This window comes from Aythya ferina (assembly GCF_964211825.1).
Source record: "Aythya ferina genome assembly, chromosome: 2".
NCBI lineage: Eukaryota > Metazoa > Chordata > Aves > Anseriformes > Anatidae > Aythya > Aythya ferina.
The window spans coordinates 124,879,956-125,104,104 of record NC_140297.1 but is presented as its reverse complement, the minus strand read 5'-3'; the positions used below and the strand labels follow the sequence as shown (position 1 = coordinate 125,104,104).

Genomic DNA, 224,149 nt, shown 5'->3' with positions numbered 1-224,149 from the left:
AATGAAATCTTTCCTAGTGGAGTGTCTCTGTATGAATGTCAGCTCAACATCTCATGCTTGAGACCCTCTGAAATAAGAAAGGAATCTTTCCCGCATAAGGAAATCAGGATCTGTCTTTTTTGCATTTAGTATTTTGTGTATTGATACCATTTATATTTTGTCACCTTTTAGTAAATGTGAATCAAATAAATTTAACTCTTGTGTTCATTCTTCCCCTAAGTAACAAAACATTTATCGTCCTTAGAAAAGAAGCAGGTTTCCAAAACTAAGGTAGCAAATGGGAGGTCTTATAACTCCAAGGAACTGTCTGCTTCTGCTAAAGCTAGCAAGTGATTTAGCACCAGTGTCAGAAAATACAAAACAATGAGTAAAGATCTGATGTGTAACTGTCATTATTACTCTGTTACTGAAATAAATTAGTATTAAGAGCATATGATACTTCTATTTTTAGCTGTCATCATCTGTGATATTCAGGTCAAGCAAGACAGAAATTTAAAAGTTGCTTCTTGTTAAGACAATTCCCAAAGACGAGTGCTAGTACCTGCGGTGAATGTGTTTGAAATGACAGCTGCTGGATCACTGCCCCAGTGCGCGGCATCAGAAAGTCACCTCCTGGCCTCGAGGGCGTGATGCTGTCTGAGGAAGCCTTTCCACCTTTACACTTACATCTCTCTCTGCCTTGCAGATACCCATTTAAAAACATTTAATGGATTTTCGGTATTTCTCAGTGTGGGTTTTGCTCTGTACATTGTCTAAAGTGTGACTTAATTTTCATAGGTTCTGAGTATTTTTGGCTTTCACTTTAAGATTTTTGTTCATTACAGATTACATACAATATGTGTAAGTCCCAAATGAGCTATTCCCTGTACAGCACAGACTGTGGGGTTTCACACAGATTCCCTCAGCCCAGCAGCTCCTGTCTGGCTAAAGCAAATCCCTTTGAAAGCTGCCCACCGGTGAAATCGCAAAATGGGTCTCAGTCTCTTTGGATCTAATCTCCCTCTCGCTCTGTCTATTCTGTAATAGTTGGCCACATCCCAGCTGCTTACATGTGTGCTTATTCCCATTCTTAGGCTTGCCCTAAACCCCTGCATTTTAAGCCTGCAATTCCCCACGAGTGCAATCAGTCACGCTGTCATTAGGCGCATAAATATTCACGCTTCTCCAGCCCCAGCAAGGCCAGCCCTTACCCTGCTTGCTGCCCACACCGCTCTCCCTCCTCACAGCGAGCGCTCCTCACCTGGCTGCTAGTGAAGAGACAAGTTCGAGCCAGGTTTCCCCTGGTTCTCATCTCATTTCTTGGAGTGAGAAGGGCTGGGCTGGTGGAGAGCCCCTCAAACTGGCCGTCTCTCTCGTGAGCTGCAGTGGAATAGCTTTGAAGTAATTCCTCAAAGACGTGTGGCTATGAAATGGAATTATGGTAACATCTCAGTTTTTCTGTCTTAAAAAAAAAAAAAAAAAAAGTATATTATGCTCTAACATGTATGTATACACACACACAAGAATGGAGCCATTCCAATACACATTTTATATAAATTTTAAGATTATTACTGAGGGAAAGGGATGCCTGCTTGTTGGGGGGAGCTGGGAGAATGGCACGTTGAACTCGCATAAGCTTACATTTTGCAGCGTGCCTCTGAATTATGGGGGCATTTTCTAAAAAGTATTGAATTTTACATATTTCTGTTCATGACTGTGAATAGAAAAATGTAGAGGGAGGACAATTGTAGAGGGGTATAAGAGAGAGCACATTTCAGATGTTTTGGTTGTTTTCGGATTGTTCATGAAAATGTTCGCACAAAAAAAAAATGCCATTTAAAAATGGAATTTTGATCAAGTCGGCGTTTTTGGAGGTTAAACTATGTTGGTTTGTGAATTTAAAGGAGAGATGAAATTGAAAATTTTTGTCCTATCTTGTTGGTTTTAAAATCTGTCGACATACAGGAGAGGCACGGATGGGTGTTTGTATTCCAGTATCAAGAAGCCACCTTCGTTAGTAATTTAGAAAATACAGTAAGAGGTACTTTGCTACACTGTAGTAGGACACAGCTGATAGCACTGCAGAGTCCTGCAGTCAGTAGTACTGATGGTCAGGCTTCGCCTTGTCAGCAGCCAAAGGTACTTTTTAAATCCTTATCCCAGAAATGGGAAGGGGTGACGAACAAATTGGAGAGAAAGACCAGGCGCGCTCACACCAAAGTGCAGGTGTAACACCAGCAAGTGATTTATGTGAAGGGAGCAAAGTGTACCTGGACAAACAAGGCACTGCCTGCGTTTTGTACCTAAATCACAGGTGAAATACAGCTCTTTTGCGAGCCTCAGAAGTAAAATACAGCGCAGAGCCTCGCTTCTCTGCCAGAGAAGAAGCAACAGCTGCAGCAGGGCTGGAAAACTCAGAGTGGGTTGAGGCAAAGCAAAAAATAAATAAATAAATAAAATAAAATAAAAAAAAAAATAAAACCGAAGCTGTGTGCCCACAGCCCTCAGGACTCCACCTTGGGCCCGGGCGTGAGGCGAGGCCGCCCCGGCCCCGGGCTGCCCGTGAGGGGCGAGCCCCGCCCGGCGAGGGGCGGGCGCTGCCCGGGGCCCGGTGGAGCTCTTGGGGAGGGGGGGGGAGGTACTGAGGTGCCTTAAAAGCCAAACCTCCTCTCACAAAATCCGAAAGGGAGCGAGGTGGGGAGTTGTGGCTGCCCGGAGGGTTTTTTTTTTTTGTTTTTTTTTTTTGCCTCAGTTGTCAGCCGCGGAGCCTGGCCCCGCAAGGTTTCTCCTGAGGAGGAGCGCGGGTCCCGCGCCGTGGGGCACAAGCACGGTGCTCCCGGCCCCTCGGGTGTTGCTGCAGCTGCCTGAGGGGCACCCCCCTGCCCACGGCTGAGTTTTGGCTTCTTTCTCCTCAGGCCCGGGGCTCCATCCCGTGTAGATGTGAAGCTGCTGCCAGGAAAGCTCCAGCTTCAGAGGGACGCATGAGGAGATGCGGTTTTTAGGTACATGCTTTTCTATGTTCTGCCTGTCGTGTGCATTATAGCTCTAAATTTGGTTATATACCAACATGGTGAAACCAAAATTGCATGCCAGCCTGCCTTAAGTCTGCATTTCGGTACTGCTATCCCAGTGTGTCGGTGTCATTGTGCAACTCGGACTTTTCCAGCATTAGGGGAAACTTCTTTGCCACTAAAATGTGCTCAGAACCAAGTGTGACTGCGAGGGAAAATACCAAGAAATAATATGTTATCACCTTCTTTTAATTTTAAATTAAAGGAACTAGACAATTTGAGGACAGCTTTTTTTGCCCTCGTTCAAGACAAGCTCATGTAGACTTACATGAGTTTTATTTTATACAGGTAAAAATTACCGCAATCTTTGAGTTCCTTGTCTTGTTTGAAATGGTTTGCAAAGTCTGATTTCTGTAAATTTAGATCTTCAGACATTCATGTGTATCGATTTTATTTATTTCTTTTTAAATGACATTTCTTTGGCTGCCTTAATAACTTATAACTTGTTCTTGTGCTTGCTGTCTACGCAGGACACCACAGGAACAGCAGCTCTCCGACACGGGGAAGCCAGGAGCTGCCTGAGGGCTTCGGAAGGTTTGCTTGAGTAAGAACGACTGCCTCAGGTATTGCTGTAGCTCCGGAGAGCTGCACTTCGGGGAGGAATGATGGACTGTGTATTACGGGGGAACTGAATGAACTCCGTAAGGGACTTGAGTTTTATTACAGGTAGAGCTGGCAGTGTTTTCTGGAAGTTGGGGAAGACTTTCCGGCAGGTATTTCAAGCTTTGCTCAAAGGTTTCCTGCCATTGTTTTAAAGGGATTCTTTTGCCCCCCAATGGCCAAAATACAGTTTGCAAGACTTTAGGGTTGACAAGTGCAGGAAATCTTGTGTAATGTTAGGTGTGCAAGGACAGGTGAAAGCTGTTCATGATCCTTTAGACTCATGGACCAAATTTCATCCCTCTAAAACACAGTTGCTGTGTTCTGTGGCTCAATTTTCATTTGTGTCAGCAAATAACATTTTTCTTTCTGCAGTTAATGGAGCCCCAATCACCTGTTAGACCATCGACAGAAAATATACAGTCTCACACTGCAAATTATACAAGTCATATGAAAAACAAAACCACAGCCTAATTTTACTTGGTTGTAAATGGGAACCACTGTGGCAGCACTGTTTTTTTTCCTCAGAAAAGCCGTGTGATTGGTGAAACATGAGTGACTGACAGAAAGCAGTTGGTGTAACTACTTAGGCTTTTTTAAGGGCTTATGTTAAGGGTTATGGGCTTATGTTTAAGGGTTTGAGTCTGCTTCTGTGCCTGTGCGTGGCATCAAATGGACTGCTTTATGAACAGTGAGCCAAAAAGCCATCCATACACCTGTCCATAGGCACCCTCAGTCCTCCTAGAGCTGGCAGCACTCAGGTTTCTGATGATTGTTATTTCTGGAAGGCATTCACTTCAGCAAGGTGAGGTCGACCTAATGCCACTCCGTGCTTTTTCTCCTCTGGGAAGGGAGAGAGCTGTGTTTAGCTAATTATTTTGTCGTGCATAGTCAGAACCTGTCCAGAGTGCTGAGGGGAGCCCACAGCCCGCAGCGTGCTGTCTTTACAGACACTCTTGTCACTTACAGGATCCTCCCGCCGGGGAAGCCGCCCATGGACTGTAGGCACCTAGCGGAGAGCAGCAAGGAGACCTCCAGCCCCAGCTCGGAGCCCGAGGCCCTGCCACCCTCAGCGGGGCAGCGAGCCGGGGCAGCCCCGGGGCGACCCGCAGCTGCCAACGCGGCACGGGAGCGCAGCCGGGTGCAGACCCTGCGCCAGGCCTTCCTGGAGCTGCAGAAGACGCTGCCCTCCGTGCCGCCCGACACCAAGCTCTCCAAGCTGGACGTGCTCCTCCTGGCCACCACCTACATCGCCCACCTGACGCGCAGCCTGCAGGATGAGGAGGAGGCACCGGGAGAGGGCCTGGGCGCCCTGCGGGGGGACGGGTACCTCCACCCGGTCAAGGTAGGATGGCTGAGGGGCAGCAGTCCCTCAGTGGGGAGGTTAGTCGGTGTTAAAATATTGAGGTGAAGGTAAAGATTTCAGGCTGCTTTACTGTGTCCGTGTGGAGGCCTGGGAGACCGTCACCAAACCCATTGGGAACCACTGTAGGACCACCGAGGTGGTGAGATGTTCCCCAGCCATGGCCTGTGCTGTGTCTCCTGCCGAGGCAGCCAAGATACAAAATGTGACATTAATTACTGGCCGTGAATTAATTCCTTCTCTGAAGGTGGTTTTCTGAGGCATTTACTTCATGTAGCATGTGCTGATATTTCCCTTGCCCCTATAATAAAAAAAAAAAAAAAAAAAAGTGCTGGAGATGCAGAGAGGACACGAAAGGGGATCTGCTCTTAAAGAGTACGTGGGGATGGAAACTGTTTCCAAACGCATTACGCAGTGACCAATGCGACTCTGAAATACCGTGAGGTGTTTTCTTTGGCTCCGATCTCAGGGAGTGAGTTAGAGCACTGCTGGTCTTTTTTTAAGAGGCTAATGAATTCAGAATGATTTAATTAAGATTAATTTGTGAAGTAATTTCTAATTCCTATAAAGTGACTAATTCAGAGAGAGCTCCTTGTTCGCAGTGTTGGTCACCATAAGAAGCGTGACGTGAATGTAGGCTTCCTAGGCAATTCAGTGATTAGTAGACTCATTAGGGAGGCAAAACCTTTACATAAATCAGAAGACAGCAATAATTTAAGAAAAAAATAAACATTGTGATGCATTTGAAAATAAGTTCTTACTAGCTTTAGTTAGTTCTCTTGGCCAGGGTAAGGGGACACAGGTCTCTCACGGCACTTTTCAACAGCAGCCGAGTACTGCTGACACAAAAAATAGTTATTAAAGCAGTTAAATTACCCAGCTGCACATTTCCCAGGCTACTGGAATACAGCAACAGTCAGTTCATTTAGCAATTACTTCTTATAATCCTATTTATGTGTCATTTACCTGTAGTTAGTTCTGCTAAAGATCCCGTCAGTCTGATCTAACTGTATAAAATTCTGGGGAGTAAATTAATCTTTAGTTGGAGCTGGAATGAAGGTGTCACAGGTAAATCACAGTACGTGCCTAAAAAAAATCAAAGTGCAGGATATGAGAGTGCCAGTGCAGGAAAGGAGTGTGACCACAGTTGTATATCCAGCAGAGTAAATAGAAATAATGTGTTAACTAAAATATCCACGTACACTGAACAAGAAACATGGTTATTGACTTTAAGCCAGGTAACATCTCAGATGCAGTATTAGTGATGAACGCATAACACAAAGCTTGAACTAAAAATACCAAATGGGATCTTAGGGTTTTTAAAATGTGAGAATGTTCTGCTTTGTGTCTTTACATAGAAGGCTTGATATCTAACTGCAGCACTGATGATTTGACATGTTCCTCTTTGTTACTTAGGAAATGTGTCAGCCATTTATGAAAAGTGGTTTTTGTTTTGTTTTACTTTGGTTTGTTTTTTAAAAAAAGGAAGACCAGGCTGGCTGTTTCAGGTATTTTCGCATCAAATGTGTGTGACCTGTTACCTCTTCAAACATCCAGCTCTAATAGTCAACGCAGCGTTGACTGAGCTCTTCCCTTCCAGCAGAAGGGCACAGAGCTGAAGTAACGTCGACTGCACGGTGATTTCCAGGGCTGCTGAGAAGTGTGAGCTGCAAGAATAGAACTTGTGCATTTTGTGCAGGCAGGCTGGCATGAGCCAGTGTATGCACACAAGGGCTGCAAGCAGTGCAAACACTGGGCCTCCCCAGGAGCGTCTGTGCCACTACCAATGGGAGTGCTTTGGTTTGTGTCAGTAGTAGAGCAGATACCATCCAAATTTTGGTGCAACGACTCACCAGGTTGACTTACAACTGTTTGGTGATTCATGAGGGTTTGAGGAACTGTACCTCAGTGTTTACTCCCAGCGAGAATACCAATGCTGCAATTGCATTGCTTAGGTCCTAGTGAGATTTTCCAGTAAGTGGCAAGACAGAACCTGTTTGGAAATAGCAACAGTTTTCTGTTTTCTTATATCGTGATTCCATCAAGATTTAAAGCTTTGGTTGTGTTGCTCAGAATTGCATTGAGACCACAAGGTGTTTGAGCACTGTGTTTGTCTCTTGTCTTGCAGAAATGGCCAATGCGTTCCAGGTTGTACATTGGAGCTACAGGACAATTTTTGAATCATTCAGTACAAGGAGAAAGTGGAAGCCAAGGAGAAACATCGACAAATTCACAAAACTAATCTCATTTTGAAGTAAAAAAAAAAAAAAAAAAAAAAGTTATTTATTACACCATATATATATATTTAAGTTAAAAAATCACATCTACAGCATATAATTCCTGAAGTACTGTTTGTGAATCAGAAGGACTTGATTCTTAATTGTAGTTAATAGGTCAGTGACTCAATGTGGCTTATTGTTGGTTTCTGTCATAGAGGATATTGATGGTATCTGAACTGGGGGAACAGGAGAAGGCAGTAGCTGGCAGCACCAAAATACAACAGAGGAAGAGAGACAGTAGTGATAACAACAGGTATTGTCATCTAGTCCAGTAGAGGAAGTTAACAGGTAAACTACAGAAAAAGGGGGGAGAAGGGGAAACGTGATGTTGGCTAAGTATAGTGCAATACTAGGTTGGAAAAGAAAAGGGCCAACAAATCTAGAAATTGCAGTGAAAATAACTGTGTGCACTTTCTTCACTGCAGGAAGGCAGTGGCCAAAATGCGAGACAGCAGTCAGGACAGGGCTTCGTTGCTGAGATAGTCATAAGTGTATGTAGTTGCAGTTTGAAAATGTAGGTGCATGTTCACTTTAAGTGAAAATGTGAAGAAAAATATTTACACACATACAGCAAACACAGGGTGCTCTGCAGATTAAATGTAGTTAAATAAATCAAGTACTGCTTGTATCGATGCATATATTTGTGTTGTGTGTGGCAGGGTTTAAAATATAATTTAAGTGTTACTCCAGTATTGTTACTTTTGTGTTCAAGACATCAAGGTTCATTTATGTTGTCTTTTTGGGGGTTCATGCATTGAAGGAAATGATGTGTAAGAGTTGGCTTGTTCATGTCAGATTTTTCACTTAAATGTGTCCTATATTTAGGCAGGAAGAATTGAAATGAAATGCACCAATAATGTCTAATGTATATGTTCTGTAAAACACTGTACTTTTTATATAGTTTATTGTTAACATAAATATTAAATATTATTCACTGGATATTATATATGTATTGAGTTACAAAGTGTGTATGACTTCAGTTTGTCATTGTATAAAGCAGTTTCTAATAATAACATTCTGCATTTATAGTAACTTTTCTGAAGATCTCTTTGTGGTGTTAAAGTACAATTGAGAGAACAGGAAAACAAAATAGTGGCAAGATGACCATTTTGAAAAAAAAAAGATTGTGTTAATTTCATTGTTGGTTGAAACTTGTGATACCTTTCAGAAAGGCAGAGCATGTCATTGGGAGTTAAATCCCAGAAAATGGGGTGTCCTTTGGAAGAGTGTGTATTGGCATTGGGAGAGCCATTAGAAGTAGGTGGATGAAGTGTCTGAGGTAAAGTATGAGGGAAAGTGTGGTAAAGTATGGTAAAAGCTGGAGATTTGGTCCACAGTGTGACATTGTGAGGTTTTCAGAAGAGTATTATTGTGCAATATGAAAAATATGGTAAGTATTGGTAAAATTGATACATTTAAGTGTATATATATTTAGGTATATTGGGCATATATTTGTTATTTAGAACTGTAAGTGGTTTATTAAAAGATGAGAGTTGTGAGGAGCATTCAAGAAGATGAGCTAGTGTTTACTGATTTAAAAAAAAAAAAAAAAAAAAAAGGCCAGATTTGTAGAGATGAGTATGTAGTTGTAAGGATGAATGTTACTTTTCAAATAACAGTAATTAAGGCAAGGCAACTTTCCGTCTTTTCCTGTGGTGAAACACAACCGCCTGCCCTTTGCCACCGCCATCCCGCCTCAGGTGCGCGCCTCTCCCCTCAGGGGGCCGCCTCTCGCCTCCCGCCCCCACTGCGCAGCCGGGCTCTGCGCATGCGCGGCCCCGCCAAAACCGCCGGGGGCGGCCGCCATTTTGTGCCTTGCTGAGGCGGTGCCGTGCGGGACGCGGCGGTGGGTGCGGGGGGTCCGGGGCGGCTGAGGGCGGCTCCCCGGGGCTGCTTCAGCCGGGAGAGGGCTGCGGGGGCTGCTCGGGGCCATGTGGCGGCGAGCAGCGAGGGGTTGGTCCCCGTGGCGGCGGCGGAGCCCGGCCGTGTGTGAGGCGCGGTCGCGGTCTCGCTGCTGCCGCGGTGCCGGCCCTGGGGGCTCTCTGAGGGGTGGGGGCGGCCCCGGACTCGTTGCGGTGACGGGCACGGCTTAACGGCGGGGTGGCTGCGCTGTGAAAGCTACGAGCTGTCCCTCGGAAGGTGAGCGAGTGTCGTGCTGTGAAGATAAATGACTCTTTTTCTCTCCAGGGAATTCGGCTGGTGTTGTGTGGTGACCCTGACCCTGCCCTGTTTGGGCTTTAGGCACAGATCCCAAATGGGCTGACAGAGCTGGGATAGTCCCAGGACTCCGGCATAAATGCTGACCTTGAGTTCAGCCTGTAGGAAAACCGACAGTGCCAGTAAGCTCCCCAGAGCACGCAAACGACGTAGGGTTAAAGGCTGTACCTGGTGGGGTGCTGCTCTCCCCAGTGATGGCTGCTCATTATGAGCAGCTTAATCCCATGGTCACTCTTCAGTCTGGAACTTTTTAGGTAATTTTTAGGTAAAATGCCATCTGTTCAAGCTTTATCTCAGCCGATGCTGTCTGCTTTTCTTCCCAGGTAATGATAAAGCCAACAGTGCTTTCATTAGGTCAGCAGATAGATTGGTATTTTTTGACTGGCTTACTTTCCCTGGGGAAATGCTGATACCTTCTGCTAGTGGCTCAGAGCGGAGTTCTCATAAACAAAACATCTTTGGTTCATTTGTTTCTTTTCCTTGTTTTAGACAGCAAAAGAATTTCGGAGATGAGTTGGTTTCTGGCTCTGGGAATCTTCAGCCCGGACTGTGCTGTGCTGCTATCATGCAAGCAGGAGGATGTCACGTGAATTCTGGAGCTACAGAGGTGAGCGTTTCTTACTGAACTTAACGTTGAGGAAAGCCTCCAAAGCTGTCTCTTAAACCTTAGGTCTAGATTTCTGAAGCTGTTTTATGGCTTTTAAATCTCCTTGCAGGTGGAACAAGGAGAAATATGAGCATTTGCATGTAGGTTTAAGTCTTAAACTGTCCTAGATTGTATTCCGCAGTTTGCACAGACTAATTGCTGAGTGTTTGAACTGCTGACTGGCTCTGCTGTTCTCAACTTGTGGTATTGTCACAAGTCTCCTAATTTTTGGTTAAAATGTCAAATGTTATATGTCTCTACTAGCAAGCTGCTGCGATGGCTGTTACATTGTGGGCCTAGGAGTCTAAATATAAGCTTTATTTTCTTAGCCATCTTGCCTGAAGTAGTAGTTTTTTGTTGTACTGAACTTTTTTTGCTTATATAATGATTCCATTTGTATATTATGCAGCTGAATTCTGCCTTTGTACAAACTATGTGATCTCTGGTGCATGGACCAGTAGGCTTCTATTTCTCCTTTGAATGCTATCGGCAAGAGTACTGGAAGGTGAGGTTTTTAAACACTCTGAAGTGAACTCAAAATGTTGTTTTTTGTTCTTGGAACACAAACCGTGTGACAATAGAGAACTTTTTGAGGGCTTTTATTTGAAGTCTGAATTCTAAAAGATGTTACAGTCATAGAAGATCTAATGCTTGCTCCTGAGAACAATGAATTGCAATCCCTGAATCCTAAGGGAATCAGGAAATGCTTTAGATTCTCTGATGCCACTATTTTAGCTAGAGAGAAATGCAACTTCTGCTTTGAAGAACGAACAGATGTTATCTGAAAGCGAGCAGCTAAAGTAAAGAAGAGTGTGCTTGATTCACCCTCCCTGCTGGCGCTTAGCCACAGCAGTCTGGTGGAACACATGCCCAAGGGAAAGGGAACCACAGTAGTGGGTTTGGATGTATCAGCAGGGACCTGCATTTCTTGTGCCCAGAGAGTTTTTCTTTTGGCTCTGCCAAATTGATTCTGGTGCTAAATGGTTGAAAACGTGCTTCCCCTTTCATTTCCAGAAGCACGTCTGTTGAGACAGGCTTAACAAATCCCCTTGTGCTTGGTACCTGGAGTCTTAGCACAGGCAGGAAGCTGTTTGCTGGCACAGTGATGATAATTCTTTGCCGTTTACCCAACTGATTTTTTTGATGAGTAACATTGTATCTGATGTGCCAGCTCATTAGTATTTCTTCGTATCATGTTCCAATTTGACTTGCTCCCTGTGTTTCTGATTTTACTTCGTCTTTTAAAGGTGCCATCAGATGGCCTCCGGTGTCCTCAAGCTGTGTGTGTGCATACAGCCAGCAGCAGACTCTGCCGACTCCCAGAAACTCCCAGAAGAGTGGCTGCTGAAGAAGGTGAGCTGCTTTCCAGCTGTGGTGGCACAGCACTCAGGCTCCAGGAAGCTGTACTGCGAGCTGGGGAAGATGGGTTACGGGGTGCTGCTGTGTGGAGCTGTGCTGGCCTATGTCAGCCGAAGTTGTGCCCTGTTAGCCAGGGATACTTCTGTTCTCAACTGGTGGCACTGTTATAAGTCATAAAGTTTTTGCTAAAAACATCACAGGAGAAGCTGGGGAGAGGCAAGGATAAAAAATCATGCTCTTCTTGGAAACAAACAAACAAATGTCTAAGGATATACATTCCTTAGTATGGTTTGTCAGAAATAATTTATAAAGGAATTCTATTTAAGTCTATTATGGAAGTAATTTTACTGGCATAATGATGAAATAATGATTTGCCGTTTACCCATCTGACTGGTTACTGATGTGTATCTTTGAATCTGAAATGCCAGTAAAAGTTAGTAATTTTGTATAAAGTTGATAAAGGTTATAGAAAATTGACTAAATTTGGAATGCTTTTTTTTTTTTTTTTTCCAGATTGAAAACAGTCTGAAGTGTGGATTGCTAATGCACTTGGAAATGCCTTTGAGGCCCTTCTTGCTTCTCAGAAATGCTGCTTGATTCAAAGACTGAGTTCAGTGAAAATGTGAATAACACCTGAATGGAGTTCAGGTGAGAGCATGACTCTAGGAGGAGAGGTATCCCTGCAGCTGCTCTTACAACTCAGCATGGACAGTGAAGTGCACTCAGAATGATAAATTTGTATAAATCAAGTGTTAAAAGATGGAGGAGAACTTGTGTGTTACCTTGTCTAAACAAGTGTTTATAATGTTAACAGGGGCAGCTGTTCTGCTCATCTACAGTGTAGTGTTTGCGTAAATAAAATCCTGAATTTATGTTTCCAGTGGCTGTAGTTCCTTGCTAAGGCCATGTGAGCCGTAGCAGCATGATCCTGCTGGGTGACCTCCTGAGCAGAAGGCGCACCAGCCTTCGGTATCTGCCCGGCTTGCCCAGAGTTGAACTGAACACTGCTGCTGCAGTTTTTTAATGTGGACCTCAGCTTTAAAACTTTCTCAGTGCTATGCCTACTGCTACATCTTTAGTAGGAAAACACAGTGAAGGAAAGTCCATAGCTGGAGGAGCATTTATCTACCACACCACCTTTTACACTTGTTTTTTCACTGAGGTAGTTAGACTTAAAGCCCATTGAGCTGCCAACCTACTGGGTGTGCTATTTTTTTGCTTTCCTGGGGGGTTCTTCTATCCCTTCCAGTCTTTCTCTAAGGTTACGTAGTGCAAATATTTCTTTTTTTTCCAGATTGCAGGAGCATACCAACGTTGTATTCTAATGCTGTTGCTATAATGTAAAAGCAAGACATAAACCATCAAGTAGTATGGTGACTTTTTAATACATTTAAAAATTTATAGTACATGAATAATAATTTAAGAAAGTTGTCTTACACTAGAAAAGTGGTTGTAATGTTTTTAAACTACTATTTTAAAATGCATGTGAAAAGAAGCAATAAGAAAAACTACAGACGTTTCACATTGTTGAAATTAAGTGCCAGATTCTCTACTCCTATTTTAATTGTTAGTCATCTTAAAAAACCTGTTCATGTAAGTGACAGAAGTAGCAGAAGCTGAGAACAGCCACCTCTGCCTTTCAGCAACAGTCAGAAAACTTGCAGTAAGTCCTGTCAGCTATGCTTTAATCCTTAGCAAAATAGCACTGACCTACCCTGTGAAGGTATTAAGAAGATAGGTGTGTATTTCTCCTTAACTGCAGTCCCGGAAGGGTGAAGTAGGAGCTTGGGGCTTTACTTCACTCCTCATTAGTGTTAACATGAATTCCTGGGCCATACGCACTGATAAACTTGAGCAGGTGATGGTGGCACTTCTGGAGGTAAATATCTCTCTGGTGCAGGGAGTTTTCGTTACTGAGGTCAAAGGGAAATAGAGCATTTGGTTCTATGCATAATGCAGACTTACCTAAGCAAAGAAGAAATCAGTAAGTACAGTAAAGACTTGATCAAACTTCTGCCAGTGGTGTTAAGGAGAGGAAGAGGAAGGAGGAAGCTGTAACCTAGATTCCTTCATAATACAGTCTTGTAAGTTAGCATTTTTGTGATACACCATCATTCTTTTCTCACTGCCAAGTTCATGCATGAACAAACGTGACTGATAAACGAAGAGAATACTTTCTCTCTCCCCAAGGAGAGTGAACTCTAGCTACAGTTTACCCTGGCTGAATTACGCAGTTGCAGATGAGCAGTGTCTAATGCGCGCTCATAAAGGATAGAGCCTTTGTGCTGTCCTGAGGCCTAATGGCATGCAGCACAGAGACCCTCCAGGCATGTCAACTGGAGGACTTTTTCCTGATCTCAGTTCTCAGCAGTGGAAATTCTGGGCTTTCACTTAAAAAGAACTACCTTTATTGCTGCAATCAACTGAGAAATGCTTTTTCAAACTGACAAAATACGAAAGCGATATACCCAAGACTAAAGACTCATTTACCGTGCTTTAGGGTAAGAGATGATTCAAGCAGCAAGATGGCAATCAACGCATCTTCCTCAAGTACTTTCTTTCTTAAACTTAGCTTGGTATGAGCCTTAGAGAGGGATATCCTAAGAGATGAATATAAGCATGTTAGAAATATTATAAAATAGTGCAGAAACGAATGCATTATATGCTGCCCAATTTCAAATGCTTCTGTGAATCACAAACTACGTTTACAGCATCTTTGCATTTCTTCACTTGCACAAGAGAAAGCTGTGATAATTTAAGTCCCATTCTTGTTTGTCTAGACAGCTTTAATAATTCTTGAATCACTTTTAATGTCTAAGTTTTTTCAAAATCAACACTATAAATGGTATTAACAAATGTTAAGTAAGATTCTTTACACTTGAACATTTCGAAATTTAAGTTTCTTGTTTAGATTTTTTTACTTCCGAGCTGGTTAGCACAATTCCCAAATGAAACTTAGATGTGTTTCTTGTTCCGTGAGGAGTAGGACATACAGAATTTTTAGTGCAGATGCTGTTAAGTTTGATCCGTGCATAGAATCTCTTCTCACTCTGCGACTTGCAAGATAGTAGCCCTGAATGAGGTTTTCTGCTTCTGAGCTCATTTCAACATGGAGATTCTTAGCAAACAAAATAAACTAGAGAGAGTGTACAGACATTAAGTAACTGGAAAATAAGAATTTACCTTTTAACATACCACTGACATAGTAATATAGTTTAGGCAGCATACTTCACCAGTAATTTTGCTAAAGATGCCTGTCACCATTCAGCTAAACATAAGGATGGGTTTCAGATCGTAATCTGATACCTGTTAATCACACTAGAGATACTGACAGTTTATTTAGAGTGAAATATCATACAACTGACTGCAAACTATTCTTGTCAAAAGGAGGTATTATAGATCTGATCTCATACAGGTGTTAACCTAGTGTGTTTTTCAGAAACTAAGTTGAATAATTTATTATACTGACCCTTTTAAAGAACTTTTTAAAGAACTGAAGCTAAATTTACCAATGATCCTAATGCTGCTAGAGGGAATATGGTGTGGAGGGAAGGGGTAGGAGGTGAGCGTTGACAGGTTTAAAAATAAGCAGAGTATCAGGACAGAACCTTGTGATTCCAGAAACAGTACGGTATCCCCAAGCATAATGAATTTATGAATTATTAGATATTTGTTACCTCTTCATAGTCCTGCGTTCTGAACTGCTGTGAGACTCTGTACAGGGTGGCTTCAGGATTAATGGCTTTTGTGAGGACGTGATGCACAAGAGGAAAAGACAGTCGACATGAAGGAAATTCATCGTATATCAAAAGCCCAAAACCATCCAGAAGATTAGGTGGAAGCAAGCTCAAGTCCTGAAGAGAAAGAAAATTTATTTTGGGCTGCTGACTAGGAGAAACCTGGCAGTTTTTTCAATCTGTAATGTCCGATATCTGTATGCTGGGTGTTGTAAGATTAGCTAGTGAATTATCTGCAAAAGATGCAGTATAGATTTCAATAGTAGCTGTCAAAAGCTATTCTGAATAAAAGACAAGGCTACTTTTGGGAAAACTAGCTCATTTTAGAAGATACTTGATACTTGACAGTCACTTAAGTTGTAGCTTTTTGAGAAATACTAATAAATTTGATTTTTGTTACTTCTCAAGTTGAACTCAGTATAAACACAGATGACTGCCATGGTTCAGTTACTGCTGTAACAGGATGTATGTTTTACCATCTGCCCGATCAGAAAGCCGTCCTCCGGTGTATGTTTCTTTGAGGAAGAATCCACATCTACGTAAGACCAAAAATTGGTCTGAACTGGAATAGTAACTTGTTGGTCAGCCTCTTCTCCATACTTCTTCCCGGGAATGAACAGTGTTGTTGTCCTGCTCTCTAGAACTAGGATAGGACAAAATACGTCAGGTAACTACTCTAGTTTAACTATAAATTGTAGTTTCAAACACAGCAGCTGAAAACAGTCAAGATTTTTATATTTCACCAATTCTCATTATTGAGTTTTGGCATTTCCACACCACCAGTTTTGAGGATGGTGTATTTGTTGTTGCCTTTTGTTGCCCTTGTTTCTTCTAGACTTAAAGAGCTACTTTTCCCAGCATTTGAGGGCCATAAACTGAGGAACAAACCTAGCCCTGATTTTATGTGTTTGTTTCATTCTGTCCCCTCATTGGTTAATAGATGTGAAATAATTACCAGATTGTAGAAGTTCCAGTTTATCCTTTTTGTAGGTACTTAAGTCTCCTATGTAACAGATACCCCCCTTAGCGAGCAGAACGCTGCCAGCTTGAATACTGGCACTGCCGGTTCCGTGTTTATCTTTGGATACAGAAGGAAAGATGTCACTAGAGGATGGGTGTCGTATGCCACGGGGCAGAAGACATATGCTGTAATTCAGAAGCCTAGGGGATGAAATAGTCATAAATTGTTAAATTATTGTTCAGTTTTTAAAAACTTAAACAACTTAATACTGTTCTTAATACTTTGTAACAGTATTTATATATAGGAAGATCTACTTTAAAAGGATATATAAAATAAATAAAGCCACTAGCAAAACTAAATGTTTAAAGTACATTTAAACACAAAGGTAGAAGTCCAAGCTTTCTGCAACAGCTGCAAAAAGGTCTGTGTTTCTTACACATTTAACATATGAGGCTTGTGATAGAAGTACTTCCTAGGAAGCCACGGTCTTCTAATTCAACCCATATTAACTCCTATTCCTGTTCTGGAGGGAAGTAGAGGATTAGCGGTTCTCCTGGCCATCTGGGAAAAATGAATGGGCTGGTAACTTGCAAGCTCTGCTTGCCAGGGTTGTGTCCCAAGTTCTTTTTGAGAAAGGAATGTGTAGGATTTCTTTTTCAACCCCTACACTATATTCCTTGGCACGCAAAGGTTGCAAACTGTCTGGTTCCACAATCAAAGGTTCCTAATGATTTTAAGATGATTAAGCATGACATCTTCTCCTATTGATAAATGGGATAAAATTATTAATTAAAATAGTAAGTAGGAGTAAATAGACTATTATATAAATATGTAGGAAATTTCTGTTTTGACAGGCTAATTATAATAGAATAAGTGCATATACAAACAGTACAAATGACAAAGTACCAAGATTTACAGCAGACAACCATTTAAATATTAGACAGGTTTTGATTCTTAAAACCTGATTTCCTATGATTTCTCTATAAAAGCTTACTCCCAAACCTTCTGGGGAAAAAAATCTTGCTGCCTGTTTTTTTTTTTGTTTGTTTGTTTGTTTTTTTTGTTATTTTTTATTTTTTTAATTCAAACTAATCTGTACAGTTAACTTTTGAAATGGTAAACTTCAGAAAACATCATTTTTCCAAAACAAAAAGCCCTAATACATTTGTTGAAGAACTCTCAGATTCAAATAAAATCCACGTCACTTTCAAAGAGCTTTTCCACGAGTAAAAACAAAGCCCTGTTTTGGGTTGGAGAAGAACATCAGACATGCACACAAGTAAGTCAGAAGCTGAGCATGTAGAGTGGAGATGCTGTATTCAACTTGTGTTTGTGGTTCACAGCTCTGTGAAGGGGTGAACACACGAATGTATACATACAGAGCAATAGTTTGTTCAAGGCAACAACAGCTGGATTTATGAGCAGTGTATCATGATGTACCTGATTTTTGATACTTTATCAGAATAGTTCTTAGGAAAAAAGAGCAATAAAAATTTAAGTATCTGTTGTGATTTAATCCCAGCAAGCAGCTAAGGACCACACATCCATCTGCCTGCTCCTGTGCCTAACGCTCCCCAGCTGGATGGGGGGAAGAGAATCAAAAGGGCAAGGCAGTTGGAAGGATGTTTAGATGAAAAGACAGATGTTTAGAAAGGAAGGGAAAGAAGAAGAAAAAGAAAGGGATAGGGAAAAGGAGAAAAGGAATGGAGAAAAAGAAAACAACCAAAAGGGGGTGGTGGTGGTGGAGTGATGCTAAATGCAACTGCTCGCCACCAGCTGACCAACGCCCAGCCACATGGTGTGGGACATCCCTTTGGTCACTGGGCCGGGTGTCCTGGCTGTGCCCCTCCCAGCCCCTGCTGCTCCCCCAGCCTCCTCGCTTGCAGGGCAGCAGGAGAAGCTGGAGAGTCTGAGTTGGTGTAAGCACTGCCCTGCAACAGCTAAAACATCAGTGAGTTATCACCGCTGTTTTCATCCTAAATCCAGAACATGGCACCGTGAAGAAAAGTAACGCTATCCCAAGCAAACCAGGACAATAACTGATTTACTCATTGCTTACTAGCAGAAAGTGCTGATAGCTGGAAAGCTGGTGATGAAAAGGCTCAAAGTGACACAGGATTTGAAAAGTAGAGACCTTTGCTTTTATCATCACCAGTTTCTGTGGCAACCTTCAGTTTTGATTTTAGAAGAATGTTTAGTTTGACCTCTGCTAAACCGTGCTAGTCTTAAAAGCTTACTGAGGCAATTAAAAGCGTTAAAGTTTTTTTTTTAATTAGTGAAGTTCTGCTCTGGATTTATCACTTGAAATAGAGAAGTCTCATGGTTATTTTTATCGTCATAGCCCTGTATATTTTAAACATAATCTTTGCTTTTCATGTAAGACCAATCCTATTATCTTTAAAAATACTTTTTAATTTATGTAAGAAATGAGGAATCTCCTTACCTATCAATCACTAAGGTGTCGCTTGTCACAACCAACAGATCCAGGTAATCAGCACTCTCCTTTTCACACGTCTGTACTAGACTCAGCAATACTGCGAGTTTCAGAGTGTTGTAGGTGCCTGGTGGAACAACTTGCGAAGCAAAGATATTGGCCAGCATGGCTGTAAACCTCCAGCATGAATTTGAAGTCAGTGAGAGCAGATACTTAAAATTTTCACCAATAAAAGAAGGACCTAATTGAAACAAAGGAGAGATTAGCAAACACTTCATAGAGCTGTGCAGATATAATAGAACATGACACCATTCCAATCCTCGTACAGAAGCTTACAAAGAACTAAGATCTTTATACATTAAGCACAAATTCAGAATGTAAAGAGTTGATAGGATTAATTTTCCTGCTGTAAAGGTAGCAGACAATCTACTAAAACCAATGGAATAAGCATGCAGTAACAAAATAAAGTATCGGGTCCATTTCCTAAACGATTTCCAGTAGGGGGCGATGGAAAAGAGCAGTTGAACTGCAGTAAATAATTCTGTCATTTCCCCATGCATGGAAAGAGAAAGGGGCAGAAGATCTCAGCTGACTGAGAAAATTTAAGACTGTAAGAGGAAGGTCCCACAATGGTTTTGTAATCAGGACCCTTAGGCAATAGAGAACTGTACCAGTTCTCAGGGTTTTGTTCTAAAATGTTTTTCAACTTTTATAGTCCATTTTTAATGGGACTTTCTTACCGTTTGGTTTACAGAGCTGTACGCTACTGACTTCTATACATGCTGTAGCTTGTGGGCCATTCTGTACGCAGGTTGGAATGCCTATAATCTTGTAGCAGTTTCCTATTGTCATTCGATTGGCCAGTTCATCTGGAAATCAAAAATAAAATATGGGGAACCTGAAGATGTTTTAGGAAAAAAAAATATATATATTAAAGACATAGAAAGCTTTTATTCACATTGCGACCGGTTTCATTTTTATCACTTAATTGCAGAAAACAGTTGGATTCCAGGTTTACCATAATGGACTAGGAGCAAATGAAGCACGCAATTCTAATTAATTAGTGCAAAAGGTAACGAAGGCAGGCTGGGTGAGGAAAAGTAGATTCCTGATGAAGAAAATGGATGATTTATTCATTTCTGCGTTGAAAGGAAAATGGACAGTTGTTTGAAAGTATATATTCCTATTCTCAAACTTGTGATGACCCCATTATCAGTTACTGTCCTATAACATGACATAAAAAACAAAAGCACACACAAAAAAAGAGATCCATAGGATACAGTTTTCAAAAAGACGCACAGCCATAGCTTTGAGAACCATTGTACTTTTGTGTATTTTTTTTTTCAAAAGTCACATTTATTTTTGGAAGTGAGAGTTATGCCCAACCAAACACGAATCTCAGTCTGTGAGATCCCGTCTAACCTCACCGATGACTGAAATCTGTGGAATTTTAATGCATGTGTAGATCAGTTTCCCACCTATAGATTGTTTCATAAAAATAAATAAATAGTTGCAGTTTGAAGTGCATCTTATGGTCTCGGAGCTACTGTGAGTTTTCAAGGAATGGTTCTATAGACTTCGGATATCGTATCGAGTATAATGGTGGCTTTTTAGTTTAAAGAACATTAATGGAAGCGTGACAGTTGGGTGTGATATTAGTTGGCTAGTCACATCAGAAATCATTTAATGTTTGCAGTGGAAGGCAGTGGTAGTAGAGGCCAAAAGTCCTGACAGAATCCGGAAAACAGCTACTTTGAGGAAGGATGTTAAAAACACATGAAATTAGTGCAAAACAGTATGACCAAAGGAAGTAGAAAGGAGGAAAAAACAAGCTTCAGATAGAACATGATACCAGCCTGGGGACTGTAATTAAATGCAGTTATAAAAGTGAACACAACGGTTTTGCTACATGTATTTCTTAATCATCTGTGCATGTTTAGTCACCTGGCTCCCCCCTCCCTCCCTGTTTATTAGAGAAAGAACCTCAATGTGAATTATCACAATTTCCACCATTTTATCCACAGAAATGGATCCGTAAGAAAAATGTGAATAATTACCACATTCAGTTCTAAAACATTTTTGTCAAATCTCAAAATTAAAATTCACTTACCTCTCAAGAAAACTGTGAAAGCCTGAATCCTAAAATGTGATTTATTGTTGGAATATCCTTTTAAAGCATTAAGAACTTTTGCATCAATCATTTCAACTATTTGTTTATCTTTCAAAACAAAGGCAAGGAAGAGGTTAGTTCTCTTTAAAACAGTACCAAGCTTTTTTTATTCTTAGATGACTAGCAGATGACTAGCTTTTTTTCCCCCCTTAGCCATTTTGTTTACTTACTGTGTAACAGCAGCAGGGAAATAATAGATCTAAAAATAAAACCACATATTTCCTACCACCAAGTACTCTAAACTTCATATCTTCTTGCAGGGGTGAAGAACATAAACCGCACACAAAATCATTCCTCACTGTGGCAGATTCTGTAGCTCCAGGCAGATGCACTCTTATGTACCTAAACCCTGAAACATTTACCAAATGTTATAAGGCGGATATGGCTTTCATTTTAAATTTCACATCAAGTATAGAAATAGTTAAAATACTGGAGAATGAAATTCCAAATTTACAAGCATCCTGTGTTTCTTCAGGTAAGCATAACTTCATACACTACACTTCAACTAAAATGATCTGTATCACTTACTGTAGGTTGACCACGAGATGGCAGGATTTCCTATTGCATGTTCCTAACTAAAACGGCTTGGCCTGACTTTTCAGGCAGCAGGGAGTGACTGACTGCTTCTGCATCGTGTGGAAATGACATTGGATACGTATATCCCTCACTACAAGTACGTGCCCTCATAAAGACATCATTATGATTTATTCTACAGTCTCCCAGCTTTGAGATTTAGCTTCTATTTTATAATTTTATGGTCTCTGTTACAGGAAGAAGCAAACAGCACAGCCCTGAAAGTACTTAAGACCTAATCCTGCAAAGATGTATCAGTAATATTAGATAAAGTAGTTCCACAGAAATCAGCTTTCATTAAAGAAAATCTGCTAGAAGCTTCTGCCAGTCACTTAAGCATGCTGTTACATAGTCTTTTCATATAAATAAATAAATAAATAAAAACACACACAGAAGGAATACAGAAGAGAGAGCTTCATAAAAAAAAAAAAAAAAAAAAAAAAAGTATTCTGGTACAGACTTTTTTTCTTTCAGGGAATTCATTGAGTTATACTGGAAATGTACCTTTTCTCATATAAACTATCTCCAGGATCAGAAAATGGCTTATTGGCATAGCTGTACTCACAAAACATTTAATAATGCTGAGCAGCCGCTGGCAAAGTCCATTGCTGCTGTCAATTAATAAAAATCATGCTGTGCTCATTACAAAAAGTCTACATCATAAGACTGCATAGGAAAATGACTCTCGTGCTGTATTTTTAATCCGATAAACTATATAAATTATTAAAAAGCTTTTGAAATAGTATCGATTTCAATTTTTTTTACTACCTTCAGAGAACGGACAGGTTTCCTCAGTACAAAGAAATCTTGCTCCTTGTGTATATTTTGTTACAATTCCCATTGCAATGACTATTCCTTCAGACATATAAAATCTATGAGATGTGTAGTTAAATGGAAATGCAGAGAGACTGAGAACATAACTTGGTAAAGGCGGTAAATGTGTTGGCTTCAGCAGTATACTAATCTAACAAGAGACAAAATTGCATTAATACTATAATTTTAATTTCAACCTGCTGTTTATAAACACCACTTACATGAACAAATGCATCATATATAAATAGCTACTAGAAAAAAAAAATCAGTATTTTTTAAATACTTCACTACACTTAAAAGATTTCAGATCTAACTGGGGGAAAATAACGCAGACTCACCTGGGCCTCTGTCTGCAAGTGTTCAATTAATGATAATGTCTTAATAGCTACAAAACATACCTGTAATTCAAAAATACCTTCATCTTAGAAAGGAAAATCTAGTTAAAATATAAAGAGATGTATTTTTTGTCATCTCTGACCACAAATATACACTTACTGACTGAAAAATCTCTGCAGCTTTTATGGGATTATGAAGAGTGTAGTTTCCAAGAGTTGCATCCAATTCAGCAATATCAGAAGGATTTATTGAAATAACAAAACGATAAACAGCATAACTTTGTTTTGAGTCTGCAAGAGCAAAAAGCATCTTAAAAACAATAGGTTTATTTAACAATAAATATCAATGCTAACAGATTATCTACTGAGTGAGCAATACCATTATATTTTTTGCAATCGTGCACAAATTTCTGAAGGCCACCACTTCTGTCAAGGTAAATAAGGACAATTTCCTTCATTTTCTGTATTTCTTCCTCCATCTTCCAAAAAGATCTTTGTACTTTTAATCAAAGTGTGAGAATAAGCTGTAAAGAAATTAGGTCAGAATTTGCCATGCTGAAATAATAATAAAGATATATGTTAACAAAGCCATACAAAATAGTATTTTTTTCAATGTTATTCTTTAATATTTTAATACTACCATTAAATGGGAAGCTCTTTCCAATGGCTGAAGCATATTACACCCACAAAGTCAATTTTTACAGAATGCTTTAGTATTTTTCTTCTCTTATTAATGAATTACTTCACTGTCTGACCCGTAACCCATCAAATTAAAGGCTGCATTTAGCCCTGCCTATGTAATTTATAGGCATAATCATCCTAGCAAAAGTAAGACTTAAACAACTGCTTTATCTGAGAAAGCTTTCTGTTATAGTTGTTGGAAGTATGAAACCAGTCAACATTTTTTCTTAAATCAGACTTCCTTAGTCTGCTGTCACCTCCTGTAGCATTCATTTAAGGCACAGATCTTGCACACACTTGTGTTCGTCAGTGTACACAGATCAGTTCTTATTCCGATGGAAAAAAAACTCCAGGACTAGAGTTTTGGTCTGGAAGGTGACCATGACCAGTGTTGTTCTCATTGTGCATTACTCCCATATCTGCATTTTTAAGAGTAAAAATCTCACCACATGAAGCACTTCACTTACAAATTTACTGTAGAAGGAGAACTAAGGCCAAAATGTGGTATTCTATCACATCTATTTTACTGCCTTACAGATTTTCTTTTAAAAAGCGTCATCTGTCTTCTCTGTAAATGGAGAATGTGAAACCACACTTAAAACTTCAAAAATAGATTTAACTACTTGGCACAGGACAAAAACACGGAATCTACAGGCTGAAGAGAAAGCAAAGCTCTTTGTTTATGAATGATAACCTGCAGGAAGCCACAGAACTGGGTGTTGGTGTACAGACAGCTCAGTATTTGTCAGTGAAATAACTGGGTACCTGTGGTGCACCCTTATGGTTGTTGTGTAAAACTTCTCTGAGAAACGCACTTTGTGGGCTGGCTAGATGGATTGTAGTGGCCTGAGGTACCAAATTTTAAGCACAAATTGAAGAATAATTTATATTAGGCATTCTTTTTCAGTTTCTTTGGGATTACTCCCACACAATTGCTGCTCCATACCTCAAAATCTCCCACACGAATGGTCTCAAACCTAACAACCCCAAACCACCTCATGACAATTCCTTGCCTCCCTCCCTCCCCCGGGAGGAGCGAGGGGCTGAGGGGAGCCCGGCGGCATGAGGGGGCCGCCTGCGCCCCCCGCCCGCCTCAGCCCGGCAGCCGTTGGCGCTGGGCGGGAAACGCCGAGCTGAGCCCCCTCAGGGCGGCCGCGGCTCTGGCAGGCACCACGCACCGACCCTACAGTAAATAAATAGTAAAGCCCGGGATGGTTTTAAAAACAAACAATCATTAATAAACACTGCAGAGTCTACTGCGTTTAGCGTAAGCAAACTTACCTCTCCAGACTGCACCACAAAATTCTGTGTCTTATTTCAGTTAATGTTTTTACAACCACCGTGCACCACCACTGCTCCTGCCTCCCTTTATCAACTGGTTGCCACCTGAGGAAGTGAATGGCACAGGTCATGCCTCGGTAGGCTCCCTGCAGCTCTCCTATCCAGATTTTACTATCATTTCAGATTTCATAGAATCATTAAGGTTGGAAGAGACCTTCGAGATCATCTGGTGCAACCACCCCCCTACTACCAATATATTACAAAATCATGTCCCTAAGCACCACATCTAACCTTGCCTTTTCAACTCAGCCTTCTGTGAAGGGGCTACCCCACCTTAAATCCAGTCATCTCTGAAAAGCATTACCATGACATGCAGCGAGGTACAGAACAAGACCTATGGAAGTAGCGCGAGGGTTTATTGCTTGGTGTTGCACACTGTTGGTTACTCTACCTGTGTGAGTTCTGATCTAACAGGGGCATTTCACAATATGAAATACAGCAGAAGGCACAAAATGAACCAAAGTATTTGAAGTGATATGGTGACACGTTCACACTTAGCCAAAAAGGCAGAGCTTGCCGAAAGAAAAAAAAAAAAAAAAAAAAAAAAAAAAAAAAGACTAATAAGCAACAAATTAAGCAAGAAATAACTACCATTGTCATCTTAAAAAAGGGGGGAACAATACATTTTACAAGAAAGGCAAAACAAAGAAGCTCCACATCTTTTCACCCAGGCAGGTGACTAGCTATAGGCATCGTGGAAATAGAGGACAAGTGAAGGGGTGCAGCATGCACCATACTGAAGTAATCTCCTTCCTTATCATCTCTCTACAGTACTGTACTTCCTTGCTGTGAGAGGAGAAAAAAAAAAAAAAAGTTGCAGTACATTTCCCTGCGGTAAGCAGAAGGCAGTTCCAGCAGCTTGCAGAATCATTTCAGGGGTATGAAGAGTAAAAGCTTAGTATAGCTTAGTATGAGAATGGGTATTTCCTTTCTTCAAATCAATTTCTCCTTTCTACTCCATTAGAAAGGCCTACTGGAGAGAAAAAAAAAAAAAAAAAAAAAAAAAAAAGGCTCGCTGCCAAACAATTACAACTGCAAGAACATGATTCATTTAGTTACTGCTATCCTGAACAGCTGCATAGATTATTTCCAAACTTCTCAAAACTTTACAGTGGCACTATGGGAAATGAGCACTGCTCCACTCCCACAAATGATAGTCCCCCTTCCTTCCTTCCCTTCCAATGTTAATTCGTTCATATTTTACCCAGAGGCTTCTTCCCACACCTCACACACCAACTATTCAGCATTACTCAAGCATTATGCAAGAGAAGTGGAATAAGCAAAGAATCCTGTTTTAGCTTCCACTTTTTTTTGCTGTTGATAACATTAAATTCAGAAGAATTATGATTTGACAGACGATTGTTCGTGATACTCTCAATTTTTAACTGATCTTGATGCAATACAAGTAGTACTTCTCTTAGCTAGTTCTTCCTTCGTCAGAAAGGAAACCATTTAAATACTGAAATTTATCTAACACTTAACTCTGGCTGCTCCTCTGTGTCTTACCAGACTTCTCTCAAACCACGGCATTTAACTGAATGCATTTATGAACAAAAAACCACAGAGCGTTTTTTAAAGTAACAGACAAAAATAAGTTGTTATTTACAGGTAATATATAATACTACCATAATAGGCTTTTACACGCTGTAACTGCGGTCAATTTTTGCATTGTTAAAAGTTTTCCTTAAACAGAAGTTGATCAGAACGATCAGTTTGTCCATACACGTGTATGTTATGAGAAATACAATAGCTTTTCACATTCTAAAAATTACCGACGTAATTTACATTACTTCTTCCAAATACCAAGTGAAGATTTAAAAATGGTGCAAAATGGGAGACAGAAGGACAAGTAGCTATGCATGTTTAAGTACAATCGATTTGGAACATAATTAGTGTTTCAAGCTATATACCAGTGAGAAAAATGCTTAAATATTTGGCATGATCCCCTCACCACCCATCCCTGGAAGGTTAAAGCAAGATAGCCTTTCAAAGTAGCGGTGATTATTGCTAATTATATCTTTGGAAAAGCAGAGTTTTTAACAAAAAATATTTTTAATGCAGTTGAAATCCAGACATTTATCTCAGGGAGGAAAAAAGGTAGAACACGTGATCAGTAATGTTATCAATTCAATACAGTTAATTTGTTCTATCCTTGCTTTGAGTAATCCCCCATGCCTCAGATAATCCAGTTGAGTGAATTAGGTACTCCAGCAAATGCAAAAACGACAATCCAGTTTTACATGCCCAGCTCTTCATTCTACAGAAATCCTCGAAGCATCTCAGTGTTAACTTAAATTAAACCTTCATTTAAGTGCTGACAGGTTAAGTTAACAAATTTCAAACTGATAAAACAGGGAAAACATTCACCTTTTTTAAACCAGGATATACAAAAGACGATTTGCATAGTTACAATTCAAGCACAAAGTCACTGTAAATAGGTACAAAGGCATTTATAAATTTACTAAATTTGCTGCTTTTTGTGCCAGCCTAATCTTAGATACATATGAATGTAAACCTGAAGGGACTGAGGAGAACAGTCAGTGTTTTTGCTTAAAAAAATACGTAAATGTAGAGAACATTATTTAAAGTTTTTAAAAATATTTTCTGCAGCAGGAATAAACAGTTCAGACCCCAAAGAAAGCCATCCAAAATGCCCAAATTCCTCCTATACAGCAGAGAAAGTTTGTTCATAGGTTTTAAACCTACATACAAAACGAGGCACAGGTTACACTATTTTGGAATGTGTTCATAACTCTAACATTTCAGTTCATCCCAAGACTTCCAAAACACTGTTGGCTTCTAACTTCCTAGGAAAACATATCTTCAGAAGGTGGTGCATAAGAAAATCCAACAAACGCATCATCTGCCTCTAGGACACTGGCATTAACAATGTTGTAATCAGAAGAAATGCAAACTGAGTACGGGACCATTTCTTCCGTAAACACGGCATCAAAATTCCCAATATCGTCTGGGCCAACCTAGAAAACAGGAAGATCAATCAGTTGTCACATTAATACTGTGTTTTTAAAAGCTATGCATCTCCTGTAGATTTCAAATTTAACTCCTGAGACCATCTACTCTGCGTAATTCCTTCCTATGTAAACACAGAAAGCTTAAAGCAGCACAATACAGCATCCCTGACAGTTATTAAAAGCTTGCTTGTTTCTTTTAGGCTGCTGGCATTCAGGCCAGAAGTGATACACATTTATGATGTGATAAACCTGAGAAATACTAAGGAATACCTCTTAAGTGACTGTTAGGGAGCTGCAAAAACTTAAAAAATAATATTTTAAAGGCAGAATTTTGGCAGCTATGAACTGAAACAGCACCTACCACATTAGGATTAAACGGCGGCGGAATCTTCTTCTGAAGAAGGTCAGTCCAGCTGAGAGATTCAAAGAATGGGTGCTTTTGAATTTCAAGCTGCAGTAGGGAACAGAGATAACAGGCGTTTCAGAAATCCAACCTGTGCATTGTAGTAAATACTACTTCAGATTGCATGCACAAACAAAACCTAAGGAAGTCAACTCCTTCATTCGGTTTATTTTGCAATTAAAGCTGTAGTTAGCAAAAAGAGCAATTCAAATTTGTTAGCCTGCCTCTAAGAACTGGTTTCTGCATTTAAGCCTTAAAATCAACCACCTTAAAAACAAACCACAGAGCAGGAATGTTTCCTGTTACTATTTCTGTTCCTCCTTGCAAGATGTTAGTTTTTATAAAGATCACTGTCTGAGAAGCAGCAGCTTAACCAACTCTCCAATATGCTTAGTAGTTATGAAGCAGTAAACAGCTGTGCTAAACACTACCACCCTTTCATCATATTGCCACCACGAAAAAGTACTGTCATGACCCAAATGCTCTATTACAAGGCCAACACATGACCGAACATTAAATGAACACAACTGGTGTCTCAAAAGAAGAAATAAAAAGGAGAAGAGAGAGAGAGAGAGATTCGTAACAGAGCATTTTCTGCTCTGCCACTGTTAAACCTGTGTGGTGCACACAAATTTGTTCATGCCCCTTTAAATGCAGAAGGGCTTGATAAATTAGGACATTACATACAAAGTCTTCCCTTGCTCCGAGTCTGCTTTGCCGATCTTTCTCCAAAAGTTCTTCCAGAATAGACCAGGCTGTGAGACTGATTCCTGGACGCAGAACCAGGGGCTTATGAAGAATGTTCTCATACATCTCAGCAACATCACGGCAGTAAAAAGGAGGCTAGAAAACAAGTGTTAGATACGATTTCGAAGCCACATTCAGCATTTTGTTTTATGTGTATGCATCAATAAACACTGCTATAAGAAATAGGAACTGGAAGCAGTGAAGGAAGAAATCCACCTCTTCTTACTAGCTTTATTTTTTTTTTAATTAAAAAATTATTTTAATTTAGTTTTTTTAAAGCTAGCTTTTTACTAGCTAGCTTTATTTCAATCATCCCCAGTGCCAAGTCTCCACACTTGACAACTTCCCCCTGCCACCTCCTCTTTTCATAACATGTCCTCACCCTCACAAGTAGCTACAGATGCCCTCCAGATTCAAAGCTCCCACTGAGCCTGCCTGAAAAAAACAAGTGGAAAACCAGATCTGTTTCCCTACTTAAGGTCCAGATGCAGATAACTCTAAAGAAACCTAACAGAACACATCGCTATTAGAGTGATCACATATGTCTAGAAGCACAGTAAGATTTTTTCTTTTAATATTGCATTAAACAGCAAAAGAGCTAGAAGAACTCCTGGAAGACCTAAGTTAAAATACATATTTTAATTTATTGGGTATTATCACTATCGATACAGTTTACTCTGACGTTCCCTCAGTCATGGCTACCTGTCTTCAGAACTGATGTCTAGGACTTCACTGGAAAGCAAAAGTTTAAACACCCAGAGGCAATGCAAAATCCAAAAGAGAAAAACAGATGCGACGTTAAGGCAAACTGTTCATCCACTGAAGTGGAGTACTTCAACACTCTGCAAATGGCAGCATCTTTGACACTCTGGTGTACTTCAGGTGAGATACAAAGGGAGAAAAAGGGAAGCAATCCCTGCCCCACACGCATTAAGTACGTACCAGCCCGTACAGCATTTCATAAAGAACTGCACCGAGGCACCACCAGTCTACCGTGTTGTCATAGGGCTGCTTTTTAATAACTTCTGGTGCAAGATACTAAAATTAAAAGGAAAAATAGAGCATTAGGATGGCAATAAAAAAAAAAACTAAGTTTGAGGCACGTAACAATAAACATCTTCAGGAAAAGTTGCTCACAGCAATTTTAAGACTGACATTTATCTTATCCTTCAAGGCAAATACTTCATCACCGTCTGCTCATTTAGCAAGTAGGACAGCTGTTTTCCCAACTGGAACAATGCTTTCCAAACACTATTGTTTTGCCAAATTACGTTCCCACCTCCATTACGAAACTCGTTAAACATTTCAAGTAGGCTGCCGTGATGTACGAGAGGCGACGTCCTCCCAGCGTACCTCTCTGTCAGCAGGCTGGCCACCAGCCAAGCCTGTGCTGCCATTCCAAGCCTGAGTGCTCCCCATCCAGGACGTAAGCACGAAAGGTGAAGTTCATTCTGCTTCAAGCTGATCACTGAGAAACAGTATGCCTTACTCTAAGTTTCACCATAAACTTTAGTGAGAGCATAAGTTGTGATTTGTTAAATTATCTAAATTGGAAGTTCCTGTAAAACAGCTGACATTTGATTTATTGCAAACATCTGGTATCAAACAATGACAATGCTAACTGGTTTCCATCTGCCTTGCAAGAAATCTGCTCAGCATCTCAGAACTCACTAACGCTACAGTACAAGCACAGCACTTCACAGTACAAGACCATTTCTTGGTGGATATGTAATATAAAATCAGTACAGCTGGATCATCATCAGCTCAGTTTTCAACATATCACACACGTAGTTTCTAATCCTTTCCCTCAAGGCAAGAGGTTGCTCACTTCTATCATTCCAGTATCCAAATTCTGAAAGTTAATGTATGAAATGTATGGTAGCCTCTCTTTGTAAATCGACAAGGCACAGATACCACTGCAATGACATGAGCTGAAAGTAATAGTTTGTTTTTATATGTATTTCTCAAACCTTTTGTATGCATGAGTGCCCTGTACCTCATTCGTCTACAGATGGCCCTGCAAAAGCAGGGAAAGCAGTTGAGTATTTTGAACTCAACTACTTGTTTTAACCTTTCAGACTCATTTGAACTTTATAGGTGCTGGAAGTCAAACAACTCAGTGTGTAGAAACAGAGAATATCGTTACCCTTTTAGCAGGATTATGAAATATTTGAATCTGTATCTTGGATTAGAAAGAGTAATACACAACGGTTACATTTAGTCTTTACATTTTTAAGAACAGATATTAAGCAACTGCATTAGCATCCTCTTATGCTGCAACTCTTGCAAGTCCAAGGTAAGCATGAAAACTAGGTTTCTGAACACTAGACAAAAGTCCCACAGATTTTCCTCAAACAAATTTAACGTCAGTGTTCTGTATATTGTACACTCCTCACCCATCCTTCTCTGCCAAAGGCCTTTTCCATAATTTAAATTATGTTCCAAGTAAAAAAAAAAAAAGCCACTACTCTTGGCATCTCAGTCAATCCCTAGTACATGTTTAACACTTCCAGATTTCTGTTTTCCAGTCTGTCTCTTTTTACTAAGAAAAATAAAGTTAAATAAGCTGTCATCAAGTTCAAAGTTGCAGTCGCATACAAAAGTTGCTCAAGTCTCACAAGATACTCAGTGCCTCTAACCCTACTAAAAATGAGTGGCAGGATATGGTAAATAAATTCATACTGGCAAATCTGTCGCAGCTGTTACAAAAACCAACTGTCCTGTGTCTAGCCAGTGGTTAGGAGACATAGGAAGAAACAGAGTATGTGAAAAGGGTTGGGAAGAGGGAGGACAGAAGAGATGATTTATGAGGATGTGGGCAGTAAGTAGGAGATACTGTATATTAGCAAACAGGACAAAGAACAGATCTGCAGTAAAGTCTCCTTTGGTCTGGTTGCATGGAAGAGCTTGTAAACAGAATGCAAGTCTCCAGCAATACAAAACTGAGTATCTGATCTTCTGTTTACACAAATAATTGTCAACAAACATTAGTTATTGGTCAAAAGACACGGAAGTCATCAACATACTTCTGGTGTCCCACAGAAAGTTGCAGTAGTTTCAGAACTCGCAATCCCTTCTTTACAAAGTCCAAAGTCTGTCAACACAACGTGACCCTGTTTAAGAAAAGAGTAATATTTTTAAAAAAATAGAACATGCTCGACATGCATATGCATAAAATGTCCATTTTCTGAGAAGGATAGAAAATCAAAAATCCTGTTGCATACTTACTAGTGAATCTAGGAGAATGTTTTCTGGCTTTAAATCCCTATTAAAAAAAAAAATCCTTGTATTAATTCAAAGCAGAAGTCACTAACACAAAAGCTTCAAAGGCATGGGCTTTTATTCTTCAGTTGAAAGAAGCTTTAAGTTTTTTGAAAACATTATGTTCAAATTTCTCCCAAGATGACTTCATACAGCACTTTTTATTACTCAGTAATTTGTCCCACTTGAACTTCTGCAGTACAAGAATACAGCTCAGAAACTTACCTGTACACTATATTTATGGAGTGTAAGTAGCCCAGTGCACTGGCGATTTCAGCAGCATAAAATCTGGCTCTGTGCTCAGGAAAGGAACGTTCTCTTTGTAAGTGAAAGAACAGCTGTAAATTCGCAAAACAGCAAATAAGAACAAAACACACAAAATCGGGTTAGTAAGGTGCGATTTTAACAGTGGAGAGTCATTTTACTTATCTGTCTACACTTTTAAGAATGGAAAATGAAATAAAATTGGCTTTGCTGCATTACAACGTTCCTTTACCCACTTTTTTTTCTGGTCTTTTACACTTCTGAAACACACAGGTAACTCAGCTACAAGGATATCCCCTTAAAACCAAGAATAGTCAAAAAAAATGGGAAAAAACACTAAGCTGTGAACAGAGGCTGGCAAGATTCAACCATGCAAGACAAACCTCCTAACAGGATATAGCCAGGTGTCAATCAAGTCATCTTCCATTTCCGAGTATCCTTGTATTCGAAGTTTTATACAAAGCGTTTATTTAATTGTATTCTGAGAACGCTTGGGGAGATGTATATTCCAGGCTGATTCTCTGATGTTCTCAACTACAGAACTTTGGCTGTAAATAGTTTGAGCAGATGCAGAAGTCCAGCCAAAGATTAAATCATATACATATGAAATTGTGCTACAGTCAACTTTTATTTTATTTTATTATTTTTTAAGAGAACAGAATTTTTCTGTTTTCTACCTGCAAAAAGCCACCAAAAAACTTCCAAGTGCTTCATTGAACTTTGAAGGCTGTTTTTAAATTGTACTTCAGTTTGCCTGGAAGAATGCCAAGCTAAGCTGTGGCCAAAAATTCAGAGTAGAGCAAACCAGGAGTTTGTTAACGCTGTCTGAATTAGATGACAGTACATTAGGCTAGAGGAAGGTTCATCAAAGTCCAGACTCTGACACTCAAAGGGGTTTGGAGCCCAGGTCTGGGGGCACCATGAATACTGGCAGTGGGCCTTATGAGTATCTACTAAACCTATACCACAATTTGTACTTCATAATGATTTATTCTACATACTTTACTCTTTTCTACGTATAGACAGCTGCATGGACATAACAGGTAGCCCCGAGCTATCCTGAATTAAACTACTTAAACTCTACCTTCTTCTCATGTTCTCTGTCAGCTACCAGAGTTTATCTTCTACAACAGCATCCTGTCTCCTCCTCCTTTATTCTGCTTTAAGGCTCTGTAAGGCCTTTTGAAAAGGTGTGTATTTTACAGCAATAAGTTACCAAATGGAAAACACAGCAGGACAGCTCCCCTTTACAGCATACATGTTGGATAACTACTTTCACACGATCACTTTTCACTACACTTGGTGATCTTCAGTCGCAACTCCGTCTGCAATACCCCGATTTTCCATAAAAATTTTCCTCAGGAAGAAACAGAAGTGACATTTCATACCCTGCTCAAGTTTATTAGCTATTCAACCAGTAGTTTCTTGAGCACTCCTACAAATTCTTTGTCTTTAGCCAGAGACATGTTGCTTTTCAAACTGGTCCAGAACATCTTAATTAAATATTTACAGCCTTCTTCCATTTCTTTCACACGTTTCCCTCCAAGTTACTTGATGAGTCCTCATACTCAATAGCATCACTTCAGGGAAAACAATCCTGAGAATAAGGCTATTTGGCAATAAATAATTAGCCAATGCAAAGCCACAGAATAATCCCAAGATTCCTATAAACATAGCAGCAAACTCAATTGCCTGTTTCTTTCCTTCCACTTTTGAAGTGCCAGCATCTCAGCTAATTCAGATGAAAGAGAAAAAGACAGTTTTACATGCTGAAAAGTGTCAACATATGATTAATTCATAACAGAGATAAATTTAGGTAACTGTAAAAGAGACAGTATTTTTATCTGACAACCATGAATTAATTCTGGATTGAAGCTGTTGATAAGAACAGGGTCTGTATAGCCACAGAAGTCTGCGGGAACAGCATTGCTTTAGATAAAGAACCAAGATGTTCAAAACTTGGGATAATACCTATCACAGCCCACTGTAGAGGATCATTTCATTGTGCTAATTCTAGGTGAGAGGAATGAAGAGGCTCAAATCCAAGTAGAATCACCACATACCTCTCCTCCATTAATGAAATCCAGAACAAAGTAAAGCTTTTCCGTAGTTTGGAATGAGTAATGTAATCCCACTAGAAATGGATGTTTCACATTTTTCAGAAGCACGTTACGTTCAGCCATAATATGTTTTTGCTGTAGAGAGGTAAAGGATCAGTAAGTAAACAGGAACAATTTTGTAATTAAGGGGAAGAGAAAGGGGTGAGGGAGAGAGCATATTTTCTTCACCTCTTTCCTGTTAAGAACAATTTTTTTCTGCAGCACTTTGACAGCGTAATATTTCCCATCCAGTTTTCTTTTGGCAAGAAGAACCTGTGAAGTTCAAAACAAACGAAGAAACGCGGTTGCTGTATTTCACATCCGATTAATATTTTCTTAATTTCAGCATAACTGGAAAGCATTAAAGCTATGTGTTCTCAATAGCATCTCTGCTTTTCATGTAGTCAGTCACCAACAGAGTGAACGGAGTTTAGAGTAGATAGCACCAGAACAGTGATACAGTTTAGCATAATCTGTCTATATAGCGGTATCATGAAAGACTGAATTACAGCATTTATTTTCCAGGAGCCGCTGTCTCTCTAGAGACGAATTTCAGCTGGTTTTGTACGTTTTAAAGTTAATTCTGTGGAAAAACAACACTTTGAAAAATAACTTGTTCAAGATTTCAAGAGAGTTTCTCTGTTGCACCTCTTTGGAGAATACTAATATTAAAGTCACTTCTCAAAGTGCTGCTCCATAGCACTAGGTGCTTGACATAGCAGCCCACACCAACAAAGGCAAGCACAGGATTTGTACTCCAGCTGCTGCACGAGCACAGGGGTACCTCCCTTCCCCCCTGGGGAAAAGAGAGGATCCCAACTGCTCTTAACAAGAGAGGAAAACACTAATTTGTTACTCCCAACAAGTGACCAAGGCAGACAACTACCACCACACCAGTAATAAATAGCAGCACTACTATGAAGTGGCAGCAACAGGAATCCAATACAAGGATTTATATACCATCCTAGGATGATACAGCTTCCAAAGCCTCCGGCAAAGTCTCCAGCCAGCAGTCACTATGCAAGACACCAGCTGGAACCCCTGCACCAGGTAAGACACAGGAATTAGAAAACTCACCTTGCCAAAGCTTCCTTTCCCAATGACTTTCAGGAAATCAAAGTCTGTTGGTTTAGCGCTGAAAGATATTTAGAAAGGACAGAGGTCATTGGCCATAGCCTCTAGTTTATTTTTTAAAATAAATAAATAATTAAATCTTCATTTCCCCATGACTTTTCCTGGAGCTCGCCTCCTATTTCTCAACAGCCAACTGGACTCTAGAGCTTACATGAGGGAAGGAATGACCACGTTTGTCATCTATTCTCTTTCTTCAGCCCATCCTTACCTCCATGCATTGCTCCCCCCATTTTAAATTAAAGCGAGAGGAGGGAAGCTGTTACACCTTCCTCTTCTGAGCATGTATTTGTATAAATTCCGTCTGTTTTTCCACTTCCCACATCACCACTCCTTTCAGTTATTTCCAATAATTCCCTCATTTTTTCCTAAGTACAATTCAGAAGTATTTTTGTCAGCAAAATAATTATCCATCTCTTCAGCTACTGAAACAACAGTAATGTCCCAATACAGCTCTTCATTTACTGTCCCTCAAGGGAAGTAATCTTAAAATTTCATTTCTTGCTGCAGTCTACTAAGCATTTTCCCTGTTAGCCCAGGACAAATCTGAGGAGAAAAAAACAACAACAACAAAAAAAAGACAAAAAGCTCTGTGCTTTGATGACAAAAGCACAAATTTGTAGGTATCTGAGAACAGAAACTCTGCAGAAGACACCAGAGAAGCAATTTGTGACTGCAGTCTGTATTATCAACAAGGTAAGTTACTCCTTTGTCATGTACTAGAAGGAACTTGTTTTCAGAAACTGGTCACATTCTTAACAGTTTTGGGACCACTCCCAAAGGAAGAGAGGGGTTTTTTTGGCTATATCATCCTTAAGTAAAAGGACAGCAGTGTAGTCCCACTGGGCACGAACCTACAGATAACAGCAGACTAACAAAACCTGAAGGTGAAAAGGAAAAAAAAATTAAAGGGTTTATTTAGCACAGGATTAAATGTCTTGCTTCCTTCCAAGCACTGAAAATAAAAAATAAAGCCATACGTCCAAAGAACTCTTCATACTATTAACAATTATGTTCAGTCTAATTTTTCAGTTTTTAGTTAATTGAAACCTACTGAGGATTTCCAGATGGTCCCAAGTTGATATTCGGTGAGGTAGAATTTAACTGTTGAGACAAAAAAAGAGGTTTATTTTATTTTTCACTTTACTTATACTTCAACCAGTAGTAATTACAAAATACTTCACTGATTTGCTCCACCTATACCCCTACACTTGTTAGAATAGCTTTTCACAGATATCTAACATCTAAACTGGGAGCACTGTAAGTTGCAATATCTGGCCGTCACCACATTGTCACAAAAAATATTTCCACACACATCATATTGCAGGATAAAGATAATACAGTAGTCATGTGCAGATAGAAAGAACAAGATTAAGAATGAAAATTTAAGACTGTCTCAACAAATGATGTGTTCCTCATGGAGAATTTGGCTCCCTCCCTATTCACTCTAGGAATACACTTTCTACCTTTTGTCCTAAATTCTCCAAGACCTTACCAATAAAATTATTTTTAATCCCCACTGCTTATGCAAGAGTCTAATTAAAGATGTAGTGCTTTAAAAAAAGTGAACATTCCCCCCACCAAGAAAAAACATTACCAACCTTTCCCACCCTGACATTAAAGGTTAACTAACTAATTCCAGGAACGGTATGAGTCTTACCAGCACACACCCAGCTGGAATTTGGAAATTACACAGACAAGAGGAAGCCACCTTCGTTTAAGTAACTTTCTCCATTTTGTTTTTAAATAAAGAAGCAGCAGCAGTACCAGCACTGTTATTTTGGACTTTATCAGAGGAAGGCAAATTCTAAAGACAAGTTATCTGGAGATAGGCAGACAGGTATCACAAAATCAGCACTCCCTGAGCAGCAACACGAGATGTGACTACTGCACTAGTAAGAACCAACTGCACCATGGCACTAAACTGTTTTTAAAGACCACTATGTACATTTTAAGACTGGGGGGGGGTTGTTATTGTTCCTGGTTGTACAGCTACATCACTTACAGTAACTATGAGAGTGTTAATTTCTATCAAAGAGTACGGCCCAGGCCACTACACATTAGCTCTCCTCCTATTTTGGAATTTGTTGTGGTATAATACATTATGTATTTTCTACAGAAGCTTTCCACATTACTTACAGTATCTTTCAAAAGGGAACAAAACTTGTCTTTTAAATTATAATATTCTGCAGTATTCTGCTGTATGCTCACTGTGCTGTCAAGTACTTCAGAAGGAAAAAAAAAAAAAAAAAAAAAAAAGCAAAGACCGGCATCTTTGGAAGTGAGACTTTCAGAAAACACACTGCACTGTGTGTGATCCACAGCAGATTCAAAAAGGCAATTCTTACATTCTTTAAGAGGGACTGAATAAAAAGAGAAGTACTAAGGTCACATCTATATGCCAAGATGTAAACCAGAGAAAACAAGGTCAATGACGGCACTTCTGCCTTCCTAGAAAGACTTTTTGCAACCAGCGCTGTTTCTGTAGATTGTAAATCAACTTTCAGAGAATCCATCTAAATTGTACTTCTGTAGTGGCTCTTCTGACAAAAGAGGCTTGAGACCTCACAGTGTTCAATATGAACTGAAATTAAATCCATCTTTGCTCCTGAGTGACTTCTAGAAAAGCTGAAATTTCTTTTTCCTCCACGAGAATTGCATTTCTCCCTCTCCTTAAAAACCAAAACAAACAAAACCCCACACAATTAAACATTCAGTCTCCGCTGCTCCTTGCCAGATGCCCTTAGCAAGAATCTTTGAAGAGACTGAAAAGAACTGTGACAACTAAACTGTGACTAAATCTGAGTCTTTCACCCGCAGCAAATGGGGAAGAAGCAAGACAAAGCTAGCAATCATTCTAAATCTTCTCCGCTATTCCTATCTGACAGGAAAATATCCTACAGCCCACAGCAGAACAGTTTTGTTTAAAAGAGTAGAGAGGAGATTTACTGCAAAACCGATTGGTAATTTTCAGTAAGCAATATACTTAAGATTGCTGTTGAGTAGCTGAAGTTTAGAAGACTGCTCTGTGTCTGTTTTATTACCTTCTGATTACTCCTTTCATCTTCATCTTCAGATGGATCCGACTGGTGTTTGGGGTTATCCATCTGAAGAAACGCTCTGACGTCTGGGCTAGAAGCACAATGAGATGCATTAGGACACCAATAACCTGCACCATTTCAGCCCGAATCGTAGAAAAATAGTAATGGCTTCAACGGCAGTCAACCGAGAAGCTACTCATCACAAAGTTTTACACTCCTGGTAATTACAGACTGTATACCACAGATTGTTTTATAGCAACATAATTCAACTGCTGAGCATGTTACATAAGTAAGCTTTTCCACTTGCAAGAATTTGACATGTGAAAGTACACGTATGTGAAGGCTTCATGAGACAAAGTTCTGTAGAAGTACATTAAAAATATTAGAAGAAAAAGTAGTATGCAAAGTGTAAGTGCTAACTAGCCAGCAACCACAAGAAAACCCATTTTCTTCCAAAAAAATGAACAGTTATAAGACTGATTTTAGTTTTCTAAAAGTAATGAAGTAACACAGCGCTGTACAGAATGAAATATCTAGTCTGTATGCCAAAGGGAGATGCATGTCCCAAGAGGTACGCGATAATAGTAATGTTCCTGTCCCCAAATGCTTCTAAGTGGAAGATGGTGGTTTTGTAGTCCCGATGTAAGCTAGCTGGGCACAAACAACAGTGCAATAAATCTTTCAATTTAATTGCAGGACCAAAATGCTATCTTTCAGAAACTGGCAAGAGAGACTGAAAGCTTCCCATAGTTCGTAACAAGATGCAAAAGTGGGGCAAAATTAATTCCTAATTGGGTGTCACTTCCAGCTCGCGTACCACTTGAAGAGATGCCTTGAATCTTTCAGGTTCCTGCAGTTCACTATCATGCACTCCAATTCCAAAATCACAAACAAATCATCCGAGCAGCCAGGGATCAGGTTAGGAAAACTAAAGCTCTGTTAGCATTAAATTTGGCCAGGGACATCAAAGGCAACAGGAAAGTCTTCCATAGGTGTGTCATTGATAGAAGGAAGACCAGGGAAATCGTGGGCCCTTTCTGGGATATGGAGGAGGCTGAGGTACTCAGTGGCTTTTCTGCCTCAGTCTTCACCAGCAATAGCTCCAGTCACACAGTCCAAGTCCCAGAGGGACTGTGAGAATGAAGAACCAGCCACAGTAGGAGAAGATCAGGTTTAAGACCATCTAAGGAACCTGTAGGTGCACAGGTCCATGGGACCTGATGAGAGGCATCCATGGGTCCTGATGGAACTAGTAGATGTAGTCAGTAAGCCACTGTCTGTCATATTTGAGAAGTCGTGGCAGTCCAATGAAGTTCTCACCGACCAGAAGAGGGGAAGCATAACCCCCATGTTTAAAAGGGGAAAAAAGGAAAACCCAGGGGACTACAGGCCAGTCAGTCTCACCGCTGTGCCCAGCAAGACCAAGGAGTAGATCCTCCTGGATAATATGCTAAGGCACCTGGAAAATAAGGAAGCGATTTGTGACATCCAACATGGCTTTACTAAGGGCAGATCATGCCTGACTAATTGGGTGGCCTTCCACAACAGGGTTACAGCACTGGTTGATAGGGGAAGAGCACATGACACCATCTCCAAGAAGCACTGACCAGCAGGGTGAGGGAGGTGATTGTCCCCCTCTGCTCTGCTCCTGTGACCCCACCGCATCCAGCTCTGGGGCACAAGGAGGACATGGACCTACAGGAGTGAGTTCAGAGGAGGGCCAACAGGATGACCAGAGGGCTGGAGCACCTCTCCCATAAGGACAGAGTTCCTACAGCAACCTTCCAGTACCTGAAGGGGTCCTACAAGCAAGCAGGAGAGGGACACTTCATTAGGGAGCGTAGTGATAGAACAAGGAGTAGCGTTTTTAAACTAAAAGAGGGAAGCTAAAACAGGTTGCCCAGAGAAGTTATGGATGCCCCATCTCTGGAAGCGTTCAAGGCCAGGCTGGATGGGGCTTTGGGCAACCTGGTGAAGTGGAACATGTCCCTGCCCTTGGCAGGGGGGCTGGAATTAGATGATCTTTAAAGTACCTTCTAACCCACACCATCCTGTGATTCACTACAAGGCAGCTAGCTTATTCAGGGAGAAGCATCACCCAAATTTCAGAGAAAGTTTTCTGAGAAGCTCCCAGGAGAGCCTCAGATAGGAAACTGCATGACTCACTCAGTACGAAAAACAACAACAAAAATGGAGCTGCCCTTTCATCACCAGCATATACAAAATAGGGTAGCTTTTCTATCAGCAGGAGATACACTTCGCTATTTTCCATCATTTCACCCTTCACACTTTTGTAAAGCATGGATCAGAAGCGAGGACCGAGCTGTTTTTGACATTTCTCCAGCTGCTGTATTTCACATTAGCATTACTGAACCTAAATCATGCCATAAATTACTCGAGGCTCACAGTCTCCATCGCTTACATTCTGTACTCCTAAACCCTGTATGAAATCTATTTCAGTTGCCATTAGCCTTTCAGGTTAAAGTACAGCGACGAGATCGTTCATGCAATTTCACACCATCAGTTCAGCTTAGTTTTTCCCATCTTACATGAACTCCACGTGCTGATCTATTTCAGGGTATGTTTTGTATCCTCACTCCCCAGAAGAGAAAACTCACTGTTTGAAAATTGGAGTAATATTGACTCATCACACAACAACTTAAGTCTCGAACCTCTGTCTATTGTAAAATGAAGAATAAAACGTTAACGTTTTTCACTAGACACACAGTAACAAACCTGACCTTAATTATCTTTCCGCATTAATTATATTGGACAACTGGCTGATTAAGTAGAGCATGTTGCAATACATCTCAAATAGTTACTATAGTAACTTTGTCCACGAGTGAATTCAGAGCAGGAAAAAATAGTTCAGTGAAGGACTGCTGTACAGCCTCAGAGTATTTAACAGTTCTGCAGGATGTAGCAGCCAGAGGCATAACTATCAGTGTTACACCATATCCTCACTGATTTTAGCAGTTGTGGAAGCATTGCAAAGAAGTAATGAATAAAATAAAGATTAACGAACCAATTCCTTAGCCAAGACTGCAGCAGCATCATTAGCTCATGTTGTGTTAATTCAAAGAATCTTAAAATACATTAAAACTGTTCCTAAAATAACCTCACATGTCAAATTAAAAGAAGTAAGAAAATAGTTTAGAAAGGTATGTTCAATATGCATAGTACATTTACTACCAGAAAGTTGGTTTTGCCTGGACTTATACGATGGACTGGGTAAATTTTGCTTATGGATCATCTCTGAAAAATCCATGAAGGGGTCCCCAGCTCTGCCCAAATATGGTTCCTTCTAGTTCTGCAAACACATGAACCCCCACAAAAATTGCAGATACACAATTCTGTACGCAGACAGAAACATGAACAAGCTCAAAAAGTTAAAATCTTTGGAACAAAATGGTAAAATTAATAAACATTAAGATCCTGTCAAAAGCAAGGACATACTTTTATATAAATAATGGTGCCCAGCTACTCCCCCTTCTCTGCACACCTTTTTTAAAAATGTAAAACACTGCTTTCTTTCTTATGCAAAAAAAGATAGTCAAAAAGACAAAGAACAAGAAGATTTTAAAAGAACCAGACTACTCTAACGCAAGATTTAATTTTTCCCAACACGTATTGCAATCCCTTGAAATCCAGAAATTCTGTATTCATTTTTATATCCATCAGATTTGGACACCAGAAAATCTCGTCACACTAATTCCCTTCTAGGGAACTGATACAGATACCAGCTTCTCACTTAAAGAGCTGGTAACTCATTTCCCCACGGAGGTTGCAGGGTATTGTTATCCTCAAGTTCTTCAAGTGTTATGCAAATGTACTCATTTTCATTAAGGAGCTACTTTGGTCTATTTAAAAATAGCTATGGCACATCTTTAATGCGCTCACTTTTATACCCTGGGATTCAAACATTTTCTTTGGACATCTTTTCAGTGAAGACCTACGTTTGAGGGGGAAAGCAGCTCAGTGATTGAGGTGATTCACAGCGTTCACAAGGAACAAATTAGCAGATCCTATCATTCATCTAGGAGGATGCATTACCACATCTCTATCCCTTATGACTTTTTTTTTTTGGTGTGTGCATGCTGTATCTGCATTCTACCCATGAAAGCAAGTTCTCCTACAAATACAGTTAACTGAGTAAACACAGCTTGAAGTTGGTCCACCTAATTCCAAATTCACTTTAAGACAACAGTTCACCCAACCTGGTATTCCACCTGACAGGGACCGCAGGAAAATCACCCACCAGCCCTTACAGAGCCTCTCTGATGACTCTAATTCAACTTCAGATTTTTGTTGGGTTGATTATTGAGCAGAAATATTTGGGTTGGATATGATATTCAAAAACATAACTAATCCAATAACGAAATTCACTGAAGGATAAAAAAACAAAAACATAAAGCTACGTATCAGAAAATCATGTAAACATTTCTATCTTGGACATGCTGAGCCTGATTTGTGCTTTTCAATCCAGATGTTCAGGTGCCTTCCCTTCCAGAAAGGAGAAGGCATCACAAGCAAACCTTAATCTTTAGAGAAAGTTTGCCCAAGCAAGACGTGAAAGTATGAACTCCCAATACTGGTTTTAATGCTCGAAGATTTAGCGGAAGGTGAGCTTTCTTAAACTTCTCTGAAAATGCAAACACCCCCAAGTCTTCCTTGTACATTACTAACTTCCTACAAATTATTTTACTTAATACCAAATTTACTGGCATACTAAAGCAAAACAGTTTAAGAAAGCATGTATATGGGCTTACAGTAAAGACTCAATCACTACGTATTCCTTGAGTAGTTTCTAGCAGGCTGTACCAAAAAAAACAAAGCTGTCATATTTTGGTATTTCTTTACTGCTCATATTGATTGGCATATAGGAAAAGACAACAGATTATGTAGATTATGTAGCTATTAATGTGATTTGCTACAATATGTGATGCACATAAAAGGATGGATTTCCATTTAGAGAACAAATCTAAAATGTTTTGAGTCAAAATACTTTTATTTGGTATTTGGAGAAACTGAAGACCAAATGAGAGGGGGTTTGTACTAAATTAAAAAAAAAAAAAGTATCCTTTCCTAATTGAACAAAACAGATTAGCTTTCAACACATTATTTTAAAGTGCCTTCTGTTCTTTCCCAGAGAAGAACAATGCTATGACCACAAAATTCACAGCGTTTCCTTTAGTGGAAAACTATTTCACCATAAAGACTGTGTTTCAAAGTTTTTTCCACTCGTCACAAGGAATACGTATACAAAAAGACTTTTTTTTCCCCCTTCTTTTTCAAAAAGGAAAGGAAGTACATACGTCAACTTAATAGACATTAAATAGTTGGAAAATAATATCTGACTGCATATTTCAAATACCTGACTGCATATTTCAAACTGCAGCGATATTCTCAGGTATTTTTTTTCCTGTGGGAAAGGGACAGTTTCACAGGTTATACTGATAGGCTAATTAAACAAAACCTATGCAATAAGGAAACTCAGCATTAATGCCAGACAGAGCTTTGCTGTTTAACTAGATCGAGCAATGCAGAAAGCTGCACGGCTTTAGTTTAAATTTATTACTTTTAGATTTATATTGAAAGAAATGTGATTTACCCCCAAGATCAGTTTGCAAACACTCCTCCAGATTTAACTGGAGCTGTTTGTGGTGTGTGACCATCTCATCAGTGTCCCACTGAGCAAGGTCAGCCCACCCGCAGTTCTTCTGCAAGAAGAGTCTACACAGAACCATGGTTGTGTGCTCTCAGCTGGTCAGTTTGGTTATCCCAAGTCAAGCTGATAAAGCTACTTGATTAACGTGGTTAAAAACAAGTTCTGGCGAATTGCTCTAACAAAAGGATTCAGTCACTCCTAGAAGAGCAACACAGCAGCAAGCGGTTGAGTTCTCAAATAGTAAAAATAAGCATCCACCCTAGAGTGAGAGAGTTTACACTGGAACCTGCACCCCTTAAACTAAAATCAGTTCATTGCAATACTTTATTTTTAGATTGGCTTTGAGAAAACAAAAACATTTTCTATTATTCTTGAGCCTCTAGATTTTTCTTGAGGAAGAGAGACACCACTTTAAAGATTATCTATTATACTTAAAAGCACTGAACAGGTAACAAATGTTCTAGTAAGAAGTACTTAATTTGCAATTTTGTATTTGACATCTCATGTCCTTTAAATAGTCCTTATAAAACAGAAAGGAAACTACTTACTGGTTGCATAGCTCTGGCTGTCTAACTAAGTTTTGAATGAATTCATTCAGTCCTGCTCTTCTCTGTTTAATAAAATCTGAAAAAAAGATTTATTAGGAATGATCAGTGAGATCATGAAAAAGACTTGTTTTCCAGTTTAATTTTTTTTTCTTTTAAGGACTTAAATGGATAGCAGTTAAAAAGAACAAATGAAAATCACAAGCTTAAAAATGTTCAGGTGAGGTAAGAGAACAAATTTCAGTTTATCTGTAACACTACCTTAAAATGTAGTAAGGCAGGTAGATTAAACATGAACTCAAGTGCTCCAAGAGCAACGTGCAACCACAGTGGGCCAACCTGTGCAGCCTCCATTGCATGGATGAGCCCTTCAGGTCCTAATTTCGCTCAGAAAAAAAAAGCCAGTGGCAAAACTTGACCTCAGTTGCACAAGTTTTTACGCAAACAGTCCCACCAAGCAGCATATTTCCAGAATAAAGGTATGGCAGTGGAAAAGTTGCACAATCATCCAGCCAGCAGGCACTCGGATGTTACCATGATAGATATTTAACTAAAATACATCTCTTTCCATATTGCACATCACCTCTAACTTTAAAATAAACAAAAAAATACATAAATGATCAGAATCTTCAACCTCATACAAAGCTTAAAACATGCAACTCTTTAAGCAATACGGAAAGATACAAGAAGGACATGAAATACAAAAATAATGAGAAAGTGTCGAACAGAAAAATCTCATCTTTCACTGCTTGTATCAATCACAAATACTTATTCCACAAAAATTAGTTTGTGTACTAAGATTTAAGGTATTCCAGTGACTGCCATAAGCAGGTTACTGATAACTTAAATGTTTCAAGTCGTCCCCCTCCCCAGTATTAGGAAAAATGTTCATGTTTTTTCATGAATATAATCCCTAAATCCTTGCTAGGTTATTTAACAATCCCCAGAATAGGAGGTAAATTCGTATAAGGATTTTACATAAGTCACCAACATCTACACCAGCTATTGCAGCATGGTAGATGCAGGATGTCATCTATCGCTCTAAGCCTACAAACCTATCCCTGTTGTTGAAGAAAAAACATCCGCACCACATCAGCTGAAACGCCTGCTGTAATTTTCTAGTTCTGTATTTTGACTGGATCCTATCATTTCCTTCTGTCCTGTTTTTGAAGTTAAAATGGAATTAATTTTGAAATAACCCAAGTGACAATAAAGACAGTGTTTAAATGATAACGTACATTATAACGGTATTTTAAGTAGATTTGGGGAAAGGGCTATTTCAGTTTCACTCTGCTATGCTTACGACTACAATACTGCATACCCAAGTTGCAGATTAAAGAATGGACTGACAAAATAAAGATACTTTTCCAAAATCTGTAAAATGTGACTTATTTCAGAAGCCATCAGAAATCTTACATCAAAGCTTTAGTAAATCAGTTTTAAGATAAATAATTCTTTAAGTGAGTATCACCCTGCCCTGCAGCAAGAAAAGTCTTAAGAACTACTTATTTTCTCATGCTTCAAGAATTTCAGGGTAGCTCTCAGGAACTTAAAACAAGTCTGAGAACTATATTTTACAAACACAGTTTTATTAAAAAGTTTTACTCCCTCCATTCCCATTTAAAGTCTCATTTTCTAAATGTCAGTCCAAGAAATCTCACTGTATCTGGCTGTACAACATTAATAGGTGTTCAGCCAGTTCTGAAAGTCCCAAGTTTGGATAAAAAAATAAACAAAATAAAGCAAGAAGTCCCTGTAGACACAATACATGTAGAACTTTCGGACATCCTTTACATTTTTATCAGAAGCAGCCATCAGAGGAAGGCAACACGAAAAGGAAGCTTCATGTCAGGGTGCAGATAATGAACTGTAAAAATTAAGATGTTTGAAAGAACTCTTAAAGAAATCCAAACACATGCCAAGAAGGTCAACACTTTTAAATCTACTTGTACTTGAAGCACATCCCAAGAATGTCAACAACTTTGAATCCACTCGTACTTCAGCAAAGAAGAATAGGAAACCTTTACACAGGTGCATGAGGAGGTGAAACTACCGACTCAGACTGATCACATCAACAAGCCAAGGGAGGGAGGGAAGTTCCCAATGACCCTCAGCAAAATCCTTAAATAAAAAGGGTCTGAATGATGAGTATAAACACTCAGACCAAAGACATGCACTGCTCATTAGCCTTTGTATTTATTCATCCACTGTGTCACTTACGTTGATTAGATGCACTTTTAAGAATGATTTTCCATTAACATTTTGATGCAGGCAGCTTTAATTTTGATGCAGCTTAATTTTGTCCTATCACTCCTAACTGGATCACACCATCATCTCATCAGACAGGCTTCCAGAAGTGCAGCAACAACAGGAGAACGTTTATTCTCATCTGAACTGTCCAAGGAAGCGCATTTAGATACAAAGCTCTAAAGCCTTCAAGGACAAATCCCTCAGTTATTTTTTTAGGGGAAAAAGAGTCACAGAAAGTAGATTAAAAATTAATAGGCATATGTTTAGAAGAGTCTCTGATTTGGCTTTTGCTTTTACGTAAGAGAGATTACAAGTGACAGCTCAGAATCTCTCACAATCCAGAACATGGGACAGTTTGGAAGAGCTGGAGCACTCAGTACAAGAGGTATTGGGCCACCAAGCAATAGTTTGCTCAAGATCAGAAGGCAGAGCACCTACCTACGCTAGTTCCTGTTCTTCACTGAAGTATGACTAACCTTAGGGTTAGTCACTGGTTTGAGGATTGCTGTAAGACTCATCTAAGATAGCTTCTTGTAGGCTGCAACAAATCAAGTCTAAAATAAAGGCACTGACAAAACAAGCAAGAAGGTAATAACTTACCGGGATCAAAGTTATCTCCGAATATTCTTTTAGCTGGAATCTTCAGGTTCATAGTTGGAAATTGCTTCTTTAGCTGAAAATAAAGATGTACAATTGAACTGTGCTTAGACATCAAGTATCTAGAAATAATTGCATTTTATTTGATTTCTGAGGACTGGTTTGAACTTCTTATTATTAGTAATTCTGCTCCTCTTTTCTGTCTTCTTTACCCAGATGCTTGGGAAAAGAACTTGCACTCAGCTTGTTTATGCCAGTCATACCCTTTTAAATCCACAGGGCAGCTCACTTTATAAAGCTATGGACTATCTTCTTGCAGGGTTATCAAAATGGCTTTCCACTTGTCATAGATTCAAAACAGTAGGCTAGAATTTCCATGTTGGTTTTATTCTTCTCGTTTCTTCCTCCATCTTTCTCTCTTGGGTGTTCCCTCTCCCTCCTTTCTTTTTCCTTTTTTTTTTTTTTTTATTTTCTTGTTTCTATATGATATCTGTATGATACGTATGTATGCATGCATACTTTTTTTTATGTATAAAATCCACAGGTGGTCTACCCCAACTCAAAACTGCAAACAGATGAACAACCTATGCTTGATACTGCATTTGATAAGTGAATTACATTCTGTACTGATAAACTGATCAGATCATACACAGCATCACTGAATTTCAACAAAAAAAAATATCTGATGTGAGCTGAGCCAAGCCAAGCCTCACTTTATCTTTAGGTACTCCAAGGAAGAGAAAATCTTTTTTTCCTCATTCTCCATCCTCTTTTAAGAAAGTATTTTTCTGATACAGTACTTGGTAGTTCTTTCTTTAAGACCATCTGCATCTCTTCCAGTTCGCAATACAAGTTATTTTTGATGTTTTATGCTGTATGAATTACACTGAATAGAAACTAGATGCTTCCCCATGACCTCCACTTCTACGTGCATTAGAAAGACCAGCACTGAACAAACTTCAGCAGAGCAATGACAATCTGAAGAGAGGAGAAGGGAGTGTGGAAACAGGAACGGGATCACTGAAATGTCTTACCAAAGGGAATGGGATCACCAAAACGCACTCCGGAAGTACTGAAAAGGGGATGCTTTGCTTTCACATCACTTTGAAGCCTACCCCAAGATGCAGGCAAAGCATGGCATGACTTCAGCTCAGACCTTAAGAAAGCACCAAGCTCATTTACCTGCGTTTGTATACCACTGTCAGATGTAAATCCATGTGCACTAAGGGAGTGCTTCTGACAGGGACAACCGACGGGAAACTGAGGCACAGTTAAGCATCTGATGTCATCTTTACTTACAGGGATCACAGAGAATTATTTCTTCCTTTATTAAAGCAAAAATTGCAGGCCCCAAACACAAAGAACTAGAAATCAGTACTGACACAGTACTGGATCAGTACTGACACAGTACAGGACAGGGAAACAGACTGCACAGCTGAGCCGCACCTACCTGCTACATAAATGAGGCAAAATTGTCTCCTAGCAATGAGTCAAAGAAACCCTCATTCAGTTGGCGAAGAGGCTTATTTTGTTTGGAACACCACCACTGAATTTGGCTATGAAAATACAGGTGGCGATTGCTATGACTGACTTCACAGATAGTTTGTATTAAGACAAAAGGATTACTTCATTACTTCAAAATAAGACACCTATTTAAAGAGAAATTAATTTAGCTAGATGGTTCAAGTTTTGCTGTGAATTTTACCATCACAAACACATACATTATGTTTTGACAACCAGTAAATTGGAACTACTACACAACGATCCCAAGCAACAACAAAAAGCAGTGACCAAAGAGCCAATTTTCAGTTTAAAATTCAAACATACTGAAGTTTTTTTTTTAAACACCTTGTAATTTTCTTAAAACAGGCCCCTATGGTTATTGAATGTTGACTTGAACTCCTCAATGAGGGAATTAACTCCAGCCCTACCACTGCAAACAAGTGTTACCCTGTGCTGTCCTGGCACAGGGCCATGTGCCTGCTTTTTGCTTACCGTATTGTAGAGCTTATCGAACTCCGCATACCGTCTGAGGACGAACCACTCATTTCTGCCAACCGACACCAACACTTTGTAAACCTGCAGTGACACAAAGATAAAGTTAACGCCAGTAGCAAAGTTTAAAGAAAATCCCAAGTTTAATCCTTAGGTGAAAATCAGGCCAGCTTGTTAAGTTTATAGTGTATACATAGGTGAACAAGTATGTTTTTTCTGACAACAAAGGTATAAACAGCAATGTAAAGGATTAAAAGAACAATCAAAAGCATCTTGCCTTTTACAGAGGTAGTTTTTGTTTACCTGGTTCTTGAATAAATTAAAGAAAAAGCAAAGCTGATCTCATGGAGTTTCATAACTTAGTTCATATCCACCAGGATTTGCTAGGGAATGTGTTAACGCCTTGATAATTCACAGTGAATACTAATACTAAGAAAGGAAAACATTTAAAAGTTGCAGATTGCCTTCACCAAAACCCAGGGAACAAGCACATATGGAAGACAGGTATACGGGGAGCAACTCCTCGCAACATCTTGAATGTATATTATAGTCAGGCTGGGAACTTAGAATGATTTGGGCTGGATTTAGAGTTGTCTATGATGCTATAAATTGTTCAGGGGGGAAAATGTGCTGTGGCTGACACACAGTGCAGGCTACATAAAACTGTTTTAGGATCAAGGGAGGAGTAGCTGGAACCTGCTGCACAGTTGTGGACATTCAAACCTGTGGTAGGAAAGGACTCCAGTAACTAGGCAGACCGTGGGTCCCAGGCTTTGTAAACCTGGTTGTTGGATGAGTGTCCAAGCTGACTTCTCCTACCTCTCATCATGACCTTTCCCCTTATGCAACTTGCTGAACTCCCTTCCCTATCTCCTTGTGCTTCCAGAAAGGGTCTGGCTATTTCTTCAGGGGAGAAAATGGAGATGGCAAGGAAACAAGTACAGAAGGCTGCTAATTGCTGTTCTAGAAAGCTGGGAATGCCCCAGCAACAGCAGCTCACCCCTCTCCTTTCAGCTCCCTCAGTGGAAGTGACAGGCACCACCAGCAGTTCCTTAGCCTGAGATCTGTATTCATGCAGGTTAGCTTCTCAAGCTGCCTTCAGTCTTCCCTGGGGAACACAGGAAGCTGGATGGAAGCATCCACTTGGATGCTGATGAGACTCTGCTTAGGAAATTAGCTCTCTCTTATACTGCTAAACATAAAACCTAGCTGTGCTCCTTTCTAGAGCCTCCCTAGGCTGTAAACAGTGAAAGTTTCAGCACAAGTTTCAGCTGGAAACCAAGACTGAGATACTGTGCTTATTGCTTATCCAGCAATCAAGTCCCACAAATAACGCTCAAACAAAATCACCACTCCCCAGGACTGCACGGCAGATCAACGCAAACCAACTCGAGCAGCAAGCCATGGACATAATTTTAAATTAGCAGGGCAAAACACACAGATGAGCATAACTTGAGATGCAAGATGATATTCCCCCAGCCAGCAACCTCAAAGTGAAAGCTGTTTTGTTCTTGCAGCAGCTAGCTGTAAGAACAGTGACCCAGTATGGGAGAGCAAAAAGGCAGAAGAACCATAAGAACCATAAGAGGGGAGCCCAGCTCACACCATCACCTAAGCTCCCACGTGCCCAGCAAAAGGAAAAACCCCAAGTTCAACAGATATAGAAGCACTGAATACCATGAACACACGTGGCATCAGACATACTGAGATTTCTTTGTATGTGATAGCAGGAGACAAGAGGACAGGTCCGAAGAAAAGGTTAAGCCTCAGACATTAAACAGCACAGGGATGAAAGCAAGAAATCCAAAACACAGCTGTTTGGTCAACACAGGCAAAAGAAAGCAGGCCGCTATAAGGCAAGGACAGAACAGCAATTAATATAGCCAAGTGCAGTCCAAAACAAGCAAGTATTTTTGTTCCCCCCCATTTTTTTAAATGTAAAAAAAAAAAAAGGCATTGAATGTTGAATCCTTAGAAAAAGGCAGGGCAGTGAACTGAATTGCATATACAAAGAAGCTGGCTACCAGGAATTAAGTGGAAGCAAAAAAACTTCCTGGACAGAACACCCGAAAAAATTCACCCATGAAATTATTATTAGTCAATGTATCTATATACAGATAATAAATGTATTACATGCAGGTAGTATTTAACAAAAAAATAATCAAATGCTCAATAAAAGGTTATGGAGATGCTCAGGAGGAACTAAGAGCTCAATTCTAAAAAGCAAAACTGAAAAGCTTGACTTACTTATCAGAGTCACAAGCACACAGACACGTGGTGTTTTTAAAAACGCTTCAGCATGGCAAGTGTGAGAAAAAAAGACGAGCTAGTAGACACTGAGTTGCATATACTCATCTTGTTTCTGTGCCAACATCAAGTGAACCACAGTAAGGTTTGAGCTAGAATTTGTCATTTCTATTGAAACCAGTGAGATTCCAGAACAGTTCCATGAAAGACACATCAGTGATATGGTTCTGTAAGTGATATTAAGGTAAAGCTTATACAAAGCGGTCAACTGAAGTCTTCATTTTAACGTTTTCTTTTGCCTCAGGCTATTATTGCTGTTTAAAGAGCTTAAACTAACACTGCCATCAGAAAGAGACAGCTATGACCTACCACAAATTTGTTAAGAACAAAGTGTTCACCCCGCCCTTCTCTCTCACTGCTGTCCAAAAGCAGTACTGACAGGCTCCAGTCATTACAGCGCAGCTACAAAAGAGGAGACACAGCAAAAGCACTCAGAGACCTTTTGGAAGCTCCTAGCGCAGAGCTCAGCGCGACCCTCGCTGCTCTCATCAAATCCTAAAATACACGTGATAATAGTCAAAAGCTTGGTTGTGAGAAGTGGCTCTTGTCATGCTGCTTGATGCAGGAAGCAGAAAACGCCAAGAGGAGGCATACCTCCACGCTGCACAAGCCAGGGTGGATTCCTCTTTAACCCCCCACCCCCTCTCTGCACCCGATTTTTGAAGTTTCCTACCGCTGCTGGTAGAGCTTTCTGCAGGGCATGCCCAGAGAAATTGCCTTTATGTAGCTTAAGGTTGTCACACCCCTTAAAATGACCTGGAGATCTAAGTACCAGTAATGTGCCACAAATGTACCACACTGACACATTTTAACAGCAGGACTGCCAGCACTGCGGCAATAAAACAAGCCTGTTTTGCTGAAGCTTTGACTTTTACCAAGTTTTTCTTGCTCATTTGAGTTTCCCACACACGCAGCAAACTTCTCTTTTGCTTGTTCCTTTTACTAGCACACCCCTGCCTCCAATTACATCTCGATAAACGTGAAGAATCAAATATCCCTCTTCTCTGAAAGGAGGGGAAGAGGATAGACACGGATAAATAACTAAGTAGATCTTTGTTTTGTTGTATTCTTCAGGCAGCAATTCAGTCTAAGTGTGTTTACATTCCACTTCTGAAGAGTGACTAATTCAGAGACAGACAGAGAGAGAGAGCAGGCTTAGAGGAAGTTTCACAAGACCAATGAAGCAGTCAGAGCTTTTTAAAGGAAGCACTATTGAGCTGTCTTTATACACTAACATAATTACAAAACAAAAATCCACCCTGCACTCCTTTATTTTTCAGTCCGCAGAGTTTCCCCACCGAATGGGGTGACCACTTCCAGAAAGAAAGTCAAACTGGGAGACCAAAAAAGGAAGAAAGGGAGGGGAATGACAGGGGTGGAAATGGGAACAGGATAGGAAAAAAACTCACAGGCATTAGGATCGGGAAAACAGGAAGGAAGACTGAAAGGTCTTTCAGAAATGTGATGCTTTATGTCTTTTTTTTTTTCTTTTACAAAAAAAAAGCATAATAGGATACCTATATGGGGGAAAAAAGGCTGTTTCGAAAAACATTTTATTCCTTTAGAAAAGTGTTTTTCTTAAAAATAATCATGTAGGATGCCAAATCTTAATTTGATTTGGTACCAAAACATTAAACCCACATTTGAACACTTCTGTATTTTCTATTGAAAACGCTGCTATTTGGGAGTGGGAAGTGGAGTATCAGAAATGTGCGAAGCCAAATTCTTTTTGCAGAAAGCAGAGTTAAACACTGTAAAACATTCACAACCTCTCAGACTGGACTATGGCCAGCGCTCACAAGAGCAAGTGAACGGATTTCTGTAAGCCTGTTGAAAATAACAACACACTCACTGCCAAACCCCAAAAAGGAGCACATCTAAGTGTTAATAACCTGGGCATTTCCCTACAGTGCTGACACTCATCTATACTTACAGTAAATCTTTTCTTCTTCTCTCTGTGTTCATCGGAGCTGGGAATGCTAACACTTGGGCAGCTTTCTTTGTGATCCATTGCACGTGTCCTCGTGACCAGCTTGTTACAGGACCGTGCTCCAGGTGCTGCACTCAGAAGTAAACTTCAGCGGTGCTGGTCCAAGACACGCCGCTCTACTTGAGAAAATTTCAATTCCATTGTGTAATCCTGGGGGGAACAGAAAAGGAAAACTGAGGGCAGGAACGCCTGATTGTGCTAAAACCTGTGTGACACGAACTTTTCCTTGCAGGAAATACACTTTACTATGTGTATGTACAGATATAAAGGTTACAACTTCGTAAACTTTCCTGCCTGTGGTCCTTGGCAGTTCACCGAAATCACTCACGTTCTCTGAGGACACCCCAAAAGCACCGTGCTGGAAATAGACTGAGTCCACTACTTCAAAAGAATAAAGATAGACCATGGGTAAATACTTAAAATTAAAAAAAAAACAATCAGGTATCAGCTGAGAAAAGCCAGTAATGAGCACGTTTGGAAGGGTTCACTTCAAAACAAATATTTCCAACTGCACAAGTCTGAACCAGAGGGCACTTCAGATTTGCCAGAACATGCCGAGTGTGTTTAATTATCACATCAGAGATCAAAGACGACAGAAGAAATTCTTCTTTCATGGGAATTTCAGAGAGGGACACAGGCACCTTGTGTCTGCATGTCCAATCCCTACGTGGCACGCTTTGTGTTTAGCACCAGAGGAAGGTTGTCCACTCCTGTCGCAAGTGCTGCAAGTAACAGGAACTTCACTACCAGGCACTCATGTTAAATGCCTTCAGCCCCCTGTTCAGGCCTGCACAGCCAGCTGAAGAGTTTTAGTGAATGCAGCTCAGCTTGTACATCGTGAGTCTGACCGAGCTACAAACATGAGAAATTCGCTTGTTGGTGTTTTGGTTTTGTAGAAAGAGGAGACCGCTGTTCTCTCCAAAACACCCAGAGGAAAAAGGAGGGCCCCGTTCAGCATTTAACTCCCTGTTTTCTTAAATCAGGGAAGTATTAAACCGGACCGCATATTTCATATCATGGATTTCCAAAAAGCACAAGCTAATCTGATGTAATTCTGCCGTTAGAGAGACACCCATATTTACGTTGGCAAGCAGGCAAAAGCCCCTGGAATCCAGGGAAAAGATGTTCCTGATACCCAGCTAATCTCAGCCAGTCGCCTATTTCTCTTGTTCCCAACAGCCAGATCATCTCCCCGATGCAAACTTCCACGTTATTATTATTCCTCCTGCGGTCATTAAAAAAATACTTAACTTTTAAAAAGCTACGTGGTGACTTTAAACAAGGAGGAGTGTTTGAGGCTACTGTAATCACGGCTGAGTGACAGAGCAGGCAGACTGCACCAGATCCAGGGGATGGCTCTGCTCCATCTGCACCGCTCTGAATTTGGTGGTTCCCGACTTCGCTGGTTAGGCAATCACAGGGGTGAGCATCTTTTTCCTTCCCCTTTTAGTGTGACTACCTCACACTTAATCCAAGCCAGTTACACAGACCTAGAGTTTCGAATCGGTTCCTCTATTCCCTTGGCAAGCCACCATTTAAAAAAAAAAAAAAAAAAAAAAAAAAAAAGCCTTATTACAACGAGGCCCTTTTTACACTGGCATTTCCTTAAGGCTGTTCTTCACCCGTTCCCACACACTAAAATTAAGATCTAAAAGGCTCGCTGTGCCCTTCTCCACCTTAAGAGGCCCATGAAAATAGCCAGCGTGTGCTGCTTTCAGTGTTTCACTCAGCTTCCACTTTGCTGGAGGGTTAGGTCATCCTTCAGCCCCTTCAGATCCAGTGTCAGGAACTGAAAACAAGCCCCATCTTCCTGCTCATCACATAAAAAACCAAAACAATCAGTAAAGCTTTACCAAGAATGGGATGTTTCCTGACTAACATCACTCATTATCCTTCTCCTCTTGTAAATTGCCATTCATTACCGAGGTTGCTGCCACGCTTGCAGCCGTTCTCACACTTCTCTCCTCCCTTTCACTTTTGATCCTGGGTGCTGTAGCCTTAAACACCATTAGAGCAGTACAGATTAACAGCTGTGGTGCAAAATGTATCAGTTACAGAACGAGTTTTATTCCAGATCTGAAGCTGAAAGTTCTGGGGAAAACAAAAGGAGGAAGTGTCACCCAGATTAATTCAGGCAAAGTTTGTTCATCTTACTGGAGGGGAAAATAAAAGGAATCAATCATCCGAAACGCTGAAACTGCGACGCTCGTGTTTCTTTCCTCGAGCCACCTGGAAGCTCGCTGGCTCGATTATTTTCCTTCCCTGAGGCCTCTCCTCTGAGCTGTGCCCGGGTCACCAACACGCCGCCGACCTGGGAAGAAATGCAGCACCAGCACCAGCAGCTTGGCCACTGCGCTCCCGAGGCTCACAGCTGTCTTACAATTTGTTTGCCACGAGCATACTGGCTCTCAAGGGCTTGTACCTGCACACCTAGGGATGGATTTGCCTCGATCTTTGCCACAGGGCAGTTTAGGAACACAGCTGTGGTGTCGGCAGCAGGTAAGGCCACCGCTGCTGCGGTAACTACACCGAGTAGTGATGAGAAGCAAAAGGATGAGATATTTTCGTATGCAGCTTCAAAAGCGTAAACTGTGGTGTCTGTGGTGTCTTAAACTCACTCAGATATGAGTGAATTTTTCAGACGCTGTCAGTTGTGAAGTCTCTGCCTCTGGTTACGGCTTCTCTTGTAACTAAGAGCAAGCAAACCCTGGCCCCTGCTTGGTAACAAGCAGAAAGGAAGAGAAGCTTTTGAAGAACAGATTGTAAAATAAATAACCCTTAAATCTACTTGGGTACTAGTGAAAGAGCACGTAGATAACTCAAGACATTAACACTGAGACCAGTGGTGCTAGAAACAGCTGTGACCAGCTAAAGCCTTCAAGCCACTGCAGTGTGAGGTCTGGGACAGGGGAAGGCACAGAGAAATATATTTGGGAAGAAGAGGAGTCAGACACGCATCCTCCTGGCAAAGTTAAGCCTGTAAAACAGCTCCGCTGTCCAGTCCCTCCCCTGCGGCTGTCAAAAAGCAGGCAGCATTTTCCCTGTTTCCTGCAGGAAGCCACAACGCCGAATCTCGGGCTGAGCCCTGCCTCTGGTGAAGTGGGAGCAGAGCAGGAACAGAGCTGGTGCCACGAGAACACACACAGACCTCCTGTGCTCACGGACGAGCTGAATGCCTCGCCATCGAGTATTTCGTGCAGTCTCCTCATAGGTACAGGCAACAGGCAAACACTGCCTGGGGTATCTGGCAACCTCCTTCCTACAGACGCTTAGAAAAATTAGAAAACATCTCTGAAGTATAATCAGATTCTTTGTTCTGTGTTAGCCCCTTTTATTATTATTTTTTAAACAGTAACAGCCTGAAGATGCTACCACTGTATAAGCACAGCCCCCTGTTCTGTGTGAGTCAGTCTCTGCCCAGACCAGGTTTGGAAGCTCCGTACCCACCTGCTGCCTTCACAGCAGCAGCCAAATTGCCCTAAATGCCTCTGACTAAGGCCAGAGCAAATCAGCTGCCACACTCACCTCTTTGAGTAACACAAGGGAAGCGGAGAGAACAGCCCAAAAGCCAGTCACCCAGCAGGCATATCTGAAGACTCACTGGGATCCATCCTCGCTTCCCAGAGCAGAGCAGGCATTTCCCCTACGTACTCCTAACCCACCTGGAAAAGCTTCCTCTGGGACTGAGTCACAAGTAAAGACAGCTGCTGGAAATCCCACCTGAACACAATTCCAGCCACAGAAGGCACTTACGGATACAGAAGCCAGAGCAAGAAATGGGAGGCAGGCCTGTGATTTGCTATAAACATCACTTTACTCCCTCTTATTTTAGAGAGGTACCGGCTTTGGGACACTTTTCAACGCTTTCCTCAGCCTTCTCCACAAATACCCTGACGATGACTCAACATATCACTGGGCATGACATTTTTGGGGAAAGCCTACGAGGTCAACTTGTTCCCCACTGCTGTGTGCCAGAAGGGAGCGTTGCTCTCGCTGGTTACCAGACCAGCAGCTGCCACGCAGCAAGCAGGAGGCGAGCTAGCCAGAGCCCAATGCAGAAGTAGCAGGCAGGGCTGCAGAAGTCACACAGGCTTCAGCAAGAAGAGTCAAAAGCGAAGCGCAGATCACTGATCTGGAGAGAGGTGGGTGGCCAGAAGCTGTCGAGTAACTAGGCTCTGAAAAAAAACAGGCTTTTCATACACCACATAGATACCATTTTAATGTGGGAACACTTAGACACCAGCGCAGCCCTCTAGAAATAGAGCTGGAGAAAAAGGAGAACAAAAACCAAAACACTCCGGCCAGTCCCTGTCACAACATCTCCCAACATCCTCTTAAATATAATCTGAGAAGAATTCAGCCATTGATATCAAGGACGGGAAGGCTGCTCCCTGTTCACACACCCACACGCTACCTCGCTTTTTTGGAAATCTTTAGTGGCACCGCTACGGAAAGCAAACCACCACTCCGCAGCAACATGGGCAAAGTCCAATTCAACTGCTGCTTTCTACGTGTAGAAAAAAAACAAACAAAAACAACAGGTAAAGTGAAAGCTGAACCCAGGGAAAGAAAGAAGTAACTTTTTTTTTGGTCTCTCTTACTTCCCACGATCCTACTGCACAACAAACACCCCTTCTCCCTGCCCCACCTCCCAAATAAGCCGCGGTAAATTCCTGTAACTGGCATGTAACGAGGTTCAGGGCTCGGGCTGGAACCATTTGCATTGCTGTTTATTATTATTACATGACAGAATACAGGCTGTTTGCTGTGGTAAGCAATCCCCGAGTCATAAAACGGTTCTTGAGAACAACTACTGCCAATAAAAGATGTCTGTCTTTTAATCCTGAGCACAGGTTGTCTAATAACTCCATTTTTAGCCTTGGTCTAATGTATCTGGAAAGGTCGCTGTGCCTCTGGTGGCATGGCTTACTTAAACAGCAGATCAAGTAAAAATCAAGTTTGCCTTACACATGCTACCTGTGCATCCCTGGCATGCTTCTGCCTTCCTACACACCGGGTCCAGCTGAAGGTAAATGCCCAGGGACAGCACAGAGCAGGAGCTGCAGCGCCAGCACGAGCTCCGTCCCAGAGGTCACGCACAGACCAGATGCCAGCCGCTTGCAGCATATTCACTTCTACATCAGAGGGCAGTCAGGCTTCAGTAAACACAATGCAAATAATCCCAGCCTCGTTCTGCCCCTCTCGCAGAAGATTAAGATAGAGAAACCCAAATTTCAATTCCAGATGTACTGCCTGGTTATTTATTTATTTTTTTTTTTTTTTACATGACCTTGAACAAAAGTCACCAACTGTTCTCCCCGTCTCGCTACACAAATAGATCCGGATTCTCCTTTAAGATCAATGTTGTTGTTAGTGCATCGAGCACGGGGAAAGTTCCTGGATTTTCTGTCCTGTCATTGGCAAAGGCTCTGCAGAGCAGAATACATCAGGATTTAAAAATGATGAAGTACATCAACCCAAGCTACAGTTCACAGCCCAGAAAACACGCTTTTGAGGTCTGCGCTCTGCAGAACTGACGGCTGCCTAGAACCACAGAGCTCCTGGACAGTGAGAAGGCAATGATGCAAACATCAGAACAATAAAAGGCAAGTAAGAGAAAGAGCTTTTAGCAATATCCAAATTACACACCCAGCTCACCACCGCTGGACTCCTCATGTTACACCAGGGCAACTACTTCTAGTATTTTACACCCCTTTTGCAAGGACAGTTCACTTTTTCCTACAGGTAGGCATACACATGGACCTGTCACATCTCGGAGCTGCACGGGGAGTAAGAAAGCCTTTAATTCAATAAATGCAGGGATTCAGAGAGCATGTGCTTATTGCACCAAGCTGTTACACATGCTTAACGTCAGATGTGGTGAGGCTGTAATTTACAATCAAAGAGGGAAATTAAGGCTGGAAAACAGTTTTCACACAATTCATCATCATCATGCTATAACCACAGGTGATACTTGAACTTCAAATTGCCACGGTAGTAAAACAAGTAGCAGTTCTCACTGGCCCATACAAGTTAAAAGTGATGCATTTCTGACCAAAAACAGCACCTCAAAATATCTTCCACGCAATAAAGAGGACAGTTTTCTAGCTGTAAGTTATTAGAAATGCCATGCACGGAGACAACCCTGACAACGCTCACAGGGAACTTTCCAAAAGGCTTTCCAAAAGTTTGGAACATTTTTTCCTGAAATCTAAAGTATCTTCAGGAAAATACTCCTCCACACACACACCTTCCTTTTTTTTTTTTTTTTATTTTTAAATATATAATTAGCTCGAATTGCTGTCATTATAGACACTGATGTGGAGGTGAATGCTTAAAAAGAAATTTTAATCAGAGCTATATTTAGATACTTAGGCTGAAAAAAAAAAGAAAAAGCAGTGGAGTGGTTATGAGGAAGCCTATTTAATATGAGAAGAACCAAAAATGGAACAACAGCAGCCTTTAGAAACCCAGATTTAGTTCTGTATGTGTCTGTAAATATAATAAATATATGTTTGAAGGGAGTTTTATAATAAAACCAACAACAAACTTAGCTACAGAAGGACAGCAGCGAGTCATACTGAGGGATTTCTCCCGTGCCAGCTGAAGAGCCGTAATGGGATTGAGGCGACACCACGGTGCTGGAACTAAACCAGCACCAAGAGACATGTATACAAATACAAAGTGGGCTAAAAAATAACCACACCACTCTGCAAAATCACCTCACAGCTAGAAGCGGCACGGCTGCGTCTTTAGGAGCTGCTAGAGGAGGAAAACCACATAAAGGTTCACAACTGAAGGAGAAGCAGGCAGGCTGTCAGAGCGGCTTCAGTCTCAGAAACCAGCAGCGAGCCGCCGAGTGACCTGCAGACGATCACACCTGAGTCCTATAGGACCTTTGTGGAGCTCGCTGCCCGCCCCAAATCCCCCCCCCAGCACCCCAAAAGCCTCCCCCAGCCTCTCACCTCCGCCGGGTCGCAGCAGCTTCGCCTCCTGCCCGCCTCCACCCCACGCCCGCCTCAGGAATGCCGCGGGCGAACGCGAGCCCGTCCTTCCCCCTCCAAAAAATAAATAAACGGGGAAAAAGAAAAAAGAAAAAAAAAAAAAAAAAAAGGAAAAACAAGAAGGGCTCCCCCTGGGGCCGCGGGGTGCCCCCGCCTCGCCGGGCGAGCAGCAGCCGCCAAATGGCCGCGGGAGAGGAGCGGAGCGGCACCGGCCCGGCCCCCCCCGCCCACGCAGCCCCACACGGGCAGGGAAGGGGAGGGAAGGGAAGGGAAGGGAAAAGGAGAGGAGAGGAAGGGCCCCCAAGGCTCAGCCCACCCCCAGGTGGGGAGGTGGGGGCCGGGCCCGCTGCAGGCCGAGGGAGGAGGTCCCGGGATCTTTAGGGAGCTGCCTCTGCGCCCCAAGTCATTTTTTGGGAGGGTTGGGGTGGCCCCGGCTGGGCTCCGCCTAGCAGCGGGTAACCGCTAAGCTGTACCTGATGCACGCCAGCACTAAGGAAGTCGGTAAAAATAGGGAATCCGTGGAAAAAAAGCACACCCTCTTTCAACAGCAGTATCGTTTCTACTTTATTTTGATAACCAGCCCTAAATGCACAGGAGTTAGAGGGGCACCTGTGCCCGCTGAGGTACATACACACAGGCTCTAAGCGATTGTCACTGAGGCAAGGCTGAGGAGGCAAATACCTAATGCCTAGTGATAACACCAAGTTTGATGTAAAAGCTTATGGTGTTTTCACCCCCTCCCAGAAGAAATTCTTTGGATTTCAAAGCGATTCTTCGCTTTGCAACTGAGCCAAAAATGCCACACAGCACCCGGGTGCCCCCAGACCCCAGCAGCTCCCACCAGCAAGCTGCTGGGGAGCGGCGACGGAAGAGCCTCACGTTCCCCAAGCACGTCCTCATCCTCACAGGGCTCGCCCGTGGGCCTGACGGGGCACGATGATGCTCGCGTATGCAGTCACAGGTATTGGCACGTACACCTAGCGAAGAGCAAGTGAGGAGAGCCGGTTTCCGAGGAGCCCCGCTGTGATCGCTCATACCCAGCCCTGTGCTCGTGCGTCAGGCACTGACAGTCATCCAAGCGCGCTCCCAAAACCACCCGGCATTGCTTGAAATACGTCAGTGTGTGGATGAGCGTGTCGCAACCCCGTACGCACACACGCTGCAAGTCAACTGGATGCCTGTCTGCCATGTTAGCGCAGCCCTCCCAGGAGGGAATGAGGAGTTCTCCCATCCCAGCCTGCCCTTTGCCAATTTGGGAGTTTCGTGTTTTGGGGCAGGCACTGCTAGATCCAGAGACGGCACAGCAGCAAGTCTTCCTTCTGCCTGTTCAGATTGGGCCTTACATTCACAGAGGGTTTTTAAAGAAAATGTGCTAGCACTTCTTGTTCTGATCCCAGCACAGAAGGCTCTGAACTTCAGTCAGTTGAAGTAACTCGCTGGCAAATAATTCAATCAGGTAATCTGTATTCAAGAGTTATTTTCAAGTCGTTTAGCAGTGTTCATCTCCTACCCAGTTGATAGTTTTCAGTTAATCATTCACTTGTCAGCAGATCCACTGAATGGAGTCACTCGACTGATTTACAGTAGAGGGGCCTCAGTGTGGGAGAGCAGGGAGAGCCCTGGCCAAGAGATAATTTACCTCTGTCTACCTGGCCGCACAGTTTAAGCCCTAAAGCTTTGAATAAAGAGATAAATTTGTCCTCCCTCGCAGCTGAAAACTCTCTGAAGACCAGGCTGTCAAGCGTTTAATCTTACGTAGTTCCTCTCACTACTCCAGAGCTGTGCTCAGCCTAAGTAATTACAGAGCAGCCGTGTGGTGCGTATCCCTAAACTGTAATTTGCCAGAATGAATTCCACAGCAAGTTTATCTATATATTGCATCACACCATACGAACCCCTGTTAAGCTCCTAAACTTTAAAGAAACCCTAGTTTACAGGTTTCTTTAAGTTTCCCTGGCAAGTAATATACACAATGAATCTCGCTTCCACCAACTGCTTCGCAGTACTTGGCTTCTAAGGAATGTTACAAATCCGTGAACTGTGCTGTCTTCCCAACTATTTCAAGTCTTTGTTGAAGAATGCCAGTAAGTGGGTGACAGGGCAGGAAGGGGAGAGAAAAAAAAAAAAAAAAAAAAAAAGGATAAAGGAAGGAACCATCTCATCCCATTTCAACTGGATTTCTCCAAGCCCAGTATGAGCAGGTAGCAGTATTCTGAACTATTAAGTGTAAAGTAAAAACTGTTTTCATTGAAAACGTGCTTAAATTAGTACGAAAAACCCCGTCACTGACCAAAGATCAGAAGTATAATCTTAACAGAGGCCTAAACAGACAAAATACAATATAAATAAAAAGCATTGTCATAAGACAAAGACAAGCAGGGATGCAAAAGACTTGCTTAAACATAGCCACGAGCTTTGTTAGAGAGCACTGTTCCCTATGTACATTCTGCAGTACTTAAATATATGTTCAAATATTTACACAACAAGCACAACCCCACTCATTTGGTAAGTACAGTCCAATATTTTTAATTACTGTTAAAACACTGTGGGTCAATTGAGTAAGACCTTGAAATAATCATCTCACTGCCAGCTTCAAACACTGACGTGAGAGCTTTCTGTTTCACTTACTGTATCTTGAAAATACGTAGCCTGTCACATTTAACAAAGCTTGCTGTCCCACTCCTTCTGCTCAGGGATAACACAACCTTCTTGTCCCAGAAAGGACAATTAATAGAGTCATCAGTTTTGGACACTACGCTGAGATGATGTTTGGAATCAGACACTCCTCCGTGATGGTATCTCGCATACCAGCAGCTCCAGTTAAACCAAATCCATGTCTACACAAAGCTCTACAAAATGCATGAACGTGACAGTGCCTGATGAAGTGATCTTTTAAGTAATTACTGCTAGCCTTTAGCCTATAAAGCCCTAAACTTGGACTTCCCTCAGGAAACAACTGAGGGCCATTGTACTTAACTTTGCATTTGCCAAACGATTTTTATCCAGGAACCCAGCTCCAGCTACCTCCAGCTACACAGCACATTTCCAGAGGACATAACCCTTTGGAAAGCCTCTAGCTGTAACAGATGGGCCTCATGATGACACAGGCATAGCAGCTCGAGGCAAATATTGCCTAAAACCCAAGATTCTCACTGCCACAAAGACCCCATAAAATGTATGAAGACGCATATATACTTGCCCTTTTCTGTAATTTTATGCTTGGTATTTACTTATACTCACACCTTCCATTTGGATTCACCTGACTAATCCATATCCATACCCACCACCTGCTTAGGAACTGGACTTTTACGAGGCTTGGAAATGGGCCAGCTGGGATCAGGCACTCAGCACTGCAAAACACAACAGCAGCGATGTATCTACTGGAGAAAAACGTCTTCTGAGGGACTCCCTGTGTACATGAGATTACCAGAAAACATGGGCTATCAAGAATAAAATCAAGAAGTGACACTCAGTGGGAAAGTGCTTTAGCTGAAAGTCTTAAGAGTTAAAACTATAGGAAAAAAAAAAGACGGACGAGACTTAAACTCCACAGTGCACATGCAAGCAACAGTGTCACCAGGTAACTGTTCTTCACCAAAGCTGGTTTTGTAACACTTAATGCATGTATGCATATTAATGGCTTTCATTTAACTCATTTTCATAGTTGCGTGCCTGTGCTTATTAGAGGAGTCTGAATAATGGTTCAGTTTTACATGAGCTCTGTAGGAGAAATGTTGTTTTTTTTCCCCTACTTTCTTTTTCATGCTCTAGATCAACCACAAAATGTCTTCAGAATACAGAGAGAGTCTTTAAGTTTGGAGGGACTGAATAAATACTTAAGAGACTGATTTGTGGTGAACACGTACTTCAGCCCCTACTCCCAAACCAACCAACCAACCACCCAAGACTACCACATGCCACCTCAACAAGCACTGCAGATAGATTCAGTATTATTTCAACAAAGCATAAGGTCTTGGATGTAAAGGAGGCTTCCCGATCCTGACTGACATTCACAGCCAGCTGACAGTTTTCCAGAGCTCCAGTCACAAAGATGATCCATGCATTTCAAGGGTGTCCTGGAGCACAAAGGCTGGTGGAGGTCCAAACCAGAATCTACAACACTACATGGCCCACGCTTAGCGTAACACACACCACAAACCAGGGCAATGAAGGGATAGCTACGGAAAAACTGCTAAACTGCATCATTTCACAAACATCACGGAGCATGCATAACATGGACCAAAAGAATGACAGCAGCACCAGATCAAAGAAATTCTTCGGAGAAAAGAAAAACAGATTAAATCAAGTGAAGCATACACTGGAGATGAATGCTGGTACACAAGCAGGCATTGTGCCGAAACCAGCAGTGTCACATGGAATTAAAGAAAAACAGGTAAGACTGAATGATTAAAAAGGCGAGCTTATCCCAACCTAGGGGAACATGTATGCCAAGTATGCTGTTGCATACCCTGGAAATGCAGATTGCCTACCAATGCTCTTCAGAGTAATTACGTTTTTTGCTTAGAATATGTTAAGCTCTCAGTCTCTCCGACAGTGCCTTTACACCCCAGGAAGATGAAGCCAACATACAGCACGTACATAGCTCACCCTAGAAGCAACAGCCTTGCTCTGGATGCTCACTGGACCTACGTGGGACTTCTCAACATCCACAGTCTGGGCTGAATGGCCATTCTTACTTGTCTGCTGGGTATCCAGAGCTCCAAAATCAATGCAAACAGTTCACGTGCTGTCCCAGTACCGCCTCCAGCAAGAAGAAAGGAGGCATCTCTGGAGAAAGTTGGATGCATGGCACTTTTTACAGGTCCCATCTCAGTCCAGGGACTGCCCTCATTCCTCACACAGTAAAAGAGACTTGGCCTAGGAATGCTTCCTCTTCCCCTCCCAAAGGCCACTTTCATACCCTGGATCTTACTGAGCTTCAGGGAGCTTTTATTCCCTGAAAGGCCGAGATCACCATGCTCTGAGCTGCTTTCTTAAGCCAGGGCATGCGGCTTTTCTTCATATACTTCATATTTGGTTATGTTGCATATGGTCTTTCATGAGAAAGAATCTGTTTCCAACAACAACTATGAGCAAACGCCCAGTAGAGAAGGGAGTTTATGGACTCAGCAGCTACCAGCACACTGTGGGGAAGTATGCATGAAGATCTGGAGACAGCAAATGCAATGTGATGAGCTGAGTGGTGGGAGAGGAAACCTGAACCATTCATTCAACTGGGAAAGTTATGTACCTCGAACACAGCAGAGACATCCCTCAAGAGCAAGGTACCAACCTGTAATCCACACCATACCATCATCAGCCTCACATTTTATCCGAAGAAATATTGGAGAACACACAAACATGCAAATCAAGTTAATGTCACAAGCATTAGACAGGATTTTAAGTGATGGAAAATAAAATGAAAATATGAGGACAAATAAGGCTGTAACTTATCCTTTTTATCCTTTATTACAAGAGTTATAGTTTTTTACACTCTCAGCATATTTTTGTAATATACTCAGTATAATTTTTATCAATGTTATTTAGGAAAATTCATTCCTTCTGTACAACACTACATTGTAACTAACAAAACTCTGGGTAATTTGATATAGGCAAGCAGTTTTTGGCAGAAATTGCATAAATGCATGATGGGATTTCAAGATAAAAAAGCAGTATCAGGCAATGAAATACCGTATCTGCACTTAAAATACACGTATCCCGATTTTCCTCGCTTAATCCTCCTCATTTCCCTCATACATAAACCAGAACGTAATATTAATATTAATACTGCAGCATCAGTCATTTTTCAGCTAAGGCAAGCTGAACAATGCATTCTGTCACAAAGCAAACAACTCTGAGGATCAGTTTCTAAAAATTCCTTGCAACGCGAGGCATTTCAAGTGCCGTAAGCTGCCTGACAAGGCTCGCTTCAGATCCGAAGCCCCCTGCTTGCAACCTGCTCACTTTCCCTGCTCGCTGTCCACCAGGAGATGCCATCCAGCTACAGCCACCTCTTCACTAGGAGCATCGCTAGCTGCAGGTGCATGGATGTACGCCAGTATATAAATACACCCACCCGCACAGACAGCCCTCTGGGCCCTGATCTCTTTTCCCTTACACTTACCATTGCTCACTGAGGTGTGCAGTGCAGAGCAAGCACCCAGCCAAAATCTCTACAAACTTTTTCAGCTGCCAGCAGGAGGATCACGGTGTGAATACTGAGCTCAAGACAGAACCATAGAACCACTTAGGTTGGAAAAGACCCGTAAGATCATCGTGTCCAACCACAGATAGCCCAGTTTACCTTAGCTTTCCATTATTGTAGAGATGCATGTTGTAGGTTCTGCTTTGAGCCACCTCTACTTGCTTACATAGAAGTTTTATATGGATTTTACATAGGTACCAGGTACGTGAGGAAAAGAACCACAGAACTGTAGGGGTTGGAAGCGACCTCAAGAGATCATCGGGTCCAACCTCCCTGCCAAAGCACACTAGACTTGATTTACTAATTTATAAACTGTATAAAGTCCTAAAAAAAATAAAATAAAAAAAAAACACACATATAACAAAAGGTCGAAAAGCCCCAACAACTCCCACCTCACAGCATGGTAAGACCTGCCCTTCATTCTCAACACAGACCCTTTGGTACTCAGCTTATAGACGCAGCCCCATAAAACAGGTCAGCTCTCTGAGTCTGCCCAAGATCCCAGCAGTATGTGCAGGAAGGTATGCTAGAGCTAAGCTAAGGATAATAAAAAAAGCTCTCAAAGTAGTAATTCTGTATGGATGTTTCTTAATTCAGCCTCCCGAATCCCGGCTACAGCACGTTCTGCTAGAATTGCAAATACGGGCTCGGGGGAACAAACACGCTCTGGTAAACAAATGCCTTGGCACACAGCGGTATGTAGGTGGGGTCTACCCAGAATGTCAAGAATTCGTTCCTAAATCAGAGAGATGAGCGAGAACACAACCGCTGCATTTCCCTTTCCAGGCTACTTACTGGTTGTTCATCTCTACGGGTATCCTATTCCAATGAAACTTAACAAGGGTGGTGTAGGGGGGCTGCTCCTCGTTTCCTCCCCGCCCCAGTCAATACCTCCACTGGTGGGCATAAGAACAAGAAAGCTCACTTCTTACCGAGATTTTCCACCCTCAAGCTCCTCTCGCAGCTCCTGGTGTGCCCAGCCTTGGGAACCAAGCACCGGCACCGCAGGGAGCTGAAGCCCTACTCTGACAGAAGGAAGGACGCATCACGGCTCTTCTTGTTTGGCAGTTGTTTTCCTATTTTCGTTTGCTCACAACCTCGTCCCAAAATAGCAGCACTTTAAAGGCAGCCTAAGATTTACCAAATAGGCCAGATTTGGATTTACTCTTCTATTAATACCTCTAACAAATTGTTTACGTCAGAAGACGCGTGTGTTCTGCTGCAGCATGGGTACACGTCAACCCCAGAGCACAAAATGGGAAACAACAACTTAAAAATCTCGTAAGCCAAAAAGGACAGAGACTGAGGCAAAATGTACTAGTTTATTATTTTCTGTCCTCACGCTGTTTACTTGTTTATCTAGCCATTTCCTCGGGTCTGTCACGTGCCCAGCCCGTTCCCAATCCACAGAGAATAAGTATTTCCACCTACTAACCACAGGCTGGTTTTTGTTTGTTCTCCAAGCATGAACACTCTCTTGTTCAGTCCTGGGATTCGTGAGTCAAGGTTTTAAGTGTTTACATGAACTATTAAGTAAGCTCCAGTAACAGATTTCTATAAAGATACATACATCCTGTCCTCTTACATCAGGTAAAACCAACACAATACAGGAGGACGTCCAAGAACAAGCTGGGGCAGAGGACAGAGGCTCAACATTTGGACTCTATAAAACATCTTTCTTTTTATGAGAAATAACATGGCAACCGAGCAGAAGCCAATTAACAGCATATTGTTCATCCTGAGAAAACATCGATCTGAGTGTGAAACATAAGCAAAAGCTAAGTACATCCCTCTAATCTCAATATTAACTCAATACCACTGTTTCATTATGCCATTTTAAACAGGGAAATGTCAATATTTAATCTTCCAGGTCAGTGTTTTTTTTATTGTAGTTGTTAGCTATTTATGGCGTTGGGTGGTAAAGAAAACAGAACAGGGAAAGATATTGTAGGTTACTGCACGGAATACCAATACTAAGTAGGAGAAGTTGTCACAAAATTGTACCCACAGACATCCTGCTTCAAGGTACATACAGCCATTTTAAAGGGACAATAAGAATCCAATAATTTCAAATACATTGTATTTTCTTCATCATTCAAAGCAGGCAAATGTTTTATAGGAAGATGTTCCTGCACCCCGATCTAAACTACCCTGTTTTCCTTCTGCAAGACATGGGAACACATCTCACTCCAACTTCTGCCTTCTCTAACAGCGCTGCACAAATTAAAGTAATTTTTGTAGATGACAGAGCAATTTTAAGCTTGCGTAAGAACACAAAAGAACAAAATGCCAAAGTTTTGTAATTACATGGCAATCTTACTTCACGTCAACTTGATTCATTAAATGTTTTATAAATCTTCCAATTAAGCGAAGGAACGTTTTTGTTCTAGGAGCGAGATAAAGAAGTTTGTAAAGCCATGAGAACTGAGCATGTTGTACATCTTGTGAACTGAAGCACTCAGTAAATATACTGCTACTGCACTGATAGTGAAATATGGGAGCTGCTCATCATCTGCACAGTGTTCAAGCAACTACCACAAATCTCTGTTCAGATGCAGGGGCAGTGTTGGTGAGGATCCCTAAACTTGAATACGCACCACGCTAAGCAGAGCCAACAGGAGGGTGCTGGAGGAAGGTGCTGATATCTTTCACTCCTGAATAACCAGTGAAAATTTAACTTCAGTCTGAAGGAGATACCGTGTCAGTGCTCCAGTATCTATCTGTGTCACAGTAGCTCCGCTTCCCCTCAGGTTTGGGATGAGTCACTAGCAGATTTCTACAAATTGCAGCGCTTTATACAAATGAAAGGTACATTTGAATCGGAAGCCCTTCAAAATACCCACTTCAGAAATACTGTTTCATCGTTTACCTCTATATAAATAAGGTTCTTCCAGCCCTACACTAATCATTTTTTTCTTTGCCACCGATTCATGCCTACCCGCAGACAGTCGAGAACACACACGCAAGATCTGGGAGGTTGGTACCTCTGGTAGGAAATGGCAGTGGTGGGCAGATGCCAAGCCCAGCGGTCCTCACCCACCCCTGTGAAACCACAGCTGGTTCCTATGACAAAATTAACCCATAAAACCATGACAATTTCTCTCCTCGAGCTTCCCTGTGCTTGCAGTCTGCCTGTCTTGGACCCCTTACCATGCCTTTCCCTAAACACATGCCCCTTGGGAAGAAACACAGATCTCCATTAAAATAAAGTTGGGGTATTGGTGGATATTTCCATTTCTTCACCCATTTGTCTCTACTATCAATTTGAACTTACTTTCAAAATCAGAAAACACAGCACTGTTAATTTCTCCCTCTTACAAGAGTAAGGGCTAATTTTGAAAAGAGAAATGCTTACATACTAAGGGGAAAAATAGTTAATTCTTTAAACATCAGAGCAAGCAAGATGGCTGTTGATACTGCAGATGCCTGGCTCCAGTGTTCTTACATGCATAATTGCTCAGTAAAGCTTTTCATATACATTTTATTGCGTTCATTGTGAACTTGCATAGTTAAACGAGTACCAGATTTTACAATCTTGTTTATGGGAAGGATGCCTCAAGTCACATTAGCCAGAACAACTTAACACTTTTATTGGATCACGGAGTGACAGCAGAGTTTCTATCAACTAACAAAAGGACCAGAAGCTGAGGGAGACAAAAAGAGAGCACAAAAAACATTAAGCTAACACCAAAGAGAAATAAATTTTGGACATTTCAAAAAAACGCAATCTTGAAAGCATTAATGCACCTACCATGGTGGTACAGAGACAAACTATACCTACTGGATGCTGGAATTGTTGGCGTAACAAAACATGAAGATATGAGGATTAGTTACTGAATTTATATAGGACTATATTTTTGTTTTATTGTGTGTCCAGGAAAGCTGAGAGCACAACCCATGGCTTCCTGTAGTGTCAGGGGGGAGCAGACAGGAAAATGTGCAGAACTCCCACTCCTCTACTATATAATGAAGTGAAAAACACACAGAGATTTTCTTTTGTGAGGGAAAAAAAAAAAAAAGGTGTATATATGTATATGTGCATGCATATATAGGGGTGGTTCCAGACTTACACAGAGGGAAAATACACCAGAGTAACAAAAAGTCATTTCAGAAAATACTCGTCACCATCTTCTGAACACATAAACTATGGGATTTGTATTTTACACTATAGAATAAAATTGTCAAATACTGCTACATAATCTGCCCAGACCTGAAAAGTTAAGCAGTCAATTTACTGAAGAGCCTTAAACAGAGAATAGACCTGACACTGGTCTGCGGTTACTTCTGTAGAACACTGGCACAGAATATATCCCAAACTTGGAAGAAGTCAGACTAAAGAAACAAACCAAATCCCAGATATTGGCTAAGGAGAATAAAGTAACAAACCAAAGTCTGAATCCCAATAAATTGACTAAGTAGCATTTTCTTTGCTTGTAGTAGTGTGTTCTTGGCTGAGCTTGCTCAGATTCCAATGAACAATAAAATTAAGACCCACTACACTGTAAATCATGGAAACAGCAATAAAAAAGTACCTGCAACACACACTAAAAGATTCAACCAATGCACACGGAAAGGTTTTGCAGTAGAATGAGGAAAAGACCTTGAGTCTTCAAAATTTCCATCAGGTCTTAGTCATTGTCCCACAGTGGAGTAAGAGTGCTTGCAAAGGACAGCCTTTTCATCTAGCTAGGAAAAAAAAATCCCAATTGGTCCACTTCAAAAAAAGACTTGTTACTTTCTTCTGAAAGCACCCCAGTTCTTACATTAATAGCTCATTTGTGTTAACAGATGAGCAACAGCAGAAACACCAGTTTACATAAAAATTTTTGGTAGACAACTCGACAACCCCAGTGAGATTGGAGCTCCCTATGAGCATCTGGGTGCACGCATCAGTATGTTCAGGGAATTAGTTTGTTAAAACTATTTTGATCTCTACTTAGGTACGTGATATGAAGGGTTGTAAAAAGTAAACATCAAAGTCACAGTCAGTCGTACTTAGCTGTAGACATTAGTACATGTGGATCCTTCTCACACTGCAGCTGCAACTTGTCTCATCTCATCTGTGAGGAATAAAAGCCAGAGCACGGTTCTTTGGGAAAGAAGTTATTTTTAGCAATTTTGTGCAACCTATCTAGCATAATGTGGACTTGATGCATCTTTCAGTGCCTAGTGCTTGCCCATGACAAAGACAACCATGTAATGGATGCAGCATCCCAGCTTTGTGTGGTGATCCACACCCACCACAGACGGGTGCAGGTTACTAACCAGAGCTGGGAACATGCCGTAATGGCACATCTGAAAGTGTGCCTGCTCTTTATTTCACTTTCAAACCTGTGGTAGATCTGCTGGCAGTGGGGACAGTGAGGGACCACGTGGGGCGGCGGCCTGCAGGGTCTGAAGCGCTGCAGGAGCCAGCCACTTGTGCCAGCAGGGCTGGTCTGTTTGAAGAGGCCTGTAGCCACTTTAAAGTACCTAGCAGCACCAGAGTTATCTGTTTGGTACCTCAGATTGAGTTATCACACGGGTAACAAGCTGGACACAGAACTAAAAAGCCTGGAGTGAGACTAACAAGGCATGATACCTTGGTATCTGCACAGCATCAGGAACAAAGGCCTGTGAATTGATGGGAAGCTTTGTCATCCTTTAGACCCACACTCCTTTTAATGCAAAATTAATTTTTTTAATTAAAAATGGAGAAAATATAGAATGCAGCAGATCATTTAGATTTGTTTCTAGGCAAATGGAGAGCAACCAGTTCAGACAGCAAGCTGACTAAGCTTATGAAATGGGAGGGGAGGGAGGGAACTCATAAATGTAAGGAAGGCAAAGGCACCACACTCAGGTTGGGAACATCTACCTCACAAGAGAAACTACTAAAAGAGAGACGTGAAAGCAGCAGTTTCCTTCCAGGAACAATAAAAGAGAATAACCTGTCCTTGTGCCCTCTAAAAATAAACTACAGAAGTTGCAGAAGGAGATTTTTTTGTATAGTCTTGTGTTTTGGGATTGGAGAGGAGCTCAGGACAAAATGTGAAAACATGGTCACATTGCTAGTGGTAAGTGTAAGATCTCCATGAGTACACAGGCAAAGGAATCAGCATTGTTAAGATAGAATTATAATACAAGTAAAAAAAATGGATAGCAACAAAAAATCCATATATTTGTGTCTTAAGAGCAAGGAAAACCTTGCTGCCTCACCTCCAGGAGAGAGTGCATGCAGGTGCCTACAATGGAGAAAACAAACAAGCAAACACAACAAAAACCAGGTAAGAATAATAGGCAAAATAGAGATTTACAAATTGGCTGGCCTGATGAATTTCCTTCTAGGATGTAGCTCAGGGTTTCAAGAGTTACAGGTCACTCATCAAGGATAAGCAATGTAATACAGCTGAAAACTGGAAACGAGCAAACATAGCACCCACCTTAGTTAAAATGAAATTACAGACCCAATGAGTCAATTTAACTTCAAATCCCTGGGGAAAAAAAATAATAATTCAGAACAAACGAATTAGCAGCACCTTAAGCTTAACCTGTAGCCAAACGAGATTTGCTAAATCACATTGCTAACCTCCTTTGACAGGCCTTCCAGATAGGTAGAAGAGAAAGTACAGATGTCACATCTTTCCTTTAGTAAGGCTTTGAAATTGCCTCAAGGCATTGTAACAATTAAACTACAGATGCAGAAAGAATAAATAGTTTAGTGTGTGAGAAACAAAGGTTAAATATACAATTGTCAGGATAGAGTACTAATCTCAGAAGACAGAGTGAAATGTTATATACAAGATAGTGCCCACAGGCAGGAAACATCAAATACAGGATGAGGAACAACACGACAGCAGGCTACAGTAGGTCACAAGAGGCAAGTACCAAGCTGTTCTAAGAAAGGCAAGCGTTGTTATGAGATATCAAAAGAAGTGTTGGAGTGCAATGCCTGCGCATCATCTGCTGAACTCAAAAAATCTTCTACTTCACTCTGCTTGTAGCTGAATCCCTAGGAGACACATGGGCCCACCAGAAAGCACCTCGGGAACAGCAGTGAGAATGCAAAGTAGTCCTGAAATTATGATCTAGGGGTAGGGTGAACAAGGTAGTTCTTAGTAGAGGGGGAAAAAGATGTAAGGGGTGGATGTTATTTTACAAGACTTCTACAACAAGAAGGGAATTGTCTCTTTTTCAGAGAACTACGGATGGGATAAGTCCTAATGAGCTTATAATGGGCTTATAATGAGGACCTGGGGGTGGCGGCTAGCAGCATGCTAGCAGCACCACAGGAGAACATCCTTCAGTCTGGCTTCATCTGAAAGGACTCCAAGAAGTTCACGTTCACCCAGCAAACCAAACCAAAATGTGGTAAGTGGAAAGGATCAGATGGCGTACTTGACCACTGCATATTGACCATTCCCACTGACATCTGATGTGACATACGGGTGTCTCTGGTAGCTCTGTAAACAATCTCTGGCAAACAATCCCAAAGCACTTATTCCTTAGCTACATCTGCTTTAAAATACCATTGGTAATAATCTGTGCCCCCTCCAATGAAGAATGTCTGGGGGCTTTCTGACTCTTACAAAAACAGCAGAAGCAAACCAGAAGGCCAAGCAGCCAAGCCATCAATCGCTCCCAGCTCCTGAGTCATAAAGCAGTCATCAAGACAAAGAATGCTCCAGCTTCCCATCGCCAGTTCCTCATTTCTTGTCAACTTATTTTTAATTCTCGATGCAACTTTTTTTTTTTTCTCTAAGAAGGGTGAAATTGTGCACATGTCCATGTGTGTGTGTAACTGTCTTTGAAAGACACCTCTTCATGTTCTCAGACACATGGCCAGCCTCTTTTCCTTACGAGGTCCTTGCTCTGCAGCAAAGGAGCTGCCAGTGCACCTTCAAAAATACTCAGCACCTACACGTTCCTTATCAAGGACTGTTTGGTTTCCTAACCTCACGCATCCAGCATGATTCCCTGCATAATTATTTGTGCTTTGGCTGGGTGATTGGTGATAGAATTTCTTGCAGGTCACTTCAAGTGATGCCCCTACACAAAATATTAAAATAATTTTTGCACATGTCGACAAGTTTGCAACTTCATTTCTGAGTAAAACCCTGCAAGTGTTATGCCATTCCTTATTTCACCTCTATTTTAATTCTTTATAAACTAATTCATACAAAATATGGAAAAAAAGAAACAACCTCATGTACTATCAACAAATACAATTAAAATATTTACACACAAATTCTGGATACCTTTTAATACACGAGAAAAGCTACAGGATTCTGTTTTTATTCCCAGATAATTAAACACCAGAGAGAAGGTCTGAGGGCATCAGACATAAGGAGTATCTTAACCGAGGATCCTAGCCAGCTCGTGTTGCAGAGCTATGCCTGCAAGACAGGCCTTATTTACACATTCAGGGGAAGTACTCCACAAGTTTAACATTTTAAGGCTGTTCATGAATTTCTAACAGCCTCTGTCAGTTCACATAAAATGTGCTTAACTACCCAGATGCTGTAACCCAAACCAAGCGGATCATAAATCTGACGGCATTCTGAACTGGCGTAGGTTAAGGCAGGCTTCTAGTTCATATTTACACTGCCTTGGATGTGTAAATTAAAATCCAAGCAGAAAAAAAATATTTTTAATTGGCGTGGATGGTAGGTGAACTCTTTTGTTTTCAGTCTGCCTTCTGATTTTTAATTGGGTAGAAAGCTACTGTAAATATTTTCCTCTTTCTCACCACTTCTTCCCAAGCATTTCTATAAACAAGCGAGGTATTGTTTTGCTGCTATACACTACATCCCACACACCCCAAACCAAAACAGAGAAAACGTACACATTCAAACTGCTACAGGGCACTCGGCTTGCTATAGATTTTTTGACCGCACTTCACAGCAACTTGCACACCTCCACATAAATCAATCGGTGCAAGTTATAGCATATTTTTACCTTTGTTTTTCATTATAGGCTGAAGGAGGGAAAAGTAGACTTGGAAACCTCAGCAAGCGAACCTAGAAAGATTTGCTCAGCGGCCTCTGAATCGCTGGTCAACAGCTCTGTGCTGCTCAAAGCACAAGCACAAGTGCATCACTGTTCTCTCATTTAAATGTAGAATAATTCTAGGATTCATGGCAATGCCAGCTTAAACTTAGCTCTAAAGAAACCCTTTGTTTTCAAATAAACCAGTGCCCGGTTTTAGATAATTCTATAAAGAATCCCATTCATCCACCGCATAACATATTAGTTAACATGAAAAGAGCACCAAGAAGGCAGCCAGCCTCCAAAAATTTCTGAAGTCCGCCCCATCTATTTAGTATATGCCTTTAGAGTTATATATAATGTGTGTGTACGCATACGCAAGATGTAAAACATCACTGGGAACAGCTCCGTTTGTTCTCGACACAAACACTTCACACTGAGACGTTTGAAAATTTGCGAGCACGTCGGCCACCCTCTCCTGACAGAGCCACGCAATTACTCATTTTTTCTGTCACGCGTCCAAGCCCCACGTGATTTTTTCAAGGCACGCTACCGAGGGCCAGTTCTGCGGTCTCCTTCCAGAGGAGCCCCACATGTTTTCAATAAGGGCTCTGAACACGGAGGGATGGCAGAGAAGACTTGTTAGACGCAGCGAGTCCAAAGAAAACAGAAAACATTTTAAATATAATCAAGATGCACCACTCCTGCTCTGCAGCAAGGAAGCAGAAGTCCCCCGGTCCTTTGATGTACTTGTCTCCAGGCACTTGACAGCCCGGGTGCTTCTGCCAGGTAGCTTTTATTTCTGAGCTGTTCTAAAACGTCTCCATTTAGTAGGTTCTGGTAGCACTCCAAACTTCTGGGCTTAATGCATCTTCCTTTTGCAAGGTATGATTAAATCCCATCTAAAAGTGATTTTTTTTTCTTTAATTACCTCTTATCGCAATTCCATGCTCCTTCCAACATTAAAGAAAAACATATAACATAAGCTGGAAATTCCAGAGCATTTAAGTATTCATTTTCTGAATGCTCAATCCTTTCTTATTTACTAATCTTAGTAAGAAACATATTTAAGGGCTTGATAGCAATCCTTGTTCATAAATCGCAGAGCAGGAGACGGGGCCTCCTGGTAGGTAACACTAAGTTGAGGCTGAGACTTTTTTTTGGTGGCATCTCCCATGGCCCAAATAAACAGTTGTCACAGTAATGCTGTGCGATAGGCAACATCACGGACCAACAAAGCTCACACGTCCCCCAAACACAGCTTCTCCTTCAAATAATACTTTCAGCAAAGATTAATGGTGCAAAGCTGTGAGATAGCCATCAAGGTAGTTTCTGAAAAACACGAACTGTTTCCACCTGGTGCCATGTTTTAACAGCAAACAGGAAAGTTGTAAGACCTAAAAAAAAACCTGGCACACACTCTGTGTATATTTAGATAACAGATTTTGCATCCTGTATTGTTTAGAGAAATATAAATATTTGGGAATAACTTCAATTCTACAGTAGTTCAATAAATACTCAAATATGAGGTATAACCACATAGACCATTATTATGGTCTGTATGTATATCTGCAATATACCATATTGCAGAGGTATAACCACATGGGAACATTTTGGCAGGCCCTGTGCCACCTTGTTTCTCAGCTGAGACCCACCTGCACTTGAGCAGCACACCACAGACAGCGCCGGGTGCTGGTACTCCTTTGATTTGTTTTACTCTGAGAGAAATGTAACGGTGTGTGAAGTTACACCACTCCTACGGTGGCAGTGTTTTGCAATAGTATTTGGCAAGGCAGTTCGTACTAGCAGGTTGCCGGTCACCCTCACAATTTCAAACACGGCTGCCAAAAATAAGATGTGTTATCTCTTTGAATAAAGGAGCTTTGAAATGAACGTAGACACCAGTGTTTCTTATCCACACTTCCCCCAAAAAAGCAGGTGCTTTCCTGCCCTAAGACAAAGAAACACTGTCCTAGCAAAACAAAGCACTGCAAGTATCACAGAATGAGGAATTTCCCTCTCATCCTCAGATGATCTGTGCCTTAAAGACCCAAGGGAAAAGGCCACTCGAAGATATAACCTTATTTTTTCTTCCTCCCTTAACTAGCCAAGCGTCACTCCTCTCTTCAAACACGGAGGATGTGGAAATTCCCACCTCTGATAACAGTCTTATCACCAGCAACCAAGCCCTGCGAGATGTGGCTCCTAGGAAGCACAGGGAGCGCTGCAGCAGCCAGGTTCCTGCTGCTGCTCCTCAGTTCGGCCTCTGGCAACTTGCAGCCTCTTCCACCAGACGGCCCAGGTTAAACACAGGGGCAGAAGCACGCCTCCCACTCGCTTACCTCAGCCTCAGGTGGGGGAAGACGTGGGTTTGATCCCCCCTGGGCACAAGGAGCAGGAGGCCAGGTTTTGATTACAGCCTACCCTTCAGGAGTCCCACCGCCGCCTGCTTGTTATGGCAGGGTGCAGGCTGGTTCCTCTTCTGGTGATGTTTTAAGGAGAAAGCCTGCACGACCGATCCTATCAGCGCGTGTGTGTGTGTTTACAGCATGCTTGCCAGGTGCCCCAGTTTTGTGATCTCCTAAGAGCTTTGATGCTCGACTCCAGCAGCTCTAGATAAGGCGCTTACAAACTTTCTGCTTCAACAGGGAGACACGCCACGTTCAGGACGGTTTTGGAGTCAGGCAGAAACCGTGTAAGGTGGTTTGGAAGACGTGGGTACATGAGGTCTGTCTGCTTGGGGATTAGGGATGCAAAGAAGAACCCGATTAACACGTTTTTAAGTGTTCTCACACTATTCTCCAGCCCTTCAGTTCTGCTTTGGAAAGCGAACGTGTTTGCTTTGCGGGTTATTTTAGCATATGGATGCTACTCAAACTAGAACAAAATGAATCCTTCAATGCAAACACTCCAAGTGCTAACTTCAGACAAAAACAACATATTGCTTTACTACAGCTCAGTCTATATAAATACATAGATTACTTATGCCAGCTTCTAGCTTCCTTGATCCACAGAAAAAAAAAAATCATAGCAGATTAAGTCTTCAATGGCTTATGAGCATCCAAAAATTTAGTCAAAAGACCAACCAACAGTGGCTTTGCTTTTGGGAAGCTCCCACTCCCTAAAAGCAACATTTTTCTAAAGGCCAAATTAGACAGCCAAAAATAAATATTAATTCACAACTACAAAAATGTATAATCTGATCTCGATTTATATGCAGAAATGCTGGGCATTTCTGTACAAAACGCCTTGTCTCCGTGGGACAAAAATGCCCCACTGCTTTGAATGCAAATTATAAAACCGAAACCATCTGGAAAATGATCTGGGATATAGGCAGGATAACCCAGGAAAGTGCTGCTGTGTGGATGCGGCTGAGGGATCAGAGCTTATTAGAAGCTTATCCCATGTGGATGAGATGGAAAATAAGATCTGACATACTCCCTTACACAGCGATGATTAACCTCAACTTGCAATTAGCATGCGTGGCATTAGGAAATGACGGATGATTTCCATCATAAATCCTAGATCCCAGGGGAGACAAGAGTTCCTACGCGTCTATTTTTATTTGCTAAGACCTGTGACATTTTATTTCATACACTTGATTTGGGGAATTCAGCATATTCTGTTGAAACGTCTTGTTGCTGGGTCAAGTCAGCTTCGGAGGCTGGCAGCCAATCCAGCTACCTAGGCTGAAACAATCCTGCATGCTAAAAACCAGCAATCACTATTTTAAACACACGCCGTTACAGTCAAATTATCCACCTACTTGTGGATTGACTTCAAACAAGTCAAAAAACGAGCAGACTAGTAATTTTAAAGTGCCCGCATCTTAAGGCTTGAACTACTAGCTCCCTGCGCTGCATTATTTCATAAGCAGATGACAGCAGAATGGGCTAGAAAACACCCAGATAATATCTTTCATGGGTCCTCTGCAGACCTCTGCTCAGTGAGACGTGAACATCCAGCCTCTTAGAAAGCCACCCATCCTTAGAGAATGAAAATGCAGCCAGCAATCACGAAAAGCAACAACTCCTATCAGCTGCTGATTGCCAAAGCCAAGATCCCCTCCGAGCAAATCCCATGTGTTACAAGTCTGGATGTCGCCCGTGTACATACCACTCCTGACAGCTCTCATTCTCCTGAAGAAACACTTAATCCTCTTTTAAGATAACAATAGACACTGATTATAACAGAGTAATATGGAAGAAAATTAAACAGAAGGGTTGTCGGTGTCTATTTTGAGTACAAGATGCATTTCCATGCTGCTTCAGTGCTCAGAGCACGTAATGAAGAGGCTGTAGCACTGACGAGAGAGGAATACAAAGGCTGCTGACTGCTTCTGGCTGCCAACAAGTGCATATTCATGCTCTTCATACGCTCCTAAAACTTCAGGGAAAGCCAAGCTGCGGAGCTGAGGCACAAACAAGCCCCGCGGGAGCACGCAGACCTCTGCGAGGGGAAGCCAGCGAGAGGGGTCTCGCTGCTCCCCGGGGGGCTGCAGCAGGGCTCCCAGGAGCCCTAATGGACGAGCCCAGCCTTACCTCCTGGCCGCCCGCTTCCAGCCCAGAGTCGCGGGCTCCTCCTCGCCGCGGCCCCGGGGCTCCCGGGCGGGGCCGGGGCCGGGACCGAGGCCGGGGCTGGAGCCGGGGCTGGGGCCAGCGGCCGAGCCGCCCGCACCGCCCCCGCAGCCTCGGGGTCAGGCCGGGACTCGCGGCCCCCTGGCGGCCGGGGAGGGCTCCGGGGGCCCGGGAGGGGAGAGCCGGGAGCTGAGGGCGGGGAGGCGCTGCCACAGGCTGCCCGGGGAGGCTGCGGGTGCCCCATCCCTGCAGGGGCTCAGGGCCAGGCTGGATGGGGCCCTGGGCAGCCTGGTGTGGTGGGTGCCGTCCCTGCCCATGGCGGGTGATGATCTTCGAGGCCCCTTCCAGCCCGAGCCCTTGGGGGATTCTCCGATACAACACACCCGTCTGAAGGGCCCGGCCTGCCAGCCTCAATGGGAAGTGTTTAAAAGCATCTCCTCTACCCCCCCTTCTGCCTTCTTGGCATTATTTCGCTTCTTTTTGAGCGCGGTTGCTCTCTGTGTTCATTTCTCGCAGCAGGATGTGGTAAAATTAGGGCTACCCGTTTGTCTCCAGCAGCATTCGCTGTTTCTCTTTTGGCTGCTGTTTCTGTGCTTCCTGCCACACTTTCCCCTCCACGTATTTCCACAGGATGCAGCCCCCCGCCACAAAAAGTCCCACCCTTCGTTTTAGCGACCCTGCCTCGGAAAACCGTGCTCCACGCTGGTCGTTCTCAGTACGCCCGTCTGAGATTCCCTCGTGGCACACCTGTGAGGGTGGTAACAGCTTGGAGGCTTCACACAAAAAGCAGAATTTCAGGAGGACCTTGGAGAGGGGCCATGAGACCAGGGAGCTGCTCCGAGCACAGAAGTGGCACAGATGCGGTTCCTGAGTGGCAGCAAGAAGAAGGCAGAGACTGCTGAGAGAGGCAGCAGCTCCTGACATGCAAGGAAGGCAGAGACTGTAGGATGGGTAAAAGTGAATCCTAGGCAAAGAACTTAGTCCAATGTCCCACTGCAGTTAATCTATGTCCTACTGTATCTTAACATAACAATCACCACCCTACAGGCTCCCTTCAGCACATTTTGCATGGCTCTTTCCTTTCCCTCTTGCAGAGAAGCAAAGGAGTGAGGTGAAATGTTATAGCTAAAAGCCACATGTGTTTGATGAAATATCAGAACAAGTAGTTCTTGTCAACATGTCATGATTTCATACAAGTGTCCTTGTTGCTCTTTTAATTTACAGATTTTGCTAACATGTTTTTAGTAGGAATGCTACTTTAGCCGATCATTATGCCCAGTCATTTGACTGCACCTGTAACTCACCTCTGATCTTTGCCTTTTCTTTCGTTTACCACCACTGTCTGGAATTGTGCACTTGAGCTGATTCAATAATTGCTGTTGGGTTGAACATTTCTCTTTCTGGCTGACAGCTTCTTTAAAACTGTGCTGACGGTCCAAAATATCACAAACACAAAAAATTGCTAGATTATTTAGATCCTTTATCCTAGAAAGCTGAAGTACATTTAATCTTTGTTGTAACCTTCACCTTCTGGAAAGTCTTGCATCCATTTAACAGTAAATTTTGCATACATTTAACAGTACCTCCAGGTAGGTGTTGATCTACCAGACAGCCTGGGAAAAAGTTTCCAGTGTAGACCACAACCTGCAGATGTGGCCTCATCCACTTCATGATGTTGCTGTGGTGATGGAGCCCCAGACAAGTGTAAGTTCATTCTCATTTCCAAGTTGCAGCTCTCTGCACCAGAGACTCAGCTTATTGTGCTCCTGTACAGCCACAGCACAAGACCTAACTGTCAATGAGAACCATTACCAGTTCCCTTCACTATAAGCAAATTTCACCTAAGGTGAAAGCCTCTTAAAAAAAATAAAAGAACAAAGACAAAAATTACTTGCCACTATAGTCAGTGTTTTCTTTTCTTCCATCTTAATTGCAGCATAAGAACAGCATGTCTTCTTTCTGTTCTGGTGTTCCTCTGTGAGGACATAAGTACACACTCAAGGTTCCTAATGCCACATCATCTATAGTAGGAAGCACTGAAACCAGAAGATCTTTAAAAGGTGAGTCTCAGTCCTAGCTGCTGAGCAAACAAAGCTAATAATGTGCCTCAGTTGTTCTGTCATCTGTTTGCTCTGTCGTTTGTTTTCTTACACATATCCTTGCAGACAGGTTGATTTGTTTAACTACACACGGGTCAATGTCTGCATAGCTCAACTAGAAGCACCAGCAACACCGAAAGAGAAAATGGGGAAAAAAGCAGGTGATGATGACACCCTGCTTTTAAAGCACAGCAACATCAGCAGTCTGGTACATGGATTAAGGACAGAGTAAGCCCTTTGTGCAGTAATTGGGTATTTGTACAGATGTACTCCCCACCTTATTGTGAGATACCAAACCACCAAAATGGGGAAGAATATCTCTGGCGAGGTCACCGTTACTTCTGTCAGGTTGCTGTTCCTTCTTTCCATTCTCTGTTGCCTGACCTATTTGCATATATCCACCTTTCTTCCCTTTGCACTTCTTTCCCCATAGCAACTCGGCCTCCATACATCCTACTTTGCCTCCTCCCACACCAAGAAGCAGTGCAGCAGTGCAGGCTGAAGGAAAAATTGCAAAGACAAAGGGTTTGTTAGCTAGTGTAGGCTCGTCGTGAGCTTTCTAGCCAAAGCATGGAGAAAAGAAATAGAGACTAAGGACGATCGGAATAAAAGACGAAAGTTTTAAAATAGGGAGCAGAAAGCAAGGTACAGGAGGTGAACTTCCACCAAGGATTTTCAGTTCAGCAGACCTGACTGTACACACTCAGGCTAGTTAGATCCCCCTCAACCACACGAGCAAGATTTTTACAACTACATCAAGGAAATAAAGTACATTAAGGTTATAAATCAACAATTACATGTCATAAGGCTCACTGTGGCATAGTAGTCATCTGCCACTAAATCCATGTTCATGAAGAGGTTCCTATCTTTAGGCACACAAATTCATATTTTTTTCAGAGCTTAGCTTCTGAAGGAATGATAAAATTTGTCTTCAGGGAGCTTGTTAACTATTAATATTTCTAATAAGCTTAGCATTTACGAGGTGTAGGTACTGAATTTTCTTTCCCACAGTAAGGTAATACAACACTTATATGTTTTATTGAATATTTCAAACATGGATTACAGCAATTAAGATGAAAGTTTAACACAAATGTTACATAAAAAGAAACATTTAAGACCTTTAATGAGCTCCTGGAACTTGGTTGCCAGATCACATCTGGGAATCCTTGTCTAACTCCCTTTGTGTCTCCAAGGAAAACTTTTCTCCAAAGCATTGCCATCAGACTTTCATATTTGCACCAAAAGCAGAACAGGTGGATAAGAGCAGAGGTCACCCTTCTCATAGTCACTGTTTTAAGCTGGTTTCACTTTCTACCCTGTTGGGTGCTTCGATTTTTGAACTTAAGTTTGTACTTGTTGGTTTCATAAGCAAATCTAGATCAGATTTTGCAGAATTCGAGTCTACCACAGAGGTGGAGCTTCCCAGCCAGGTGTAATCAGAGGCATATTTCCAAGTCTTGGTTGTTATTAAATAATGGTCATTAGCAGCCTAATCCTGAGACAAGGTGAATCACCAGTGGATTGAGTAGGAAGAAGATACTGCCAAGCTTGAGGGTGATGTTTCTGGACATGTAAGCACCTTGCTTAGCGCCTAGCTAGGAGCAGCTTTTAGTTCAGTAAGTACAGTTCTTTACCCCAAATGGTGAGAGGTAAGCAATTAAGCATGGGATCTGCAGTCTAGGTAGCTAGCAAGCACGTTTCATTTTCTCTCCCTCCTTCCAAAAAGGTGGAAGTAATTTTTTTATACTTTTATCATATCCTCTCATGCAACTACTGTGGCGTAGTGTGCTGCTGTTGAACATTTAAGTATGTTCTCCGTTAAGCTCAAGGTTAATTAGACCAGGAGGTTCACTGCTCTCTTCAGTTTTAGGGATTTTTTTGAACACTCAAAGGAACAGCAAGCTGACACAAGTAACGGTGACCTTGCCAGAGATATTTTTCCATTCAACACAAGCCTGTTTAATTTTTATACACAAAGTAGAACCCATTGTTTGCATTCAGGATTCCCACTGCTGTGAACTATTTGTCATATGAAACGCATTGACTACAGCATGTAACATTCAACCTCTGCAATCAGAAATAACTAAAATAATGGAAGACAGTATATTCTTTAAATCTGGAGTAAAAATATTTTAAAATAATAAAACTATTCATCTTTAATATATTAAATAGCAGCTCTTAGGCATCCAGGCAAGAATAAAATGCTATTTCTCAAAAAAAAAAAAAAAAAAAAAAAAAAAAAAAAGGCAATATGGCATGTATTACAGGGCAGTATGTAAATATTATATCTAGATATCTTCAAATAGAAAACCAGCGTGTACAGCAAAGAAAACATGAGAGGATGTAGAGTCATTTTAATCACTACAACATGCAATAATTAAGTTAGAGGCCCTAAGTAAAACCTTAAGTCTACTTTTCTTCTTAAGATACTTTTATAGAAGTGAATAAGGTTTAAATCCTAATTCTCTAGGGAAAAAAATAAAAAATGTGATATACCAATGAAAATCTCCAAGAAGTTAAAATTTAATTACTTTACCTAAGTTTCAGCTTACGAAACCATCTCGCTTAGAAATACAGACTTATTTGATGAAGTGTTTTTTTGTTGATTTTTTTTTTTCTTTTCCCTTTTTATTCAAGCTGTGGTTGTCATTTTGGGGAACAAGAAAGTCCCTGTGTCAGATGTTTCGCATGAGTTATCAGGAAGTACAAAGGATGAGGCAATAGCCTTCCCAGAAATAAAATCTCAAAACCTGTCACAAATAGAGGTGGTGTTATTTCTCTTAATACAGAAGTTAGGGTGTAAAGCCCATAAAAGAAGACAAGAATAAGCCTTTTGAGTGGGCAAGAGTAGAAGACCATAAGGAAACCAAGTTACCATTTTTAAGTAAAGTGGAGAGGTTAATAAAGTTAATATAAAGTCTTTTCTTATTTGCAGAAATCAGAAGTGTTGCTTAATGCTCACTCTTCATTAACACAGACACTGTTTTTCAGCCCTGCTGATAGACAGAGTATAACATAAAGTTCAAATACAACTTTTGCTTCCCTTCAGTTTTGTTCTAGTTTTGTTTTGTTCATCTTTGCTGTTCCCTGTTCAGTGAACTTTTCTGCACTGTAGTGCAACAGAGATGAACTGTAAGGACACATGTAAAGTCTCTTTTTTAGGGTCTATTTTAGGGTGAACTGGAAGAGATATGAAGTTGCTCATCTTTTTTTTTTTTTTTTTTTTTTTTTTTTTTTTTTTTTTGATAAACTTGCGCACAGAGATAAGCACAGTGAAACACAATGGGTATGCAATGAAATGATGACTGAACTGAGCAAGCAAAGGAGAGCTATTCACATCACTAAAACACTGAAACGTACTGCCTGGGGGTCTGTAATGTGCTATAACTCCCTTATAAAAACCTCTGTTTTGTAGACAACTTCTGCAGAGCTCCAGCAGGAAGAATGGAGTGGGTATTTCAGATGTGCTGACCACCATGTGTATGGATCTGCTCTGGGCACAGCACGTTTCAAACAGCGTTAGCTGCCTGAATCCAAGGTAGTGTCTTTGCTGGTGCTGGTAGTTTAAGAAAAATCCCTTTGCACACATGAAAGGAGACAGTTGCTCACAGAAGGTCCATTTTGGAAGTATCTCTGAATGGTTGAGGCTGGAAGGGACCTCTGGAGATCACCCAGTCCCTCTGGAGATCACCCAGTCCAACCCCCCTGCCAAGCAGGGTCACCCAGAGCACATTGCACAGGATGGCATCCAGGTGGGTTTTGAATATCTCCAGAGAAGGAGACTCCACAGCCTCTCTGGGCAACCTGTTCAGTGCTCTGTCAGCCTCACAGCAAAGAAGTGCCCCCTCATATTCATCCGGAATCTCCTGTACTTCAGTTTGTGCACGTTGCCTCTTGTCTTGTCACTGGGCACCACTGAAAAGAGACCGGCTCCATCCTCTTAAAGCCCTCCCCTCAGATATTTATACGCATTAATAAGATCCCCTCTCAGCCTTCTCTTCCCCAGGCTAAACAGGCCCAGCTCTCTCAGCCTGTCCTTGTTTGACACATGCTCCAGGCCCCGTATCATCTTAGTAGCCCTCTGCTGGACTCTCTCCAGTAGCTCTATGTCCCTCTTGTACTGGGGAGCCCAGAATTGGACACGGTGCTCCAGGAGTGGCCTCACCAGGGCTGAGCAGAGGGGGAGGATTACCTCCCCTGACTTGCTGAGGTGCTCTGTTCCCCCAGGTCACTGATGAATAAGTCAAACAAGACTGGATGCAGTGCCCTGGCAGACAGCACTAGCTACAGGCCTCTAACCAGTCTGTGCCACTGATCACAGCCCTCTGAGCTCTGCCATCCAGCCAATTCTCAGTCCATCCCACTGTCCACTCATCCAACCCACACTTCCTGAGCTTGCCTATGAGGGTGTTATGGGAGACAGTGCTGAAAGCCATGATGAAATCAAGGTAGACGACATCCAGTTTTTCTCCTCATCTACCCAGTCAGTCATCCATCACAGAAGGCTAAGCATGATTTCCCCTTGGTGAACCCATGCTGACTATCCCTGATCACCTTCTTGTCCTCCACGTGTTTGGAGATGATCTCCAGGAGGAGTGATTCCACCACCTGTTCAGGGATGGAGGTGAGGCTGACTGAAGTCCTCCTGAGTGAAGGACTGAGCAGTATCTGAAGGACCTACAAGTGTCTGAAGTCCTACAAAGTGACTGAGACACGCCATTCAGGGGCTTAGACAATTAGACTTAAAGCAATGTTGAACCAGTGGTAAAAATACCATGTTTCTAATTTGGAATATTTTCAAGGAGTATCTATTTCTAAAGGGTTATTTAGGGAAATTGTCCCTGGTCTCTTTCCTACACCCAGACAAGAAAGGCAAAGTTTTGGGCACTGTTACATATCCTCTATTTTCTTTTCCACCTTAGGGAGCTGTAGTTAAAATGCCTGCCTGAATCCCATTGCACACCAAGGAGGAGGGGCAGCTGGGGCGCACTTTCTGCAGAGCTGGGGTCCCCCATTTCTCACCCTGCCAGGGGCTGCCTTGGCTGTGTCCCCGTGCCAGAGTTCCCACATGATCTTCTCCCCCACCACTGCCCCACTGGTCCTCTGAGTCTCTGCAGTGCCCGGTCTGATGCTTCCCATCACATTTTTACTTCAAGGAAGTAAATGCATCAGGGAGCTGGGGAAGAGCTTTGGAAGAGCTTAACTGGGAAAAAAAGCTCTTGGGAGGGGCAACACCCTTCAGTGAAAATATTCTTTGATCTGCAGATTATTATAAAATTAGCTGCAACTCTCAGCTCTGCTGACCCACATACAAGAAGATGAGCTCTCAGTCTCTTTTTCTGAAATTCTCATTTTGCCTTTTTGTTTTGTTTTGTTTTCATGCCTTTCAATACAGCCAGCATGTTTTTGTTTTCTTCCCCAGAATTTGAGAGTTCACCCTTAGCGCTGGGCTGGCTGCTCATGGTGTGAACAAGGAGGTGGACAAAGCTCTTAGCCACCAGAGGGATGGACCTTGCAATCAGAGGTGCACAGATGCAAGATAGGAGGGGAGGTTGAATAGACCAGTCAGTTTATCATGAAGCAGTATAACCTCAGACATATTATTTCTCGTATCATCTCATTTTGTACCATATTTCTTTATTTACTGAGATCTTGACTGTGTTTGATACCAGCCACAGTTACCCAGCTCTTGCATGCTTACATGAGATCACCTATTATTTCTCACACATTTATTTATTTATTTATTTATTCCTAGACTAATGATTATTTTTGTTCATCTGCCTTGGACTTTGCCCTGTTGGTTCACATATTCCTTGAAATGAGGTACCCACACATGCCGTGCCTGCAGGTGCCCCTGTGTTGATCGTATTATCTTACCTGTGACACTTTTGTACTAAAGCCTTTAGCAGGCTTTGCATTTTCATAACAATATGACACGACTGACTCACGATCAGCGCGTGATTCACTGTATACCCTGATCATCTCTGAAGAATGGTTCCAATGAATTTATTCCCTTATCTTGTGATTATAAGTGGGACTAACATATTGTAGCTGCTGATTTCTAAACTGATTTATTTCATTGGCTTGTCAAGATCATTATGAACTATAAATGTATTCCTCACAGGGCTCCCAACTCTTTCCAGCTTTGTGTTTCCCCCAGGTTTCATAAGTATAATCTTGCATGTAATTAATGAACAGATTGAGGACAGATGCCTGCATACTCTTGTTTCGATATGCTTTTGCGGTTTGGTGGTGACCAGCTGCTCTACTGGTTACATAAGTGTGCTATAATCGTGGCTTTTCGAGCCAGGGCAGCACTATCTGATCTGTGCTATGCAGTGTCATATGAGAGGATACCAAAACTCATGAATGTCCAGATAAAGCAGCTATCACTTCTTCTCCTGTACATGGCCTGCTACCATTTCACCGAGAGAAAGTAGGTTACCATTTTGGACTGGCATTGTCAATCACCCTCATACTGATAATGTTCCTGCAAAATGTCCTCCTTATATCTTTATATCTGTGTAATAGTGCATTGCTTTCTACTTTGTCTTCCTTGGATTTATTTTTTAATTTTTTGTATTTTTATTTGTGTGTGTGTGTGTGTGATTGTATTGGCTTCTACTTGGTAATTTGACGTAGGTTGTTTTTTGTTGTTGTTGTTTGTTTGTTTTCAGTTGTACAACTTGCTTGCTATTGTTTTCACTCAGATAGATTTGCTCAGAGCCAGATCTAGAAAACCTTCCCTGTAGGATATCTTATTTATCTTCTGTACCAACAAAATCTCTCTCAAATTTTCTACCTTTTAGCCAACTTTGTCCTACTGTATTATGATGGGATGTATTTCCTAGTATGTAGCTGTTAATTTAAGTAGTGAACTTGTTGGTAATGAAGGACCTTAGTATGATTTTATTTGAAATCCTCCCCTTAAAACTACAACCACTGAATCTTCCTGATGCAGTCATATCATAGTGAGATCTTCTCTTTGCTGTCTCTTCACCCCTGTTTTGTTGTTATTTGAGCAGATCTCCTGCTATGTTCTGGACCCCAGAGCAGGTACGCATGTTTTAATGCACGGTGTTCTTCACCAAGCAATGTTCTGCTACATCAATGTGCATCTTGTGAATGACCCCACCACATTTGCTACGTGAATGAACCTCAGTGTGCAGGCAAAGCTTGACTTGCAGTTTGTCCTGCTCAGTTGTATACAGTCATCTAGGACGTTCAGCACTTGGCCCCTCTGTTTTTCTGTATTGGATTACTCAGGTAAAAGGCTAAAAAGGGTGACAGTGCAGTTGTACCTTTCAGCCCTAATGCATCATCCGTGCAGCGTGGCAGGTCTGGGGATGGATGGGACGGTTCCCTCGGTGAGCTTCTGCTGACACCTACTGCCAGAACTGAATCCAGCAAAACAACACAGGAGAGAGTTACAGCATTGTCCCCCACATGATTAATGGTACGTGGTTCTGGATTCAGGCTATCTGCATTGTACTTAAAGAAATTAATACCATCCATAATGTTATGGATATAATAATACAGATCAGAAACTGCAAAGTCTCCAGGAGCAATTTGTTATTTCATTGCTCTTTTTCTAGTAAAATTACTGAAGGACAAGAGTTAATTGAAAATCACCCTATGCGTTTTTCTTCCATGATACAAACAAATGATTTTATGGCATGAAGTAAATAAATGCAAAAAAGATGTAAGTTTTTTTAATAGATTATATGTCTTCATTGTTACCAAGCATGGCTTGACGTCAGATTTAAGCAAAGTTTTCCTCAAAGCAATTTCTACTCAGCAGTAGGGTCATATTTCTTTATTATTATTATCATTATCATTATCAGATTTATTTATTTATTTATTTATTTATTTTTAGTCCCTGTTTTTAGAACTTTAGATAAGTAAAATGGACTAAGAATCCCTTGAGATACCTATCTAAATGTTTGTATAGTATATCAAATTATTATAACACCTTGCTGCTGATGGTAAGGGCATTAATGCATATTAGTTGCTAGAGTGTAATAAATCAGTCTGAAGGGTACCTCTAGTTTATATTTGAACTGCAACAATATCTAGGTTAAAATCCTCAGGAGAAAATTTGAGGATAGATTTTGGTTTTGGTTTCCAACCATCTGCTCCACTCCCACCATTTCATACTTCATAGGTTCTCTCTTATGTCTTCAAATCTGAGAAATACAGGCTCTCAACATGTCAATTACTTCCAAATTTGAGCACAATCACAAGCCAGGTATCATTCTCTATGAGAAGCACTCATTGTCTGTATCACTCCTTTACACCCTTCACTTGGAAATTCTTCTACACTGGACGTGGTTGCTCATTCGTCTCTTCTAAATTGGGCATTTGCAGAGAATTTCACTAAGGACCAGACAATAAATGGGGACACATAAATACGTGTGAATGTCATACAGATTTAAGGAAACCTTTAACAGCTGCTGAGATCAGTGACTGTGCATTCTCTGTGAGCACACAAATCAATACGGCAGTGGGTGTGTTAGTTGCCCAACCTATTTTATTTTGAGGCATTAATCTTTTAGTATAATGGGATCGTACCATTTCTTCAATTTGCATTTGACAGAGCACTATGGAAAGCAGATAAATATTCACAGTAATTGCCATTGAGATTTCCATGTAATCAAGTTACACATCTAAGCTAATAACACTTACATTCTCCTCTTTTCTAATGGTTGAGTGCCCTAAAGATGGATTTTCTATTGATGGTTGCTGGACACTGCCCGTTCTGATGAATCAATTTCATTAATTGTCTCCTTTAATGTTAGCAATGAGTCTCAAAGAGATGTTTCAGGGTAAAAAATGTGGAGCCTTAATTTTGCAAAGGAGTTTGTGTGTGAAATCCATCAAATTGCTTTGCAAAATGAGGCCTGCAAGCCAGATTTTAATCCGAGAAACAGAAAAACCTAGGTTAAAAGAAAAAAAAAAAAAAAAAAAAGCAAGCAAGCAAAACAGTGCAGCCATTGAGCAGCTCGTCTTGCATGCAGAGGTTGTCCCTGCTCTGAACAGGAAGGCAAAAAGGGAGGCAGAGCTGTGTGGTTGCTGTTACTGGGCCAGTTTGTACCTGAACAAACACTGGGAACTTGACTTTGCAGCAGCAAAGCCTTTGAACAGGTAATTTGGATAGCTGCAATTAGCATTAGAATTAGAATGCTTGTGCCTTCCTCCCCTTTGGCATGTTGTTTTCCTAGCGCGCTCGTGTTTGGCTAACACACCTACCACATTTTGAGTGGCCCAAATTCGGCCTTGTTTGCAGGAATGCCCTCAGTGTTCACAAGGTGCATCTACCAGAGGCACGAAGCGCAGAACCTGTTGCAGGGGCAGCAGTTCAAGCTGTGGCTCTGGGAAAGCACTGAAGAAAAGAGCATTTTTCAATTTGGAAATGATCGGGAGACTGTAGAAGAGGGATACGGAGGTTATTCTGATGGATGAATCCAGGTCAGGAGTTGCCAGCCCAGCTCCTCACGAAAAGCCAGATGCTGTTTTCTAACCACCAGCTTACCAGTAATTAGCCCAAACCTTTATGAACGCTGAACTGAAGCTGCTCACTGGGGATTCCTGTCCTTCCGGAGTGCTGTGCTCGGCTGCACCTTGCCCCTGAGGACGAGGAAGTGCAGAAGGGCTGTGAGCAACACCTTTGGCACACTGCAGTAAATGCAGTCGATAGCGCTCAGGTTGTTAGGAACGCCTATGACAGTCAGCGTTGACAAAGTAAAGGTAGTCCAGGTCAGGAGAGCAGAACTGGCTTACCAAGAGCAGTAAATACAAGAGTCTGCACTGCATGGGACTGGGCTGCTCCGTGTGCTGAGGCACCCAAGGCTGCCTCTTTGCAAATAGTTAGTACTAAGAGTACTTATGACACCGAGAGTACTAGACATACTTTTTAGACACCAGGGTGTATCCAAAATGTTGTATCAAAATATAAGAGTTGCACTCATTCTGGGATGTGATGCATATTACCGTGTTCCATCCAGCTCATATGTGCCTTTTCTTTCCTCTTTCTCAAATGTAAAGCTGAAATGTGCAGTGCTTTCAGGGCCAGTTCAGGCAAACCTGCTGGGCCTGCAGGCTAAGTAGCATTAGCTCTATCAGGGTTTGGGTGAAGGTGACACCAGCCTGTTAGCTGGTGTAGCACAGGCTATTGAGAGCACACCGTAGTGTGTACACAGTTGTATCAGAAGGCTGATAATGATTTTAACTTCCTGGCAAAACAGAGCATCTTCTAGTTCATCATCATCTGGTCCTTGGCACACTGCGCTAATCTTTTATTTCTGTTGAGATGGAAACTCCTTCACAGGACACTTCTGCCACTGCTCTTCCAAAAGCTTCCAAAGAAACAACTCCCCCTGAGAAGTAATTGCTTCCACCTGGGAATGACCCATTCCCTGAGGGTGAAGAACAAGGAACGGCTCTGTGTGAAGATCAAACTCAACATTTTAGATCTCGCATCCTTGGCCAGGAATGAATGCCTGGATATTGTTCCTGGCAGTGCTCAGTCCTCATCTGCAAACTAGCACGGGTTCAGTTATATCCCACTGCTGGTAATTTATCACTCTTCTGAGTCATCGTAAGTAAATTTAACCTTGTAATAATTGTGATCTTCAAGTACATGGTAGATTTGAAAGTAACCTTGCTTTTCCTGACTGTGATGTCACTGTTCACATTGCCTGTGACAAAGCTGTGGTTATTGCCCTGATCTCTGATATGACTTGGTGCTGCACTTCTGCAGGTTATCTACGAACAAGACAGATACTGTATTTCTTGAATTTTCCTCTAAGGCTGTTCAAAGGTTTAGTTACTTGCATGACCTGTGTTCGGTCATATAACACATAACTGCATTATCCTGTTTGCCAGATACAGTGTATACAGCTTGTAAAAAAATATGTATTTAACTTGCATAAACCATTACCTTGCCAGAGAACTGTGATTTTTACCAAAGATTCTGTGATGAAAGTTTTTAGCTGCAGAAATCAGCTGGGCAATGGATCATGATGGTAAGTCTGCATATAGCCAGAATAATTAGGGTCAAGTCACCATAACAGCTACATACCTTTATTGAATACTATTTGTCAGAGAAATTAATGCAGGGAATAAGAAGGAGAAACATTTTTGACTTTGCAGTCGTAATTTAACAAGTGCTTTCATAAAAACAACTGGTTAGAGAAGTAAATAAAATATTAAAAAACAAAACAAAACAAAACAAACTGTCAGTTTTGATAGTAAAAGGTAATTATTTCACCAGAGTGCTACCTTTTATTTAATACAAACTACTATTAAGCAATGACAAACGTGTTTATTTGCCATTTGCGAAGAAGTGGATTGCTCCAGAGACTGATGATGGCACAGAAAAGCTCTCAGACATTCCTTCAAAATGCAGGCTGGGTCACAACAGGATTGTCACCATCTGATGCCCTCTGAATGGTCTTCATTCTCCTTGGCTCCCATACAGCCTCACAGTGGACAGAAGCTTCCCTATTTGCATTTTTACTGCATTCCTTTTTCTTATGTAGGGAAGGCCAAGGAGTTGAATGGGCACAGATTGTTGATTTATCCTCAGGCAAAGCGCACGTTGGCAGGATTATGTACCTTGTGATGCTGCTACCCTACTGCCGTGCACATAAATAAGAATTAGTAGCAGGCAAGAATGAAAATCTGTCTCACAATTTTCACCTTCTCCTCTTCAAACCTGTCCCAGATTTTGAAAGATCAGATAACAGATTACACTGAGGAATATATATATTTACACCTGCATATACATTTTCTGTGCTTGACAAATTATTGTACCTAAGAGGTAATGAACATGCTCAGCTCCGCTGACTTGGCTAGAAGGTGGAAATGCTCAGTCTGCCATGGGACCAGGCCTGGAGACATTTTTTATCTTAGAGACTGCGATAAAGCATACAAACACTGTATTTTCTGTATGTATTAATCATCTTAATCTTTATAATTTAAATGCCAGTAATAAACTACTTTTCACAGATTAATGAAAGTGAAACCCACTGTTTGCATTGGAAAGTGCAAGCAAAACACATTTTCTATTATTTCTACTCTGTCTAATTTTAAATCATTTGGGTGAGTACAGAATAAACAAGTCCCCGGGATGTTAACATCAGGTGTTTGCTTTACAGCACTGGGATGACAGAGGAGGGAGGCAGCTCTCATTTTTGTCCTTCTATTTGTAGGGCTGGGTGGGGTGGCTCTGGTACTTGGCAATGCTATCAAGGGTAGCCACCTCAGTGAGGTGCTATCTTGTCTTCCACAAGTTCAGCTCTTGTTTTCCTTCATTAAAGGATAAATCACTGTCAGGAATGAGTTTCAAGAGAATTTAAATTATGTGAGCCAAACGTAACCCCTCTTTAGATCTCTGCATGAATGTGCTGCCAGCCACAGTAATCAGGCTGGAAGATGTGAATATTTTTCCCTATCATTTTTGTTGGAAACTTTAAATAAAAAAGATTAGTTCAGTTGGAAGGGACCTACAAAGACTATCGAGTCCAACTGCCTGAACATTCAGCGCTAGCTAAATTTAAAGCATATTATTAAGGGCATTGTCCAAACGCCTCTTGGATGCTGACAGGCCTGGGGCATCAACCACCTCTCTAGGAAGCCTGTTCTGGTGTCTAACCACCCTCACAGTTAAGAAATTGTCCCTAATGTCTGCCCTTGCACACCTTTGTGCTGTTCCCATGTGTCCTGTCGCTGCCTGTCAGGGAGCAGAGGCTGGCACCTCCCTGCCCACCTCCCCTCCTCAGGAAGGAGCAGGGAGCAGTGAGGTTGCCTCTTCCTCGTTTTCTCCAGCACATAATACTCAGTGAGGCTGCACCAATGCTAAATTTAGTGGGAGATTCACCTTTTCTGAGCAGCTGGCTGTGCTGTGTTTAATGCATACCCCCAAATGCAGTTTGACCTCTTGGCTACCAGAGCACACTGCTGACTCGTGTTGAGCCTGCTGTTGACCAGCAGCCCCAGATCCCTTTCTGCCGAGCTGCTCTCCAGGCACTCATCTCCCAGCCTGTGAAGTACCATTTCAGATGGCTTCTGGAGATAAGGCCCCCACGGGCTCCGCTCCCTCATTATCTGTGTGTGTGACGCCAGCAGGCGGGATCACTGGCGCTAACACCTCACCCTGAGGCCTCCTGTGTCTCCTATCTGCAGCTGGCAGCTGGGGCACACCTCCATGGCCACCACTCACCCCTGGGGCAGGGCCTGGTGTAGCTGCCCAGGGTTGGCCAGGGAGGACAGGCAGGTTCAGAGATGCTTGTTGAAAAACTCCATGGCTGGGAAGACCTCAGGGCTCTCCCCTGTATTGGGTTTACTGGCAAGGTTTTGGTAGCAGGAGGGCTGCAGGGGTGGCCTCTGTGAGCAGAGCCCAGCAGCTGCCCTGTGTCAGATCAGAGACACCTCCAGCCAGCTCCAAAAGGGACCCACTGCTGGCCAGAGCCGAGCCAGGGAGTGAGGCTGGTTGGGCCTCTGGGAGAGCAGATTGAAGGAAGGGGAAACTGCTGTGCAACAGCAGCTGGGAGAGAGGAGTGAGAAAATGTGAGAGAAGCAGTCCTGCAGCCCCCAAGCTCAGTGCAGCAGGAGGGCAGGAGGTGCTCCAGGCAGGCAGCATCAGTTCCCCTGCGGCCTGTGGAGAGGCCCCTGGTGGAGCAGGCTGTCCCCCTGCAGCCCATGGGTCCCACATGGAGCAGATCTCCACGCTGCAGCCTGTGGAGGAGCCCCTGGTGGAGCAGGGGGATGTGGTGGGAGCTGCTGCTCTTGAGGGACATGTTGAGTCCGCTTCTGAAGGATGGACCCCATGGTATGGACCCAGATTTGGAGCAGTGCTTGAGGAGCTGCTGCCTGTGGGCAGCCCCCGCAGGCTCAGCTGGGGAAGGACGGCATCCTGTGGGAGGGACCCCACGGGGAGCAGGGGCAGAGAGGGACTGTGAGGGAGTGGTGGGGACGAAGTGTCAGGGACTGACTGCAGCCCCCATTCCCTGTTCACCTGCACTGCTCAGGGGGAGGATGCAGAAGGAGGTGGACGAAGGGAAGGTGTATTTAGTATGCTTTGAGTTTCTCACTGCTCCAGTCTGTTATTAGTAGGCAATAAATTATATCAATCTCCCTGTGCTCAGTCTGCTTTGCCTGTGAGCGATCTCCCTGCCCTTATCTCAACCCCGGAGCCCTTTTCAATTGTATTTCCTCCTCCTGTGTCTGCGAGGAGGTGCAGCGAGGCAGCAGCGCGAGCTGCCCAGGGCTGTGAAGCCTCCGCGCTGAGCTGAGGCTGTGCCCTCCATCCCACCCAGCCCCACGGGGAGGAGGGGAAGGGGGGGCGGACTACAACTCCCACAACCCCACGGGGCAGCGCGGCCGGCCTTCCCCTCCCCACCCTCCCCCTCCCCGCGCCGCGCTGCACCACGGCCCTTGTAGTCCGGGCGCGCCGCCCTCCCGTTTCCCCTCGGCGGCGCCGGGACTCCCTTTCCCGACGGCCCCGTGCTGCGCGGCGCCTGCGCGGCCGGCGTGGAAGGGGCCGAGCGGCCGTTGCGTTGCGGCCAAACGGGCGGCGGGGCCGGCGGCTTCCGCGGCGGATGGGGGCCGGCGGGCGGCGGCGGCGGCGGCTGGCGGAGGAGGAGGAGGAGGAGGAGGAGGCGGCGGGGAGCCCGTGAGGAGCAGCCGGGGGTCCCGCAGGCGATGTCCCAGCCGCAGCAGCAGCCGCCGCCGCCGTCCCCTCAGCAGCAGGCGCAGCAGCAGCAGGCGGCGGGCGGCGGCAAGAAGCGGGAGCGGCGCATCTTCTCGGGCACCTGCCCCGAGCCCAAATGCCAGGCGCGGCTGTTCTTCCCGGCCGCCGGGCCGCAGGGCGGCGGCAGCATCGAGTGCACCGAGTGCGGGCGGCGCCACGAGCAGCGGCAGCTGCTGGCGGTGGAGGAGGTGCCGGACCCCGACGTGGTGCTGCACAACCTGCTGCGCAGCGCCCTGCTGGGAGCCGGCCCGGCCCGGCGCAGCGCCGAGCTGGTGAAGGTGATGGGGCTGTCCAACTACCACTGCAAGCTGCTGGCCCCCATCCTGGCCCGCTACGGCATGGACAAGCAGACGGGCAAGGCCAAGCTGCTGAGGGAGATGAACCAAGGGGAGGTGTTTGACTGCTCCCTGCTGGGCGACCGCGCCTTCCTCATCGAGCCCGAGCACGTGGAGACGGTGGGCTATGGCAAGGACCGCTCGGGCAGCCTGGTGTACCTGCACGACACCCTGGAGGACATCAAGAAGGCCAACAACAGCCAGGAGTGCCTCATCCCCGTCCATGTGGACGGCGACGGCCACTGCCTGGTCCACGCGGTGTCGCGGGCGCTGGTGGGGCGGGAGCTGTTCTGGCACGCGCTGCGGGAGAACCTGAAGAAGCACTTTGAGGAGAACCTGAGCCACTACAAGGCGCTCTTCCACGACTTCATCGACGCGGCCGAGTGGGAGGACATCATCAACGAGTGCGACCCCTTGTTTGTGCCGCCGGAAGGCGTGCCGATGGGCCTGAGGAACATCCACATCTTCGGGCTGGCCAACGTGCTTCACCGGCCCATCATCCTCTTAGACTCCCTGAGCGGGATGCGCAGCTCCGGGGATTACTCGGCGACCTTCCTCCCCGGCCTGGTGCCCCTGGAGAAGTGCATGGGGAAGGACGGCATGCTGAACAAGCCCATCTGCATCGCCTGGAGTAGTTCGGGGCGGAACCATTACATCCCTCTGGTTGGAATAAAAGGTGCTGCTTTGCCGAAACTGCCGAGGAAGCTCCTTCCCAAAGCCTGGGGAGTTCCTCAAGACCTCATCAAAAAGTACATCAAGTTGGAGGAGGACGGCGGTTGCGTTATCGGCGGAGACAGAAGCCTGCAAGATAAGTACTTGATGAGGCTGGTGGCTGCCATGGAGGAGGTTTTCATGAGCAAACACGGTATTCATCCCAGTCTCGTCGCCGACGTGCATCAGTATTTCTACAGGAGGACTGGCGTCATCGGAGTCCAGCCCGAAGAAGTCACCGCAGCCGCCAAAAAAGCGGTGACGGACAACCGCCTCCACAGGTGCCTCATCTGCGGGGCCCTGTCGGAGCACCACGTGCCTCCGGAGTGGCTGGCGCCGGGCGGGAAGTTGTACAACCTGGCGAAAAGCACCCACGGGCAGCTCCGGCCTGACAAAAACTACAGCTTTCCCCTCAACAGCTTGGTGTGCTCTTACAACCCAGCGAAGGACGTGCTGGTGCCCGACTACAGCCTGAGCAGCCTGACGGCGTGCAACTGGTGCCACGGCAACTTGGTGCGCCGTGTCAGGGAAGACGGCTCCGTCTCCTACCTGGACGGGGACAGAACGAACACCAGGTCCACGGGCGGCAAGTGCGGCTGTGGGTTCAAGCACTACTGGGAAGGCAAAGAATACGACAACCTGCCCGAAGCCTTCCCGATCACTCTGGAGTGGGGTGGAAGAGTGGTGAGGGAGACGGTCTATTGGTTCCAGTACGAAAGCGACGCCTCTCTGAACAGCAACGTGTACGATGTGGCCATGAAGCTCGTTACCAAGCACTTCCCTGGGGAGTTTGGTAGCGAGATTCTTGTTCAGAAAGTGGTCAACACGATACTGCATCAAACTGCCAAGAAGAACCCCGACGACTATACCCCTGTAAATATCGATGGTGCCCACGCCCAAAGAGCTGACGAGGTGCAGCAAGGACAAGAGGCAGAGGCACAGCTTCCCACCAAAATCATTCTGACCGGACAGAAGACAAAAACTTTGCACAAGGAGGAGTTAAACATGAGCAAAACCGAAAGAACTATTCAGCAGAACATTGCAGACCAGGCTTCCGTGATGCAGAAACGGAAAAGCGAAAAATTGAAACAAGAGCATAAAGGGCAACCCAGGACTGCTTCCCCGGGGGCTGGTCGTGAGGGGCCGTCCTCCGCGCCTGCTACGCCAACGAAAGCCCCGTACTCACCCACGTCAACAAAGGAGAAGAAAATCCGAATAACGACCAACGATGGCAGGCAGTCGATGCTGACCCTGAAGTGCACCACCACCTTCCTGGAGCTGCAGGAGAGCATAGCTAGAGAATTCAATATTCCTCCCTACTTGCAGTGCATTCGCTACGGCTTTCCTCCTAAAGAGCTGCTGCCTCCCAAAGAAGGCATGGAGAACGAGCCCGTGCCGCTGCAGCACGGTGACAGAATTGCCATAGAGATCCTGAAAGGCAAGGAGGAGAGCAGCCAGCCCGCTGCAGCGCACTCGGCCCATGCCGTGAAGCATGAAGACGTCGCTGTGACTAGTAAAATCTCTTCGAAGGAGCTGCAAGAGCAGGTCGACAAGGAGATGTACTCGCTGTGTCTTCTAGCAACGCTAATGGGTAAGGCCGGCTTCAGGTTGTATTTTAAAAATTGTGGCTTTTAAGTAGGAGATAAAATTCTACAAAACACAATTACATAAATCTTTTTTTTTTTTTTTTTTTTTTTTTTTTTTTTTTTCTGTAACCATGGAGTACAGGTTAGTGTCATTATTCCTCTGTTAGAGGAACAGTCAGCGTGCTGTCAGGGGTTTTCAGTGCTGTGAATTTTAAAACGTGTGTGTGAGGTGCTTGTTCTTTCTGCGCTATGAAATCCTCTCTTAAAAACTGTCGTTTAGGAGTCGATGTCTTTGCCTCTCTGTCTCTCTCCCTGCGTTCTCTGTTTGTTTTTCCAGCACCTCATTAAGCAGACATTTGATGGGCGTGCTGTGCGAGCTGCACACTCTCGCTTCCTACACCTCCCCCGGGTCACAGGAAATGAATTCAGAGTAGCCGTGAGAAGGGGATGTTGGCCGCTCCTCGGAAGTTTGAGGACTAAATCCTCACCCCTGTATTAAGACAAAGTCCTGGCATTTCTCCCCACGGAGAGCTGTGTTGGTGTAAGCAGATCAGCACAGCATCGTCTCCTTGGCTCATCTGCTTGTTTCATGTGAAGGTCTGGGTGGTTTTCTGTTTTATTTTCAAACAGGAACCACGAAAAGCATCATTTCAGAATGCAGGCAGAGGAGAAGCTGGAAGAACTGAATGTGTATTTGAAGCCCGGCTGTAGCATAGGGTAGCAAAGCTGTGCTTATAAATCATCACTCGTGTAAATGCCTGGTAATAATTCAAAACTAATGAACTTTTCTCAGTTGCCTGTGGCTTTCATTTTCATATGTGGGCTCAGGAGATTTGGGCCTTGATTTGCGTGCCAGTCTCTTCACATAATTACATTTATGAATCTGCTGACTGACAAAAGGCAGATCTTTTTGTCTGTTTTTTCCCTTTTTTTTTCATTTTCTTCCCAACGTGTGTGTCTGCCCTACATTGAAGGGACTTCTCTTCATTAGGTTTCACCATTCCTGCTGTGCCTGACGGGAAGCAGACCAGCAATTACCCTTTAGCTGTACGAACAGGTCGAATAGTCATGTTTGCAGGTTTTTTTTTTGTTTTTGTGGGAGTCTCCTCTTCTGCTGGAGGGATTTGGTGTGGCCGAGGCATGTGATGTTGCAGGAACAAACCCATTGCATAAGCCCGGGGCGACGTGTCAGAGGTTCACGGTGCAGAACTTTGATTTTCCCCGAGCCCGGCTGTTTACTCCGCTGTCTCTGGCCCGGCCGCCTGCCACCTCGCCGCCCTGGCGTTCAGGTTGCGGTTCCAAAGTGCAGGGGAAGAAAGGCTGGGGCAGAAAGCTTGCCTAACTCCAGGGTGAAACTAAGAGAGCGTTGAAAAAACAGGCTCGAAAATGTGGTCGTGGGCTTACAGAAACCTCGGAGGTGCTGTCAAAGGATCCGAGTGACTTCAGCACTAAGGTGCCTCCTTTTCTGCATCCACTCTTGTATAAACTGTGAGCCTTGTGCTCAGGGATCAATTTTTTCCTTTGCCTCTCCCCGCTGTGAGATTCCTCCCATGAGGCACAGGTCGGAATAGCCTTTACCTCACTCTTTCCCCTGTATCCATTTTGTGTTACTAATGGGACTAAAAGCGGCAGCAAATGATAAACCACCCAGCTATAGCAACTTGGGCAGCGACTGAATAAGATGCTATTTTTGTGTAGTCACTTTTTGCATCAGGGCTTCATTTTCCTTCCACAATACTCCTGAAAAAAATCTAGGCGGCTGGCTACTTCCAATTGTTATTTTTCAGTGGGAAAACAAACCCGAATACATTTCCGAAGCCTTTCTTAATAGGGTGCAGGTGCCAGCTCCTCGGGCTGGTATGTTCAGCCTTCCTGGGAAGGGAAACCTCAGTGTTTCTTAGCTGTGCTTCTCTATTATTAGGGTGCTGCAAAATTTTGACAGTCAGCTCGGCCTTCATGCTCTTGTTGTAACTTATTTTTCTTAAAAATACTCATCCAACATGGTCAGATCAGGACACAAAGAGGAGAGGTGCGACTGAAGTAGGTTCTCTGGACCAAACTTTTTTTCTTTCCCCCATGCCTGTAGTTGAAGTTTGTCTTCACTGATCTAGAGCTATTAATTCTGGATGCTTAGAAGAGTTTTATGACAGGGTCTCCTCTTGGGTGGATTGATGCTTCTTTCCCATTTTAGTTACTTAGATTTTTCGTTTCTGGGCTTGGCTAGTTAACTCATTAAAATTTTAGACCGTGTTATTTAATTTTTACATGTATAATTTAAAAATAACCCTTGGGTAATTAGATACTGTGATTTTATTTTCTGAACTACTTTACAAAAAGCATGCCTAAGATGTGCAGCTTTTCCCCCTATTTTTATTTAGCTCCAACTATACGATCCTATAAGGAAGTGACTAAAGGGATTTTAATTTCACATCAGCATAGTTAACGTGTTATGTTTTTAAACTGCTTTAATTACACCCAGGCAAAACCACTCCGGATACGTGCAAGCCGAGTATGAGTCTGTTTTGGCTGATCTGTTTTGCATCGATCAACTTGCCAGCTCACGTGAAATCCGAATGGCCAGGTTTCAATTAAACCTATTAATCGACACCAGGATTTGCTGGGATTTAACCAGCATTTTAAAGCCAGCCGCAGCTCCCCGTAGCCCGTGTTTATCAGCAGAGCTTTTGGCTTGTTTCGCAGTGCTGCACGCCTCCTCTGCTGCACGCAGGGACCGTCTCGGGCTGCCACTGGCACAGGTTGGTCTGCACCAGCTCTTCCCAGGCGTGCTCGTGGGCAGGGTACGCGGCGTTTGCTGCCCTGCCTTCCTGCTGCGGGGCTGCAGCCTGCTCTGGGGGAGCTGTGTGGTGGAAATAGTGGGGAGAACAGCAGCCCTGCGGTGAGTACAGCAGCCGGAGGGAGCTTTTAATCCAGCTAGATGATTGCCCAGATCAGCTCGTGACCTGTAACATCTTACTGCTGCTGTAGGCAGAACCAGAACGAGCAGACCCAACTGGGAACACAAACCTGCAGAGCTCAAAGGTAGTTTAGCTGAATTATGCATGGTGGTTACTCCAGCCTGGGGAGCTCCAGACAATTGGTTTGGGTCTTTTTGCTGTTCCAGTTTGAGACCTCTTTCTCAAAACAGCGTAAGGGTTTATTTTGGTTTCTTTCTTTCAGTGACTTTCAATGTTTTTGTTTGGTGAGCCCTGCCCACCACACTTTTCTGTGTGTAGTCCTTGCTCCTGTCGCACAAAAAGCTGCCTGAACAGAGATGCTTCGCTGGTGCAAGGCTTGACAAAGCGTGCCTGAGGCTGTAAAACTGGACTTTCACCAAAAACCTGGTGGTAACCTTGTGGGAGGGATGGGAACCCTTCAAATAATGCTAAATGCAGCACCATGGGGGTCCGTAAATAGAGTCGGCCACTGTGTGGCTGCTGACCGTGGCTTCCCCACGCTTCAGCAGACTGAAGGCTGTTTTGTTACCAGTGTAGAGGATATTTTGATTCCTGCAGGTGGTATTTAAACCAGGGGGGAGAGCTGGGGTTGCTGCTGCTTGGGGGAAACGAGGAGCATTGCCCAGAGATGTACGCTGCAAAATGTAAATGGGAACAGGGACACGGGGGGGCAGCAAGCCCCTTTTGGTGAAATCAGCAGGGTAAAGCCAGAAGGCGAGACATCCTTCTGTGGTGGATCGTGGAAAATGAGAACGAGCAGCAGGTGCCTTGTCTGCTGGATTTCCTTGCTGGGAGTGGATGCCTGTTGACCAGCCCCGTCTGTGCTCGGTCAAAGCCCTGAGCTTGATGTGCAAATGAACGGAACGAAGCAGCATGCCTGTGGCTTCAGGAGCGCATTTACCAGGAACCAGGTTACGTGGGGCTCCTTTCTTTAGGTGTCTGCAGAGAGGACACGAAGATGTGCTGCTCCTTGTGACAGAGAACGGGGACTCAAGGAACACTTGGAGCGGGGAGGTGGCCGACAGCATCCTTCTGGGGGGGAAGTTGCTAAAAATGACTCAATGCTTATATTTTGCTCCTAAGGGCGAGCCAAGAAATACTGGTGGGCAGTACTTTGCCTCCTCACACTTCCCAGCTCTCTCTGTCCCAAGCAGTTGTGCATCCAGTTAACTTGAGCTGATGATTCACGGCCTCCAGTTTTAACAGAACAGTGGGAGAAACGGCTGTCGAGGCTGTGATGATTAAAGAAGGCTGCAATTTCTATCTCAGTCCTTTCCCTGAAGGTTTGATGTGACGTGGGGGGAAAACATTCATTTTTTTTAGGAAAATGTCAATGCCCAGTAATTGTTCCTGCATTGTTAGCAGTTCCTGTTTGCAGGCTCTGTCGGCTGCACCACGTACCACTGCTAGGGAGCAGGTGAGTGGTTAGCAGGATGAGGAGCAGCACACCTGAGGGTTTAGCAGGTGCTCTGTTGCTGATACTGTCGCTGTAACTCCTTTTCTCTGTTCTTTACCTTCCTTAACGTAGTCCTGGGGTGGTGCTGCTGCTGTTTTTGTTTTGTCTGTTGACCCCTCAGCAGCATTTGAGGTTGTCACATTTCAATGTCCTTTCTGGCATCGTTGAAAAATGCCAGTTCCAGGGGCCTGCTGGGCCCTGGCATTGGCATTTCACTGCTGAGCCTCAAGAAGAGGAAGGAGGAAGAAGGTAGGGGATTGACTTCTGCCCAACTGCCTGTGTGGGGGCTCGTGCTGCAGCGTGAAGCCGCTGTGACACTGAGACCCCATCCAGGGAAAGGTGTAGAGATACAGAATTGAGGCTTTGACGCACAAGGATACGTGCCTGAATTTTGGAAGAGCATCAGTCATCTCCTTGTGTAAGTGTGCGATGGGAGGGGAGATTTGGGTGTATGGCCTGGCAAAGAACCGGGAGCTGCAGCTTGGATCACATCAAATTTGGGAACCTTTGTACTGGAGCACGTAGGATATTTAATGCAGACTGTGGGATGCTTTCCTGGAAGTTGCCCAGTATCCACAGTTCCTGTTCTACAAATAAGCAATCAGAATTCAAATTCTTAATTGCATTCTCACATTAAAAGTGAGGATTTATTCCAAGGAGTCTTTCAGCTGTTGTCTGTGATGTTAAAACAGGAGTGCTTAATTCTCACGATTGTGTTTGATTTTTATAGGAGAAGATGTTTGGTCTTATGCAAAGGGGCTTCCTCAGTTGTTTCAGCAGGGTGGAGTGTTCTACAGCATAATGAAGAAAACCACAGGTATCTTTTGGTTTTGTTGTTCTTTCTTCCTCTGTTTTCAAACCTTTAAAAGTGTAAATTGGTCTTGAGTCACTTGTAAGCATAAACAGACTTTATTTTATTAGCATGGTACACCTTTAATTTTCATAACATTGTAGAGCTCCTCATACTCCCTCAGAGCCTCTTATAACACTGGGGAATCAGATTAAGACTAGTTCATTCAGCTTAAATATTCTCTTCCAAGATATTCTCTGTAGCCATACATCTCCATATAAACTTCCTGACTAGAACAAACAACTTCAATAAGCCAGCTGTGGTTTGGTTTTGGTTTGTTTTTTCCTACTGGAAGGATCAAACGAGGAGAAAATTATAGGACCTATTTCCATTATACTTTGAAACACTCGCTGAACAAGGAGTTCATCTTTGCACTTTGTCTTAGTAGGTGTTTTATACAGGATTATTGCTTGTGTTAAATTTAAATGGTTGGTTAAATTTGTTTTTGATATTCCTATGATTGTTGTTCAAAAGCAAAGTTACGCATCCCCTTTTTATGTTGATAAATATCTCATCTTGGACTATGTGTGGAATAAGCAAGCAATTCAAGTATATTTCGTTTTTAGATGGCTTTTAAAATACTGCCTACAAAGAATAATGTCTGATTCTTCATAAAACATGCTATTGAGTTATTTTCTCTCACTTGGAGTCTATTTTCTTGTTGAAGTCTTTGTATTCACAGCTTAGCTCCTGTGGTTTCATCTATAATAATACTTCCTCTGCCACTTTCTTGCTTTCTGATTTCTGAAGCAGTTTTATCAACCTTTTTTTTTTTTTTTTTTTTTTTTTTTTTAAATTTTATTATCAACTGTTTTAGTACATCCTTTCTTTTATGTTTGCAATAGCTAAAATGTGTGGCATCCTTAGTGCGTGCTACCTCTCACTCAATTATTAGCCTGGGGAATAGATTAGGCATGCAAGTGTCTTACAGGAGATCTGCTTCATTTTCGTTGTTGTCCTTTTACTGTGCTTGTACAGTGAAGACTGGTGTGTTGTTTGTGGCAAGTGAATTAGCTTAAACGATGCCCAATAGAGAGGATGTTCTGGGCTGATAAATGACTAGCTGGAGCTGAGAGCCTAAAATGGATGTAAGAGATTTTAACCCAGCTGGTTTTAGCTCAGAGAATGCCTGGTTTAAAGTATTTTGCCAACTGACAGTGTAAGAGCTAAGGCTGGGGGAGATGCCATTCTGATTTGACTCTGATTGCACTTCTGTATGTGTAGGTATTTTACCTCCTAGCTTGGTAGGTGGAATTACAGTTTTCACCATTAGCATACTTGTATGATGTTAGCGTTTTATGAACTACTAAACTTCCACATCAGTTATCGTGCAAGTGTTTTTTCTTCACGTGAAGAAGCTCCTTACATATTTGTAATATTTTAATTAATGCAGCTATTATACTGAACACTTGAAACAAAGCTTTCCATCAACTGTAGTCACTGTTAATCAATTTAAATTTGATTTAGCAGATTGTCTGAGATCTCATTTGGATTTCAAGATCACATTTTCAAAGGCAGGTTTGGTCTATGATAAAAACTCTTGCACGACTCTTCTGCAAGCAAAGGTTGAGTTGGCGGATTATGTAGTTAAATTTTGTTCTTCAGGCTAAGTTAGGTGCTTGAGGTTAAATTTTGTTCTGTAGTGTGTTTTGGCTGGTTGGTTATCAGTTCCCATGGACATGTAAAGAAAGAAGCTGTGTGTCTGAAGTTGTTGAAATGAAGAATATCTCATCTGTAGATTCCCTGCAGCTGTAGGAGAGTGAATCGGAAGCCTTGGAGGCTGAATGAGTTTGGTCACTTGATTCATCAGTGTAAAAACTGTTTAGTAACATCTCAAATAATTTGATTTGTCCTTTTTGTTGATGCCTAGCATACTTGTTTTGACTGCATTGTATTTGATAACATAGAAGAAGGATTTAGGTGTCACCTTGCTTCCCTTCTCTATAATTTTCGGTATCATTCTTGAGGAATTGTAAGAGAATATGAGGAAAATCCCATAAATTTACCCATTCGCTGCACTTTTTTTTTTTTTTTTTTTTAAGTGTCTCATGTCTGCTTTTTTGTTGTTGTTGTAGCTCTCATTTCATAGCTGATAGAACTGAACTGAAGAGAGCTGTGGCAGCCAAGTTTTCTTCTGCAGACAGCTTTTAACTCGTAGAAAACCCTTGTCGCTAAAATGATGCCTTACTGCTTGTACCACAGTCCGTATGGGACAGAGATAAAAGTTACTTTGTAATTTATGACCGAAAAAATAGAAAGCTGATTGTTTCATTAATCTACCTGTGATTGGACAGATCTGCTGTCAGAGTTCACCAGGCAAATTTAAGTTCTGAAGCAACTCTGTGTCAAAAAAGGAAACAAACAGCTAATGAAAAATATTATGTCTCATGTTAAGTTTGTAAAGGTTAATACTTATGATGCCTAGGGCTACTGAACATAGTAACCTTGAAACATTTTTATCTGCTTTCTCTCTGAGAAGACAAGAAACAGGAAATATGAACATCCTCAGGTTTAAGTGCAGTTGTGCATGCTGAAACCCTGCTATTTTAATCAGTACAAAAGAGGTCTTTACCTTCTCCAGATGCACAGTGATTTGAAATGTGTTGTCTACTCTTTAAATGTTTTCTCTCTGTTTTTTTGGCTGAGGGGAAGGTTAGGGTGGTGGTGGGGTTTGGCTTTCTTTGTGTTACTGCACGCATGTGCTGCTGCTTCAACTTCTGTTGTGTTAGAACTGCTAGCCCTACCAACAGGGTTGTTTTATCTAGTGGTGCTGCAGTCCTGGCAGTTCAATAAAATCACCATAGAAGGCAGCAATGTCTTAGGGGTATACTGTGGATATACGAGCCTGAATCGTTTTTCTCCCATAGTAAAAAGTTTAAATGTGTTTGTTTTTACATTTTTGCTGCAATAATTTTAAATCTGCTTGCATTTCGAATAACTTTTTGTTTCCTGTCTTTATAGGTTTGGCTGATGGCAAGCACTGTACTTTTCCGCATCTGCCTGGTAAAAACTTTGTGTACAATGCAGCAGAAGATCGATTAGAGCTCTGTGTGGATGCTGCTGGGCACTTCCCCATCGGTCCTGATGTTGAAGACTTAGTGAAAGAGGCCTTAAGTCAAGTGCGCGCCGAAGCTACTTCGAGGAGCAGGGAGGCAAGCCCTTCGCATGGAATGCTGAAGCTGGGTAGTGGTGGAGTAGTGAAAAAGAAATCTGAACAACTGCATAACATAACTGCATTTCAAGGCAAGGGCCATTCCCTAGGAACTGCATCCAGTAGTCAACAACACGATCAAAGAGCCAGGGAAACACCACTCTTAAGAAAGCCTAGCACAGAAACGGACTTCAGTCCTGCTAAAATTGAGCCTTCCGCATTCACAGCTGCTTCTGGTAACAGTGAGCTTATCCGAATAGCTCCTGGGGTGGTGACGATGAGAGACAGCAGGCAGCTTGACCCCACTTTGATTGAGGCACAGAGAAAAAAGTTGCAGGAGATGGTCTCTTCCATTCAGGCTTCAATGGATAGACACTTGCGGGATCAGAATACAGAGCAGTCAGCATCAGTTGATGTCTCTCAAAGAAAAGTAGAGGCAGTGAGTTCAACTGCTAAAACTGGGAGCTTTCAGGCTGGCTTACCCGAGTCGTTTCCTGCACCAGGTGGTACCGAACGCTTGAATGCTGAATCAACTGATGGTAACATGGTGAATTCTGTGGGAGCAACTTTCCCTGCGAGGTCTAAAGCACAAAAGGGAAGTTCTGTTGAGGAGCTTGAGGAGATGGATAGCCAAGATGCAGGAATTACTAATGTTACTGAGCCAATGGATCACTCTTGATAGGTTAAAATCTAATAAGGGTAGAAGAAATTACTGTTCAAATGTAATGTTTATTGGCTGGGCCACACAAAGTGATTAGTTATTAAATCTTGTATGTATGTCAAAGATTATATCATCTTATTCAGTGCATGATAAGCAAGTGTGTGATTGGCAATAGCTTTTAATATTACCATACTGCTACCCAGGCTGGCTCTGTTACCTGTAAATTAGTTATTAGGAAATGCACTGAGATGAATATCTGCTGTAATGTGGGTTACTGAAAGTTCTTTGTAATTTTTAATTCTGTCTAAGTCTTAAAATTTAAGCCCATGCAAGGTTCTTACCACGCTAGTTTAAGGTTACTGGAAAGGCTAAACCAGGCAAAACTAGAAACTTGACAAGGTTAATCCTGTCCCAGGTACTTAGTTCCACTCAAAAATGCACCGTAAACACGAGCTACACATAAACTTTAAAAAAAAAAAAACAAAACACAACAACTGAAACTAAACTTGTGCTAAATTTTACAACATGGCATCCACAGTACTTTAATTACACTGGCACTTCCTCAGATTTAAATTTGTTTCATTCATACAGCCGTATACGCTTGTCAGAAATCTTGAAATAAGTGACTGTAGTAAACTCTCTAATTTCTGCGTATTGTCAGTTTGAGCAAGTTAGAAAAAAGTGTACGATGAAGATAAAGTGAATGTGGTGTGGTTACGTGTGGCTGTCTGAGCCAACACAACCATTTTGGTGCTCTGTTAGTAAGTGATAGCGTGTTTGTATTTCCTCCCAAATACTGAGCTGGTTCAGATGTTGTGCAACTTTAAATACAACTACAGGAGAGAAGAAGTTGGCAGTTGTAAGGAATAGCAAATGTTTATTAGCAAATCCATTTCTCTTAAAAAGCTTTGATTACTAGTATTGGTCAGTAATGGAAAAAAAAAAAAAAGGCTGTCCTCAGAGCAAATTAGCATTTTATTGGAAGGAAACAACTCTCTAACCTAAATTCCCCTCAAATATTCAGTAATAATTGAGCTCTTGGAAGCTGCCTGTTTCCTGCGTGCTGTTTCATTGTCTGCAAAGTCTGCAAAGACTGCCCACCTCTCTGAGCTTCACTTCAGTTCGCGATGCAGGGAGACCTGCAGCAGTGCTAATGCAGCTGGTATCCACTTACGTAGCGTGTTCATCAGAGCTGCAGTGCTGGTTTTTAAGAAGGAGCCGTTGTGCTTGCTCCCCAAGGACGGAATGTTTGTCTGATCTTGCACTTTGCTTCCTATCTTCGTAGTCAGAGTTAAGTGCACTGTTGTTGCTTCCTCTCATGGCAAAATAACACTGAGTGGATGAAAGATGTTAATACAGCTTCAAAGGAATTAAGAGCATTTAAATGTTGAAGTCAGTGTGTGTGCACACGTGGGTTTTTACCAGTTCACAGATGTTGTTTGTATTGTATATGTTTGTATTCAGGAAAGTCTCCACTTTTTACATTTCTAATCACTTAAACAGTTCTAAGCGTTAGTACGAGAAAATGTCCCATGGGGGAGGATTTATTTTTGTATGTAAAAACTACCTGAAGCAAATCACTTAAAGAATAAGCCCTCACTTTGTCAAAGTTGATTTAAACTCCTCTGCTGGTTAACTTCTTATGCAGAGGGAATAAACCTTTAACCATTTAGTCCACTACTTATAGGTAAAATATAAGAATCACCTTTTCACAAATAAAAATGTTAAGATCTCCTATTGCAAACCTGTGAGTTAGGACTTGGCAGCTTGGAGCGCATGAAGTAATTTGGCACACCAGGACTGACCTTGCTGATGCATTGATTAACTGGCAGGGCTTATTCAGTGAGAAACAGGATGCACATGCAGCAGCTGGAAGCCTGCCCCGACTTCTGAAAACATTCAGTCTCCCATGAATCAGTCTGGCTGTCTGAAGGCCGCTTCTATATATAAAATGTTGAGGGTTGTGCTTTGTCACAGTGTGAGGTTTAGGGACGTAGAGCAGGGGCGTGTTCCTGGGAAGGAGGAGCTCAGGTGGGGAGAGGCTCAGGGGGAGGCATCACCCGGATCTCTTGCATTCTAGATGAGATAGCTACCACCTAGACGTTTTTAACATTTCCTTTAGAAAAGTCTTCTTTGGCTGGAAAAAAAAAAGTGTATATGAGAGAATTTTAATTTTGAAATAAATTGAAGTATTTATTGCGCATCATCCTTACTCCAAGGAAAGACGCTTGCTTTGATGCCTTTGTGGTGAGAGTGCGGAAGTTTGTGTGCCTTTGACTGTGTAAAGAGGAAGGCTTGGTTTGATTTTGACACACTTCCTATTTCAGCAGCAATTTGACATTTTCCTCTCTTAACTAAATAGAAGTAGGCACGGATGATAGCTCGCTTTCACTCACCCTTAGTGTCTTCTCTGGGATCCACTCATGCCATGCAGATCAGAACTCTCCAGTTCCCAAAACCAAATGGTCTCAAACAGGGTCAAAATCACAAGATGTGACGTGAGCTCTGGTCTGACGCAGGATGGTGCGTAGTTCTGGTGCAGTGTTCTTCTTTCACGGGGCTTTCTCACGTATTTAAATACCAGCGTTTCTGAGAAAGATGGCTTTTGGTACCCTCAAGGAAGGCTAAGCTGCGCCTACCTGCTGGCACGGCGTGTAACTGTGCAGGAGAAGTGAAATAAAGAACACCGACGTGGAAGCTTGAGCAGATGTTTCGTTTGATTGCTACCAGGGCCTGCAGTTGTGAGCTGAGGTCAGTCAGCGTGCCTGGCATGAGCCCCCGGCTGCCTGTCAGGTCGCCCCCTCAGGCAGGAAGGTGGCCGTGGGGTGCAAGGGCAGGGAAGGCTCGTTGTGGGTGTAAACCCCGTGAACAGGACATCTCAGATGGTGCAGAAAGTGCTCCTTTGTTACAAACAAGGGAAAACAACCAGCCTGACTTCTTGCCACTGAATTGCCTCTGCAGTTAGGCCGGGCTGCTGAGTTGCTTTCTTGTCTAGGGGCCAGCCACCTTTTAACACAGTGTCTCATGACAAAGATGACTCAAATTACTTGAAAATCATACACTTGACTATGGCTTTGGAGGTGTAACCTAAGGGAGAGGTGACTACTGAAGAACACAGGCCCGGTACAAAAAGAAAAAAAGAGCTAGACTCTCAACGAGCATATGGGAAGCCTCGGGAGCACAGATCCATTTTGCAGGCAAATGCAAAGTTTTTACTACAAAGATGTTTGGCTGGTTAGTAAGGTTGACTTCTCGATACTGCTGTTGGTCTGGGAATTGGCTGAATTTCAGTGAGGGGAAAAGACATTTTTCAAATGAAGTAATATAAATGCATTTGGGGCGTGTTCACTGTTACAGACACAAGATAGCAATGTGTGTTGTTGGCTTTCTGAATCCCGTGTAGTTTGCTGGTCTGCTCGGTACAAAACAAGAACAAGGTGTCGTCTGTGACACAGGACTAGCAGCTTCACGGGGGCACGGTGCTGTGAGGCTGTGTGCTAACAACCCTGCACCCCAGGCGCACTTCCCCAACCAGAACGCTCGACTGAAAATCTTTGGAGGAGTGGGATCTGTTGTTGCTCTGACCAGGTTAGCAGGGTTGCTTGCTGCTTTCTCAGTTTCTCGTGAAAACGTCAGGTAATAACATTCCTAGTGTGCTTACTGCCAGGAGAGCTACGTTCGAGCTGAGATGCAATGAGTGAGAAGTGAATGATTTAAGAAGCCACTGTTACCTCTACGTTTGTTTGGCTCCCATTTTTCAAATAGCAGCATTTACACGCTTTTGTAAAATAATAACATGAAGCTGATCCTTCTGTTTTAAAAAAACCAAGAAGACAGTAAGTGGTTTCTTTGTTTTGCTTGTGAATATCAGTTTAGCTGCTTAAAGTTGCTTAAGATCTTTCGAATGCGGGATTCCCTCTGAGCCCTTACGCCTGCGGTTGAGCAATAAAAGGTTGAGCTGAGTGGTATGTCCAGGATTATTTTACGTTTAATGAGGATTATTGCCAAGAAATGAAAGAGTGCACTTTTAGGAGGGAATGCTATTTAAAAAAAAATGTATAAATAAGAATTAATAGTGTATATATTTAGCAAACAAATCTTTTTAAACAGTAAGTGCTTTACATGTTGACTTAAAAAGAAACTAGCATAGAAATTATACCATCTTCGCAGCACTGGCTGTTATCCAGCACACTTTGGTTTGTTTTATTTGTGATTGCTGTACTAATTATATTTGATTTTTTTATCTGTAATGTAACAATAGTGTATTATAACAGTATATAGTGTACTATACTACACTTCACTGTACAGTATTTGAAATTTTCTTTGATTGCTATATTAAAACTATAAGTTAAAACATTTGCTTTGGCTTTATAAGATGCAACTTTTATCTAGCCTTTCACACGTGAGCCTATTTAATTAACACTGATTTGGTTACAGCAGGAGTGAGTTGTAATTACTTTTGCATTCTTCATATAAATTACATTCTAGTTGCATACGTGAATACTCGTACAGAAGGTGAAAAAGTGGTATAAACATGAGGAAGGCTAGCTGATGTCATCCATCTCGCTTTAGATATGTTGGTTTAAGATAGACTTTTTGAAAGAAAAACTATGGAAAAGCTTTTTCATTCTCATACCTATTCTGAATATTTCATTAACCCATAGGACCTTTGAATTTGAGGGACTTTTAAAAGCAGGTTTTTATGTATTTGAGAGCAAAATCTGAGATCCGAGTCTTTTTTTTTTTTTTTTGCAAAGTTGTCACCAAGAAAATGATGTGAGAAAATGCTGACCAAGTCATATGTGGTACTTACCTTGTATTCTGTGGTTTGAAACATTGGTCAAAAGGTATTTCAAACCCAAATTTTAAGGCATGCATGTAATATACAAATGTGAATAGTACAATTTGGAAGAATGAGACTTCTCAAAATTTGGCAGTACTTAAACCTGAACATATTGACAACTACTTAAATTATCTCTGTGCTTATTCCACTGACTACATGTGGTATTTTGTTTCAAAAAAATGGCTGTAATCATAACTTCTGAGCTTGCAAAGATGTCATAAAATCCATTTGTGAAGCTCATGCTTCTTCTTCCTATATTTATTGAAAGGCTTTGATTCAAAATGAGACAGCATTAAAACATTATTTTAAATGATGGATTTGAATGTACTGAGGTAATTCTGATTGCATGTCACATCACAAAAAATTGATAATTATCCTCTAAAAGATTTGTATTTCAGTGGCTTAAACGCTTAGTGCTAAACTAGACATTTATTCATCTTGTTTAATGCACTCTCCGTAAGCTGAGCCAAAACCCATACTGTATGTATGAAGCAACCAAGTTAAGAATGTTTTCATTTTTCTTGTTATTAATTACACAGCCTTACTGTTTAAGTTCTTAAATTTAGATTGGAGTTGTTGCATTTGTTTTCATTTTCCCTTTACTATGTACCTAGCAGACCTGTTCTAAAATGGCTGTCAAGCCGCATCTTCCTGCCAGAACAAGACCCCTCACAAAAACAATTCCTCCATACGATCAGGATGAGAATGAATCTTGGATGTCCGTCAGCGTGTGTAGTGAGTCATGGAAGGTGCTCGGGGTATAAGGAAGAGTCGATTCAAACACACTTTGAGTGCAAAAGTTAATAAAAACAGTGCTGCTTTGTTTGATACCGAGTTTATTTTATTGAGGCTGGAGTATATCTTGGCCTCTACTCATTTGTGGTCTTTCGAATGCTTACTTTTTAATCCTAGATGAAGAAAAGTAGTAATGCTTGGGTCCATAGTAGACTCGATGGCAAAGCTGATGTTACAGAAACCATTTTGTCACAGCTGTTTTGAAGTAGGTTATTCTGATCTGGATTACTTAACTTTCAGAATCACCTAGCATCGTGATTTTTACTAGAGTCTAATGCCTTTGATAATTCCTGTGTGAGCATTACCTCTTTTGCAGTACCTTGCAGAGGCTTCAGAGAAGACTCATTCTCTGCTCTGTTAATTACAGGCATTGATTTGATGATTATGGCATAGCACAAAATTGTCTTTGGACTTTATCCACCTCTGTTTTTTTTAAATGGCTACCTAATTTTGTTTTCTGCTGGAAATATTTCTAGCGGCTTGCCTTGCTGGTAGCTAATCTAATTTCACTTCTAAAGCCATCCTGTAGATCTGTACTGGCTGGAAACTTGCATTCAATAAATAAAAAAACTTAAAAGAAAGATGGCAGGTACAAGGAAACAGCCAGAAATTAGATGAAGGTTTAGTAGGTACTTTTTTTTTTTTTTTTTTTTTTTTTTTAAAAACCCAGTTGTGAAAGGCATGAAGTCGTTTCTAAACCTTTGGCCCATGGTTTCAAGCACCTTCTTTCAGAATAAGAAAATTTGATTTTATATGTGATTTTGTCAACTCAGTATACAAGAATTTATTTAAAATGAAGCTTCCTCTGGATTGTCGAATTCTTACATAAAATGTAGAGAGAGCCTTTACCCTTTTACCAGTCGTTACCTCTCTCTCTCCTTTCCCATGTTTGTGCAGTCTCTGCGAATCCTAACGAGTTCTGATCTTGTGCTAGCTTTTTGTTTGTTTTTCATCTGCCATTTGATACTGAATCATTTTTATAACAGAGATTTCTGTATGCTTATTGTCCTCTGTTTATACTGCTGCTTTCAGAGGGACGGTGAGAGGCAGTAGAGAAATGATGCAATTTCACACCAATTAGACCGATAGGAATTAAAACCTTGTTGGACTTCCTCCAAGATCTGTATGTATGGCATAGAAAGGAGTGAAAGGAGATTCCTGGAAGAGCAGAGGACTTGGGGGTGGATTTCTGTGGAGGGAAGAATCTACACAGGGATCTCTCCGTGGTTATAAAATCACCTCATGGTCCTGTAAGGTGGCAGTTTTCAGTGGCATTCCACCTCCAGGGTGATCAGCTTTTGAAGCTGCAGTGGCTGAATCCAAGTCTGGGGATTTCTTGGGGTCCACCTCTGTTCTCCGAGGAGCTGAAGCTGCCGAAGAAACCCTTTACCCCATGGGAGAGAAGGGCTGAGGCCCAGCCCGTTGTTGCCACACAATGGTATAGGATTTGTGGCAGCAAGAAGACAGCCAAAAGACACAGAAAAGGCAAGAGCCTAACTTAAAATTATGGTGTATGAAATAACTCCTTATCCTAACTATTTGCATGCTCAAATCTGCTGAAATAGTGCTCGGTACATGCCCGAGTCCTGTGTCTGAGCGCGGTGCTTACAGCAATACTACTCCCCCGTCCTCCCCCGTGTCTTTCTTAAAATAAGACTTCCCAAGAGGGATGCTGGAAATCACAATTATTGTTGCAGACAGCAGGAGGGATAAGGGAAATTATAGTCAAAAGTACCTTCCTTTTGCTTTCAAAATAAGAAAATTCAAGGCATGGTACACCAGAGGATGCTAAATACCAGTTTGTATTTCTTTGCTCCCTCCATTTCTTCTAACCTTAACCTCTTCTTTACCCTGCCATATTCACAAATGTGTTGTTTTGTTGTTGTTGTGTGCTTCGCTGTATTTGAAGTCAGTCAAGCTAGCTTGTTCCCTTCTTCATTCCATTTCCAAATTTTCCAAACAATCACAGGTCTCTAATAAGCCAGCAGCTTGAAAACAAAACAAAAACAAAGAAACAAAAAACCACCCAAGCCACCAACCAACCAAAAAACAAACAAACAAACCCACGCTATTAACTATTGTCTATTCTGAAGGCCATCTTTTTCTTTGTGTTTTAACAATTTGGATCTTTCCAACCCTAAACCTGAGGTACTGTATTTGAAACTGTCATACACTCACATCTTTGCACAAACTTATTAGAAGGAAAAAAAAAAAAGATTAATTTAGCATACCTGAGGCCATTTCCTGGACAGTCAGTACGTGCTGCAGAAGTGGAGCTAGCGTGGAAGTGCACAGTCTTTTGCAGCTGCAGTCACTTGCTATGTTCTCTCCTCTCCTGCTGCTGGAGCTGTACGGGACGTGGGAACACCATTGTGTTGGAAAAAAGGCAGGCTGCGGTTGTGCAAGCAGCAGAGGCCGGCATCTCTGGCATTGCCAGTTGTGATAACAGATTTGTCTCTGTGACTCCGGTTATTATCTTGCGATCAGTGTTAGGAGCAAAAAGGAGTCTTGTACTTAGCTGAGAAGAGAAGGGACCAGAGCAATGTTCTGTGAGGGGGGTGGAGTAGCAAGTCAAGCCAGTGCTTTCCATTCATCACCGGGATACCACCAGATTTAGGCTGTGTGCATGTATCTAGCTCAGGCCGCTACTGAAACACTGTTATCACTGCTGCCTGGCTGCTGTTCACATTTGGTTGGCTCAGTTTAGCTCCGGCTCCTTTACAAAGCTGTTGTGTTAGCACCAATTGTTTGCTTGTAGTGTTGGCAAACCATCGTCTTGGTCAAAGGATTAAACTGACTCCTCTGGCATTCATAGTGGTGTCTTCTAAAACAGCATGGGAAAATGTGTGCTGCTAATACCTGATTAATCGGTGACTTCCAAGGGAATCTCTTCAATCTCCAAAGTTGCTTGCATGTTTGTGAAAGTATTAAATCTATTTATCTATCTCTATATATTTTTGACTGGCTCGGCTTAATTAGTAAAATTATTCACAGAATCACAGAATGGCTGAGGTCAGAAGGGACCTGTGGAGATCACCCAGTCCAACCCCCTTTCCAAGCAGGATCACCCAGAGCACGCTGCACAGGATGGCATCCAGGTGGGTTCTGAATGTCTCCAGAGAAGGAGACTCCACAGCCTCTCTGGGCAACCTGTTCAGTGCTCTGTCATCCTCACAGCAAAGAAGTGACCCCTCAAATTCAGCCGGAACTTCCCGTGCTTCAGTTTCTGCTCGTTGCCTATCATCCTGTTGCTGGGTCCCTGATTTCCAAAATAAACAAGTGACGTTTGAGAAATTAGTGATGTTTGATAATCAAGATTGATGTAATCTAATTTTGCAGCTGTATCATTATTTATTTGGAAGGTTGGATGACAAAATCCAGGTAATGTCTGAGTATAAAATTAGGAATGTTTTCACCATTTGACTGATTCAAGGTTGTTCTACCTTTAACCCTTAAAAAGTAACATTTACCTACGTAGTGCCTCATAAATTATTATCTGTAGCAATGAAACCATTGGTAAAATGGTTGACAACCAGAAATTTGTCTCTTCAAAGGAGTACTATCAGAGTAGCTGCCGCTGTGCTTGCATAAGCAGATGACTTGAGGCTTGGGACTTGGTTTCCAAATGACAGCATCCATCAGAGCAGTGCATATGCAATTTCCTCATGCTCTGTGCAAGAGGCAAGTGCGAGCTCAGCACGACCTCTCAGTTTCTTCTCAAGCCAGTGACAGCTGAGGTTTGCCAGAAGCAAGGATACAGAGCAGCTTATGAGATCTGAAATGTAATGTCATCTCTGAGAGCGACAATTATTCTGTGGTAGGGCAGTATTGCTGGAGCTGCTTTATTGATCTTCTGTACTTGGAAACTGGTGGGGTTTGTTTGTTTTGTGTGTGTTATTTCTTTTTATTTATTTATTTATTATTTATTTATTTTTAATTTCAAGGCTTGATCCAAAGACCACTTGAGAATTGTTAGAGCAACCATACAGCCTCCCTGAGAAGCTGACAGAATTTCCCTTGGGCATCTGCAAGAGGGTATTTTCTGTGCTCTGGAACGATCCATAACTGTCACGGAGGTTAACGCGCTAGTGCAAATTCTAAGCACATCCAGATACACTTTTTTTTTTTAATACATATTTTTGTGATATAGTAGATATTTAATTCTTATATTTCCACCCTCCCTCCGTTAGCAAAAATAAAGTGAACCTGCCAATATGCTAAAGTGATAAAGTACCAGTGTGATTCAGGGTTTCACAAGGTACGTGCAATTCTTTTTTTCTGTGTCATGATCAACAGAACACAGGCAAATTGGCAGGCAGAGGCATTAGCACTTTTTCTCCTCTCTGAAAGACAGTATAAATAGATTGAGTCAAAAGTACTCAACGCTTGCTCACTCTTGTGAGTAAAGCGTTTTGTTCCTGTAAGACTTGTCATTTCAGGAGAGCGTTGTAAGGAACATTCAGAGAAATTTCAGCAAAAGCAGATCATTTTCAGCAGCCATGCAGAGAACATTGCCCTTCAGAAACTTTGATACTGAGAAGCGTAAAAAAAGAAAAAAAGACTGTGTGTGACTGGAGGCACACAGCAAGTTGAAACTGATCTGAAGTGCAGCCTCACTGAGCTGATGGTGAGGTGACTCAAATGCCAGTGACAAACTGGGATCTTCGGTACCGAGACACAGAGCGGATGCAGGTAGTACAGGGTTGTCCATATGGAGAAATATTTCAATTTAAAAGAGTACCTGGTAAGTATCTGCCTCCTCTTCATCTAAAATTTCTCCAAAGGTGTGGAGAAAAATACTCAGCCCCTACAGGGCTGGTGCAACCACAAAGAACGCCTTTGGCACTGAGTGAGTAGCACTTCGAGACCTAGTCTAGTAGCTGGGCTGAAGTCCTGATGGATGCCTGGGGTTTTGATTTGGTGTTTTTGCCAGTGTTGAGCTTTGGAGATTATAGATACTCAAGGTGATGAGGCACTGAAAGCTACTAAAAATAATCTGCTAAAGAGCTGTAAGCTCATTTATGCTGCTCTTTGTCTTGATGTTAGTAATTGTCATGCTAACTTTAATGACCTTAGTTCTATGAGGCTGGCAGTGATTGTTTTTCAGCTGGGAAGCTTTACTGAGGAAATAAACTACTTCATTTTCACAATCCACAAAACTATTTCCTGGGTTTACCTTGTAGGAATTTTGCTAGATTCAAAGATTGAAGCACTCATAGCAGGAAGTCAGCTGCGTGCCTTGCTGGTTGTCTGTGCAGAGGACGATCTTGACAAAGACTCTAGGTTCTTCCATTGCAAGGTTTCCAAACAACCTACAGGCAAATCATGCAGGATAGACTGATTATTCTTAACTTCCCGACAGTAATATTAAGCCCTGTGCCCTCTGGGGAATAGGCTCCTTGTATTGCTTAGCTGTCCAGATAAATGTTTAACTGCCTGCCTGAATTTACAGTAAGATTTCTAGGAGGGTAGCAGCAAATAATTGCACTTATTCACATTACTTCAGAGTCCTTCCATCATTTCAGCTCTGTGAACATTTGCAATGGATTCATGACTGGGATTTTTTTATTCATTAAAGGCTTTTGGAGGGAATAGATGAAACTGTCACAGAATGGGAGCAGTAACAAATGAGCCCAGTAAAACACATACAGACTTAACGTGGCCTAATCATGTGGTACCTTTTTACTACTGCAGATGGGTATAATTTTTCTGAAGCATCAGCATTGCACAGAAAGGGACCTGTTTCCCAGCAGGAGCAGTCACTGATCTGCTGCTGATCAGATGCATAATGAATGCTTAATACATATATGTGTGTGTGTATGTGTATATATTTATATATATATATATATTTTTTTTTTCTGCAGTTCAGTAGAAAGCTCAGCAAGAGGGAATGAATAACAGGGCAAATTACACGATCACCGTTCAGTCTTTGAGTACTTCACCTTAGCAAATCATCTGGATCAGAGTAGGTGCAGGTGTCCTTTCTTACTGTCATTTTAGTATCAGAAGACAAGACTTCCTTTTAATTGCAAATCCAAATACCAATTGGTTTCAGTTTGTCAGGAGACCCCACTAACTAAGGCAGTGGGGGAGTGGCAAGGTGGCACTTGAAGTGCCATCAGCTTGGAGTGATGGTGATAATTTGCCTCATACTGCAAACCTGAACCTGCAGCAGCGTTTTTGGATCTGGGTGCTGTGTTCTTCAGGTCTAGGCTGGAATGGAGCTCTCCTTTGTGACAAGAGGGGAGTCTTTGGAAGCACAAATGAAGGTATAAAGCAGTTCTTGTAGAATGGGACTCAGATATAGCAGGCTGGTGAGTGTTCTGCAAGGAGTCTGTTGAGGCTGTTCCTGATGGCTTGTGGGCAGTGATAGCCTGGACAGTGCATTAAAAGGGCGGCATGTAGGGAATATGCTCTGTATCCTACCACAGAGACAGACTACCAGTCTATATCTCCTTTCTTAGGGATTTTCCTAAATAAGCAGTTGGTAAAACAAAAAAAAAATGCTCTAGAAGATGTTCCATAATATTAAACCTTGTCACACAAGCCAGTAATACATACAAGATTAAAAATATGTATTATGTGAGGTATGTGATCTGATGTATTCCAAGGCAAGTGTTTACTGGATGTCATAACACGTGGTTTTTTTTTTTTTTTATATATATATATATATAAACACGTCTTTTTTTTTTTTTTTTTTAATATATATATATGTATATATATTCTACAGCAGGACTGTCAGTACTTACTAATTTAGTAGTTTGACTCAGCTGATGCCTTCGTTAGGATCCATTTCCTACAAATTAAGAACATATGTATTACTTTGGGAATATAGAAAAAGGTACTTATTTACCAGCCTGCAGTATTTTTAATTCAGGTTCCTTTGACTCTGAATTAAATATAAATGAATGCTAAATGATGATATTTCATAATATATGAGGCTGGTGACACAAATCCTGTCTCAGGGTGTTTTGTTGTCTTTTTTTTTTTTTTTTTTTTTCTTATTATTACGGCTTTTGTAGTTCAAAGACTCTTGTCACAGCTTTGATGTGGGTAAACCTGCTGTGTTGTCATCTCTGGATACTAAAAGCAAATCACAATGAATGCAGGCTGGTGCTGAACACTTGTATGGTATGCAGCAGGCAAAGACTGCTTGTAAATTAAAATATATATATATAATATATATATATATATATTTTTTTTTCTGTGAAAGATGCAATGGTACAAGTTTACACGTGTGATTAGTAGATTTGTAGGGTATGTAAATTTTTTGGTTGGCTGTTTTTTACTATTCCTGCTGTGGTCTGTTACGGGAGGTACCAAGGTCTGAGGTTCTTATGTGCATGTGCAGAGGGCGCTGCAAGCCAAGGTTTCTCGCTAACCCTGCTTCAGAGCCACGTCCCCACTGGGTGGAGAGACGCTGTACATAACCTGTACGTATATAAACATATATATGTGTGTGTGTATAAGCTCCGTACATCTAAGGCTTCATTTATACGAATAACCTGCAGCTTAAGACTTTTGTGTAGGGGAATATCTAGAAAATACACAGATTGTGCCGGAATGTAGCTTGGATTTCTGGGCTGTTACAGCTTCAAGAAGGTTTTTCCTCTATTCAGGGGTTTAACAGTTTTCCATAAGTGAACCAGCTTTTGAAGTTAGACAAAGAATGTGTTTGAAATATGAAGCCACATACTGTTTTGATGATTTATTTTGACCATTAAAGTAAAAAGCACATTAATAAAGGAATAAATGAAGAATACTGATGTTTGGGCCCTACGATAAATAGCCATAAGGTGAGCAAACGCAGTGGACAAGTACCTCTAAAAGCTGATTCCAGGAGTGTCTTTCACAGAGTTGCACGAAGATGCTCCCATGGTTTTTTTGGCTCAGGAACTCCTAACCCATGCCTTTAAGGCAGGTGCTCACACCCTTTTTTCCTAAGAGCTGCACAGAGTTTATGTTTTTGTAAATGCACCCGCAGGAGGATGTGGTGAGATGGTTGGGGTGCTTCCTTTTTTTCCCTTTTTTAATGTATAAGCAGGTAGTGGTTAGAGCAGCCACCCAGTAAGTGGGATGGCTGGGCATGATTTAAACCCACATTTCTCGTTTCTCGCTTCTCAAGCGCACGTGTAACCACAGGGCACCAGTGCTTAGGAGGTGGTGAAAATGGAAGAAGGTTGACTTTGTGGTGTGGAGACCGTGCTCCTGCATGGCAGTGCATTACAGGGCTGCCTATGGGGCTGCTCCTGCATCCCCACCTTGGTCAATCGCTCAGCACCAGAGGGGAGCACCCTAAAACCCATACTGGCCTCCTTCTTTTTTGCTTGCGCTTGGGAATACATGTTTTTAATCTGATTTGTCCCACATGCAACTTTAGGAATAGATGTTTCTGACAGGGCTTGACACGCGGGATTTTATAGGTATTAAGGACCCCAACCTGCAAGGCTGTGAGACACAGCACCCCCAGGGTCTACCAGCCCTCTGTGTATTTTAAACCTTGCAGTTTGGGGTCCAGGTATTTGTCCTCTCAGTAATTGCATTTTTGTAAGTGGGATGTGTGTGTTGTGTGTGTCTTTTCGTGTGACTGCACCCTTCGCACCATGAATTAGTATTTACAGAGTTGCTTTTGGATTCTCATTGCCTTTTGGCTTAGGATGTGTGTGCCTTGAGCTCAGCACTGAGATCCCACAACAAGCTGGGCATGGCAGCATGGTGCGTGTGGTAAACGTGCAACACCCCGAAAGCCTGATTTTAATTTGTGTGGCAGCTTTTTGTCGGGACGTGAGCGAAGGACACTATTTGGTGGGGAGGACCCGCAGTAGGTGAGGGCGTTGTGAGGTGGGAGGGCTGTGAGGCGCGGAATGGCGGCCACATGCAGCTCCCTTCGATAGCTCAGCTGGTAGAGCGGAGGACTGTAGAGGCGCCGCCCGCGGGAATCCTTAGGTCGCTGGTTCGATTCCGGCTCGAAGGAGGCTCGGTTTTGCGCCGCGGGGCCGCCTCCTTTTTTTTTTTTTTTTTTTTATTTCACTTTACGTTATTTTATTAATTTCGACGCCAATTTCGGTACCGAAGGAGTGATAAAAGACACGGGGGGGGGGTGAGCACCCCCCACAGCCCCTCCTCCCGCTGCCCGCCCGCGGCTGCCGCGCGGCCCCTCCCCGTTCCCCCCCCCCCCCCGCTCCCTCCCCTCCCTCCCTTCCCGGGCGTCCCGTGCCGCGTGCGGCGGCGGCAGCCAATGGGCGCGCAGTCCGCCTGCGCAGATTCAAACGGCGGCCCGGGAGGGAGCCTGGGCGCGAGATTCGGCGGCAGCCGCCCAGCCCCAGCCCCAGCCCCAGCCCGCCGCGAGCGCGGGGCCGCGGCCGGCGCGGCGCTGACAGGAGCGGGAGGAGGGGCCGCGGGCGGACGGGGCCCCGCGCGCTCCGTGCGGGCAGGGCCATGGCCGGGGCTGAGGCAGCCGGGCCGGGCCGGGGCTGAGGGCGGCCGGCAGCTCGCCGCGGATGCCGCGGGGCTCGGCGGGGAGGAGGGGGCCGCCGCCGGAGCCCTGCCCGCCCTCCTCCTCCTCCTCCTCTTCCTCCTCGTCTTCCTCCGCCGGCCGCCGCTGCCCGTCTCCGTCGTCCGGGAGGGCGAGCCCCAGCCCGGGCCCCTGCGGGGGCCGGGGGACGCCGCGCCGCGCCCCGCCGCCGTGGCGGCCCCCCCTATGGTGCGCGCCGAGGATGGCCAAGCGGCCGCGCAGGTGAGCGAGCTCCGAGCCCCTGACCCTGCCTCTCCTCCTCCTCCTCCTCCTCCTCCTCCTCCTCCTCCTCCTCCTCGCGGTGAGGCCGAAGGACCGCCTCGGTTCGGACCTTCACCTCGGGGGCGCCGGCCCCGGGTGGTCCCGCTGCGGGTTTCCTCCTGCCCGTCCCCAAAACGGGTGTCCCTGCCTTCGGGGGGGGGGTCCCGGGGAGCTGCTCGTTGTGCCTGACCTAAATGGCACGGGGGAGGGACGAGGAGGGAGAAAGATGCGCTGTGCCCACTGCCAGCCCCTGAGCTGCCTCCGGCACCTGGGCTTTGCCGTGCCCTCACCGTGCCTTCACGCTCCCCGTTTGCCTGGGGGCGCTCCCAAAGTTACAGCCGCCTTCCCCGATGCGAGATCAGCCTCGAAACTAACCCCCATTTTCGGAAAAAACTGCCAGGGAGGGCTTTGGGGCGCTGCTGGCGTGAGGGACAAAGATGCGGCGGGAGGCGTTGCTTGCGGGAGCCAGCTCGCGGTGTGTTTGGTGCTCTGTCACCAGAGCTTTCCACCCGTGCTGCTGCTGCTGCAGGCGACGGTTTCGTCCCCAGCGAGCTCGAGCTCGCCTTATCTGTCAGAACGGAAAATAAAAGCGGCTGCGGATCGCGGGGGAGCCTTGGGGTAGAGCTGGGCAGCCCCAGAGGGATGCTGCGGCGGGTGGCGAGCCCCCAGACTAAATCATCCCAGCTGCCAGTTGGTGCCTTCAAGGTCATGGGCTGAAGCAGGGAGTTAAAAGAAACAAGTTTGGTTCAGCCCCAGATGGAGTTAAGTTTAATTTTGTTCACCTGTGCTTGTTTTTTTTTTTGCGTTTGGAAGTTGTTTTTTTTTTTTTTTTTTTTTTGAGGAAACTTTGTGCCTGTGTTCCCCTCACGTGGTGTCTTAGTCCAGCTCCGTAACTGCAAGCGAAAGGTCAAACGAGCAACCCAACACCCCTGAAAGCCTCTTCATAAATCGAAATCCTAAGCAGACGGCCCCAAATATTCCCGTAGGGGTGATTTATACGCCCGCTGTGCCCAGCCCCGCACCGGGACAGCCCCGGTGCCCGCGGAAGGTGCCGGTAACGGAACCGCAGCACCGACCCCAACGGCCACCGGCCCGTCCTACCGGCACCCTCGGCATCGCTGCCTTTTGTCTTCTGCTTTTCCTCTTTCACCTTTTTTTTTAAAAAAAAAAAAAATTCCCTTTTTAAAATCCCCCATCCCTTTTCACGCAACCCAGGATTGGGTTCTTGAATTAGGTGGTTGTGCAGTGGCTGGCTGAGCGGGGAGGGCACGTTGACAAAGGGCTTAACCGCCAGGCCAGACTTTTAGGTAGAAGTGGCTTGTGCGGTTTCCTTGGTATAAAATAGGATTATGATACCAAGATAGGCTCCTGAAGTTTGTTGAGAGCCTGTGAGAAAGAGACAAAAAAGAAAAAAGGGGGAGGAGGGAGAACTCTTAGTTACCTGCGAGCTTAAATCCTATTTTCTTAAGTCCTAAGCCGGTTAAGGCAAAACTCTTACAATCATTGTAATAAAATAGATTTGCAGCTCTTTTTTTTTTTTTTTTTTTTTGAGAAAAGGGAACAACAGTATTGACCTGTAGACAAACTTACTGCCTTGCATCTTGCTGGCTCCACAGAGTTTCAACGTGTGTGTGTGTTGATGACTATTTCTGCCGCATCATGACATTAAGCAGGGACGATCCTCATGAAAGATACGGTGTAGGATGTAGAAGCAGCATGAGATACGCTGGTTTTGTAAGAATTTGGCATGTCCTGCCTTGTAGTAAAGCTTTCAAGTAAGTAGTGCTCTCCTGAAGTGACCGTGCACTCATGTTAGCTGCGGAGCAGATACATCTTGTGAAATAACTCATACACGAGCGGCTGCTCGGCATGCTGCGGGGGTGAGGTGCACGTCGTGGGAAGTAATTCAGAGCTCTGACACCTAATCAGTTCTCGGGAGACCAGCACAGGTTCATTTCATTACCGGGAAGGGATTTATTTACCTTTGGCTGAAAAAAGAAAGTCATTTTCGAGACTGAGAAGAATTAATAAACGCAGTTTTGAGCATGAACTCGTGAATTTCGGCTGTCTGTCGCGAAGCACTGACTTACACGTTTAAGAGATGTTTCCGTGAAGCGTTTCACCGTGCTTATTTGAAAGGCTTTGTTTGCCAAGGCTGTGAAGGAGGTGTTTCTCCGGTAGGTGGAGCGTGATCTACACGGAGCCACAAGGGCTACCTGGCTTCCTGCCCCTCTGACTCTTACCTTAGAGGGGCAGCCCTGATAGCACACTTACTTCTTGCTGCGGTATCCCTGTCTTCGAAGCTGGGAGTTGTCTCTAGTTCCTGTAACACCGAGGCAATGCTTTTATTCAAGGCAGGAGACCATTTAAAATCTCAAGCTGACGCTGAATTGCTTGGCAACCTTGTTGTGTTTGTTGTATGAGTTAGGGAGACAGAATACAATTGTATCTTTTCAGGCTAGCAAACCCATTCATTTTATATGCTTGCTTATTTAAAGGTTCATAAATATGTTACGGAAAGATGATTTTAATATCTTTTGCTTCAGATTTAAGTCTTGACTTGGAATGAGTTATCAGTCTGTATCCCAGTATATGGCCTAGAAACTGAAGTTCATTCTGTTCCTTTGACATAGTGAATATGTTATGTTCAAGCAAATTCCGTGTGTTATAACAGTATATACTGATTGGGGGAAGAAAGCTTGGAAAGAAAGTTTGGAAAAAAAATAAGTTATTCAGAGTTATTTTAAACTCAACTTCTAACATCTTCATTCTTCTGTTGTACTCTGCAGTGAAGAAGAAAATGACCGTCAATACGCAGATCATGACTATGAAGTCCCACAGCAAAAAGGTTTGAAGAAAATATGCAGCAGGGTGAAATGGACCCGGGATGAGGTAATGCTTTATTTTGCTTTAATTTCATTCCTATTCAATATTGCTTGCATGCTGAAATGTGTTATTCTTTAGTATTACATCGAGATAGCACATAGTATTTATTGGCTGAGCTTATGTCTTAACAGGATGAAAGGCTAAAGAAGCTGGTGGAACAAAATGGTACAGATGATTGGGCTTTCATTGCTAGTCATCTACAAGTAAGTTCAATCTTTGCTTCAGTTAAGTTCCTCTGTAATATTTGTTTGTTTCAGTCATATGTCTAGTTTGGAATTGAGGTGAAACAAACCAGAAACACTTAGTACTTAAAAATATGTCTATATTTTAAAGGATGCTTGTAATTTGGACTTGAAATCTAGTTCAGACGTCAGAAAACCTTATTAGCTCAGACTAGGACTTGAATGATGATTTGAAATGACTTTTTTTTTTTTTTTTTTTTTTTTTTTAATAAATCCTATGTCCACACTTGCTGTTTGTTTTTATTGTGGAATATATTCTGGCTTTCCAGCAGTTAGGAGAGTGGATTGCACCTGAAAGATTGCTTCAAAGGAGCAGGATCAATTTCGTGATCACCTTAGAAAAAGGTGTTAGTATGTTTCTGTTCTGTGTTGCTGTTGTTACAGCAACGTCAGCTTCCCTAACAAATACAAATCTTTCCACCTAATGATATCTTCAGTTGCTATGAAGGAGGTTGGCAGGAGTGGCACTGTGTTGTTACTGATGCTCTTCTGCTAGGAAGACCAACTGGATCTTCAGTTAACAGCAATTAAAGGCATTCAGAAGCTGCTGTGGTTTTACTACTATTTGACAAATAAACCCCTCTATTCTGTACAAAAAAGTGAAGATTGCTGGAAGGTGATTCAAGGGAGGAGATGCAGCCTGTGTTCTTCAATTTGTTGCTGCTAAAGCAGAACTGAAATGACTTTATTGCTTTATCCCATCATACATCTTTGCTTCTCAAAATATGCTGTAATTTCAGAAATGGAAGGTAAAAACACTACAAGGCTACAACTTCCAAATTTTTTTTTTTTTTTTTGCACTGAAAATAGAAACAGGTAGCGTCTACTGAAAGTCTTTCACAGCTTGTCTTCTCCAGGAAGTGATTTTTTTTTTTTTTTTTTTAATAAACTCTAGTGTGGTTTTAAACATAGTGTCTAGTTGGGATTAACTTGAAGGTACTGTGCTCAACCTAATTTTAGATGTACCAGTGTTCTGGATATTTTTTGAGGTTTTGTAGACTGCTTCTAGTTTAACTTTGTCTTAGCATGGTAGACAAGCCCAGCGAAATGTTGAAGTCAGTACTTGTTATCCAGCAGCTTGCACTGAAGACAGCAAATCAGTGTATCCCAGTGTCATAAGAGGTTTGCTAGTACGCTGAGTTGGGACAGGCTCTTATCTGTATTTTTAGGGATCTGACCAACTACCCTTGTAGCCCCAAACTTTCTTACAGATGCTTTTTAGGGGGTGAAGTGAAAGCTTCTCTTTCATAACTGGGAACAATATTTCAAAAGATCCTTAGTGAAGCTACAGAAAAGCACCATCTGTCCTTAGCAGAAAAAGCAGTGTTGTTTAATTAGTGTGTGTTAGCTAAACTTGATATAAATCTCTTTTCCTTAACGCTGTAGTAAAGAACTGAAAACACTTGCATTCGAGATATAAAGAACTGATACCTAGAAAAAAGGTCTGAATAAGTCTTTTAATTTGAAATAATATATTAATTTTGGCTAACTAATATTTTAGTCTTATGTATTTAAAAGTTTAACCAGCTACACTGGTCTTCTGTTTCAGAATCGTTCAGATTTTCAGTGCCAGCATCGATGGCAGAAGGTACTAAACCCAGAATTGATTAAAGGTCCCTGGACTAAAGAAGAAGATCAGAGGGTAATGAGAACTAATTTATATTGTGCTCTTTTACTGTAATAAAATTGACATATGGCTACTAAGAGTGTCTACCTTTTTCTTAGGTTTCATCCCCACATGATGTCTGGTGCATCTTGTGACACAGTGAATTACATTATATTATATTTTGCTGTATGTGAAGAAAAAAATGCAGCTGCTTTTAAGCAGATGGAGTGTCTGGTCTGCTCAAGTGTTTCATTTCCCTTTGCTCAGCTTGCTAGCTGAACTCTAGTGCACTAAGTAGAGGAGTTCTCCTCATGACACCAAAGATCAAAGGTCTTATTTACATCCTTTGTTTCTTGAACCCATCAGACTTACAGGGGTTTGGACTGAGGGAAATTACTTCATGTTCTACTCTTAAAGAAGCTAATAATGGTGGTTCTGATTCCTTCTTCCCACCTCTGTTGATCTGCCCTGCAAATTTCTGCCTCATAAACCTGCAACGTACCTCAGGGAGGTGTACGTTGAGCTTTTGCATACAATATTTCAAATCCACTGCATTAAACCTGTAAGCTGTTTAAAACCAGTATTTGTCAAATTCTGATTATGATCTGCCTAATATATCATTTGACAGTTCTTGTCAGCCTTTTTAAGGAAAGGCTTCTATTGTGTTTAAAAGAGAAAACAAACAGAAACACAAAAACCCCAACCTTGTAGAGACTGCATGGAGGTTGGAATATAGGTTCTTGTTTCGTGTTGATGCTTTTGAAAGAAGTCAAACCAAGCATCTTCACCAGCTGCTTCTTCCAACTTTCTCATGTCACTTTGTGGAGTGGATGACCGGAGTCCTGAAACATCCAAATATCTGTTGTCATCGGTATATACTTATATTCTAAACCCAGTGAAATTGGGTTTAACAAACTTTTTTATTTTTTTTGAAAAATAATTTTTAAAAAGCCAAATCACAGTATACCTCTGTAGGCCTACTGTCTTATTAAATTGACTATTATGATCCTTTTCTAACATGGGAATTCATGTGTTCTCAGGTTTTTTTAATTAGGAAAAATTAGGAATTGCATTTATAACATGCTTTTATTTGTGTTCCAGGTTATTGAATTAGTTCAGAAGTATGGTCCAAAGCGCTGGTCTCTAATTGCAAAACACCTGAAAGGAAGAATAGGCAAGCAATGCAGAGAGAGATGGCATAACCATCTCAACCCTGAGGTAAAAAAGTCTTCATGGACAGAGGAAGAAGACAGAATAATCTACGAAGCTCACAAGCGTTTGGGAAACCGATGGGCTGAAATAGCAAAACTTCTTCCTGGAAGGTGCTTTTCAACTCTATTTGTGTTAAATATTGGAATATGGAAAGCAGTTGTTACAAAATTCTTTCCAATGTGATTTGCTAGTCAGAGATCACCTATTGAAACTTGTAACAAGTTGTCTATCTTGATAAATAATGAAACCCTTATCTTTTTAAGATTTTTGCATTTGGTTATGTACTCCTAAAAAGATAGAAAACCAGAGAAGGTTCTCTAGCATCCTGCAGGTTCCTTCAAAATCCTCCTGTTCACTTATAATACACCTAATTTAAAAGAGATGAAAAAGTTCTTGCAGAGCTGAAGAAAGTTCCTGCAAGTAATAGGGGAAGAATGCCTTAACATCCTATGACTTGATATCAAAGTGCATTCATTAACACACATTTTGGGGTGACTTCCTTTTTTTTCTAATTTTTGTGCAACGCTTCTTTTTAAACTGGGCACTCAAAAGGAGACTCTAAGTAACCTTCAAAACTCCAGGCTTAGGAATTGTGTATTGCAAATCTTGTTGATTACCATGTAGACTCTAAATTAAGAATGAATTGTATGCGCTGTTCTCCTTATCTTTGTTTTAAGTATGATTGCCAACTTACGTGCTTGTAGAAAACTATTTCAGTGTATAAAAAGTTCAATGAAATAAAATTTTAGCCTTGTACTGTTAATAATTCAATGTTAAGCTGACCCTCTGAATTCAGTGTATATATTCAGGAGGTGACTGTCTAGCATGTTCACAAGGGACTAGCTACTGCTAGTAGTAATATTGCTAGTATTTTTGGTTGTAGTGAATTCATCCTCTACTCTTGCCTAGTATTAAAAGTGATTTCATCGTGCTCGTCAAACTGCAGGCCTTTTGTTTCCAGGGGAGTGGCAATAGCTACTGGTCTCTTGCCATGCCTGCTTTCCCCAGACAAAGTCAGGGCACCAAGATAGTGGGATGTTCTTCCACAAAGCTCACATGCACCTTTAGAGCTAACGCATACTGTCATTTTAGAAAAGATGATTTCAGATGGTAAACCCTGCCCGTTGTGCTCTTATCACACTGCAGGACAGTAGGCTGAGTGCTTTAGCTTGATGTTCTGCAAATTTGTAGTACAGGGTAAGTGATCTAGTGATACTGAACACATTGATGTTCTAAGTATCTGAGGAAAAAAAGTTCCTACCCATGATCATAGCCAAAACCAAGGCTTTCTCTTTTCTGCTCCTATCTTCAAATTCAATAGAAGGAAGTTTTGAAAAGAGCAGTTTTCCAGTAATTCTGTCAAAAAACAACAACAACAAAAAAAACATTGATAGAACTTTCAAAGCTACTGGAGCTTTCTGCATTTGTGGCTTCAGATTAACCCACTTGTAACAAACCCTGTGAACTATGCCATATGTTAAACTTTCTGAGATACGGAAACCAGTTATTGTTGTGCACTTTCATTTTAGGACTGATAATTCAATTAAAAATCACTGGAACTCAACAATGCGAAGAAAGGTGGAACAGGAAGGATATTTACAAGATGGTATAAAGTCCGAAAGAGCTAGTTCATCCAAACTTCAGCACAAACCTTGTGTGGCTATGGAACACTTGCACACTCAGAATCAATTTTACATACCTGTTCAGACACATGTAAGTTCTAAATTCAGAATAATTAGTGTTTCCCAGTTTCAAATCATGTGTTGGGTTTGGAACTAGAAACAAATCTGTAAGAACAAAGATCTGTTAAATATTTTTGTGATGATATGGTAAGTTATGGTTTCTAAACTATAATAAATATTATATGTACAATAAACTAGAGCTACTTTTATAGCCTCTTTTTTAAGGGTATGTAAAATGATTTGTGTCTTTTAGATTCCAGCATACCAGTATGCCTCACCAGAAGGCAGCTGTATAGAACATGCTTCTGCTTCTGCCAACTTAGTTCAGGTAAATTGTTGTGTGTTGGAAATGAAGAGACTGTACCATGCATTATGCTGTAAAATGAAGAGTAAACACATAACTTCAAAATGTCTCTAAGTCTTTATCACTCATCTAAATTTCTGTATGTTCCTCTGTAAGAAGATTTTCTGACTTGGTTGATAGATAGTTCTAGATAGGAAAAAAGGAGCTGTCCTCATAGATCCCAGTGCTGCAAGTGGTTTTGTTTGTTGTACTCTTTTTTTCCTCCTTAGGATAGCTTTATTAGATGATAATGAAGGGCACAATACGTTATTTCTTTATGTAGTGTGTGGGCACAAGAGTTGTGCTTATTTCTGATAGAAGTATGGCTTAAAACATGGTTATTAGTGAAATATTTAGATAAAAATTACAACCTGTTTGTATCACTTAACTCCTGTGAGATTTAAAGATGGGATTTTACTACTTTATGTATGTATTAAATACAGTATCTGAAAAGATTCCGTTCAAATAACTAAAAGTTATGGCTGTACTTTTTTTGTTCTCAGTATGCTTTATCTTTTGTGACTGATGAACACTTGTCAATCAGCTGAAAACGCTGTTTTGCAGCATTCTATATACTAAAGCATTGAGAAACTGTAGAGAGAAAAAGCAAACATCAAAAACATATTGGTTCCCTTTTGCTTCTTGTTGACTAAGTAATGGATTTGAAATTCCTTGTGTGGTACAGACTAAATGTATATCTTGGCTGGCAATATGACTTCCTAGAAGAATTTTTGTGAGTTTGAAATCAATAAAACAATTTGACATAGGGAAACATAGATGTTTTGTTTGCACTAGGTGTGTTATATTCATTCTGCAGAACTCTGTACCTAACTTTAAGTTTCCCTGTGCAGTTCATCTGCTTCGTAGTGAATTTTCTTCCCTAATCTCAGTATATGAATACAAATCCTAGCAAAGCCTCATGACACAAAACTTTTGACGCTCTGGATTGTACTATAATAAAGAAATGTTTAAGATACTTGCTGCTCCTTGAAATCCTCCCTAAACCAGGGAGTATAACTAGTTTTGAAGCTCCCGGTATATATTTTCACTTGCCTGTATTTATAGCAGTATTAGAAAGTTTTAGGGAGGTTTAAAAAAAAAACAAAATAAAACCAGAACATGATTAACTTGTTTTCATTTCTGATAGTAGTGGTAGAATGGTTTGTCTGGACATTCGGACAAGAAACATTTTATTACTTCCTTACATGCTTAGTTGAGGGAAGAACAAATCATTCAAAATTGTAGGAAACGCACGAGAACACAACACACGCACATCTATCGAGTTGCCAGTACTGTTGCTTCTATGAAAGGTGGAACTGAGTAACTTTTATAGTTAAAAAGTGCTATAGTATACTTAGCGTTTATAGACCACATTAGAAACCATATTAGCTTGTTTACTACTTTAACACCAGATTCATCTCCTGTTAATTGCTGGAGTTGATTTACTTGCAAGTGACTACTGTGTTACAAAATATGATGCAGCTGGAATGGCTCTGTTCCAGCTACGTGCAGATGGCTGGTAAAAATGTAGCTGAAGTATGATGTAGATCCTTGCTGTGAAGGGGTGGCAGGAATGCAAAATAGTAATGGCTTCTTTCTTCAATTTTTCAGCAGTCATTTATTGATGATGATCCCGATAAAGAAAAGAAAATAAAGGAACTTGAATTGCTGCTTATGTCAGCAGAGAATGAAATCAGAAGAAAACGAATATCATCTGTAAGAACTGTAAATTTCTGTAAATATTTTAATATACTTTACTGAGATTAATCTTTGGTCAGGCATGTTTGGATTTGTATGGTATTTTTTCATCTGACCTCCTAAAATCAAAGCTATTGTTCAGCTATAAAACAAACTCTATATGTTAAATAGAAGCAAAATATTTTCAGTGTCATTTTCTAAACTGAAAACAACAGAAATGTGACCTGCAATTTGACACTTACTCCTAACTTTAGGCCTGCAATTTAAATTCTTTCCAAAGGGCAGCAAATGCTTGTTGATACCACTGCAATTCAGTTTTATAGATCAGCAACGTCAGTTAACTGTACATCAGAGAAAAGTGAAAGATGTATTGGATTTGTCCTATTTGATTTCAAAAGTTTTTCTCTGGTCCTGTGTACTATTTTTTGTCAAACTTTGGTGTGTGCTTGCAGTACATATTATCCACATTTGGACATATCAAATACTATATAAATTTGCACTGTACATAATTTTCATGTGCTTGAGGAGAATGGGAGAAGCTTGCAGATGACAGATGTTTCCTCAGAAACAGAGGGCTGTGAGCAACGTCAAATATTTAACCCAACGTTACTGATTGGTATTTTAGATTACAGGTCAACCTCCAGTTTTATGTGATGGAGCTTTCTCTTGAAACTGCGATGTTCTCCTTATACAGTAGAATCCACATTGTTTCTAGATTTTCAGTGCAAACCAGAATCTGCTTCTGGAGCACTAGGTGGTATACTAAAAGGGGATAACCACTTAGAAGTTAAGCAAGCTGTAAGGGTAGAATCTTCATTAAAAATCTGATCGTACTGGAATTATTTCACATTTTAGGAAGTTTCTAGCCTTAAAACGTACCTTGTACTTTAGTGAAGATGACTTTGTAATATGCTAATGTTCAGGAACACAGGAAATTTCATCACAGATGGCTTCCAATACAACCCATAATTATCTATGTACGAGCATGCGTAAGATATGAATGAAGATTGAGATAAAATTCTGACAGGATTTGAGAATGTTTAGTGTATTAACATAAGGAAAACACCAACTGCGTTAACGTGAACAGATAATTGGTGTTTGAAAGAGAAAAAATTAATAGTTTAGCTTAGTCTTTCCACATAATACTTATTTTCTCCTCCACTTAACAAACGACTCTGTTCAACTTCTAAGTTGAGTAAGGTTAACATACTTCTTTATACTTTTTAGCAAGCTGGAAGTTTACCTACTTGGTCTGGAAGTTTTGTCATGGAAGACTGTGTGCCTAATACACTAAATAGCCTCGGGGAACAAACAAGCGAGTTCTACAGCATGGATGAGACCCAGGGCGCATCTGTTCAGCAGAATTCACCCACTAAGTACTTGGCTGTGGAAGCAAATGCAGTGTTATCATCTCTACAAACCATTCCTGAATTTGCAGAGACACTAGAGCTTATTGAATCTGTAAGTCTGTATTCGTTCTAACAAAAAGTTTATTTAGGGACATCAAAACTTTAATGGTTAAAATGTTTCTATGAATGCCTTATTGTGCGCTTGTCTGTAGTTTCACCTGGATTGAGTGATTTGTTTTATGGCCTGCTTTAAAGCATTCAGAGTTTTAGCATCGTGTGGAAAGAGTATAATACAGTACATGGCCTCTGAAGGTAGAAAGCTGTTAGATTGGTAAGTCATGAAATAATCTCAGCTAAGCCTGCTAATATTTGACTGTTTTCTATCTTGCCTCATAGGATCCTGTAGCTTGGAGTGATGTCACCAGTTTTGACCTTTCAGAGGCTGTTGCATCTCCTGTCAAGCCAGCTCCAGTAAAACTGATGCGGATTCAACACAACGACCGGGCTGCAGAGTGCCAGTTTAACGTCGGTATTGTGCTTGATGGCAAAAAACACAATGTCAGTGGTGAGGAAGAAGGAATTTGTTCAACAACTCCGAATGTAACAAAATTCAGCACTCCACCTACTATCCTAAGAAAGAAGAAGAGATTGCGTGTTGGGCAATCACCAGTTAATGAACTGAACGATGGCTTATGTAATGATGCCATCAATGTTGCACTAAAGCATACACCAGTGAAAACACTACCATTTTCTCCATCACAGGTGAGTTTATTTTTAAATACAGCTAAGCTAGGAAGTCTGCAGGGTGTGGATTATAAATTACTTTATCCCCTCGTAATACATTGCAGCCTAAACAAATATGTCTAAAGACTTCTTAAAACATGTGTATAAGGGTAGATCTATCAAAAAAAAATTTAAAAGAACACGTTTCCTTTGTTTTGAAAATTAACTTTTCATGCTGGGGGGAATTAATGTCTCAGTTCACTCTTTTTCATGCAAATGCTTGTAGATAGAAGCTTATTGTCTATGGCATAAACAAGCAGTAAGAATTTTTAACAAGTTTCAGTGATAAATACGGCAAATGTCTTGGAGTATAAGTCACAGCGTATTGGGGCTTATCAGTAAAAGCTCTTCTGATATATGTTTATATATTTTTAGTGCTCAATACAATGGTGAAGCTTTGTCCTTCAAGTTGACTTAGTTTTTCTCTCTTGTGCTTAGTTCTTCAACACTTGCTCTGGAAACGAACAATTTAACCTTGAAAATCCTGCATTCACATCAACACCAATCTGTGGGCAGAAAGTTCTCATTACGACTCCTCTACACAAGGAAATGACACCAAAAGATCAAAAGGAAAACGTCGGGTAGGGTTATGACATTAAGCATTTGATGCTGTTGCTCAATATACGCAAGTTTTTCTAAATGCTGAGAAATTAGTCTACCTGTTTGTGTGCTATGAATGACTTTTAGAAACCCTCACACTTCAGTATTTGTGTACTAACGTAAACTGGCTTCCTGTTTTTAATTTAATAGGTGGTTAATTTTTTTTTCTTTATTGAAATACAGAACAAAATCCATTTAAAGTTCTTATATACCTGGGGCAATATTTTGGAGATTTTAATACTTGATTCATGGTGGTGGTACCTATTGTGTGAATTAAGGTATTTCTTAAATTGTTTGTTAGATTCATTTTATTATATTCATTTTATCACATTACTGTTGATAAAGTAAAATATTAAAATGCATGTGTGAACACTTCTCTATGTTTGAATAGTTTTAGAACTCCCACAATTAGAAGATCTCTGTTGGGTTCAACACCGAGGACACCAACTCCTTTTAAAAATGCTCTGGCTGCTCAGGAAAAAAAGTATGGTCCTCTTAAACTTACGGTATGTGATGACATCATTTATTTTCTTCTTTTTTAAGTTGTGCCCTCTTGTTTTTGAGATATTGTGAGCCTCAGCATGATCTTGAAAAGCATTTTCAAACAGCGCTAATGGCTCAGTGAATTTCAGCATTATTCAAGAGAACAGCTAGACCATAGATTAGAAAAAAAAATGAAATGTTCAATGTGTTTCAGACTTTCTATGCTGAACAGACTGGTATCCCTCAGTGTAGTATGAAGGCATTGCCTTTTTGAATGGTGTTCAGAACATGCAAACACTTGACCCACAGTAATCTAGGAGTACTGACATAGACTAAAACATTGTTTCTGCATTTGTGAGGTTTTAAATTTGTGCAGCCGTGCTAACATCATACCTCCTTCTAGGTAGTAACATCATTGTCTGAGAACTAAGTTTTAATACTTAATATCATTCTGGTTTTCAAAAGACAAAATTATAAGTGAGAGAGTGAAACGAGGTGTGTTCTCCAACCAGATAATCCTGTAAGAGCAAACTGGAGAAGATGAATGACTGAATGAGTGACTAATTGCTTATTTTAACCAATGTTCACGTTTAACTTGAAAAAATGCACTATCTGAATCTTCTGGGCCATGTAAGAGCTGAGTTGTTTTTTTGCTTTTGGCTCTTCTGTACTGCTAGGATTGAAACCAGATAATTATCACAGCATGCTAGTATTCTGAGCTTTTTTGGATGGGAAGATATTTAGACGTGTTATATCCCTCCTACAGGTTTTCTTGAGTGAACTCTAGAATTTTCTTCAATCTAAAAACAACCCCCTAATTTAAGAATTCATGTTTCTTCTGATTCTTCTGGCTGTTACAGAAGACCTTTTTTAGTTGACTATGAATAATGTTATATATTTTTCAATTAATCCAATTTTTGCTCCCTTCTTAGCCTAGCTAAGGCATGCTAATGCATAATAACTTTTGGAATCCAGTAGACATATGCTTTTAAAGTTCTGAAAAAATTCCAGCCAATGTATATTGACTACTTCTTTTTTTGCAAACACAGAAGGTAGCTCAGACTTTGCCACAGGGCTTGGCACCATCTGTGTTACCCTATAGATTCACAGTCTCTCACTATGCAAATGGAGTGGTTTGGCATTTCTGTTTCTGTCCACTGTTAACCTCCTGTTCAAAATCAAATTTTGAGGGCTTAAGGGAATTCTTCTCCTGTTGGTACACAAAGGAGCCATCTGTATGGCTTCTGTGAAATTCTGTACTGTACTTAGGACTATCAATGTCTTATTCAAAGATTTGTGTTACGATTGATATAAATTCCTTTCCCAACAAGAGTCAGACTTTGATAGTACACTTTTTAGTATGTTTGTGTGCATATATACATACATGTCTTTATGTGCTTAGTATATATAAAGAATTTTCATCCCTTTGTCAGTGAGTAACTATTGCTAACAAATGTGAACAAATAGTTCACGTCATCTTTGATGCTATCTTGTGTTGTTTTTTTTTTTTTTTTTTTTTTTTGAGGCACAGTGTGCAAGTATATGCTTTATCTGGCTACAAATAATGCGGAGTAATGTGAATTATAAAATCTCTGTAGTCTTGAAATGTTGATCTGTAGCTTATTAACTACAATGGCTTAAATCCTTTATCTGTTATGTTTTGCAAGATCTTTTATCTGGCAGATGTAGAATGTGGTAAAAAATAGAAACTAATAGACTTCCTGTATTTTCTCCTCCAATTTTAATTAACTTAGTCGCAACCACTTGCCTTCTTGGAGGAAGACATTAGGGAAGTTTTGAAAGAGGAAACTGGAACAGATATATTTCTCAAGGAGGAAGATGACTCTGTGTATAAAAGCTGCAAGCAGGAGGTAATTTCACAATAATAATTTCAGATAGGAAATAACTGCTTTTCAATAATATTTTACAATCTTTCTTTGCAAAACGTTTATTGCAGCGCAATTCTTCTAAAAAAGTCAGAAAATCACTGGTCCTAGATCCATGGGAAAAAGAAGAGCTTGGTGCCCAGCTCTTTGCTGAAGATAGTGGTTTGGATGTACAGGTGAGTATTAAACTATTACAGAGTATCACTGGCAGCATTATTAACATAGAATTGAATATTTTTTTCACTGTATCAGCTAAAGGTTCAAATCATGAATCTATGAAGTGAAATCACCTTCATGTTGCACTATTACTTTAAGTACTTAAGCAATACTTGAACATTGCTCTTCCATTCATGAATTCTTTCTTTCAGGCCCTCAGGGCAGGGAAGCGGGAAATTTTGACTACTGAAGTGGCGTGGATGCTTAGCAGGCTTGCCATTACAGCAGCATACTTTCCATGCTGGTTAACTAATAAGCTTTAGCATACACAGCACGCTGAAGCTGTCTGTAATTCACCAAGTAGATGGCATTTACCCCTGTGTTTTGCATGCTTGACAATGTGGTAGGCATGATTTGAGGATACGTAATTGCATATTAGGCAGCGTGTTTTTCCTTTTCCCACTTCACATAATAGCAGGATACTTTAAGAAACACCAAGTGTGTGGGAGATAAAGTTTGTGGTTTTCCTCTGCCTGAAGGAATTCAAATAATTCTCCCTCAGCAACCAAGAAGTCAGGAGTTCAGAGATGGGACTGTCTTGGTCTTTCATTTCTTTCAAAAGTGGCCCAATATTTTTTCCACTTGAGTGACTGAATAAATTAATCTTCAGTCTTGTAGTTTGTGGGAAAGCTTTATTATAATAATAGTTCTTAATTAAGCACTTGCATTATTTTCTGAAAGAGCAAATGTCTATGAATTGCAATCAGGTGTTAAGTGATGTTCAAGAGGTAGGAGATAAAAACGAACAAGTGCTTAATTCAAACCCCTTTCTGTTTATCGTAGCTGTTTTTCTAAATTTCCTTCTTAAATGCTTCAGACTCCACTACAAGCCTAGGTGTCTGTCTTACTGAGTGTTAGGTGCTCTGCCACCTAGTGGAAATCCTGTCCTTCCCTAAGAACACCTCTGGCTTCTTGTACTCCTCATTGCTGCAGCCATTCAAAACGGAAACAAATATTCAGTGGTCCCTTAGTAACGTCTTGTTATGCCATGCTACATTGTGCATCACTGATGGTCAGCTTATCAAGCCTAAACCAAGATAAACAATGAGTTTTTTCTGTATTAGAGACAGTGGATTGGGAGAAATTGCTTTTCCTCTATCTCAGTGAGGGATGCTGGTGCAACAGGAACATTGTCTCCTACAAAGAGAGATGGTGGTTTAATACCTGATTTAGAAATGAAAAATGTGCTAGTCCTTAAGTGGAAATTGTGTGCCAGTGGGGAGATAAGTTAGGAGTGAGGTCCAAGGGAGGATATGTAAAGGCAGTTAAACACATTTTAATAGTGTATTTTTGCAAATGAACAAGTACATAAGCCACAGTTACTCTCATCTAATTTCATACTCTTAAACTGCGATATACCTTTCTCCATTTTTGCTCTAGTAAAGCTGGATTATTTTCTTCTTCATTTTCACAATGTTATCAGCATATGAAACTCTTCTGTGGAACGAACAATCCAGTGCTTATTTCAGTTCTTAAAGCAGTTCTTCCCTTGACACTGATCTTGATGTGTTTTTTTTTTTTTACTCTAGTTTCCTTGTCCTTACTTTTACAAGGGTTGTACTAAACTGAATTACAAGTGTTGTTTTTTTTTTCTTTAGAACTGTTCTGTAGTTACCACTTGGCTTGATAAAATTTGCTTGTAACAGAATGACATCAGCTGTAGCAAGGCTTTATATGGAAAAGAGAAACTTCTACTCAGTAATGCTGAAACCATGCTAGCAGCTAATCATTTTACTGTGCTCAGTATTGACTGTGAATCCTAGTATAGAGCAGGCTGGTTTGCTTATGTGGTGTTCATCGCTTCCTTTCAGGTTTTTTTCCTAGGGTCTGTCTGATAGTATTTGCTTTGTTTTCATTTTGGCTTCTCTTCAAGCAGTTGAATATTATTTCGATGAAATACTAATTATTATTCATGTTCCCTACCCGCTTTTTTTTAATAGTCAGAAAATGTATATACTACGTCTTTATTAATGATACCATTGTTGGAAATACATGACAACAGATGTAACCTGACATCAGAAAAACAGCATACAAATTCATCAAACAAAGCAAATGCAGTAATTAAGAAGAAACTGAATGCATGTGCTTCAAAAAATGTCAAAATGGAGAAAGCTCTTCAGGTCTGGTTTCAAAGTATTCTGTTAGTTTGGTTGGCTGGTTAACTTTTAAATAATTTATTTTGTCTCTGTCTTGTAACATCTAGAACAGTTCTGTTCGGTTATCTTGTTTGGGTCAGTGTTTCCATTATCCATATTTCTCAGAAGTTGGTTGTACGGTCCATGAAGTGTTTGCTCATACCCAAGTTCATTAAATGCGACCCTGATGCTTCAATAAATGCTCCCTGAGATTTAAATATGTGTGCTTGTGATGGGGTCAGGATAGCAGAGATGTAGAAAATAGGATTGGGTGCTCAAGTCAAGCACTAAGAAAGTTTGTAGCACTGACTTGTGGCAAACTGAATGTCCACAGCACCTACGTTTCTTGAATTTGTCTGGTCCTTGCTTCATAATAACCCCAGTGGGATTCGTTAAGCAGAATTAGTCCACAGGTTCTGTTTGGTAATTGTTCTTGTAAAGTGCCTGTTCTTGTACAACTCTACATTTTCCATATCATTAAAACTGTTGATTGGTTCAGCTAGTGGAACCTAGTTTGTGTGTGGGTGCTTGTGTTTTGACCACCAGGTTTAGGGAGAGGTTCTCTTTGATTCAGTTGGCACCTGTTCCATTTTGCCCTGTATAAGTTAACGTCTCTTCTCAGAACATCTACTTGTCTGAATAAATCAAGGGGAAAAAAAGAAGGCAAGGCACCTGGAGTCTGATCTTCTATGTTCCACTCAATTGCTCTAACAATGTTTTTAAGTACAGGTCCAACAGTATTTCTTTCTGATACTTCTTAATGAGAAGGAAGAATAAACCTCCTATAGTTGTTCCATAGCTGTTCCAAAACAGAACTAAATGCAGTGAATTGCAGTAAAGGTGAACACATCTATCTGACCGAGAAGTATGCACTTCTGAATACTTGAAAGGAGGGCTTATTACTGGATTTGCTAATATTCTTATTGAACCATCTCACTCTTTTCCTCCTTTCTCCTCAGAGAAATTCCCTCTCAGTTTACTGGCTCCTCTAAACATGATGCCTTTCCATGAAATACAAAGAAATTCAAATGGCTGATTTTCTCTCTGATTTTTTTTTCCTCTGTTACATGTTCCTCTCCCTCCCTCCTGCATGGACTAGAATCTTGCATTCTTCATTATGCTGCAGTCTTCTAGTGTCAGGTCCAATTTAGAGCTGCTACAAATCAGCTTGAGGTTCAATAACTCATGTAAATGTGCAGGATTTACTTCATGGAAGAAGCAGGACTAGTGGCTCGATTATTCTTCCATTCATTATTTTTACTCCTAATGCCTTTGCCATTTCTAATATATCCCCAAGATGTCTTACTGTTCTTCCACAGCTGTCAGTTTGATTCAATGAAGTCCTTTACAGTATCTTTTCAGCTGCCAAACCATTTTGCCTTCCTTGGTGTCACCAGACAGCTGTCAATAATGTGTTTTGCTGCCTGTTCAACTTAGCATGTTTGAAGGGAAAGATATCCAAAAAGAAGATGACTTAATTAACTTCTCTTTTATGGTTCAATTGTTGAACTAATCTGTTTTTAAGAGCATTTTTGGTGTGTGTTATAGCTTAAAAATGCAACACAGATATACTGCTGCTGAGCTGGATTGGGGGGTGTGAAAGAGCTTTGTCACAGATTTTAGGTATTGTTTTGTAGACTAGAATCCTTCACATTAAAATGAAGCATTGCTAGAATTTGATAATTTATTACTACTCTGGAAGGCTGCATGAGACTTGTTGAATTCTAATGAAGAAGTGTTTTAGTTAAAAGAAGAATCTTTTTAACGGAATTCTCTTTTATGCAGTCAAATTGTGAATGGGAAGCAGTTGTTTACGGAAAAACAGAAGATCAACTTATCATGACTGAACAAGCACGAAGATATCTGAGCACATACACAGCCACCAACAGCACTTCAAGGGCTCTGATTCTGTGATGGTCACTGCAACTGACAACCGTCTCTTTCCATTGAAACTGACTCAATGTCGAAGGAGATTCCAGCACAATACTTGTGAATTAAGTCTTTACTTTGAGACAGTCTGCTAAGGGAAACCTTAAAGCTTCCTTTCTTCTCTTGACTGACAAAGAACAGACATGAAGCTCTACCAAGGGATAGTACAACCAGTTCTGCAATGCGTTTCTTACATATTCAAAAAGTAACACCCTGAAATACCATGAAGAATGGTAAAGAGCATTGCAGTACACATCAACTCACAGTTTTTAAGTCTATTTTTCATATTTATTCTTTTGACTTGCATTGCTTTTTTCTGCTAGTGCATTTTTGATATAGAGTAGGTTTATAGGTTGTTAATGGTTTCTGAATGAGCAACATACGTGACTGAATGTGCTTTTGCTTATGTAGCATTTTTCTAGTATACAAAGAAACACAATGGAGAGGTGTAAAAAGGAAGGATAGAAAGTTGCACTACTAATTTTTTGGTATGCTGCAAAACAGTGAAATTAACTACAGTGTTAAATATATTTATTTGCGAATGGTACTTAGAAGTAGGCAGAGGGGGTGAATTAGGTTTTAGTGTAAAGCATCAGTATTTTCTTCATAAATCTCAAAATGAGATGATTGTTGAATGTATTGTACAGTATGTAGGAACAGGGAAAATTTTGTAAATTGGAAAGGAGTCTTTTTATAATTTATTTTCATTTTAAAGCTTAAATGTAGATATTTATATGTATGCAGGTTGTCTAGAAGCCAACGTTGTTTCCTGTTAAAACAGCTGAAATGAAAAAGGACAAGTTTAACCTTAAAGTATGGTATAGCAGAAGAATGACAGAGGTGAAGTGTACAAATCTATACTGTATGTTACATCTACATAAAGATTGCACTATAAACCTTAAATCATGTTGGTCTACAAAATAGTTACAAGGTATACCTGAAATACAGCTACTGGTCCCATACCTTGTTTTAATATATTTAGAAGAGAAGGTTAGGGTCCTGTACGTGACCCAGGAGTACTTTGTCCTGCATAGGAGCTAAAAATTAATGCATTTTTTATCTTTTTTATTTTAGAAGAAACTTGGCACCTTGGATCTCAAAATGGTTTTATCTGCACTTAAGTTTGACCATTATATACTTACTAAATGTTTGAAGAGCAAAGAACATTCTTTTATTTATGAAAATCTTTGTCCTTATTTAAAGTAATACAGGTCACAACAGTTGCTTTAGTTGCCTATTTTAGGTATTTGCACTTATTTTATGTCTTTTTTTTTTTTTTGGAAGGAATGTTTTCATTTGCTTTCGTTGTAGAAATTTTTATGTAGTTAATTTCTAGCAAATTGCAACGGTGTGTTATCAACAAATACTGACAGGTAAATAGACTTGTACACTGTAGTTTTAGCTATTTATAATTCAAACACTCTTCCTCTCCACTCCCGGGTGTGCTGCTACAGATAGTGGCAGAATCGGCTTGCTGCTATGAGAGATGGAAAGAGCGAGCATCATATGCACTGTATGTAAAATTACAAAATGATGTCAGGTTCTCTAGTTAACTTTATGAGATCAACCAGTACTATGCAGGGTGTGGAAAGTATTCCTATCATTTCAATATCAAAGATGGTAGAGAATAATTTATTAATGGAGAATTTTAACATGTGATGAGTGGCACAAAGAAAGTAAATGGTTATTCAACTTTTTTAAACATCTCAGAGCTTATACAATCCTTATTTTTAGATTTTTTGATATTAAATATTCGCCTGGCTATGATAGTAGTAGGCATAAACATTTTTAGCAGTTTTTAATTCAGATCAAAATTTTTAGGGGGGGAGGGGAATCCCATTAGTAATGGGATTGGAAAACACCCATCATGCCAGGATTAACCTCACCTATGAAAGCTGGGAGGAGGCAATTGGAATTCTTGGCAGTATGAGATTCAGATTACCAGAATGGATTTAACCAAAACATTTTATGCTGGAGACTGCATTTAATTCCCAAAGGATGAAAAAACACCTTGAGAGAGAATGACTATCTGGAATCTGGATGATATATTTTAGTAGAAGTGGTATCACAAAAACTGCCTATGCCAAGTTTAAGCATAGTTTTACGATAAGTAGTTTTAATTTGTGTTGGTATTGGTTGGATTGTCTAGTTAACTCCTACTTTGTTGCTTTAGCAAGAAGGTTTTAATCTTTGATATGTCAGGCATCTTTTATTACTTTTTGAATGTTGTGTGCATTTGCATTTCTTTCAGTTTATAAGTAGATTGTACATGCAGCAGCCAAACTTGCATGAAAATTCAATACATATTACTCCATTTTTTTGTTTTAAGGTTTGACATAATGTACAACAAATGCCTTGTTTATCTTTGTTTTTGTTGTACTACAACTTTTCTTTTATGTAAGACTCTCACATACAATACAGACCGTATTAATGTCAGAAATAAAGCATCTATGTACCAGGTTACTGCACGTCCTTTTTGTTGGAGAACCGAAACACTTTGTGCTCTTTAAAGCAATGTCTCTGTATGCATGTGCATGTGATGCTTGCAAGTAGCTTAACCTTTTCTGGACTGGGCACAGAGAAAAAGTGATCGTGTGAGTCAGTGGGTAACAGAGCAACATGTGCTTAAACCCAACCTGCTTGTATGCCTCAAGCTTTTTTGTGTTCCCGTTGTTTATATGGTGGAAGTGATATTCTAATAAGTGTGCTTGGATTGTGGGAGTTAAGAGCAAGTGTAAGCTGTGCAGCATGATTTTTTTTTTAATACCAGCATGCCTTAATCTGAATTTGACTTTGTTTTATCTTGAGACATGGGCATTCATTGTCTTTCCCAGTTTTGTGACAAAATATAAACGTTAAAATAAGATTATCTCTTTAAGGAAAAGGATAAGGGACTTAACACAAGTCTATTCATATGTCCTGGTAATTTGTATCATCTACCTTTAGACTGTATTAGCAAACAGGGTGACTTTTACTGGGGCTGTGATAGCCAGACCACTATGAATGTCCTGCAGACCTGCTCATATTTCATAGAATCATAGAAAATCCCGAGTTGGAAGGGACCCATAAGGATCATCAAGTCCAATTCCTGGCACCACATGAAGTTTTCCATTGCCTGGGATAAGCAAGGTAGGCACACTTGTGGCTGGTGGAAACTGGGGCAAAGCACAGGTAGATGAGAATGAAGCCTCTCTAAGGATGTGGCTGGCGAATCTGTCTTTCCTGTGTTGACCTTGCTCAGTGAAAGTAACCGGAGCAGACGGACAGCCAGACTTGGAGTATGCCACAACACTGTTTGGTTATACACAGAGTTTCTGAAAGCTTTACTTGAGGGCCTGGCTGTATTTGTAAGAAACAGTCTTTTAAGGAATAGAATACTGAGAACGAGCCCAGTTCATGCTGCTACTAGTCTGGTTTTACACGAGAAAAACTCCTCTGGAGTTGTATCAAATTGCAATTGACACAGCATTGTGAGTGAATCAAGCTTCGTGAAAGAAGAGCCTTAACACTGGATGCCGGCATGACCACAGCGGCACCATGCATGTGACCAAGCTCCACCTACACAATGCAAACAACAAATATTCTGAATCTGGAATTGATTCTGGCATCTAGTTTTGTGGCAAGCATTCTGGTACAGGTTCGGCACAGAGGCAGTAAACATACTACTGTCTCCTAATGCTTGGCCTCACTTAAATTTTTTTCTTAAGTTTCCTTGACCTTGGATAAGCTTAAGCTTTGCAGGCTTAAATGCTTACTTTCATTAGGGAGCTGTGGGTTACTGTTCCCGTGCCAGCTGAGCCAAAAGGTTGGTCCCTCTTGGAGCTGCAGCACACCTGGTCTGTGTGGCTTCCCCGGGAGGACAGCCTGTCCCTCCAGTGGGCTGGACTCTTGCCCTGCAGCCTGAGGGGAACAATAGGGCCCTTGTAGTCCTGCTAGCGTGTGTTAGGAGCAGCTTTGGACATTTAGCCCTAATGTTGCAGTTTTGCATAAAGTAAAAATCTGAGTGCTTGTACCCGCTGTGTTACACCTCTGTGGTTACAGAGAAACATCAGTGCAGCAGCTTCTGTTTGCGTCTGGAGTAACAGATGTGCAATATGCCATTCTGCAGCATCAGCCTGGATTGGTTGGGTCGTTGAATTTCATTTTCTCTTCTGTTTCATTGCTGTTTTTTTTTTGTTTGTTTGTTTGTTTTTTCAGAGTACTCCTCTAGTGTTTCCTGCTGTTAGACTGCATGCCCCCAGCGATGCTACTGCTATTACAAAATGAATTTTGTCTTCCTGCTACTACCTTTTACAGAGATTCAGGTTTCTTCTATGTGGATTTATTTTTAGAGAGACCCCAGGATTGTTTACCCGATTCCTGTTTTTCTGTGGCTTCGTAGCCTCTGACTACTGAGAAGATGGATGTTATTGGCCTTAGCACAAGCATGATGGGCACGGGCTGTGTGTCGGCTGGCAGTGATGCCCTCCTGTTACTGTCCTGTGCCAAAGTCTGAGGGGAACAGGCGCTTTTGTCTTTCAGGGTGGGAGAATGCTACTTACTCGGCATTAGCATCCTCGCTTACTATTGCTCAATCTTAGCTGCTCTGCTGGTAAAAGTGATGTTTGGTGGTTGCACAGCCAGCATAGCTCTACATCACTCTGTACTACGTGTTGTGTGCACTGCTTTCCAGTGGTCTGTCCCACAGGGCAAGGACTGCTTGCTCAGTTTTCTGCGGGTACAGCAGTAGGCATTAAATAAAAATAAGAATTAAAAATAAAATATATATATATAATAGAAAGAAAACAGAAAACCCAACCAACACCCAGAAAGCTGGTTGCAGAAGGACCATACTCCTACACAGATACAAAGCAGCGGCAGGGCAGCCGGGTGCATCCGCGGCCCGCGATTTACAAGTGAATGCCATCTTCTCCCGAGCCATACGGAAGGGGAAGGGAGCGAGCCTCGGCGGTGTCTGGAGGGCCTGCAGCACCAGAAGTAGGCCAGTTTGTGCCTCGCCCTGTGCTGGCAAACGGCCAGGCTTTGTGTACTCCAGACACCAGATGGGAAGCAATTAGGAGTGTGACAAGCAGGTCATCTGGCAGACACTCCGCGGACCTGCTGCCGCATAATTTTTGGCGGGAAGGGGAAAAAGCTTTTTCTTCTCTCCCCCCTTTTTGTTGCTAATACCACCTCGCTCCTGACGGCGCCCTTCAGAGAAGGCGCACGGGCTGGGCACGGAGCGCCCCATGGGTGCCGAGTTGTCGCTCCCTTTGTGCCCTTTCCGACGCTTACAACAGCGCAGGCATTTTCGCCTGGCCAGCACCGAGCAGTGCTTACGCCTGTGTTTGTGTGGCGTGCAGTTTGCAAATACTGGCCCGCGGTGCTGGCATGAAAGTTTTCCTGGCTTGGCTGAGAAGGAGACCTCCAGCATGGGGTCTCCTCCGGTGCCCACCTCCTCCTGCTCCATCATGAGAAAGCAGCACAGCCCTCCTGGGTCCATGTCTGCCAGGCTGGGGCAGGCAGGGCCGTGGCGGGCCCTCATCGGCTCATCCTCAGACTGTGGCCTGTAAAAGAGGAGTTTTGCCAGCCCGGACAAATCAGCTTAGCTGCATCCAGCTGGGGCTGACAATGCGGCCCTGCCGCTGACAGCGTGTGGCTAATTGCGTCGGGGGACGTGTAAAATGTGCTGCTTGTTCCAGCGCTTTTGTGCCACAGGCTGGGGAAAAGTGGGAAATGGGGTCCAGGCTGTTCGGTATCATACTTTTGGGGAGGCCAGTGCCAGAGCCAAGGGGAAAGCTGGAGTTATCTGCAGTGCAGGGCTGAGATCCATCACTGTAAATAACACACAGGTGAGTTGTTAGGTCTTGAGGCTCGGTCCTGGTGCTAACTCTGCTGCTTGAGACCATGGATGCCTTAGTGAAGGCACGTGCTGCAGAGGTGCCTGGAGCTGGCCCTGCTTGAGCAGTCACAAATTTACAGGAGTTAAGGAGAAAAAAAAATCACTATAAGGGTGCAAGGTAGGACTATGATAGGATGGGAAAAAAAGGATAATATTCAGTTTGGATCTCCAGAGCTAACTGCACAAGATCAGCGGCATGCTGAAGTGACAGCACCTCTGTGCTGTGGCTCCAAAATGCTCGTTGTGGGTCTGCCTGTTGAGGAGTGCCAGTGCCCCGTCTTTCCCCAAAACCTTTTTACCACACAGAAGCTGGACAGTGATGTAAAACCCCCTATTTAGGCTTGATACAAGTGGAAAAAGATCGATTCCTGTTCCAATGGGCTGAAATGAGCTGGGAGCAGCCAGAAAAGTGCCACCACAACCTCATTTACCTCCAGCTTCACCCCAAACTTCAGTTAAATTCTTTATTCTAGTGCATCAAAAAGCAGCTTGCAGAGCACAGGGTTTGGCTCTTTTGCCTGTCAGACACTGGAGGAAGGATGTATCCGAGTCATCTCGAGGTATTTCCAAGAATACCTGACTTCATGGAAAGTCCCAGCAGCACTGTCCCAGCCCTGCTGGCAGCCGAATGCCTGCTCTGCCCCAGATGGCACCGCTCAGCCCTGCTTATGAAGGTATTGAATCAGCAGGCAGCAGGCCAGGGGGAATGGTGTGTGAATGTTTATTCCCAGATTTCTGAACCTCCCTTTTCTCTTTTATTAGTAGTCAGCACTGAAGGCTTCAGCCCTGTTATTTGGGTGTGATTTGGACCTCTGACTTTTTCAAGGCAAGGAGGTTTCAAGCCGGCAAGGTGGATGTGGGGTGATGCAAGTGCCAAAGTGGTGGCAACCAGACCGTAGCTGCTTTGCAAGGTGCAGCTTGGGCGACTCCTCTACCACACCACAGGAGCTTGTCTCGTGTCCTTTGGGGCAGGCAGGAGTAAAAAGGCACCACCTGAGGTACCACAGGGCCTCCTTGCATCTCTGCCTCCTGCTTTGAGACCAGATGCCCTGTGAGGGCCTCACCAGAGACGCAACCACCCCAGTGTACTAGTATTGAGAGGCTGGGAAACTTTTCCAAATATCTCCTCTGGTTGTTTATCCAGTCCTGGGGACCACTTCAGTTTCTCTTTCAAAGAGTCTATCCAGGGAGGAGAATGATTAGAGGCTTATTTCTTGTTCTTTTTATTTTATTTTTTTTTTATCATCTCTCCCACCTCACACATGCTGTAGTCAGCTAAATAGCTTGATATTTCTACATATTTCTATTTATAATGTAAACAATTAAAAATGATTAGCTAAGCTTTGGTTTTTGGTGTTACTGTCTCAATTAAAACAACAGGCATTGAAAGAGTCAGAGTGCTGATTAACCCAATTTTTAAGGGTTTGCTATAGACAAATCTTTTGCCAACTTGCTTCAAATCTGTTGGAAAACCTACTTGCCTCCTACTTCACAAGAACAGATGTCAGATATCCAATGTTATGAAGGCTCTGGAATGGAGTTATAAAGCAGAGTTGCATTTTTCACAGGAAAAGTTTTCTTTAGTCCAAAAAAATTCCTTGCAAGACTTTCTGTGCCATTGAACAGCTGAATACAGCCTCACTAGGATTAGCACAACTTCCCAGCTGAAGTGCCCGGTAACTTATGAAGCAGAAGCTTCATAATTTTGTTTTGTTTTGCAGTCCTCGTTGCTGGGACGACTGCTTTGACGGTGGCGGCGTTGCTTCCTGACCTCCACCTTGCTCTCCTTGGCGTGGCGGCGGCGGCGGCAGCAGCAGCAGCAGCAGCAGCAGCAGCGCTGCGTTTTGCAGTGTCAGCTCTCGGCGCGGCTGTGCCCAAGCAGGCATGACCGTGCCGAGGGCTGGCATCACCCAGAAGTGCCCTCTCAGGTGCACAGGGGAAGGACTGGGCATGCCGTGGGGCCTTTTGCATGTCTCTTCTGCTTTACGGTCCAGCGTGCATTCTTCCCCCAAAAAGGGAGCGGTGGGCAAACCGACTGTGCTGCCTTTTGGCTATTCTGATGCTATGCAAAACGTGACTGTGCAAGTAGGAAAATGTTCGTTTAAAATACAGTGGAGTAAACTGCGAGGCAGGTGATGCTGCGGGCACAGGGCCTGACCGCTGGGGTGTCTGTGCCTGTTCACCTGCCTTTGCATTGGGCTTGTTTATGAGGCTGCTAAAAATGATAACTGTATTTGTGGTGAATCCAACCTGATCACTGAGTGGAGGGACATCCTTCACATGTCCATCCTTTTCAAGCTGATTTGTTCTTCTTTGAACTCGGCTGCTAGTTTTTTTTTTTTTTTTCTTCTTCATCTAACTTTATTAAATATTCATCTCTTTTTTCCTCCTGAGCACTTTAATTTATTGATCTCTGTGCCCCTTAATTGAAATTATAGTTCTGCCACTTAAAAAAAAAAAAAGTTTTTAACACCATATAGAGTCAAACCACTCACTTACACACTAACTCTACAGAGTTCATGTTGAAATTTTTAAATCTCTCATAGGGTATGCATGGCTATTTGGCATCTGTATCATTTGTGGAGTTTGCTTATAGCTTTCTGAGTAGGGATTTCATCTGAGAAATCTGACTTGTTCCACTTTTGTTTATGTACATGAGTCATGATACTGTATCTTTTCTGGCTGGGTAACTCAGAGATGTGAAATTTGTCATGCAAATGCTGACATTTGCATTATAAATGATATCTGTAAAAAGTATATGTTATTCCCCAAAACAGAGATGTGTCTGTGAGCAGCCCATTGAGCAAACCTCTTTGCTACAGGACCTGAGTGCAAAAGGGGAAGAAAGGCAGGCAAAACATATCTGAGATTTTTTCATGCATCAGTAGGAATTATTCTGTATAGCAGTCTAACTTTAAATTCACTACAGTTTATTTAAATAAAGTGGCATGCAAATAAATGATGGATATTTTAAGGAGTTGCTCTGTCACAAAGATGTTTTGAAGTGATGAGAAGAAATTAAGAACTATTTTTGGAAATGAAATACAAATTACTGCAAGTGTGATGCTAAACATGGTGAACTATCCTCACACAGTCTATTTCAGTCATGTCCGTGCCCCAGTTAGTCTCTCTGTAGTGCTGGGGAACCACAAAACCGTAAAATGACAAGAAACGTGTCTGAAAAATGCATCTTCCCATAGATGTTACAAAGTGTGACAAGGTGCATGTGCCAGGCAGTGCCAGCAGCGATGCTGTGAGCTCTGTGCGAAATGGTACAGTTCACTTATGTCGTGATCACCACTTCACATTTTTCTGGTGCTGGGCTGGAGCTGACCCAACATTGTTTTCTGCACAGGCTCATCTGGAAATGATACTGCACGTCCACATCCTGAGCCCGAGCTACGCTGCTGTTTTTAGGGGATGGCTGAAGGTCAGGCATTCGTGGTGGAATTCCCAGCAGAGGCCAGGCTGTTCTCCCACTGCCTGCAAAAACATCGTGCAGAGCCCCACAGTGTGGGTACCCACCAAGGGTACACTCCTGCCTTGGTTGTTCTGAACGTAGACTGTCCATAACCAAAGCAGCAGAAGAGTTGTGCCTTCTCATGAGAGCTGAGGGGACAAGTCCTCCTCTGAGGGACAGGGTTTGCAAAGTCCAGGTTGGTAAAGGATGCCAACACCATCTGTTTTCTTTCCTTGCTGTTTCTCAAGGTCTTTCCCCTTACAGTCCTCAGTCGGCTTCTCCAGTTCCAGTGTCCCTGTGCCACCCACCTCGTGTTGGGCCTTGTGTTGTGCCTTCCGTGGTTCAGCCTACGCTTTCTGAAGGCCATGTTCTGTTTGAGGTAAGCTGAGTGATTTTGCTGCCAACTGGTAGGACTGAAAATAGAGAGTACTTGATTTTATTTTTTTCTAGGGCCTTAATTACCCTCGAGGAGTCTCTGTCTTGGTGCTCTTATGTGATGGGTGGGAGGGAGGCGACACTGCTCACCTCCCAGGGCCACAAGGAGATGAGACGTCATTGTCCATAGTGCTCTTCTGGTCAGATGAGTAAACATATGTGTGATGTCTAATGCCTGGCTGTGCCAGGGCTTTTCTCTGAGTATCTAATAAAAATGCGTGGGTTTTCCACCAGTACAGTACTGGGACCGTTCACAAACACGTAATTAAGGGCTCTTCCTGTGGGGGAACAAACCTTGGATTTTTGCCATCAGATATGCATGTTCTTCAGTATGACAAAACCTGCCTTCATTTCTCACAAAAGCCTTCCAAAAAGCTTTGAAGTCACAAAGATCCATATCTTACCACATGCTACGTGTTTCTTTTATTTTTTTGTATGAACAGGATGTATTTTATTTGAATCAATAAAATAGGTATCTACTACAATACAAGAAATCTTCACAGCAGTTCCTGGGATACAGAGGAATTAATTATGCATCTTGCAAATCCTTCTCAGACACAAATTATAAATTAAATAAATAAGGAAACCATAAATACACATTTCAAGATACAGCAAATTTTATGTAGAAACATTAACCGTCTCTTCTCCATCCTCATACTGCTTAAAGCTATTAATTAACAAAATGAAATACTAAGGTACAGCTCCCAACAGACAAAACTCTTGCTGCCCTGGACTGAACTCTCCAGGCCACATAAGCTACAAGTGCTCAGTGTTAATTACCCCAAATGCAGCAAATGGTCATTTCCCTCTGTTTTTCTGCTTTTTATTTTTGTTTTGCTTAGGGAATAAGTCTTGTTATTAGTGTTCTCCCTACTCTTTGAACGTATGTGTTGCTGTACAAGCAAACAGTCCCACTGGATGCACTAGGTTTACCTATTCACATAAAAATAGCATGTGCCAGCAAGGCCAAGGCCAGTGGCAGGGCTGGGGGCAGGGGAGGGGATAGTGTGATTTGTGATATTTGTAAAAACACATTTCAGGAAAAAACTGGGGATGGCTCCAGCTCAGTTCAGCCACAGAGGACCTGATGTTGGCAGGGTTACACTGTCCAGACTATTGCACGTGGGCAGTGGGTCAGGCTCCAGCTGAAAGGTTTCACATCACACAGACCTTGGTTTCTCAGGTTGTCAAGCTGTGAACCTTTCCTGTGTACCTCTCCATCCTGCTCACCCCAAAGCCAATGGACCTGGTTGCTTTTGCAGCCTTTCTGTCCTGCCTGGGCTGTGCCTTGGTACTTCTGATTTGGTGGCCTTTGGCTGTGGATCGCCACCCAAGCCTGCACCTCTGTAGGCTGTAATCCCAGGCTCTCTCAGTTCTCCACTGGAAGAGAAACTGGGAATACCTTTTTTCAAAGCCCAAGCTGAAGATATCTTAACACAAGCAGTGGATGAAGTCGGCAGATGCCACAAGTGCAGAAATTACTTGGGTAGTTGTGGAAGGAAGGGAAGGAGATGTAGCTGCAGTTACACTGCTGGCTGCAGTCATACCATTCACACCTGTGGTGCATCGGTGGCCACCCATTCATTTATGCTTTGGAGCACTGGCAGTTAGACCACAGAAATCATCACTGCTATGAGCTGCAGGAGCCATAGTTTCTCCAATTTTATATTTAAAATTGTGTATTTCAGCAAACCAAAGTCTTGTACAATGACCAGGGTAGCACTTATGTGAGACAAGTATTGTTCCTGACTAATATAATGTTGTCTGTAATACTGGCGACATTTTTTGTATTACTTTTTTTTTTTTTTTTTTTTTTTTTGAGGAAAGCCAAGGGACCATGATCAGCAATTTCTAAGTTTGAAAAAAAAAAAAATGGGGGTAGGGGATTCCATTGAATCCACCAGCTCATAAGCAAAGGTCTGGTATATGCAAATATCTCACATTTAGTTGTCTACTTGCATCATTTATGTATTTTCTTTTCTACTAGCATTTTGCACACTTAGGAAAATGTTCTGTACCACACAGGTAGAACGCAAGTTACTGACTTAATAAGCAGGTTCAGTGGAAGAAAGTATTTCTTGAGGTTATTCAGAAGCTCATAATTTGAACTGGCAGGGCACTTTAAAGCACCAGTGACTTGCCATGTGGCAAAGTTTGGTAAATCTGTATTTGCAAACTTGCTCAGTTCTGACTCATCTTTTCTTTAAATTTTTTTGCATCTTTTACTCCTGTCTTGAAACATCAAAACTGAAGAAAAAAAGATGTGTAGCATACGTCATTTAACCAAGCAAGTAGTAAGATGCAGTTTTTGTCTCCTTTCTCAGAAGAAAGGATATGAGAAGAGGAAGAGGGCAAGCAGTGGTACACAACGAGCAAACCCCTGGCACTCAATGGCACTCAGTAACAAAAACAGAACCGTAACCTTGCAGGAACACACAAACATCTTAGCAGGCTTCTCCTGTTGTGAGTCTGAGCTGATTCAGATAGGACGTGTACAATAGGTCAGCAGTAGTGTCAGCATCATTGAGTCAAGACGTACATCTAGTGGGATACTTGGGGTTCTAGTGTATTGCAACAAGGAAAGGCTAGCACGCTGCATCACACACCATTTTTACCTTAGTTAGCCTTTCTCCTACGTTTCTGAGGCAATGGCATCAAGTAATGAAAAGGATATCATTTTCCTGGGGGAGCTGTGCTGTATCTGTTCCCTTATCAATCCTAGAGCACCTTGTCCTGGCTAAAGAAACTTTTGTCTTTCTGAGAGATGCCAAGACTTGTCAGTCTGCCTCAAAGGCACTGTTTGTTGCCCCCAGGTACTCCGACTTCTTCTTGTGCTTCATCCACATCTTCCTCAGCAGGCTGGGCGTCCCGCACAGGTTTCCTCCTGTCAGTGGTAGAGATGCTTCTGCTCCTGGTGGCAGGGTCAGGTCGTACTCTGCCATCTTCCTCAAGCGCTGCCTGTGGCTGGCAAATAAAGCACAGGAGGGCTGGAATAAAGCACTCTGGGGCCCTCTTTCTGTCTCTATGATGACCAGCCACTGAAACCCATGGGCTGCCCGTTCCCAAAGGTATGGGTGTCCCCATGATGCTGTGACAATGAGCTCAAATGCCACCCAGATCCATTTCTGGGTTAACCATCTACTGATGAGATGCATTTATACCATGGTCAAACTGTTCCTTAATTACACTCCAGAGACAAAATGGCAACTTAATTACATTTTCCGAACTGCCTTAGGACCAATATTATAGACTACATAGGGGGAAATAGTTAAATTTTGGATTTAGATGTATTTTTTTTTTCTAGTGACAGAACTGTAGCTGACACCAGGGTGGCTGTACAATAGCTATGGTTAACAGTGTCATCAATGTGTTCTTCAGCCACTGTCTCCCTCCCTTTGGGAAGAAGCAGGTTTTCTTTGAGGAGGTTTTACAGCTGTGATTCAGAGATCTGTGGCTGAGGAATTCCTTGTGGTCCCGGTAAAGCCGTGCCTGGCTGGGGGGTGTCACCGCGTCACCCGTTCCCTCCCCACCGGGCAGTGCCCACGCGCGGCTTCACTGGGAGACGGGGATGGAGACGGGGATGGGGATGGGGATGGGGATGGGGATGAGACTCACTCGTCTGCGAGCGGGTGGTCATCCATGGGGGAGCCCGTGAGAGCCGCCGGCTTCGCTGTGATGGGGATGGCTAATGATGACGGGGGCTGCTGGGGGAAAAGTAACAGCACTGCTGAGTGGGAACCTGAGTTAGTCTGAGGAAAGAGGCTTTTATTTTTAATTATTTTTTTAAGGAAAATGAATGCATGCTGTAAATCTCTTAGCAAGAAAAAGCAGGTTAAGGACCTGACTGCTGTGTCCTTGCCCACACAACCATTTTACTCACATGAACGGTCTCACTAGTTTCAGCACAGCAGCTGTATAAGCAGGACTTACACCTCCCCAAAAATGTGGAAGGTTAGCAGACCTTTTTATTCCTTAGTTTTTATGCCTGGCTTCTTTTGTTCAGGTCATGTCTACGGCTGCTTTCCCAACCATCACAATTTCTTGAGCCTTTATAAGTGTTTCCCCTGAACTTTTAGGTGTGCTCTGAAAGAATCCCAAGACTTTAAGCTGTTTGAAATTACTTTTGCAAATATTCTTTGAAATTCAACCAGGTTAACTGCTGGTAGGTGTAATTAGTTTCATCACATTAATAAAATTAATGCTGTTAATTCTGACCATCCTTAAATACTGGTCATTTTCCTTGAGCGTAGGCCAGCTAACAGCTAGCTGGTATATTGTAGCCATACAAAGAGCATTTGAAGCCATAAAGTTTCTGTAGCTTAGTCTAGTGTTGGTCAGAAACTTTTCAAAGGACTATTTTCTGTTTGAAAATCTAGTTTTTCTAGAATGTTTTGAAAATTTGAAAATTGTGTTTGAAAATTGTGTTTGCAAGAAAAAGAGGAGGAAAATATTTTAGCAAAGCTGAATCATTCTGAACCAAAACATTTTGTCCCTCCTACTGAACAAATTTTCAGATTTTGTATGATGACAAATTTTCAGGTTCTATATGATGATTTCCTGTTGACTCTGTATTGACCTTTGTGATTGATCTGATCAACTTTTCAGCATTACGTTTTGGAGTGTGTGAATTATTTGACACTTGTTCCATCTTAGAAACACATCTTTTCCCAATTGATGAGGTTTCCTGAGGAGCACGAGGCTAATTCCTCCCAAGTCCTGCCAGGGCTGACCATGCAGGTGCCGGCCTGCCTCCATCCCACAGCATGTCCTTGGTTCAGGAGGGGCATCTCTCCTGTGCCAGCTCCTGCTCCCAGCTGGGTAGCCCCTGGCATCAAGCCTGTCTCAAAGCCTTAAAGAAGCCCTACAAGTGCTGCCACAGGCTGCCACTCTGTTAATGTGGGACATGTTAACAGGTACCAGGTTTTAATACGCATGAGGCAGTGGCAGTCGGTCTTGCTGTATTCACTTACCAAAGTTTTTCTATCTGACTGGTGATTACAGGACTTGGATGACTCTCGTTCAGTTATTCCCACTGCAAAGCATGAGAAACAGGGCATTATCAGTAGTTATCCCACTGGCACAGCTTATGTTAAAAGCACCCTTCTGCTAACACAATTTTTGTGTACCCTTGATCTCCCCACCAGGTTTGCCCTGTCTAGGAGCAGGGAGTCATTCTCCCTTCTGGGTTGACCCAAGGAATTATTCTTACTCGGACAGCGATGTGTGTGACATCCACCCCACCACAGGGAAGGATTTTAACCTTTCTGTCTGCCTCTGGCTGAGTGGGACCTCCCTCTGCTGTCCTCGAGCCTGGAGGTTAGCTTGCAATTACAGGCGAGTGCTCAGCCAAGGCCTTCTCCCCATGTAAATGCTCACTGACATTCCTGCTTGTTGTGCCAAGGAAAGAAATGAAGAAGGGATTCCAGATTTTTTTTTCTCACGGAGCCAAATCCTCCCATTTGGCTGTGGGAATGATGTGGATCTCTCTCTCTCTCTCTCTCTCTTTTTTTCTTTTTTTTTTTTTTTTTTCTCCCCTCTTTCTTTTCATTCCTGGCCATTTTTAGGTGCCTGCTCTTTTTTAAAAGTGGTATTCAAGTAAGGGAAGAGCACAGACATACAGAAACACCAGGAGTCACCAAGATAGAAGATACAATATTATTCACAACTGCTGTTACCAAGGAAATATAAATAATGACTGGAAACCTCAGAAATAGCAGAGATGCTGCTTATAGCACTGTCTCCAGCGTGAGTTAACAGTCAAAAATGTCTTGTCCTTCTGGGGGCAATAGCTGACCGAGATAAATATCTTAACTAGCTTCTCTCCTGCTGCTCTCCCCCGCCAGTAATTCCATTAGGTACCTAACTGTATCCCTCACGTCAAAGTTTAATTCAATTACTTTCTCTCATCTTGTGTGTTAGGTTACTAACAGTATTGGGAAAGTGGCTCCAGGCACCAGTGCTTCAGCTAATATTCCCATTATAGATAACATATATAGTTAGTTACAATATATAATCTATATAAATATTACCATTTACAAACAATACACATAAACAATATATATATATATTGTTTATTTGTTTGTTTGCTCTTATATTGTCTGATTCTTCCATTCAGCATCCCCCTCCTATTAGATATAGAAAATGCTCTGGTCAACTTTTGCAAAATATTTAAGCAAAAGTTTAAATATTTTTTGCAAAATATTTAAGCAAATTGAAGCCCCACGGCTTCAATTTGGTAAGTGCTCGTCAGGACAGGGGTGGCTGGGTGCAGTGTGAATGCCACTTCCAGAAGGTGCTATGGATGGCCAAGCATGGGACAAGGGTTGCTCCACACCTTTTACTCTGACTTTGCCCTATATTTCCAAGATGAGTGCCTGCACAAAGCTGAGTACTTCTTTCCTATAGAATAAACACATTTATACGCATATATATTTAATCTATCCACCCTGTGAAGCAAAGCACAGCTTTGAGGCCTGTCAGGAGTTTACTGTTCTGGCCCTGACCCCTGACCTGCTCCATGCTAGTACAGACTGTCCTTACGCCTTGATATTTGTACAGCATTTCTAATGCTAGCAATAGGCATGCTGATGCTCTCATCTGTACTCTTTGCACATTTCTAGCTTACTATGAAAATTTAACTGTTTGTTCTATTACCCAGATTTCAATTTGTGCTTTATCAAATCTGAAGTCTGCTTAATACTCAACAATAATTGTCTATGAAGCAAGCCTGGAAAACACCAAAGCCAGAACTATTCCCAGTAAGGATGTTGAAGGTTGTTTTTGAGGGTTGAAATTTATGTAGAGGGTACATTTGTAGAGATTAATGCAAACAGATGATGTACATCCTGGGACAAATATATATATATATATATCACTTTATAACCCATTAGGCTGGCTCTCAGCTGTTGAGAAACAGCTGCAGAAACCTTTCCGCACTCTTTCATGGCACCTCATTCTGTGTGTAGATATTTGTTAGTACAAAGCATACTGAAACCAGAAGCTGTAGCACATCATCCAACCCAAACCGTTCTATGATCCTTTGATCATAGCAAAGAGCTATTTTTATTTTCATACAAATATTTGCAAACACTTCGTCTTTTCTCCCCTTAAAATGCTAAATTTGTAGTCAGGTGATCAAAAGTTATGAAGCACCAGAACTGGACCACGGTTATTTTATTCCCCAGAGATCTAGCCATTGAGATTCAGGCTCTAATTTGTGACCAGAAACCATTTTTCCACAGATTGTTCTGCCCCATTCAGTGCACCATATAGAGAGTGTTCACTCAGAAAGTAGTTATTCATCCTCAGCTTTTATTATTCAGTAGATGGTACCGAGTTTTCCCACTAGTGAATCCTCTAAAGGCTAGACTATTCATTTTTATGTGCTTTTCTGTATTGCTGATCACTGCAGTTAACATCTGCTCAAACATTAAAAAAAAAAAAACCACCAGCTTCATAGCCTGCTGGCTTTTCCCTGTACTAGGGAAACAAAGAGTACTGAGTTTAAGATTACAGGTTCCTGGGATGCAGTTTTCAGAGGAATTGAGCAGAATCCAGCATGGTTTGCAGTCAAAGTACTGCTTTTTGTGGCAGCTAGAAATGAGTGCTCCTGGGTATCAGAGTCTGAATTGTGAAATGGGCACCCAGAAAACAGGGGACGTATCAGCTGTGTTAGGTGATGTGCACCGCTGAGGAACCTGTTGGCAGTGATGGACAGAGCTTAAGAAGCTTTTTCAGGAACTTGGAGATGTCCCACTGCGTTCTCTGAGCACTTTCTGTGCCAGGATCCTACACATGTCCTCATTACGCTACACAAGCTAAGGTAGCCCTAGAGGAGCTCTGGTGTCCTGAACAGATGCTCCTGGTGAAATTGGCCTGCATCCTTTCTCCCATTGGTGCCTACCTGGTCTCTTTTCCCCTTTGCTTCCCCTCACAACAGACACCACAAGCCTCTTCTTTCTCCCCCAGTCCCTCCCTGCCACCCACTGCCTCCCAGCCAGTCCCACACATTCCTTCTCCAACCCTCCTCCAACTTCTCAGCCCCAGCTCTTTGTTGAGCCATGTCCTGGCTCCTTTCCTGGTTTCAGATCTTTCCCCACAGTCCCAATCTCAGTTTGTCCCTTCCCAGTTTCCCAGGCCCTGCTCTTGCCCACTCTGTGCTCAGATCAGGTGCCTTACACACCGTGCAGTTGCAGAGGGCTGGTGTGAAGAACATGCTCGTTCATGGTGGGATCTGCTTTACATATTTAGCAGCTTTTAACAGCTGAACTTCCTATGTCTCTACCAAACATGTGCCATATGGGATTTTTCAAAGTCTTTTAGCTTGGCTGCATCTGGGTGGTTTTTCATGGGAGAGCAAAAGGTGTGTTTTTGATTAAAAGGCCACCCCATGCCAAACATCATGGCCCTGCTCCAGCTTCTTCCTTCCAAGCATAACACATCAGCACTGAGGGAACTGAACGACCAGTCTGTTTATGTTTATGCATTTTCTTTTTTTTTTTTTTTTTTTTGCATTGGCAAACTCTATCTTCTCCTTCATGGGTTCTCACAAATATGATGAACAAGTTTTGGTTGAAAAAAAAAAAAAAAAAAAAAAAAAAGAAAATCAGGTCCATGGCTGACATCCAGAATCTAAAATTTCATCCTGAATGATTATGTTTTGGCAAATTTTAAGCAACTGAACAGGGATCTTACATAATAAGATGAGTCAGGCAAGCTCAGTTATAAGCAATCTATCATCGCTGCAATACTGTCAGCTCTTGGAAAGGGAGAGTTTATAACTTTGAATAAAGCAAGTGCTGCTTTATTAGGTTGCTCTTGCAGGGAGCAGAGCTCTGCAATGATGTGGTCTTCATCTCATAAATTCCACCGAGTGTTTTAAGCATGGAAGTACCCTTTCTCTACATAACAAAATGTCTGCTTCACTGCAGACTAGAAGACTGCAACACCTAGAAATGTTCCGAAGCAGTGGAGACAGAGAAGGCGGTGAAGCCACTTCTGAGGACTTACCATGCATGGCGGTGCAGGGTCCCTGCTGCCCGCCCCGCAGGCGGCCCAAACCCTGCACCTCCTCTTCTCTGTAGAACATTTGGTGGAGACTACCATGGTGGGGCTGACAGTCAGACACCGCTATCACCTGCAGGGAAGAGGCAAAAACCTCCTGTTAGAGCCAGGCTGGGACACGGCCACCTCTGTAGGCCAAAAGGGGGTCTGCTGTCAGAGTCCTGATGGAGCAGCCTTGGCTGGGAGCAGTGTGCTGCTTGCTCTTCTGACCGCTTTCCTGTCATCATGTTTGGTGGGGACTGGGGTGGGATTCATCTTGTTTGGTTTCTGACTCTGAGCTTGAAAAACACAAAGCAAGGAAAAATGAGGTGTGTTCCCTCGGGGGCCCAGGTGCTGCGCTGCAGCTTCCTGCATTTGTTTCAAGGGAACGAAGTGTGGCCCTCGTTATCTTATACTGATTCAGGATACCCCTCTGAGTCAGCTTAGCTTTAATTTCTTATTGCATCATATTTTGGGCAGTCATTTTGAGCATGCAGCGTGAATTAAAAATGCGATTTCTTTAGGCCTCTCCTGTCTCACCTGCTATTGACACGGGAAAGGCCTCATTCCACCCACTGGTCTGCCTTCTAACAAACACTCCAGGTAAAAACAAGACAGCATGCAGGTACATCCCCTTGTGTTCATAAAATCATTCATTTTCTTGAAATAAATTTGAATTCAGTGTACTGTTAATGTGCAATATTCTGTGTTTGTGAACCTTCTCGCAGATTAAAAACACATGCAAACAGATGTTTCCCAAAACTGGAACAAAATAAAAGCCCAAACCTGACCACTTTTTACTTTTTTAGATTGCTTGTATCTCCAGCAGTCTGCTCTGGATACTCATGACCAGCAGGACAAGGAGCAGGAACAGACTGACAGCAGGCAGAAATGCTGCTGCAAAGGGCTGGTGAGGCCAGCAAGCCCTAATCCGAGACCTAAGAGGGGTTTTCTTCTAGTTGGGTGGATCTCGGCAGGCAGCCTAGCGCAGTCCCTTCTCTGTAAGCTACTTAAGGTCATGCCCGGTGCTAAGGTAAAGCCAAAGGGCCTGCTGGTGTCCTTGAAGTCAGGCATGTGCAGCAGGTGGGGTCTGGCTCTCCTGACCAGCAATCTGGCACTGCTTGGCAGGGCTGGGCCACGCCATCCTGCCCAAAACTCAGGAATGAGGGGGCTGCTGGTGGTGGGAGGCCTCCTCTTGCTGCTCCATCATTTAGCTCTTGCTCACACTTTGTTGTGTTTGGTGTGTGGCTGAAAATTTCTGCAGCCCTCTCCTAGCCAGGCACCTGAGGTCGCTGCTTTTGCATGGTCATGGAAAGAACATTTTTGGTAAGTAGGATGCGGGCTGCAGCAGTCTCTAGTCCTGAAAGTGGCTTGTTTGATCAGTGTAAACCACAACTGACCTGAAACTTAACAATCTGCCTGTGCATTGCAAGGGATGATACTTAGTTTGAACTCCGTAAATAGCAGGAATTATTTAGGCACGTTATCTGCGTTCTCAAGGTCTCTTGTGACATGCTATATCAGGAGTGCCAGAACTCCTTCAAGCAACTTTCAGTGCCGTTTGCCATTACAGTCAGGGACAGCAGCACCACCTCAGTGAACTTGCCTGTTCGCAGCATTTGGCTATAGTACACTTTGGGAGTTTCTTAACTCCTAATTTGAGACTTCACTGTGTCTTTGGCTACCTCACCCATTACTGTAATACATACAGACTTATCTAGGTCAGGAAACTAAACCTGCTGCAGCACACTTTTGATCTAAAGTGGAGCTGACATTTCTGTAGGGTACTTAGGGTAAGGCAGAAGGATCAGCTAGAAGTCACTTTTCTTTTCTAAATGCACTAGGAAATTTAAATCTTGTGTGAATGGCAGAGTCACCCAAACTCTGCCGAATTAGTAAACTGCTCTTGAAATAATTACTGACTTAAACCTCTATGTTATTTGCACACTTCATTCTGTTTGCAGAATGCTGACTCTGAATTCAGAGCTCAATAAAATGTCTTTTTTAAAAATTATTTTTATTTTTTAATGTGGACATGCACATGAGGGCACTGAGGCCTTGCACACCTGCTGGTGTTACACAGAGGACACAGAGGACTCAGGAGCGTTGTAGGACAGTGCGGAGGCTGCTGCAGCAACCCCATCAGCACTTCTGGAACAAAAGTCCCCCAGAAGGGGCCAATTAAACATCTGGGTTTGGGTAAAACTTCAAAGCTCAGAGGCTGGGCTATGAAGTGATTGTTTATAGAGGAAATGTCAGGTTTTTGGAGTTAAGCTCTTTTTTGATGGTCTAATGCTGATCTAATTTTTAATGTGGCAGCACTAGCATACACAGAGGGATTTGCCAGCTTTCTGCAAAATATTCAGGTACTGTCATCAAGAGTGTTTTTAGAGTTGTAATCACAATACTTGGGGGATAGGAGTGCATGGAAATCAAAAGAAAGGATCTATTGTCACTGGGAAGAACTTTTAATAGGACAAGAGGAACTGCAAATAACAATATTGCTGAAATAATTTTACAAAAGAAGGTGCTTCTCCCTTTCACCCTTCTACTGCTATGATTGTGCTTTTGGGATGAATTCTCAAATGTCATGGAAGTTACCTTAGGTCAGCCATCTGAATGTTAACTCACTCAGTGCTACACTGCTTGAGTATTTCTGCTGTGAAAAAAAAGTCTGGCAGATGTCCACGTTGCTTGCTATTTTAGCCCTCCTCTAGGATTAAAGTTGTGCATCCACTGCAATCACCAGAGCAGAAGCTCTCAAGTTAGCTGAGGCATTTCTACAGCACTGACAGCAGGTGCAGAAGTAAAAGTGAAAAATAAATAATCATACTGCTACGTTAGTGTGGGTATAGAAATTGGTAATCACAACTTCCTCACAGGCGTCTACATTCCACTAGGTGCAATTTATTTGAATGGTTGCACATCAGCAGCTGCATCACACTGAAAAAGAGGAATGCACAACTCAAAGAGCTGACTGTCCAAATTGCATTGGTTTGCAAGCCTTGCTTATCTGGATCTGCAGACCATTCCTTAGGCTTGGTGCTCCTGCAGCTAATATGATGCTGTGTGCATCATGACTAAGAGCCAGTCAAAGGATATCTCTAATTGGGGTCAGGAAAGCCCCAAAGGAAAAAGAAAATCATACCAAAATACAGCAACAAAATAGGGACTTTCCTCTCTTGTTTTCTTAGACCTTTGTGAATGTAGTGCTGAGTACAACAGCTGACCCAACCCAAATTAAATATTAGAGGCCCCCTACGTGGCAGAAACAATTTTCTGCTGAGTTTTTAGACATCATAACAGGCATACGGTTGCCCTAGATTTTGATGAGAGCTAGCTGAAAATTATCCAGCTGAATAGGTTTATGAGAAAGTTCTGATTAGAGGAAATCTGGGCATTTGGTTGGAAAAGTATTTATTTTGTCAAAAACAAACAAACAAACAAACAAAAAAAACCACTGTCTAAGCATTCTGCCTTATTAAAACAGTTCACTTTTTGTTTGGGCTTTTATGCTCTTTTTACATTATGTGACAACATATGTTAGAGCATAGCAAATAAAAAAAAAATGTTTCTAAAAACAGCTTATTTTGAGCAACACTGGGACACTGAATTTCATCCTCATTTGGGTCGAAGAGTCACTTCAAAACCTCAGCCTGAGTGACTGGGTGAAAATAATATTTTTACAAACTGAGAAAATACACACATTCGTGGTTTTTAGTCAAAAACACTGGAATATTCCTGACTCTTATTGGGGTCCACTTCAGTATCCTATGAAGTATTTGGGTTCTGTGATCTGCTTTAATAACCAGGAGAGGGGATGGGAGCAAATATGGCAAGTTTTTTCGCAGTGCATGGGTACATGTGGTAAGCAGGGGGACCCGTGGTGCTGTGGGGAGATTAGGGAATCTGGACTATAAAGAGAAGGGCATCTACAAATGGGGATCAGGCTGGTAAGTTGGATAGAGCATGGGAAGAGGAAAGACCATGGAGCAAAATCTTTCAACAAAGTGCTAGAGAACTACCTGTGTCTGTAATGAGAAGAAACACTTTGACAGAAGAGTCTTAAAGCTTGTGCTTTAACATGCACAAGAGAAAGCAGGGCTGTCATGCCTACAAGACAGAACTGCAATAAAAGGATGATGGAAGGGGTCATGAATAGGCTAACTGGGTTTAAGAAAGGAAAATTGGCTCTGAAGACAAGAAAACTCAAATGAAACTGATGTGTCAAACTGTCTAAACTTGGAAAACATTTTCTCAGTGTTCAGATCTTTTACTAATGCTGTTATTACTATTTATTTAATAATAATGCCCAGCAGATATAATCAGGGACAAAAATACATAGAGACCTATTGAGGAGAACTGCAATGAACACAAGTCACCCATTCAGTGAAGGGAAAGCAGGGAATGAGGAGAAGAAAACTGAGACTGCATAGCATAGGGCTGTGTTTAGGCATTTTTCTGCCCAAAGCAGGGGCGAGCACTGTGCTGGATGGTAGGAATGGAGAGAGAGGAGAAAACCATACACAGATGTAAGCTGCTGAGGTGTTTAGGTGCCAGGTTGACCCTGTGCCACCAGGACCAAGGGACAAGCATCCTCCCATGGCTCCCTTGGAGTCATTTTTTTGACTGGAGGTTACAGCCCATCGCTTGAGGTTTTCCTCCCAAATTCTCTGTGTAATGTGGTACTGGCTCCTTGGTTTATGTGTGTATGTGTTGCTATGATTTGCTTGTTTTTCTTTCCTGCCTGTCCCTTTGGCATTATTATTAGTGCTTTATGGATCAGAGTTAAGTCTGTGAATCCCTCAGATGACCCGTGTTGATAAGCTATGTTCATTTTGAATAGCTCTGCACAAAGACCTTTTTTTTTTTTTTTTTTTGAGGAGTTTCAAAGTAATTCTGTAATAGTCTGTATATACAGATTAAATCATCTGTAGCTTTATAGGAACTTCCTTTTCTCATTCTCTGCATCAGACACTGCTGAACTTCTTTGCCCTGAATGATCTGCTTCCCATTTCTCCATGGCATTTTGAAAGATAAGCTTAGCCAAGTAGAATGAAAACAAACAAACAAAACAAAGAGAGAGGGAGAGAAATTTTTCTTACACTCTTGGTTAGGATGTGCTGCGTACTTTTGGCTCTCCTCCGGGCAGGACTACATGCTGTGAAAAGAACAACAGAAAAACGGTCAGGGTGGGGTGGAGGCAGACATGCCCAAGTAGCACGCAACGGTGGTGTCCATTGAAGATGCTGGTGAGGATCTTGCTGGTTTGGGGTGGAAATGGGCACTGCTCTGTTTGGGGTGAAGTGTTAGGAGACCAGCAGCGACCCTCACCTCAGGTAGGTTTCCTGACCTGCTGCAGGGGGGCACAAGCTGGGAGAGAGCCTCCAAAGAGGCCCGTGGTGTTTGACACTGGTCTGGTGGCTCTGTGCATGTCAGCTCTTCTCTTAGCCCCCATGATGGGGACATAGAAAAGATAAGGGCTGGAGACAGCTGGTGTTGGATAATAACTGCTATTATTGGGGGAAATGAAAAAAAAACAAAACAAACAAACAAACAAAAAAAAAAACACCACCACAACAACAAAACCTCACCTTCTTTCAGTCTTATAAAGCCACTTCTCATTACTTCGTGGTGCTGTAGCTGTGCTACACCAGTGAGATTAGGTCAAATACACCTCTGACATGCCTCCAAAAGAATGGCATGGTGGGGAGGGGAGAAAAAGAGGGTTTAAGGGGGATTCCAGCTGAAACAACCCAAAATAAAGTATTTTTTTAAACGTCACCTCAGAGACCATTTTCTAGCTATACAATGCAGACATCTGTGGGCACAGGGCAAGAGCCTTCCCAAATGTCTGCACTTTCCCATGGGTTTCCAGGAGGAATCAATATGTGACCTTTTCCTATAGGAGGCTGTGTCCTGGCCTGCTGTCTAATGATATTTGGGATAGGGGCTCTTTGGTGTTAGGAGAAACTGAGCTTCTCCTTCCATCCAGCAAGCTTCAACCATGGCTAGTATCTACACTGACTTTGGAGAGGTCGATCACTTTATTTAAATACAGATTTATTTTTTTTCCAAAAAGCTCAAATCACTTCATGAAGAAATTTCAGTTTTATCACATTATGTCCAAATAACAACATTTGTGCAACATCTGTTCCTTTTTTTTTTTTTTTTTTTTTTTTTCAGCCACAAAATGACCCATTCAGTACTTTAAGTTGATGCAGCATTTTGCTTTAAGTTTTTCTCCATTTGGTTTCTTAAACCCATGAAGACACCAAAATCATAGGCAAAACAGAAACACTAGCCACAGGACACATGAGAAATGAGGATCGTCAGCCAGGCTTTTGACTGGTCATTGCACTCACACGGAAGTGACTGGGTTTGGATGGTCTTTTTTGGATAAAGTGAAAATTGGTTGAACACTTCTTGTTCCAGTTTGACTTGAGACCTGGAAAACTCAGTTATTCTCCCAACTCTTGTTGTATCCTACTCTTTGCACGTTAGAATTATTACCCTCCCCTGTATGCAGGATACGGGAGTTATGGCTACAGGATTTAGCAGCTGGTTACAGAAGGGAGTCTACAAAAACTTGAAAAATTTGGAGCCAGGTTTAACTTTAATTCTAAATGCTGACCCTGTGGGCAAGGCATGTGAAGGGAGGCTTCCCATTCAGGCTCCATTTATAGCCCAAAGGCCTTGAAGCGTCAGGAAGGTTTGTTAGGGAGTCGCACGTGACTCTCGCTCTCCAGCTGACTTTGCCTTTACATTTTTGGCATCCAGGAGCAGCACTGCTCATCTTTGCTATGCGTTCATGTCTGTGGAGACTTTGGAAGATGTGGAAGCAGCTGGAGTTGGCCCAAGGCTTCTCACTACTGCTGCGAATCTGAGTTCCTGCCTTAAGGCGATGAGGTGCGGTCCTGAAGGACCTGGGCCTACTACAGCTGCGGTGGCCTCCACAGTGCTGGGCACTGCTGCCCATGCTACGGCCTCTCCTTGGATGGTGTGAAGGAAAACTGAGCAGCTTTCAGGGCTGTGGTGCAAGACGAGCTGGCCATGGGACCAGAATCACTCTTCCCACACAGCCTGCATTTGTTTAAGAGGCGCCCCTGGCCGTGCAGGACGATGCCAGCAATGACTCGTGGCATCCCAGGATTTCTCCCTTGCACACAGGGAAGTCGCCAGCCCCGGAGTGTGTAGGTGCTCAATCACAGGAATCCAGGCATTTTGGCAATTTTAGTGGAGGAATCTAGGCAAACCAGGAGTCTTAGTGCCTACAGCCAGTAGCCCGCAGGTCTGGGGATCACAGCTTTCGGTAGCTCACTGTTCAGGTACTTTCATGGATCCAGACCTGAAATCCCCACTTCAGATGGGTGGTCTGATTTTCTGCAAAGCTGAACATCTGCAGCCACCACTGAAAACCAGACCACCAGTTCAGACACCACAGTGAGGATACAAGTACTGAGCATTAGGACCCCATTAGACAGAAACAGCATTTTGGCCAAGCTCTGCCCATAGTTAAGCAGGATGCTAACAAAGGAGGTGATAAATCTTGTCCAAGTCCCCTGCTAGCAACCTGCTGAGGCACAGGGTGCTCACACACCTATCACAAGCGAGTTATCTGTGTGCATAGAGTTAGTGTGCTCAGCCATCAGCCTGATCACAGCCTGTTTTGAATGGGGTGGTATCCTCAAGGATCCCTACTGCCTTCTCCTGCATGAGTAGTTTTATATTTTAAAACAAGGCAAGCATGGGGTGAAAATTGTACAAGCACAATTTTTTTTTTTTAATTATTTTTTCTTTTTTCTTTTTCTGTGAATGTGTTGTAACTTGCTTTTGAAGCTGAACCTTTACTGCTGGTATTGCACTGTGTGAGGAGTACAATCATTCATTGTTCACAGACAAAGCACTTTAATTAAACTCAAGTGCAGAAAAGTTTAGTGGCACAAAGAATCACCTTCATGTCTCTGGCATTCTACTGCCCAGTGTGAGGAGTACAGTTTATACGTATTTCTTCCAGAAGTGAGTACTGTTGTGCTGTTATTGGCACCAGGCTGGTGCACGATGAACCGTGCACTAATGTACTTAATGGTAATAAATTTGCCTATTTTCAGAGTGCGTACGATCCACAGACTGACTCACTCGCTGCCTGTCATTTGCCAGCATACGTGGCAAATGGCTCACATGGGCTGAAGAAAGGGAAGGCATGAAAGGGAAGTCACAGCACCAGCAAACATGCAATTACTTGAATAGCCATTGAAAGAAGAGTGAATTGCGGAGGTAGACGCGAGTGACCCACTTGCACAGGAATACAATGGCAGCAATGAAAACAGTGGGGTTGCGGGACTCTCCCTGCAAACATGATTTTTCTGCAGGGAGCAGGAGCAGGGAGGCATGGCTGAATTCTTGCAGATGCCGTTTCTGGATTTGCCTGCAAGAGGCTGTTTGTATGTACAGTCCAGATTTCAGGCAACAAAAACAATTACAATGATGGTTCACTTTGTCATTTCCACTTACATTCTGAAATTAAGCAGCTGAGAGCTCAGGCTTGCAGCTTGCAAGTAAAGATCAGATCTGGCCCCACAATTTGTTTTCCCTGCTTTTACCTGCTTTCTTTTTCTTGTTGCTGAAATATGCAGCTATTGAGTTTAAACTAATTTGTTCAATCAAATGCAGACTAGGCTTTGTCCGGTTCTTACTCTTCATTACAAGCAATTAATGTTAATCATGCATTCATTTCGAGGGCATGGCTTTGGAAATGTTCCACTTATTGAGCCAGCAGACTTAAATTCCACATTCATGCAGTTCACCCAGTTCATCTGAGCTGCTAACTGCTCACAGAACTTCATTTTCTTTTCTATCACACAGAATAGCCACACAGTTGCAAGCTGTCACTTTAGCAATTACCTCATAGGTACACGAACACTGACTCCAGATCTCTCCCAATTTTGCCTGTGCGAGGATTTTACACAGCCACAATGTCGAAGCACCTGCATGGATTAGCTCCAGAAAGAAGCAGCGAGCACCGAGCTGGCAGCGCAGCGCGGCGCAAGCAGAACAGACAGATGAGCTGCTCCTTTCAAAGGTTTCTCTAAGGATAAAACCCTCCTTCCATCCAAAAGACAACACCGCGCCCAGCATTATAGTTCCGATGTACTCACATTTGGATGAAATCACGGTGGTGAAAACTTCTAAATTTTCGTCGCTGCAGCTGTAAATCTGGTGCATTTTCCACCTCTCTCTCCTGACTGCCTTTCAGCTTCATGCAACTGCTCTGAACTTCTGGTAAATAGGTTTCACTAATCCAATCTGGCTCTGTGATCATTGTCCAGATCTACAAAGGACAGACTGATGCTGTGATCTCATCTCATTCCATATTCTTCATTGCAACATTTTCTGCTCCCATCTGCCTTTTTATGAATACTATTAATGCAAAGATTTAATTTAGCTGTTACTTAAACCTCTACTCAGATAGGAACATTTTATCCTTTTACCAGTTTGGAGAATCCTCTACAAGAAATGGCTAATAATAAAGTCTGCTCTGTGCAGCTAATGTATGGGCAAGTAAAATTTTACAGAAGTGCTGCAAGGTTTTATAAAATGAGTTGGGTTATGGTTTGTGTACTTTAACACATTTATCATAAAATGCTGCTCCTCCCATATAACAAGGAGCTGATTCTAAGTGTATTAAGTGTTTGGTACCTCACCTTTTAAGTTTATAAACATCCAAGCATTCCTGGGCATGTCAGCATATAATTTTAAATGCTAAAGAAGGGCATGTCAGGCAGGTATCCATAGGTCTGTATGTTTGTCCCCTATGCTTTAGTGGTTCCTGAGGGAGGGCAGGTGGCTCAGTCATAGCCAGGTTTCTATATGACTTGAGGGATCTTGGGGCCTTATTTCACATTTATTCACTTCAGTATAGGGGTGCCTTTCTAAAGATTTCCAGTTGGTTCCCTCATGCTCCCATCAGAAGTTGTTCTTTCCACATCTGTGGAAATTTGCCCCCCTCAAGTTCTGCCACGGACATCTAAGCTTGAAAATGTTGGCTCGCAGGCTCCAGTAGCAGATGTAGCAGAAACACTTTCAAGTGCTTACAGTGATATTAAATTATATCAGTCCAGCCTTCATTAATACCGTAATTAGCACAGAAATTAATGCTGTCTGTCTTCTCCTATAGAATCCTGTCAGCAACAGTCCCAGCTGGAACGTGCCAGCAAACGTGGGCTGTCACTGTCATAGTGATGTCAGTTCTCTTTGAACAGACAAATATTGGTCAAATACATATCCTGGAAGGAGGCTCTGAGGAAGGTGTCACTGTTTCGAGCAAGAAAGGAGCGGAGAGAAGCTGCTATCACTTGCTACCTCCCAGGGCAGCCTCCTGCTGTCCGAGGGCAGGGGATCTGTGGCAGGGGCTGGGGGCATTGTTCCAGGAAACCGTGCGCTGCTTAAAATGGGCAGTGGGACGGCGACATAATCGAGCAAAAGTTCAATTAGTTTTTGATTTATTGTGCCACATGTTCTGCCTGTATGACTGATGCCATTAACATCAGGCCTGGCTGCCGTGTTCATCTGTCTCTGGCCGGCTCTCTCTGAACACGCGCGCGCCCAACAGATGGGGAGTTTCACGGGCTCGAAAGGAATTGTTTATCCCGCTATTGTCCCCGTGTCAAGCAATCAAACCAAATCCACTACCCACCAATAAAAAGATCAGCGCACCGTCCATTCAGCGGTGAATAGAGCAGAGGCGGTTATGCAGGGAGGATTTAAGGCTTTAAAAAGGATAAAAAAAAATAATGAAGAGCAACACTGAATAGTTGACCAAAAAAAAAAAAAAAAAAAAAAAAAAAGCTATAACACATCTATCCCACCCTTTATTACACCTTTGGTTATTCAGAGTCTGGTGTGAAGAGGTACTTTTGGATCCGAGTCATTGTTTTCCTAGTTGATGATCTAGGGATATTTTTAAACCATAGTCAGTGTTCAATGTTAGAACAAATATTTGGGGTTTCATCATGTTGAAGGGCAGCATGGGTGTGGAAACTGAAGTGAGATTTAAGAGCAAAAATCTGATTACTGCTTTGCAGGTCAGGTTTTGAGCAGGTAGGCTTTGAATAACTCTCTCTTCAAGGGGCATGATGCTCTGAGGATGAGCTGCTTTATACAGAGAGCTGACAAAAAGCTCTCACAGCCCTTCCAGACAGAAAATAGGGCTCCAGAGGGCCAAAACACTGCATGTTTCCTCTGGGATCATCACCTGGGAAAGAATTTTCCCCTGATCATGAAAAGGAGTTTTCTGCTTCATTCCACCCAGCTTTTGAAGAGGTAATCAAGCACTGTGGATGCCTTGGGTTTTGCAGGAAATCTTAATGTGTCTTCAAGAAAAGGACCATTACGCAAATGGCTACTTTTTTCTAGATCTCCACAAGTTATTTTGGACAAATCATCTTGGTTCATCCAGCTACAACAAACATGTGATAATACCTGCCAAGAAAGCCCAACTGCATGCAACCTGTTGAAGAACAGCATGGCAATAAGTTGAGCCTCAAAGAAGACACTCTCCACAATTCCCAACCTAAGAAGTGCTCGTAGAGTTACATCGGATAATTTGACACCATCTCCTTCACCTCCTGACTGACTTAGCAAGAGCTCAGCTTGTGAAGGCAGCAGGAAACCAAATGTGCCTGTAGATTCTGTGTATCCTTTTATTTTTTCTTTCCTTGAATTACACCAAATATCTAGAGACTAGGCTATTTTTTTTCTTTACTGCTAAAAGAATGTTATTAATTTTAATTTGGATGGTGCTGCTACAGCCATGAGAAGACCCCCCCCCCCCCCCCCCGAAAAGTTTTCACATTAGGTTGTATCTTTGATCAAAGACTCCAAAGCTGCCACTTAGAATCCAAGTTCCCAAATCCCCAGTCCCAAGTTCCTCCCCGTGGACTGCAGTTTATCTCTATTTACCAAACGCCTTAAATCCCAGCGCTGTCAGTAAGTGATCAAAACAATTGCTGGTGGAAGAACCTGGTGACCAAAGGTGAGTGAGGACAACTGAGGAGGAGGAGGACAACTCAGGACACAGCAACAGACATATGGCATCTGGCAAAACATCCACTTAATATCATCTGCAGGCCCGGGACAGGGAAAGTATTTGATTTGGGATGTTGGGAGGGAGGTGTGGGGATGGGGAGGAGACATATGCTGAAGCTGAAATTAAAAAAATTGGTGAGAACAGCATAAGAAAGCAAACCCCATGGCGACCCAGCAGATATCAAAATGTCACAGTGGGGGGGTGGCAAGGTTGTTTTTCACATGGACACATCTGTTTAGACACATCTGGAAGAAACAACTGCACATGCTTCTCCTGTTTGCCAAGTTTTCCATAGTTTGTAAACTTAAAAGGAATAGAATAAAAGCAAATTTTAATTATGTTTGCAAAAAATTAAATTAAAACTTTGAGTGATTTAAGACAAGTATCTGAAACCTCTAGACCTTATTTATTCTGGCCTTTGTAAACAAATTAATGCTTTCCTAATGCAGTATACTTCCAGTGAAGTCAGTGGGAAGCATCCCTGTATTTTCAGCATACCCAGTTCTGCCAAGGGATTCCCTGGTCATGGGAAGACAAAGCCCTCCCCGGGTCAGGTCTCCGAGCTCTCACTGGATCTTGTACCCTCTTGCGTAAGAGGCGAATCTAATCTGTACTGAGCCACTTGAGCCTATTTCTTACCGATAGCTGGGCAATATGATAAGGATAAACCACAGGTATTTTTGGAATAGGATTGTGAACTCAAATGTGTGCACAGTTTACCATTTAAAAATAAGATGGGATAAAACTACATGTGCATGCTGCTGGCATGTACTCTGAAACGCTTCTGCATGATGCGATGCAAGTGGTGGTCTTTGTGGGGAGGAAGTTGCTTTGAATGGCTTTAAGGCCACAGAATTGCACTTGACAATGACAAAAAAGTAAAACCAACATCAAGTGCAACATGTAAAGTCAGCCTGTCATATCTAGCCTGTTATTTTCATTTAAACGAGAGGAAAAGAGAGATGGCTGTGCTATCCACAACTTCACCTCATTCTTACAGCAGTTTGCAAGAGTAGTTTGAAATAAAAGAAACATGGTACAGCTGAAGGGTCTGTGAATAACTGAAGGATCTTCAAAAGTAACATTTTAATTTGCTGGCAGCTGCTATGACTGCTTTTACCCAAACAGGAGTAAGAGGATTGAGGCATTTAAAACAACATTCTGAGCTTTCTTTTCACTGTAGGGGATCAGAAGAGATGCCAATGTTCAGCGATTTGAAAGGGCTAGTGCACAGACATCTTATCTGGTAATCGGGAAGGGAAACACCAGCCAGATCTGGAAGCCAGGCTGAAAGCATCCTCCAGTAGTTACAGAAGGATACTGCAGGACTCTGAGGAAACAACAACAAAAAGAGCCTGGTTGGCGCCTCCTAAAAAAGTTACATCTAGATAATTGGACATTCACAAATTTGCCCTAAGCTTGTAAAACACACTTGAGTAAGTCCATACAATGATTTGTATGAAGCACAATGCCCAGCCCTGTAAAGTTCAAGTCCCGCATAGCTGGTGCCAGCAGCAAGGATTGCATTGAGCTGGCGTTAATGCTAGGGCCAATTCTGTGTATTTGGGCTGAGCACGTGGAAGCTTAGCAAGCTTTCATACTCTGGGCATGCACTGGTAATCCACAGAAAGCATTAAAAATGTCACCAAAAGAGTAGCATGTTTAAATCAGGCTGTGATAACAATAGCTTATTAAGATGCTGAACTTAATTTACATTTATCCTTGATTTTTTCAGGCTGTTTTGAGTTCTTTATTCCCTGATAAGGCACAATCAGTTTGGGACGGGGCACTTTTACTCCTGATGTTTTTCTTTAAAACATTTTAGGATTATTTTGACTATTTTCTCCTGACAAGAACATAACCATTTCTGGACAGACAAGCACCTTGATTAAAGCTTCTCACACAGATGCTGGATTTGTGCAGCTCATTTGCTGCAGCTGCATACAGTGTCTCACATAACATAGAGGAAATTCCACTGTTTGGATAACTGGGCATGAACTGCTTAGGATTCCTCCCATGGATAAGCCCAAAGACATGAACTGTCACCTTACTTGCATCTAATGTGTCCTCACGCAGCCATCAGGCTCTTTTTGCTGCCTGTGCCACACGTGCTCTGTGGGATGAAGGTCTCTGGAGGACAGCAGATTGCATTTCCTTCTCTGGTTTAAGTTCTGTGTGAAAATGAGATTAAGTTTAGAACAAGGAACCTCATTATGGGCACTCGGTGACCACAGGGCTAGGAAACTCAGAAAACAGGAATAGGAAAAGTGCGAAGCTGCACTAAGGAGCAGGGCCGTGTTCACAGGGCCCTCTTTAAGCCAGGTTTAAGTGAAGGTGCCTGTGTGGAGCCTCAAGGTAGCACAGGAGATGGCACCTGACAGACAAGGCTTCAGGACAGGCTGGGAGCATTATGGAACAGCTGGGTCTTTGAAACAAAACGTTAGAGACAGCTTTTGTGTGACAAGTATGCTAAATGGCCCTACAGCTATGAATCCGTGAGGGGAAACTGGGAGAAATGCCCCTGACGCCAATTATCCTAAAAGGGGTTTTGAGGAGATGAAGTGGGTTATCTGCTCTTCTTGCTGGCTTGGTCTTTGGCCTCTCTACTGACACTGCCAGCATGGGTGTCAAAGATCTTCTGCTTTAAGTACCTGACTTGCTTCTAGGAATCTGATTAAAGTAGATCACCTCAGATAACAAGATGAATTAATGCTGCAAGTACATAGGAGAGGATTTTCAAACCCATAAGCTACATAGAGGTCAGCCTTTTCAAGTCATGCAGCCTCAAAGAGTTTTGTTTTTCACAGAACTGATATTTATTTGTCCTTTACATCCATCCTATTAGCTTTAACACTTAGACACTTAGTTTATTAGCTCAGTTCTGGTTGTGGCCTATTCAGCTGCTCTGTCCACTCCGTGGCACCAGCTGTGCAGAGATAAGCCTAGGAGAGAGAAAACCAGAAGGGAACAGGAGAGAGTTTCTGGGGCTCTGCAATAGACATAACACACTCTCCTTAATAACTACGTAGTTTTAGATTCTACATCCCTTAGGATTTTATTGTGTTTTGTAAAATGCATTTCTCATTGTGGATATTACCCTAAAGTCTGACATTTCTATTTCCTCTCACAACATGGCCAAATAGGAGAGAGAGGCTCCTCAGTTGTATTTCTCCCTTTCAGTTATATATTTTTTTATAATCTCTGGTCTGCAACCATGTTATATATTCAGGCTCAGTGTCTCAGCTGCAGCTACTGTATGCATATGTCTGCACACAGGTCATTTTTTTTAGAGATATGCTCTGCACCTGCAGATGTCTCCAGTGAGGTACAACCTGCTTAGCCCTTTACAGACCATCTGCTTACCATGTGCAGCTGTAAAAGTTGGTGCTTTTAGCTTAGCCTTGGTGTGTAGGTCCCCAAGTTGTGCTTTGCATTTGGTGACCTCATCCCTTCTAACAGAAGAGGTCACAAATGGTTACTTTACTACCGAAATCTGTCCCTGAACTCTGTGCTCGATTTTACTGAGTAGTCCTACTTTTAGGACTTCCACTTAAAATACAGTTACAGTAGGCATGAGTTACATCAGGAACTAAACCTGGGAGATGGCTACATGAGGGCTGTGGGACGTGCTCTTCTAGGATGTTGGAACTGCTTCACGCATTGAACTGGCGGCTCCCAAAGTAAGGCCCTTCCCTCCAAAGCGAACACCTGGAGGGCAGATCACAGCTCTTGATAGCACACAGAGAGAAATGGGAGAGAGAAAATTGGGCTCACGTGCCAGAAATGCAGCTATGAGTGTGTCTGAGCAGGACCTGCGTGCTCCAGAGGTGGGAGCAGAGGCCAAAGCCCTCCAGGAGGAGGATGGAGCCACCAAAACTAGTGCTACACGGGCTCTGTGGTTTCAGTACTGCAAGACAAACCAATTTGGGCACAGTTTGTGTGAATTCCTGTTCCCTCCTGCTCTGGCAAGCACATAGTGACAGCTTCCATGAGGCGGAGGCCTGTCCATCGGAAAATGGATTACAGCCACCACCTCTTGCACATAAACTGCTGAGCAACCATCTAATGGTCACTGGAGATACACCGCAGGTCTGGGCTGGTGACCCGGGGGTGACAAGGCTCCCTTTGTCTGTCTGAATCCCTGAGGCATTCAGAGCCCTGATCAGGGGGGAAGTTCTGATCTAAATGACCATTAATCTTCCTTGAGGTGAGAAGGTCAGAAGAGCAAGTTATTCAATGCTAACTGCTTTTTATGCTAGCCAAAAGCTTCTTTATTTCCAATGCTGTCTTAAAACATACAGCAACACTTCAACATCCAAACGTTCACAGTGATTTTGGGGAAGTGATGTCAGCTTTTAGACAGATGACAAGCTGCGGACAAAGTGTCAGCCCCCTACAGCTGTGTCCACAGCGATACCGACAATGCCCCACAAGGGTGTCCTTAAATTGCATGGAGGCAAGCGACAATGCCACAGAATGAAGCAAGAACGCGCTGGAGCTGCTGACAATCGGCCTTTAACATGTGTTATCCATTTGACTGCAGGTGTAAATCAGCATTTCAATGTCAAGTTGCTAATTTAGGGCTGTATGGTCGAGCATTCAGATGGCGCATCCCGTGAAAAGCATTAGGGTATTGTTGAAGTAGGTCAAAGTCACCGCGAGGCAGGAACATGGAGGAGAAGTTCCACATCAATAAACCTGTGTTTGTGCTAGGATATATATTTCATGATACAGCAGGGTTGGATCAGATTAAACATTTAAGAGGGGCTCAGACCACGGCGCGGTTGCTGCTGCTGCTCGGTTGACTTGGCGCCTGTGCTGCCAGCACATGTGGCAGCAGAACCAGGCTCTGGCTCCACAACGTGACATCAATTCACACTGCCCTCGAAAGGATGCATTTCACATCTTCTCTGCTTTTACACGACTTAATGGCTGTGCATTAACTTTAATTTCCACATTCAGAGAAATTAAGACAAAAATCTGTTGCCATTTGCCGTATTTAGAGTTCCCTGAGAAATAGGCACGTGTAATTTTTCAAAAGAAACCAAAGACTAAAAGCGTTTTTTCATCCCTCTCCTATTAATAGGAAAGCAGTTAACTCAAGACCTTGAATTAACATTCCACTGAGCTGTGTCAAAGCAGTTCTTCCTCTTATTGTTATTATTTGGCTGCACGAAGTTTTCTACCAAGTCACTTGTGGCAGCTGTCTCAGTACAATGGGGGAAAAAAGAAAATGAATGGCTGAATGGATTTTATTTATTTTTTTTTTCCTAATGGGAGTCCCAAGCTGGCAAAATATAAAACTGCGTTGTGAAATGGTGCATTTAAGGGAACTGCAGCTTTCCTAGTCATATCACGTTTTTTTGTTTGTTTGTGTGTTTGGTGTTGGGTTTGGTCTCAGTTTCATTGAGAAATTCAGAAGTGAAAGATAAGCTTCTCCATATTCTCATGTACAACTACATGGGCACAATCACTGTGACACACGTGTGGAAAAATACACACAGCATTTTTTTAACAAACTGAGCCTGTATTCTTTCACACCTGTACACTGCAGGTAAGTGCAGAGGTAAACAGCTGCCTGCAGCAAAACTGTGCATGCTGAGACCTTTGCAAAGTCAGTCCCTGACAGTCCCACTGTATTACCATTCAAAGAGCAGCCTCTTCTGCAAGTAGCCTTCTTCACCTTCTTCTGCAAGGTGATGAGTCAAAAATTGAAGCAGGTTTTGAGACAGGACTACTAAGAGAGGTAGGTGTGGAAGATCCTCTTCTTGCTTCCCAGAGCTGACACTGCAACGAGCAAGCGGTCTTTGTACCGCCCCATGAGCAACAGCTCTTGGAGAGATGAGAAGAACGATCACGTTACTTTCTGCATTCACTACCAGGTGTTTAACAACTATTTTGAATTTAAATTCAGTTCCCTTTTGTTTGGGAAGTACACAGGGATGGTCTGAGGCAAAATGCAGACCATACTTTGAGGCTTTTGCTATGTTGCATTAAGTTGCTCTTGTCCCTTCTCCACAGACACACTCAGTGCAGGGAGGGATTTATGAGGCCGCAGATGCTGAAGCCCAAGACACGCTGCACATGTCCTGGAGCACTGCAGTGCTTAAGCAGATTTGCTTGGGGCTTATGGAAAGTGCCTAGAGAGAGCTTTGCTGTGTGTCTTTTAACTAACGCTCTTCCTCATCCATTTTTCAGGCCTCAGGGGGATGGAAAGCCAACCACGAGACAGGAGATGACAGCCTTGGCACGTTGCCGTGAAGAGAACATGATGCAGTCAGGGATGAGCAAGCACTCGCTAACCCACCTGCAATTCCTTCCACCTTCATTCACGCAGGATGACTGTGGGAGTTTTCCAAGATGTAGGTTATGTATTTTTTGCCTCATTCTCCTTTTGCTTTAACTGGTGGGATAATCAGCACTGAAATGGGAAGAGGCAAGGAAAAAGAGGGGCTGGACAAACAGCTGTATGAGCTGCCCCCATTTCTGCTGGTGCCACGCAGCCACCCTGTGAGCACCAAGTACTTTGGTTTTCCATTTTGTAGTCCAGGTAAAACCATACCTGCTGTTAAACTGTCTTCACCAGCACTACACAACTACACTTGCTCACACTGGTTATCCCAGCAGATGGACCGACCGAGTCACCAAATGGGCCAGGGCTCAGTCTGTGTATGCCTGCACAGAGCTCTGAGAATCCAGGACTACGGCATAGAAATCGATGTCTACAGCAAGAATCTGAGCAGTTTGCTAGCATGAACATGACGACTCCTACTTCAATAAAAAGGAGTCCCTGGAGTCTCCTCAAACCATTCTTCTGACTGAATAGCCCCTATCTACACTTCCTCAAAACTTATTAAAAAACCATGGCCTAGATAAACTCGGCATTTTTGTTCTTCATATAGAGACTGGCAAATCCCTTTATGTAGTTATAAGGCAGAAAGTAAGGCTGACTCCTCAAGGAAGGGGAGGAAATCAATCACACACTAGTGCTCACAAGTAAGCCACACAAGGATTGTAGTGTTGTCATGCAGTATGTAATATTTGTTAACCTATGTACTGACTATGCAGAGTAAGGTGTACAGAAAAGCTGCTTCAAGGTTCAGAGAAGTGCAGTGCAGCAGCTGGAGTGCTTTTGTTTCTGAAACTTTAACATTCGTCTCAGTTGTCACCCCCAATGCAATGGCTTTGCTTACTGCTGAGTGCACCAAACAACTTGGCTGGAAAAGTCACTATGCACTGCAAAGCTAACAAGTGATTATTTTCTCTGAATGGTTTTGGTTCATAGTTATTTTAAAAGTTAACATGATAGAGTTAAATGTCAAAGAGAGTCAAAGACTTCCAAACAAGCCTGTGTTTATGGCAAGTACAATACTATTTATTATTTGCATTCCAGTATCATCTCAAGGTGGTAACAGACGCGTCACAGAGGCCTTTAGTAACAGGGCAGTAACAAGTCACATGTGGGACAAGTCGCTCAGATGTGCCCGACCACCACAATTTCACCCCTCTCCCGCCCCTCAAACACCAGGCTCACGTACAGAAAATAGACATGTTCAAAGATACAGGTATATTTGATCAACTAGATTTCTCAGTACAGGATAGTTTATTTAGATAATACACACACACACACAACAAACCCTCATTCAGTTGTGAATGAAACTACCAGTGCTCAGAATAGGACAGGAGCCGGGACATGACTCCTTGTCAAACCATCATTATTTGAAAGACAGCTCTGCAGGGTGGCTTAAACTCCTTCAATTTTGCTCAGAAAACTGCCAGGAAAACAAATGTCCCCTTCTTACGGTACCAGGTGCTTATGCTGGGTTAGGTATGGTATCAGAGCCTTTGTCTCATCCACAAAACATGGAGAAAACCTATTACCTCAGAACGGGTTGTAAGGCTTAGCTTGGAAATTAGCAAGAGCTCTGGGTTGCCCGAGTACATGAAGTTTAGTTGAGGTTGAAAACTCAGCCTGTTAGTAACTGCCACAGCAGCATAAACAGCAAATAAAAAGTGTGCTGGAGCGAAATATCCTGCATTCCTAAGTAGCCCATCAAAGTGCTCTGGTGCAGTAATGAAACCCATGTGCTGCTCAGTTCCCCAGAACTTTCCAAACGCAGCACTGCTGCCATGAATTAGGCTCCTAGGAAAAAAAAAAAAAAATCTCTCTTCAGGATTGCTCCCACAGCCTGGAGAAAGGTAGGAGCGAAAAGCTGAAACAGAGCAAAATATTATACACAAAAGGGTTTGACAAGAAGGTTGTGTTTTTTTTTTTTTTTCCAAGTATGGTAACTTTGCATGATAAAATAAAATGAATCCCTCACCCCCTGCTATTATGAAGGCACTCTTCATGATAGAGGTTGCTCTGGGCAATTTCAGCACAGGACAAGATTCAGAAGGACACGGAAGACAGATGCGCTTTCCAGAACAGGCTGAGGCATTTTGGCAGTGCAGTCCCTATTGCGACCAAACCCATTTTATGGTAAATAAGAAAATCTCTGGTATCCAATCAGTATCCATCCACCTACTTCAATTGAACATTAAACCAGACCCAACGCCATCATCCAGGACATGTCTGCCTTTTTAGACAGATCTTTTTAGATTCCAGGTTAGCATTAATCCTATCAGACCAACCCCAAAGTACACAGATGTATGTATAGAGCCTTCTGCTTCGGCTGGGTGACTGCAGAACTGCTTCTTTCCCAGCAGGTCATGGGGTTCTCCTTGCGTTTGTCTTGTGCTGTGCTCACTGCATGAATCTGGTGCTGAAAGGGTCCAACATGAAGCAGAATCTGATTTAAATGAACTGCACACGCAACTGTGTGCACTTTTTTTAAAAAAAACAAAGAAAAATAGTATTAAAATTTTAGTTTCATTTCTCCCTTTCCCACTTCCCTTTCTCAGTTGACAGTCCACCAGCTGGTTAACTGCTCTGAACGTGCACACTCGTTCCCACGTCTAATCAGCGGGGCACCGTGCAGCCCAGTGCTCCACCACCACACTTTCGTACTGAACCACAGCCTGCTGCCACTGCATTAGGCTGGTGGCTGCGCTCCAAGTGACAGCACCTGCAGGACTTCAGCAGAAGTGCTCGCTTCACACATGCAGCTGATAGCTTCCTTCCACAGAACACAGCAGGAAAAGGGAGCGGTTTTCTCCACGGAGACAAAACGACCGTGAGGGATGATGTCTTGCTGTTAGGTGGTTCCTGGTGAGGGTGCAACCATGCTTTGCTCTGGTTTGCTCCTCCTATGAATACTTCATATATATCTGGAAAGGAAAGACAAGTATTGGAAAATACATTTCAGAATTTTAACCTAAAGCAAAACCTCAGAAAGCCTTGTCCAAACGTAGTTTCTTCTGTTATGTTTGTTTTTTAATCAAACAACAGCAATCGACCTCCCTTCAATAGCCTTCTTGGTGAAGCAAGAGGGTAAGAAGATGACAAAGTGGAATACAATACAGCAGACTGACATTTTCCACAAGGGACCCCCCACCCCCAATTAAAAATGACCCCAGTTATTTCTTCTATAGCATGACTTCTTGACAAAATTATAGACAATTTAAATAAAACATGTTTTGTAAAACACCCTGTAAAAAACAATTTCAAACAATTTCACTTTTGACCATCTCTAAAGCACCAGCAAGCCCTCAGCCCTCAGTAAAGCTAGATGTCTGACTCAGCTTTCATGCAAGAAATACTACTGGCTACTGAGCAAGGAAAAATGCAATCAAGCCTTCGCTTCAAAGTACTGTTAGTTAACGATGAATTACTTGATCTTCTGGCGGTGCACAATGGAACAGAAGTGGAGGACACCCAAGTTCTTCCATTCTCTAAACAAATTCAACCCCCCCCTCTCTGTAAGAAATTACCTTTGAGTTAAAAAAGGGCACGCTTTTCTGAGCAAAATGTTTACGCTAATAAAGCTTCATGGAAGCCTCAAAGAGGGCAGATAAGTCTTCTTCTGTTTGGGGACGTGGTGACAGTTTAGTCACTCTCTCCTGCAAGATGAAAGACGAACTAGATTAGAAAAGGTCGCCAACAAATGGAATCAAAGAGCAGCTAACTGTGCAGCTCAACGATGTGCTGATGTCCTTTGCAGAGAACAGTAAGGGTTTGCAAGTAAGTAATCAAGCAATTAAGGTTGAACCATCATCAACTGCACTGTACTTTCAGTAATATACTGGCTAAAACAGCTTATAATTAAACACACAGAAGGAAGATTAAAAAGCAGTTCAGTTGCAAAGTCGACTACTTCAAACATGCCAGTCACAGATCCAGGTACACTGGGGGTAGCAATCTGGGAATACAGTCCATTTTAAATTCATTTGCCAGCATTGGAACTAAGAACTTAATTTTTAGGCACTGAGATTTTCAAAATACATCTCCTCTCAAAGGCCGGGAAGCCCAGTAGATGGGGAGAATAAGCAGTGAGTGCAGCTCAGGCTCCAGAGGAGAGGCATGCCAAAGGAAGGTAGTGCAGCTGCTTGATACATAGCTGGACACCTTGGAGCAAGAACAGAAGATAATTAGGTTGGGTTTTACTCTAGCCTGTGATTCACCAGAGTTTTCAGATGCATAAGTCCCACTGACTGAAACGAAACCCAGCTGTACGCTTCCCCGTGCTGTTTGACAGAAATAACTACAGAGGCAGGGACTGCAACTGCAAACAGCCCCCACGCCGTCCAGGGTGCGGAGCTGTGATTGTGTGGGGAGCCAGGGAGTGCAGAAACACGACAGGGCTCCACCGGGCTGAGACAGCCTAACATAATGCACTCGTAGTGTTACGATCAGTAACTTCATGCCTTCAACAATCAATGAATGAATTTACCATTTACTGAAGTACTGGGGAGGTTTACAAACACCTGTAAAGCCAGATGCCCACACCAGGAACGCATTGTGCCTCGGAAAAGCAGTCTCTAAGCGTTATCTGCAGCCTCTTTGGCAAGACAGCTTCTCCTACTACAACCGGTTTCCACATCTCCCTGGTGGAAGAGGCTGTCCCTGTAAATGCCCTGATTCATTTCTCCCTTTTTTCCACTTGTGACACTGCGGATGTCATTTGCTGTGGGGCTTGCCTCGCAGACCGGGTCGGATGGCAGGGAGGGGATGCCTCCTGCCCTCAGCATCTGGAGGAGGCTCAGCAAAAGCAAAAGGCAGAGCTCACACCGCTGCCGCAGCTGCTCCGCTTCCCCCAGTGCCCACAGGGCTGTGATTTGCCGAGCAGCCGGATGCGGCCGCAAAGCGAGAGCACCACGCTGTGAAGTTCATCTGTGGATACGGGGCGAGCACGGCGAGGAAGTCACCGCAGAGATATTCACAGCTCATAATCAGCACGGCCTGCGATGGGTCCGAGAGGCGCGGCTTTGTGCAGACGACTTCATGTGCAAAAGGAACTTTGCAGGTACAGCTGCAACAACTGAATGAAACCTTTCCTCGTCTCTGATCAGCGCGGCTGCACACACCAATCCAGCCAAGGAAATGGCTCAGATTCTTCTGTGCAGTTTTGAAAACAAATGGAGAATTCAAACAGCACCAGGATGAAAAAGTGTGTTGCTTTTTGTCAGACTCCCAATACATGGTAACTCAGAGCTCAAATACCCAGTAAATTCATCAGCCTTAAACTGGGATGCTTTGGGCCAAACTGCAGTTTTGCAGCCCTGTATTACCTGTGAAGTCCCACGGGGTGACAGGGGACGATCACCGTGACAGATCATAGCATTTCCCAGCAGCAGGATGCTCCCTCCCCATGGCAGCTCAACACAGAGGCACCAGCGCTGCCCCCACACAAGCCCGCTGTTACATGCTGATGCCCAGACAGCAAGGCCCTGGCTCCTCCGGGCTGACTCAGTAAAGTCTGGTGTAATGCCAAGGATGAGCAACTTCGTGTTCATCGCTGGTTCAGACTCATTTAAAAAGAAAAATCCTATTCTAACTTCAGGTTTGCCCCAGCATAGCTCCAGCCCTGCAGTGTGAAGTACACCTGGCTGATTGATGGCATTACAGCACACTGCCTTGCCAGCACGAATGGGTGGCTGCTGTGTTCTGAAGAAAACTTACTGAAAGGTGAAAAGAAAATAAATATATCAAAGGCTGACCTGTATGGACTAGCTCTGTAGGTAATGGACTGTTAAGGAATACTAATATGTTCCCAGTATGGTACAAATACACAAAATGAGGTTTGAGAAACTACCAAGTCAGCTCGTTTTACACAGCACAATTAATCACCAATGCAGTGAGGTGACAGTAAATGAATTAAAAGTCAATCTGAGATAAGCTAACAAAAAAATAACAACAACAAATAAAACCTTCAATGTCTAGCTAAAGAGACTTCCCCCTCTCTCAGCTACACAAAACATGCCTTCAATGAGATGTTGTGCTTGTGCTGTCCCAAAATAAATGTTTTAAAGAAAGTATACTAGGAAAACAAACCTCCGAAATGCCCCATAACAATTTATGTGCATAACCTATTTGATGCATACTCTGACACTACTTCTTCCTGGCTTTGCCACTTGATCCCAAATAGTTGCATCTTTGGGTCTCATTTCCTCAGGTGTAAAATAGGAGTATCATTATTTACCCTCTAATGTGAGCTGCTCTAAGATTTATCAATGAGAACTAAACATGATAAGAGATACTGCTGCAAGAAGTGATTAACCTTTCAGCCTACAAATTTTTCATTTTCACCATATTGTTTATTTCCCTTGCTATTTGGTGGAAATAAATCCTGAATAGACAGAGCAGTCCATAGCACATGAATTGAGCTGTCTTTTTACAAGGAAGACACCGGATTTTGCTTTTGGTGTGGTGTGTTGCTTTTTGCAGTGTCTTTGTGAGCACTGAAACAATAAAGGGTATTACAAGTTTAAACTACACCGTCCCAGGGGACCTTATTTCAAATTCTGATGGGGGTCAATGGAACAAAAAAGCCATCTGTGGAAAAAAAAGTGTGACTTCTCGGTATGGAAAAGTTTATTGCAAAGTCAGCTTCGCCATTCTTACCAAGTAGCGCTTGGCGTTAAGGTTTTATCTTTAACCCATCCTGCACATGCAACTAACAGAGATATTTAAGAGAAAACAGTTTATTCTACCAAGATCAAAGCTCTATGAAAAACATCCCCTTTTTAAAAAACTTGGAGTTTAAAAAATGCCCCCAACCTAGCCGTTCTTTCTGGACCCATGCAAAGAACAGACTGCAGCATGCACACCATCTCACTGAAAATAAGACTTACACCATGTAGAGAGAAGAACAGTTGACTATATCTTACTTTCTCCATTGTGTTTTCATGTAGGACTACAAATAATATTTGCTTGAAAAGAAACCCTTCTGTTTTTTTTTTTTTTAAATCTGCTCTATTTCATTTGACGAGAAAAACTTTTACTTTCTGTCTTACCTGAGGCAGAGTGCCTTTGACTAATGCAGGGATGTCTGCTTTAGAATACCCAATTGCAGCTAAGCCATCATCAACATTCAGATCAAATAGGAATTTCCGGAGCGTGTCTGCCAAAATAAACCCCGCGTCTTTGATTCTGGCAGTGCGGATGTCAGCTCCTAAAATAAGACATAATGCCTTGACTGTAGGGTGGAGAGAGAGGAGGAAGCCTGTTCTGGACTTAATTTAATCATAATATCAGCTGAATACATATCCATACATAACAGTCACTGCCCTAAAAGCAACATGAAGTAAAAAGAGGAATCAGTCTTCATTTTACAGTTGGGGTGATTGGTAAAAGGTGAAATAAAACAAGATCAGGAGAAGCAGGTAACCACTGCCAGAAATACTAACTGCCACATGGAGTTAGCTTCCTTTCCCTCTGTGCTTACAGGGAGAAGCACTCTTCAGTCTGACTAACTGCTGGGAGGAAAGAAGCTAGCACATGAACGTCAGCGTTATTTATTTTTTATGGACAGCCTGCCAGATGCTACCTTTATTTTAAGGCCTTGAGTTTGCTGACATCTAGAGGACATGGAAACCAGTGACCAAATAATTTCCTACTTGCTCTGTTTAATTGCACATTCAAAGAGAGGATGAGAGTGCAGAGGCTGAGAAAGACAGGAGCTGGCAGGGCAGAGGTTTAATAGGTTAAATAAATTCTACAGTTAACGCTGTTTGAATCTGTGCTTCCTTGTGTAGGATAACACAGAACGGAAGAGGAGGAATTGCTATATTTGAGACATCCGCTGTACAGCAATGAAAGCTTCAATAGAAACTGAAATACAGAATTACAGAATAGCTTGCTCCCCCTTCTTCAATGAATGGTCAAGAATTGAAAAAATAATAATAAAAAACCTGCACGTCCCTATAGAAGATGGAGCTTCCTCCCTGTGATTTCTCTTCCAAGCAAGCTGAGCCAAGTTTGTTCTCTGCGCAATCTCGATGATGTTACACCAGAACTATGCTGGGCCCAGGAACCATGCTGAGAGATGAGTAAGAGCACAACATAGCTACGGGAGAAATGTTTTCTGTCACCCTCCTGCGGTTCAGGGTAACATGCACGGGTGACTAAGCGAACAGGAGACCAACAAACTCATTTGAGGAGCTCGGATATTTGGGTAGTAAGAGGGGCAGTACTGGGGTAGAGACCGTCAGGGAGCAATTGATGAATATCACGACAGAGTACTGTGTGCAGACTGATGCCACGGGGATTATGGCATGCTACCTGAGCTTAATTGTAGAGGAGTCATTGGGACGTAAAGGTGATCCACTATCTTCAGGTAGTAAAGTGAAAAGGGAAAGGGAGTGGGGGAAAAAAAAAGGACAAAAAAAGGTTTTGTTCCTTTCTTTTTGCTCAGCCTAAAGGATCCATTAGTCACTGATTGCACTCCGAACATTTCTGGCCACACACACACCTACTTCAACTATTAAAGAATCCACCCGAGGAGGTATGAAGCTTTTTCTGGCTGTAACCAAATTCACAGCTGTACATACACACAACATGACTATTTAGTAATCTTCTCCACATTATAAAATAGCTCCTCAGTCACTGCATCTGGCAACATGACAGATTTGAATCAGCTACTGGAGTCAGTTGGATTCCAGACTTGAATCAAGAGCAAACACCCCAGGTGGGAGTTAATAGCTTCACTTCCACGTGACGTCTTTTCAGCAGGGACACTTTGCAGCAAGGCAGACACTAACAGAGCTTAAATTTCTATTGAGAATATTAATGGAGCTTCTAGAAGCAGAATTGATGGCAGCTGTTCAAACCACAAAACCTAAAGGAACTACTTTTCAACAGCGAGTTTTAAAATCAGGGAGCCAGAGATCAAACTCTCCGATACGCTGTGCAGGCCAGTTATCTGACAGCAGCCCACTTTATGTGAGCTGTATGCTACTGCTGCAGGCACACAGGCATTTTGTAGCTTAGTATCTCTCCAGCTAGGCTGTGTTCTGTTTATGACCACAGGCAGGGCTGCAGGAGGACGGCTGAGCAAATCTCAGAACCAAAAATAATAAAATAAACGGAACTCTCCCCCAATCTGTTTATTCCTGAGCATGTTGTTTTACACCCTCCGCGATACAGCTGTGGTATTTTCACTGTCTATCCAGGGGTCTTTGCTGAGAAGCACGGTGCTTTCAGCCTACATACACAGGGAAGCCATACACATGGCTGGACTGCTGCGACTTGCAGGCAGAAGGCTGACCATACAAGGGATTGAGCACGAATTTTCCAAATACCAGGAGAGTTGCTCTACCCACTTTCTCTCTGCTGTCTACGCTGCTGTGCACGTGACTGTGGTTGCTCACTCCTCAAGATAGAGAGCACGGGTATTAGCTGCAGTTTAGCTACAACACAGAACTGAGTGCAGGCAGCAAAGCTGGCCTTAGATATAAATAAATGAGCCCACAGGAGAGCCATGCTGTCACAGCAAGGCTGCTAACAGCTCCAGGACTACGTCACTGAGAGCTGGTTTGCTATACATAGCCGTGCTGGGGGTGCAACAAAGAGCTATCCTAGCTCCAGGACACCTTCCAGCAAAGGGCTGCACAGATTTACGAGCCACTGTACGAAAAGGAAATCTTAAAATGTGTTGTCAGCTTGCAGCATTTACTGTCATTCTGGTACGGAGCAGAAAAGGGCAGCTGAGCCATGGCAGAGGTGTCCACAGAACAGCTACTCTGTGCTTTTCCTTGGTATCAGCCACTGAGAAATTCCATCACCTACAGATAATCTGATCTACTATCTTACACCTACGTTAGAAGGACAGACAGCCACGGTTATTGTTTGCCTTGGAAAAGGAGCAGGAGTGATCCAGAACATCACTCTGTCCTAATTCAGTGCAACAGCAGGGGATTTGTTGGGCAAAATGCTTTCTTTTTGCAAACAGATGCAACTGAGCATTGGTTTATTTTATGGTATCTGCTTTAAAGTAACTTCTCTCCATAAAGCACCAAGAGATGTTGATCACAGTTACACTCTCCTGATCTGTAAGGTATCTAGTTAATTTCAGCTTTCCAGTTTTCTAGTCAAGAAGCCCAGTTCTCCAGTTTGCTTCTTTAATTACTTAATCCAATATAAAAAATTGGACACCAGAGCCCAACGCTTGGGTTTTGTTTTTTGTTTTGTTTTAAATTTCAAACCTCTGCAACAACTATGATTGCTTCCATACATTTCTTCCCCTCCCCAAAAGACATTCTGGAACAAATTCAATATTCACAGAGATTCCTACCTAGTATTTCTGCAGCTTCCAAGTGCCGCTCAGGATGTACCTGTGCTGTGAAAGCAAACACTGCTGGGGATGTCAGCACCACAGAAAGGCCATGTGGCTGGAAAAAAACAGACAAACAAACAAACAAAAAAACACATTAACAGCACATTTACTTGTAACTTCAATGTGCTCTAACACTCAGCAATGTGAGATAACAGAGAACTGAAGTGTATGATAGGGAAACAAAGATAAACCAAGTCTTACCACTAAAGAGTGATCCACGTTATAATCCTTTGGTTTGTAAGTTTTCACCAAACCAGAAATAGGGTAGGACATTCCATGGCTGGAACAGAGAGTAAAGAGAAAGTGGTTAGGGCAACTCGCCTGGTATTTGGGAAATGTATGTTCAGCCCCCTGTGTGGTCAGCCTTCTCTGTGCAAGTCTCTCGGATACAGAAACACAAAAAGTATTTAGGTACAGATACAGCACGGATGTTGGGGACAGATAACCCTTATCCTCTGCACATTAGGGACCAAGCTTTAAAAACAGCAAGAGCAAGCAGCTCCTTACTTTGAGAGGGTGAAGTTACATACTCTACTGATGGGACTGAAAGATGCCCCGATACTAAAGTAAGGCAGACGTGCCAAAAAGAACGTAATCCGAATTCCCACCTGATCACGCTGCATGAGAAAAATAAACAGTGATTTTAAAGTATAATTAAAGAGTGGATTTGCTCAAACAAAAGAAATGAAAGGAAGGTCTCTGAAGAGAATGACTGCTAATAACTTTCCCACATAATGCAGGCTTCGGCTTTGCTTCTCTGAGGTTTTTACCCCTATGAAGATAGATTGGATTATAATATTAATTAGAGCTCATTTCAACCTGCTGAATGCCCACCCCACAGGCAGACTCGCTGCCAATTGCCTTGGTTCAGGAATGGCACAAGATTACCTCCGTGCTGTCTGACTGCAGAACAGCCGGCATGGAATCCAACATTTTAACTGCCCTTGATACTTCTTTTTTCCAGTTATGATTTTTACTTGTACAGTCAAGGAAGGTAAAGAAGGCCACAATTTGGAATTTTCATGGGATTTGATTTGAGTATCCCAAACCAGAATACACAATCTTCATCCATGTAAATGCCAAGAGCCTACTAACTTCTCACAACATATGACCCTCCCTGTGATAAGGGGCAATGCAGGTCAAGCTACACTGTCCTATACCCAGGAAAGGAGGCGGCAATGTTTTTGACAATCCAAAACAAGCACTGGGCCAGAGGCTGACCTCAGAAGGGATTAACATTTTCCTGTACTCACCAGAGATGAACACCAGCGTTGCCAAAGCCAATACCAGCAAAAGCACTTGCTAGGTGCATGTTGGCTCGTGCTTCACGGTCTTCAGGGTTTCTGATGGCTCTGCACACCATGGAGATAATGGTACCAGCAAATTCGTGACGGAGAAGGGAGAAAGGAGAGCAACTTTTTACTTGGGCAGATAATGATAGGACAATGGGGAATGGCTTTAAATGAAAAGAGGGGAGATTTAGACTAGATGTTAGGAGGAAATTCTTCACTAAGGGTGGTGAGGCACTGGCACAGGTTACCAGAGAAGCTGTGGATGCCCCATCCTTGGAGGTGTTCAAGGCCAGGCTGGATGGGGCTTTGAGCAACCTGGTCTGGTGGGAGGTGTCCCTACTAATTCTACTAACGAGCTTTGGCAACCTCACGAAGAGATCCTAGATCACTCCATCGCCCACTGAGATTCACGAGAAAGCTGGTCTGAACCTCACCATCATGTCAGGCTGCTTATGCAGTTTGACAATATGGAGAAAACGTCTCTGGAACAGGTTCCACAGAACAACAACAAAAAAAACTACTTTGACTGGCTAGGTACTGTAAAAAGTCTTTAAGAAAATAATATATTGATCTTTAACATAAAAGCTTGTGGTATACAAAACCTATATACAGATTAAAACGTAACTGGTAAGGATCAAAGCCAACTCCCAGTTAAGCCCAAACTTCATCTAAATTGAATGTCTTCTAAGTATTAACTAGTTTTCAGTAGAAGTATAACTTCACACATTTTTAAGCGAGTGTGGTCATCTTCTTGATGGATCTATTTGCATATTCGTTTGCAATGAAAGTCACAGAAATGACACCAGCAATATTTGTTTGTTGCATATTCCTCTTACACTGTCAAAGACAATCTTCAAAAATATATGAATGCTGCTCCCATATTAACTGATCAGCTTGAAATTCTTTTAACCGAGGACTTCTAAAGTAGATCCACTAAGGCATTAAAAAGCTATGGCTACAAAACAACCCAGTAATCCTAATCCTAGTTTCAATTTTATTTGATAATTTTTTTTTTATTATTCAAGAGAATTCAGAGTAGGAAATGAAGGCTTAATGCATTGCTTCAACCTAAAATTCAGGTTCTAAGTTCTTTTGGGGCACTGAAGACTGAACACACTGGGAGGTGGGGGGCTGTCAAAGGTATTACCTTTTCAAATATTTAGCCACAATGCGCAGAGCATGAAGAGCCCAGATGTCGCTGATGGGGTTGCTGCCTTGGTAAGCTGGCCGGTTGATGGGATTGGAAGGGCAGGGACTGCGCATCTTGTAAGGAAGAGCGGTGTACGACTCGAGAGCATGGCTAAAAGAAAGATGAAAAATGAATTTATTTAAGTGGGAGAGCTCCAATTTGCTGCTCTGCTATCTTTTGAGTTAAGGTTCTCCTTATTTACCTCTGGTGTTTAGCCAAAAAGAGAAATAATCTCATGGGCAATTGGGCGGACACCTCCAGAGCACTTAGCTCTCCGACAAACAGTGAATGCAGTCCAGACACAGTCACAATCTATCAGCTCATGCCTAAAATTAGGTTGGATGAACTGGCATCTTGGACTGCAACGCTTTTCAACGAAGAGCACTGTGCATCTGCAGTGGGTGCATTTCCTCTCTGTAGGACAGGAACTTGAAGAGGCTCTAGGAAGGGGTGCACAGTGAGACCCCTTCCTTTTAAAAGCATGGACCTTCCAAAAATTACACGTAGGATATTCCAGCTAAGTGGAAGTGCCAACAATCTTATCTCCCAGATATGCATAAATCTGGTTACACAGAGCAGGAGCACTGCCTACACTGCTGCACTTTGATGTACTAAACTATAGGAAAACCATTTTCGTTTATAAACAAATGCCTAAATTCCATTACAAACATTGTATTTCTGAATAATTCACCAAGCTTGAGAAACTGCAGAGTTCTGTTATGGATCTACCACTCTAACACACACATCACCCAGAAGGAAAGCAAGCTCTGGCCCTCAGAATAGAACCTTCCATGCATTTTGTGCAGTTAGAAGCTGTAGGTTAAAGCTGAAGATAATTTAGTGCCAAGTGAAAAACACATTACAAGAGAGGTAGTGAAGATGGTCGTATTTGGGCTAAAACCTGTCAGCAGCCCACAGGTCTTCAAAAGGTTTGTTTGACACATTGTGGCTTTTATTAGAAAATCCTTGTCCTCTATTCCCTGCCATGCCTGACAAATGTGATAAATGCTGTCACAGTTGTGATTAATCATCTACTTGATCTCTTAAAAAAAGGACACCCGGACTCTCTTCCCTGACAGCAACCATTTTGGAAGCAAATGGTTTCTCCGGTTCTGCAAGAACATTAAAATGTCTGCAAATGAGTGATTTTTGCCCATGCTTTCTGACGTAGGCAGTGTAATTAAGTAAGAGGAATGCAGAACAGAGATCACCTTAACAAGAACAGGAGAGGAGGAGAAAAGATCACCATTTTCTACTCCTAAAACATATTTTTTTTCCTACAGTCATCATAGTAAAAATACAAAAACTATAATAAAATCAAGCAGTAGGCTACACAGAAAACTCACCAAAGCACATCAAAGCCACTGTTGGCCACTATTCGCTCGGGCATAGACAGCGTGTGTAAAGGATCAATGATGCCCAGCGTTGGCTTAATGGCTCTGGAAGCAATACCTGCAAAATGTGGGAAGAAACTGAGTTTAATTTTTTTTTGCAACAAAATTGGACAGCAAAAGCTTAATGTTCGATAGGTAAGGAAGGCAAGTGATTTGAAAATATCAGGAGAAAAGCAAAGGGAGAGAAGGGAGAGTAAGTATCTATGAATTTAAGTCTTATTGATGAAGTCCCTGTAACAGATTTTTTGGATTTGAGACTGTTGCCTGGAGTGAATTCCACCAGACAGCATTCTCCCTCTGGCTGTCACTCTCCCTGAGCAGCCTGCCTTTCAAAATGTCTGTGCTGAATGGCATTTGCAACACTATTCTTAAATTTGCGTCTCCTGCGGACATCTCTGTGAATCAGAGGACACGAGTGGTTTGTTTCCACAACAAATTACTGTTGCTAACTGCTGTCTTCAGCATCTACAATCACTGTGCCTTCATATCTGGTTAAGGTGGCACAGATGTAGCCTTGAGAGAGAGAGACACAGACAGACAGACAGACAGATTGACTGACTATAAAGAGACTACAAAACTCTGAGCTCAGGCACAATTCCTTAGCACTCCCACTTCGGACTACTACTGTAGACTGCATAGCATAAAAAATCCACACAATTTGAAGTAAAACCTCAAAATAGCTACGAAGCTTAAGATGACATTTTAGCTGTAATCCTTATTGTCCAGGGATGAAAAGGTCAGAGGAAGACAGTGCCCCTCACTTGCACAGCATCTCAGGCCTGAGGTTTCAGAAGTCAGGAAAAGGAACATTTGGTCGCAATTATACAACAAAGAAACATAATTCTTAAAAACAGAAAGAAAAATACAAAGGAAATAAGGAACAGTTGGTTGACCCTGAATGTAAGTAGAAATTTCCTTTGCCATTAACATTTTCTGCCATTTAAGGACTTGAAAGATTTTAGTTTCCTGTTTTGCCTTCAAACTATAATCCACTATATTACATAGGCATTTCATTATGTTAATATGCTATAAATTTAATTTGAGGAGGAAACCTTTAAGCTCTTCAAATTTGTCTGTGGCAGTTGAATCAAATGAATTGACATCTGCAATGGCACGCAGTATTCCTTTTTAAAGGCAGGAAAATTATGAAGACATTGGGGGAAAAAATATCTTGAATAGAAGACAAAAAATCTCACCAGTTTTTACTTTTAGTTCTTTGAAGTCAAAAATGGCAACACCAGTGGTTTCACTTCCAGTTCCAGCTGTTGTAGGAACTTAAAAAGAAGAATGGGGATAGTAACTAATAATAAGTAATATATAATAACACAGAATAAAGAAAAACACAATAATAATGCCACCAGAAATACAGGATCTGGGAAATCTTGGAGGTGTCCCTGATCCAAAGCCAACAGGTCAAAAGAAACAGCCCCTTTGATTGTTTTTCTCAGTAAAAGGAGTCCAACTAGGCTAAAAAAGACAAACTAATGACAAAACCTGTGAAATAAGCATCAAACTTGCTGCTGAACACAACTAGAGGAAAAGTAAGCCCAAAAGCAAGGTGAAAAGGTCAGGGTAAACTCTGACTCTTCGCCTCCTGCCCCTCACTCCCCACACACACCTGTGCTGCTTTACCTGCAATGTGTGGCTTAAGGGGCACAGTGACGGGCTTCCCCTTCCCAATGGGAGCGTTGACATAATCCAAGAAGTCTGATGTGGGGCTGGACGCGTACAGGTTGGCAGCTTTACAGGTGTCTATTACAGACCCGCCTCCAACAGCCACGTAGGCATCAAACTCCCCCTTTTTAGCAAATTCAATGGCATCCAGGAAACTAGGAAGACAGGAAAAGCTTTTCAATCACTCAGGAGAAAAACAGCACAGAGAGAAATTACTATCAAGACCAGTGCATAGGTGACAGGCAAAGAGGTGTTTATACAGCCATGGAGCCTGCGTGCCACTTTGAGAAATGTGCTGTCAGAAATAGTACCTTTGGTCAGTCGGCTCCACCCGGACTTCATCATACATCTGGAAGTTTATACCGTATTTTGCCAAGGAATTCAATACTGCATTTACGGGAGGGAGTTGGGAGAGGTTTTTATCTGTCATCAGACAAACTTTTTTAGCACCCAGATTCTTCAGGTCCTACAATAACAAATAAATTGCAACAGAAACAACTGGTGTAAAATCATATGCTTAACTATTTACTTTCCAATCCAAATCAACTGAATTATATAATAATAATAATAATAAAAAAACCTAAAAATTGTTGCTTATTATAAGACTTTTCAAACAGTATCATCTAAAGAAAAAAGAGGGTTCACACATATGTACAAGATGCAGGCAATAGCATAAATTATAAAGCTGTCAAACTTCTATAGCTGAAGTCTCATTATAGAAGTGTACTGGGTTTACCTGGCGAGGTTTCGGTAGCAGGAGGGCTGCAGGGGTGGCCTCTGGGAGCAGAGCCCAGCAGCTGCCCCATGTTAGATAAGGAGCAGCTCCAGCTGGCTCCAAAACAGACACACTGTTGGCCAGAGCCGAGCCAGGGAGTGAGGCTGGTTGGGCCTCTGGGAGAGCAGATTGAAGGAAGGGGAAAATCTGCTGTGCAACAGCAGCTGGGAGAGAGGAGTGAGAAGCAGCCCTGCAGACCCCAGGTCAGTGCAGCAGGAGGGCAGGAGGTGCTCCAGGCAGGCAGCAGCAGTTCCCCTGCAGCCTGTGTAGGGAGAGGCCCCTGGTGGAGCAGGCTGTCCCTCTGCAGCCCATGGGTCCCACATGAAGCAGATCTCCACGCTGCAGCCCCCCCATGGGTGGAGGAGCCCCCGGTGGAGCAGGTGGAGGTGGCCTGGAGGAGGCTGCGGCCCATGGAGAGCCCCCACAGGAGCAGGGATCTGGAGGGAGCTGCCGCCCACCCGTGGGGGACCCGTGCTGGAGCAGTTTGCTCCTGACTCCTGACATGGTACAGAGCACGAAGCATCAGGGACTGACTGTAGCCTCCATTCCCCGTTCCCCTGTGCCTCTCGGCAAGAGGAGGTGGAAGGGGTGGATGGGGGGAAGGTGGTTTTAATTTGCATTTTTGTTTCTCACTGCTCTAGTCTGTTAGTAATAGGCAATAAATATCATTAATCTCCCTACATTGAGTCTGTATTGCCCATGATAGTAATTGTTGAGTGATCTCCCTGTTCGTCAACCCTTAAGCCCTTTCCATCGTATTTTCTCCCTTCTTCCTTTGAGGAGGGGGAGTGAGCGCACGGTTGTGGTGGAGTTTAGCTGCCCAGCAGGGTGAAACCACCACAAGCAGAAAACTGAAGATAAAGATATCAAATGAAAACCACGTGGAACTGCCTAAGACTGCATTAAAATGTAAAATATTTTTGGACTATTTTTTCCCCCTACACAATTCCTCTGACATAAAAAGGCCTTTCCATGTTAGGTCTCCCCTAGCTGCCTGCCAAAACACAGCATTAATAACTAGAAAATGTAACACTGAATATTCATTTGTCATTGAAAAAAAAAATTAAAATAAGGTGACAAAAAGAAGACACATAATATTGCATCCTAACCTTTGCTAAATTAATTGTTGCAATAGCTACATGAAAGGTGTAATTTAAATAATCTCCATACTGGGTAAGTATTAAACCTAGTATCTAAATACTAGGTTTAAAGGTAGAAGTTTTGTCTAACTTTTCATTTACTATCTGACCATGAATCTCCTTAACACGTATGCAAATAAAGAGCACTATTAACTCCATAAATGCTAAGCAGCAACAAAAAATAATAAAAAAAAAGAAAAAGATAAAGACAAACTAGAACAATTTACTCAGGTGAATCATCCCACACTGCTGAAACACAAATTCCACGCCTTCACAGTGCAATCTCAGAGCCCAACTAATATCCATCTGATTTAATGGAAAGTCTCTGATTCATTTTAATAAGCGCTGGAAGAGACATGGTACTGAAAAAATCCTGTTGAGTCATTGTGATTCAAAATTTTTTGAATTCAATTCCCTGTCAAGTATTGCTGAGTAATCATGGCCAATCATCAATGATCCAATTATCCAGTGCTACACGTCATGCAGTCACTTACACCACAGCAACGCTGATGTAACATGCTTCTGTTCCTTACCCAGCAGTATTTTCCAACCTTTTCACACTGCTGTGTATGACTACACAGACAGCAAAGCAGTGCAGGTTCAGCCACATTATATATAAGCTTTCCTATTTTAAACAGATTGATAGCACCAGCAGTCCTTTAGAAAATAAATTTTCACCAGCGAGGGATTTACATTGCAGAGGCTTACCATGCCAATCTCTTTAGTAACTCCTTCTCCGTATCGGATGTTAGAAACAGCCATCTGCAAAATAAAGAACACATTTTCTGGAAAAAAAAATGAATAAATGGCATCAAGTCCCAAACAGCCAAAGTGAAATTTAAATGTTTACTAATGTAAGCACTTGTTAAATGCCATATTTGAAAGAATATATTACTTTAAAAAATCATATAAACTTTATTATTAAATCTACCTCAAATGCATAGTCTGTGTTTCCCAGGGTAGCATGTTCAGGAACTGGAATGAAAATTAAACAGTAAAATTAGGGAATAAAAAGTGACTTCATTCTCTCTATTACATATATAACAATATTACAGATGACAGATTTCTTTGCTTTTAAAATCACTAATATGTTTGCACAGGTCATCTTGCCTTGTCTTACCCATTTTGTCCTTAGTTGTTTGTGAGATTAAATAACCTAAATGCTTATTTTGATTCATATGATTCAGCAAAAAGGGGTGTTTTTTTTCTTCCTTCAGTAATTCTTTCCTATAAAAACTGAGTAAGTTAACAGGAAAATTGCATTACAATGTATAAAATATTTCTTTATACATAATAAATACATAGAACTGAGTATCTGCAGAGCATACAGGATACTCTATCATTTGAGAGTTGCTAGGAATGCATAGATGCTACATTATAACCTTCAGAACAACTTTTATGACAAAAACAAGAGATATTCTCTATGTATCAGGATTGCAAACACCTTTTGTACATGTAAAAATAATTCTGGCAGGTGCTTATGCTGCTTTTTACTTCTGACTAGTCCTGAACTTGCAGGTGAATCCGAACTGCTTGCTTGAAAATTAAGAAACTGCATGCATCACTAACAATAGGGCTTTAACAAGAACTGGTGATGCTATCAACTTTATTTAGCAGAAGAAAATATTTGTAAGGATAGCACTTCAGTCATATCTTCTCTTTGCCACGTCATTCTTGCACGAATTTTCACAGATCTCTAGTTCTTGCATATCCTGATTTTGCCAGAAAGTGAAACAAACAGCATCAACTGAAACAGCCCATTCTTCTCCAAGAAAGGATCAGATGAGGCGTTCTGCTCTTCCTGCTGAAGTCATGCCTTCTGTCTGTTATATTAATTGAAAAAATGTGATTTGGATTCAGATCCAATGAGTGAAGCCATGATAATGAGTCTTACAGACACTCTGGGGTGCACTGAAGCACTGACCCACGACAGTAACAGATAGATGTATTAAAATCCTTTATGTGCTTTCTATTCAAGCCCAGGCCAGCTGCTATCAGCTCTTTCATTGCCATCTCTTGCCAGGCTGTACATGTTTGACCTCTCCAGGAGTCTGAGTCTGCTGTACCCTCAGTCATTAATTTGACAGGCTAAAAACATGTCCAAACTATTTGCTCTCTTGCTTTTTGACGAAATAATAGGTGCCCTGCTGTTATTTTCTTGAGCCAAAATTAACTTACAGGAAGAATTTTACTGAGTTCAAAACCTGCATTATTTACTGCCAAGAAACAATGAATGATTTTTTTTTTTTTCTGCTAGTCACTGTTAAGCCAATTCCCATTATTTGCAGACCTACAGAATTGATACCATCTTGCTACTTTATACGATCAATTTCTACTTAAAACTTAGAGGGCATTCTTAATTAAGATTTCTAGTTACAGGTTCTTAGTTTGAATTGACTGAGGAGGTCATCAGGCAGACAACCAGAAAAATGAGATTCAGTTTCTCAGCTGTGCTATTGTTCTGCTGTATGATGGTCTTGAGCAAAATAAATGCATGAACACATAAACACATATTAGCTTTTCCACAGCTAAGATGGTAATGATAATTCCTTAAAAAGTATCTTCAGTAAAGCAGATGAAACTATGCCACTCAGAACCACTCATTATTGAAATTATGGCCCCAAATACCCATTTTTACAGGAACTATCCCTATTGTATCTTTTAGGTATCTTTGCAGCATTAGGAGTGAAACATTTGGGACGTATTAAATGATTGAGAGCATCTGTAAACTATTCTGCTGGACACCCTACAGCCAACGCAACCAGAAGCTCCTCCAAGGGCACCTGTCACCAGCAGAGCTCCTCCTGCTTGCTCCCAAACCCTGACTGATACAAGCCACATCCTCCGGGCTGCCTGCACGAAAAGCCTGAGGAGATCCCACTCCCCCTGATAACATACGCCTTTGTGCACGGCTCCTTTTTATTCACGGCACTTCTGTTTATTCCTAGTGTAGCAGAGACGCATTTTTCCCCACAGATGCAGACATGGAGATGGTTCGGGTGATGGCAGGACCAGCAGAAACCACATCTTCTGGTTGCCTGTCAGTGAGGGGAGGGAAGGCCAGATGTGCTAGCTGTGGCTGATGGGGAAACACAGGAGTTTTCCAAACAAAAATGTGCATTATTATGTGGTTATTCTTGTGTTTATGTACTTATAGTTGCAAACTAACAGGCTGCTTACCTGCTCACCTCATGCTTTGAACTGTTTGCTGCCTGCTATGTCAGAGATATAAATTAAGCCTTACCTCGAGAATATGTGTGGCTGTGACTCGGGCACCGACACCTAGATAAAAAAAAGACCCAAAAGTCAGGTTTAAGAGCACAACCCCCGCCGTGTCCCTGCCCCGGAGCCTCCCACCCTCTCCCTCAGCACCCGCAGCCGGAGGCCGCCACCCTGCGGCCGCGGCGGGACCGAGCCTCGGGGGGTGCCAAGCGGCCCCTCCAGCGGCCGGGCACCGGGGGGGAGCCCGGGGGGAGCCCGGGGCAAGCGGCTGGGCACCGGGAGCCCCCTCCGGGGCTCGTCCCCGACTCACGCCGCCCGCTGGAGCTGGCGCAGGAGGCGGGCGGCCCGCTCCCGCCCGGCCGCCATGGCTGCGGGGGGGGGGCCGGGCCGGGCCCTCCCTGCTCCGGCCGCGGGGCCTGAGGCGGGGGGGAGCTGTGCTCATGGGGGAGAGCTTAAAAATTAACATGTATCGGGTGAAATGGGGGCTGAACGGGCAGGAAAGGAGATTTGGGGTGGTTGTGGTTTCACGGAGGTGGAAATTTAGCGAGGTGCTCGCGTAGGAATTGGGAACCTGTGCGACTGGGGAGAAGCGGGGGACACAGCTCTGGGACTGGTGCCTACAACACAGGACAAAATTGCCTCAAAGTCTGTAGTTTTGACAAAAATACAGGCTTCACACTGCCCTATTCAGCTCCCTCAATGAACACTCTCAAACATCTGGTGTGTAACTGCAATATCCAACTGATGCTTGCTTGCAGAGCATCAGCAGATAAAAAGGACATAAAAATGACATTATGCCAATAAATACACCTCAAACAAGTGGCTGGTGTTAGCACAGCCCTTCCTCTCCCCAAACCCAAGCAAGCTCAGCTCCCTGCACAGGTAGGGCTAAGTTGGTGCCCGTGCTGCTTAAAAACTGGTACCCTCTCGGAGTTTTTAGATCTGTAGTCATGCCGGAGCTTCAGAAAGCGAGAGCACCCAGGAAGCACTCTACATCTCTGTTCTAAATACATAACCACTTGCAAAAATTCAGACTTTCCAGAATTTTAATGAAGAAATCCTCAGCTTTGGAAAGCTCACCACTAACACAGCAGCATGAAATACTTAACGGTAAGTCAGGGGGTGGAAAGAAAACAGTGCCATCTAGTTGAGCAGGTACAAGACACATCCTATGGAAATGCCAGGAAAATCTGGAACATTTCCTGCCACTTCCCAGTGCTTTTTGCACTGCTGTGCCTTGCTACTTTTGCTGAACACCTGATTTCTGGAGGTTGTGTCCACGTGAGTTACAGGATGCATGGGAGGTGAAGAATGCATCCTTTGCAAAGTTGATAGATTTGGCACGGTACTTGATCCATTAACGCCACTCAAATTCCTCCAGCTCTAGCACTTATCCCCTTCTGTCTTTGGTAGTCTTAACTCATTGAACGTTACATTTTTTGGGTCATGGTCAAGTTGCCATCTTACTGAACTTCTACAGAATGAGAAAATAATTGCTATTTATCTAGCTTTTTCTAAAACCTTGCAGCAAAATGGTGTTAATAACAAGTTTACCACTTGAAATCTTGAAACCTTCATCTACTTGAGATTACTGGAACTCATTTTACCCCCCCTCATGCCAGGAAGGGCTCCATAAAATGTCTTCTTTCCTGGAGCTACGCCACATATTGGGACAGAAAGTTTTATTTTTTAGTTCACATGTATTGGGAGACACCACAAAGTTCAAGAGAAACAGAAACCCTAAATAATTTCTAGTGTCTGATCTGTTTGGTAAAGAAAAACTGAAGAAAAAATACAGGAAAAAAAAAAAAAAAGAAAAACTATTTTTGTAAAGTGATCTATTAGTATTAAAGCTAATGCAAGTAGGAATTTATAAGGTTTTAGCCTACTATTCAAAAGCTTTGACTTTTTTGTTTAATAAACAGAACTCTCTGAAATCTCTGTGATTTCTTAGGCTCTGCAATGAGTCTTCCAGTAAGTTTTCGTGTTCCTCTTGTAACTGAGCCTGAATATGAGTTGAACAGCTGTTCCCTTACAGAGCAAGAACTCCCGCTGGGCCACTTTCCCAGAGCAGAGCTTTGTCTTTCACCTGTACCTGTCTGTGTGCACCATTCCTGAATCACAGCACGGTTACAGCCCTGCAGCTGGGCCCACCCCCTATCCCAGCTAGCTGAGGACTTTCTCGGCCAGGAAACACTGCAGCCATGGCTGGCCACAAAGATGGTACTTGGCCACCCCCAAAGCTCCAAGCCCAGGAGCACCTGGGTACCCCACGAACTCCCCTTGGATGGAGCACACCGCCCTCCTCAACTGCCACCTGAGAGCCAAACGCAGGCCACTTTAGAAAAAAACAGACCATGTTTATTGACAATGAGGTATGGGCGCAGCACACAGGGCAGGCGGCTGGCACCAGCAGTCCCTTCACGCCCCTCGGCAGGCACCCCCAGCCTGTGACACACACACAGTCCCGCAGTCCCTGCCTCAAGCCTTCTTCCTCTTGCCGCCTGTGACGTTGCCACCTGCAGGGCGCTGCTGCCGCCGGGCCCCGCTCTTCCTGCCCCCGCGGGCAGGCCGCTGCTGCTGCCGGCGGCCCCGCTTCCCACGCTGCTTCTGCTTCTTGCCCTTGGCGGCGGCTGCCTCGGCGTCCTCCTCGCGGAGCTGCTTGTTGACGGCACGGGTGATGTCGAGGGCTGGCTTCTTGCTGTTCATGGCCTTCAGCAGCTCCAGCTGCCGCCCGCGCTCGGCCGCCAGGTCGCCCAGCACCGGCTCGAAGCGCCGCTTCTTGCTGCAGCGGCCTCGCGGGGGCAGCTCCACCGGCTCCTTGGGCAGCCGGGGCTGGAAGCGGCCGAGCGAGGCGGTGGAGACGCGGGCGACACGGGCGGCCAGGCCCAGCTCCTCGCGGCTCTGGTGGCCGGTGGGGTGCAGCGGCGGGGCTGGGACTGCAGTGGAAGCACGGTGAGCGCGGGCCAGGTTGCGCAGGCGGTTGAACTCGTTGCGGGCCACCCGCTCCCGCTTCTCCTGCCGCTTCTTGGCGAACTGGTCCTCCTCCGGGTCGGCGCCCGCCGGCACCTCCAGCAGCCAGGAGCGGGCCGGGTCTCCGCCCGCCCGCCGGTACCCCCAGCGCCTCCGCCACTCCTTGGCCTGCTCGTCCCACACCAGCGAGGTCCGCTTGCGCCGCCGGATGCCCTTGAGGCGGGCGAACTGCTCCCAGCGGGTGGGCGGCCGCGGCTTCGGCGGCGGCTTCTCGCGGGGCAGGCGGCAGGAGGGCTCAGGCAGGCTGGCCACCAGCGGCCCCGCCGCCCCGCCGGCCCTCTCGGCCGGCAGCGCCCAGAGCTGCGCCACCAGCAGCTGCGCGTTGTCCCGGGCCAGCGCTCGCAGCGCCGCCTCCCGCCGCGGCCCGGCCCCGCGCAGCCCGGCTGCTGGCGGAGGGTTGGGGTCGAGCGCCAGCAGGTTGCCCAGGTCGAACTCCAGCTCCAGCTCCTTCTCCACCGACACGGAGCGGAGCCCCTCCCGCTCGCCCGGCGCCGCCGCCGCCAGCAGCTCCTCCACGCGCACCGCCGCCGCCATCTTCTGCCCCGGGAAACGGAAGGGGAGCCGCTTTGACTCAGCGCGACGGAAGTGCCGCGCCCCGCTGCCTGCCGGGAGTTGTAGTCCCGAGGGGGTGTAGTCCCGGAGGCTGGGAGGGCTGGGGAGCGGGGCATGCTGGGAAGTGTAGTCTGCGCGGCGGGGCTTGGCCTCCCTATGGGGGGGTGTTACCCCCTGCAGGGCGCCTGCACCGTGTGCCCGTTGTTCACCGCTGTTTAATCACCCACACACAGCAATAAACACCTCTGGGAACACCTCAGGCCTGCAGGCTTCCCTGTGAGGCCTGCGAAATCCCCAGAGAGCTGCCCCACACCTCTCTGCCCAAACCCCTCGCCCGCCATTACACAGAATCACAGAATCACCCAGGTTGGAAGAGACCGCCTAGATCACTGAGTCCAACCTCTGACCTAACACTAACCAGTCCTCCACTAAACCATATCCCTAAGCTCTACATCTAAACGTCTTTTAAATCCCTCCAGGGATGGTGACTCCACCACTTCCCTGGGCAGCCCGTCCCAATGCCTCACAACCCTCTCAGTGAAGAAGTTCTTCCTAATATCCAACCTAAAACTCCCCTGGCACAACTTTAGCCCATTCCCCCTCATCCTGTCACCAGGCACGTGGGAGAACAGACCAACCCCCACCTTGCTACAGCCTCCTTTAAGGTACCTATACAAAACACACAGGGCTGAAGCAGCAGCACTGGAAGGGTGTGGCATGGAAGGGGCAAAGCCAAAGCATGATTGCTTGCTGTCTGCAGCACACAGGGGCATGGCCACTGCCATGTGCATGGTGCCCAGGGTGAGCAAACAGCAAAAAAACCCTGCCACTGCTCATGGTGTGCTTGTATTCCAACAGCAAGCAGGTTTAAGCCTCATGAACACGAGTATATACACCATAACACATTGTTCATATTGGTTTAAGCCTCATAAACACATACATATGTGTTTATATACATATGTTTATATGTGCATAGCATGCTGTTTATAGCTGAAATTTGCCTCTGTGGAGCCATGTCTGTGAGTACTAGCAGCTGGACCAATATTCAAGCCCTCTCTACCAGCTCTGCTCAGACCGACACGTGCCCTGTGGGCAAGTCTCCCCGTAGAGGAGGGAGGAGAGGACAGCAGTATCACCTGGCAGATGTCTCCTCAGGCACCATGATAAGCGAGGTGATCGGATGATACTGCATACACCCAAAGGTCAGATGGGTCAAAGATACCTCCATGCTATTTTTAAACAAATGAGCCATGGAAGAATCCTTTTATAGCTATACAGTGATTTGGCTTCTGTGACCATGACATTTCGAGCTGATCCCATGTGCCCTGAAAACAAGCTCATGGTAGCACTGAACTGCAGCCAAGTGGTGGGAGTTTTTATATGAGAGACAATTTTCTGCTAAGTTAAATCACATCTCTACCTTTACATTATGTCCGGAGTGATGGAAACAGTTCTGGCACAATAGTGTTTTGGGGATGAAAATAAATTGCTTGGCTTGTAAAAGGAGATGAATATCTTTATAACTATGATAAAGTCTTACTTTTTTTTTCCCTGAGTCAACAGTTATGAGTATGATTCATATACCATGGAACAGCAGGTTCCCTATGTGTTTCAAGGCAGATCCGATGGCATAGACCGTTTCCCCATTTACCACAAGATGGCATCGCACTGGAAACTATTTCGTTCTTTCCTGGACGGCTCATGCTATCACCTGGAAATACAGAAAAAAAATAACTTTAAAAACAGGTCTTCGAAGAGATGTACATGCACTATGAGATTGGACTTAGGCGTATATTTATGCTTTTGAGAAGCATAAGGTCCATCGTTTTGGAAGTCTGGTCAATATCTTTAGACCGATCCCTGCACTACCCTGAGTTTTATCCTTAAGCAGTTAGCTCTTTGAGTTCTTCAGTTTGTATTTGCTCAGAACCCAAAAGCCTTCAGGTAAGTGACTAGGTATAGGAGGATTTAACTATTAGTGTTTATTACACTGCCAGACATGCCTTGAGAGTTTGTGATTACTGTGTATCACTAGAATAGCAGAAGGAGCACATACTACGAGTTGGTCTGTTTTACCTGACAGCTTGCACCTGCTAAGGAAGAAAAAATCAGAAGCTCAGAAGGTAAAAATTTACTTTCTGGCAACTGCTGTTTAGAACTGAATTCCAACCTTCTTACATATTCCAGAAATTGTAATTTGCTATGTGAGTGCTTAGAAAGCAGTAAACAGAACTATTGATTTGCTCCATGGCTTAGTCTCTATGTACGTGGTTGAATAGTAGCAATTATAATAAACAGAGGAAATCTGTAAATGCTTTAAATTGTTTGTTTGTTTGCTTGCTCTTTATGAAAATCCTGAAAGTCACACTTTCAGCAGACTAGGTAAGTCTTTGAAACTAATCACAAGTAGAGGTTACAACACATTCTTAAAGCGTTTCAAAAAACACAAACAAATCATTTAAATTCCTGTTTAGAGAATAAGCCTGAAAAAAAAATATTGCATCTTTTTAAAGATTCAGACTTTCAAAGAGCATGGGTGAAAACCTTCAAGCTGAAGTCTTTGATGGTTTCGCTGTAGTCCTTGGCAATGTCAGTTCTAATTTATCTTGAGGAGAAATTTCATAGTCTTTGTATAGATCTCCTTCTGTTGTGTAGAAGAAAGAAATAACTGCTTAGTTTACTGACAACACCATTTTTTTTGGTCCTGTAAGCACTGAAGAACAGACATAACTGAGCAATGAGCTTCACTCTGCTGTGCTTCAAATTTCCTCAGCACATGTTGTGTTACTGAGGTCTGACTACAAAATTATTACAGCTGTACACAGTGATGGCACCCACGTGCTGCTGTACAGGCTGGTGGACAGGACATCTTTGAGCCTGTGATTTCACAGTGTGGTTGGTACAGTGGTAGTTTGAAGAATGTTTGAATGGATTTGTAAACCCAACAGGATTTTTAAATGGAGCCATGGATATTTTGGGCAAATATCCCATTGTGGAAGTGGCTTCTTAGATGCTCATTGTAATAATCAGACTACACTTTGAGTTTATAACTCTCAGTTATAAGCTGAGAATTACAAGCAGGCACACAGCTTCCTAGAAGTGAATAGATGTGTGTACTGCTGAAATTCTGGGATTTTGAAAAGATGAAAGAATGATATCAATGTTGAAATATGGAAATTACATTTAGGAAATAAATATTTTTATCTAAGCTTGCTCCATCTTTCATAACAGGCTTTTTCAGCCTGTTTAAATTTATATATTTTTTTTAAGGATGAATTTTTGGATTCTCCTCTTGTGGGTACTGAGTTTTAGAACGCATATATCACATTTTTCCAAATGTGGCTGGATTTGTGACTGCTCAGCACTCACTCAAAGCACTTGAAATCAATTACCCTTAACTGCAGGCCTCCACAATCCATAGATACTTGACCAATTTCAGTCTTAGCCTCCCTCTTCTTTCATGAGGTTCTCTGTCTTTTCAGTATGAGTGATAGAAATACGTAACTCATAGTGTGAGTGCATGTGTCTCTGTGCATGCTTAATTCCTCAGTGATTGTTTACTTTCTATCTGGTGAGGTGATCAGACAGAAGCTGGATTCTGTGTTAAAGTGTAGGCTTTCTTTGTGGTGAGAAAGGCTGCAGTTTTGTTTTGTGTTTGTTTGGTGTTTTTTTTTTTTTTTTTTTTTTTTTTTTTTTTTTTTTTTTTTAACCATAATTGTGATTTATATGAACAATATAAGGTGGCAGAGTGGAATTTGCAGAAGCACTTGTCTGAAACATTAATAGAAAGCATAATGAAGGATATATGCAATACACCAAATGAACAACATCCGTATGATATACAATATTTTTTTGCCTGTTGAAAAATAATAAGGAACTATCCTGCTTAGCTTTTATTTTTGTAGTTTCTGTTCAGCTGGGCTACAACTTTATGTGTGTATTTCATCAGACCTGCTCCAATGTACAGCGTTCAGGTCTTACTGTTAGTGATACAATTAGCTTAGATTTACTCTTCAAACTTTTGCCAATTACCTCTGGATGGCAGTAGATGTAGTTGCAAGATGATTCAACCAATTCTTTAACCTGCTGCGAGGATCATTATGAAGAACACTTTTATCAGGAAAACTCAAAGTGCTGGTAATTTTGGCAAATAGTAGAAAGTGCCCTTAAATTACCCACGATGTCTCCAAATCACTTATTTCCACTGATTTTGTTCAGTACACTTTAAAGTGAAATCTACATTGCAGGATTTCTTCCTGTAAGAGAGAAGTTAGCTCACTGAAGCTAAATTAAGATCAACAGTTTGTAGACCTAGTTCTGCTTCCCAATTATTATTATTATTATTATTTTTTAAATCCTGATGTATTTCAAAATATATATTATTTCCTGGGATATGTAAGTGCTTTTGCAGTCCAAGTAATAAATCGCAGAAATGAAAACAACTTGGCTAAAGAAAGACACTTTTCTATTCCCTAGTCCATATAATGTGGAAAAAGTTGTCTGTCAGGAATAAACAAATTGCAAAAGCCTGAAAAAAAAAAGCCTTATGGTTAAAATGTTTGTTATTTAAGAAAGAGTTATGTTACCCATTACAAATAAAGTGTAGTTCCTTCTTGTGGTTTCACCAATGTAAGGCCTTAAGCTAGAAGTGCATTAAGGGACGTGCTAAATTCTAAGCATGTGGATTGTTTTGTTGATGTTGAAGGTATTACCTGTGCTCACACGATTAAAAGCTTTTCTGGCCTGTTTGTAAGTGAGCAGGAAATCTCCCTGTCTGAAAATTTAATGCAGTATTAGCAGAAGGCTGTATTTGTGGAAAACCATGAACGTGACACTCAGGAGGCTGTAGCTATAGTTCAAAAACCTAAAACCGAGTAATTGGAAATGCAATTGGAAATGCAATTACAAGTGGGTACCCAGAAGAGTCAGATTTTTGGTTCAGAAGCCACAACGTAGATAGCTGGTGAGATAGCATGCAGATTTGGATGCCTATAGGCCTTTGTGGAAAGCGACTGGTAGACCATAATCTGTTTCCATCAGTTGATTGGCTGCGACTGTGTGGTTTTGTTGAACTGATTTGGGCAAACAAGACACAAGCTAAGCTAATTTGAGGCCTTCCCAAGTGCATGATGCCTATCTTGCTATGCATTAGGGAATCGGGCTGAAATCTGATTGCAGTATGCTTTGCTTTTTTTATGAGCTTTACAGTGACCTGATTTTTTGAAAAAGTTTTCTTGTAGCATGGTCTTAATATGAAAAATCCCAGCAATGGCGTGGCTTGCTTTTGTTAGATGTTTTTTTAGGAGAATTCAAAACACAGAGTGGGACCTTTGTCAGACGGTGATGAAAAGAATGGCAATGTAGTAACATATTCTTCTTCCAGGGTCACTCCTTCTTATCACCTTTCTAGAGTATGCCTACTCTTTGGCATAAGATTGCTTCTGCAAGTTTGTTTTTTTTTTTTTTTTTTAAGCACTGAACAGATTTCCTTCTTTTACAAGAAACCTGTCATGCACGGAGATTTGCCCTGGATTAAGTCTTCACTTGCAAGCAGCAGAAGAAAAAAGGTTCTTTTGTTCTTGGGTGGGGCTCGTGGTTAGAAATGTCTCCAGTGTTGGGAGTGATATGGAATATGTGGCAGTCTTCATCCGAGATACAAAAGGTTTACCCAAAAAAGTCGCATTTTCTGACAGTGGCCTAAGAAGAGACTTCTTGGGCTACATTTTCAATAGGAAGTTTCAGCCTTTTATGTTTATATACAAATACTGCATGCATGTTATTAAGCCTATGCAGATACCAGCATTAATATGGGCAAGAGAGATTTGAATGTTGACTTTTGCCAGAGGGAAAAGGCTGAGATCTGATCTCAAAGCAAAACAATGCAATGTATTTAGGATCATGATTCTTCAGTGACTTATCAGGGAACCTTCACCTTGGGGCTAGATGTAAATCCAAGCATCATTTCATACACACAACACAACCGTTTCACACAGCACAAACACCTGGATCCCAACCCTCGCAGGATGATGTGGAGATGTGTGCTGAAATGCTGCTTCTCAAAGATGTCTGCAAAGCCTTGGCACTACTTGGCCCTCAGCAAGGAAAAAGCTTCCCATACACACCTCATAACCTTATCCTCCACATTTCCGTCTATCAGTGAGGCTGATCGGTCAGGATGGAGTTTTGTTTTCTGTTTGTTTTCAGACTGTGTTGTTCCCAAAGCTACTGTTGACACCAGTGTGATGAAATACACACTGAAGATGTATGACCAGGAGTGGGGAATATGCACGCATGTTCTGCCACAAAGGAGCAAAAGCATTTGCAGGTGCAACTACACCTCCTACAAGGTACTTTGATGATGTGTGCTGTAGGTGTCCAAGTAAGATACTAAGTGCTGTGCTTCAAACCCGATGTTTCAATTAAATTGGTTGCAGTCACGTCAAGGTCTTGCTGGTACATCTTCAGCTGACAGTTATCAATGAAAGGGGAAAGAAGTCTTGGTTTAGATCCTTTTGCATACAGGAAAACGGCACTTTATAGGTTCAATCTAAGATATTAGGGAGGTTTTCAACCACATGAAACCACAGGTGACTCATGTAAGACAAGAATCATCTTTAAGCTTGTATGAGCTTGTATCTAGGATATATGTTGTGGCTCAGAGTAAATTAGGACAATTTCTGTTAAACAAATATTTTTCATTTTAAATGTCATACAACCAAAGAGGCTGTTACTCTACGTCATTACCCAGTGGCAAGAGATTTGTCTGAAAGAGTTCTTGCACTGAAAATGAAGTCCTAGAGGTTAACAGAGTCTGGTCGGGAGGTAGCTGAATCAGCATAGCTGACTGGGGTGGGAGCAGCTAGGTGCTTGAGAGGGAAGAGCAGCCTCCCAAACTGGCTTTGTCAATGGGGGAATTGGCCACAGATTGACTCACAAGTGGGGATGGCTTCCCTCGGAGGAGCAGTTGTGGCCCATACCTACAGCAGCCTGCCAAACCTCTTCTTGAAGAGGTCTCTGCTGTAAAGGTGGCATAACTGCTCAGGTAGAACTGAGATCTCCCATAACTGCTTCTGCAGCAACCAGAGCTCACAGCCTGCTGCATTAAGGTGAGCTGGCAGCAGTTTGGGATTACCCTTAAATAATACAAACAAGATCAGTTGCTACATGGGTTGCTCAGTCATTCCTGCAGAGGGTTTGGGATCACCTAGGAGAGGTGGGGGGGAGAGCTGGGAGCAGGAATGACATTGGCCATCCCAAGGTAACCTCCCTGCTGCTGCTGCTGAATCAGATCCCTCACATCTGGGGAAGGAAATTCCTTGTCCTAAATTTTCAGTCAGAGCTCCTGGGTCCTTGGAGAGGATGAGTGAGTTTCTGAGCTGTTCAGTGTCTCCCTTGTGCCACTACATAATCAAGTCAGCTATTCTATACAATGCATCCTTATTTTTTAGTTTTATGCAGCATCCTTCTGTTCATCAGCTGCTGTACTACATGTACAGCAGCAAAGCTGTAAAATGGAATAGGAACTCAGTTTCCAATACATTTATACAGGCACTGTAGGAATCGGTCCGTCTGTAATGCTCCTCAGTTACTGAGGAAATGTCCAGGGAGAGGTAGGACAATTGTGTATGTAGCAGTAGTCAGGTGATAAAATGAAAATAGTTAAATATTTCATATAATAAATGAAAGGGACAACAGAAAAGTTTTGATTTTTTGGCCAAGGATGCATGAATGGCTTAATCTACAATGTTGTTAACTCCTGGCTTCAAACCTGAAGGCATCTCATACAACTCATGTGCCATCTTTGCTTCTGGGACTGCCTTGTACTTCCAGTGCAAGTTCCAATCTTATCATCATAGTCTTTGAATGGAAACAGAAGTGTTTGCTGAGTGTGTTGCTGCTCCTTGCCACTCCTTTCCCTGCAGTATTTACAGCCAGGCATTCACGTTCTCTACCTGTCCACACACCTCAAATTCTGACAAAGGACACCTTCCTTTTCTCTTGAAGCTGATCCTGTACCTGCCTCCTCTCTGGGCTTCTGAAAACTTGCCGCATTCCCTACAGACCCATTCTGAGTGCCTCCGAGATGCTCCTCATAATCCATCATCCAAGGCTTTCTTTTCCTGTCATCCATTTCGTTCCCTTCACTAGTTCTGCCTTGTTTACTACATTACTGCAGACATCTCAGCTTCATCTCCAAGACTCTTAATTCTACCATGTTTATTTATCTGTTCCTGGTTTTTGAGGCTGTTCTCCATAGTCTCTGCTTTACCTGATCATTTCCCAGAGTATTTCTAATTCTTTCTGTGAAGCACTGAGCTAAAATTCACCTGACTCATGGCACAGCCTTGCTTCAGTCTGCAGTATGTCTCTGGACTAGTTTGCAGACAGAACAGCTGCCTGCTGTGCAGAGGTGTGTCAGACCTGCCGTTGTAGTGCCTCTCTGCTTCTGGGTACCTGGAAAAAGTACCTATTAATTGCATGAGTAAGCCAGGCTTAGCTTTCCTCTAATGCTCTGATATAAACGGCGTGATGAGTTTGGATGGTGTGGCAAGGCTGAGAAGCAGTCGGTGGTGAGTTTGGGAAACAGTCGATGGTAAGTTTGAGAAACAGTTGACGGTAAGTTTGAGAAATAGCAGAGTTGTGAATTAAGCTTATGACTCAACCCTTATTGATGTTACCAGTCAATTAGAGGATCATGGAAAATCTCAGCTGTACATTTAGTGTGGGCAGCGTTACGTACTGGAACACAATTGCCTTTCACTCACTCAGTAAGGCCTTTCCTGGGCTTTGCATCCTGCAGCAGTGAAAACACAGACAGCCACAGTTGTGAGAGTAGAGGAAAGAAGGGGGAAGCTCAATGGAAAAATACTCCATAAATGAGTTTTAGAGGATCAGTAGGGAAGAAGGAGGAGATCAACATCTCTCTAAATGAATTGTTTAAATGATTGCAGCTTTTCCTTCACTCCAATTTACTCAAGCTGTGCAAAACAGCTCTAGATAAAGTATATTCTCATTATGTTTTCACTGATTAGAGAAAGAAATAGAGAAAAAAAAACACAACTGTAGATGACTTAGGACTGGATTGAGAATATTCATGGGTCTTGGGATGTGCTCTTGATCAGGCTATGGGTTATTATGATGAAAACATCTGACACTAAGCTTGTGCCTTGTAAATAAATCTAGAGTCAAAGAATTTGAACAAAAATAAAAGTAGATGGATACTATCAAACTTACTATTTGCTAAAAAGTCTAGTTAAGGATTGGAAGTTAAAAAGATTTGTGTTTATCATCTCAATAGGTTCAGCAGCAGCCTTCATGGTGGCAGGTGTTTGTTTTACATAAAGGAAAAATACACTTTGACTGTGATATTGATTGCTGTCCTTTAGGAAAAAAAATCTTGCTTTTATACCTTTACATTTGAATTTGCATTTTCCACATAAAGTACACTATTACACTACTTTAAAAATACATGTATAGAGATATAAAATACACTTGTAAACCTATCCTCAATTCAGCTAGGCACTTCTGTCTGCAAACTAACCACCAGTGTTTTCCCTTATTTAGATATTAAAATTTAAACCCAGGCAGATAAAATTGAGCATGCATTAAGTATGAATCTTGTAAATTGTCCTTTAAGCCCTTCCTCTTTGAAATCCACTTTTTAAAATGTAATATATATATATGTACATATATATATGTGGGACTTGCCAAGACAATGAGAGCCAATGCTAGGTGAGAGCTGTTAGACAAGCTAAAAATATGTTGGCTGCTACCTTGCTTCTTCTGTCAGCTTCCTTTGTAACTTATCTAGGTGAAAAAATTCCTCTGGTTTCCAGTCTCTTTCAGGAAGGTATTCAGATTCAGGCACATGAGCAGTCCTACTCATTTCAGGGTTTGAAGCAAGTTATGTGTTTAAACTGCAGATTTTGAATGCAAAATCCTCCAATAGTGTGTCTCACTGGACAGAAAATCTGAAGGCCCTACATCTCACCTGCAATAATAATAAAAAAAAAAAGCCCCACAATGAAACTTTGTGTACCCATTCTCTGTGTGAAGCTTAAAAGAAGAAATCTGGAAGTTTGCAAATAATTTCTGTATTAGTAACCCCTCCATGTAACTTTTAGGTTTTTCTAATAAAATTTTTATCTGCTAACATGAGTACAGCAGCGTACTTGTGTAACTGCTGGCCTTGTAGATCACTTTATAAGAACTGACAAATGAAAGGCCAAATAATATGTTAATTACCTCTTGTTGAAATGTAAGTGCTGTTGTGACCTTTTTCTGCACGGTATAAACTACTTTTTTTTTTTTTTTTTTTTTTCCTTGATGTCTAAGATAAGTTATTTAACTGTATTATGAAAACCATGCAGGGCCTGATCCTTGAAAGCTTCTGCTAACAATTTTTTCCCCTTGCTACGTTGCAGGTCTACAGACTAATCCTTGATGGGTGGGACTTGGCATTGCCTTGGGTTACATCAGCTTTGCCAGATATCTGAACCTGCTTTGGTGCACAGATGAATAGTGGGACTAATTAGAGGGGCACAGCTTTATAGAATCATAGAATCATAGAATATCCTGAGTTGGAAGGGACCCTTAAGGATCATCAAGTCCAACTCTTGACACCGCACAGGTCTACCCAAAAGTTCAGACCATGTGCCTAAGTTCACAGTCCAATCTCTTCTTAAATTCAGACAGGCTCGGTGCAGTGACCACTTCCCTGGGGAGCCTGTTCCAGTGTGCAACCACCCTCTCTGTGAAGAACCCCCTCCTGACGTCCAGCCTAAATTTCCCCTGCCTCAGCTTAACCCCGTTCCCGCAGGTCCTGTCACTAGTGTTAATGGAGAAAAGGTCTCCTGCCTCTCGACACCCCCTTACGAGGAAGTTGTAGACTGTGATGAGGTCTCCCCTCAGCCTCCTCTTCTCCAGGCTGAACAGGCCCAGTGACCTCAGCCGTTCCTCGTACGTCTTCCCCTCAAGGCCTTTCACCATCTTCGTAGCCCTCCTCTGGACACTTTCCAACAGTTTCATGTCCTTTTTATACTGTGGTGCCCAGAACTGCACACAGTACTCGAGGTGAGGCCGCACCAGCGCAGAGTAGAGCGGGACAATCACATCCCTTGACCTACTAGCGATGCCGTGCTTGATGCACCCCAGGACACGATTGGCCCTCCTGGCTGCCAGGGCACATTGCTGGCTCATATTCAACTTGCTGTCTACCACGACCCCCAGATCCCTCTCTGCGGGGCTGCTCTCCAGCGTCTCATCGCCCAGTCTGTACATGCAGCCAGGGTTTCCCCGTCCCAGGTGCAGGACCCGGCACTTGCTCTTATTGAACTTCATGCGGTTGGTGATCGCCCAGCTCTCCAACCTGTCCAGATCCCTCTGTAAGGCCTTTACGCCCTCATTTGAGTCCACAACTCCTCCAAGTTTGGTGTCATCAGCAAACTTGCTCAAAATACCCTCTATTCCTACATCCAGATCGTTTATAAAAATATTGAAAAGTACCGGCCCTAAAATGGAACCTTGAGGGACCCCACTGGTGACCGCCCGCCAGCCTGACACAGCCCCATTTACCATAACCCTTTGGGCCCTGCCCGTTAGCCAATTGCTCACCCATCGTATGATGTTTTTATTTAGCTGTATGGTGGACATTTTGTCCAGTAGGATCCTATGGGAAACCGTGTCAAAAGCCTTGCTGAAGTCCAAAAAAATCACATCAGCTGGTTTCCCTTGGTCCACCATATGGGTGATCTTATCATAAAAGGAAATCAGGTTAGTTAGGCAGGACCTACCCTTCACAAGCATTGGGCCAAAGCATTGCTCTGTATTTGTTTCTGAGGGTACAGTTAGGGTATGATTAGCTAGGTTCAAGGATGTGAATAATTGTCTGAGTACCTGCAAGACACAGTTAGGTACCCTTTGTTGGTACAATTAGGCTAAGATGTTGAAAAGTGCGTGCAGGGGGAAAATATCTTGCAGAGATTCAGACAATAATTAACATTCCTGTAACTTGCATTACATAGTGCATGGATGCCCGGAGTCCTGACAAAGATAGCTTTTCCCAGCTTTCCCTTCAGTTCCCTGGGATCTTTAAAAGTTTCCCCAAGAGGACATGTTGATGCTTGTGGACTGGAAGGATTGAGTCAAAAGTCAAAAATCACTCACTTTAAGCATTGTAAATGGGAAGGACTTCTAGAAATTGTACTGATGATAACTGTCCTGCTAAACTACCGTTGTCTGTTAGTGGTTCTCCAAACTTTTTATTCTTGTTGCTGTCCCATGAAAGTTTTCAAATATGACTATAGCTTCCTTCTGGCTTTTTTTTTTTTTTTTTAATATATAATATTTTTAATGCAACATCATATACTACTGGTTCATATTCAGCTCACAAATCAGTATAACTCTTTTTCTGCACAACTGCTGCCTAATGAGGGGTTCCCCCTGACATAATACAATATGATACACAGTGTAATATATGACAATACACAACCATTTCATATTAAATTAAATGGAGAATGGAGAATTAAATTAAATGGAGAAGCCAAGCACCTCAATAACATACTAACTCTTTGCAGTCCTGACCTACATGAGATGATTAAGGCCTCATGACCAACATTCGTCGTTTTGATGCCATACTTGTACATAGTGTCAGAAGAATATTGAACACACAGAGCAAGTGAGGAGTGAAATAGAAATAGAAAATAGAGCAAGTGAAGCCATCTGAATCCTTCACTCAGAAGTGAAACTGGCAGGGAAATGGGAGGAATGATTACAAAGCTTCAGGGTTTTCTAGGGTGCCGTGTAGAAATGACAGGGAGTGCGATCCCTCCCGCTGCCACAGAAAGCAAGTCCTATAGTACTGGGGGTGATCAACAACACTTTCGTGTGGAAACATGAAGTAGACCACAAACTTCTCAACAAAGACATTTAGAAATGTCAAGAGTGTTGCAATTGACAACAGAATGTCACTTGGAGAAAAGCGCATCTTGACACCGAACCAGATGGCGGATGAGACAATTGAGCATTCTGTCACATCGCCGCAGAACAAAGCCAAGTCACGTGAACGAAAACTGCTACCAGCCTCATTAGTGATTTAATAATCTGCCTTCTAACACGTAGCCAGGTGAAAACACTGTACACGAAACTGATCTATCCCAAGTGGTTCTGGCTGGCAGGGCCTACTGGAAAACTGCTCTGCTCCTTTTTTGTAAATTTAGAGCTGATATTGGAGCTGTCTTTCAGGAAGAAGGCCTAAGCTGTCACAGGATAAAAAGAGTGCATGAACAAAATCCTATATATTCTAACTTTACAAAGCATGAGGCCATTTAAATATGGAGCACTGCTGTTCATCTCTCATTAAGGTCTTCCTTATTGTGTTCTCCCATTTGTATACAACAGTGGATTTAAATAGATTTATCTTGGTGTACATGAAATAGGAAGCTGGATCACAAAACAGGAGTGAAAGTTCTTTGTGAAGGCCTGATTCTATTTAATCAGACATCACCTTGCACTCCTCTAACTGTGCAACAGAACTGTGAGGTGAATGTGAATATAACCTATATAGCCAATGAGATGCAAAATAGATTTTGTATCAGAAAGCATCAAGGCTGAAAGCAACTTTGCTCCTTAGGACCTGAGCATAGATGAATTCATTTCTTCTCACGTATGCACGGTTATAATCAGCCATAATTTAATTGAAAGCAGTTAGAATTAGAAATTAATGTATTTACATACACAGAAGGTTAGTGTGAAAAGAAAATGAGGTCCGTCTAGTTTCAAAGTCATTAATTTCAGGATGTCTTCCTTTTACTTATTATTATTAGAGCAAGTGCTTTGTAAAACACAAGTATTCTTTACAGAATACTAAAATGGTTTTGATTTTAGTAAAACCTACCTTGAGTTTCATTTACACAATAATTCATTTATTGTGAAGTGTTATTGAGAAACATTTTCCAGTGAAGATCTCTAAATATTTTAGAATTCAAGTGCTAGAGAGGGTCTCATCACATTAGAAAGCAATCAGCCATCTTGAGACAGGTTAATAAAAGCATCTTAAACTCATCATCAAAAGGCACTCTTGACCTCCATTATCAGGCACAGGACTCCTAATGATTCATTGATCACATTTTCTCTGTTCAACAAAAATATCATGAGCCTAAAGGTTTCAAGATATCCAACATGAGAGATATTTTCCTGCCTCACAACTACATTTGACAGGTGACCTTTAGTCTTTCTTTCACATTAGGGAGATATTTAATACAGATAATGCAGATACATTTTTTTTTACATTATCTAATGCACATGCTCACGGAATCCTCTCTTCCAAGTACCACACGGTAAACAGGTACAGGAGTCTTGCTTCTGTAAATGCCTTCATTATAAATAAGTGCACTGCTTTCAGCTTTCCTCTTCCAGTGAGATCACAAGATTTAAAAGCCTCTGAATGTATGTAGTTAACCTAATGCCATTTCATAGGGAGATCGGGGCATGTGTAGCTACACAAGAGGCTTTCAGAACAGATGTGTAGTCTGTTTACGACCCTTCCAAACACCGTGCCAAGAACTCCACTTGTATTTTCAAGGTACTTAAGAGGTCTGATGTACTCAGCATTTTGGTTTACACCTACGCTGCCATGCAATCCAAGGGGTGGACTGTGGCTTGCCTTTCCATCCTAAGCTCACCTGAAATTTCCTGGCTTAGGTACAGACAACAGGGGAGCAGTGACGCTGTGGACATCAGCAGCCAAGCACTTGCCCAGGGTCCTGGGGAGATTTGCACAATCTGTGCAGAAATCCTTGCAGTCAGCACCAATGCTGGGCAGCTGAAGGTGACTCAAGTGTGCCTGTAAGAGCTGCAGGCACACCTCTGGATCATGGTAATATTCCCTTTTCCAGTGCTTCTCAGGACCTGGCAAGTGCCTCCTGCTGAAACTGGGGAGGTCAGAGGTGTTGTGGAGGGCACAAGATTGCACAAAAGTGTTAAAATAGCTATGTCACTGCAGAGCTCCCCATTAGTAAGTCAGTAGTCTTCACTGCACATCCTCACCCATGTTACTCTGTGGGTCATATGGTGGCTGCATCACCCGTTTCTTAATAGCAGGAAGATGCTTTGCAGCTTTTACAGGGGCCTGTGCTCAGTCTGAGTGGGTGCAAGTCTGGGTTTGACTCTTCTGTCTGTTATGCTGGTAAAGCATGGAGTTACTGTACAGAAAGTCAATGAGTTTGAGAAATATGGTTCTGTCCCTCTGAAGATAGCTCTCTGCTGGAGAGAGGGGGGGTGGAAAGGGAAATTGTCCCATTGGGATAAGATGACACCCCTGAGCTCTGCAGGTGAGAAAGGAAAAGGACCTGAGAAGGAGGCAGAATAGCATCACAGAGCAGCTGGCAGAGCATGAGCTCAAGGTCACTAAGCTATTGGCCCAAATCTATTAAAAATACTGTAAGCCAGCCACTATTCAGGCCAGCAGCCCTCCCCTTCTTCCTTCTCCTCCTCCTCTCTCCCTTCCCCCCCCCCCCCAAAGAAAAGAAAATGAAACTAACAAACAGACAAAAAAAAAACAAGCAAAAAGAGACCAAAAAGAGAGACCAGTATGTCCAGGTCTCTCTTGTAGTGGGGAGCCCAGAACTGGACACAGTCCTCCAGATGTGGCCTCACCAACTCTGAGTCGAGGACTTTTCTTGAATACCTTCCTTGAAAACAGTTAAAAGAGTATGCTTTCGGATGGATCAGGAGCCCCTGATAACTGGTCAGCTTTTCTTGGGATAGAGGTGAATGGCTAAATGCAGTAATACTTTGGTAAAAAACGTCTGATAGAGCAGCAAGTCCAAGCTCTGGACTAAAGCTTTTTCCTTTTGCAAGGTTCCATCAATTTGGAGACAGCTAAATCTTTCTTCCCCCCTCTATTAATAAACACAAATGTGTAGAAAATTACCCTAATCTTCTTCCAAAGAGGATGTGCCTCCAGAATCACTTCCAGTACCAAGAACCTCAGAATTCTGCTGCCATATTTAGAGGCGATAAAAACAGTCCTTGAATTTCTGACCAAAATCCAAATATAGCCTATTTCTTTCTGCCAACTGAAAATGTACCTTTTTATTTCATTCAGTTTTGTTTAAATCGAACTTTGTTCCAAACTTTTCATTCTATAAGCATCTCTTTCACTATAATTATTTAACTAAAGTGGGAAAGTGCCCAGATTAGTGAACTGAATTAGTATGCTGCTGAATGTGCCTGCTATTGTCATTCTACTAGGACTCGTGTCCTGTTCCTGTTACAACTCTCACTGACTTCAGCAGGTTTATACAAGAGCAGAACCTAACCTGTGAAGGACAAGCTATTTTATTTGACAAATCTGAAGTGCACATAGTTGCTATTTCTACAAGATTTCCTGAAGTCTTCACAGTAGGATGAATACACTGGTTGCTACTTGGACAGGCACTGGCTTCATGTCTAGAAATTCAGTGCATGTCAGTGATGCACTGTAAGGCATCTAAGCCCACCTCTTATGTGTGTTGTGGGGTGCCAAGTCCTGCTTTCCCAAGCATTCAGCTGATCTCTGTCTTGGTTCTATGACAGCTTTTGTGTTGGGCACCTCTCTCTGAGAAGTGTGAAACATGTAGCTCAAGAGTCCCAGAGAACATTAGGATAGAAGAGGTCATGCAGGAGGACGTTCCTGTAGGATTAAATCAACTAGTTTTAGGTATCTATTGTAGGAATCCACAAATAGCTGGTTGTTTAGTCTCCTGTTACAGCCAGAGTAGAGAAATGAGGAATACTGAGATGTTCTGGATGAGTTCTTGGAGACAAGACAAAGCTTGCCCTACAAGTGCTTCTCTTCAGCAAGCTCATTGACAATCTGAGCAACTCAAATATAGCCCTCGTTATGTAGGTGTCACAGATAGGTGAGATGATCCTATCTTTCCCATGTAGGACCTCGACAGGTAGAGACAATTCAATGTATTTTTATCTATATTATATATCCAGAGTCTCTTTTTCTTTTTGTTTCCTTCTTCTTAGCTACTCTGAAGACGCTATTTTTTCTCCTCCTCTCATTTATTGTTTCCTGTGTTTTCTTGCTTATATTTTTACTCACAGTCTATTTATTGTCTACACTTTGGTGCTTTGAGATGATGATGGTTCTATATAAACAAGTTTGGCAACCAAACTACTTAAGAAACTGCTTGAAAATCTTTACTGAGACCTTGACCTCAAGTACTGGATGCAGCTGGTGGTGGTCTGACCTGGAGGAGTTGTTGTGCCCAGCGCTGAAGCTGCTGTTATCCAGTGGACCCTGTGCTCAGAACCATCCTCTGTGTTGCCCAGAGCCTCTCATGGCAATACAGCTAACTGGTCCAGGGGCTGGGTGCTGCAAAAAGGAGGTGGGTGGTGGGGCTGTCATCTGCCCCTACCTCCCTGGTCACGAACTCCTGCCTGTACCTGCGTGCTGCTGGCAGTTGTCTGACCTTGGAGTGAGTCAGCTCAGGGAATGGTACCAGCAGAAAATTACATTAAAAAGGAAAGAGTTTTTTCTCCTCAGGGGAAGAGGTGAGGTGGAGATTTCTGCTTTATTTTATTTTTTATTTTTTTCCCTTTTTTTTTCTTTCTCTTTGAAACTGCAAGCTTTCAGGTTCAGCAGCGCTATGCTCTGGGGTATGGTATAAATTCAATATACACATCTTTAAAATGTCTGTGAAGAAATAGTACATAATGATCCAGTCCAGCTCCCCCTCTGAAACTTCCTTTTGGCTTCAGTGCCTCAGGATTTCAGTCTGTTTACTCACTGCTATATTTCTATATTGATGTCTATATTCTCTTGTTATTCTGCATGGTCAAAGATAAAGATACTGTAAATATTTCAGTACAACATTCAAGCAGGATGTTTCCAGTGCTGGAAAGCCCTTATGTAGCTATGCTCCACGTACTGTTTTTATACCAGGCTACACTGCTTTTGATCATGCTGGTGTAATTTAGGAGTGATTCCCAAAACATTTGTAGGTCATGTCTCAGGATCCAGCAATGAAAGGAATGGGGAAAAAAATGAGATCTCAAATATCTTTTGCTTCCTCATCTTGCAGCCTTTGAGGAAGAAACTCCCTGTGGTCTCCCATGATGCTGCTGTGCTGCAGAGCTGCAGGGTAGCAGGTGCAGAAGCAGCCAGGTAAGTGGCAGCGCCAGGTTCCTTGCTGTTATCCAAGTCCACGACATCCTGCAGGGACAGTGCTATCCCAACCTGCATGACAGGGGAAACCACAGCACAGCATTTTTCACATAGCCTTTGCCAGGTTGCATTACAGGAGAAGGCCAACGATAAGGTGCTTGGCTACGGCCCCTTCACTTGTCTCTGGTAGATCTGAGCCTGCCACGTGTTCAAAGCACATCTCTCTCTGCTCATGATTGCCGTTGCTTGTCATTAGAGAATTCACTGAACTAGGAGTGTAATCCCAGTGAGTCTGTTCAAAAATGCAAATGATTATTCACAGCAGCTTTTTTTTGGGGGGGGACCACAGTAACATTTGTTCAACTGTATTCATTACACTTGAGCTATAAAAAGCAGCAAATTAAGGCTCAACATGAAGACACATAACACAAAATCAAAATGTGACAGCAGAAATGGTTCAGTATCCGCCCACTGCTTGCACAAGGAAATGAGGAAGAGTGT

At 42.6% G+C, this 224,149-nt stretch overlaps 8 protein-coding genes and 2 long non-coding RNA genes across 24 annotated transcripts; 4 read left to right on the top strand and 6 right to left on the bottom strand.

Moving 5' to 3' along the window:
* The first annotated feature begins 3,556 nt into the window (after nt 1-3,556).
* Nucleotides 3,557-7,318, top strand: TCF24 (transcription factor 24). 2 transcript variants are annotated; one of them, XM_084512128.1, is made up of 4 exons: nt 3,557-3,613; nt 3,717-3,763; nt 4,620-4,995; nt 7,142-7,318. In XM_084512128.1, exons 3-4 carry the CDS (start codon nt 4,645-4,647, stop codon nt 7,253-7,255), a joined length of 465 nt encoding a protein of 154 aa, XP_084368254.1. In that variant the 5' UTR covers nt 3,557-3,613; nt 3,717-3,763; nt 4,620-4,644; the 3' UTR covers nt 7,256-7,318. The 2 variants fall into 2 exon arrangements, with proteins under 2 accessions (XP_084368254.1, XP_084368255.1); XM_084512129.1 differs by lacking the exon at nt 3,717-3,763 and having other exon boundaries at nt 3,557-3,691.
* Nucleotides 7,319-9,153: 1,835 nt separating this feature from the next.
* LOC311430882 lies at nt 9,154-22,692 on the top strand. 7 transcript variants are annotated; one of them, XR_014689091.1, is made up of 6 exons: nt 9,775-10,116; nt 10,565-10,660; nt 11,403-11,508; nt 12,028-12,162; nt 21,350-21,489; nt 21,864-22,692. It is a non-coding gene; the product is annotated as an uncharacterized lncRNA (long non-coding RNA). The 7 variants fall into 7 exon arrangements; XR_014689092.1 differs by lacking the exon at nt 21,864-22,692 and adding an exon at nt 21,587-21,763; XR_014689093.1 differs by lacking the exons at nt 21,350-21,489; nt 21,864-22,692 and having other exon boundaries at nt 9,154-9,832; nt 9,999-10,116; nt 12,028-12,394.
* Nucleotides 12,749-24,154, bottom strand: MCMDC2 (minichromosome maintenance domain containing 2). Its single transcript, XM_084507811.1, has 14 exons — nt 22,917-24,154; nt 22,698-22,828; nt 22,541-22,600; nt 22,158-22,353; nt 21,043-21,165; nt 20,757-20,864; nt 19,387-19,515; nt 18,656-18,887; nt 16,207-16,412; nt 15,728-15,894; nt 15,192-15,368; nt 14,508-14,650; nt 14,005-14,114; nt 12,749-13,479 (listed from the first exon to the last, which is right to left on the bottom strand). The coding sequence occupies exons 1-14, from the start codon at nt 23,014-23,016 to the stop codon at nt 13,313-13,315; spliced, it is 2,049 nt and encodes a 682-aa protein (XP_084363937.1). The 5' UTR covers nt 23,017-24,154; the 3' UTR covers nt 12,749-13,312.
* Nucleotides 24,155-26,592: 2,438 nt separating this feature from the next.
* On the bottom strand, nt 26,593-80,653 carry LOC311430879 (serine/threonine-protein kinase Sgk3). Of its 3 annotated transcripts, none has more exons than XM_084507809.1 (17): nt 80,547-80,653; nt 53,773-53,979; nt 49,533-49,616; nt 47,541-47,613; nt 44,694-44,769; nt 38,481-38,568; nt 36,491-36,540; nt 35,383-35,440; nt 34,495-34,578; nt 34,270-34,401; nt 32,168-32,280; nt 31,910-31,946; nt 31,708-31,794; nt 29,624-29,719; nt 28,622-28,777; nt 27,893-27,982; nt 26,593-27,537 (listed from the first exon to the last, which is right to left on the bottom strand). In XM_084507809.1, exons 2-17 carry the CDS (start codon nt 53,848-53,850, stop codon nt 27,367-27,369), a joined length of 1,473 nt encoding a protein of 490 aa, XP_084363935.1. In that variant the 5' UTR covers nt 53,851-53,979; nt 80,547-80,653; the 3' UTR covers nt 26,593-27,366. The 3 variants fall into 3 exon arrangements, with proteins under 3 accessions (XP_084363935.1, XP_084363936.1, XP_084363934.1); XM_084507810.1 differs by lacking the exon at nt 80,547-80,653 and adding an exon at nt 78,348-78,367; XM_084507808.1 differs by lacking the exon at nt 80,547-80,653 and adding an exon at nt 60,795-61,032.
* A 16,638-nt stretch (nt 80,654-97,291) lies between these two features.
* VCPIP1 (valosin containing protein interacting protein 1) lies at nt 97,292-114,808 on the top strand. Its single transcript, XM_084509592.1, has 3 exons — nt 97,292-100,070; nt 105,206-105,292; nt 108,287-114,808. Exons 1-3 carry the CDS (start codon nt 97,385-97,387, stop codon nt 109,153-109,155), a joined length of 3,642 nt encoding a protein of 1,213 aa, XP_084365718.1. The 5' UTR covers nt 97,292-97,384; the 3' UTR covers nt 109,156-114,808.
* A 655-nt stretch (nt 114,809-115,463) lies between these two features.
* MYBL1 (MYB proto-oncogene like 1) lies at nt 115,464-146,063 on the top strand. Of its 4 annotated transcripts, none has more exons than XM_084509595.1 (16): nt 115,464-117,873; nt 127,340-127,442; nt 127,568-127,639; nt 129,228-129,320; nt 130,386-130,606; nt 132,026-132,209; nt 132,432-132,506; nt 134,133-134,237; nt 135,447-135,680; nt 135,965-136,330; nt 136,790-136,932; nt 137,343-137,457; nt 139,189-139,305; nt 139,392-139,496; nt 141,477-141,656; nt 143,457-146,063. In XM_084509595.1, the coding sequence occupies exons 1-16, from the start codon at nt 117,779-117,781 to the stop codon at nt 143,583-143,585; spliced, it is 2,337 nt and encodes a 778-aa protein (XP_084365721.1). In that variant the 5' UTR covers nt 115,464-117,778; the 3' UTR covers nt 143,586-146,063. The 4 variants fall into 4 exon arrangements, with proteins under 4 accessions (XP_084365721.1, XP_084365720.1, XP_084365719.1 ...); XM_084509594.1 differs by lacking the exon at nt 115,464-117,873 and adding an exon at nt 124,118-124,511 and having other exon boundaries at nt 134,136-134,237; XM_084509593.1 differs by lacking the exon at nt 115,464-117,873 and adding an exon at nt 124,119-124,511.
* LOC311431756 lies at nt 117,883-123,026 on the bottom strand. The gene is made up of 3 exons (XR_014689625.1): nt 122,597-123,026; nt 121,525-121,571; nt 117,883-120,087 (listed from the first exon to the last, which is right to left on the bottom strand). It is a non-coding gene; the product is annotated as an uncharacterized lncRNA (long non-coding RNA).
* Nucleotides 146,064-155,171: 9,108 nt separating the features above from the next.
* VXN (vexin) lies at nt 155,172-171,691 on the bottom strand. 2 transcript variants are annotated; one of them, XM_084511267.1, is made up of 6 exons: nt 171,577-171,691; nt 167,524-167,579; nt 162,386-162,512; nt 158,347-158,408; nt 156,992-157,080; nt 155,172-156,340 (listed from the first exon to the last, which is right to left on the bottom strand). In XM_084511267.1, exons 1-6 carry the CDS (start codon nt 171,641-171,643, stop codon nt 156,154-156,156), a joined length of 588 nt encoding a protein of 195 aa, XP_084367393.1. In that variant the 5' UTR covers nt 171,644-171,691; the 3' UTR covers nt 155,172-156,153. The 2 variants fall into 2 exon arrangements, with proteins under 2 accessions (XP_084367393.1, XP_084367394.1); XM_084511268.1 differs by having other exon boundaries at nt 155,173-156,340; nt 156,992-157,077.
* Nucleotides 171,692-181,859: 10,168 nt separating this feature from the next.
* Nucleotides 181,860-202,321, bottom strand: ADHFE1 (alcohol dehydrogenase iron containing 1). 2 transcript variants are annotated; one of them, XM_084509352.1, is made up of 15 exons: nt 202,217-202,320; nt 201,929-201,966; nt 199,616-199,659; nt 199,393-199,446; nt 197,082-197,236; nt 196,729-196,925; nt 196,293-196,370; nt 195,049-195,154; nt 193,661-193,813; nt 192,475-192,573; nt 191,423-191,501; nt 191,180-191,276; nt 187,902-188,059; nt 184,380-184,508; nt 181,860-183,776 (listed from the first exon to the last, which is right to left on the bottom strand). In XM_084509352.1, the coding sequence occupies exons 1-14, from the start codon at nt 202,270-202,272 to the stop codon at nt 184,425-184,427; spliced, it is 1,398 nt and encodes a 465-aa protein (XP_084365478.1). In that variant the 5' UTR covers nt 202,273-202,320; the 3' UTR covers nt 181,860-183,776; nt 184,380-184,424. The 2 variants fall into 2 exon arrangements, 1 of the variants encoding a protein (XP_084365478.1); XR_014689550.1 differs by lacking the exon at nt 187,902-188,059 and having other exon boundaries at nt 202,217-202,321.
* A 1,924-nt stretch (nt 202,322-204,245) lies between these two features.
* Nucleotides 204,246-205,489, bottom strand: RRS1 (ribosome biogenesis regulator 1 homolog). Its single transcript, XM_084509351.1, has one exon. The coding sequence runs from the start codon at nt 205,471-205,473 to the stop codon at nt 204,388-204,390; it is 1,086 nt and encodes a 361-aa protein (XP_084365477.1). The 5' UTR covers nt 205,474-205,489; the 3' UTR covers nt 204,246-204,387.
* Nucleotides 205,490-224,149: the final 18,660 nt, after the last annotated feature.

Bases quoted from the DNA above. Each gene is read 5' to 3' on its own strand.
- MCMDC2 (XM_084507811.1), bottom strand. From the start codon at position 23,016: ATGGAGGAAGAAATACAGAAAATGAAGGAAATTGTCCTTATTTACCTT. The intron at 22,354-22,540 runs GTGAGTCTGCGT...GTCTCTTGTTAG, and splicing joins ACTTGCAGACAGAGGCCCAG to ATTAGTATACTGCTGAAGCC. The intron at 20,865-21,042 runs GTAGGAAATATG...TTGTTTTGAAAG, and splicing joins GAAGTTTAGAGTACTTGGTG to ATAAACAAATAGTTGAAATG.
- MYBL1 (XM_084509593.1), top strand. From the start codon at position 124,276: ATGCCGCGGGGCTCGGCGGGGAGGAGGGGGCCGCCGCCGGAGCCCTGC. The intron at 130,607-132,025 runs GTGCTTTTCAAC...CTTTCATTTTAG, and splicing joins GCAAAACTTCTTCCTGGAAG to GACTGATAATTCAATTAAAA. The intron at 137,458-139,188 runs GTATGTGATGAC...TAATTAACTTAG, and splicing joins ATGGTCCTCTTAAACTTACG to TCGCAACCACTTGCCTTCTT.
- LOC311430879 (XM_084507809.1), bottom strand. From the start codon at position 53,850: ATGGATCACAAAGAAAGCTGCCCAAGTGTTAGCATTCCCAGCTCCGAT. The intron at 44,770-47,540 runs GTAAGTTATTAC...TCTTTTTTTCAG, and splicing joins CGGAGATAACTTTGATCCCG to ATTTTATTAAACAGAGAAGA. The intron at 31,795-31,909 runs GTAAGTATGCAA...TTTCTTAAACAG, and splicing joins ACATTCTCCTAGATTCACTA to GGTCACGTTGTGTTGACAGA.
- TCF24 (XM_084512128.1), top strand. From the start codon at position 4,645: ATGGACTGTAGGCACCTAGCGGAGAGCAGCAAGGAGACCTCCAGCCCC. The intron at 4,996-7,141 runs GTAGGATGGCTG...CTTGTCTTGCAG, and splicing joins GGTACCTCCACCCGGTCAAG to AAATGGCCAATGCGTTCCAG.
- ADHFE1 (XM_084509352.1), bottom strand. From the start codon at position 202,272: ATGGCGGCCGGGCGGGAGCGGGCCGCCCGCCTCCTGCGCCAGCTCCAG. The intron at 193,814-195,048 runs GTGAGTTTTCTG...TCTTTCTTTTAG, and splicing joins AGTGGCTTTGATGTGCTTTG to CCATGCTCTCGAGTCGTACA. The intron at 184,509-187,901 runs GTAAGACAGAAA...TTCATCTTGCAG, and splicing joins TCAAAGGCACTCTGCCTCAG to GAGAGAGTGACTAAACTGTC.
- RRS1 (XM_084509351.1), bottom strand. From the start codon at position 205,473: ATGGCGGCGGCGGTGCGCGTGGAGGAGCTGCTGGCGGCGGCGGCGCCG.
- VXN (XM_084511267.1), bottom strand. From the start codon at position 171,643: ATGCACCAGATTTACAGCTGCAGCGACGAAAATTTAGAAGTTTTCACC. The intron at 157,081-158,346 runs GTAAGTGAATAC...CTTTTCCCCCAG, and splicing joins AGTCAGATAGAAAAACTTTG to CAGCCCCCGTCATCATTAGC. The intron at 156,341-156,991 runs GTGAGTCTCATC...TTTATTTGCCAG, and splicing joins GACCACCCGCTCGCAGACGA to CCACAGGCAGCGCTTGAGGA.
- VCPIP1 (XM_084509592.1), top strand. From the start codon at position 97,385: ATGTCCCAGCCGCAGCAGCAGCCGCCGCCGCCGTCCCCTCAGCAGCAG. The intron at 100,071-105,205 runs GTAAGGCCGGCT...TGATTTTTATAG, and splicing joins TCTTCTAGCAACGCTAATGG to GAGAAGATGTTTGGTCTTAT. The intron at 105,293-108,286 runs GTATCTTTTGGT...CTGTCTTTATAG, and splicing joins CATAATGAAGAAAACCACAG to GTTTGGCTGATGGCAAGCAC.